At 39.8% G+C, this 288,358-nt stretch overlaps 1 protein-coding gene and 1 long non-coding RNA gene across 8 annotated transcripts; one reads left to right on the plus strand and one right to left on the minus strand.

The window, feature by feature from the left end:
- The first annotated feature begins 37,506 nt into the window (after nucleotides 1-37,506).
- On the plus strand, nucleotides 37,507-38,321 carry LOC113134940 (uncharacterized). The gene is made up of 3 exons (XR_003296103.1): nucleotides 37,507-37,669; nucleotides 37,861-37,968; nucleotides 38,114-38,321. It is a non-coding gene; the product is annotated as an uncharacterized LOC113134940 (long non-coding RNA).
- Nucleotides 38,322-47,337: 9,016 nt separating this feature from the next.
- rnf220a (ring finger protein 220a) lies at nucleotides 47,338-202,618 on the minus strand. Of its 7 annotated transcripts, none has more exons than XM_026314546.1 (16): nucleotides 202,181-202,618; nucleotides 188,464-189,599; nucleotides 94,487-94,675; nucleotides 86,892-87,021; nucleotides 79,668-79,716; nucleotides 76,297-76,392; nucleotides 74,083-74,125; nucleotides 71,652-71,698; nucleotides 70,015-70,141; nucleotides 61,869-62,061; nucleotides 61,695-61,750; nucleotides 61,300-61,411; nucleotides 54,475-54,586; nucleotides 51,849-52,043; nucleotides 51,360-51,434; nucleotides 47,338-49,015 (listed from the first exon to the last, which is right to left on the minus strand). In XM_026314546.1, exons 2-16 carry the CDS (start codon nucleotides 189,116-189,118, stop codon nucleotides 48,944-48,946), a joined length of 2,151 nt encoding a protein of 716 aa, XP_026170331.1. In that variant the 5' UTR covers nucleotides 189,119-189,599; nucleotides 202,181-202,618; the 3' UTR covers nucleotides 47,338-48,943. The 7 variants fall into 7 exon arrangements, with proteins under 7 accessions (XP_026170331.1, XP_026170329.1, XP_026170330.1 ...); XM_026314544.1 differs by having other exon boundaries at nucleotides 71,574-71,698; XM_026314545.1 differs by lacking the exon at nucleotides 202,181-202,618 and adding an exon at nucleotides 191,438-191,452 and having other exon boundaries at nucleotides 71,574-71,698.
- Between the last annotated feature and the right edge of the window lie 85,740 nt (nucleotides 202,619-288,358).

Genomic DNA, 288,358 nt, shown 5'->3' on the forward strand with positions numbered 1-288,358 from the left:
TTCTTAATATAAAATGTAATCATTAATAAATCACATTTTATTAAACAAATACATGTTTATTAATTAGGCCTAACAAGATGCCAACACACACATTGCATTGTTGCTGATGCTGCTCCCACTCTGCTACTATTGCGAGCTATCCTAGTGGTGGTAACTGTTTTGAAGAGCTTTAAATGCCTTGTGGTGTTTGCACCTTTGTACATTTCATGTACTTCAAATTTTAAAGCTTTTAAAGATGCACAAACATCCTGATATCCAAACATAAAAAAAATAATTCTCTTGTTGCACCCTTTAATTCTAGAGTAAGAATTTTAACTGCAAAAACTTAGTTAGATCAATTCCCTATGTTAAATGCTAAATTTAGTGAGGTATTATAAAAGGCCTGCAGGTAAATTCATTCAATTCAAACCTACTTTTTACATTTTAAATTTACCATGAGTGGAATCATTTAAAAATCTCATATGTAATGTGCATCTTGGAACTCCTGTTTAAAGTTCTTAAATTTCTATTAGAAAATATATCTCACCATTATTATTTGCATATTTCATTGTTTCATATTGCAGAAAGGGACCTATTTCCCAAATTTGCAATTCAATAGTTTGTTTATGATTGTGATAACCTTGTGAAAAGTGTGTTGTGAATCACAGTGGAAGAGCAGGGAGGGCAAGGTTTGGCAACTGTGAGAACCAAAACATGCTGTTTAGTTCTTGTAGTTCAAAAATCTGAAGTTTCTGCTTCAACGTTATCACAATGTTAAAATACATTGTGAGAATAATTACAAGGATTCTTACATAAACTCTGTTGTTGTGATGAGACTGCGATAACTGCTGTGTCTCTAACTGAGCCTCTTGTCCTTCACACTGCAATTTTCTAAACAAAACATATGCTTTACATTTTCGTGTCCAGCTGCAGTCTGGATAAAAATGAGCCCGACAGGATCCATTCATGTTTTAGACTGTAATTTTCCTGAGAGTTCTGTACCCAGTTATGTTTGGTACAAGTGCTTCACTCTCCTGCAAATAAAATGATGGATAGAAACACTCCAACAATAATGGGGACACTGCAGGCTAACAAAAGCCATGGTGATACATATGAGTAGTGTTATGAGAAGTACATAATAATACTAGTCATTAAATATCACTGATTAAAAGGGGCAAATGTGAGTCTGTGTATTCTTCATTTATTATCTGTATGTAGAGTGGTTGCACACCTGAGGCTCTTGTGTGTGCCTGAATGCAACACACACAGCATGAGTGATTAGGATAAATTACTATTCATTTATTTTTATAGAATTTTACATTGACACTAACAGCTCATGATGATGCCAACTAATATAGATCTCTATCGTTGAGCTAAAGCTTGTAACTTTCAATAATCTATTAGGTTTTTATATGAAGATTCATTTGGAACACTGTTTTGAACAACAGAAAAAAGAAACAGAAACAAAGTGACCTGAAAAATATTATGCCTAACTTTAAACTGTAAATCATGATTGATTTATATGTGGCAAACTGATGGTACACATTAAATGAGAAAATATGTAATACACAATGTGGAGATCTACCCTGTTACAGAGAAAAATGTAGTCTGTCAAGCAGTGGAATGTAGTTTGGTGCAACAAAAATGCTGACTGCAAATGTTCCAGCATACTGTCTCTTCCATGGAAAATCATTTCAGCTGACGATAAGGAGTTCCTGGTTTGTTACACACACTGTTGCTGAAAGTCTCTCTGGAAAAAGGTCAGGAAGCCATCGTGCAGTGTCACCTCACCAGTTCTGTCTGATGATATAAAACACGCAGGGTGCAAATGTCAATCTGCACACGCTCAGTGAGGCCCAAAATAGATGAAATAATAGGTAGCTGATGCTGTATATGCAGACAATTCCACTGGTCATTAGTCAAAGTGCAGGGTGGAGATGTGTATGATGTTCACGTCGTACATGACGCCTACGGAATTTTAATGCAACAATTTCTTGTGTTTGGTTTGATTCACAGACATTGATGCTGATTTGATGATCACACAGTTTTTGTGTTACTGTAAACTGATGAACGGTTACCAGTGTGTCATCTCCGTCATGACTTCAAGGTAACCTCATTTGAAAAAAACCAAGCTTTATAAAGCAATTTGATATGTGTGAATAAGCTCAGGTGTGTGTGTGGGTGGGTGGGTGTGTAGGTTGCACCTCACATTACTTACACAGTAATGATTCAGATTTCCTCATGTTTTGCCCCAACTTGTAAATAACTGAATTTTACAGTAACAACTTGTTTTGAGGTTAGGGTTAACTAAGTAGTGGTTAGAGTAAGTTTTCAGGCAATGGATCAAGTCAATACAAGGTGCCCACAGGAAATGAAAACACATTGTGTGCGTGAGTGTGTATATACTTGTATTTCTCATGTAAATCTGCTCACAGTTGTATTGAGAGTAGCTAGTCAGTTTCTTCAATTCAATTCAATTCAATTCAATTTTATTTGTATAGCGCCAAATCACAATACAAATCATCTCAAGGCACTTTACAAAAACTAAAACTAAAAACCCAACAATTCCCTTATGAGCAAGCACTTGGCGACAGTGGAGAGGAAAAAACTCCCTTTAACGGAAGAAAAAAACCTCCAGCAGAACCGGGCTCAGTTTGGGCGGCCATCTGCCTCGACCGGTTGGGGTGAGTGGATAGAGCAGAGAGAAAAGAGGTAGGGTAGGGGAGCTCAGTGCACCGATGGTCCTCGGGCAGTCTAGGCCTATAGCAGCATAACTAACTAAGGGATGGTTCAGGGTTGCCTGAAGCCAGCCCTAACTATATGCTTTGTCAAAGAGGAAGGTTTTAAGTCTAGCCTTAAAAGTACAGAGAGTGTCTGCCTCCTGAACCCAGTCTGAGAGCTGGTTCCACAGGAGAGGAGCTTGATAGCTAAAGGCTCTGCCTCCCATTCTGCTTTTGAGAACTCTGGGAACCACAAGTAGGCCTGCACTCTGAGAGCGAAGTGGTCTATTGGGATAATATGGTACTATGAGGTCTTTAAGGTATGAAGGAGCTTGATTATGAAGGGATTTGTATGTGAGAAGAAGGATTTTAAATTCTATTCTATATTTTACAGGGAGCCAATGAAGAGAAGCCAATATAGGAGAAATATGATCTCTCTTGCTAGTTCCTGTCAGGACTCTGGCTGCGGCATTCTGGATTAATTGGAGGCTTTTTATTAAGATATTAGGACATCCAGATAGTAATGAGTTACAGTAATCTAGCCTTGAGGAAACAAATGCATGGACTAGTTTTTCTGCATCATTTTGAGACAGGATGTTCCTAATTTTGGAAATGTTGCGCAGGTGAAAGAATGCAGTTCTAGAAATTTGTTTTATGTGTGAGTTAAAGGACATGTCCTGGTCAAAAATAACTCCAAGGTTTTTTACAGTAGTGCTGGAGGCCAGGGCTATGCCATCTAGAGTAGCTATAATTTTAGAAAAGTTATTTCTGAGATTTTTAGGCCCAAATATAATGACTTCTGTTTTCTCCGAGTTTAAAAGTAAAAAGTTACTGGTCATCCAAGCCTTTATGTCAGTTAGACAGGCTTGAAGTCTGGTTAACTGGTTTGTGTTAACAGGTTTAATAGATAGATATAACTGAGTGTCATCCGCATAGCAGTGGTAATTAATAGAGTGCTTCCTAATGATATATCCTAAAGGAAGCATGTACAGGGTGAACAGAATCGGTCCTAGCACAGAACCTTGTGGAACTCCATAACTAACTTTTGTTCGTGTGGAAGGTTCATCATGGACATGAACAAACTGGAATCTGTCCGATAAATAGGATTGGAACCACTTTAACGCTGTTCCTCTGATACCAATCACATGCTCCAGTCTCTGTAATAAGATGTTGTGGTCAATGGTGTCGAATGCTGCACTAAGGTCTAGGAGGACAAGTATCGAAACAAGTCCATTATCTGAGGCTAAGAGAAGATCGTTGGTAACTTTCAACAGTGCTGTTTCTGTACTATGATGTGCTCTAAATCCTGATTGGAAATCTTCAAATAGTTCATTCCTGTGTAAGTGGTCTGATAGCTGCTAGCAACAGCTTTTTCTAGGATTTTAGAAATAAATGGCAGGTTGGATATTGGTCTATAATTAGCCAAGACACCTGGATCAAGACTAGGCTTTTTGAGTAAAGGTTTGATTACTGCAGTCTTAAAGGCCTGTGGTACGTAGCCTGATACTAGAGATAAATTTACCAAGTCCAATAAAGATGAGTTCATTAATGGCAGGGTGCCTTTAAGCAGTCTAGTCGGGATGGGGTCCAAGAGACACGTTGATGATTTCGATGAAGCAACTACTGATGTAAATTCAGAGAGATCTATAGGAGAGAAGCAGTCTAAACATAACTGAGGTCCTACAGATGATTCAAGAGCTACTGTAGTAAAAGATTCATTTATTGCAGGTATAGGAAGCATCTGCTGAATTTTATCTCTAATAGTTGTGATTTTATTTGTAAAGAAACTCATAAATTCATCACTGCTGAGAGCTAAGGGAACACTGGGCTCAACAGAGCTTTGACCTTTTGTCAGCCTGGCTACAGTGCTGAAAAGAAACCTGGGATTGTTCTTATTTTCCTCTATTAGTGATGAATAGTATGCAGTTCTGGCTTTACGGAGAGCTTTTTTATATGTTAGTAGACTGTTTTTCCAGGCTAGAAAAATTTCCTCTAAGTTTGTGGAACGCCACTTCCTTTCCAGCCTTCGTGATGCCTGCTTTAAGGTACGAACATGTAAATTATACCATGGGGCTAGTCTTCTCTGAATCACTAACTTCTTTTTCAGAGGGGCTACAGAATCAAGCATTTCACGCAGTGAGGTTACAGCGCTGTCAACAACATGATCAATTTGGTAGGGAGTAGGATTAAGGCAGCTGCCCTCCACTATGTTTATACTTGGCATAGATGCAAATAAAGATGGAATTATTTTCTTAAATTTATTAACAGCGTTGTCGGATAAACATCTGCTGTAGTGGAATTTTCTTCCAGACGCTGCATGATCCATCATTTTAAATTCGAAAGTTATTAAAGAATGATCTGACAAAATAGGATTATGGGGAAAAACTATTAAATGTTCAATTTCGATGCCATAGGTCAGAACAAGATCAAGGGTGTGATTAAAACAGTGGGTGGGTTTATTAACGTTTTGAATGAAACCAATTGAATCTAATATAGAATTAAATGCAATGCTGAGGCTGTTATTTTCAACATCTACATGAATGTTAAAATCTCCCACTATAATGACTTTATCTGATCTAAGCACTAAATCAGACAGGAAGTCTGGAAATTCAGTTAAAAACTCTGAGTAAGGGACAGGTGGACGGTACACAATGACTAGTAGAACTGGTTTTTGTGTTTTCCAGTTTGTATGTGAGAGACTAAGAGTGAGGCTCTCAAATGAGTTAAAATTGTTCTGAGGATGAAAGTTTAATAATAAGTTTGAGTGGAAGATTGCAGCTACTCCTCCACCTCGACCTGTGCTTCGAGGAACATGATAATTTTTATGACTGAGGGGGGTTGATTCATTCAGACTGACATATTCATCCTGCTGTAACCAGGTTTCAGTAAGATAAAGTAGGTCAATTTGGTGATCAGTTATCAAATCATTTACTAACAGAGATTTAGAAGAAAGGGACCTAATATTTAATAATCCACATCTGACAGTTCTGTTTTTCTGTTCAATAAGAGGAGTGGTCTTAATTAATAATCCCTCATGTAAATATTTTTTAACAGCCTTTTTTAGTTGCATTTGTTGGCCATCCACCTTTCTATTACTTCTAACACTGCCTTCTATTTGAGAATTTACCGTAGTTACTGTGCCCCTGCAGAGCAGGACGCATGAGTCAGAGTAAACTTGAATCTCTCAGTGTGGGATGCTTATATTCATGTGTGCTTTCATTTGGGATTTGCATGCATCATTGCTTGACTTGCATCAAGATGAACCACTCTTGAAAGTCAAGACTGCACACATCTCTCAGACAGACTAACCAAAAGCTTATTCACTTCACTGTATTTGCATTCTCTTTTTTTGTTTCAGTAACTAATGGTGAACAGAAGTCAATTTACAGCTCAAAGCTTTTATAAGAAATTGGGAGTTTTAATCTTTTAATCTTGTTTGATAAAAAGGTTTTGTAGTGAACAGCTCCTTCCATATTGTGAAGACACCAGAATATCATGTCTCTGACAAATGGAAGCTAAAACTGAAAAACTAAATGTCTTTTTTTTGTGTGTGACCTGCTTTGACTCAGAGTATTTAGCTGATTGTCCTTAATGGAGGTTGATGACAGTGACTTTGGGCAGTCAGAGGCCTCTACTCCAATTCAGCTCAGGCATCAGAAAACTCAAAAGCATTTGTATAATAGTAATTCTTTTATGTATCAGTTCAGTTGTGGGTTTACCAGATTTCCAGTGGGTGCATCTCTTCCGCTCACTAATTGGAAATTAAGGGGTGCAGAAAAAGGGTGAGACAGGGAAAAGAGGAGGGAAAACACATCAACAGTAGATTGGTCACTGAGCTCCATGGGGTAGGGGTTGATGCTATCTGCCCATCCTAGACACACATCAGCTCAGCAAGGGAGCTAGTGCCCCACCTCATGTCACCTGTAAGTAGAGGGCAGTGGACCCCACCAAAAACAGTGGGATGCTAAATTACAGCTCTTCTCTTTCTACAGCTAGAGCTCAAATTTCACGCTCCTCATGATCTGTCATTTGAATGTGTGCTCACATACAAATGTATGCTTATTTTTAAACTGCAATCTCACCATTCTGGTCCAGCCTAAACTATTTTGATAATTACTCATCGGATTGTCACATACAGATATTCTTGGTCCCCAGATTGAACTGTAATAACTTGGTGATAATTTGTAAAGTACTTTGATTTAAGAAATTTCTTGATCTTTTAGTGCTGCTTAGCAAATGTTAGCATGACTATGCACTAAACTAAGATAGTGCACATTATACCTGCCAAAACATCAGCAGGTTAGTTGTCTTTTAATATGTCTTTTTTTCCAACATATTCTTCTAATAAAAACATATTTATATAACGATGCAGACTTGGTACTCGAGTTGGGTCATTTAGCTTTGCAACTAGCTGTGCAGATTTTTTTGGTTTCATCTGCTGATGTTTCAGATATGTATCTTTGACATTTCTGCCTGCAGTGGAGATGAATTGGGGCATTCACAGCATAAAAAAAACCAACTTAAACATAGAAAAAATATTTGGTTATTTTTAATGTGGAGAGCACCATAAACTACTGTAAATACATACTAATCCCTCCATATGATCTGAGATGGGGGCAGATATCTCAGACACAGATCTGTAATGTAAAGGAAGTAAAAATCTTTTCAAGGCCTGACACAGCAAGTGATAATGGAATAATTTAATATTTCTTTTAATGTTTAGTAACATAACCCAGAATAGGAGAAACAGGCACTCTATATCAAGCCACTTTACAGAAGACACATAATATATAGTTTGACTTTATAGCTTCAGCCCTCTAAATGACAGGAGAATTCAAAGTTTACAACCAGGGTGGTTGTAAAACCACGGTGACATGGGGGGGGGGGATTTATACACCTTGATTACATGGGTTGTTCATATTTAAATGTGGTCAGCTTGCAATAAAAACAGGAAAGGTTAGTAGTGTATACCATGTTGCTCTAATCAGATTCAAACCTTGCAGTTCTGATGAAAGTACTAATAAAGGAAGATAAACAACTGTTTCTCATATGGAGTTTACTTAATGAATTTTTATATAATTACAGATATTATATTCATATTATTTTATAACATTTTATTAATACAATAATGTATGTATATGCACACACACACACACACACACACACACATATATATATAGGGCTGTGTAAAAATGGAAATGGATGGAAAAAATGTGCTTTGAAATACATGTAATGACTGTTTCCATGTACCCTAACATTTTCTGAGATAAGGTTTAGTTTACACATCCCAGAATAATATCTCTTACATCAAAAAACTGATGTTGTCTTAGTAATTTTTGGTTTATTAACACAATTAGTCCATAGCCTCATAAACAGATCTGCCATTTTCCATTGACTTGCAAAGTAACTGTTAGTGTTCCTGCCACACCATAACCTGCATAATACCCCTTCTGACTGCACACAAACACGCACAGCTAACACTGTAGTGTTTGTGCTTTTGATAAGACATCAGAGAGTTTCTGTTAATTGCTCTGCTAAATTCCTTGCAGAGAGGAAGTGCTTCCATAACTGCAGCTCAGATGCCAGAGGTCAGATGGCATAAAAAGGGATCACAGTCAGATGACATGCAGCCAAAAACAACAGTTGCTCTGCAGCCAAAGTAAAACAATAAGTGTGGTTTCTCCTTTGCACCTAGCAATCTTTACATGATGGGTGTTCCATTACATTATTAAGAGTTATAGTTGCCAAATATTGAGTGGGTCAGCTGTATTAATTTGCTTAACATGGTAGTAACACATTGCAGCTTTGTCATCCCATAGAAGGATGTGGCAGAAACACGAGACATGAACATATGTCAGCAGCAACATTTATTTGTTTTTGCTTTAATAGAAGCATGTCTCTCTAATGCTTTGGGTGTTAAGGGATTGATGAAGTACAACGGAACAAAATGCAACAATGACATGAATTCAGTTAGCTTGGAAACAGCTAACTAACAAACTAACTCAAAACAAACAGCAAATATTTTGACAAAATTCAAAGGAGAAAGCTTTATTGATACTATTTTTGCTATATAAATAGTTATGTTATAGTATAAGAGGGAAAGGAAACAATGGCATCTTCAAATGGGTGTAAACAAGCATAAAAATATCCATTTTATTGTTTTATTTAACTGGTTATATTTGTTTTGAACAGTTATTCATCACATCTTTTTAAAACTAACATTTAGGCTTAAATCAAACATCTGATGAGCCGAATTAGTTCATGTAACAAAACGGTTATAACTAGTTTGAACTGGTTTAAACTGGGACACAGTGATCACGTGCACACTCCAACAAACTGCAGCCTACCACCACCACTCTCTGGGTGTGTACAGTGTCCATGAGTCAGTTTCATTTTTTTTTTTTTCTTTTTACTTACTGGTAGAGGACAGCCCACAGATGCTTTGGAAAACAAAACAACATAAAACAAAACAAAAAAAACAACAGAAAAAAAACAAAACAAAACACAGCTTTCTGGGATGTGCTGTCACTACTCTGCCTCACAGGGCTGCCCAGCAGGGTTCACAGCAGGAGCTACAATATCTGATCCCTGGGAGCCTGCAGCTCAAGTTACAGTGTCCAGTAAACACATCTAGAAAAATGTGAACAATGCTTGTTTAATTAAGCCCGTAATGCCTGAGACATGAAGGGAGTTGGACAGGACCATCGTTAGTTCACCCCATGGGGTTAAAGTGGGATAATAGCAGGGACAACTGTAACTGGACAACACCTTTGTCCTTAGATGGTCTCTACTCTCCCGTTTCCGCTATGTACATTTAAAACGACGGACACATTGATGTTTACACAGATAAACAAAACCTTCCCAATATTTAAGTCCTTTATGTTGTCTGAATGGGCTGTTTTATTTTATTGAAGTTGCTTTATAAAAGATTAATCTGTATGAATAACATAAATTTGTACAATTTTTACTAAGATATTTTAAAATATTCATTAAATACTGTTTCCATAACAGACAGGATATTACAACTTAAAAGCTAAGGTATGAAAATCAGTTTTCTAACTGAATACATTTAACATTTTTATCTGAAAAAAAAAGATCCACAGTCATAAATAAAAATCATTATCTGCTCTGCTTTTATAGAAAAAGAAAGAATACAAAAACATTTCAGCAGCTTCGACAGTTTTAATGTACTGCCTCTATTCTGCCTCATAGGACTGCCCAGTGGGCTTCACAGCAGGGGCTACAATATCTGTCCAGCCCCTTTCCTGCAGTCTCTCCTACCATAAACTCACAATCATTATTTATGGATGGCCTACAGCTCAACTTACTATCTGTGAGTTGTACTGTAAAGTGCTTCATAACAATGAGAAGGAGGTGATGGCACCATTTTACCTGGGCTGCTAAAGTGTGGTTCATACCAGATGTTACTGTATGTGAGCCCCTCTGGGCTTTATTGGGCCATCTCCAGCCCTGGAGCTTGTTGATGCTGTGGTAAAAGATAGATATAAAAAATGTTAGTGTGACAGATTATCACTTCAAGACACTGAAGTCCTTAATAACAATAGGCCTTTACTTGAAATGCATATTTAGTCTGTGTAGCCATATTTGCATTAGCTGAAACTTTATACAGTTTCCTACATGTTTTATTTGTTATTTGGGGAATTTAGCAAGCGTGAACATATTTACAATTGTGTGGTAGTAATTTGGCTGTTAAGATAATATAAATGATGACTGGCCAAAATAAGTGCATCTAGTGTGATCTCTTACTTGCACAGGCATGTTTTGGTGTGTCTCCGTTCACGTGTGCCTGTGCGTGAAACCTCTCTGTGGTTGTACAATCCATTCCTCACCTGTCACCCTACTTCTATCCTGCAGTGGGAGAGGCCTCAGACTGTGGAATGCCTGTTGCCATTTAAGCTCCATTACTACCTGCTGCTGCCCTATTCTCCATGCCCTCTATTGCCTGGGGTTCATATTGGATAAGAGCCGTAAAGCCCTGCGTTTCATGGGGCAGGGCTGGGGGTGTAATTAGAGGAAGGCAGGCCCCTCATTCCCAGCACCATGGGGGGCTGCAATCACAGGCTTGCCCTAGCCTTTGGGCTGGCCCACCAGGCGCTAAAGAGGGTCTAAAGAGGGCACCACAGGGGACGATATCAAACACCCCAAGAATCCTGGGATAACAGCAAATAACACTGCAGGACAGGGTACACACACCCCAGCGGAATACACTCACACACAGTCTGTCTGTCAGGAATTGTTTATTGTAGTAAAAAAAGCATTGTTTACTACAGAAAATAGCAGTAGTGAAAAGTGGCATGCCAAAAGAGATGATTTTGAAATTGAAGGTACTTGTTTGGTGAATTTTGGCTTATATTACATAAAATTAAAATAAATGTGGTATATTATTAAACCTAACTGTTTCAAGTATTTTATTCAACTTTAAAATAACTTACATGTATGTCTCACATTTAGACTTTGAGGTTAAGGGTGCTCCGATTGATCGGCCACCGATCATTATCAGCCAATATTCCATTAGATCGCCGATCTCTATAATGGCCGATCAAGAAGGCCAGTTAGATGACACAGAGCCTAATGCTATAAATTCAAGTCAAGTTCACATTCATGAGCTGATAGACCTAGTGATTTATTTTTATCGCTTATTGGAACTGTACTTGCATGTAAATGAGTCAAAAAGAAGCAGTATGGTTTCAAAAGTACATTTACACTCATATTTAACTGCAATGCCTGGAAGTCGTGGAAACACAGATAGGGTGGTGTTATAGTGGCTCAGGGAGAGGAAGTGGAATGCATATTGGACTGTTGTTAGAGTGCGTCCCAGAGAATAAACACACTGTTCTGATCTCTTAACGTAAGAGGATCGATGACACATTACAATTTTTTGCAACTGATGAACTTTTTCTGTATATCACAGCTCACCTGTAAGAATGGAAGATTTGTCATTAAATCTTTATTGCTCAGTGTGGGGAATAATGCATACCCTAACCCCATACCCTAAAATGAAGCATCACAACTAAATGCATAAACTCAATTAATAACCTAACCAAAACCTAATCCTAATTATAACCCTAATCCTCAAACAAACTCTCAACCCTCAGTCTGAAAAAGTGAGGAACAGCCAAATGTCCTAACTTTGCCAAAATGTCATCATTTGGATGTAATTATTCTAAAAATGGTAGAAACAAACGAACACGCACGCACACACACACACACACACACACACGCACACACACGTGCGCATTAACTGTAGCCATGACTTGTCTGATGGGGCACCACAGTACATCTTAAGCCTAAACTTGTTCCTCACTATTTACCCTGCCCTATTTTTATACCCAACAATAACAACTCAGGATCTGTCAGACAACTTGTCAATAGTTAGAAAGACAGTGCAAAATCAACAGCAAACGCTAGCAGTAATCTCTCAATCAGGGATCAAGGTGTGTAAAGAAGTGCTAAAGTAACAGCGAGGTTACAAAAGACACAATATACAGTAAGCAGTGTCAATATGAGAGGGCAGGGTCCTCTTTATGTGTATGTAGCAAAGCCTAAGTGTGTGAATGTGTAAGAGAAAATGCATGTGCATTCAATTTTATGTGTACATATTCATTTACATTTTAAACACGTGAGCATATACATTTTGTGACTGATATATTTATATAGAACTTGACTGTGGATTTGCATGTTTTAGCTTTTGTGTGAATATGCTGGTGCCAGTGTGTGTGTGTGTGTGTGTGTGTGTGTGTGTGTTTGTACTGGTATGGCTTCCCTTGTGATGATTTTAATATAACATCGTAGCCTATTTACTTTTTAGGATTAACATTAGAATTATGTTTAGTGCTTTTAATATTTAGGTTTAATAACTGAATTTCCCTTCAGAGATGAATAAAGTTTATCTTATCTTATCTTAGTAATGATGCTTTAGTAATAATGCCAATGAATGTCCTCACAAGGACAGAAGTACAAACATACATTTGTTTGGGCTTGTACTTTTACATTAAATGTAACTGTTACACTGTCACACTGTGGGGACTTACCTCTGGTGAAAATACAAGTTCCCAATCAAAAAAAATTACATCTAAAAGTGAAAAAAAATGTTTGATATATTTAGGTTTCAGGAAGTAAACCTTAAGGAAGTGAATATAAATCAATGGAGTGTCAACTGAAATAATGGAAACCCGATTGTGTTTTTGAGGGTGTATGTTAAGTCCTACCTGCACCTCATCGCAATGGAAGAGTGAACAGCTAAGTAGGGAAGTGCCTGTTGGAGCTATGCCATCTGTGGTACCACCATGGGCGCAACACGAGGTGAAAAGATTCAACTTAACCCTGAAAGAGCTGGCTAATGTAGTCGACCGGAGTAGAAATAGAAAGGCTCCTCAGGTCATCAAAGACAAAAACTTGCGAGAATTTAGGTTGTAAAGTCAAGATTTACATCAGAACTTGGAATGTGCAAACTTTATACACCACAGGCAGGTCAGATATTTTGATTCATCAGCTACAGAGTTTAAAGTGGAGTGTGATTGGCAGCTCAGAGACGCATTGGACAGGACCTGGTCAACTTACAAAGAAAGATTATAAAACATTATACTGTGGCAAACAAGACCACATTCATCAAGAGGGCGTGGCAGTGATGCTCACAAAGGAAGCTAACAAAGCTTTACTTGGATATAACTGTGTTAGCCCAAGGATTATCTCAGCAAGATTTAGAACATTTGTAAAGTTGACAGTAATACAGGTGTAGGAGCCAACAACTGCAGCATAAGAGCTGGAGATGGAAGACTTTTATACAATGTTCCAATCAACAGTAGACAGCACTTCATCCTCAGTTTTACTTGTGATTATGGGTGACTTCAAATTCGGTCAGGATTGGATAACATGGAAAGATAGTGGCGAATTTGGCTATAAAGAAGAAAATGAGAGAAGACATCGCTTACTAGAATTTAGCTCATGTAACTACTTCAAAAATAATGAATACAGTCTTTAAGCAGTGGAACAACAACAGAAATTGGACATGGTAATCCCCAGATGGAAACACTGAAAACATGAGGGACTACGTTATGATAAACAAGAGATGGCAGAGTAGTGTGACATGCTGCAGATCCTTCCCGTCGGCTGATGTTGACTCAGACAATCAACTACAATTAGCTGGTATCAAGCTCAAACTACGGAAATTGTGGAAACAAGCGAAGATTCAGAGGTTACCGCAAAATTAGACAAAACTTATAGCACTTGACTACTAGGAAACATTGCAAGAGAAATTCAGTGACATGAACATAGAATATAAGCATATTATATATAACAGTATACATGGAGGTGACAAAGGCAAAGTTAAGGTACATGAAACAGTGAAATAAAAAACTAAATTTCAGTTTCAGCCCCGCCCACGTTGAGGTTGTACCCAGTTGTAATGGAAAATGACCTAAACCAAGTCAAGTAGAGTAGAGTCGAGTTATGCTAAAACTGTATAATGGAAAAGAGGCATAGTTGAATACAGAAGAGCACTGAAAGCATGAAAGGGAAGAGACAAGGACGTTCTACAACCACTTTATTAGAGGAATCAAAGTCAAAGCCAAAGGCACTACACTGCTACATATATATATATATATATATATATATATATGTATGTTATATACATATTTTCTCTTCAACAAAACTGTTTTTGATAGGAGGGACTAATATTCCAGTGCGACTTTTTGTCCAGAAAATACGGTAGTTAAAATGATCTACACTTTGACTAACAACATATAGCATACACTGTAACACATCAGTAAATATAACATATTAAATTGAATATATTAATACTTATTTGAATAACCAGTATTTCTATGTTTAATACTTATTTTGCTGATAATTCATTTGAACTTTTAAATGAGTAGCATTTTATACCAGGACATTTACATGTAATGGAGTTATTTATACTTGTTCTAGTTTGTTCATAAATAACAGTTAAAATCATAATAAACATATATAGTTAAAAAGATATAGGTATGATATAGGTATACTGTTTATCTTTAAAGCTGGCTAAAGCCCTTATCAAGCCCTATCTGATCCCAAAAATCTAAAACAAAATCTTACTCTGGATGCCTCCTTTTGACCTTCTCATGTATGACAAGACAAAACGCTCTACAGTGGTAGCTTTTACCTATCTGTCTGTTTTACCTGGCCTTGCACCTGCCTTATCTTTCTTTCTCCACTTTTTTTCCCTGTTGATCCTCTTTCTTCTTCCTTCCTGTCATCTCTTGTTTCAGTGCATGGCAATAAACTAATGAACACCCAGCTGTGAAAACATACAGACACATTCAATGAAGAGAAAATAATAAAGCAAATGTCTCAAATTTATTGTAACCTTATGACTAGTAACTTTACCAACCCGTTGTCTTGAGGCATCCTGAAGTGAAAAGTAGCCCCTAAGAATAAACTGAATTTATGCATAAGACATATGTTCTGAATGAGTAGTTTTAGGAACAGTATACTGAGGCAGGCAACAAACAAAAAGCTGGAAAATTTAAACACAGAAAGTTGAGTCGAGTTTGACATTGGTGTGGTTCCTCAAATTTCCTGAGCTTTGTGGTTCTTGGCTTAAACTAAGAGATGATACCAGCGTCATAAACCTTTTTTCTGTCTCCACCATGCATGAGCTTTACGTCTTCACCCTTCCTGCTTTTTGTCAGAGTCAATATCAAGATGAACTTACTGTATGCAGTGCCTGTCACTTAACTCCAACGGAACTAATGATCTAAAGTTTCAGATCTCATTCTTTGCATTGTGTTTCTTTTGAGGCATACAGAGGAGAGCCAACTGTAGATTTCTCAGTAAGAGTTTCTAAGAGAAATTGCATTAACTCTAACATGGGAACAGTCTACATTAGATTCAGCAAATAAGGAACTGACCATTCACTAATCACTAAGCTCCACTCCCCTTGAATACTGACAGTGTTTATGCCTGTGAAACTTTCCATTCTTGCTCAGCACCTCAGGCAGTTTATGACTGACAACAGTGGCAGATTTACGTCTCAATATGCTTTACATGTTTTTAGTTTTTTTTGTTGGATTTCAGACAAAAGCAAAAAAAAAAAAAGCAGATTCTCCCATCCTGTAAGTCAGTTTTGCCAGTTTACATAACAACTGTTACTAACTACTAACTACCAATTAATGATCAATGTAGAAGACATAGTCTACAGACATGCATGAATCCTATGATTATGTTGCCTCTTTGTATCACATTTGTAGCCTATATGAGATAATTGGTCTCTGAACTTACAGGTTATTGTAAGGGTACGGTTATGGTAGTTCGTACCTGACACTCCTAAATCTTAGATGATTGTGATGATTTTGTATAGTTCTTTGGTCTGTGTGGAAAGATTACACAAGTTCATTCACTTCTCAATTATTCATCATCATCACAGATACCAAAGAACACCCTTTGAGCAGGTGGCAGGTGAGCAAACACCTAAGCACTGTAAGCTATTATCACTCCATTTTAGTTCTTTGGAGGACCAGGAATTTGAATTCTCCAACCAATGATTTGAATAAAGCCAACAGGTCAATGCAACATTTATAAATAGAGCTAAAAACAGATTTTTAATGAAATATATCATTTGGATTTTTTTCCTCCCACAGAATCACGAGTGAGTGTTTTTTGCTTGGAAATGTTGTCGTTATGAAGCAAAATTTGGATGGGGACAGGTTTTTGTTTTCATCCAACTGTCACCAGACTGCCTAAAATCTGGCCAACACCCATTCCCTGCTGTGCCAATTGGAATTCCTACCTCTGGCGTTCCCATTGGCATTCACACATTACTACATGCGCACGCACACACACACACACACACACACACACACGCACGTGAGTCCAATCTCGCAGTCCAACCTAACTCCTTGATCATGTCCTAGGATGACACTAATGACAGTGTTTACTTCAAGAGAATCAGCATTGCTCCATCTAGCTAACACCTCTCAGGAATTTAGCTGGAGGGAAAATACTCTGTGAAAATGATAATTATAAAAGCTATTAAAGAGTTTAGAGAGAAAGCATCTTCAGCTTTTCTAAGATGAGCAACACAACCACACAGAATTAAAAAAAAGAACCTTAGCAAACCTGTTCTGATGTGTATATTAACCAGCATGAAAACACCAAAGTGTGTTGTAAAAATGCCGTGAAAGCAAAATTTCTGACTCCATGCCAAGGATGGCAGCTGCAAACTTTCACTGTTCAGATTACAAGGGAAAGTGATGTGTGGTTAAATATGCTGCAGGTGAATCACACTGAATAAAATAGTGTTTTTACAGCCATTAGAAAATACAACTTACTACCTGTGTCACATTTCTTAATACAATGAAAATCAGCACTAATACTCCTACTTCAGAAGCCAAAATTACCCTCTATATTTATAAAGACATGATGTCATGTCCAGACTAGCCTCTGATCCTCCAGTTTCTATATTCAGGGAAAGCTCTTACTCAGCATTTCTTTCATCAGTCCACTGCAAAAATAGGAATGTTCCTGGGGATTTATTTCCATAACAAATTAGCATCCACCTGTCATGACACAATCAAAGGAAAAAATGAAGGTGACGTACTATATATAGTGACAAAGCCCACATTTAGACCATTACACCACCATAATCACATGCCAATTATTGTAATACCTACAATATTCTGAAATTAGTTATTTTGGAGTGCAAGTGGAAGTGGGAACCAAATTCTGGCTTATCAGTGAAAAAAATGCCTACATATTGCTGATTATGACAACTTTAATTTCTATTTCACTGTATTATTTTTTTATTGTAACGGCGTTTAAGGACCTTGTTTCAGTTTGCATTCACCCTCTCGGTAGAACATTAACTTAACGTAAGCTGACTGACAGCTGGTATAGTGACATCACTTCTGCATACAACTACATTAGCAAAATTTTTCATGTTTTGCTTTGAACTATGAAAATCTCTCTGTGTCACAGAAGTTTAATAAATCCTGGACCCTGGCATCAGTCCTTAGTCTTATAAATGTTGGCAGCACTAGAAGGGTTTGTCACTTTGCCACCTAAAAAGGTGTCTTTTTGAGGCACTTGTTGAAATAACTAATGCTATTTGGCAGACAGAAATTATGCCTTTCCAGGTTGTACATAAACAAACATACAGTTTCACGAAAAAGTATATGAATCCTTAGGGATTACATGTTTTCAGCATGAAATCATCGTCCATCCATCCATCATCTATACCCACTTATTCCTAACCAGGGTCCCAGGGATCTGCTGGAGCCTATCCCAGCTCTCTCTGGGTGAAAGGCAGGGGTCCACCCTGGACAGGTCCCCAGTCCATCACAGGGCCACATAGAGACAAACAACCTCACACACTCACACTCACTCCTATGGGCAATTTAGAGTCACCAATCAACCTGACATACATGTTTTTGGACTGTGGGAGGAAACCAGAGTACCTGGAGAAAACTCAAATGATCATAAAATATCTAATCTATCTAATCGAAACTCTTTGTCATCATTTGGTGCTTTACACATACCAACTATTCGTGGTCATAAGTCTTGTGAAACCTCTTTTTTGCAGGGTGTGACTCACATCATCACATTGTTATAAATAGCAAACTCAAATGTAAATGTAAATGTAAATGTTTTGTTTAAGCCTCTAACCCACATCTCTTCCGGTTTCACCAGTTGGACTGAATAAGGAAAAGAAAAATACAACAATACAAGTTAATTTAAGTAGCCTACTTGTTTAAAATTGTAACTTTGATGAAGATCTGGCCATATTTTAACACATATTTATACTGAAATGGATCTATAGTGAGTGTAAGTAAGTAAGTAAAAATTAAAACAGCTACCACAAATGCATAAATCAAGGAAATTATATGCTAAACCTTATACTTTTCAGGTACTCAACAACTCATTCTTGATATTATCAGGGTATATCAGGGTAAAGATATGATCTCCAATTCATGAGCTCTATCCTATATCACCTAATTATTGCGCTCTTGCTCTGAATGAGATAAATATTTCCCACGGAGTACTGTCTCCACTGTTCACCTCAACCGTGGATGTAGGAAAAGGAGGGAAAACCCCCTGGAATCCCCACTTTCTGTGTGGCCTGTGAACCCCAGTTCAAATGGTCCTCAAACCCCACAGCTTCTGAGGATATTTTTGAATCCCAGTGGCAATTAGCCTTAAGTCAAGTTTTGATATGTGAAAATATAAGCTGCGCAGTAAGGGCATGCACTGAAATGAATAAATCAGTTATGGAATTATAAAATTAATCTTCTAATGAAAACTACACATTAAACAATGGCTTTGCCAATTTATTTAAACTTTATATTAATCATTGTACAGCTGTACAATAAACCTCAATGCCAAGTCTATGTTTATTATTTATTTAACACCTGAAATTATAACAAGATTTGTCACAGTTCAGCTCAGGAGATTGTACAGTAAAACTCATACTGCTGAAATTTAAATATAATACTTTGTTTTTAAATTGAAATTATTGATGTTTGTCTTTACAGATGAACATGTACAATGACATACTTATATGTGAGACTTGAAAAAGAGATATGAAAAGTACAAAATCATTCATATTCAAATCAAGAGAAATCCTTTGGTCCTACAATATATGAATGCAGACTCTGCAGGACCATAAATAGCCAGGCTAGACCACTAACTACCCCCCACTGGCCCTTCTTTAACAATCTTGGACTAACTGATGGAGACAAGCCAAAATGAGGGAAGGAGACTGGTTCCTTCAGTGGGCAACCGGAACTACTGAATGTGTGTGTGAACTTCCCTCAGTGGAGGAAATGTTCCTCCTCTGGAGACTATTACCCAGTAGCATGATTAGCCCTCGAAGACGGAAAATGAGCTGCTTTGTCTTCCTAACTTCCCACTGGTGTGGAAACAGCACATAAAGCGTCTACAAATCAGAAAGATGAATGAACAGAAGGCGTGGACAAAAAAACAGCATGACTATGTGGATTGAGTTTAGGGTTATTTAGCTCCACAAACCTTCAGCTCAATAACATTTAAAAATATTTTTTAGCACTGTTGCCTCACAACAAGCAGGTTCCTGGTTTGAAACCCATCAGGGGCCTTTCTGTGTGGAGTTTGCATGTTTTCCCTGTGCTTGTGTGGGTTTTCTCCAGGTACTCTGGTTTCCTCCCACAGTCCAAAAACATGTATGTCAGGTTGATTGGTGACTCTAAATTGCCCATAGGAGTGAGTGTGAGTGTGTGAGGTTGTTTGTCTCTATGTGGCCCTGTGATGGACTGGTGACCTGTCCAGGGTGGACCCCTGCCTTTCACCCAAAGAGAGCTGGGATAGGCTCCAGCTGATCCCTGTGACCCTGGTCAGGATTAAGCAGGTACTAGCTTCTTTTTGAAGGAGCTTTCATCTTGAAAAGCTTCTAAATTTGCTTAAGTCACTCTGTCTTGTGACGAGCAAAAAAAAAAAAAAACTGCCTAAGTCACACTCTTGACATAAGCCATTATACTACAGGGGTAGAATCGCATGATCTGTTCAGCTGAGCATGTAGGTGATTTTACCATAGGTGGCCAGCACCATGAAAAGCTGACTTAGGAAAAAAAATCATTTTTGTCAAAAAAATTACTTATTATTTTAAAAAGGTGACGATATACAGTTGTGTGGTTTTGTTTGTTGTATAGGATTGTTTACATACTGATCATTCACCCACCTGCAAGGACAGATCTGGAGCTGTATCTTTCCAGTTTTATGCTCTTTTATTAATTAATACCACTGTGGTGAGTCAGGGGGAAATGACTTAAAACAAGATCCAGAAAAGTTTTACTGTTGCATCTCTTCCAACATAACTGTTTCTCTTCTGCTCTTCCACCTTATTTTTATTTTTATGTATGTAGTATGTTCAGGGCCTTTTCTGCATACAAAATAAACACAATATAAACTGATGACAGTATGTGCTGACACAAAATATTTGCTGTCAATTATCATATACAGTGTTTCTGGACAGATTTTTTGCAAATGTATTAACAAAACCTGATTTTCACAGTAGTCTTAATTTATTCTCATGTATTCTTTCAATGTGTCTAGATTTTGACTGAAGTCCGCCTGTGGCAAACAACTTTGCATATAAGGCCCCACAAACCTAGAGCTATGACATTCAAGACACAATCAACAACACAACAGTATGCAAAAACAAAGGATTTCAAATACTTTCTGAAGCCTCTGTAGGTACCTAAACTTCCAGTAAATTAATTTTCGTTTTTAAATCAACCAGTACAATCTGTGCCTTTCTATTTCATATGGTGCAGGGAAACAGATTCCATTAGGATATGTGTCTGTATCTAACCAGAAATAGTTTGATTGAAACTTGGAAATGTGAAACACCTGAACACCTATGACTGCCACAAAAACTGCTACACACATGGACAAAATTGTTGGTGCCGATTCATTAAAGAAACACAATTAAAAATGACTCTTAATATTCTGTTGCACCTTTTAAGGCAGTCCCTTTCTGTAACCTGTTGACAGGTATTTTGGCCCACTGTTTGTGAGCAAACTGCTCCAGCTTTATCAGGTTTGAAGAGTTCCTTCTCCAGACTGCATGTTTCAGCTTTTTCCACAGATGTTCAATAGGATTTAGATCAGGGCTCATAGAAGACCACGTCAGAACAGTCCAATGTTTTGTTCTTAGCCATTCTTGGGTGTGTTTAGCTGAGTGTGTGTTTTGGGCATGATCCTGTTGGAGAACCCATGACCTGTGACTGAGACCAAGCTTTCTGACACCGGGCTGCACAATTTGCTCCAGAATGACGTGATAGTCTTGAGATTTCATTGTACCCAGCACAGATTCAAGACGCCCTGTGTCAGACGCAGCAAAGCAGCCCCAGAACATAACTGAGCCTCCTCCATGTTTCACCATAGGTGCAGTCTTCTTTTCTTTGTATGCTTCATTTTTGTGTCTGTGAACTTAGAGCTGATGTGCCTTGACAAAAGCTTCAGTTTTGTCTCATCTGTCCAAAGGACATTCTCCCAGAAGCTTTGTGGCTTGTCAATATGCATTTTGACAAATTCCAGTCTCTCTTTTTTATAATTTGTTTTCAACAGTGGTGTCGTCTTTGGTCGTTTTCCATTACGTCCATTTTGGCTGAAACAGCGATGGATGGTGCGATCTGGTACTGACGTACCTTGACCTTGGAGTTCCCCTCTAATCTCTTTGGAAGTTGTTCTGGGCTCTTTGGTTACCATTCGTATTATCAGTCTCTTCAATTTGTCACCAATTTTCCTCTTGTGGCCCCGTCCAGGGAGGTTGGCTACACTTCTAAATAATATGTGCAACTGTAGTCACAGGAACATCAGGCTGCTTGGAGATGGTCTTATAGCCTTTACCTTTAACATGCTTGTCTATCATTTTCTTTCTAATGTCCTGAGACAACTCTCTCCTCAGCTTTCTGTGGTCCATGTCCAGTGTGGTACACACCATGATACCAAACCATACCAGTGACTGCTGTTCAGCCTTTAAATAGACAGACTGACTGATTACAAGTTTGGAGACACCTGTGATGCTGATTACAGGACACACTTTAGTTTAACATGTCCCTGTGGTCACATTCTTGTCAATCTACCATCATTTTTGTTGGTTTTTTTAAATGCCTCTGTTAAACCACAATTCAAAAACAATGTCTCATTTTCATTAGTTAATTTTCAGTATCATTACTTTTGTCAGTTTCAAAATTATTTCAGTGACCATTGTGGGTTTTTCTTTCTTTAATGGAAAAGTAACAACAATTCTGTCCATGTGTGTACATCATGTTCAAATAATGGAAAAGTTCAAATTGGAAGAATAATAGACAGGCAGCATTATTACATTGTTGCACAATATTTTTTTAATTCCAGTCAGCACAATACATACGCCATTACTGATGTAAAAACTTCCAGGACCGCCTTTACTCTTAGTGATAACTTATTAATGGTACCTTAATAATCCTTTGTGTATAAACTAAAGAAATCAGCGATGAATTTCCAAGCCCTTTTTATATTACATTATCACTTAGACTGTTAAAGTTCAACATTTAAACGCCAAGTGACCTACATAATGTCTAGCAGGTGTTAGATACAGCCTGAATGCTATCTGGTATAATATCAATAATCATAACAAGGATGATATGAGTTTGGGCTACACGCCAAGAATGATAATGTTTGATAATGTTTACTGGTACACCTGCAGAATGTGGAGAGTAGAGCAAACAAAGGAGTCCAGTTGGTAGACACAAAGCTACATGTGGATATCGTTGGTCTAAATGGATGGTGGACAAAACTTAAATACTTTAGATATTTGAAATAGCAAGCCAGGGTAATGAAGAAAGCTGATATACATATATTGTTTTACCATAACTCTACATACATACTGGAAATATGTATGTACAAATACACAAACATAGGAATGTCCTCATGCATTTGTTGAAATACACTATGTTCATGTTACGCTATATGTGGTGCAGCTTTGCTTTACAGTATTTTCGTAAATACCATACATACAAACTGTAGCAGTTCTGTAAATACTCAGTACAGTCCCAATCCTGTACTAATTCAAAGCTAAAAAATACTCATGTCTACTACTGTTTGAGTAATCATTGCTGAAAACTCCCTGGCTTTTAGGAGGTAATTTAACCTTTTTAAAATGTCAAACTACATACTGTATTTGTCAGCAATTTTTAAAAAAAATACAAAAAACTATAATACAATAAAAAAAAAAAAACAATCACAACCTGGATGTTGTCAAGTCTGACTAACAAACAAGCTGTCCAAGTACTACACAGATATACCCACTTTCATTGAACTAATGAAATCCTACCAGCATGGTGCTCAGTTTATTCACTTATCACATACAACTTCAGTGACATTAAGCTACATCATACAAAAGAGTGAATGAGCATCAAAGTCATTTTGTGTATTACTGTATCTTTATATCATGTTGGCCTGTCTTTGTCTATGAATGCATTTACTGCATGTATTTGTAAATGTAAAAAAAAAAAAGAAAACTTTCCAGCTTGGAGCACAGTGGCACACGTCCAGTGGTGTGTGGCTTTTAGGATTACAATAAACACATACTCACAAACACACATAGGCGCACAAGGATCAAGGCACGTATTGTTAATTCTCTTGAGAAATCGACCACAAACTAGCTCTGTAATGCAAAGAGGAAACGTCGGGTCTCACTGCTAAAAAACTTCAAAGGCCCCAGATGGGACGCTCATTTGCTCAGAGAGATTTTCTATTTAGATGCTATTGCAGCAGTGGCACCACAGCAGTACTATCAACCATCTAGGAAACCCCACATTTGGAGTTCTGTTGTTGCCTTTTTCCTCTGTTGTTTGACTTCCTTCTCTCTTCATTCCGTTTTCTCTTGCTTGCTCACACATTAGTTTTTCCACGGTTTCTGAAGCCTAAACTTTGAGTGAGGAGAAAAATATACAGTCCCTGCATGCTTGACATAGCTCTCCACATCAAACAAAGCATAAACATTGATGATAACTTGAACAGCCAATTTGTTTGTCTCACTCTTTGATACGTATCTCCATGTCATGTGTTGTTTTAGTCAAAGCTTTCAAGTGTCCCAGTGATTCATGTCCTGTCAGATCTCCCTGCCTGTCTCCTCCCTCTACTGCTGTTGAATTTCATCACAATTTAATCAGTTTAGGCCAAAAAAAACAAAAAATCTTCATGGGTTTTTAACTTATAAACCTTATTTACACCTCCTTTAAAGTTCATCTTTCCCTTTATGTTTTTATAAGTATGTGTCTGTGTGTGTGTGTACTCAAACTGGTTCCACACAGTCATTATGTCCATACAGACAACTCATAAACATAATTGACTGATAAGGAAGAGGAGACGTGATGAATTAACTTCAGCTCTCTCTCTCTCTCTCTCTATCTCTCACACACACTCACACACACACACGAGTGTGCACTTATTCCGACAACTGACCGGCCTCTCTTGAAGGACTGTGATAGGTTATCACAGGCCATACCATACACAAACAAAGAAGGGGGGCAACGTGCTCAGACACACATACAAATACATTAACAGCATACTTCTACATCCTCCTAATTATCTGTACACAATAACTCTGCAGTAAGGGAAATTAAATAAATGATATTAGGAAAATGAAATAAAGTAAGATGAAAATCAAAGGACAGAGTCTCTAGTCATGATTCAACACCTTCAAGTATTAGAATATAAATTAAGCCACTCTAGTTTGTTAGAAAAATGTCAGCAAAATTAAGTTAAAACTTGAATGCGCTACTTTAATTTCATTTACTGAACGTACACAGATTAGTTTTGCATGCACAAAAATCCTATTTTTGACAACTGTCCCCATGACTGTCCAGCTGCCATTGCCCACCTAAGATTGTAGGTGTATCAGTAGTCTGAGATAGTTGAGTGAGATGATATGCCACCCACAGATGTCTGATCTCAGTATCATGGAGACAGTCTGGTAAGACTGCCTACATCCAGAAGAAATGTCAAAATGGCAAGTTTTACTGGATACTTGCAAGAACCAATCAAGGCAGTTTTATCTTGAAATACTATGCACAAATGCACCTGGAAGAATTGGTGTTTCTTTAAATAAAAATGGAGGTTATATACAATATACATATATATGAAACACATGACAGATCAAATTCACTCAATAAACACAAAAATACACTGCCCTCAGGTGGTTAATACAAGCAATGCACATCATTCCCGCACGAGGAGCTGGGGTTATTAATTCAATTCAGTTTTATTTGTATATCGCCAAATCACAATACAAATCGTCAGCACTTTACAAAAACAAAAAACCCAACAAATCCCTTATGAGCAGCACTTGGCAACAGTGGAGAGGAAAAACTCCCTTTAACAGAAAAAACCTCCAGCAGAACCGGGCTCAGTTTGGGCGGCCATCTGCCTCGACCGGTTGGGGTGAGTGGATAGAGCAGAGAGAAAAGAACAGCAACAATAAACAACAAATAGACACTGCAGGTTGGTGGGACCAGTAACTGCACATCAGTGATATACAGCTCCAGGACCAGGGACACCTGCAGAAGGTACAGAGAGAGAGAACAGAGAGAGAGAGAGAGAGCACAAACTAGGGGAGAGAGAGAGCACAAGGTTAGTGACATTCAGTGGTGGAATATACATGTGAGGTGGGAGGAGAGGGGAAGGGAAGGGAAGGGAGGGTTAGGGTAGGGGAGCTCTATGCACCGATGGTCATCAGGCAGTCTAGGCATATAGCAGCATAACTAAGGGATGGTTCAGGGTTACCTGAAGCCAGCCCTAACTATACGCTTTGTCAAAAAGGACAAAATACTAATATACTAATATATGTTAATTGTAAAACAAAAAGATCTTACAATAATTTATGCAGCATTAATGCAAGTTATTTAATAATGAGTAAATGTCAATATCCATCTAGTCAGAGGTAAACTAAATTCATTAAAAACTGCGCGTGTGCAATCAAGTATGCAGTAGTCTGAAATATGAGCTCACACACATACTTGGGGTGCCCAACCCATGTTCCTTGAGGGCTACTGTCCTGCTTGTTTTCCAACTATCCCTGCTCTACCCACTGCCATGATTGGGTGCCTACAGTCAACCTTAACCCTAAAACTAAGTGTTAACTGTGAAAAGTCTGAAAAGTCTGAAAAGGTGTGGACCGGCCAAAATGTCCTCACTCCATTAGAATTTTACGCAATGTGGTCCTCACATAGATAGAAGTATATTATAAGTAGGTACAGACACACACAAGCGATACAAGGTAGTTGTGTTTCCAACCATTACATCACTCTGTTGTTGCTTGTAGACATGGCTGTTTGGCCCTGTATCAGGCCAGTTAAGATGACTATCTGTTCTTAGTGACCAAATTATGATGAAAGTCTTATTTGTTTGGGAACACTAACCTCCATCTGTGAAACACTCCCCTAGCTCTGAATGGCATATTGTCTGTGTTCTTACCATCATCATTATTAGAGCCGACGTGTCTGAAAGTGAAATGGGATGGCATCATCAGATGAAGCAAATATTCATGAAAGAAAAAAACAGGCTAATTGAACAAGCTGATTGACTTCTACAGTAAACACGTAACATACAATATTGGAGCACGGCTATAACTGTCAACATGTGGTGCTGATTTTGCTGTCTAGGATGTTATCACTTGACATTTATGGTGACTAGAAAAGCTGATTAAAATATGGAAGAGAAAAAACCTTTCAGAGGGTCCAAATCTTATACAGGCATACATAATATATCTACACTTTAGATAAAACTAATTATATGCTGCCTGAGCAACACAATGGCATACCAGTCATAAAAACACGATGCCATAAAACATGAGATTGCACACCCTGATGTTTCACCTGCATTCATGTGAGTTTGATAAGATCGACCTCATAAATTACTGTGAACAGGTATTTAAACATGCCTCTTTAATTACTGTACCTATTTCACAACAGCCACATTAAAGTTTTGCAAGACTGTACTTCAATAGGAGAAAAGCTGAGTAACTAGTTTGTTGCATGCAAGATAATGATTGGCAAAATTCTGCAAAGTTCTTATCCAGACAGAAGATGCATTTTAGTATGTTAGTAGTAGTCAGATCGCCAAATAATTAGCTTCAGAGTGCAGCTAAGCTACAACAAAGGCAAGAGTTAACTAATGAATTGGCAAATCCAGTCAACTGACCAATCGCTGAAGGGCTTTCTCATGGTTGTTTGAAATGTTTTTTAGATGCTGTTTATCTCTTAAGTTCAGGGTAAAGATTTTCTATGATGTGGAAAACATTTGGTAAATGTTAGACATTTTTCTTTGGGAGCATTTGTGTATAATCTATATTTTTGATTTTTGTGCTACTCCGTCATCATTATCAGAGAGAAAAGTTCAGAATCATACATGCAGTTAGTGCTTGCAGAAGGATCCAGAAATGCACTGTCACTTCATAATAAAATAAAATTAAAGGTCACGTCAGATTGCCAGGGGATTTGGGGTTATTGTCGCTGTAATGTGAAATTAAGTGAAATTATTATTATTTATTTTTAAGTAATCTTAACAACTTTCATGTCCTAGAGGCCTTTGAATCTACTCATAATCTAGAGAAAATACAACAGCTGACTGTTTTGGACTATCAGGTGATAGAGGTAATATATGACTTCTGTTCAGGCATGTCTCATCCAGTAAAACAACACCAGCACACTCTGTACTGGATGCTATTTAAATTCGCTTCACTGACTGTGAGGAATATTGTGCTACTGCACTAGCTTAAATGTTTTACACTGTAATTGCTACATTGGGTGTAGCTTATACCTTTATATAGCTGCAGGTCACTATTTTTTGTCAAATATACGGAATATCACATTAAAACTTTAGATTAACTCTTTATTTAGATTCAAACTAAAATTATATTCAAATTTTGGGTTATTTACATAACCACAGTTCTCTGAGTAGCATGCATGAGTGTCTTACATTGGGAATGTCTTCAGCATAACCTCGTCATAAGCTCAAATACTATTATGGCAGCCATGATTGGCTGGGACTAAGTGCGTCAGTATCAAGGAGGGCAGGAACCCTCCTCCCTTTATAAAGTGTTGATGCTAAGCATGCTAACCAGTCATTCAAAATCACTCACTCTTTCTCACTACGCACTAGCAAGGATGTGGTTTGGTGCTACTCAGAGAACTGTGGTTATGTAAATGACCCAAAGTTCTCTATCATAGCATTCGTTTTGTGTCTCACATTGGGAAATACTGACCCAGGGGGCCGGATTACTGAGCAGGAGTTACTGTGACTAACTGTCCCGAAACAATCCTTAATAAAGTGTACCCACACTAAGCACTGAATTAGCTAGTGGGGGAGCTGTAACATCAAGCCTGTAAAACCTGGCAAAAGTGTGTGATGAAGCCCAACTTGCTGCAGCACAGATCTCCTGAAATGGGAACCCCCCTGAAAAGGGCCCATGAAGTGGTGAGGCCCCTGGAAGAGTGCGCTCGCAGTGGCTTCGATCCCTTTGAATTATACACTGAAGCAATGGCACTCACTGTCCAATGAGAGAGCCACTGTTTTGAAATGGGCTTCCCCATGTGATTCTTTGCCCAAGACACAAATAGCTGGTCACTTCTCCTGCAGTTTTTTGTTCTTTCTACATAAATACACAGGGTCCGCACTGGATATAGAATGTGCAACTGCTGACACTCATCTGAAGAGAATAGCTGGGGATAAAAAGCCGTCAAGAACAGAACATAAGCCCAACACCTCAGGCATGAACGCCGGGTTAGGCTGCAGAGTCGCACTGATGTCCCCAGGAGAGAACCTCGTACATGTCGAATGTACTGAAAATCCAGGAATCTCTCCCACTCACTTAGCTGAGGTGAGAGCAAGCAGTCTTTTAAGTCAAATACTCTTGGTCTTAGGGAGATACCAAAGGGGAGGGCTAGAAATTCGTAGCTTATCCCCTGAAAAGCAAATCTGAACTATTTCCTGTGTGGAGAATATATTGGGACGTGAAAATAAGTGTCCCTGAGGTTGATTGAAGTGAACCAATCACCCGGATGCAGAAACCGCAGCAGAGATACGTGAGTTAACATGCTGAACTTGTATTTTCTCACATGCATGTTTAAAACCCTGAGATCTAGAATCACACGCAAGCCGTGCCCAACTTTCTTTGGAACCTTCTTTGGAAATATACAATATCGCCTTGACTCTGTTTGGGCGGGACAATTCTGATTGCTCTTTTCTCAAAGAGAGAAGAGATCTCCTGCTGTAAGAAAAGAGCAGCTTCGCTGTCCACTTTTGATTTAATTAATCTGCTTCTCTTCTTTGGGCACTGGGCCAACATGAACCACCTACAGTATTGGAAACAAACTCTAGAACATGCTCAGGAATGGAGCCGAGTCGAGTCAGAGGAGGGTGCAGACACACTTTGCTCTCCACCCTGCATGGGGCTGTCAGGCCATACACTTCTTCCTCTCACTGACTGAGTAGGGATGGGAGGCAAGGGTGCAGGCTGGGTCCTCTCTGGTTGAACAGGTTTCTTCTTCCATTGGCCTTTGAGGGTCGTCACTCTTAGTGGGGCCAGCTTAGGCTGTCTAGGAATTCTAAACGTGAAGAGCAGCCATGCTACAGCCTGAGCAAATGTTTGGTGCAGTGGGGGTTGGGGGGGCTTCCTGGGCAGACACAGCTTCAAGGCATTAACATCCTGCTTTTTTCTCTTCACACATCTTTTGCATTGAAATAACTGCCTACCCAAATATACCTTCAGAGACAGGGGTGCCCAGGCGGTCCTCCATCTTTTTGGTCGAGAGGATGGTGAGATTCAACCATCTGCCTCTCTCCTGCAAGACGATCAGTCCCATGATTCGCCCCAGGGATTTGAATCGCCACTGTGGAGAGGCAGTGGTCAGGACAATACACACCTCCTCCTATAAGTGGGGGCCCTCCCATAAGTGGGGGTCAGGTGAGGCCTCTGGCTAGGCTTAGTATGCAAACAGGAGAGTCGAGGCGTTGAGGGCTCGGACCGCCAGTGTAGCTGCCTTGTATGACTTGTAGGTCAAGCTGGACCACTGGGAGAGCAGGTTTTTCAACCTGGCCAGAGGGTATCATGGACTAGTCATAGTCAGTGTCATCCTCATCGGACACGAGAAGTTCCAACTCACCATCTGAATCATAATTCACCCCTTCCAACAGATACTCCAGCAGGCTGTACAAGAGGCTGGGACCCGCCAACTCCTGGGGGAGGGGGTCAGAGACTTTGAGATGGTCTCCCCAGCTAAGCCCTACTTCAATGTTGAGGTCTCGGTGATCGCAACCCCATTATTTTCCTTAAGAGCAGCCAATTACTTACACTCACACACACACATACACAATGTATGCTTTTTTAATGAACACCACTTGATGGAGCTTACCTTGGTAAAGGACATGCTTTATTGAGGCCTGTTGTGTGTCCTTGTGTATGTGTGACACGGTTTCAGAGAACAGGTGTGTGATCAAAGTCAACAGGTCTGTCATCGCTGGAAGTCACAGGATCTGACAGGCAGAGCTGCAAACACAAAGAGCAGATGTTCAGGGAATTTATGATAGTACTTCTGCTACAAAAAATTTGTAAGAATTAACTGTTTTTCAATTCAATACAGGTAGACAAGCCCCTATGCAGGTAGACAAGGTTTCTTAATGTCTATTTGACAGGCATAAAGCCAAGCACATGCTGTATTTTGACCAAATCCTAGGTGACATATTCAGCAAGGCCTTGCTATCTTCTTTGTGTGGCTTTCTGTTACACAGTGAGGATTGACAAGCTGGTTAAGTCAATCCATCAAGGTTGTTACTCATCCATAGCCGGACCTTTTCCAGGAAGCTGGAGACCCCTTTTATGAAAGTGAGAACTTTGAACCAGAAGAACCTGTAATAATAATAAAAATGTTAATGACTCTTTGCAGTTCTAGAAACCTATTTTCCAGCATTCTTTCAAGCAACAAATGCTCACACAATAGCAAGTACAATTGTTGATCTATCTGTCTATCGACCTATCTATCGTTTATATAGTTGACCTCTTTACCAGAAAATATAAGTTTATCAACTTCAGTAGTTACAGCTAGCCTCTGGCCATTTTTTCACCTCTATAACAGCCTTGCATAATCGTGCTTATTTGATGCAACACAGAGAAGGCTGAAAGTCACGACATTAACTGGTCTTGTTTCTTAACTTTGCCTTTAAAAGCTGAAACATGATGATACAATGGAAAATGTGCTGCTTCAGTACAGTATTTAACAAATTCTATCATGTTTAAATTAAATTATTTTAAAATACATCGGGCAGCAGCTGGATTATACTGACATCTTCAGGAAATCTAGGGTTTGTAGGGGTTTTAGATAATGTCATTAATTAGTATTTTTCCCATTGTGAATTGTATGTTGGGTAACAATAGTCCACATTTATAATGAAGCTGTCTTATCTTACTGCATTTGCTTTCCTCTTTTGCATGCAATTATCTCTAAATCTATAAATTGGTATTGGAGGCCCACTTCTTGCATTCTTAACATTATGATCATTCTTTTCTATCCTCAGGACTGGAGCAACACTGGGGGAAAACTATTCCCTGTTATTTCCTACATTAGGATCATTTCAACCAACCATGTCAATCCAATTTATCACCTGTCATTTCATTCACATACACATTTCCAGATGTTAGTTGCATTACATCAGTTCTACATAGCTTTTTGACATGTCAGTTTCTGTTCATGCATCCTTTTAAAAATTCAGTCACAATAGGCAAATTATGTTGCATGAGCAATGTGCTTATAAAAGTGATATAATTGACTTTGACTGAAATTCAACAGCTAATGTAATTTGAAGTTTGAGGAGAAAAAAGACTGACAGCAAGGATGCCTTTGAAATCAAAGAAAGGATTATCGTCATTTTTAATGCAACTTAAACATTTAATCACCACAGACTCATGAATACCCTTTCTAAAACCATATCTATTATCCAACAAAACAAAAGCTATTGTTTCACACAATGTGCAAGTCTTTCCTATGTGGAGAGAGTATCCCTGTGAAAGACCTAGCTGGTAGTATCAAATACACAGTTAACACTGCACGTCAAACCCTCGGTCAAGGATCCAATGCATAAATCACTAAATCATGCCACAATAGCTGTGGACTCAGCTCATTCACACAGGCCACATGAAAAGGGAAAGAGAGAACGAGGAAAGTCTGACTTCCATGGCCCAAGCTAGCCAGACAAAAGGCTCTGAAATAGCACCGCCTCAGGACAAAATCATATGACACTGGCAGACAGGAAATCACCCAAATTGTCCATTGTCTGGGACAACATCAAAATCCATCTACGCAAGGGGTAGGGACAGATTTTAGGGAGGATGGATAGGAGAAGGGATGAAAGTGCAAAAGTGAGAGATTAAAGAGGACGGTAGATTATGCTTTGTCATGTTCATGGTACTTTTGGTTGGGCAGAGTTTTGGAGTAGTTGTGATTTTAAGGTTGTCATTATCGGTGCAGCTGATGCTATTCTCGTGTACAAAAGACTGAATTGTAAAACAAGTCTGAAAATACCATGTTTTATAATGTGTATTCGTGCACTCTAATTGTGAAAGCTAATAACCAATCAATATGCATTCCAGAACAATAAAAAAATGAAGAGTGATATTTGCAAAGCAAACAACTGCAAATTCAGGGAAAGAGGATATGTTTTATTACTTTATACTGACTTTGGCATGTTCTTTTCTCCTGGGTCCTTTCAACAGAAAAGTCAACCAAGCCTTCTTCATTCCTAAAGAAGGTCATGTTAAGGCAGCCTGCATCATGTCAGGAAAATCTTCAGTATTATTCTTGCTAACCCCAACTCCATTCTCTCTGTATTTGTGTAGCATCAGAAAATAATGTCAAATGTCAAACTTAGTTAAACTGTCCCATTAGTAATTCCCTCAGAAGGAAGGATTGCATTTGTTTGTTGTTTTAATACATATTTGGTGTTTCAATAAGTCTTTCTAGCAGTGAGTTAGTGATTGTGCGACTGACTGAAAAGAAGGTACAGTGCCCTTGTCCAAAAATAGCTTTATATTTTATACTGCACTAGCTTGGTCTCACTTATTGTTCTGTCTTTTAGTTTTTTACATGAAAGAAAGACCCCCATAAGCTACAGGCAAGCTGTTAGATCAGCTCATTGTTATGCTACTACTAACAGAGTGCTTTTCCAACTATCTTAAAAATTCAGCTTTCCTTTGTACTTCTCACTTGAAAGTGGCTAAAGTATGATGTACATGCAATAGTGCTTTTGTCGTATCATTTTTTACTTGCTCCATTTTCAATCGTTGTGTTAGATCTAGAGAATCAGGCCATAACAGCCACATAGCAAGCAACTGACTTCATAAGAAAATCGTAGACACGCCGGGAAATCCGAAGTTTGTGAGGACACTGCAAACATTGAAATGAATGCACCACTGTGGAACAAGTTCAATCAACACAATACACGGTGATCTGTAATATTCAACATCACGGATGTATTTGAACAGTTGAGTACAATCAGCCAAAGAGTGATGAGTAGGTAGGCAGTCAGCCAGCCCGCCAAGTAGTGCCTCAGGCAACACTGGCTCTTATCTATTCAGCTACACAAGTCATACAGACAGACAATTCTACTCTGACCTTCCCACTAATCCCTCATTTCACACCCTTCATGGAACTCCTTACCAACAAACATACACATTTCCTTGTACTTTTTCCCATTTTGTGGATGCCTCTACAGTGAGCATCTGTATTGTTTTTGCTTGTTTCTGCTGTAACTGAAAGCAGTTTCCCATGTATGCCCTCTTGCTATGCAGGACTTAAAACAAATGCAACCTCATGCTGAAGCAGCAGGCAGACTGCAAACACTGCAGGAGCTGCCTTCATAGGGCAGAGTGAATGAGAGTTCAGGTGAAAGATGTGACAGCTTTTTTAAAAATAGTAACCTTTGCATAAGAAAGACCACAAACTAAGTACTCAGTCATTACCTGATATATATAGTAGCTGTAACAATTAGGCATAAAATAACTGTTCAATCCATCACGTTTGCTGATTGAAAGTAGCACCTTAGTTCATTAACAGTATTTTCACAACATTAAGTTATTAATCCATGGCTACTGCAAGTAGCTAACTACTAATTAATGCTTGTAAAGACCTTTATTATTTTTTTCAGAGAAAGAATGAAGGGGTGGAGTTTTTGTGATTTTAAGGCTAAGGATTTTAAACTGAGAAAACCTAATCCACAGACTCAGATAATGGTCAGATACTTTTAGTTCTGATTTATTGGAGGAATGCTGACAGCTGATTTGCTGACTTTCGATCAATAACCCAAAACGTTTTAGGTTTGAATGAATGCTACACTGTTTTTTTGTTATCCTACCACAACATCTCAGCATTGATGAATTCAATGTTTGGCAAATAATATTGGTGGTGATATTCAGATATGGTCTAATTAAAAATGGATTCACTTCATAAACCATGGACTATTCATCTTCCTTACATAAAAGTCTATTAGCTGCTTTCAACATTAAAATGCATCAGTATTGGTGATCCTGACCTGCTGTTATTTGATGTAAGATCAAAATCAAACAAAACAACTGACAGAAAATCTTCACAGAATATGATCAAAATGATATTTTCATACAGAAAAATGCCTTCACTTGCTTTGTACACAAACAATGGGCATGTACAAAAACCTGTCAGTTAACTTGAGTTTATTCTGCATCACAGTGAGCAAACAGCAGTCAGCCTGCAGACAAACCTGATTGTGCACATTATAAGTTGAAAGGTTGTGCCACATTTCACTGGCCTTTATAACCATATTGCTATGCAAAACATTCCAAACAAAGATGCGAACAAAAAGCCCAAACAACCTTCTATGTACTGGTCATTTAATCTTTTGACAGGAAAAACCATATGTAATTATATTATCCCAGCAGCCGATCTATGATTTGCATCATCTATGACTTTGTCTTTTAGTTACTCATTATCATTAGTAATTAGAATTATAGGGTAGGACTAGCTGTTGACAGTCTCATCAGTATATGTCTGTATACAGCTATTAACAAACCTTGAAACAAATAAATAACATGAACAACATCAGTATAAATAAAGGGATGCTACAGTAGTTGTTCAAACTTGCTAGCTAGAAAGAACTAATGCTTGTGTCTGCAGTTTTACAATATACAATGCCATAAAATGTTAGTAGCGCCACATAAAAATTACAGTGCATCTCCTCTCAGTGCTGGAAAGCATCCATTCATTCCATTTGGTTTTAAAGATACATGCTCATCAAATATGTCCGAAATTGTTTTAAATATACATGATGGCATATGTATGACTGCATCGCTACAGTTTATATTTCCTTACACAAAAAGAGATGAGAATTCTTATTTGAGTTCAACTATAATCTTATCTAAATTAATAAAGCGAAGTTAGAGGAATTAGGCTTCCTTATGGTAAGTGAGAACTCCGCTGTGGAGCCTTTGATGAACACACTGAATTCCACTAGCTCCAAGCTCAAAGTCAAGTAAACAGAACAAATTTCCACAAACTTCCAAATTTCTTTTTGAGAAGTATTTCTAATAATCTGAAAGAGAAGGATACTAAGGTTCCTCTTAATCAGTGAGTGTCTCTGTGGGTGTGTGCAGTTGCGTGTGTATAAATGTTAAAGCAAGAGGACTATAATCCCTTCCTGTGTTAAGCCTCCTCTAACCAACCATTGTTTCACTATTTGCTTGAGTATGAACATAAAGTTTACCCACTTACTTGTAAAAATCTTGACAACAGTAATAGCCAAACTGGACTCTTCCCCTTTAACAAACAGACATCTTAATTATGCTATTAGAACATGGATTAGCCTGTCAGTTACAAGTGTTAGCATCTGATTACTAAAGGTAAATGCACAGAAGAGTTAGAAAGGGGCTCCACAGGACACTGTGTAAACAGGTGTTATCATGAGTTTTATCAAGAGTTTTATCTAATGCATGTGAGTGTTTAAGGCAGGAACTGTAAAATGAACAATAATGGTTAATTAACAGACAACTGAATAGTAATGGGCATCCTGGAGAAATGTTTTTCACATCTTTGTTCTTAAAAAGATATAAAGTCAAAGATTTAATTTTTGAAAGTTTTAAGATCTGATTCATCTGATAAATCTCAATCTTTCATGTTGTGTCACATTTTTATTATATTATTTCATATTTTCCTGTCCTTCCTGCCCAGTGTTGTTGACTGCATCTGTTTCTTGTACCATCCTGATTCCCTTGATTCTATTTAGTTGAAATTTGTGCTACAAGAGGATGGAAACTTGACTACTGGGACATTTATGTGGACCAGATGTGTTCAGCCAATCAGAAACTTCTCCTTCTCTAAAAGGATTGTTCTTATCCTGTATATATTCAATACTAAAATCTGAAAATGTATTATGTTTTTTTCTTAAAGACTCAGTGTGATACAATATAAATAAGTAAGAGATTTAATATTTGGTGTGCTTGTACCAGACAACTCATGCCGATTCCATAGTATGTCTTCCCATGGATCAACCAAGCATCCTTATTTTAGCTTTTTGTAGTTTTATGCAGAAAACTCTGAAAAGGTGAAAGCTCTTATTTTTGGACTTGATCTAGAAACTTCTCTGACTCTGGCTTGTCAGTATTTTATAAAATGGATTTATGCCACAATGCACAGTCAGGACCCACAGGAACATCTCCTGAATCAGCACTAACAGGAGATAAAACCCACTGTTGAAAGGCAATAAACCCTGTGATGTGAAAAATAAATGTTAGCTTTAGGTAAATGTCATAGTTTGGTTTAAAATAAGAACTTCATTAAGGTGTTGTCATGGTTACAAGGATAAACACATGGTTGACTTTATAGAACAATTACGTGCATGAAAATCAACATTGATTTTTGGTTTGAAAATGGCAAAAAAAAAAAAAAAATGCAGTTACCTGTGTTAACTACACTGTTAACCCAAAAGTTATTTCTATGCAAACAGTTTGAGTAAATGTCACTTAAAAAAAGTAGTTTTTATTGCATGACTTAAACAATATAAGTATATGAGACAATCACTAGGTGTACTCATTTTTGTAAGTTTAACAAACTTAAACTATCAAGTTTTACCTACAGCCACACCCCTGTTTTCAGCACTGCAGCACTTTTCTAGGTTGCGATTGGTTCAAGACTAGTCTGGGCTTGCTTCTTGGTGGATTCTGAGAAAATTGCGCCTTTTTCTTATTTTCAAGAAGTAAATTGGGTCTTTTCTGCAATTTACCTCCTCCTTTGATGAACATGTTTTCTGCCTGGGAGTTATCTGCAGTAACATGCTGTTGAAAAAAATGTAATTTGCATTTTTCAGTTTTTCATGAGTTTGGACTATTGTAATCAGCAGTTGACTGCACTTAAGAAGACGCCATTTTCTTGGTGAACTTGGTGAGTTGTTTTCTATGTTCAAGTATTACAAATTAGAAACCACTGAAATGTTTCTAGTTAGACGTGTGCATTTTAATATGTAAATTTGAGGTTGACTCCAAAGCATACAAACAGTAGCTCTCAACTTATGTTGTTCCACATAAGATTTAGCAACAATATTTAAAAAATAAACCAAATGATTCTTTTTTTAGAAAGAACATGGACATCACATTTGCCCTTAGAAGAGATGAGGATGTAAAGGATGAGCCTGACATTAGCCAGATGGTCCGACGCTGGCCAGCCCTTTCACAGAAAGCCAGGTTTGTGGAAGTTTCCTTTGAATATGTGTTTTTCTTACTTGTCTTACATACAATACATACTTGGACAACATGTTCAGAGAGGTTCATTTGTGTTATAAGTAACTTTGCCTGTATGACAAAATCTGGCTTGTTTTGCATATTTCAGGTTTACTTGGAGTTTAACAGGGTTGTTGGAAGAAACCTTAAAGAGGAATTCTTTGGTGTGCTTGATGGCTTGTGTCCAAGCTTGATGGAAATTTTCAAGATGAAGACATGTCAGATAGGACCTACTACTAGTTGGGTATTTCAAAGTGATTGTGAGAGAAAATGTCTGCAGCAAAAAGGAAGAATATACTGTAGTAACTGGTGGAAAAAAACACACAAAACATTTTGATAATTTGATAACCAGTTCTTACTGTTTTTGGTTTAAAGCTTGTGTTTGAAAACTGGTTTAGATCTCAGAGTTTATGAAGAGCATCATTATCAGTGATATTTGTTGCTTTGTTGTGTTTCAATAAAATTGAAAAAAAAAAATGTACTGTGTTGTGTGGTCATTGAATTGGAAGTTTCCTATCCCATTTATTTTAATGCAAATATAGTTTTAAGTGTATTTGACTTAAAATATTAAGTTTTCACTATTTTGCATTAAATTTCACTCTACTTAAACAAATTAATTTTTGACTGTCGATTACTTAAACCATTGAAGTGTATATGACTTAAAAATATTACGTTCTGTTTTGCATTTATGTTGAGTATACTTAAACAAATTAACTTTTTTGACTGCCGATTACTTAAACCATTTGAGGCAATCACTTGCCTCAAATGGTTCAAGTACAATCAACTTATCTGGGTTTACAGTGTACCTGATCTTCTCCTTTTGTGGACTTTGACACTTTATAACATAATCTGACTTCCTCCTTTCTTTGCATCATAATTACCAGAAACATTTGTCACATGAACATAAAAAAGTTTGGGGGTTTTTACTGAAAAGACTGTTGCTGTCTCACAAGTTGGCAAGATGTTGACAGGTCATAATAAAATGCTTGCTTCCAAATGTTTGGTGGGTCTTTCAAATTAGTCGCCTTATACCATGATTGTATATAGATGTTATATAGACTGTAGGTTTTTGCTTTTCTTCTTTTTAGTATTTCTTGCTCTGTTTTGAGAAGTGCTGCTTGCACCTTTCAGCAAACACAAATACTCAAACAGAGCTACGACTACAACTCTTTCTAATGTTGTGAGCAGAAGTGTGTCTGTATGTGTCAAGCTCTTTGTCGAGTACAGACAAGCACCATGCAAACAAAACCTATCATTAACTTACAGTCAGGGTTTAGAAAGCTAAGCTTTGACCAAGCTTTGACCAAATGGCAACATATTTACATTGCAAAATGTAAGTGATCCCTTCTTTATAGGTCACTAAGTTTTAATTCTGTATTTTTGTTGTCTTTAAATGAGATTTCAAATCATCATAGATCATTTCCTGTAGACCCAAAATATAAAATGAACTACAGTAATTAATGACACATTATAAAGCTACTGATTTGACTGACTGGCATAATGCTTTGTGTTCTTATCAGTCACCCCACCTAATGTCAACAGTTTGTCTTCTCTTCACACCACAAGATTTGGATTAACATGGATACTACTCAGAATCAACCAGTGAGCACCAGTCATGCTTTACCTCTTGGATCTTATACACAGGAGCAGGATATGAGTTTTGCTTTAGATACATCAAACATGTGACTGTGTATCAACTTATTAGGCTACTAAGTACACGTTTTGCTATAAATTTGAGTAATGGAAACAAAAGTAATACTTTCAGGAAACAGAACAGTGGATATTTTAAGCAGAGGGCAAAAGCAGGTAGAATATCACAGGTTTTTTGGGAGGGTTAGAGACACCAAGAGCCCCTCAAACACCTACACCTACACAAACGCAAACATTCATGCTCCAAATACTCCTGTTGGTCCTTTCAACCATTATCTCATGTTGTCATCTTCCCCCCTTTCAAGATAAGGAGATCCTGTGGCACACACATGCATACAGAAACTCACAGTGGGCCTGTGTTCTCCCCTGGGGGCTAAACTAGATGAGAGAAGGAGTGGTTAAGGGGTTTGAATGAGCAGATGAAACAGGTGAGGTGGCGTCACTCCCCATCATTTGTCTACAGTCTTTTCCATATTGAAATTTAGTGTTCCTACTTTCATTCAGACAAACGTAGTGTATATTTATACCAACATCCCTGTTTCAATTATGTTTGGTGTCTTCTAATAACTTGTCATTGCGATATATATGTGTCCTAAGAACTGTGCATGGAGTTTTTTTCTGATACAGAATGCTTTCCCCTTTATCAGTCCTTTCTAAAAGTGCTTGAGGAAGTAGTATTACTAATGATTAGATTAAACTAAAGGATAAACGGAAGGAGGATAAGGTTGTAAGTATTGAGGATAGGAGAAGGGGTGAGGTTCAATAAGTTTTGACTTCTTCCCACTCCTTTTTGAACAGTATAATTGTGAGTTGTTTTTTTTAACCTCAAGCTATGTCTTTTTTTTTTTGCTTCTGTTCAAAATAAACTCGCAAGTACAAATACAAAAATACAGCAATAGCAAATGAGTGTATCATGTTTTTTGAGGTGTCCTGTTTATACATCAATCAGCTGCAAAAGTCTTGCAATCCTGTGATGGAAAATTGGTGAAAAACTAAAATACAGACAGTTCATATTAAATCTTTAAGTAATGTACATGCTAAGGAGCGAGGTCTACGAGGTCTTGACTGACAAACTGGAAAGGAGTTTGCTGTTAAACATTGCCACCATGTGTTTAATGAGAGTCACTGCAGGAAACATGCTCTAGGTTTTGCATTCAAAATGCTACTTAGAGGTACAATCAGCAAAGTACCTGAAATATGTAAGAGTAATAGCTTTACAGTATCTCACAATTTCAGTGTGTATTATGTATATTATCAAGAGTATTTATTTTCATTTTTTAAATTATTATTTATATTTCCCCAAGGGTGATTAGAAGATTTATTTCATCATAAGGTGCACTGTGTGATCTTTCATTTGCTTACAGTCCACATTACCTATTCTGTTCCAGCACTTTTTGGCCACTCATAAAAACACCCTGAGAGACTTTTTATATTTTGTATAAAAAATATAAAAGGCAATATATAATGTATCTCTTGTACATAACAAGCTGTGTTTATTTTATTAGCATCTGAGAGCACTTACAGTACAGATGTACTTACTGGGCAGGGATGGGTCTAATAATAACTCACATTACTGTGGGTTTAAAAAGGGAACAACTGCTTTTGTTTAAGCCTTGGACACACATCTGAGCCTGAACTAGTTGCAATAGAGATGCTATTGTTGCAATTTTTGCTAATTAACATTACAGTTAATTTAGTTCTGATGTCTGGAAGAAATGCTTCTATAACACTGTTTAACAAGAGTATCCATGCATCTGGCAAACTTCTCATACCGGTAGTTTGACTGGTGAAGTGGGATTACATGAAGTTTACAGAGACAGTGTGGTGACTGTGTGCAAAAGTCCTCTAAATGGCAGTGATGTTGTCTTAGTCTGCTTCATCAACCACTCAAATGGGAGCAGCCCTGATCATTGCTAACCACTTCAGTGATTTAGTAATTTTAGTACTTATCTGAGTTAATATTTCAACAGGACACTTTGTTTTTTAAACTGTCATATTAACCAGCCTAACCAGAATAGGTTGCACAGAGGTCATTGTACTATCCAGTCTGTAGGATCAGTTGTATTCCATTGTTTGTGGCTGACAAGGGGCTTTGTAAAATTGCAGAAAATATTACTGATGATGTCAAAGTTATTGCAGCTTTTGAGCTTGGAGACAACAAATGAAACAAAAAGGATACATGAAGTTTGAATGACCTTGGCTTTTACAATCTGCCTAGGCCATAGTATGTACAAATAAATCACATTCTTTTGGATAATATTAAACACTAAACAGATGGATTAGTGCAAATATGAAAACAATTAGATTCACATATACTAAGGTCTCATTGTATTTAATAGGAGGTTAAACACTGAAATGATTTTTGTCTCTACCATTACCAAACAATAACTTGTGAAGCAACCCTGTGGGTAAAAATCTACTGAATCATTAAGGATCTCTGTTCACTTCCAGTCCCAGGTTTTTGTTTTGCAGTACTTATATTCCCATGGTTCCACATTTATGATTTCAGATTTGATCCTATCATTAACTCACCTGCATCAAACTACAGCTACCTTCTCCTCAGGGCCAGATCATCTCACTCCATTGCTCACCTGCCACTATACCTTCCTAAAATTCCATTTCAGCATGAAACGGGAATCTGCCAGTACCCAATCTGCTCTCCTGATTTCCCCTCACAATTCCCTGCCTGTTGCTTACAGGTAAGTATGGACTTTGCCTAATCTGCCTACATGCCTGCCCAAACTTGATTCTACCTAGTATGTGCTTCTCTCTAGGTCCCCTGTCTGCCTGCCCACCTATCTGAACCTGATTCTACCTATCGTGGATCAGATCCTTTGACTGCTCCCTATTTCCTCTTCTGGTCTGACGTGACAATCAAGCAACCTGCTGGGTCTTCCCTACTAGTCCCAGACCAAGTTCCCCTTTAACTCAGTCCTGTGCTTCTTATCTTTGTTCAGTAAAGCCTTACCTTGTGTGTCTTGCATTTGGGCCCATACTAGCCATATATGCCACCTATTGTTAATATCTTTTCATTTGTGCATATGAGAAAGGTTGTATAAAACGTTACTTCTGGAAAACTAAACAGAAACACCTATACTGAAACAACAATCCATACAACTGCTGTTAATAATGTCAATAATTAAGTCAGAGTATGATTTTTAGGTTTATGACCACCTGCAAACCTGACAACTTTATGATATGGACAGATCATCTAAGAAATTATGTTAATCAAATTGTTATCTGTAAAACAAACACATTTAACCCAATATATGTTAATGTGGCAAATCAGAATATCTATGTGTGTTAACAGCTTTATGCATAAAAATGTCCTTAGCCACCAAGTAATGTCTTCAGTATTTAGAAGTATAGTAAAGTGAACCAAGTACAAACTAATATAGTACATAAAACTAATAAAGAAAAATAAATCTTGATGAATAAGCATGTTAGAAATACACAAACCTTGGCATGATGTCCTTTACTGTTTCCCATCAACTCAAAGTGGTGAGCCAGTTGTTGCACAAACTTTGATCACAGCTGAACATTGGTGATTCAAGCGAACTCTGTCTCCCACTGCAAATATAAATAGCATTTCTATCACATTTTTACTGGTCTCTTCAATTAAGAGATATACAGTAATAATAAATGACAACATAACTGTCTGTTTAATTACAAACATACATTTTATCTATCACTAACATCATCAAAATGAATTACAATTTGGCATTGTGCTTTACACTATATCACATTCACCCATTCGCAAGTACAAGTCAGTGTGAACCTTTATATTAATATATTACACCAGACTGTCTGTTATTAATTTGTATATCATATCCCATCTTTACTCTAAACTGCACATGAAAACAACAGTAAATTACTTTTCTAGCTGTCTGTTCCATTTCCACCTTCACTCTGTCTCTGATGGCTAGAACATCCTCAGTTCTTATATAGTTATTCTTGAATCTTGAATCAAGCATTGAAGTGATGTTCAAAAGCTCCTCTGTGGTGGGGTCACTGTATTTAACCTCCATGTAGGCAAGGACCTTTGCCTTTATTGCTTTGATTAGGTCAGTGTCCTCATCATGTTCTGCCAGAGCAGGACTACTTTCAGATATGACACACTTCCATATTCTTCACAAGAGAGAACATCTGTAAACTATTGGAGAGGATGAAGGGCACTGTTGATTGATTCAAGGACCTCTGTGTCCTGCTAAGTGGGTACCGTGTCTTTCGATCTTCTGATAGAACATGAGACAAGGCCTTACTGTGCTCCAACACCCTGGTAAGATGCAGCATTACATTTTGACAGATAATGCAATGATCAAGACTGTAATAATGGAAAGGTCCTTCTCAAAAAAATATATAATAATAACAGTAATAATAATAAACAGCAATTACAACAAATAAATCACTAATCACTATGAAAGCATTAAGAGTACTGAAAACAAGTCAGGCACACATAACCTACACACACACACACACACACACACACACACAAAGACAGGGTCAGAGAGAGTGAGAGAGGGATACACTTATCAATAGCCAGGTGCAGCCTGTGGCCAAAATACTGGAGCCACATCAATTGATTGTGTTCTACAGCTTTAATGACGTTTGCTGCATTGTCTGTTGTGATGCACATCTGGCCCTCACCTATTTAGCCCCAGCTTGACAAACACTCCTTTAGTCCACTGGCTACATTTTCTCCAGTGTGCTCAACAGGAATGTAAGACGTTTATAGGCGCCAACTCCTCAGGTTAAAATTGCCATCAATAAAATTCACTGTGAGGTATAAATATAGATCAGTGGTTCTGCTCGACCGCAAATCCGCTGTTGTGGCATAATATTCTACATGCCTGAGTTCAGTCTAAACTTTCCCCCCTTCAGTTGAGGGATTGCCGCTTGACTGAAGTATGTCTGGGATGTAATGGTCTATCTTTTCTCCAATGTTCAGAGGAAGTTGTGAAAGCCATCTCTACTGACTGTATTAATAGATACCACATCTTTCATGAGATAACGAATAATGGCACCAGTGATCTCACTGTATCTTCGTGAGCCCTTATTATATGGCGTTACTGATGCTTACTTCTTTCTTGGGCAGCAGCATTAGCAGTAGCAGCACCTTTATCTGCCTTTTTTGCACCAACTTTAGATTCGTCATACTGCTGCTGCTGGTCATTCTTCAAACGTTGATACAAGTTTGTAGTGTTTCCACTGGAGGCAACTATGATTCCACGTCGGAAGCCGAAAATACTGTCAAATAACTGAAGTGCCTCCTTGATCTCCTCCTGTGTTTCTGGTTCTATAGCAGTGATTTTCACACCATGAGAATTTTTACGTGTGGTTTTTGTTAGTGAGCATATACACAGACTTTTCAACTGGAGTCTCTTCTGATTGGTGAGTATGCCAAGCACGTGAGAGGCACAACACTTCTATTGGTGAGCATGAACGGCTGTTACAGGAATTTAAAACGCGTCGCCTAGATGTGAACGTTATATAGGGTAAATAATCAGGAGTTTGCAGTTTGCGAATCACATGCCAATTCAAATCACAATTACAGTAAAGAAAAAAAAAAAAAAAAAAAAAAAAGGATAAATCATTCAGCCCAATAAGTCAGTGAGATGGTGTCAATCTGGAGCCAAATATGAATACAGAGGTGAACAAGGCCAAAGCCAATGCCAGGGATAGGCATGGAGTCTGGGGACAGGCATGGAGGATACAAGCATAAGAATTAGTACATACTAATTTCTTGTTTGTCATGGTCATTAAAAAAGCATATAACAAGGACTGCTGGAAGATATTGAAGAAAAAACTGATCAAAATCAACAAATATAGAGCTAAGTTGCTGTAACCAGCTATCATCCAAAATGTGCCTGGTCCAAAAGGTATAATAATACACCATTGGTTGTGTTACTGCCATGTACTAATGCTAGTGTACTTGTCTGTACTTACCAGGCAAGGGGACATATGTGGAAGAAAAGAAACTCCTAATTTGCATGTTGCGTGTATGTACTGAAATAATATAAATAGATTGGACAAAAAAGAAACATTTCAAGTATATAGCAAAGTGAATATAAAGTTAAATCAACGCCTGTCTGAATCACAATGATTTTACCATTTCCAGTACTATAGGACATTATTTGGACCATGGGCTGTACCATGGCTGTACTTTGGCAAAACTGTAAATACCATCCACTACCTAGTATCATGGTACTTTTTTCCCCTATTCTGAAGTATAATTCTGGGCATGATAACAACTGATTTAATGAGGTGATAAACAGGTGATTAGTGGGATAGTGTGAAACCAGTTAGCTGAAGTCACTCTGTCCTGCCACAGATGTTTAAACCAAGAGCAGCCTTTGAACGTGACATGGGCCGACCTCGTCTGCTGAGCTGTGGCATTTAGCCAGACATAATAATGCTTATTGAAATAGAGTTCAATAAAAGCAGGTAAAACAAATAAATAAAAATAATAAAACATATTTTAAAATACCATTCTTGTTTACACATATTCAGCAAATCACATGAAATATCAGTGAGAAAATGCACAGGGTAAACAAAATTGGGATCTAGTCAAAAAATAGTTCTACTGGAGATTAAAATTTCACCATATTTATAAGTTAATACTGATACATGATGTTAGTGTTTTACTGTTTGTATTTGTAATTTGTAACTGTAAACTATGGTTGGGTTGGTAGGGATACAATGAATTGTAAGAAAAATATTCAACAGTACTCTTTGGATTTATTCAAAAGAACAGGTTTTGAACATGGTGGGTGGCCTCAGTGAGAGGATACTTGAGTTCATCAAACAAGCCTGTGTGAGAACATACAAAAAAGGTTGGAAACCACTGCATAAATGGAAACATTAAAGATAAAAGATTTCTCATTAGGCTGGGAAATTTTTCAGGCATGCCAATTATTCTGCAGAGTTGCATCATGATTATAATTTACAGGGATAATGAAAATGATTAGGCCAGACTTTCAAGGAATTGCTACCTTGGCGCACATGCATTGGCAACGATGAGGGAGGGGAATTAAAACAAGAAAAGCCAAGGGGGGTAATTGAGATTTACAATCATTTAATTAATGTCAAATGTAGTTTACAAACGGGAAAGACATGTACCATTTTCAAGAATATACAAGACACAAATTAGGTCTGACACAATCCTCGTGTGCACTTTGTCATCTTTGGGGCAGGTTTAACTTAATGTAAGGTTGGAGGAATCACAATGTGACTGCAACAGCTTAGCATCGCATCATTTTCTTTATTTTCTGGCATTTACCTACCAGGGTGTGTAACTACATGATGAGCTAAACAAAAGGAACAATGCTAAAGAAAATTGATGTTCATCAAGTCACCTATTATAGCTGATCAAGCCTTGCTTTTCTTTGCCCCAGTATTATTTGTCCTGCTAAAAAGAAGGATCCCAGAGTCTATTGATTTCTTTCTGAAAACAAACCACTAATGTTCAAACTGTGGGCCTTTTTCATTACCTCACTGTGGATGGAGGTGATCAATTTGTACCTTTAAGAAAGCAAACACTACTGACACTGAGATGATGCACAAATCCTGTTAAAGATGCACATGAACAGAATGTGTCTTTTACATTAAGGCCATCTTCCTCATAACGCAAATATTTTTCTTCACGGTCTTATTTTACCACTCAGGTTGCGTGAACAGGACCACTCGTGGTATTTGAGAAATTTTATTTTTTCGTTTTTTTAAGCATTTCTTTACAACAATACAGACGTCACAGAATACATAGTTTTACAAACACAAAGCACACCACCACCTCGGCTGCTGCTGATGCTGCTGTATAGGGAAGGGAGAAATGTTGAGGTTGCCAGTTCAGGCTTGGCCATCCTTCTTTTCCAGAAACCTCTCTCATCTGTTATAACTTACAAAGAACCATTAGGGACCTTTTTGCAGCATAGCAGTATGAGAAGAATGAAAAAAGCTTTCTTTTGAGACATGGAAGAGTAAAACAAAGTGTGTGTCTAGACTATGATCTGAGCATGTTGTTATTTCAGCTGAGAAGAAGCAGAAATGGAAGTTAAAAGAAGAGGCTCAGTTGGACATTTGTTGCAACTAAAGAGCACGTTCCATTGTTCTGCTTGCTTGCAGGAAATCCTGGGCAATAAGAATCTCTCCGATACTCTGCAGAAAAATTACATCACCTAAATCTTGACCATTTAGTCTTGAGTAGTTTATTATTACTTAATTTTTTTATTCCTGTACAGTGAAATAAAACTTCAATGGCTCTTCAAATGGTCTTTTTTTTTTCTTTAAAAAATACAGAAGGCTTCTTTAATTCCAGCCATTTTTTCCCCAAACATCATTCCCACACCTTTCCAACTAAAAACTTTGACATTATATACTTCTGTGTGTGTCTGCTAATGGTAATGTGCGTGTGTGTTTGCATCTGTGTGTACATGTGTTTGTCTAAGTGAACTCTATGTCATTTACACCCAACATTGTAAACATACATAGAACTATATTACATGTGCTTGCACTGCATCTTGGAGGGGAAGGAATTTTGGTTTACTTCACTAGAACACCAACACAATAAGGGAAGAAGAGGAGGAACGGCTGGCAAAGAGAAGAAGAGGTGGAGGAGGAGTGTCAAACTCCATTTCAAGGTTGTGAGGTTATTCTCAGTTTGGTTGAAAGCACAGGTTTAGTGGCCCTTTTTAATTCTCTTAAGCAACAATGCATGAAGATAAAGTTTAATCTTGGGAATAGTGGGGGGAAAAAAAACAAGGAGCTTTCTTTCTTCAGGTTAGAGCCTGTTGCCTAGCACCACTGAAATGTCAAAGAGCTGGAAGGAGAAAAAAGAAGGGCTTGTATTTCTGTATTAAGAAGTTCTTTTCAGGGTCAACTCCAGCAGCCTGAAGCTACCAGGTCTCAGCGCGACTTAGCTGTGTGCTCAGAGTCTCTGCTGCTTCAGTGGACTATACCCTACGTTACATGTTGATGGAATCATGTCCGTGAGGAAGAGCAAAGAAGTCTGCTGGGGAGTGGGGGCTGCAGATCTCCGTGTTTTACATTTTTTTTGTGGGTGGCCAGGCAGCCAGCTATAGTCAGTGAGTGCTGCTTCATTCAAACCAGATTCACCCTCTTCAAAGAGCTGTGAAGTCTCAGTCATCTGGTCTCTGTATGCTCTTAGAGAGTTCGGAGCTACGATCCAGGCCACTAGAGAAAACAAATGGCAATCGAGAGGAGAGAGGTGCGATGAAATCCAACATGGAAAAAGTTATGGACTGGAAGGACGAAGAGGCAGGGAATGTGCTCTTTACAAGTAGACACGCCTCAGGTCTCCTGGTGAGGTGATGGTGTTACACTGCGGGCACAGCTTCTTGTTGCCCTGTGATGAATACACAGGCAACAGCTTGATTAGTTACACAGAATATGAGTTCAAGGTTCAAAGTGTAATATTTAGAGTGAACTCTTAGTGGAACAGTATTCATTATAGCATTGATAAATATGTCGTCATTAGTGTGTGATAACCAGAAAATACCAACTTTTGCATTTTCTTTATCTTAGAATGAGCCTTTTAAATCTACATAGGGAGCGGGTCTCCTTTTACGGAGGCAGTCATGTTGTGCCACCTTTTCCTACAGTAACACAGAACGGACAAACCTAGCACCTCATTCAGGGTTACACAGACACAATAAACCAGATACAGTCACTCTTCGCAAAACAGCAACTAAGGGCACTTGACATGCATGTTAATGGTGACATGATTTGTCTAGTTGACTAGTGCTTGACTAGTGAGCTAAGTATTACGACCTCCCCTTCAATCTGCTGAGTACCTTTACAGTCTTCCCTTCAGCCCTCTTCCTCTTGCTCTACACTGCTTTGATAGTGTGCAGTAAAGCAGCAGGTGATAACTGGGTGGTCTCCACCACTGTCCACCATCTCTCAGACTCTTTTCTACTCTCTTCCAGTCAGCTTGTTCCTAACTTATTTTAACTGAAAGCACACTTTGTTCTGTAAAATTACATTATTTTCTGTGTTGGTAAAGCTACAAAATTGTCCCTCTTTCACAGCCTATTTCCTTTGTTTGCTCACATAAATAATAATCAGAACTTTCCATAGCCAAGTCACCACAAATGATGTCCTTACTGATGTGTTATAATAACCATATGTATCATCATTAAAAGATGAGTAGTCTGGAAACCAGACTACATGAATGTTTGAAACAATGCTATGCTCGTATAAAAGGTAATATGATATTCCCTGATGTTTCCAGAAAATTTACAAAGCCCCTTAATTTTCCCTGACAGAGCTTCCTATATGCCCATGCCATGAAATCTGAATCTGAGAGTGTTTTGTCATTTCTGCACTGTGTGAAGAACCCTGCTTCTTTGTTTGCAAGCCTGTTGAAGCTCCTGTGTAGTGTGGGCTGTGAGCGTGTGTGGATGTGTGTGCCCGTCACACTGTGCTTCAGCTGCCTTACTCATTAAAACAGTGAGGGGCTTGGGTGACGTTAACTAGATTCCCAGGCATTTACTTTGATCAAGCCCTCCCATTTTAATAGCTGTCTCCAGACCATGGATTGAATGTACCGTACATTAGACCAGTGATGGCAGCGTGCACACACGCCCAATATACAGGTAAAAACAGTAGGTCTCTTCCAAAAGGAAAACTAGTAGACAGTTGAATCACCAGTAACATACTTAACAAAACCTTTTCAAAAACATCATAGCAGCTAAAAATGTCTAACCACTCAGGTGGACCATAAACCAGCTTTGGGCAAGCTCCTTACCAAATGTTAATAACATGCTGGCAGTTAGCATACTGTCATTCTACAACAGCTCATAACATAACACTAATGAGACTGATTGAAATTCCTTATTGACTTTTTGGGTATCCTGTCATGGACTTATTTGAGAAATTTAAATTTTTGTTTACTCATTGTGCGTGATAAAAAGAGACCATTAAAAAATTTCATGATTCTAGATTCATCCCTTTGAGGAGAATAAATGCCTGTAATAAACTTTTCCTGTCATTGTGCTTTGCATTAAATTAAGCTAAATGTGGGGAATTGCTTGTTAATAATCGTTGCCTTTTGTGTACCAAACCTGGCAATAGAGTTTGCGTGTGAGTAGGAAAACAGAGTTGAGATAGAAAGGGTGATGTTAAAAGGAAAAGACAGAAATACAGCAGAGGTGAGACAAAAAAATAGACATTACAGAAAAACATGGAGAGAAACAGAAGATAACCAGTGAAGAATCAGGGAGTCTGTTTATCCTCCCAGCAGGGGCAATGCTGCTTCCCTCTGCGCTCCATTTATCACATTAGCAACAGCTAATTGCACTCTACTGAATGTATTAGACTATCAAATAACCAACAGACCACTGTGGTGTAAGTGTGTATGTCTATGTGTCTGTGTGTGTTGGCCTAGGGTGCTACGTAGATCTCAATGCAGGTTTAGGTTGACCACTGTATTCCAACATTTTTACAATTCCTTCCAAGCTTTTCCCCCACTTAGAAACTGAAGTGTTTGCATTGACTGGATTGTGTGTGTGGAAACAGGTCATTTGGGAAATATTACATTTTAGTTCCTCCCTGTGGGGCACACACACAAAGACATTCACTGACTATAAAATGAGGCTCCAATAATTTCATGGCAGGAGCAGCTGCCCTGCAGCCCAATGCACAATGTGTGTGTGTATATGAGTGAAGTATGTTGAGTTTGTGCATACCAGGGTCCTGAGCCAGCATTCTTCACAATGGACGTGCCAACACTGGATGGAGGTGAGCGGCATTGTGTAGGAGTCCTGAGAAGAGAAGAAAAGAAAAAACAAAAAAATGATAAATTACACCATATTCATCAGACACATGCCCATAAACAGCAACCGTAACAACACTGTATTTACCTGAACAACCAACAGCATCAAACCACTAACCATAGGACAACACAGCCAGCAGCCACAAAACCACTGAGTAAGGCATCAATGGGGCAATGAACCAACAACCTGTTCACGCATACACACGCAATACACGATATCGGGCAGGCAACAAGCAGAGACGGAGGGAAGCAGGCAGAGGGAGGAAAGGATGAGGGAGAAAGCCATGAGTGAACCCAACCTGATGAGTGCACTGTTCTTTTCCTCTCAAAAAGAATGCACAGATGAGGGAGGAGGAAGGGAGTGGGTGAGGACGAGGAGCAGAGGAGGGAGGGAGTGCCTTACCCTCCGTACGGGCTGTGGGAGGAGCCTCTTTATGCCGCTGCCGTAGCCACCAATCACAAGGCCCCTGTACAGGCAGTACAGGCCGAGGGGGAGGGACTTAGGCTGCCTCTCTCCGACCTCATTGGCCAGTGGCCGGGGCCCAGGCCATGCCCCTAGGCTCTTGATCTCCACACCTGACTGGATAGCAGGCTTCCTCTGCGGAAGGAGGGGGTGGGGGTGGGAGAGGAGAGGAGGGGGCGAAAGGTGGCAGCTAATCACAGAGCTGGCCTTTTACTGAGTGCATGCACACGCATACACCATGGTGCAATATGAACACGTGTGCAGAGAAACACACTGACCCACACATAGATGTAAGAGGGTACGGCAGCCAATGAGCAATGGAGGTTGAGAACAACTGTATGACTTCAAGAAGTATGATAAGAAGTCAAAGTCAAAAGGATAGTCTTAAACGTAAGAAATGGTCAGGATTTTAAGATGTATCACTGGTCACAGTTTGAATGGTGGAGTTTAATGATTCATGTTCATTACATAAATAGCTTCATTTCCACTGATTCCTATTTACATTGTTAACACACAAATGCTCTATGGTGGGCTTGAATTTATCAATCTCAAAACCTATTTATGTATCAACTTATGGCCCACATGATGATGAGGCTGAACAGAATAGAGGATGTTTGAATCTAAACCTCAATCTTCATTTTAAAGGGCGCTCCACCAATTTCCAGTTTCCTGGCTTCAATTCCATCTGAGTATGATTTCCATCAAGTTTTTAGAAATGACCTTAATGAAGTCACTGGAAATATTTCAGCTTTGGTTTGAGATGTAAAAAAACATAGCCTTCTCTACATGACCAGCAGGTGGGGGTAGACATCCACTAATAGGACTAGCCCACTGCACTGAATTCAACTCAGGACCAGGAAAACATGAAGAACTTGAGCCAACTCAGCAGCAGAACAGCACTCATTTTCTACTTACATATAACTACCAGAGCAACAGGAGGTTATAATAAGCATCTTACAAAAATCCTGTGCAAAGGCTTCACAATGGACAGTGTAACAAGGTTCGGAGTCATTGCTCTGCTAAAAATTTTAGACTTCTCTCCAATGATGTCCATGTTTCAACTACTTGCCACCTACAGAGAATGATGCACTGTGTTTTAGATCAGACACACAGCGACAGGTTCAGGACAGACAGAGACAGATTAGATATAAGACCTCCCTGTGTGTACATAAATTTGTGTTTCTCTGTATGCCTGTGTGTGAGAGATGAGGGACAGTGACGGATGACGAGAGAAGAGCCTTATGTCCAATGGGCAGTGAGTGATCGATCGCTGTGCCTTGCACTCCGTGTCACCTCGGGCACCCATCGACCTTTAGGAGGCATAGGCGTTGGTAATTACCCGCTTTTCTCTCTCCTCTCTCTCCCACACTCACACATGCACGCTCGCGCACACACACATATAGACACACACTCACATGAGCAAAGAATGCTGATGCTACACTGTCCACAGGCTTGAAGGATGGGGTACTTGACAACACAAACACTTATGGGGGATGTAGGTACAGTCACATCTCAAGCACCTGATGAACATGAATATTGACAATTCTGCTTGATATTGTCAAGGAACGACATGTGGCATATATTATTGATCTATGAATCCAATCTGTCAACTTAAAAGCTGGGCACAGAAGCATCCCTTAATGTACTACTACCTTCCCCATCTTATGATTTCAGCTTGTGTGTCCAATGAGCAAACGTTTACTGAACATTATGTCACAATCCCATCTTTGTGAGGTCCTTCTGTCTTTCTCATATGTAACATATGTTGAAATCACTCATATACTAAACTCTCATATGTTGAAATCAGCAGGTAAAAGAAGAGAGAAAAGTACAAGAAGTTTTGTAGCACAACAGTCTTCCAAAGCCATGCAAGAGCAGAAACCACCACAACACATCAACACACCACCACCAGCACTTAAAGAGTGATAGCATGACATCCAGAAACTAAGGGAAGAGCGATGCACACAACTTCTACATGCATTTATCCAGTACAAGTATCCTACGTACAACACAATACACAAACATTATTTAATATGAGTGTTTACACCTAAAGCTGAACTGAGATCTGGAATCTGGTCGCAGTAAATTAATTTCTCAGTGTTTCCTGAAGTGTAGAGCAGTGCAGTCGGACCAGTAATCTTTCAGAAAGCACAAAGTGACCAGTTTGATTACAGATAATTTATATTGACTGTGGTCCCATTCAGGGGCTTGATCCTTAGAAGGAGCATGGATCAAGTTCCCAATGTACAGTACTTTGGAGGATACGTATGCTAGCAGAGATGGTATGAGCTATGTTTCAGATTTGGAAGGTCTGGCCTTTGAATTAGAACATATACTGTGGACTTTGAGTTGTTCATCAGGGCTTGAGGGCTAGTGGAAAATTACTACTAATCCCAGCACTGATGACAGTTCTCCAAACCACAGTCAAACCACTGTTCATGATCCTACCTGAAGTTTTAGGCAAACTTGATTTAGCACTTGATTTACTTGACTTAGAGGTTCAGTGCCTCCATTAAGCCTTGATGCATACAAAAACAGACACCATTCATCTCAAAGTCATACTCACCATACAGATCAGACACTTGTATCGGTCGCCTCTCAGTATCTGCTTCTCCAGCTCTCTAATACGAGCCTTCAGGGCCTCCATGGTGGTAGCCGTAGACTCCTCCTCTGTTACCCTGGTACACAAAAGGCAGGAGGGAGAGAAGTTTAGTTTTAATATTTTAAGACTTGCTAGAGAATCAGTCAAATTCAACATCAGCTATCATTAATAAAAGTAAAGTCGGGCATGTTACGTCCATGCTACAGAGAAAGCTGAGAAGTCTGAGATTTTTTGACTGAAAACCCATATGAAAACAACAGGAAGCCGCACACGTTTTTGTTTTGTGTGTTTTAGAGATTGCATCATGCAAGTTCTGTCTTTCTGGTAGCTGACTGTAATACTGTCATGCAGCATTCAATCACACTTTCCTGCGACCCTACTATCTTAAAATATGTGTTCACTCCCTCAATGTGAATTTCATTCTCCATTCTTTAAATAAGTGTATTGAAGTTCAATTCTCCGCAGCTTTTTCATCACTGCCCTTTCTACTGAGCAAACCTGCTCTCTGACACTTATAGTGTGACATGTTTCTATTGAACACCTCTTTGTCATGACCTTCTCTGTCTCTGCAGCTCAATACACAGTCAGGTATCTTGAAAGCATCCCACCCATTACCAATGTCTGTCCGATATACAGCATGACATCTTTCTATTTCACACACCTGTATGTCAAGGGCCCTATCTTCCCACAGATTTACAACTTTTGCCCCATCCTTTGCCCGTTCCCACTAGCCCTTAATATTTACTCAGACTCCACCCTCCTTTTCATTCTTCTTCGTCCTGTCATCTTTTTCTAACATCTCATGTTCACCTTTCATCCTCTTCATCTGCTGTTATTTTTCCCTATGTATCCCCATGTCTGTCTATTGCTTGCTATTTATTTCCTCACCTCTGTATTTATTTCCCCTTCTCCTTTTATCCCTTTCTCCTCCATCATCTCATCCGCCATTCCCCGTCTTCCTGCCTCTAAGCAGACTCTGATTAATGTGCAGCATGATAACAGAAAATGTGTGTTTAACACTGTCCGACAGCATATGAAGCAGCCATAACTAAATCAATACAGTCAATGTGCAGACCACAATGCTGATGATGTTGATTATGCACAGGGAGACGAGGCTGTGCACAAGCCAGCTAGTGTTTATTATAGCCATCGAAACATTCTGTGGCAAAATGTAATAGTAGTGTGTATGTGTGTAACATGGTGTGTGTGTTTATGGTGATGTGGTCATTTTGCAGTCTGATAGTTAGTTGATCTATGGTATTGATCTGGATTGGGAAGGACAAGGAGAAAGAGGAAAGAGGGTGAAAGCAAAAGACAACAATAAGTGGCCTGTGTGTGTGTGTGTGTGTGTGTGTGTGTGTGTGTGTGTGTGTGTGTGTGTCCTATGATATGGCTTCATTTTCTGCATCCCCCAAAGAGCAGCAGAGGCTACAGGGGAAAGGAAACAAGGATTGACTTTCTTAATTTCACTATAAGGGTTGGGTTTCTGTAGATTCATTTTCATTACAGCAGCAGTTTTATATCTTTTTGTCTTCAAACAAGCTCATTAAAATAAAATAAACAACTAAATTAAGAACTAAATTAAAATTAAACATCTCAGGTTTGCGTGGTCATCATCAGACTTTGGATATCCAGTACACTGCAGCATTAAGACAAACTGTGACGCTTAGCTTAGACACCTTACTATTGCAGGTAAGTTTGGGTTTGTGTGCACTGTGTCCTGGAGGAGTAATGGAGTAAGTTGTTTCACAGTGTTTTACAATCAAGGACATGCTGATTGTCACACTGTGTTGAAGTCCTCTGGTTAAAGGACACTCTTCCTAAATACTGTGCCACCTCACCATCGATGCTACCAGATTTTACTTCTTCTGTAGGTTCTCTAGGAAAAATGACCCACTCCAGACCATCCCTGTAACCCCATCAGCATCCCGTGTCTATAAAGACCTAGTTGGGGCTCCTCGCCTGACTCGCCACACCATGCCCTATAAATTGCTTTACCCTCTCCTCTTATTAGTTTGGAGCTTGTAAAAAGCCATTTAGCCTTGATTAGCCTGCTAGCTTATAAAGCAGCAGTGGAGTCTGGGGTGGACAGGGTTGTCCCTCAAATGAGTCTGTCTCTTTCTTTTAACAGCTCCAATAAATCCCTCCATCGCTCCATACACCACAAAACTCTGCCAAGGGGTCCTCTTCTCTTGTCCAAAGTGAGATAAAGAACAGAGATGGAAGAAGTGTTACTCTTTAAAAAAATCCTCCTTCTCTCCCTATCCCTTCTCATGAATAATTCATCCGCGCAGCTAATTTATTTAAAACCATGTTCAAAAAATGTCAGTGTCATGTGGCCTTTACATAAACATGCAGCGGTCATTGGTTCTTGCTAAACTAATAAAAAACAAATCACAGACAAATCACTTACAAACATAAAGAGTTTTTAACAAATTAACGTTAACTAACTTTGGATACATATAGAACCTGCCAACATTTGTCAGTAAATCCAACCAGTGTAAGTCGCTGTCATGTTGTGTACAGCACAGAGTCCTCCTGCACTGTGTCCTGGATTCTCTCTTTACATTCAGTTCTTTACTTCATGCAGAACAATGTGTGTGGCTCCCTCCAATTGCGAACATTTACTGGTATGTACTTGACATCACTTTGTGAAGCTGTGGCCTTGATCTAGAGGCCTGGAATCATAAAATCAGAGCCCCCAAGGCTGAAATACAACTTCAATTAGCAAAACATATTTGCCACTACACCAACTTACTTGCTGCCTTCTAGAGTTTTTGGGTGGTGTGTTTGTGTATGTGACTGAAAGAAAGTGAAATTGCAGTGCATTTCCCAATGGTAAAAAAAAGAAGTAAGAAAGCTAGACAGAGACAGATAGATGGCTCCAACTCCTCTCTATTTAGCTCTTGCTCCCCAATGTGTGTGGGGCTATTTCTCATTTCATTAGTGTGTGTGTGTCGGCGTGTAGCTGAAGACCTCTACCATCCATCTCAATCAGCCTGGTGTCTTAATCTACTGTCTACCTAAATTTTGGCCTCACTCAGCTTCTCTCTCAATGCAAGCAGTTTAAATACATATTACAAAACAATTAATTTTAAAAACTTGCTGTTGCCATACTCTAGCAAACATTTTAGACACCAGATAGGAATATAAATCTCTCACATGTATGTGCTGTGTAAAATAGCAGTGGTATATCCCTTTAGGGCATCATTCTCTGCTGCACCCCGTTAACTGAGGCCTTAACTACACTGACACACCATGATAAAACATTTAAGTCACTATTGATTTCCCCTGCCTCAGCCCAGTTTGTGTGTGTCCGTATGTGTAGGTCTAAGATGACATGGGGGGGGGGGTCTTGTAAGTGCCTGAGAAAAACTGAGACAGAAGATGGGAAGAACAAAGAAATGTGAAAGAAAGAAGAGGAGAAATGTGGGTAAAGGACAGAACAATAAAGAGAAGAACAAGAGAAAAGAGAAAAAGCAGAAACAGCAGGGTGTGTGTGTGTCTGTGTCGAGGGGGGAGGGTGGTTAGAAATCTAGCTTCATCACTTCCAAATTGAGGACAGATTCAATTATTTGCAGAAACCACATGGAAATCTCTCCGCATTGTTCCAGCTGGAGCACCAAATTTGGCAGCAATCTCATTGGCGACATTGGAGGGGCCATTTATCTTGGAGGGGAAAGAGTGTCTCAGGCATTGTACGTGTGTGCGAGTGTGTGTGTGTGTGTGTGTCTGTGAGCTCATTTATCTTGCAGGGGAATGAGCAGGGGAACGAGGACGCCCCGGGAGGCGACCAGATCATTACCCATCTGGGATCAGAGTGAGAGAGAGATTTCACTAACGCTGCCCGGTGCAAAGCCACACACACTCTTGTACAATGTATCAATGTAACGAAAGGAGACAAATCTCATTTTCATTTGGAGATGGAGGGGCAGAAGCTCCACAAATACGTGCATTTATGGCAAACGCAGAGGAGTGAGGCAGGGAATTGTTCCAGCCAGCCAGGTGACTGCTTGTTTCAATGCAATCATTCAGCATCTAGCTGGCTCCCTTTAAACAGACACTTAGATTAAGGCATGTTCTGCTTCAGGTGGCTACTAAGACCTCAGCTAGAATATCATGTTGCCACACACAAGGCTACATTTTGGTCATAACACAGTAATGATATCTGATCATCTGTAAGAAGGTAGTCCATAGTAACCTTTTCACCACTACAGATTCAGAAAGCCTAATCTCTGGGTGATCTCTCTCCCTATATCCAAATTTAAAGTCTTTATTCTCTTGAGGGCATAACTTGAGGGCATGGATTGATGTGGCTCTATGAACTCAGTTTCTGTTGTATCGACATAGATGAAAAAAAAAATATATATATATATATATAAATATATATATACACACACACACACACTGCCTAAAAGATGTCCTAAAATTAGTAGTGACACCAACACTGAACAGGTGCATTGAAATCTCTTTATTTTATATTCCTTTCTATCTGTCTCTCTATCCATCCATCCATCATCTTTCCTAGCTTTGTCCAAGTTTTACCTGATAAAGATCTTAACTAGTCTGCTAGACCTGAAATCAGACACAGTTTGAAAAAGTTATCAGTGTTTCTTTTAAAATGTCAAGGCTACCCAAGCCTCATCACTTCAGAAAACTACAACCAGTACATATACAGGGGCTTCATAAAGGATTTAGACCAGTAAGGAGAAGGACGACCACCTCAGCAGTATTCCATCAATCAGACCTTTATAGAATCAAAATCAGCTTTACTGGCCAAGTGTGTTTACACAGACAAGTGATTTGGCTCTGGTTCACTAAGCTGTCTTTATGCACAAAAATGTACATAAAAGTTAAACTTTGGAAGATAGGAGTGAAAAAGAAAGCAAAATAGAAAAGGCCAGAAATCAGAAGTGATATGTACAAGATTCTTATATATATATATAGTGTATATAGAAATATAAGAGCTGCAGGACAATCTGAATTTCCCCCATGGGGAATGAATAAAGTATCTATCAATCTATCTATCTATAATATACAATCTGTGGACTAGAAGGCTGGCAGAGTGGCATTTTACCAGAGATCATACCTGTGCCGAACCTGAACCTGTACATGCAGTGTGCTTGTGGCATGAGACAGGGGCTGCAGTTCACCTTATAGCAGAGTGACCAGAATCAAACAGCCAAGACTATGCTAGAGTGGCTTTAGGACAAGTGTCTAAGTGTCTTTGAGCTGGGAAGCCAAAGCCCAAACCTCAAAGAATGTATGTGCACAGATGCTGCTGCTGTCTGTCTCTGTCTATGGGACAACAGATGACTCTTTCAATGTAGACCCTTGCTTAGCAAACACCCACGCACACACACAGAGTTCCTGGCCTGCAGTGCTGTTTTTGATCAATACACTTCAAGCTGCTTTGATTATTCACTGTCTATCTCCTCTGCTGATATTTAATATGGGGAACACAGACACATACATGCACGCACGCACGCACGCGTGCGCGCGCGAGCACACACACACACACACGCACACAGAGCCAATTGATTTTTTTTAAAATGAAGCATTTATTGCATGAGGCTATCACAGAGTTGAAAGGGGATGTGTTAGTAAAGTTACAATTACCTGACCACCATGTGGCCTTCGACTGAAGTATCTAACGACATGAAAAACACAGCTATGAAATCTCCAAACAAGGGGTATTCTAAATTGCACTTGAGGTGGACAGAGAAAATCACTAAGAAATAGGGGCTGTGATAGAAGGCCATGAGGAGACAACAGAATACTGACAGTAGCTCTCTGTGTTCATGTGTGTAAGTAATCACATGGGGCGAAAGGACATGAGAATATGCTAGACATGCAGAAGCAAGTAATCAACCAAATCCCTTTCTCTTTGCCCACAGATGTTTCTCTCTCACTCTCGCAATGAGCTGACCTCTATTACCCACGATGGGGACGAGGTTTGTGTGTGAGCGCAGGGTTGTTTACTTGTGGCAGAATATGGATGAGGAGATGGAAATGAGGGAATTACAGAGTGTTGGCCTTTCACACACAGGCTGTTGTAATGGATAGGGTAGTATGGCAGTGTATGTGTGTGTATGTGCATATATGAAACACACCTAGATGAGGGTATTTTTTGTTCTGTGTGATCAAGCCTCTACTTGCACTCACACATAGATCAATAATTAATTTTACTTGTAAACAAACAGTCAATGTTAAAAATTCAGGCCATAGGCATTGTCTGTGAATCACAAGATGTGTATTCATACCATGTGCCATCACTTTTGCCTACCATTTTGGACTAAATTGAAAGCAAAATTTAGACCAAAACTACAGACCAGTCCAAATGTCTTTGTGGAACTGGCAGAAGTGTGAACAAAGATCTGCCAGTGTCTTCACACTGCTGCCTCTGTACACCTGTGTAGCATCTGTTTGTGTGCCTCCATTAATGATTCTAACGCAGTTCTTTGCTCTGAGAGAACATAACTGCAGAAAAAAATCAATACCTGGAGAGACCCACCCTGTCACACACATGCACACAGCTAGCAAAAACAGAATCCACACAAAATGCATCATTTATGACCTCTCTACAAGTCGACTCTCCTACAAGTAAGAAAACTCGTCAGAAAGTCATAGAATCACCAAGAATGTGTGTTTGTGTGCAAGTGTGTGTGTGTGTGTGTGTGAGGGAGATATATATCTGATACTGCAATGGGAAATGCAATTTTCTGTGTCACCTTTTACAACTGGACCATAACACGTGTGCGTGTATGTGCATATTTCTGTGTAACCTACTTTTCGATCTCACTGTTTTTACAAGTGCGCGGGGCACATGAGGAAGAGGAGGATGATGAAGGAGTGCTGGGGTCTGTCTTGCTGCTCTCTCCATTGCTTGTTGAAGGCATTTCTGTAGACACACAAACAGGTGACATGGTTAACACTGGATACCACTTTTCCAACTACAAGCTTTAAATGCAGTAAGTATATACACACTTTAAAAAAAAAGACCTTTAATAAAGGATTCTGCTATTACAAATCACATACCGTTTGTTCACTGTTTGTATGAAAGTACTTGATTAGATGAGAATAAATCTACGTAGAAATTGAAACAAAGTCCAAACTATTCTGGTCTCTATTCTGGACAGACTTTTTTGACATACCATTTAAACTGTTTTCTTGACTAGACTTACCATCACTGGCCCATTTGGAGAACTCAGGAGTTATTCTGTTAGAAGGCATTCCACCACTGCAACACAGACACAAATGCTGATATGAACAGGAACATAAATATACAGCAGCACAGTGTGACAGTACTATGGTTGAGTATTATGCTACACTGGCTCTCTGGTCATTTGGCATCATACTTGAGCACAGCCCCTCGTAGCGCCTCCCTCTCTCTGGCCTCTCCTTGGTCCTCGCCCGCTCCAGAGCAGGGGATGATATCAGCTTCGGTGTACTGCGCTTTACCATATTCCAAGGTGTCATCTCCATCCACATCAAGGTCAGCATCACTGTCTGCTGAGCTTTCCTTTATGCTACATGTAGCGAAACCCGTTCCTGTGAAAATGATGCATACCATTTTTAGCATTAATTTTATTTATTAAGTACAAAATAGGACACTGGCAATCAAGAATACTGTCTATGTTGACAGACTGGCCTCAGCCCAGAAATACACATCTTGGTCTCTGACACATACAGAGACTTTTCCTAAACTCAATCTTGTACTACACATACATAACACAAGTGCAAGTCACACCTTTAGATAAAGCTAAACAAATTAGGAAAACTGTATTTTGCTTGCTTTCTACTTCTATCTCAACTACTGGGATACTACTGGTATCTAATTTTAAAGTTGTAATAACGCAGTTTAAATTGATAAATCTAAAACAAAAATGCATAACAATAAAGAATAAAAGACCTTAAGACCTCTAAAAACTGTTTAAGGGTCCGTTCGCATTGCATCTTTTCCATGCTTAAGTTCATTATTTTAAAAGTAGAGGTACGACAAGCAACGTGCATGTGTTGTGGAACGCCCATTTTTCCTCAGAGCCTCTACGCCGCAGTGAGACAAAAAAAATTCAACTTTACAGATTGCAATGTGTGCCCCACAGGTCAAGTGACAACCAATCAGCTTCACCGTCTGTAACACCTCCAGTTTAAAGGTCAGCCAGGAGGGAGGAACCGTTGATAATCCTGGTACAGAGACACCCAGAGCCCTACGGTGTGTCAAGCTTGTTTTATTTCATTGCTAGGCCAAGCAAAAGTTTTGGTGTTCAAAATCCATTTTGATTTTTCCTGAAACTTTCTTGTCACCATGCAGCGTGCAGCTCATGATTGCTTAGCAACGGAACCATAGGAACACGACCTCCCAAGCACTTGCTTGAAAGGAGGAGACATGGCACGGCTGGAATTTTCCACACTATCTTAAAATTAGCTCTCTGAAACTTTGCTAGACCAATTAAAGACTGTTAGATACCTGAAGGTAGAGGAGAAAGAGATTTGGTCACTGAAAGAGGGTGAAGAGAGAGGCTGTGTTTAGATGAGGTGACTGACACCTTACCTGTCAATCTTTGTGAGAGGAGGGGGAAAGAGGGAGTGTGTGTGTGAGTGGCACTTCTATAAACCCAGTGATGAACGCTCAGACAAACCCTTACCGCTGCCTGACTGCTCCCTTCAGCTCCACTTACCCACACGGCCAGCAGTGTGTGTGTGTGTCCATCACTTAGAGGTTTCTCTTCAGTGTTTGTTTGAGACTGTCTGTCCCTCTGTCACTTAGGCCCTGTCTCTGCAACCACTTCAATGTGTAGGTGAGTGTGTGTGAGCCTGTCTACCTGTCACACCATGCCTATCTACCATGCAAAGGTGGGTAGGTGTGTGTGTGTGTGTGCAGGGCTGCTAAAGTGTGTCACTGTATGTCACTTACACCCTGACTATTCGAGCACTGAGCACTGTGTGTGTGTGTGCATACATGTTTTAGTTAAGATGAAACTCTATAGTTGTCTGTGAGTATCTACTGGTGACAGGCCTGACAACCATCTTATTTACAACTATCCCAATTTCTACAAGTTCTCAGCTGGACTAGTGTGTCTTCGTGTGTGTGGGTGACAAGAGCGTGTGGGACCAAATACAAGCTAGACAGAGCTGACAGCCATCTTATTTAACCCCGTGTCCCAGTGTGTGTGAGTCTCTATACTAAACTTCCTATAACAGTTGGTCTCAGTACACTACAGTCTCTCCCTGCACTATGGTGTCTTCGTCTAAGTGCAAATCAGCTCCAAGGGCTCATCTTTGAGGTTCTTCTGGGATTTAAACATCTGCCACAGCATCACACCCCACCTATTTGCAACTAATTTCACTCTTTAAATAATTTTTAAAAGTAATAATAATAATAATAATAATAATAAATTAATTTAATAATAATTCAATAAGTCATCTTCACTCTAAAAAATAAAAAATGAAGAGGGAGGAGAGAGAATGTGAGTGCGGAGTGACTGAAAGCTGCCGTGATAAAACATGCCACCAGTGCTAAGCCATTTTACAACGGGCCCATGGTTTTTAGTGATCAAATAAAAAGGACCTTTTAACTTTTATTTGGTCCCAGTAGCAGAAGGGAACATATGGGAACAATGGCCCCACAGAGTAAATCTAGCAGCCTGCCAGCTCTGCTCATTTGCTGTGGTGATTTTCAGGGCATGGCAGAAGGCATCATATTATACTATCAAAGCTACTGACGTGGTGAAACATTAAGTCATCCATGCATTTTCTTTACTTTGAAAGTGGTTACAAAACATGCATTTAAAGTTGTGCAATAAGGCACAGCAGTGTAGCCACACATATAACTATACCATGCTTACTAAATCAAAACATTATTTTGATTTTTATTTAATAGTAACAGTGGAGTCATTGCAGGAGAAGAGGGAGACAGAAATTCTGTACATTGTCAGCATCTCCACCCTTGAGCTACAACATCTTGAACTGATAATACCATAAACTTAATGACTAAGTGGAACTAAAGACCTTTGTGATCTTTGGATTTTGGACTGATGATCTAACAAAACAAGACATCTGAATATGTCCCCTTATGTAACTAGGAATTATTCATTATTTTCAAATATTTTATAGACAACTTATCAATTAGTCAATAAAATATCTGTGAGATTCATCAATAATGAAACTGTTAGTTGTTGCCCCAAAGCAGTATACAGCAAATGCAAAAGCTTCAGTACATTTTAAACAATCTCTTTAAAATTGATTAATGCTGTGTGTTCTTCATGGTACACATGCAGCTAATTCAGAACTGGATTTCACATGACCTGATTCGTGTGTGTACGCACTGTGCATGTCTGTGGTGTGTTCACTGTGAGTATGTGTAGCCTGTTTGCTGTGTGTATGTGTGTAATTCCTCTGCTTCTATCTGTCCCTCTAAGCAGTCTTGGCAGGCCAATCTAATCTGTCCAGGGAAAGGTCAGCCCCACTCTAACTGCCTTTCACTCACATTATGCACCAATGCCCCCCCCCCATTTTTCCCTTTGCCTCCCTCTTCGTCCCTGCTTTGCTCACCTCCTTCCCTTTTTTTGTAACATCACCTTTATTCTTTCACATTCCTCCCTCCTCTCTTCTTCACAGCCTTCCTCCCTTCCTTTGCTTTCTGGATAGTTTGCTTCTTTAGTTCTTTACTCTTCGTTTTTTCTCATTATCTCTTTTGCTCTTGTGCACCAGTCCTGCTCGATGAATTGTTTCCCCTCTTTTCTGCTACACAGGATGTGATCAATACACACACACACACCTCCTGCTACCTCCAACACGACCACCCTGTTGTGTCTCATTATCATAACCACCTCCTGAATATTGTTCACTCTTGACTCATTAACTGCAACTTTTATTCTCTGAGTTAGAGCAGCATAGGAGACATTTTACATACAGTTTACATACATGTCCCTGCAACAAAACTACACAGCTCAGAAGAGGCAGGCTAGATCAAAGGAACTCATCAAGCTAACTGATGGCCCGGATCATCCGATTGACTGGCCCTGACAACATCCTGTTACCATAGCAATTATCGCCCCTGCCCCTCCAAGAGACAGAGAGAAGGGGGTGGCAAAGGTCACTATACTATCTTTCTGCCCTTTACAGGTCAGAAAGAGTGGGACAGAGATGAGGAAAGGGACACAGACACACAGATATGAGACGGCCAACTTTGAAGTCCATTTACAAAGCTGAGATATCTCCTCATCTCAAGCCCTCTGGGGCCATCTCAACCTGCAATAATCCCCCTTTTTTTCTCCTCTGTCTCTCAGGACGGCCTCATATCAAACCTAAGGATCTGTCTGTGTATCTGTCTCTCCCTCTGCCTTTCTATCAGTCTCTCTGTGGCTTCACTCACAGATCAACTATTCTTTTCCAAACTGTTACAGATTGTTTACAAGCTTGGTGATGCTTCTGTAAAATAACCTAAACCAGAAGTAAAAGTTGAGAAAAACAAAGAATCATAGTACTAGTGCAAAAATACAGGACATTGTACTGTAAGCAAAATATATATTATATTTCACTTTTACACTATTTACACTTTCAAGACAATACGAGAAGATAATAGGATTACAAGAGTGGGGGTCAGTGTGGACAGTGTATAAACATGTAGCTGTAGTTAACAAATGTGCTCCTTTCCTATTGTTTCCTTGCTTGTAATGTATGCATTGAATGTAGTTTAACACTGGAATTTTAGATACAAGAAAAAAAAAAAGGAGATGCCGCTTACCTTTCCCTTTCCATAATTACAGATAGCAGTCATACCACGCTTCATAAAAAACTAAATGAGTACACAAATCTGCAAGTCATGTTGCACTGATCATCTTCTGAGGTCTCTTTTTCGTGAGGCTTTTCCTGGCTCGCATCAACACAGGCTCTTTGAGAATAACAAACTCAAAATGTTTGTCTCAAAAGTCAATGAAATGCTAAAACTTCTTCAAAAAATTGTGATGATATCCTGCCCTATTAAAATGCATTCAGTTATGGTACAATTTTTGGTTGTCCCAAATGGTGTAGATGTTTTTAAATGTATCCTGCAAAGTTATGAAATAAAATCGAGTTACTTTTCAACTGATAAAACAGACTAACCACTAGACAGATAAAAAAAAAAAAAAAAAAAAAAAAGCTCTCTGCGCTGAGTGGGGTTCTTTCAACCTGACTAAGCTGGTACGAGACACAGGGAAGTCTCCACTCACACAGAGTTGAATCATGAGCTGATCTTGTTCGATTTTTTCTCCTTCCCTCCCTCCCTCCTTCTCCTCTCCATTAAAAGAGGCCTATTCCCTCTGCCTTTCTTCCTTGCAGTCTCAAAGGGAGGGAAGGATGGTGGCAGTTCACAGAGGGATAGGCCCTCTCTTCATCTTGCCAGCTGAGGAGACCCCCCACAACATCTCTATATCCGTCTAGCTGACCACTCTCTCAAGAGCCTGCTGGATTCAGCAGCGTGTGTTAGAACCACTGAGGAGCTTTCTAGACAAAATCCACCTTCTAAGCCTTTTGCCGTGCATGTGTGTGAGTCTGTGTGTTTCAAGTCACTCTCCCCAGGCCACCTCAGTTATCTGTGTCACATCACAAGATACCCTATTAGAGAGCTGCAGAAGGGTCCTGTGTCTGCTCATTTAATGACGTGAAAGAGAGGTGGTTGGATGGATGGATGCATGGAGCACCAGACAGATGGATGGACAGGTAGCAAAGCCAACTCCCTCCCCCACAAGCTGCTCTTTGGCTCTCTGGTTCGCAGAGGGTTGGGAGAGAGAGAGGGAGACAGGTGAGGCTCTGCATGTATGTATTTAACAACAGATCAGACAGGGAGAAGAGGCGGCAAGCAGGAAGAGGGACGGATGAGAGCAGAGGCTGAACCAAGAGAGTCTGAAAAAGCCTCTTTAAGAGATGATGACACCTCTTTACCTCCATCTGTGCCCTTCTTGATGGGTTACCTAAATCTTTCTTCCTCCCTCTGTTTTACATGAGACATGTTTTGTGGAGCAGTGGAAGAAACATTTATTTTTAATTAAGGTACCATATTTGCTTATTTATAAGTGACGCTTTTCTAGTGCTCTGGCTCGTCCTGCAACTTATATGTGTTAATTTACACTCATTCTGTCAAGCAGTCATTAGCATTCGATGGCACAACTGAAGATAACACTGTTCTGCTGAAAAAGTAAAAAAGCTTAAGTTCATGCTGAACTACAACTCCTAGTGTAACATAAGTGAAAATGCCTCACAAAAGTCAGTGCTATTCTGCAGACTTCAAATTGCAGGTAATAATGTCTGCAGCTGAAAAAGTTTAGAGTGAGTGTCAGGCATTCAGGTTACTAGACACGGATGAATAAATTCAGTTATGATTTTTATAGTTATGATCATCATAGGATAATTTATACTATAATTAGTACAATTACAAATGTCACTTATACACTGAAGTGACTTATAAAAGCAACTTATAGTCCGAAAAAAACGGTACATTTTGGGCTCAAAATAATTAGTGTTCTTCAGAGCTAACAAATGATTACTATTCAGACTGGCTGCTATTCAGACTGCACCATGCATAGCTTCGGCAGTTAATTAATTGACTGATATTAATAACAATGCTCAACTTGTGGTATATCAGATTTTACCATGCAAAGAAGAAAGATTTTACTGAGGACATCTTAGGTGTCGCAGCACTTACAACACAGAGGACCAGAGGAGAAGACATATATGTGGCCATAAAGAAATGTTAACGCAAAAAGGGATCAGCCTGAAACATGCTGTGTCCATCACCACTGATGGAGGACGCTCCATGACAGGAAAAGAAAAGGGAGCAGTGACTCAGATAATCCAGACCTCTGCTCATACACCACTGTATTACAGACCAGTCTGTTGTGTGCTCCACTCTGTCAGCAGAGTATGCAGAATGCATACAGTGATGAAACTGATCAACTTTCTCAGGGCATCCTCATCACATCAGTATCGCCTTCTTCAAGAATTTGAAGTTGATATGAATGCAAATTACCTATTGCTTTACTGCAATGTTAGATGGCTGAGCAGAGGATGTGTGCTAGAGCACTTCTGGGCAATTAGAAATGTAAGAAAATGTTCTTTGCAGAATTAGAGCACCACAAGGCCAGATGGTTTTCTCAGTTTTTAGATGTGAGGAATATGGATATTATAGCCTTCCTTGTTGATGTCATTTCACATAGAAATGACCTCGACTTGAAATACAAGGCAAGAACAACTCTGTGTGTGACTGGGTTTATGCACACAGGAATTGTGGTGATGAAAAAGTTTGTTAAAAATCAGAAAAAAAGATAAAATTAATCATCACCTATTCTGATAATCAACTGTGTGTTATTTTTCAACCAAAGAAAGACAAATATTCGTTTCAACTTTTCAGATGAAGGAGGTTTTGTACACTGAATGCTTATGTGTTTTGGACTTGGGGGACAAATCACCATGGGCTCTATGAAATTCTGAAATTTGGTCCAACTAAACAAACTAAAGATATCACTTTGGGCTCTGGAAAGTCTGGAAACCTGTGAACAGCATTTTTCACCCTAATATTTTTGAGAGTGCATAGAGATACAAATAATAAAAAACAATTTAAGAGTGGTCCCTGAGTTTCATACATAATTAAATAATTTTCTGTAATTGATCTCTGAGCTGAAACAGGGGATAGCTGTCCCTGATCAGAATATTATTTGATGGACACTGATTTTGCGCAAGGAAAAGTAAACTTCTGTCTTATAGATAAGTATTGAACCACATTAACTGAATTTCCATTTAATACTTAAATACATAAGATAAAAAATAAATTAAGAAAAAGGGCCAAAAAGAGATGATAACATGAAGTTAAGTGAGAGCACTGTAAGTGTTGTATTACAGAGCATCCACTGTGCTCCCCAGTGACCTGCGCTGCCATCCAGTTCTATAATTGCATTTCTGGGCAGACACACACGTGCACGCACACACGGACAAAGGGGTGACCAGTGTGTCAATTGCCGAGCTAAATGTGTTTTCCTTCCCCTTGCTGAGAGGGCTGCGTAAAGCCGAGCCAAGCGGAGCTGGCCTGACCCTGGGCCAAACCGCACTGCCACCAGACCACTGGCACCTTTACAGCTCCCCAGTCACACTCAACACAGGACTCAGTGGACTAACACTACTCAAACTGGACAGGAACAGGGAAATGATGGAGAAGCAAAAAGGGAGACAGACATAGAGAAAGGAAACCAGGAACAGACAAGAAGCTGGGCTGACCCCGTCTGCGCACTGCAAACTGCTGTGATTGGACATGACCATAGATCCAGTCAGTCATCTAACAAGCAGAAGACTGGACCCCTACATCATCACACAGTGCACACACCAGCACTATCAACAATGCTGCTTCAGTAAAGGAAAGACAGATGAGACACTCTACCTCTGAACAGGAACTTAGCACTTGAAACAGCACTAGCATACTATATGAGATGAGGTGTGTGTGTGTGTGTGTGTGTGTGTGTGTGTGTATACCTCTGAAGCCTCCCTCCAACAAAGCTGTAGCTCTGATCCTCTTCTGCCCTGCCCACTCATACTCCTCAAAGCCCCGTACGTTCTCGTCCATGTCTGCAGAGTCTTCGTCACCTAATGCTCCCTCACGCTGATGAGCGCAAACACACACAGGGACACATGTTAATAACAGGGTATATTTTTGAAAAAATATAGAGAGACAACTGCTATCTTTGTTGTTTTTTACATCACCAGACTTATGAATAAAGTATAACTATGCTTACGCTTTCTCTTGTACGAAGTGTTGAGTTAGCCACAGGAAACTATTTTAAAGTTATTCATGGTTTTTCAACCACTATGAGGAATGAATGGAAGAAAAACAAAAGAAGGAGCTAAACCTAAAACTAAATTCTAAATGACAATAACCCCTCCCTTCCAAATACATTACAGCTGAGTTAGATATAATGGACTGTCACATTTTGGGCCTGTTTGTGATCCTGAACTACACAGTGGGGTTAAAGCTGTTATCTTACACAGTAAATGCGTAATGAAAACACAGCTTATGCAGCATGGTATATTACCAGAACACCAAAAGCCTGCTAATGGAAAATAGCTAATAGTGTCCCTGTAGCTAGTCAGTGTGGAGAGATACAGGAGGAGTGGTGATTAGTGGTGATGACATGTTGTAACTGCTCTACCCCTAAGAAATAAGGTATCTGCTCAGCATCTACAGGAAAATAAAAGCTGCACCCAAGAGGAGTGGTCACCAACCACAACAGGACAGGCCATCACTGGTCGGCAATTTAAAAAAAATATACTTTTCTGTTTGGGCAACATCTACTGCAAGCAAAGGCAGACTGGCCCCAAACTACAGAAACTACAGATTGTTATACTCATATAGGAGCTGCATGCCAGTGAATATGATGCCGCTATGTCATATGGGAACAACTGCAGATACAAGCTTCTTATTTAACAAAAAAAATAATTGGTGTGTGTATATATATATATATATATATATATATACCAACACTAAAACAGTAAGTGCTACTTAATCAGTGAATGGAAATGCAGTAACTTCAGACAGATGTATGTTAAAAAAGAATTTTTAAAAAAATGACATAACACTAAAGTCATTTTAGGATTGTTACTCATGATTGTTACTTAATTTCAAGTACTGTTTTAGATTATTTAGTGTGCTGTGAACTTAACCATCATTGATTGCATTATGAATGAAAAAGAAACCGATAGTGTGCCAAATTAATGTTTCCAGCAAAAGCAATCCTGAAATGCCAAAAGCTTTCATGTTTGCATTGGGCTCATTAAAATGAGTTTAGCTTGTTTTGTTTATGGTTCATTCAGACAGTTATTCCCATATGATGTGAAAGCAGCACCACCATTTCAAAGAAGCAAAGACGATATCTAGGAAACTATAGTTACTATTGGTTGTTTTCACTAGGGGACAGAAGTAATTGGACAGCATCTACAGGAAGTAAAGAGGTGACTGCTCAGCATCTACAAGAAGAGAAGGGTTGATAGGCTGTCCGACTGGTAGTAGGCGGGGTTTGCGGCCCGGATTGTACTACCTGGATCAGGCATTGTTCCACATGTCTACTCATCTCCTCCTCGCTCCCAGCCAATGGGGCACTGCACAGTGGACATACCTGGCCCCCTTCCTCAGGCTTCCTCCGCTTCATCTTTCCTATACGGGCTAAAAGTGGTTGGGGGCGGAGACAGACAGACACAGTTTAATGTCAGTTTGGTTTTAAACATTTGTAATAATTATTTAAGATTTCATGAGAACATAATATCACTGGTTTCAAGGCAAGAGAAATGTCAAAAAGACCTGAGGGATATTTATGTCAGATGAATGCTTCCTGACTGAGTATAATGTGGCTCCCCAGTAGGTCTGCCCTTTATTCTCAAATCTTTCCAAGCCTAGAAGCAAATGAGTGCTGGCTGAGCTGCTAAACTTGGCTTCTCATGAAATGTGTTGAGAAGAAATGACAAGAGTCAAGCTTGACTATCTAAATCCCCTTCCCACTCTCTCCATCCATCCCACTCCACTTCTTATTTCCTCCTCCTGTGTCAGAGCTTTCCCTCCACACACACACACACACACACACACACACACATTTAATTAGAAATTTAACAGAGCAGAACAGCCGTCATTGCGCCCTAAGTCTCTGTCGTTTTTTTTAACGGCAAATGGTGCACAGGGACATTAATTTTTAGCTGGCTGGGAAAACAGAGGAGGCCAGGAGCGACAGCACCAGGAGACGGAGGGAGAGGAGGACGACATACAGCAATACACCATAACTGCAGGGGCAGAAGATGGAGGGAGTGAGGCTGGGAAGTTTAAATCAAGAAAAAGCCTACTCCTCCTCCTTCTTGCCAATTCTCCTCGGACACTAATGGAAAGGAGCATTGTTTGTTTGAAAAGTGGGAAGGCTACTAATTAGGTCCAGCAGGGATCTCTGTGCCCCCCCCCCCCAGCCTTTATACTACACATATAAAGGTTCCTAGTTCACATAAGGGCAGAACGAAAGTAATGGGGGGCAAAGTTTAAACAATGTATTTGTTGGCTCTTGTCATGTCTCAAACCAAGAAATAGCTATCAGTTTGCTGAATTACGACTGGAAACACAAAATTTCTAGAGGCTCCAAACAAGATTGATAGATTGGAAAATTTACTTTGGAGACAATGTGACATTTGGCAAAAGAAAAAAATGACATCAGATGATTTCCAGTGGCCAAGAGGAAATGTCTGACACAATAACTTTGTTCTACTCAGGTGTCCCAGAGAGCCATGGCAGTGCGATAGTGACCAAGTATACACCATATCAAGTCCCTGAAACTGAAGCAACTAAATGGTTGGTTGTTTTATTACTTAGACTTCTGCTTCTCCTACTGTGACATGTCAAAATGTGCTCAGTGGAAGAAGAAAGGCTATTAGCTGCATTTTTTATGAAGCATTCAATGATGCCTATTGAGGTTTGGGAGAAGTAGAGTGACCAAATATTTCATTGATCCAATGTAGATAAAAGCTGCTCAAGTAGTTAGCAAATCAGGAAGCTCACACAGAAGCTCAGAGATCTCTAGGTGAAAGTTTCTCCCATTTGTCTGTGCCACATTTCCCAAAAGTGTCTTCGCTCCCACTTTATGCCTCCCCTCCTGTGTACTAAAGCCATATATGATTTTCTAAAAAAAAAAAAAAAATCATTATCTGGTGATATGTGATAACCACCTTAACAACACTGTTCTGAGAGCTCATTTCCAGAAGCCTCTGCATTGTAGTTCAGCTGGCATCCCATTTTAAGCCTATTTTTTTCTATTAATTTGTGTGACACTGACCATTTAAAGTTAAAATTTAAGATACTGTATACTTATATATATTCATGTGTCTCTCCAATCCATTTTATTTTAATTGTACTTGCATTGTACAAAAAGAGCAAGGACATATATAATTTCCAGCCTGATTAGGAAATTCAGTCTACACTTGGAAACAGGTTGAAGGAGGACTTGTGCCTGCATCAGCACAATTTTATGAACTTTTAGTATCTTTACACTTCAACTAAAATAGATATATAGTACAGGCAGCATACACTGCAAAATATCTGTTATTAAATAACGTGCAGATGTTTAGTGAACACTGGCCTTCTTCAGACAAATGAAACCCACAGACGTCAGGTCAACATCGCCTGAAAACAGCAAATGCTAGAGAAATATGCTCCATCAAACTAAAACATCAGGTCATTTTTCTACTGTGCCCTGAAACAGGTGATATTACTATGGTCAGTCATTTGTGATGATAATTACAATGACACTTTCTTTTTATTCATGTTTGTATTAACTTTATGTTGTGCTCCTGGGAATTTACTACATAAAGAAAAAAAAACTAAATAAAATAAACATTTAAAGAATTTTATTACATTGTCCAATTTATTTATTTAATTCATTAATAATTCATTATCAGTAAAATATTCTGACACTCAAAAAACTCTGTAGGTATATTTTCCAGAAACAGCAGTCACACTATGTGTATTAACAGGTGGGTATTAGGTATATTAGGAGGTGAGACGATGTGTGTACGTACCATTCAGTCTTGTTTGCCTGTTTGCTCGAACTCGTAAAAATGTCTGCAAGCAGAGGAGAAAAAAAGAGGGGGGAGATATACATTAGACACTAAGGAAACAATATTCAACAAGTTAATCTGCAAATATAACTTTCCACAGTGAGATTGCTTTGGATGCTGAAAGCTTGTCTGCTCGGACTGGGACAGTGTAAACAAAAAAAACCTACTTCTCTCTTGTTTTCCACCCCCTCCATCACTTCCAGCTCCCTGCCACAGCTCCTCCTACAGCCGCTGGAACTCACTGCTGCAGACTGTCCGCATATGTTTCTAGATACTGTACATCGCTGCGAACTGAAGCTTGCGTCTATAATTTAATACGGATGGGGAAGGATTGAAAGTGGCGCCCGTATGAGCAAAAACTACTTATGTCCGACGCCATGTTGCCTTGTTTTGATCATGTGATGCGGTAGAGGCGGAAATGGGTAAACGTCACTTGCTGTTGTGGATGTCGGCCGCTAGGGGGAAGCAGCGGGTCTCCTTTTCATTATACATGCAGACTACAGCCTATTTTACCATACTACTACACTAACTATTGTTTTTAACTACTGTAACTACCTCTGTTAATATATATTAACACAAAAACGAATATTTACAATTCATTATTAAATACTTAATGAGAATTTCATTAAGGTTACAACAAATAACATCAAAATGTGGCAAATGTAAAAGTACCTCACAATTGTACTTAAGTATAGTACATAAGAAAATGTACTCTGTTACAAGCTGCCACTGGCAAATGTGTCACAAGATTACATCATATATTTATCTAATTTAATTTAGAAGATTTGGGATGACTATGTCAGGATGTCTGGGAAACATGATCTGTATCATTAAAAATAATGGTCTTAACATTAAATTTATAGCATCATAAAATAAATTGAGTCAGATTCATCTGTCTTCTTCTATCTTCAGCAGAATGTACACCTCAAGTCTACTGGGATTCAGCCCCAGGGGCCTGTACGGCTTCACCTGTGTGCTGACTAAAGGATCCGCGGTCGCAGCTACGGCCTGGACAGGTGCGTCTTTGACATGGCAGCAGTGAGTGGGCAGCACTTCATTCCTCTCACTGTCAGTTCATTGTCCACCAGTGAAACCATCAAGTATCCAGGCTTCTTCCTTTGGTTCTAGTCCTCCTCTCACCCTTTCCTCTCTCCTCTCCCTACCAGCCCTTGAGGTATTGGCCCACTTGCTGTGCATCACCTCAACTGCTGTATGCACTGTATATGTAGGCCACGTTACACTCACTGAATGTGTGCAGTAGGTCAGGTTTTAAGAGGAATGGACAAGGAGCAGATGAAAAGAATACTGACAGGCAGAGAGCGGGTGGCAAAGTCTGCAATTATGCTTCATTTCAGGGTGGTAAAAAGAGTCACCGACTGACTTAATCATTTGTATAAGATAAGGTGATTTCAGCAGTTTCACTTAATGAGAAAATCTACTTTAATGCTATAAGGTCTTTATGAGCTGTGTCATCCTGAACGTATGGATGTAATGTCTGCATGGACTTAATAGTTCTTATTTTATGGTGTGAGGGGGTAAACTCACTTAACCCACAGATACATCATGGCCGGAAGAACTACCCGAACAAACTTTGATGAATATAAGAGATAAAAGCAGTCAGTGTGGCTTTAAAGACATCTGAGATTTAAAGAGATTGGCCTCTTGGTCAACTTAAAAGCTGAGAGGGTATAAAAAACACAATATAGAGTCATCCTCTGTTTTACTGTTTTACATCTGTCATAATTTGATTCAACACATTGTGGAAGTCTTACAATTTGCTATATTGTTAATACGGCCAAAACAGCAGGACTGAGAATGTGTTTTGTGTTTCTATTTCAATTTATTTTGACATTCAACTCAATCTAAGTAGAACATTAGAATCTTAGGAAGCCAAGACTAATGTTTTGCCGGAATTTGTGGTTTCTCAAAAGCAAAATATTGATTATGTCAATAATTAGTACTGTAGTTTAGTTCTCATGGCCTTACCTGTCCTATATGTTACCTTAAAGACTACAAAGATACTTTATAGTGGGCTATATTGTGGGATGGAATATCAGTTTTCCTCCATCCCTTATCATCAGTGAGTAGGGGTTATCATATATTATATGGAAATGCATAAATGGCAGCTTAGACTGACTGAAGCTCTTTGTATGTGTGTGCCCGCGTGTGTGTGACCTGGTATCTGTCGGAGTGGTGGGCGTCTTCAGAGGACAGAGGCGAGACCACTGGAGACTCTCCCTCACGCTTGATGTGCACCGACAACAGCATCGACTAGAAAGAGAGGGAGAGAGAACTAAAATGTCTTCTATATGCAGACGATCTCATTATATTTTCACCTCTAGAACAGTAATAGCACCTGTGCCTGCCCTTGCATTTCTACATAGGAATAATCAATAAACATGGACAGGGCAAGAGCAATACTGTTTCAAGAATACGTTTAGATTTAAGGAAAACAGATACAATCTCACTCTTCACTTCATGCTATCCCATAGCTTGGCTTCACAATAAAATAATTTTAACATAGCAATAATTCATGCTCACTCGTGCTCAGTGTACTCATTAAAAAAGCTACATTTTTCAGAAAAAACTGAAATAATGAAAGCAGGTGAGATTTCATCTTAAGTGTAAGCACTGAACAAAGATGGTGGAAATATATATGATCAGTTGCAAAAATTAGAAGATCAGAAGTTTTAGTTGTTGATGTTCAAAGGTGAAGAAGATCTGAGACCTGAATGAAGGGGTTTGATTTGTAAGCACTGAAAGGAAATGTGACAGTAAAAGAAGAATGTTAGTTGACGCGTAAGCAGTTACATTTTGATTTGAGGAGTGAGAGATGAAAGCAGCTGAAATGTCATTTCAAGAGTAAAACATGAAAATGTTTGAAATGTCAGTTAAATGTTCTCTTACACAGAAAAGAAAAAAAAAAACTTTGGGAAATCTTTACACTTGGAGAACATCAGTGTTATTGTCACAGATGCTGAGAGTGACATGTCATTGATGACTGTAAAATACTTGACTTTGTCTATAAAATCCCTTCCACTGATTAGAGTTAATGTTTATGGGGCGTTAAGAGGAGTTAGGGAAGAACAGGAGATTGAAAAAAAGAGATAAGGAAAAAAGAAAAAAGCGGAGGAAGGGTAAACGTCAAAAAAGAGAAGTGTAACCGACATTACAGGACACTGTCTGTCCATAAATCTTTCTCACAACACACAACACCCGCTCCTTTTCTCTTGTAGACACACACATATAAAACGATATCCTCTTCTAACCCACTCTGTGACAAAGACAATCCAGGGAATTCCTCAAGTGAACAAGAAGCAAGAAGATAAAGACATGGAAGAGAGAAAAAAGAGAACTAAAACGCAATATCACTTTTTTTTTTACAAGGCTTAGTCCTGACAGAGCTGTAGCAGTGTGTGTGTGTGTCTGTGTGTTTATGTTTTCATGTGCCACTGCTTTTTTTTATAAGGCGGCTATGAAATATTTGTATTTACAGTCGTCTCCTATTAATCAAGTGGAAAGGGGCAGAGCAGAGGCTTAAGTGCTCGACAGCAGTAATCTAATAATAATATGTGAGAAATGACCAACCTCCAGTGCTGCCACAGTAAATTGGACATTATGCATGGTGCTTTTATGCTTGTGTGTGTGTGTGTGTGTGTGTGTGTGTGTATGTGTATCGTTTTTCCCTCTTATACCCAGGTTTAAAAAGGTCAGGAATCATTTACCTGGGGGCATTTTGGGAATATGCTTTAGTTTTATCATTGGGATATGACATTTAACAGAATTCTATGTAGAGATTATAAATGAAGACCTTCCACCGAAAATTTGGTCTTTTAAACCAACCAATTAAATTCAGGTGGATCACATTTAAACATTTTTAAATTGATATTTTCTACAAAATGAGGCAGAGAGAAAAAAATAAAACTTTTCATGTAGTGTACAGTATTGTCCAGTGTTGATGTGGATGTGTGTGCATGTATCTCCCAGAGTGTGTGGTCCTAGAGATTATCACTTTTTTTCCTTTAGCCCAGTCACCTTAGCTTCACATGTGTGCTGAACACACCCTGTAAGCAGGTGTGTTGGGGTTAATCTCCATTCTAACAGCAGGTGGGTGGTGCATGCTGGGTAGGGGATGACAACAACAGGCACATGTGCTTCTGGCTGGCCCTCTTCATTCTCCATGGCCTGCTGCTGAATACTAAACAACAGTGGTGGGATGCACAGTCACGGCCAGAGAGGAAGGCCAGCGTTCACCCTTCAACCCTACTCTGCCTGCCTTTCTCAAGTACAAGCCCACCCACAGTGCTGAGTACCACTTTAAGCCCAGGTCAGCACCTAAAGGTGTGCCGAAATGAAAATGGATATATGGTGAATTAATCTGGGGCTATTATGCTGTATTCATGTGCACATCAGATGTACTTTTTCTGCAGTGGGTCATGTGACTTCCACATTGTCTTTAGTTAGAAATTAAAACAGATATGGAAATGATGAAAAGCCTGATTGCTTTACTGACGTTGACATAGACCTTACTAATAACGACGTAAAGAGTAGAGTTATTTTGGATACTATTCAAGTACAAGTCCCTACATTAAAACTTTGTCCTAGTATATCTCATTATTTAAAATCCTAATTCACTCATTCGTGTTAAGATCTAACATGATTAGTCTCAACATTTTTTTAAAAAACAGCTTCAAAATGTGACATTAAAAAGTTGCAAGTATGCAAAATAATTCTTTGAAACAGGGTTATACTTATCAGGTTTATACTTATCATGCATCCCACCATCTCTTAAGTTTCTTGCTTTTTTTCCCTATATTTTGTCTGATCCAGCCACAGCCTCCACAGCTTACCCAAAGCCCTCTGAAATGAGAGTTTTCTATTAAACCGTCTATCTAGAGAAAATGTTAAGGATGTGGAGAGGTCTTCTTCTGTGTTTCTTGTAAAAAGACTTCAGTCTGGCAGCTAGCGGTGTGTTTAGATGAGTTAGTGAGGGCAGACCCAATGATGGAATGTTACTTAAGGGAATCATGAATACATCTTCCCACAGTTAACCATTATCTGTCTTTTTTCTTGTACTTGGCCCCCAAACCTCTGCTTTTCTGACTGTGTGCATCTCATTGTGTCTCTGACTGGAACAATCACAGTACAGTGCCTCTTGGCCCTGTTGGGCGATGGGAGACTGGTACTTCTGTGTGTGTGTGTGTGTGTGTGTGTGTGTGTGTGTGTGTGTGTGTGTGTGTGTGTGTGTGTTTGTAAGATACAAGCCAGAGGCCCACATTACAGCTGATTTTATCTTATTGTGGCAAAGAGGAACAGAGGCACTAGAGTAACAGCTTGGATCAGGATGGGAAAGAATTACACTAGTCCACAAATGTTGGGAAATATCTCAACCTCTGATAAAATGTGCATGCATTTCTACTTGATGAGCAGGTTTATTTCTGTTTGGCAACGTCTGGCATTTTTGCATATAAAGTACAAAAAATGGATGTTTATTCAAGATATTCACAGAGAAAAAGACATTCTAATGAAATGTAGGTTTGTCTCACCTTGGGGGTTCCTGGAGTGGCTGCCCCATCCTTAGGTGAAGGGTTCTTACTGCAGAGAATGAAAACAAAACATAATTTAGTTTATTTTTAATATAGTGACATTATATCATGATAAAGTGTTGCATGATCTGTTACATGACCTCTTTACATGATGAAACTTTTAGGACTTTTGTCTGTGGAGATATTTAGGAAGTTTACACACGTCTCTTTAAAACAATATGTCACAGTCACTTGAAACCTGTTCACATTTTTTCACTTTAATCCACCAATCTTCCATCTTTTACCCTTTATCTGTCCATCTATTATGTACCTCTTCATTTGATGGAAACACTGATCAGATTAGCTGTAATTATTTTTTATTAAGGCAGTTATTCTCCAGCTTTTCCTGCTTGCACATGCATGTACATAAAGACACAGTGATGTGCAGTGGCAGAAGCAGGAAATAATAGATTTTTCTGTGATTTGATTTGCTGGTGTAGTTGGCCTGGGGTGGGGAGGCACTTTGACACTTTGAAATATGTGGAGGACAATCAGCTGCCTTGTAAACATTATAGAGGAGAAAGGAGGAAAGAGAGAAACAGAAAGAAAGACATCTTCCAGCAACATAGATGCATGACATTTTAGCAGATGAATGATGGAAATGAATTTTGGAATTGAATGATGGAAAGTTAAACTTTCGATCTGTTAACCAATCAGACACATACTGTTCACATTACTTCAATTCAGATCTCTTTTTCTGACACTTTAACTGTCTGATTTTCTTTTGTCTGTTTTTTGTCCTCTTTTCTCATTGCTGCCTTTCTCTTGCTCTCTCTGTTTTTCTCCACCATCACTTTCTTCCCTTGTGCCTTTCCCTCTCACTGACTTTCAACCCAAAACAGATAAATTTCTCGGATCCTTTCGAAGCGTACAACAAGCTCGACATTGACAAAGCGAGACAGGGTTGTCATGTTTGCTTTGAGACCCTGTTAGCACTCTGGACCCTCTTGGACACACACACACACGCGCACACACACACACGCACACACACACACACACACACACACACACACACACAGAAGCAGTGACATACAGACAGAAACTGAATTGAGCATGACCTCTAATCTGACAGCATGCCTTGGTACACAAGGGCTTTCCTTTTTCAATGGATGGATGGGTGGATAATAAGAATAAGAAGCCTTAGTTATATGTCACTTAACTGAGAAAAAAATGTATAAAGTGGAATGCAACAAGGCATCGGAGCAAGACAAGGAAATATATGAGCAGTAAAATATAATGCACAGCTGCATAGAGATAGGTAGGAATATATGATGACAGAGAACAGGTCTATTCCAGCTTCTGATTGGCTGAGCACACCTGATCCAGATGAGCAGAGAATAGGACAGGGAAAGTTGAAAAACAACCAAAGGACAGTGGGAGAATGTTTAGATTTTCCACATAATTTATAACCAATGTTCATTGCACCGATAGGACTGCCTCTTTTTTCCTCTGAAATAAATGAGTTGAATGAGTAGCTAGTTCAGGAGTGCGTATGTATGTGTCTGTACGGATGTATAAGTGCCTTTGTGCATTGTGTACATGTCTGTGAAATTACTGTGCCTGTGCTTTGTGCGTATCTGTCGTGCATATGCATCTGTATCTTGCTGCTGTGTGTGCGTGTGGGCTTGCCTTGTGTGTGAAACCCGAACAGTGGGCCTCACCTCCACCAACAAAGAGAACAAACATGGGTGACACAGTCAAGCTGCCGTGTAATGCAGGGGAATCTGCCAACCTTCCACCCCCCCCGCACACCTCTCTTACCCCTTTTCTATCTCTGTCCCTGTCATCTCTCTCTCCTTCTCCCCCTATCTCCCCTTTATTCATTACGTGAAACCACTGCAAAGGCATCAACAATAACAGCCACCTCTACCTGCTTGTTGACAGTGTCAAACAGCGACAAGAGAACGAGAGAGAGGAAGAGAGAGAGTGAGAGAGAACAGCAGTCGCATGCCTGCCATGATGGAAGAAAATTGCCATGATGATGGAGGGGTGTTTGTGTGTGTGTGCGGGAGGGGCGAAGAGGGAAAGAAAAAAGGTAGAAGATGAAATGTGAGGTGAAAGAGAGATGTGGTGAGGGAGGAAGAGCAGGCAACATGAAGAGAGAGATCGAGCGAGAGAAAGATGAAACGAGGCCAGAATATGGGAGAAAGAAAGAGAGAGGGAATGATGGGAGAATTGGTGGGCTGCTGTCTCTTCTCACAGCTTCACACGTCTGTTTGTCTGGTTCTATGAATTTTTGATGGTGAGGGTTATGGGGCTGGAAATTCCAGCTGCCTGCCATCTCAAAGCAAAGTGTGGAAATGAGCAGTGAAACTAACACATATAGACAAGAGGAAAAAAAGAAGATGAGAAATAAAAGCTGGGACACAAAGCAATTTAAAATGTATTCTGCTAATCAGGTATGTGTGTGAAGACATTTGAGGACATGTTGCTGCTTGAAACATGTCTTACTGCACACTGTTCCACTGTGCCATACACTATTCTTTTTTAAATAGTGAAAACTAAAGGACGGGCAAGAACTTATGAGACCATAAACAGCAAGCAGTCAAACAGTATAAGTGCATGGGATCAGGTGATGGGTCAAATATACCATTTTGCTCTGTGTCACCTGCAATACAAGAAGTACAAGATATGGACTTTATGTCTACTGAATAAAACCAGTCAGGACATAAGAAATCATATTTGATCCATTCATTTAAAAATATCCATGATGTTATCTAAAAAAAAACCTGGTTACAATTTAATCATTTTCTACATTTTGCTTCTATAATGAATCCAAGTGTTGATGAACTACATAAATAAATTGCAATTACACACAACATATGAAAGTAGCAGTACATAACAATCACTAAAACTGATTACGATCATTACCTTATTGACAGCAAGCATTATGTAGAAAGATTAATAGTAGTATGGGTCCTTAATAATAATAAATCATCAGGATACCTACTTGGAATATAATTACAGGTAGGTTTTCAAAAATAAAAGCATCTTCCCTGACTCATTCCATTTTATGCCCATGTTTATGGGGACACTCTAATGACACTTTAATTAATTTGAAGATATGCATGAAGCTTAATTATAGTTTGTGAGGTTTATAATATCTGGATGGAGCGCTCCTGTGGAGTGATGCAGTACTACATTTACACTTCACAAAATTTACTACACATAGTACATATACAACAATGACTAATCTACATTACCCACATTGCTTATCACTAAGGAAAGTTATCAGCACGTTTTTTGGTGTAACATGATGTCATTTTTAATGCGATTTCAGAGAATCATTTGAATAGGAAGATGGGCCTTTGTAATTTATAGGTAATTACATTCAGTAAAACTGCCCACCCTCCCTAAACCTAATTAAATCTGCATCAGTCCTACTGAAACACAGATGGACTGAGTTTGATTGACAGTCAAGGAAGCCCTCTGCCTCTCCCACCTCCACTCCCTATCAAGAGAGGACATAGAGAAAGAGAAAGACAGGTCTTTGTTCAGTGGGACATGGGTGGAATATATGAAAGGAGGAATGCAGGATGATGCTAAGACACTGGTTGCTTTTTGCCTTTTTGCCTTCATCTGTTTAAGAAGCGGGGGGTACAGGCAAATTAATTACAAAGGAATAGGATGATGGAGTAGTATGAAGAAGAGGTGGTTGAAGGGGTATGTAGATTGTTTTGCCCCAATGAACCACCTGGTGTGTACAGGGCATGATAGATTTCCATTTGATCAACTCTATGTGTGTGTGTGTGCATGTGAGAGTGTGATATCATGTCCATACATAAAAGACCTTAGACCCTAACCCTCAGCCTAACTTCGACCTAACTATAACCTCACCCTAACTTTAAACCAAGTTGTCTCTTTAAAAGTCAGTGATTTACAGGCTGTGACTTTGTCTGCACGAGGATGTGGAGTCCCCACATGTCACTGTGTAAACAGTGGCAGGTTGCAGTCCCCACAATGTAGCAAAAACATTGTACATACACACAAATGAGCACAGAATAGGAAAGATAGAAATAGAAAACAAATGGAAAAACACAAAAAAAAGACAGATATTTATAGAAAAGACAAGGCAGACATGGCACACACTCCTCACACACATATGCACACCTTCGTTTCCATACCCACGACTCTTTTATTCAGCAAGCGCTGGTCGTCATTAAAGGCAGATTTACTACAAATTGGACCAAATTCCCACTGTCACTTTCAATGATGGCTGCTACCATGCAGAGAGTCAGAGAGAGGGAGAGACAGTACGTGTGTGTGTGCGTGATATAGAATGTGGTTGGTTTTGTGATATAAGACATGTACACAAACACACAACATTTTCTGCCTTAGTTTTATCTCTAGCTCACATTCCCTCCAACATGGACAAGCATACAGAGTCAGACTGAGATATTTTGTGTGTTTTTGAGTATGAGAAGGAAAATGTTGCTTAAAGTATCTTTAAACTGTATCCATTAAATTCCATTTTTCTTCCTCTTTGCTTGTCTTCTTTTAGTTCTTGTGTGTATGGCTGGGATGGTTTAATAGTGAGTAGCTAAATCAGCCAGCCGTGACATTAGCCACCATCCCATCTCACCGGAGGATGACGCAATTTCCTTAAATAACTGTGTGTGTGTGTGTGTGTGCGTGTGTTTGTGTGTGTGTGTGTGTTTGAAGCTTCCCCAGGCTGTTGCAGTCTCTCAGACCCCCAGAGGGAAGGGCAGACTACTAACCTTTATTAATTATTGAAACACATACACAACACCTCACCATATCACACAATGATGTATGGCTACCCTTGCTGCTCTTCCTATTTTATTTTTTTCTGTTCTATTCCATTTGAGATTGACGGGTCATTGTTGACCTTGGAAATAATGACGGGACAAAATATTCTTATCTGAATTTTTATTTATTGTTTTTTCAGAGCTTTCTGTCACATCTCATGGCCTTCATCTGGAGTTAATTGATGGTGGATTATTTTGATGCCATATTTTTTCTAACTTCTCGTTCTTTTAGCTTGTCGTTATTCTTTTATCACCATATATCCCCCATCCATCCATCCATCCATCATCTATACCCACTTATTCCTAATCAGGGTCACAGGGATCTGCTGGAGCCTATCCCAGCTCTCTTTGGGTGAAAGGCAGGGGTACACCCTGGACAGGTCACCAGTCCATCACAGGGCCACATAGAGACAAACAACCTCACACACTCACACTCACTCCTATGGGCAATTTAGAGTCACCAATCAACCTGACATACATGTTTTTGGACTGTGGGAGGAAACCAGAGTACCTGGAGAAAACCCACACAAGCACAGGGAGAACATGCAGACTTCACACAGAAAGGCCCCTGATGGGTTTCAAACCAGGAACCTTCTTGTTGTGAGGCAACTGTGCTAACCACCAAAGCACTGTGCTGCCCCATATATACCCCATTTTCAATAATTCTGTCGACTTTTTTTTGAGGTAAGGAATCACTTTATAAATCCTTACAAATCCTTCTCTAATACTCATATAAACTTTCTCTCCTACTGTCTTGCTGCCTCTCTATACATCCTTTCCTCCTCACAAAGGCAGGAAGAGTTACACAAGTTGGCTCACTCACACTGATGTCAGTGGGTTTATACCAGGTCCCTGCTTTGGTCTAGAAGGGATAAAGCTCTTTTAAAAATTTGAAGTTAAATCTAAAAACAAGACAAAAATGGGTTATGAAAAAAAAATGACAGAATCAGGTTATGAGATGAGAGAGTGACGTTTTGGATCAAATGGAAAGCTGGTGAAGAGGAGAAGAAAGAGGATTAGACAGAAAAGGATTGGAGGAGGAATGCAGTCATACTAAAGGAGGCTGAGAGAAACCACAAGGATGGAGAGGTGCAAATCAAGAATGCAAAAGAGAAGATCAGGGTGAGGACAGTAAAGAAGAGGGGAGCAGAATGAGGAGTGGTATATGGACTCAACCATAGAGGAGGAGGGGTATAAGAGGTCTAAATGGGGGTTAATGAAGTGTGATTTCCACGTGGGGTGATGCTATCTGTTGCCCAGTTCCAACGGGTTAATGGGGACTATCGTAGAGCTGGGCTGCTTAGGTGGACACCGGGTCACAACGCATCCACACACAGAGCACACATGTATGTACATAAACACACGTGCACACAGTCAGATGTGCAGTCTAGGTGAAATATGGATCCTAATGGTTATGTCCTATCGTTAAAATGACTTGGAGTTGATTTATCCACCGTGAAGCCGCTCGTGCAACTGCCATGAAGAGAAAGAACGGGTAATAGTGAACTTCAGGTCACAGGTTTGAATCCTAATCCCCATAGAAAACTCTTAGCATTACACTGATAGCATGCCTCTGCCTTTTATACACACTTACTGCACACTTATACACACTTATTGCCTAGAAAAGATATGGTTCAGTAAGCCAGATATAAAAGCTAACCCTTTGTCATGTGCCTCAAAAATATGAATATTCGTGAATTCTAAAAAAAAATAATCTTTCAAGAGTCTTAAGGAAAAAAGCCAATTTTCCACCACAAAATTCATATTTACATGTTATATCTAGTCAGCCAGCAAGCTAATGACCAAAAGATTCAAAAGTTAGCTGGGTTTTGTTTAGAGTTACATTCCTCAGACTGAGATACCTGAGAAACAGCATTTAGCCACTGTGTTTGTATTTTTACAGGTTAAGTACAAAAGATATGATGATGAAGATGTTTGGTGCTTAGTTAGGCTAAACATGTCACTGAGCTAACTCTGTATTAAACACAATGTAATGTAATGTATACACAAATACTTACATTTGTATTGCTGTGTAGCACCATGGTTCCTAAAGGAACGTTGTTTAGCTTCATTATCCACTGTATTCACTGCACATGGTTAAAAAAAGCCCTTGAACCTTGAGATAAAATCTCCCCATCTAACTCTTAAAAATGAGCTGCACTAAAAGAATTCCTTTAAGACTCGGGGGAGGCTGAAAAGGTCACATTATCTGTTGAAACAGAGCTTTTTTTTTTATTTTTTTTTTTTTTATCTGTGTTTAAGACCATTGTTACACATATTCACAACTTTCAGCTATGCTCAAAGAAGAAAAAAGACAGTACAGAAACACACCTTTGGTGTCACCAGATTCAGTTCCACTTTGACCTTTGATTAGACTCTGTGAGAGAAACAGCATACACACATGTTTAAAGCCTACCTCAGACAAATGGTAGCTAGCCTCTCTATTTCTGTCTCCATGTGTTCCTGTAGCTCTCCGGGCCTGAGCAGCACCTGGCAGATGGGACAGACTGGAGCCTGGCTGTCATACAGGGACATCTTCTTTTTACCTGGAGACAAAATAAGAAACAAAGAAAGAAGCATTAGTATATATGTAAGATGAACACAGTCAAAAGTTAAAAATCAAGAAAATTAAGGTTAAGCATTCATCATTAAAGGCACATGTTGCATTCTGCGAGCACTATTATGTGCTCTTGCTAGGTGCTATAATTAATTTTACTTACATACAATCTTACTTTACACAAACAAAAAAAGTTATAGAGTGCTGTACAGTCTCCATTGTGTAACGTTCCTTTAAAGAAGTGTGATCCATGGATGAGATAATGCTGTATAGAGTCTGCCAACACTACCTCACTTCATTGTCCTTGATCAGCAGGGCAGAGGGTGGGGCCCACCTGTACGTGTGTGTCTGTGTTAGTGTTTCAGAGCATGAGCATATTTGTGTCGTTGTGTTTCTGGAAGCATGTTGGGACTGTGTATATTCTAAACTGTGTGTTTTGCAAAACAGCCTTTGTGGCTGTGTGTGTACAGTATTACACATCCTACTTCTTCAAGTGTACCTAAAAATAACATCTATTGAAAGTGTTTAATGTTGGAGGACACTTCCAAAATTTCCTGTATTTAACCAATCAAATGGGCTTTTTTTAGCCAGGAAACAATAGGCTCCACCTCAGCCAGGATATCCCGTTTAGATTGCTTGTCACCATGGCAACAAGAGGACCAGGTAGGGGGACTCCCTATGTGTCTTGTCTTTACTGTTTCTCTCTTTTACACACAAACTCAACCACATATACATACACATGCACACACAGCACCCTGGGGACGTGTATGCTTGCTCACATATTGGTCTGTCAGAACAGTTTCCTGCAAGAGGACTCATCAAGAGACAACTAGTGGGACACACACACACACACACACACGCCGTCTCCTCCCTCTCACTCTTTCGTTCTCAGAGCGTGTGTGTGCATCCCGCACCGCTACTTAACAGAGCCCACAGCACTGGACACGTTAAGTGACTTTGAAAAATAGGTAATCGATTACTCTCTATCTCTCTCTCCGGCTCTCTCTCTCTCTACCTATTTTTTTCTTCTTCCACACCTACCCCTCTCTTGCTCCAACTCTCAGGTCTCATCCATTTCTAATTTTCTGTCTGGTGCCATCCATTTATTTGTTTCATTTCTTATGCCTTCTCTTTCATCTATCTCCCATCTCCTCTTTCATTATTTCTTTGTTCATCTCTCTTTCTCTTCTTTTTCATGTTCTCTTCCACTTTTTTATGTTCCTCCATCACTCTCTCTCCTTCCAACCTCTTTGTTTAACCATGTTTCTCATCTCCTTTCTTACCCTCTGTTCTTCTCTACCTCATTGTACTCTGCTCCATGCTGCCTTCAGTCCAATTCCTTTTTTTCCACCTTGTTTCTCCATCTCCCCCCTCCTTTCTCCCCTTTATTGCTTTGACAAGATAATTTGAGTCATGCTGAAGCTGTCACCAATCGCCACAGCAAACAAAGAAAGATCCAATTCCTGTCTGCAGCTGATGGGGCCCTTTCAGCTCCATAGGCGAACACACACCTGGAGAATGTGAACAAACACATAGACATGCACACAAACAAATGTCTGTGTTTTAATTATTTTTTTAAGCTTTTGCTGCAGAAAATGTAATGTTTTTTAAAAGGAAATGCTTATTTTTCACTGTCTACTTTTTTGCAATTCAATGTGCAGTCATTTTCTTTTGAATTGTGGATTTTTTGTGTATAAATGTTATTTTTATTTGTATTAAAATTGATGTAAATGTATGGGTGTGACAGAAGAAGGGCAGCAACAGCAGGGAACAGGAGAGCGGAGGACTTTGTGTTCCAAAACCAACCTGTTAACCATAAACACTCTATGTGCTCTAACACATGCATATACTTGCTTTCATTTGAACGGAACAGGTGGAACATCAACAGGCAGCCAAATACAACTTTATTATCGCTGAAAACACAGGAACATGTATTATAAAATGTAGGACAAATCTGATATGAAAACAAAATCAAAGCAACAAGCATAGTTCATTTGAAAGAAATAGAAAAATATTTAATAAAGCGAATAAAGAAATATTTGTGGCTTAGATTCTTTAACTTTGAAATGCAGGTTGTGTCAGCAGCCTCTAGCTTATCTTTTCCTTCCTCAGCTTTTACTGTCCTAGTGAAATTCTTACCCCTCTTAATTTCTGTTTCTCCCTCTCTTTTTCCCTCCCTTTGTCAAACGCTCCCTTAGGGAAGTGGGCGATGGGGAGAGGTGAATGAACAGATAAATCCAGAGGAGGAGAAGAAGAAGAGGACAGGAGAAAAGGGGGGTGGGGAGGAGGAGTTGTTGATGTGATGTGATGTCGCACACCAGGCTTGTCAGCGCCTTAAAGATGATTAATGTTGGGGCACACACACATACTCACACACACACACACACACACTTGCCACATATCCTGCTTTGGCCCTCGTAGCTCAAACACACACACACACAGCCTGAGGCGCAACAAGGGTGCATTTAATCTTAGGGAGCAGAGGGAAGGCAGTGGAGTCACAGAAGGTGGGGGAAGAGGGTGGAGGTGAGGAGAGGGCTGGACAATAACAAGGAAATAGGCCTGACAGGACTTTTTAGTGTTGAGATTCCTCAGTGAAATACCGGCTGGCGGAGGGAACAAGGGATGGATGGAGGCATGGAAGAGAGAGGAGAGAGGAGGTGTATGTCTCCCTGACAGCCATGATGGAGTGTAGGCCTGATCTCCTCTAATGTGCCAAGATGGATTGTCTCATCTCTCTTTCTCTCACTTTCCTTCCCTTCTTTCTCCTACTCTCAATCCCCACATCTGTCTTTCCACCTAACCCCTTCTATTTCCCATTTTCTTGATTTCACCCTTTTTGTTTCTCTCCCCAGACTCGCTCTCTCTCATTTTTCACCAACTTCCCTCCTTTGCATCTCTGTCACTTGATCCACTTAATGGTGCTCACTGGTTGTTGTTCATGTCACGAGACAATATGTCACCCAGCTGGCAGGGAGCATATCCACTGACTTTTTTTGTATCTTCTGTCTGATTTATTTACTGGCTGCTAGAGCACTCTGACATGTACAGTACAATGGTCCAATGGTCCTGGCCAATCCAGAGTGTCACTAACTTTAGCTTCATGAATTCGTCAATGGAATTTATATCAGAGTCACACATTTGCCAGCAACAAGCCACCTATATCTCCCGTCTCTGACATGCTGAACACAATTTTTATGCCAACAATAATGAATGCAAGCCACCAAACAGCAGAAGTTACAGAGAAATTCAATCTGCAGATTAATCATTTCAACATGAAGTGTCCTTCTATTCATGTCCTAGAATATTTAATAAGTCACTAAATAAATAAGGTTCTATGGTGTTCATTTCTATGTAATAAACTTTGGCATTGTTTTTTTAAACCACTGTGCATGTGCATTGCTGCATGTGTATTAATTACCTAAAAAAGCACACATTACATCGAATACAAAACACAATATGCTAATGATATCCCTCCCTTTGCCAAAAAATGGTGCTTTAATGAGGCAAATGTCTACAAAGGATTATTATATAAAATATGGAAATATGTCATATTTATGTGTTAAATGGGAAACAAAAACATTGGTAACTTCAGGATCATCAAGCATTAAGCTACTAAAGCAATCTAAGTATCATTTTTGAGCTGTTAAATACAGATAAAATTAAGGATAAAGCTGCTGTATATGTAAACCCATACCCAAATAATTAATCATGTAGTTCAAAAATAAAACCACATATAATATATATTTAATATCACACTGATCCATATGCTCCTATAGTCCTATACATTTTAATAACACACACATGTGTTAGACACACATACACACAACTAGACAGGCAATTATAGACACCAGATGGTGAGGAGGACAGAGCTAGATCATATGGAAGAGTGGAGAGCAAAGAGGAAGGTTCTTCCTTTCTTTTTCCATCCCTTGTTTTCTTTCCAGTAATTATTACACTTTCACTCATGCTTTCCTCCTAATATTTGTCCTTTCCTTTCAGCTTTCCATCTTTTCATCTTCACTTTTTCCATGAATGGACTTTTTATTTGACATTCCTTTGTTTCTGCCTGTAATATTCATCCTCTTTCCTTTCTTGCTTTACTTACTTATTTATTTATTTGCTTATTTACTTCTGTTTTTGTCCCTTTTTCCTCTCAAAAATTGTTTATTTTCTTATTTCCCATCCTTTTGTCACCAGTATGCATGACTGTTTCAGGTAAGTATAGGTATTGGTTCCGCCAATATCTGATGAAAATTCATCAAATGTCATTCATCATGAAGAAATTATTCCCTTTAAACACTTGAAACATTATCCTTTATCTTCCTGGTTTTTTAACTTTTTCTCCTCTGCTACCCACATACACACACACACACACACACGCACACACACACACACACGCACACACACCTTCTCTCTCTCCTCTCCTTGTGTTGCTTTGGTCCAGATGAAGTGGGAATCAATAGATGCTAGATAGCACAGGCTCCCAGTCACCGACTACAATGAGCTGAGGTAAAAGGCCACCTCCAGAGAGGACAGGGATTGTCAGCTCAATACTCACTCTCAATGGGACCAGAGATAAAAAACCATTTGGGGTGTCCTCATGGCTCAATGGGCTAAGAGGCAAAGCATGTACTCACAACACTGTGGGTCCAAATCCCATTTAATGACCTGTATTGTGTGTCATCCCTTCGCTTTTATCTCGCCCATCGTTCCTGCCTCTAAGGAAACAGGAGCTTGGTGTATGTTGGACTGCTCCTGAAACCAAAACTAAGAGACTCCAAATAGGGTGTTAACACCATCAGCTTTTTTTGAATTGAACTTTCTGCTTTGAATTTGTCCTTTTTTAAAGATGAAAGCAGCGTAAATGAAAGAAACATTTGTTTGCTTTGAACTTGAGAATTTTCTGTTTTAAAATCTACTGCTAAGGAGGGATTGAATGAACTTGTAAATTATACACACAATCAGCTAATGAGCACTGTGCAAGTAAACTGGTATAAACACAGCAATAAGAGTCAGAAAAGAGAAGGACCAGATTTATGAGTTGGCACATGTACAGTATGTTTGTGGATGCCACACCCACACACACTACATGCATACGTGCATTTTCCCAAATGGAATTACAAAAGGGTCTACATGCAGAAGCAGTTTTTCTGTCCTTGTTGTCTCCTTGTGTATGTTCCTACACACACACTTCCATTCACACTCCTTGTTCCCCTAAATGAGTTTTCTGACATGCATCAAGTGTTTATGCCTGCTACCTCTCTTTTGTCGTCTTCCCGTCCTCCCCTTCCCACTTATTTTTTCCCCCTCCCTTCACCCCTCGCCCGGCCGGTTAGCTATAACACCCGCCAACATCGGTAAACAAGGAAATCTCTCAGCTGCAGCCCGGCGTGTAACCACATTACCGCACCCGATAACCTCTTCAAATAATGTGCGATAAGGGGAATTTGATTTGATTCACGGAAAGGGAAAGAGGGCCACTTCTGCTCCCCCTCTAATCTCTTCCTTTTTATTTCATTTCTCCCTTTACATCTTTTCCTTTCCTTCCGTCTGTCCCTTCACCCCACCATCTTCTTCTCTTCTTCTTTTCACTTAGCCCGAGGGTCCAGGCCTCCTCTGCCCATCTTGTCCCCCCTTATTCTCCCCTACTCCAGAATGACACCGCCTCGCATCCACAATCAAATAAATCCTGCTGAGGTGTCAGCCTTCATTCCGACTCTCCCCCTTTCTTCTCCCCGACCAATGCAAGGTGAGGTGAGAGGCCCCCGTAAAAGCCATCATCTCCATAATGGCAAATATGAGCCCTAAAGCCCAAAACCAGGGGCTGTATTAACACAAATGGGACTAGGAGTGTGTGTGTGTGTGTCTCTCAGTGAGGTGATATGTTTTTTCCTTAAGTGAGCTGTGATTTAAGCAGGCTAGACACTAGGCTGATCACTAGCTCTGTGTGTGTGTGTGTGTGTGTATAAAACAGATGATGCTGTGTGGCTCATTCAGATTACATTTGATGAAATGGAACGGGGGTCAACTTCAGTTTGCCACCCAGGCTGCGGTGCGCTACTCTGTGCATGTGTGTGTTTCCTGTGTCTGTCTGATCAGGTGTGCATGTGTGTGTATGTGCACATTTGTGCATTCTCACTCCCTGACAGTGATGCATGGCGCTTTTAAATAGCACTCCTCCACGCCCTGCTCAAAACTCATCACCAGGCTCTTTCACTATCCCTCCCTCTCTCCCTCCCCTTGCTCCCTGGGGTTGTCACTTTTAGAAAAGCAAATGAAATGTCGGCTCAGCGGAGAGAAGGGATGAAGAGATGACCGGATAGAGGAATAGAGATGGGAAAGGCGTGTGTTTGTGTGGAAGTGTTTGCTGTCTGTTTAAGACAAGAGGCTCAACATATTTCAGTATGTGAACATCTGCATGTTGCACTGTGAGGAAAGTGAAATGGAAATAGGAAGTATTTGTTTTACATGGACAGCACATTTCAGCAACATGGGAACACTGGGACTGTCACTACAAGAAGAATGTTCTATCACACTGTTGCTGAGAAAAGATTTGGGATGAAATTTGTAGGATTTAGAGAAGAGAAAGCCCAGGAAATCAGCACATCATAAAACTGGCTGGTTTTGAACCTACAGTGATAAATGGTCATCTGATGATCCCTGTGTGTGTCTCTGTGTGTGTTAGCATGTGTAATGTGGCTTTTACTCTTGGGACCCTGCTGCATGCGTGTGTGTCTGTCTGACAGTGGTGTGATGCTAGTGAGGTTATCTCCAACTACTGACAGCTGTTTATTCAATCAATCACTTTGTCAGGGTTTGTGTGTGTGTGTGTATGACAGAGAGAGTGGCAAAGGAGACAGAAGTAAATAAATGGAGCATTAACCAAGCACTGACCCACAGAGCAGAAGCACAAGCAGCTGCTATAGGCCAAATCTCAATTTAGGGCCCCTAACAGGCACACACACACTGAAAACGACGCATTCTTGCCAGTGTTCAATAGGAAATAAATGTATTCAAAAGTGCTAAGAGCAGGTTTTAGGGTTTGAAAGCCACTGCAGGGTGCAACTTGCTACTGAGTTGATGATAACTGCAAACATGGAGTTACTAATTTATACATAAATACAAGCCACAAAGGAATAGTTATTTCCTTTGTATTTAGAAAACAGCTTTCTTGGTATTATTTAATAATATAATTATTAATTATATGAAATTATGAATTTAATATTATAATTTGTTTTTAATGATTTTGGAAACCTGTACATTGTGATTTTCGAATATAAAGGCATAAAATATTTGTGTCTTCTGTGATTACACTATTAACTAGAAAAGTGACTGCTCCCCTTGTAGTGTATATTTAATGTGTAGTTGCTGCAGTGTAAAATACCTGCTATAGTCACTATTATAATTATGACAAAACACACAGTGAAAGAGAAGTTTCTGTTTTCACTGACCTATGGCCTCTCTTTTCTTGCCTTTCTGCTTACTGACTTTATTCCATTTCTCATGTCTCAGCTGTACAGAGCAGGAGGAGGGATATCTAGTGGAGAGGTGTGGGCGTGAGGCCTGTCGGCAGTCATTTCCTTCCCAAAGGGCCTCATCATCAGCATCAGCAAGTTTGAAATAAACATCCTGACTCAGGCCTAATTATCACACACACACACACACACACACACACACACACACGCACACAATGGAATATGGTCATCATACAGTATATATTACATATTAAAAGTGATCAGTCATATTAAATACCATAACTTTTGCTCTTGGCTTTAAAAGACTCAGTGAGAGTGAATGTGTTGTTATGATACGATTTTAACAGCGTTAACACAAAAATATCAGATTTAACTGAATTAATAAAAAATATTCAAATTTCTATTTAAAACCATGCTATCAAACCCACACACTGTTATGTTGAATGTAAGAGTGTGAATGTCATTTAATTAATGACAGACTAACAGCCCTGAGCCTTCACACTGCATATCAGTACAACAGGCCTGTGGGACCCACTTTAAACTGATAGCATCTAGTATTCCGAGAATAAGAATTTCCTATATATTATTCTCTAGTAGTCATTTCTCTTTATACACCTCATTTACTCTCATTTTTCTTCGTTTATCTCTCCTTTCCCATTCCCCCCTTCCTCTGATGCTGTTTTCTCTGTCTGTCTCTCCTTACCTCTCATTATCTCTCTCCCTGCTGCTTTCATATGGTCTAGCGGCTGAATTAATTACCAAAGCCAATTAACGCTAGATTGGCTGATGTTTTAACTAATTAGCTTTAATGAGGGTGGCGTGGCTGCCTGCACAGTGTTAATTGAATCCTAACAGCGGAGGAGAGATGAGAATGAGAGGGATGGATAGATAGATGGATGGAGATGTGTGCACAAATACACACACGCAGACACACACACACGTTATTACTGAGAATATTTAGAGCGTGTCACAGTAACACACACCCTGTTGTTATTACTTGTTTAACATTTGTATCCACGGCTTTTCTTTCTTTATGTCTCCAACACACACACACACACACACACACACACACACACACACACACACACATATATGAAAGTAGGAAAAGTGATATAATGTTATGTCACCACGTGCAAGTCCTTCATTTCCTGGCTGAAACATAGTCTTAGTTAAGGTTTTGTTAACTGAACTCATATCCTTACCATATCCATATCCATATCCTTATGATGTATCTGGTAGTTACACCTAGCTGTATTTGTTATTGCAAAATGTGCCTGGCAAAGAGGAGCAGCAGCTTAAAATCTTAGATCAATGTCACCTCTCAGTGCCAGATTACCTGCTGCGTACCTGAACTCTATTTTCACCTGCCTTTTGATGGCAGGATCATCAGAGATAATATGTTAAATTCCACATTATGTCATATCACATTATTGCGTGTGTCTTCTGTCTCTCCTGATCTAAAGACATGAACAAGTATCAGATTGTCTGAGGTGGCTATAAAAATCTGCATGGCCATGTAAAAGGCTTAATGATTTTAAAGTTACAAGAGAAAAGAGCCTGCAGTTTGTCTCATCCATCAAGTCTAGCACCTGCGCCTTCGCCAAATAGCCCTGCCACCTAACCTGGTGCTTAGCAATGCAGAGCCAAATACACCCTCCCTCTCCTTGTCTCTTTTTCACATTTTGTCTTTGTCCCCATTAGACTAGATGATTTCTTTCCTTAATCTTTGTATCTCTTTCACCTTCTCTGTGTCACCTTCTATTTTTTATCATATTTCTATATCTTTTTCTTTCTAACCAGCCAGAAACTATTTAATGGAGAGATGTAAGGTGACGTGCTTCTGGAAGACTTTTTCCCCCCTTTGTAAGTGCAAGCTTAGACTCTATACTTAGACTACTGTGAATCAGTAAGCAAACCTCTGGATGAATGGTTCATATGTGATGGTCATTGGTTATTAATGTTTCACCTTTAATCAGAACATTAATTTTTCTTTGAGTTTGACACATTTTCCTTGGTCAAGTGTACATTTTAAATTGAATACACTGGGCTCAGAGAACAATGCTGAGTGTGTTGTATCATCGTAACCCCTGTGTGAACCCTTGATCACCTCCTTAACCACTTCCCACTGCAGAGCCTTACAAAAACATTCCTCCGATATGTTAACCCTTTGACCAGAGGTTGGTTCAAACTGCAGTCAGTAATAGCACTCACAGCTCCTTCTTCTTCTCTTACACAATCAGAAATCAGATTACACTGAGACACATTTACCAAAGGAATGATAAAAAGGAAAAAAATGAAGAGGGCATATTTTTAGTCCCTCGTGAGGTGCATATTAAATCCACATCAGCGCTCAAGCAGCTACTCCACAGACATGGTCATGTTGAGGAGAGTAGTGGTTACTTTCATGTTCCTGCTGTCTGCTCACCTGTCACACAGTGGTACTCTCAGACACACACTGAAGCAGAACCTCTGCAGCACTTCGACTGCCGTACCACCATTCCCTCTTGTTTAGTTTCCCTCCTCTGTTCTCCTTCAGAGTTATGGTTTCCATTAGTGAGATTGACGTCATTCAGACAGTAACAGCTATAGGTACACAGATGTACAGATGTGGTGACAACAAAAGCCTAATTTAAATCAGATAAAGATAACGATGAAATTGAACAGTCATTCAAACAGCCCTATTCAACCCTGAAACCTGACGAGCCTTTTGTACAGCAGATGCTATTGTGGCTAAGTCTGTGTGTGTTGGCTTGTCAGCAGTTGAGAAGAACCTATTTCCTCTTGCTGAATCCCCAGCTCTAAATGATGGATTGATATCTCTCTCACTGCGGATTATAAGTGCATATATGTGTGTATGTGTGTGTCAGTAGCCCTCTCAGCCTCTTGCTGCCTCTCTTCTCAGGCCCTTATCAGCTCTTGTCACAAACAGAGGATAGGGGATAATCCTTCATACAAGGGAAGCAGTCTGGCCTTCCATCTATCTAGCTGTCTGTCTAGCTGTCTGTTATATTACCCCTCTCACCACTGGAGTGTCACTGGAATAAAAATCAAACACACACAAAGCAAACTTCCTGTGTTTTGGTAATCTCTGTTGGCACAACTTAGATGACTAGTCTGATGGGAAAAAAACCTGCAGGATTTGTACTGAGTTTGGTCAGATGCAAAAACATTTTCTGAAAATATGATGTGTTTGGACTGAGGATACACATATAGGGTAAAAGTTTATTGATGGGAATTTTGTGTTTTCCTTGGGTGTCAGTTGTCCTGGTTGGAACAAAAATGCACCACAGTCCTTTTTGGAAAAAGCGCTGCAACCCAGATAATGACAGCTTTCCTTAGTTCCTGGTCAGGCCTACGCCTTGGGGCACTGTGTTGTGGTTTATGTGCTTGCCATGTCCTCATGACAGTGGGTACTGCATGCTATCCTGACTTCCAAGAATCAGAGCGTTTCCTGGCACCAAAGTGAACCAGATTACAAGGGTTGCTTGTGAAAACACGACTTTCACAACATTTCATAATGTGACAGAGAATCATTTATATGGCACTCACATAATGTCATTTATAGGAGCGCTTTTGTTCTAAAATGAGATTTTAGAGAGCAATAAAAATAAAATAACATGAACACATTACAACAAATTGTTACCCATACTGACTTGTACCACTTCATAGTGACTTTTGTTTATCCTGACATACATAAATACTCACATTACAGTCTTTGTGATGATCTGCCTGTATTTCTGTCTTTACAAACCAGAAATGGGGAAAACGGTATATTTTTTTTTAAAAAAGTGTCCATCTGCTGGAGTGGTGATATTGCACAGGTCACACCTGAGACTGTTTTGTGTATGTGTCTGAGTGTGAGTGTGTGTGTGTGTCAGTGTGTGACAATCAGGCACAGTGCGATTGCATCACACGGCTTCAATTGGACATCATTGTGATCTTTATCAATGTGCTATCTCTCTGCTCTACAGGAGTCTATCATCTCTCCCTCCATCCCATCCTTCTCATTTCCTGTTCTGTCCTTTACATTCCCTCCCTCTTCCCTCCATTTGTGTCCTCTGTTTCCCACTTCCCCTCTGCCTGCTGATATCAAAGTGCCCAATAGAGGGGGATGTTCCACTATACTTTGTTCTAGTGGAGCCTTTGGTATTTTTCACAGTAACATCCCATAAAGTGTCATACACACATCATTTTGCTCACACTTTTAACTTTAAATGTTTATAAAGTTGCATCCTTATAAATTCCTCCGTTTGAACTACATATAAAAACCAATTGCATTTTTTTTTTACAAAATCATCTTAACTTGTTTCAGAAGTTCATAAGAAGCATCTTCCATAAAATATACTGCAGCCTATTACTAGTGTGAAAAACATACCACATACAGGCACTTTTTCATTTCAACATTATTTATGAAGACATTTACATTTTCACTTTCTCTCTTCATATTATAAAACCAGCAAATCTCCAAAACATCAACTTTATTTAAGCAAAAAAAAAAAAAAAGAATTTCCTTTACCCTATCAGCAACACTCAAGCCTTCTGTTTATTGAAAAATTTGGTAATCATGAAATTTGGACATTGGTTTTACTGGACAGTTATGATACTGCCTCTACTTTTGTTTACTCTGAGCTTCAGTAAGGCAACAGCTTGGAGGCTTTCAACTCTCAGTGCGCGTGCACACACACCCACACACACACATGGCTGAGGGGACAGGTCTGGAGCTCAGATCAATTGAAAATTAAAGAGACCGAAATGGTTTCTGCTCACATATTAACCTCCTTTTTTTTTATCTTCTTTGCTCTTCTTCTCTTTTCTTTTCCATCATCTCTCCCTCTTTCTCCCTGCCTTTCTCTCTGTGTCTCTCGCCCTCTCCTAATAGCCAGTGCCACCGATGACAACAGTGTTTCAAACAACTTGAGTATAGGTTTTAGTGACAGGGAGAGAAGAGATGTGTTTTTTTGAGTTTGAGCTGTAGAAATGGTGAGAGCAGAGAGCTTGAGATGGTCGGATGAAGGGATGGGTGGAAGGATGGGGCAGTAATAGCACAGAGACGACAGGGGCTTTGGATACTCTCTTTGGACACACTTGCACACATACACACACATCGTCTGGGGACTTAAATCTCAGAGCAATTTTCAGGCCGGATGATTGGCAGCTTGATGTGTATTCTTCCCCTACAAGACCAGCTGATAACTCCAGCTATCCTATTCCATGCTACCATCCCTCCCTGTCTCTTCTCTATTTCTCCCACTTTCACCATTTAAATTTTTTCTTTTGTTAGGATGACTCTCTTAATACCCGACCCCCTCCTACTCTGCTCTCTCATCCCTCTTTCCTTCGTTCATTCACCCTCTCTGTCTCTCTCTCTGGGCCTGTTGTGGGGCTATTACAATGACAGAGGCGATAAGGGACATTTATCACATGTGCGGTGGGGCGAGCGAGAGAAAGCTCTCAACAGGTCTAGGGGAGGAACACATACACAAATGCACAGACACAGACATACAGTACACACATCTGGCATTGAGGCATACAGAAATGCACACAAATATGCAGACACCCTCACACCCTTATGCACATAAACACAGACAAATAAACAGTCACAGGTTGTAGATATTTGCACACAATTGTAGAAACCCACACTTACACACACACACACACACACACACACACACACAAAACAGTGAATCATCCTCCTTTTCCCCATTTTGTATTTTGCAGTTGACTGAGGCCAATTCCCCATAATTCAATACAGTTGAAAAATGAAACCCCAGTAAATCGCTACAGCGATTTTACAGATCCCTGCTTATCCTCATAATTCATTATTTCCAAACTGTAACAACATTACATTTCATTTGTAATGCTCTGCCTGCCTCAGCCATTTGCCAATTGTTATATCTTATTGTTTTCTCTCTCCAAGGGGGAAAAAAGTGAGTTATTGGGGGTGAAATGGTGGCTGGCTGGTTGTTGGGTCTTGCTCCTTTGCTGCCTATCTACCTGTCTGTTTCCATGGCTGTCTATTTATTGTCCTGACTGTCCGTCTCTTTTTCTCTCCATCTGTCTCTCTGACAGACTGTCTCACTAACTGACTGTGGCGAGAGCACGTAGCCAAGGCTACACTGAACAAATGCATAGGAGAACAGTATAAGCTGTTGTTTTTATCGTGCTGAGCTGATAATAAACCTATTGTTTGCAGCCTATAGATACACATGCACTTACACAGACTGAGTGGCCTATTGTTTGTCAGCACTGTGGTACAGTCAGAGCCACAGCTGGATCGGTGCAGGGCAGAGACTGGGACAAAGATGGGGTGGGGAGGTGGAGGAGGTAAGAAATTAGGAGAGGAAGAATGGGAGGAAAAAGAATGGATTGGGGACAAAGGGTGCATGGTGGTGGATAGGAAAGATGACTAACATGAAGTGAGGCCCTGATGGTGGGAGGAGAGATGGGGGGAAAATGGAATGAATAGATGAAAAAAACAGGTCACTATGACAAGCAAAGGTGGAAGAAGTACTGCATTGTCTTTAATAAAACTAAAACAATCATTTGGAGCTGATAACAATGACAGGGAGATTTTAGTTTAGAATGGATACAGTGATTGTGTACCAAATATAAAATATGAAATCATTAACAGTTAAACTGCCCATTTTCCAAAACGATGCAATGACAATCCTATTATTTTTCATATGGGAATACTCACTTTACATGTGCAAAGAAACCTTCAGTTTTTGATCAACCACTTGTCAGAAATCAATTTTGATTAGACACAAAAACAAAACAAAACAAAAATCACAACTTGCAACTAATGCAAAAAGAAAAAAAATAGATTAAAATGTTATAATAATGCAGCAACCCACAAACTCCAGTCAATACCGCAGAGAAATATCCTTTCACACCAGATACTGTGAGATGACTCAAGAAGGGCATTTGCAATATTTACAGTTTCAAAAAGAGATTCCTCAAAAAAGGAAAAAAATCACTTAGATGAAATGCTGGAATAACTATAAATCTGAGAGCTAAAAACATGCCTTGATGTCTCTTTCTCTTTCAGATACACACATCAACACACACACACACAGTCTGAGACACCATCCTTGCTACAGTCCCCCATTTATCACAGCTGTAACCTCTCTGCAGCCCTGCCCATGTTACTGTACCCTGTCACACTGCTGGCTAAACAAACTGCTCCTTGATGTATGAGGGCCTACACCGGCCATAAACTTATTCACTTTTAACTAGCATGCTACTGGCTTGGCACAGCCAGACATCAGCTTTACTGTGTATGTGTGTGTGTAGCGTATGAAAACTGCCTGTGAGAAATTAACCCCCTGGGTACCGCTTCATAACTCACTTCTCTCTTCCTTTCCTCTCTCCTTCTCCTCCCTCCCTATCCATCTATCTTTATTCCACAGCCCAGGCATTAGCCCTGTATCTATTACCCATTACAGTGTGTATGTGTCTTTGGCAATAGAGGAAATGGCTGAGTGGTAGAAGAAGGTGAAGAAAAAGAAGAATTGCAGGTCTTTATACGTCTTGTAGAGCAACAAGCAGTTTGCTGTTAGTGAGTGAATGGTGAGAAAAATATGGACATCAGTCGTACTGATGTCTCTCTTCTCTTCTCTTCTCTTCTCTTCTCTTCTCTTCTCTTCTCTCCTTTCTTAATTGAGTATACCCCCGATAAGACAAGAGAGTGTAAAGCCATATAACCAACATCACGTTTATGGTTAATCTTGTGATGTGGCACTTAGGCACACGTGTCATTCTTCAACACCCCTCACCTATCTCCCTGTTCTCCCATGGTGCTTTGCTGTTTTATTGACTATATGTATTTATTGTCTCCAGTCAGTCTGGAGTCTATTGGATGACACGCTAATCTGGCAGAACGCGATTAACGATTAATTGATAGCAGCAGCGTTATCAATAGCATTGCCTCCTCTCTATGAATTTGCCAACAAATATGCACACACACGCCACAGTAGGTAGATGGCTGGCGCAAACATGCGTACAAGCTGAAATGAAAGCACACATCTCCCACTGACACACACGCACCACATCAAGCAGCACCGCCTATGCACACAGCTAGTAAAGGTTAATTACATAGTTTTTTTCCATGGTTTTATGACTGCAGTAAGTTGTAGCTGCATGGGTCCCCTTCTTATCAGGCAATAAATTCATTAGTGGCTACCACACCTCACTGGGGCAGTGCATTTAGTACTGACAAACAAGATTAGAGGACAGAGAGGACAGGAGCGAGAACTCTGAGGTCATAGGACACAACTGTAGACACATAGGGAGACACCAAACTACATTCACTGGGATATGTGTATGTGCTGGGAATGTTAGCGATAACCAATTAGCAATTGTGGTTAGTACTAGCAATTAGAATGAACAATCAGCATTAAGAGGCTAACTATGATAGTTGAAATTAACACAGTCACTTAAACCTGGCAAAAAGCATTGGGTAACATAGAACAACCCAAAAGTTTGTGTAATTGTACAGCTTTTTACTACGCCCAACAGCATTTTGTATGGTTACAAAAACTGTTAGAACACAAGCCCTTTGCTTGCAGAGTGAGTGAACCATTTCTCACCCAATGCAATGGGTGTGTCACTTTCTCCCACACTTTACATGCAGCTGCGCCATGCAGCACTTCGATTTTTTTCTGTAATACTGGAAGCCAGAGACAGAGAAAAAGAGCGTGCTTTACTGGGTCTTTATTGTTAGCTTTGTATTAGTATTGGGTATGAATTTGTGAAGAACATAAATTTTACTTGAAATAGTGTTAACAATCATTACTGAGTATTTTCTGTATGACTCTTAAAAGAAAAGCATAGCACAGCGGTAAATTATGGCACTACAACCCTGTTTACATTAAAGTATTGCTGACTATACTATTATTTCAAATATGTTTTGCAGAGGTAACTCCTGTATTTTTATGTGTTGCACTAGATTGGACCCAGTGTATCTCTGAGCCTGTAACATATGAGGTGAGGCTAAAGTGAATTTGTCAAGGGAAAAACATGTAGACTAGTGGACCAGCCCAGTAATTTCATTTATGTGCAACATCCCTTACACAAACAGGATTTCCTTTAAACACTCACAGCAAACCCAAACACAGCTTCACTCGCCTCTTCTTGATGAGTCAAATTGGCAAATATCACCTACTATGTACTGAGGCAGACAGGCTGCTCCACACACACTTGAGACACCATTTCTTTTAATCTCAGATTTAAAGAATGCCAGCCTGAGAGACGTCAGCAAACAAATCAAAAATTCAATCCGTCACAAAGTGTCATCAAGGTTTATCATGCACATTGGATGCGAGAGGCCGGTCTCTCTGTGGGTGTCTGCAGCAGGAACGTGCACACGTGCACACACACACATACACACACGAAAAAAAAACCTATGCAAGCATATATTTAGTTTAAGCAAAAATACACACATACACAAAAGAGATATGTAAATGTGAGTGGAATGCACATAACATTAGAGGGACTGCACTTTGCACTGCCACAGTGCTGCAACTTTCATGTGCCTCATTTCAACAACACTGTGAGCATGCTGAGAGAGTAACAAGCTGATCGGTTGTGTCTGCTTTCATCTAGCAATGCACAAATAAAAGCATATTTACACAACCACTAGATATGAAAATGTAGTTATAAGCCTTTTATTAAGTAAATGCAGTCTCAGGGTATGGTACAGTATAGTACAAAAATAACATTTTTTTAATCCAAATTTTTTTAGGCAAAAAAATGGCACAATTAAACAGAAGTTTGAATGTGCTGTGTATTTACTCAGGTGCAGAAATAGTTTTTAAAACTTCAGCTGACAAAAAATTGTTTTATTGGGCACATTTTCTCATGAAAAACATTTTAAAATTTACACAAGCTTTAAACTTTTTCTGCAGATTATGTACATGATAAAAATAAACTGTTTTTAATGTTTTTTTAAAAATTGCTGCGATTCATATGTTATCATCCCAACTAATAAGGAAGTAGGGTAGTTATATTGAGACCTACATAGTGATCCAGAACAAACAACAGCATGATTATGGGTCATGGGTCAGAATGCTTGTTACCCACAGCTGCTTGGTGAAGCAATACCTGTTAAGTCATAAGGAAACGCCATGCATTTAGGGAGCAGAGGAACCATGTTTAGGCCCGGTGTAGTAATTCAGGATAAGCACAGAACAGCAGGCTTATTTACAGACTGAAATTAGAGCTGGATCCTTCAGGCTCAAGTGCTCTGGCTGTTTAGAGAAGGAACATCCTCAGCTTAAACTACCAATAAGCGCTCAGTCACACATAAACACATACACGTATAGATAGCAAATCTTCTGTTGTCCACAGCTTTTGAAAAAAAATTGAGAACCATTTTGAAAGAAATATGTATAGCCAGAAAAAAATATATATCATGAGATTGGTGTGTCATGAATGATTTATTTTTGTGGGAAAAAAAAGAAACAAATGTGACCTGGTGCAGCCTCAGTTTTGTAACACAAGGAAGAGGTTAACCTACGTTGACCGACAATTTATGCTGCAGTGTACCTACAGCTTGTCCGTTAGCTCTCCTAAAACCACACACACACACAGACACACCACATAGCCCTCTTCCTCCACTGCAACGGCCGGGCAGGTGCCGATCCTGTAACAGTGTGTAGTTACAGGAAGCAAGTTTGACTGTGAGTACCACAGAGAGACAGGCAAGGGGATTAGCTAACACTGTGGTGGAAGGAGGGAGGGAAAAGGAGGCTGGGTGATAGAACAGACAGAAAGATACTGGGAGGTGTAAAACTGTGTGTGCGTGTGTGTGTGTGTGTGTGAAAGACAGTAAATCAGACCAACATAACATGAACCACAGGCCCAAAGAGTCGTGTTACTCTGTTCTTACTGGAAGTACACACCGCAAGCAGCCCACACGCACACACACCACCTACAAACACACACACCCACACCCACCCACACACACATTATTAATATGAATTTTATTGTGAAAAGGGCTGGAAACTGATTAAACAGTGGTACGATATGTCATTACAGATCCATGAGAAATTATATTGCCTAATGTACTGTATTCTTTCTACAGGGCCAGATGTGTGTACAACTCTGTTCTCCTCATCAGCACAAAACTGCTCTCATTAAACTCATACTACTTCAATAGTCACCAGATGGCATTCATTAAAACACACAAACACCCATGCATATACATATACACACACACACACACACACACACGCACACGGCCACAAATATACACAGAAGAGAGCATCTTCAGTTGTATTATTCTTATGTCAGTAAATGTAGGTTGGTATAAATCCAAACCTTTTAGCCATCTTCTACTCCCTGTAATATGGCCATCACCATTATAATGCACGCACGCAGGCACACAGACACACAGACACACACACAGAAACACACACACACATATACATGAGACGTCTTCTCTATAATAAGGCCATCACCATTAAAGCTGTCAGGGCTGGAGTGTTGAGTATTACTGCCGAGAAATTACGCCTCACTCACCCTCCATGACACTACGTGACCTGCAAACACACAAGCTCTCAATCTGTCCCCTCACACTCATGACTGTGCTGGCATGTAATGTTGATTATATCTGTGTAAGTGAGTATGTGTTTGTGTGCATGTGCTGCCCATCCTTACAGCATGGTGAATCTTCCTTACCATGTGTCAGAGGACTGTATCATTTTCAGCTAGGAGACGACCACTGTTTGACACACACAAACACACGCAGATTGTGTTTTAGTGGAAAACGATGTTTAAAGGCTTGCCCTCGTACGAAAAAGCAAAAACCGTCTGTACCAAAATTGAAGCAGGAGGTGGGCCTATTTGAAGACCTTGAGACACAGTTGTCACAAAAAATGTAATTTGAACGTGAAAAACAGTGGATGGCAGGGTTACCACGCTCACTGCTGGCTGGTGAAATGAGAGAGGAGGGTTTGACAAAGTCAGAGGACTGAGGGAACAGAGAGGACACAGACAGAGGCGGGGGGGGGTAGATTCTCTTGTGTTCTGTAAAAGCTGTTTTATTAACAACTGTAACTTCAATACGTACAAAGGTAATATGCATAAAGCGTCATTTCCTATGAGCGCAGTTTCTTCCTGTTTTGTTGGAAGGTGCTCAATCCATTTAAACAGTACTGTTCATATAGTATAATTTCTTTTTCAATTGAGTTATTTTTTAGGGTGTGATTTAGAATTTTAAAGTTTGACCAAATTTCTATTACAAATTTGGATTAAGTTGTGAAGGGAAACCAGGTGACTGACCTGTGTACATTTTTACATCAGTTCTGGTGTTAATTTTGTTTAACATTGTTTCTTAGTTTTAACCGTTTCCACACTTCCACTGAGGTTGTACAGGAAATGACAATGATTCACTACTAAAATTCCCACTTTTAGTTGTCTGGTAACATCAAATACATAATAGACATAATTAATATAACACAACAAAATTTTAACAAGGGAAACATTTCAGTATATGATACACAGTGTGAATATAGTTATAGCTACCTTCCCTACTCTACATTTGGTTGCAATTTTTTTTATTTTTAATCACTGATTAATAATGACCTGTAGCTCTGATATCAACAAACTGCCTGCCTTTTTCAGAAGAAATGTGTCAAAATGCTGTCTAAGTATCGGTTTGGCAAAAGAGGCTGAGTCTAAGCACATTTCTAAAACCATCAAAGCAAAAACAGACACACACAATGTGCCTGGAGTGAGTGCTGACGTATTTATCACATTAGTATTAGCCCTTCTCCCTGTCACCACAATTCTCACAGCTGGTGTTGACATGCGGTCCCCGGACCCCCGTAGCACCCCTGAGGCCTTATGTGTGTTTCTGAATTTCTATATGCGTGTGTGTGTGTGTGTGTGTGTGTGTGTGTCAAGATTTCCATTCCCTACAGTGATAATTTTCTCCATGTTACAAAAAAAGCTTCTCCTCAATGAAACATAAGACATGGCATGACAGGGGAGTAGCAACACAAAATGAGAGGAGAAAATGAAAGAAGAAAGGAGGAAACCAAGAAAAGAGACCAGAATAAGGGTCTGAGAGAGAGGACAAGAGGGGCAGCAACCGACAAGGGAGAGACAAAGATTGGTGATGCCAGTTTCCATATGACAAGTGGCGATGTTATGAAGATGGACGGGCAGCCAAGACGGGGAGCCTGACCTTTCCCAAAATGCCACATGTCACTGTGCTTTTATGTCACTCCCCGCAAAACAATATGTCACAGGCATAAAAAATCATTACGCCCTTCCTGAATTATGCTGTTATGGCATACCGCAAAAAAATAATCATTAAGATGACATTATTGCACACTTAACTAGGAGGACGACGAGGGGGTGCGTTGGAGGCTGTTTGAATTTACGATTTGTCATGATTTCAGGAGAAATGTTGAACCATTGTCTTATTAGATGTATCAATATGACTTTTATGCTTTGACATAGGACTTTGGGGAAAAAGCACCGATGTTTGGAGAGGGATCATGAGTGGAAGGATGAGTTCTCACTGTGGAGCTGTACGGCATTCATCTTACTGTGTATCGTGCTATTTGAAGTGAGCAGCTGAAGCTGAGAAAAGGTTCTGAGGGACAGAAAGGAAGATATGGGACCTCTAATGAAGATTCCACATCTGAGAACTGAGCCATGTAATTGTCATCTTACAGCTCCATAATATGTCTACAGGAGGTAATATTCATTTAAAGCTTCAAGATGGAAAATAAAAGTTCAGCACCCATCTGAGATTAAAGCAGATGGAGCATATCACTGAGGTTTCTCATTTTAAAGACAACTTTGTGCCATCCATCCTATGCTACATGTGCTGCTTTACTCAGGCAGCTTTAACTTCTGTGAATTTGTGTAATTTGTGGTGACTGAGTGGTTAGCACAGTTGCCTCACAGCAAGAAGGTTCCTGGTTTGAAACCCAGCAGGGGCCTTTCTGTGTGGAGTCTGCATGTTCTCCCTGTGCTTGTGTGGGTTTTCTCCAGGTACTCTGGTTTCCTCCCACAGTCCAAAAACATGTATGTCAGGTTGACTGGTGACTCTAAATTGCCCATAGGAGTGAGTGTGAGTGTGTGAGGTTGTTTGTCTCTATGTGGCCCTGTGATGGACTGGTGACCTGTCCAGGGTGGACCCCTGCCTTTCACCCAGAGAGAGCTGGGATAGGCTCCAGCAGATCCCTGGGACCCTGGTTAGGAATAAGAGGATATAGAAAATGGATGGATGGATGGATGCATGATACCCATTGCCCAAACAGCAGTTTCTTCTGGGTTTGTCCCAGGCCTTCTTTTCCCTGTGGACCAGCCCAGGTTCAATCCAGCCCAATGAAACTCCTTTCATCCTCATCACATGCCCGAACCACCTCAGGTGGTACCTTTCGATGTGAAGGAGCAGCGGTTCTACTCCAAGCTACCTTTGGATGTCAGAGTTCACTCCACTGTATAATGGCTAAGGCTATCTAAAATCATTACACTTTGGCTGAGTCAGCTGACATACACTGTCTACCCGAGATAGTGTTAGGATTTTGCAGCAGCATTATTGTGTAATTGATACATGTCCACACCAGCTGATGTTTAGGCACATTTTTTTAGTTGGAAATCTCAAAGTATTTTCAATAACAGCTGCAGCCAGATATTCTTTATTTTAGCATGTCCGTGGTAATGCTTTACATGCTGAACATTTTGCCAATAACAGTAACAGCCAATAACAAAAACATTCATCTCTACTGAGCATGTTGTTCACTCATAATGAAGTATGCTGTAGTGCTGACAATATGAAAGTATGAGTTTAGTTTAAGAGCTCCACTGGCACTGGACCTTGGATTTTACATTTGTTCACAAAAACTCTCCGAAACCAACATTTATCCACAAAATGAGCTTCTTTTTATTCAGGGATACTATGGTATTGTTCCAAGTTAGGTATTGTTATCGAGACTGGCACTTGCTACTGGCTAGTATCTTAGCCCAGTGAATGGAATGATGCCTTTATGTCCAATTGAACTATTGATCTGAAGAATTGCACAATGGCGGACTTTGACATTTCGCCTGGTATTTCAGCTGGGAGATGTTCTAGCTTCAGACATTTGACCTATATAACCCAGAACATGACTGCACACACACCAACACACATACTGTACACACAAATGCACAATCACATACAGACACTGTCCTGTCCTATCTGTGTGTGCATGCGCATGTCATCAGTTGTAATAGCTACTGACATCAGCAGAATTGAGTTTGGAGTCAATGTGGATGTCCTCTATAAGCCAATCATCCAATCAGCGCTCTCCTGGCTACGTGGGTCAAAGGGCAGGGTGATGTCATACTTTCTGACAACATAACAAAAAGCCTCAGAGAGAGATACAGAGCAAGAGGGACAGAGAATTTCTCATGGGTTTGAGGTTCTGTCAAGACGCAGTGGTGGACTAAACGCACACATACTTACACACACATGGGCGCACACACTTAGGACCTTCTCTCCTTCACCAAATCTGGCAACCGACAATAAAGCACTCAGTGAAACATTTATGACTTTCATAAACAAGAGCCAGTGATTAATGCTAGCCCTCTTCTTTAGGATTTCTAATAAAGTATGACACATTTACACCCCCGGTCAACGCAGCCAAAGCCCTATTAAACATGTCTGAAAGGATAGATGTCCGTGGCACACACACATACACACACTCACTTACAGACGAAAAGGAAATTAACAAAACAATGCCTCGCTCATGTTTTTCCATTCAACTCATAATAAGCAAAGCACCCTCATGTCCAATTTGTCGTGACATTTAAGACCCAGTCCCCTCTGATCAGAGCGTGGTCCTGGCAGAGGCTCTCCTCGCTTTCCTGTATAACTGTGATTGTTCGAAAATTGCCTTCCACTTCTGCTTGTCTCTTAGTCTCGTTTAACAGCTGGACTGAGTGGAGAGGCTTGTAAAGCCTATGATATATTACCATGAATATTGACAACAAAAACAAGAAAAGTCTCATGGGCAAAGAGTCCAGTGTCTTCATTTTCTCCTTCCCTTTGGCTAAAAGACTGCATGCTCTGTTTTCAGTAAGAAACCACTGTCACTTATTTTCTAGACTTTGTGCCTTTGCAATATTAAAATTGTATTATACAGTTTTGGGTTTCCTTAGAATAGAATATACATACAGTAGCTCTATACTGTGCAAGATTTAACATGAGTAAAGGTTTAAGCATGGATATAAAACTAAGAAACACTTACTAGAAGGAAGGGTACAATACTTTACTATCCATTAATACCTTGGAATAAAGGAAAGTGTACAAAGGATGGAAGGAAAGTTAAAAAAGCAAGGATAAACAGCAAAGGCCTTGTCTGAAAGACTAAAAGGAAAAGGAATCAAGTGAACGAAAGGAAAGAACCTTTTGGTTTTCTTTGTCTTTGAAATGCATCAGAAACATTGATTAACACTGAAGGAGCTTGGGCTTCATAATCAGCGCTGCTACAAACAGCATTTTATACTCAAATTCAAAACACAGCATGGAAAACTAAAATTTAAACTTCTTATTTGGACTGTAGTCCAGTTGCCTGGCCTCCCTTCATCCATAGGGCTATTTGTAAGTTAGTAAATTTGTGTGTGTGTGTGTGTGTGTGTGTGTGAGGGTGTGCGTGTGTGTGTGTGTGTGGTAATAAAGCACACCATGACTCCATCTCTCCATTATACTGTAATAATCTAAAAGTAGTGAGACATATTAAAGTGGGAATGAGGACATTTTAAGAAGGGGAAAAACATGAGTTCCACACAAACTCACTTTCACCTTTAGCCTCTGTCCTAGTTACCCACAGAGTGCTATGCATTTAATAATTTGTTTTAGGGGGCTCTTAATTAATTAAGTTTTTTTTTTCATGTTAAGCGGAAATTAAAATTTGTTTTGCTAAAAAAAATAGGCACATATACCCTTGGTGTTAATTTGGGAAAAAAATTAGTAATTAGAAAGAAGACATTTCAGTTTTATTTATTTTTCTGCATCGATGACTTACATTAGTGTTCCTCAGGGAGTGTAAATTTTAGACTTTGACTGATGTTTGACTGGTCCAATAGCTGTTGGTGCAATAAATCTGAACTGCAACACAGGCAATTAACCAGTCTGTGGGCTGATGTAAAAACATCAGTATCTCAGTATCAGTATCTCTTTAGTCCCATTTGTGATCTTACCATTCTGCTACTCCTCAGTTATTCATAATCGTGATTTAGACCACAGGGAAACTTAGTTACAGGAAGTTACAGGACTAACTGTTGCTGTTAGTTTCTCTTAGGGACAGCTAATGATTTCTAGATCCTGCTTATAACTCTAAAGGCACTGTAAAAAACATGAACATAAAGGTAACTGGGAGTGAGAGCTATCCTAACTGGAGGCCAATAAATCAGCCGGCCGATTAATCGAGCCTGTTTTTGGCATTTTTAAAATAACTGGCATCAGCTGAAATCAGCAGGCGCATCAGAGGACAGCCTAGTGTTGTTGTGGAATATGTGTGATGTTGCCCTTTTTCGCAATCAAATTGCCCTTTTAGACCTCTGTGAGTGCTGCCAAGGTGAGGCTAACTAACTTTGAGAAGAATGAAAAGAAGAATGCTGTACAAGAAAAGTGTAAGGCTTGAATTCTTATTTTCCAAAACCCTATATATTTAATTTGTTAGATATGAAATGTTACTTTTAGACCTTATGCTATTGATAGCTGTAGCTAACAAGGTAACAAAACCCAGTAATAGAAAATCGGTCCAACATATTGGCCAAACAAAGAAACAAAAAATGCCCTAAAAAATATTTTTTCCTTTCTTGAAAAACAGATAAATATGCGCCATTAAAATAGCGCCATCATGGTAAGTTTTTTATTAACCTAAAAAAGTGAGTTTGACTTGACTAAATTCATGTGGGTAACTGCTGTCTGCTATACTATTGTCTTTCTACTTAAACTTCTTTGTCGCCTTCTTCACCCCAGTCCCACCCACTGTATCCATAGCAGCTTTTTGTCTGGACTTTAGGGGGAAAGAAGGTAAGTTGGGTAGAAAGGTTTGTAATGTTAAAAAGTTCTTTGGTTTTGGATTTGTTGCACACGATTATAGGCAGTGATGGTAATGGTTTATAGGATTGTACTTGTTTTCCAAACCATGAAATTTATCATCCTATTATACTTAGAGAGCCTAAGGAGTTGTTTGTTAGTGATTTTGTACACTGCAAAATTGTTGCTGATAGATGCCTATAAAATTATTAACAAGACGTGAAAGAGCAAGAGTGCAGGAGGGAAAAGGGGGATGCAGGAGGGAGACAAGAAAGGGTGTGTGAGAGTCTGTGTGCTTGAAGGGAGAGGTGGGTTTACTGGTGTAGCTTGCCAGGCTCCCTGCTGGGCCTCCATTCATTGAAGCTGCTCTATTACAAGGAACCCTGCCTGGCAGAGAGGAGCAAACCTGCCATGGTAAAAAGAAAGGGTTGGGCAACTCCAGGCATGGATGCAACTGTTGCTATGTGAAGAAAAAACACAGTAGTGCTACTTGGACTCTCTTACAGTTTAGCTTGGTTAAAGCCAATATTGCTATCAGTGGTATGAGAGCGTGTGTACTGGCAAAGCATGTAAATTTAACAGAATTTGAATAATAAAAAGTAAATAACTGGTATACAAGAATAAACCTGTGTTCTTGTTATTACTCTATCTTCGGGCTGTATCACTGTGGGTGGCTCTTATTCTGATACTGCGATGCTTACAGGAAATAAGGGTGGTAGCAAGGCATGGTGGAGATGGTTGTGGTGAAAAGGGGAGCCCTTATTGTGAAATCCCAGTGGAGGGTAATTGGAATTCAATAGGAGTTAGATCATGGCTGCTGCCTTAGTTCCTTTGAGGAAAAAACTATGGGGGATTAGCAGTCGTTAGCCCATAGTGATGTGAAGTGGAAAGGAACAGCTGGCTCTCAGCTAGCCACATGGTGCGTGCGTGTGTGTGTGTGTGTGTGTATGTGGAAATAGTAAGGGAGACAGGGTGTTTTTCAATCTGTCCCCTTCTCTCTTCATCTGTGCATGTCACAATGTGTATGTGTGTGTTAGTGAGGGATGTGATTGCCATAGAAATCCCTGTACCATAGCGTGTAGCACTTAAATGAGCCACCACAATGACCTGAGGTCACATTTAGGTCTTCTACCTTAATGGCTTATGCCTGTACTTAGAATAGCTTAGTGTCTTTTCTATTCTATATTCTTTGGATCCTTGCTACCGCCTCCACAATAGAAGTTTCTAGACTGTGGGGAGTCTGCTAAACTGTCAGTCCTGCAGTGTTTACAATCTCTGAACACTTTGTTATTTTATATAAAAGCAGGCAGACAAGTTTGCTGCATACCTCTGCCATTTACGTGGGAGGATGAAGGAGGCATAGAGGGAGGGAAGCAGTGAAAGAGCAGAAGAGGAAAGGTGGAGTAAACAGACCTATTAGACAGCCAGAGAATCAGGCACATGGTTCCGTACTGCAGCGACCACCGGCATAATAATACAACACAATACTGGAGCATAGCCCTGACCTGTACCTTTGATGCTTTTATGTGTATCTGGGATAGATTACACTGTATGCTCCTTTTGATTTTGGTAACAGTGAAATTTACTATCCTACTGCGAATTGTGCTCTGTAGAAATATCTCATTATCTATGGTGACAACATTTTATTACATGTTTTACCCTTAATGCAAACATTTCTAACACAGTTAGTGTTACTGCTGCATCTGTTGCTTGTTGACACTGGTGTGCTACATTTTGACTAAGGTAGCAAGAGGGCAAAACATTTCCTTTGTAGCTACCAGTTACCATCATCCAAGTATTCCTTAACCAAGTGATGCTATTTCTCATCAAACCTAAACATTTCAATAGATTACTATATTTTCCAAGTTGCTTTTAGCAAAAACGGCCTTGTTAAACAGAAAAAAAGATATACATGTCATTGTGAAAGTTGCATTTCTAATTATACTAATTATTGTCTAAATTAGCCTATAAACAACGTAGGGTAGGCATAACAACAAGCAGAAGTGCATTACGATATTCATTTGTGTGCCCCCCTCCTCTCTCAGGTTGTCTGAATGCCAACACTCACTCCAAACTTTGTTACAGCTGCAGACTTTATTACCTGCACTTTGAAATCTGCAGTATAGCGCTTTGTTTAGGGCAGCATTTCACTTGTGTTACACTACGAGTTAGAGTTTAGCGTCAGCATTAACATATTACTTTTTCAGCGGTATAGTATTATCTTCGATTGAGTGAAGAGTGCCCTCTAACGCTAGTGACTACTCGACATGTACACATATAAGTTGCTTTGCTGTATAACTTGCACTACAAGCCAGAGGAGTAATAAAGTGGGACTTTTATACTCCGGAAAATATGGTATATATTGAATGGTATATAAGGAATGGCAGCACAATAATATGGGGGGCAAGATGTAATCAAACGTTTGTCCTATTTTACCTTGTTTTTTTACTCAGATCTTGGTCAAGAGATGTAATTCACTCAGATACCAGTAAAAAAAAAAAAAGCACAAATATCTGCTTTTAGGTTCAGGCTGCTACTATCCTGCCATCTACCTCAGTGGTCAGTCTGCTGTCATGCATGACATCACATGTAGCACTTAATTTCCCTGCACCCTTACAATGCTTTCACTTTATGAGCAAGAGAAATCCCCAAGTCTCCTTAAGTCCATTTAGTTTTCCTGTAGGGTGACCACAGAAAGATTTAAACTCAGCCTTGCAGTGGCTCCCTGACAGGATGGTGAAAAAAGCAGCACTGCTACAGAGTGCTCTCCAGATGATAGGCACGGCCTCACGAGAGACCTCAATTCAGACGCTGTATGGGATATATCAGACCTTTGTCTCACCCCCTCTGGGGTCAAAACGACAAGACCTACTCCTCTCATCAATGTCATGTTCTTTCTCTTTCTCTCTTTCCCTGTCTCTCTTTCCATCTCTCTATCCAGCCTGGTCAGGCTATTAAATGATAGAATACATTATAGAGGAGGAGAAGGAGCTAATAGATTGGAATATTATAACCATACAATAATTTCATGAAAAAGTCAAGGAGGGATCATCGCTCTTATTAACTCCAAGAGAAATTGAGGCTGAAAAATGTTCAAATAGAAAATGTTAATGCCAGGCTATACTACATGTAATTGTGCCTGCACCATTCCCTGAGCTGGCCCCATTCATGCCACTTTATTAGTGGTAATTGAGGATATGAATTATAAATAGGGGGTGATTTTTCTCCTCCTCCTCATTGAAAGTGAAGCGTAATGACCACTGCCATTGTTTAACCTTCATAATCGTGTGTTCTCATTTCTTTGCTTTCCTCTGTCCTTTCCTTTTTACTCCTGGTGTCTTTTCTTTTATTCATAGCTTCTATTTTGCTCCACTGTCGCTCCCTGCTCTCTCCATGCAAACCTACATTTTTATTTCCCTTTACTTTTTTATTTTACAATTCTTCCTTTTTTTTTAGCTTGCCTATTCTTTTATTCCTATAGTTTCCTTTTCTGTTGCCCTCTATTTTCCACTGCTCATCTCGCCCATTCGTTTGCTTTCCTCAGGCACTTATTGGTGCTTTTTTCCTTGCTGTAATTGCATAATAAGCCCCACCAGTGATGTGAATGCCCCAGGTGAGGGATCCAGCAAAGGGGGCTGGGAGTTTTCTTGGCATCATTTCTGAGAAGTTCACTTTTTTATTTAGCTTTTTAAAGCTCAGCAGCTCCACACCTACCATCCAACAAAGTCCATTAGCCCCAGCCTCTCACCCACAACCAGTCTGCTTTTTATTTACAACATCAAACGTTTCACTTCATTAAATTACCTTATTTTCCCCTCCCTCCCTTCATACTCTGTGTCTCTTTCTCTCCCAGCTCTTCTAGTTGCATTTAGTTGAAACATGTTTTCCGAAACTAAAGAATGTCGGGTGACGGGGGGATAAAACAGCCCTCCAACATAGTCTGCAGTGGTTTTATGGGGGGAAATAATGGGTAATTGGGTTTTGGTATTTAATAGGAAACCGACATTGAGCTGTAATGCAACTATTGTATAAAGGCAACTCAGACAGTGTCTCTGAAACGTGGAGGGCTGCAACTCACTACTTCCCCTTTGATGTCATCAACTGCCTGCCTTAAGTGTTGATGACTACATGAGTCTCTTCTGGAGACACTTGAGCGTGTCTGTGTTCTGAGCTGCAATGTCGACTCATGGACTAATGGGACTGCCAGTAGAACAAAGTCTAACAGCTGACTTGCAGGGTGTTGGTTGTAAGGTTTTTGATTTTCGTTTGCCAAAAACACAACACCACCATTCCATTCTTTTGTTATGGCCTATGTCACTGGAGCCATTTATCTGTTTACATTGCTTCAAAATTTTTCCTCACAGGACCTTAATTTGACTATAAAATACAATGTGATACAATTTAAACAATTCATTTTACAGACTTTTGATTTCTGTTTACTTGATGAAGCTCCGATCTCTTGTCAGATATGCAAAGTGTGTGTGAAATCCCTCGGAAACCTGTATCTTTTACTCTGATTTTATGCTCGGGCATTGATTGAGAGTTTGATTTGATCTCGGTCCCTCATGTACAGCCACATCTGCAGCTTGTACTGCTGTGTGAAGCAAGCGTCAGCTGTGTGAGCATATAAATGAAACCAGAGAAGAGTGAAAGCTAAACATTCTCCAAGATCAATATTCCAATATCTAACATCAGGGAACTCCAATAAGTACAACGCCAGGGACACTTCAATGGCAACATCAAGGCAGAGGGGTTTGCACACACACACACACACATATTTATACATACACACACATATACATACACACAAACGATTAGTGGGTTTCAGATAATGATCAGGCAAGCACCATAAAATCCATCCTACTTAGGAGAAAGGAATAATCCATTTGGGGACAGGTTTCAATACAGTCCATACTAACCATGTCATGGTGAAGCGCTCACCAAAAGCAATGGGGATAATTTGGGGCTTAGAAACATTGGCAATTTTTTTGAAGCAATGAAATGAGGTCATATTGCCGGAAGCAGAGATAAGAATTAGCAATCAATGCTCATCTAGGTGGTTAACATAATGGCCCTAAGACCAACAAATGTGACCATGTACCAGTGGTTAGAATCAGTTTCAAGCTAGCTGAAATGCAGGGATCACTGTGACCAGTTGCTTTCACCTCAGTGCTTGAGCTTTAACGCTAACAGACATGTAATAATTTAACTCTGGCTCGAGACATCCCAGCAGTGTTTGCAAATGTCACCCATGATGACTAAATTGAGTAAAAAGAGGTATGAAGCAGAGGGAAATGGTTACAATATGTCCATCTGTAATGCCTTATTGTTGTTCATCTTTCACCCACACTATTAAGTAGCTTCCATTACTCTTGAACATATTTGCTTGGACAAAAAGCAACGAGGCTGAACTAATGACCCTTATCCTAATCGCATCAGAGGAGAGCCAGAGGTGTATACACATATGGTTTTGCCTAATTATTTGTATTTGTGCAAAGCAGTGACCCCAATGACCAGTGGTCATCGAAGCAATGACCACCAATGGTCGATAACCAACCCCCCCAAACACCTAGCTAATCCTTCCTCCACCATCCCTTCTTCTTCCTCCTCCTCCCCACAGAGCCCATTCACAGCCCCAATCAATGTCGAATTATGGGTTATTTATTGAATAATCAAAATGGCATTATAGGTCCGGCTGGCTGACTAGCCTGCAGAGGCTGACAATTGGGAAATAGAAGGTGTTGGTAGGGAGGGGACTATTTATCAGCCTTGCTGCCATGCATGCGTTTGAAATTAGGGTAATCAGTTGGCATGTAAACAGTAGGCCTAGCAGCTGGCTGCCAGACAGCTAGGCTATTACTCACTCGCCACTTATCATGGCTGACGTCTGAGTGTGTGTGTGTGTGTGTGTGTGTGTGTGTGTGTGTGGGTGTTTGCAGATTTGCATATTTGGTTAGAGGTGACAGAGTATGTATTTAGGGACTGGTGTTAATGTTTGTGCATTTGAGCTTGTATATGTTATGTAAGTCAGTACTAGATCCCATGTTTCTCCATTAATTGTACTGGAGGATTGTTCTGTGCACTAAATTAAAATAAAATAATCTCAGATCCAGGTCCGTAAATTGAGCTCTCTCCATTGTCACTCTCAAGTTGTATCACAACTGAACTATCTCTATGACAACTGAGCCTGTTCCTTCTGTTGATGAAGACGACAAAGTGTAGTTGGAAACTCAAAAAATGTAGTTGAGTAGAGTTTAAGTTGTTTTTCTTTCTCTGGAACATAATTTTGCATATTTTAAAATGCCTATAAAATCCAGACGTTTCAGTTAAAATGGCATTAAATTCACTAAGACAAAACATATAAACTTGAGGGTTTTTTTGTTCAGAATTAATATTCACATTTAGTGAATATTAGTTTATAGTTAAGGATTCTGGGACATTGTGTACCAGCACAATTTCTAATATGTAGTTTAGAGTATTCTTAATGTGGACTGTTTTGAAAACTATGACATATAGTTTTGTGGATAGACTGGCATTATATCAGTCACCAGCGCTCTTGTCAATGGTGGCATGACCACAAAGAAAACAAGTATTCATAATCAATGCAGAAATCATAGGGGTTAAGATTTAAAACCCAGAGTCCCTAGGCCACTTGTAAACTAATCTGCCAGGGCAGCCTTTGTGTTAGAGGTCAACAGACATCATTACAGTGGGTGCGCAGAGGGCAGAGGAGGGGGCAAGGTTGCCTATGTATGTGTGCGTGTGTGTGTGTTTGTGTGAAGGGCAGATGAGAGGGCAGGGTTGGCTGCGCTGGGCAGATTGTCTTTCTCTCTGGAGCTTTGGCCTGTGAGGATTGGATGCATGCTGCTGGGCTGAGAGTAGAGGGCTTATTCTGACAAGGAGTGTGACACTCAGCAGACAAGATGTGATTTGTGTTTTAAACACCAAAACAACCAAATATTGGAAACTGCACTGAAAAATATCGTCACAGACAGTTAACAGATTGGTTTGTCAAGGAATTTTTGCAAAAGTTGGTAGATATCTTCATCAATTAAGATTTATTAGAGGTTATCAAGGGTCCACCAGAGGTGGATAATAAGGTCCCTTTATAAAAAAGTCTGGCCATTGGTCTGGCCTACATCTCCCACAGTGAAGCATGGCTATCATACTGTACAACTATATCAGTACATGTACAGACAAACAATCCAAATATGTTTGTATTCGTGCTGATTGAGGTCTAAACTATGTCTTCAGGGTCTGTCTCTATGTATTACATTAAGTGGCATATCAGAATGCTCCCCCCTAAGCAGCCCTATCAATCTAGCCCACTTATGGTCTCTATAAATTACCAACCAATCACTATGCCTCAGTTACGCTCTGGCTGGAGCCACAGTGCATGGAAGGTGTCAAGCAAGAAGGTGAGGAAGAAGGAAAGGAAAGGAAATAGAATAATAATGAAGAAGAAACTGTAAGAGAGAAATAAAAAGAACAAAGGGAGAGAGAGATTTTTTTACCCACCTACCTTTCAACATATCTGTCCATCTATTTGTCCCCCCCTCTTGCTTTTAAGATCTCTGTACTGTCGACACTTATTGCATGTCGCCATATTTTCATCCCTCAAAAAGCATTAGAAAAGCCAGTGTTGGGGTGGGGTAAGTGAATTAGGATTGGTTTTTGCCTCCCCTGGCCACAGAGGGAGGTAGGGTTACCCACAATAAGATCAGAATGAGACCAATTTTGCTTCCGTTGCCATTCAAAACAAACAATGGGCACCTAATAGCCCTACAGCATCTGTGGCCTCGCTCAGGCCAAAACACACATGATGGCCCTGGTCGATAGACGCCGACAGCTAGATGGACGAGTGGAGTCGCGCACAAGAACGCACACATGCATGAAGGCAGCTGCACATTTATGTAGGCAGACAGGCTTGCGTGATTTTCCCTGATAGCTGCGAGCTGCCTGGAACAGTAGTTAGAGGTTGCTGTAAAAGTGGCCTGAGTGCTTCTGAAGACACCGATCGTATCAGTGAAAAGAGAAGAATAGAGGCGAGGCTTATCAATTCAGAAAGGCTGATGGACAGGGTGAGCAAGACCGAGGGAAAGAGAGTTGTGATTGGTGGTCATGTCTAACCAACACACACTGTACATGATCTAATCTTGAAGCATTACATTGACAGACAGACTGTAATCACTGGTTACTATTTGAGAACTGAAAATGGATATATGGATGTTTTTGCATTTGGTTGCATCGGTGTTGTTCTCTTTATTTCTTTTCTTTTCTTTTGCTATGTAGCCACCATTGGACATGTGCAAAAACATTTAACAGAAAAAAAATACGTTTTCTTCAGCACCTAATACCAAGTGTAAATGATTTGCTTTTACTATTCTGTCCCATAAGGTGAAACTGCAATGTTTTTCTTTGTAAGACATAAGGTTTGTGTTTACCAGAAAAAAACAAGCAATATGGAGATGTGAGCTTGGAGTGTAGCACATTGTTCAAATAATTATAAACATACAGTATCTGTCTACCACACTCCAAAGCGATCCAATACTTGAAATCCTCTACTGTATTGACTCAGGAATGTGAAGGGTTAAAATAATAATTGTGATAATTATTTCATCATTTAATTCATTTCTCAAGTTAAAAAATGCCAAACAGTTGTTGGCTTCAGCCTCTCCCACACCCCAAAGTGATCAATTTCTTTCTCTTAAATCTCCTATTGTTCACAACCCAGGGAGGTTGTTGAAACCTTAATTGGTGTTGCACTTGAAAATGTATGGTTAACTCAAGAAAATGCGGGTAATAATTTGTGATAATAAGGAAAATATCTTACCCGGCCATCCACTCTTCTAGTGCACCCTCTGGGTCTTACTGTAAGTAAGGCTGCTCTATGTACAGCAGCCTGACCTCATACTGCCCTCAGCTAATGACATTAGGACAGACACATGGGTGTTGGAACAGGGTCACTCACAGTGCACCTATACGCACACGTAGACTTGCACACACACTAAATGACCTATGAACATTCATACACACTCACAGAGCATCCTGACTCCCATGGGCAAGCTGTTAAAGAAGCTTCCCTCTCTGGTCGCCTCTCATTACAGCCCATTAGTCAGGTGTATTTGAGAGTGTGTGGGGTCACTCTTCTCTGGCTAACAAGTGGGGCAACAGAGTTTGCAAGTGGGAGGCTGAGGGAGGAAGGTGCATTGCTTACACCTGCCAACACACATATACACCCTGGGGGTATTGATTGAAACCACTGTTTCACCTTTGCCTCTGTAACCTCCCCAACAATGTGTTTATTTACTTGATCACTGCAGACAAACCCATTTGACACACTATGCCCATCACACATACACGACCATCGAGGGTGTTAGCAAGGCATACGAGGAGGCCCATATAATATTGGTTTAGATAACCTTCAGAACACATGGTAGGCTGGGAGCAATTCTTTGGCCCTCTTTAAGTCATGCAACCTCATTTCAGGCTGAAAACAGGAATTTCCGGCAAGGTGAAGGTGAAGGTGAATTTCTGGTGAAGAAATTTTGTTAATCATATTCTAAATGGTAATAATCTGTGACACTGTCATATAAATTAATGTCACCTCATCAAGATCCCATCAGCGCTTTAATGAGGACCTATCTTATCCTCTGGCCCATTAAAAGACTTTTGATATCCCTTATTTAGAACAACTAAAGAACTTAAATCTCATCTTTATAGAACTAAACAAACCTATTTGTAGTGGACTACAAGTGTCTCTAAAGTGTCCTCCATGTGTAGTTTATCAGTAGAGTGAACCTGACATTCAATACATCCTCTCACCTCTTCATTTTTTTCATGTTTCCTGCCCTTCCCCCCTTTCTCTCTTACTTTTGACTCTGATAACATTACAACACAATGTGGAAAGGTCTTAAGATACGCAACATAGACTTTTATGAGTCTACCAACCCTTTGATGAACTTTCCCTAAATCGATGTGCAAGAAAGGCAATGCATAATCCTGTTACAATAGTGAGATATAGCATAGTTCGGACCCTGATGTAGTATTGTCAACATTTTTCATCAACTGATTATAAGCCCTTGCAACATTTTCTTGACAACTTGAAGAAATACTGATTTTGGTAATTTACCCATAATACAGCTCATTCTGCTAATGACTTTATAGAATCAATGGCACTATATACAACACTGACACCAACAAGGTAGCAAAGTATAAACTGGGGAAGAACACCACAGAACCTTGTCTATAAAAGGTTTATAAAAATTACTATTCATTGATTAATAAATTTTAGCTAGCTTGACTTGGTAAGATATTGTACTGAAAGGACTAACCCATGTACGTCAAATTAGCTGTGTCTTTAAATGTAGTCCATCTAGAAATGCATGTTGAATTTCTGTCCATCAAGTTGTAGACTGGACTTTTTAGTACAGGCTGTTGTCGTGTTGCCAATAATAATCATAAGAATGTCAGCTGGTGATTGACTGAATGACAAATGAGAAGAATTTGTAATTTTCTGTGCATGCATGTATATTTTTTCTGTACAAATGGTATGAAAGTAGGTGTATGTTTGAATCATCAGTTGGCTAGTAGCCAGGCAGGTCATCCATAGTGATTAGTAGTAAAATTTTAATGGGGGATCCATACATATGTCTAGCTGTCAGTTTTACGAGAGCGTTTATACAGGCAAGTCTCACCATGCCAGCTTTGGCTACAGACAGCCAGGACACACACACACACAAACACACATGCACACGCACACACACACACACACACACACACTGTCTCTTTCTGTCACAGTTTCTTTTAGCGGTGCCACAGGGACCAGTACTGTCACAGTGCTGTCAGTGCTGGGTGCTCAGGGCCCTAAATGAAGGCATCAAGCGTTCTCATCCCCCGCTGTAATAAAACCCAGTCAACAAGCCCCCGCCGCAGGCAACACATAATGGGCTTTTTATTTTCGTTTGGTTTCCCCAGCCTACAGAATTAAAGCCTAGTTTGGTGACGGGAGGACAAGGTGGCTTCAAGGTCACTGGGAGAGCTGGAAGGTGAGAAGGACATCTGACACACAGCTGATATTTGAGGACAAAAACCTACAGGAAAAAACACCAAACAGGGATACAGAAGCCTTCTTAGGTGTGTACTCTAAATACTCAGAATTGTAAGTAGAATGAGTGGATTTGCAGGTGTCCTCAGGAGTAAGTTATTTTAAGTGACATAAAGGCAAACTGCAGTCTCCTTTAAAAAAAATCCACAAATGCAAACAAGCAGTGAATATAGTGCATAGCAATCATTTAAACTGAATTTCAGGTAAGAAGCTAAAATGAAGCTGTAACTTAGCAGCTACTCTAATTACTAGGACAGTTTAACAAAACCCAACGATTCCACTGTGACCCCTGTGATCTCATTTAGCCTACCTGCTCCATTTACAGAGGAACAAGAAGCAAACAATCGTTTCTGAAAAGGTCAGGGGTCAGTCCATGTTGCTGTGTCAGAGCAGAGTAACTGGTGGTGGGTGTCAAAGGTATGTCATGTGTGTGAGAACAAGATACTCCATGTGGTGGTATTCAGTAATGAGAGGGAAAAAACAACAGAGGAACAGACAGCAAACAGCGACAGGTGTCTTGTTAGGTTAGAATCAGTAGAACATACACACACACACACACACACACAGAGTTATACATCTGCAAGTGACCATCTGGTAATGTTTAGAAGAAATATTTGAATGTTTTGTCTTTTGTAACTGACACGATTATCCAGCATGATTGAATTCCAAATGCCAAATTTCCAAATTATTAGCCATCAATTAGATAAACTGTTTAAATTCCACCAGCAGAGGAAGGAGTAGATACCAGTGACATGTTGAGACCAAAAAGTTATTTTAATTAAGTTTATCAGTAGTACCATGGGATGTTTATTTCTTACCATGTCCACATTTAATGTTTAACCAGGTCTAATGAAGATATACTGTAATGACTGTTGCTTTTATTATGCAGGGGGTAAACCAGACTATGTCTGGCTACTCCTGCTGTTCTTTTAGTTTTATTGATGGAGTCATAGTTGAATAATCACTTTCTAAATGACTTGATGTCACAGGTTTTTTATATGTTTTCCCTCAGATATTAGATCATCAGAAAAAAAAAGTGATAAAACATCACAAAAATTAATTATTATTTGTTTTCCGGGCAATACATTTCAGTCTATCTGCTTCACTAAAGACACAGTAAATATATTATATGGCCAAGAGTTCAAATGACTTTTGTGGGTGACCACTTTTGTAGCACATTGTGTGGCCTAACTAATGCCCTGTTCAGATCATTTGTATACTTTGGTCTGGGTTGTTTTTTATAGTTTGGGCTAAGCCATGTTGTACCATTTCAGGGAAAACTTGCTTCCAACTTTGTGGCAATGGAAGGTACGTCACTGTTTCAACATGAACCAGTGATGCACAAAGTTATAGTCCCTCCACATCGAAATATTTTTTCCTAGTTTGGTATGGAATAACTGGACTGACCTCAAGAGAACTTTAACTCCATCCAACACCTTTAGGATGCATTAGACCAGTGACTGCAAGCCAGGCTTTATCACCCAACATTAGTGAGAAAATGGGGGAAAATTCCTGCGTTCAGGATCCAAAATGTTGTGGAAAGTTTTTTCAGAAGAGTAGAAGCTGTTTTTGCAGCACATCCATGGTTATGGAATAAGACAACCAACAACCATATATTGGTATGTGGGTATGGGTATATTTTTTCAAGTGGAGAGGGGCGGGACTGTGTAAGTTGCCAATTATAGCATGCAATGACAAAAGTGGATGGACATGCCAGGTTTTGTCTGACAAATAGATTTGGAAGAGTTATGCCATTATGGAAGTGGATAACCATCGCTGAAGTACTTAGTGAATGTCTCCTGATAACGCCACCTATACTTCCTTTTAGGTGATACTTTACTTAATTGACTGTGAAACCTTTATCACTATCAAGACAGAGAGAGAAGAGGGATGTATAAATGAAAAAAGACAGATGGAGAGAAAGTGATGGTGGTACAGGATGAAGGAGAGGACAGGAGAGAGACTTAAGAGAAGAGGTGAGAAAAGAAAAGGTGGAGAAAGGGGAAGACGACAGATGAGGTGAATGAGTGTCCCTCAACAGATGGAGTGGTCATATAGGCAGGTACCCTCCAAATGAACCTCCACCCCTCCCCTCGTATTAACCCCCATCCCCTCCACCCCCAGTATACTGAACCCCACCACTCTGTCATGCTATTACCTCCCTGTCTCTTTCATTATCTGCCGTGAACTCTGGGTAACCTCGTTGCGGCCATTCTTTATGTCACGGCCCGCAACGCAAGCTGTGATTTAGGCCCATCTAGTCCACCTAATTTGATTTCATCATCACGGGGTGCAGCGAGAAATAGGGGGGAAGAGGGTTATGTTGTGAGAGAGGAGTGAAGGGAGAAGGAGAAGAAGGTGGAGGTGATGGTGGTGGAGGGTTTGAATGGAAAGAGGTAAGGGGATCTCAGGAGGGGGTCATGTCGGTAAGCGCTAGCCAAATGACTTGAAGAGGCTAATAAAGTAATCAAGGCCTTCGTTACATGGCTATAATATTTGCCCTAAAACACTGATAACTATTGCTGGGCCCAATCATTAGCCAACATTAATAGCTTTTTCCTCCTCTCCTCTTCTCTCCGCTCAGCCTCTGTATTTCTGTCTCTGTCTTCCTTATATCTTACATGTTACTGTCACATTTCTCTCATATTTACTCAAAACTTGAGCCTTATTTGCACCCTCTAAATAGCAACAATACTACTCAAAAGATAGAGATATACGTTGTTATACCACTATACTTAATGCACCATATAATATTATATGCCTGTCCTCCAAAGACGAACAGTAGCATCAGTCTTTTCTGCAAGTAACAAAACCCTCTAGTGGCCATGGAAGTTATGACATTAGCAGAGGAGGAGGTCAGGTGGCGCTAGTGTAGAGAGGCATTAAAAGGTGGTTGGGGTGGATGGATGGGACAAAAAAACGTCAAATTTAAGACGAGAGGCTGCTGTTCATTCTTGTGTGAATCTTCGAGTCAGCACTGGTTTCTTAAAACCATGACCTCAACTATTTCCTAACCTGAACCAAGTGCTTTGATTGTACACGCAGCAACAAAGGTCCCTGTCCTTAAAGGGGTCATTTTTAAAACCTTAATTAATGTAGCAAGTTTTTAACACAAACCATGACTTCTTGCTAAACAGCAAAGTTGTTTTTTGGGCCTAACCCTAACCAAACTTAAGAGTTAAAAGTATCACAAAAATAATTTATTTTTCTAGGGTTTTAGGAGACTGGCAACTGTCCAGGGTGTACCCCTGCCTTTCACTCAAAGAGAGCTGGGATAGGCTCCAGCAGATCAGGTATAAGCGGTTATGGATATTGGATGGATGCATGGATGGATGGATGGATAGATGGGTTTTAGGAGTCACAGACAAATCATTCCATCCCGCTCAAAAAACCATCTGAGAAAACTCTTGTGTCTCATTGTATAGGAATGGGTCTACAGACAACATTTGATCCTTTTATCAGTTAATTTGGATGATTTCTCAGGTATTACTGCACACAATATAGAACCAAACCTTGTATGTAATAAAGGTTTGGGTGGGTGTTTGGGCACATACTGTAAAACCTGACATGGGAGGATATTTGTGTTTTCTACTGACAATCAGCACTGGTTTCTTCCAAACCTACCCTAATCCTATGGCTGTGTTTGTTTTTTTACTGATCTTAACCAAATAGTTTTTCTGTATCTAATCTAAGCAAACCTTAACCACAGAAGTGGCACATCACAAAAAATCAGACTTTTGGTAACTGACATTTGTTATATTGTTTTAAAAGACATGGACAAAGAATTAAAGAGAAGAGAATTAAAGCTTGACACTCCCCAGTTGCTGATAGTATGTATAGTGCTACCAATGACACACACAGACACACACACATGCACACACACATGCCAATAATTTCAGACACACATTCAGTCAGACAGATGTGAACACACTATTTCACACACAGACACAGACACTGTTATTGTGTGGTAATCATCAGCCATTAGGATACATAGTGAAAGACAACAAAGCAAAGTGTCTTCATAGCCAAACCGACTATTATCTTTCACTCAATACACCATAGAGGAAAGGAGGAAATTTAGAGAGTCGACAGTGTTTAGGCCATAGATGTAGTTAACTTCCAGTTAAGCTTCAGATGAAATTACGTTATGTCTTTGTTAGCCTGTTATTGTGAGGAGGCGGGAGGAGACAGGCTTTCAAAGAGAAAATCTAGACAGAGACACAGAAATGATACTCTTCTTCCTCCTTGTTTTTTTCTGCAGAATGATTTAGGCTGCCAGCAAGTGAGTCACAAACACAAACTGCCAGCTTGTGTTGTGAACTGCAGTCCAAGTGCAATGAGGCATCTAATTCAACTTAACAGGATATTCTGTAAACCAACAAACTTTTGCAAGATATGGTTAAAAATAAATATATAGATTAAATACAAGATGCTGATGGAATACAAATCTACAGTATATGTAATGACATCATTATTTCGCATTGAAAAGAGGAACCATCTATCAAAGTCAGAGCTGAGGAGAACGCCTCTTCACTCTTCAATATAACTCTTTGGCGGGAGCTACATGGTAATGCATAACGATTGCTTGAATGTGATTATGTTCCAGTGGGGGAAAAATGCCCATCTATTTTCAGCATGTTTGAGAGTGTTTGAGTGTGTGTAACAAAGTCAACCCAGACACTTGTAGAAACCACTCCTGTTCCAGAAAGGGTATTTTATGCTCTGCATAAGCACATGTGCACAGACACACACACACACACACACACACTTGCATAACTGTCTTGGTGAGGACACTTAAAGACATAATACTTTCCCTAGACTCTAACCCTAACCATCACAACTAAATGCCTCGCCAAGTCTTAACCCTCAAACAGGATTCTGAAAAAAGTGAGGACCAGGAAAATGTCCTCACTTTGTCAAAATGTCCTCACTTTGTCAAAATGTCCTCACTTTGATAGAAATATGCCAAAAATGGTACTCACCAAGATAGCTATACGAGTACACACACACAAACACACACACGCACACAATGATGGTTATAAAGGCTATTTGCCAATCAGTTGATCTGCTGGGAACTGTGATTATTCATTTGTATTAATGCATATGCATTTATGTCCTTGGTGTGTAGATTTGTGTATGCAAGTATGTATATATGCGAAAATATGTTCATGTATTTTATACATCTGTACTTGTACCACAGAAGTAAAAAAAATATATGCTAGTCACAGACATCAACGATGTGAGTTCTGTTAATTCACATGCTTGCCAAAAGCTAGATGAGAAATTTCAAGCCAGTTTCATGTCTGTGCAAGCAGTACAGACATAAAGCAGGAGCTAGTAAGCTCAGCTTAGCATAAAGACCAGGAGAATGATGAAACAGCTACCCTGCCTCTGACTAAAGTTCAAAAGTTTAGTTTGTGTGATTTGTGCTAGTGTATGAAGTATAAGAATAAAAATATTTATAAAAATGATTTGTAGTTGCCTGTACCCACCACAGTTGCTGGTTGGCCTATTCCTGGACTTTGGGAAGAGGTGGAGAAGCGCTTTCCATCTGATTTAAGTCTTTATGCTAAGCTAAGCTAACCATCTGCTGGCTCCAGCTGCCGAACACGAGCTCATGTGCTATGACCTCCAAATGAAGGATTTAGGGAAAGGGCTGCTTGCATTCCTCTGTGTTTCTCATTCACACACACTTAGTTCCTGCATGTATACTGGTATCATTATGTTGTTCCATGCAAAGAACATATGTTCAATTTGGTGAATGCCAAGATGCCACTGATTCAATGGTGAGGTCACTGCATGACTCACTGTGTAGTGTAAAGGGCACATTATGTATGATAGGTGCAATGCACATTACACTGCTGTATGTATTGACTGTGTGATCCATTTTTTAAGAAGGGGTTATATGGGAAATAGGTATTAATTTAGAAGGTGCCTGAGTCATTTTGGCACGCTTCATACTGAAAGTATTCCAAATAATAGCAGGGATAAAGTGTTTGGTTGATTTTAGGACAAATAAAAGACAAAAATGAGACTTACCTGAGAGGGGAAACCAAAAAGCAGAGAGAACAAGGCCCATGGAAAAAACCGAAAGAGAAAAAATACAATATTAGGAACATTACTAAGCAACATATGGCCTGTATTTCCACATTCAGCCTCTCTGAAACCATGTAATGATCTTTATATGAAAAAGGACTTATTTCACAGCACCACAAGATGACTGTAAATCCAAAGTCACATTATTCTCCACCACAGTAATTATGTGAATAGCATGCATGTCAACAGTTATATATGTGTCTAAGTGTGTGTGTGTGTGTGTGTGTGTGTGGGGGGGGAATATGGGTTTTTCTTTGTTGCCACCCAGCAACACAGAAAAACCTTGTTAAATTCAAGCCGGGAACAGACGTACTCTCCATGCAACCACAGCCTCCCTCCTTCCTCCGAGTCTCCCTCCTCTACCTCCATCCCCTCCTCCCCCTCCTCTCTCCTTACTGTGGTGTAAACACAGATTGTTAGGTTAGGGGTTAAAAGTGTTGTGCTTAGATTCTCTCAGCACTAATCTGATTTCTCTTCTCTTTGCGCGTCTATATTTATTTGGTTTTGTCAACACTCACGTCTCCCTCTCTCTCTCTCTTTCTCTCTCTCTCCTCTGCCAGTGTATTGATCGTTGCTAATGGATTGGCTCTGATTCCGGAGACGTCTAACATGCTTTCCTATCCTCTTATTTTCACCCGGGGAAATCAATGAGGAAAGGCCTGCAAATTTAGACAGGATCAGGTTTTAAGGAATCTACAGTGAGACACAGCCCACTAGAGTGTAAAGACAGAGTGTGTGTGTGTTTGTGTGTGTGCATGTGAGTAGGTAGGCTGATACTAAGGAGCAGTTATCTGACTTTATGTTAAAGACACAAGTGTTTGCTGTGGATTTGTGGATGAATGTTAGTTCAATAAGAAACGTGATAAATGACATGGGCCCTTTGGGCCCAAAAAGTCTGAGCATCTGGAAAATTTTTATGATTTATAACCCGGAAGGTGGCAGAATTTTGGAAACGTGAGCAACTTTGACAGGAAGAATTTGGGTGCCTCTCCTTAATAAAGCCAGGCCCAAACACCACAGTCTAATTTGAATTCTCCAGGAGGACAATGAGCTGATGGCTGTGGTCAGACTCGGTTCCCTTCCAGACTACCGCAGGGCCAATCCAAAGGCCACACCTCCTAATTTGCATACAGATTGAAAAAGACAATGCTGTTTGGAAATGTAAAATAGAAACCTGCCATTTGAAAAATTGAGTATATTGAGTATATCTCATCTAGCCTAGGAACTTTTTGGGGCCATCCAAATGATAGGAAGAGTGGCATCATTGCTAAATCTTCTATCGCTGTGATCTGACTCCAGATAAATGGCAGAAATAATAGATTTGTAAAATTACTTGTGGGTTGATTATCCTAAGTAATACAACAATAAGTTATTTTGATTTAAAATTTTCCATTTTATTTAAATTTGGGGTAAAAAGGAAAGTACATTTACTACTGTTTTTGAGTACTTCAGTTCAGTTCAGTTACTTCTCAAATTTGATACAAAAAACATAGTGAACTTTTAAATGCGAACCATTTATATACATATATTCAGTAGTTAAAATCAGCTCCTCCATGACTCACCACAAATTAAAATGCTTAGATGTTAATGAATCAATAATTTACCACTTTAAGGAAGGCACTTCTGCATGATGACCACACTCAACTTTCAATATTTTGACAACATTTGTTGCTTTTACTTAAGTAAAGCATCTGAGTACGTCTGCCGTCACGCTCCATCACAGTCAAGACAAAAAGGCAAATCATTTTGGTTATTTTAACCACCAGATAACCACATATTCTGGGGATGCATTGACCACAGGGCCCACATGTCTTTACTCTGAAACTATGATTAGCAGTTTAACATGAATCAATGAATAAATCATCACACTGATACAGCACACAATATGTTTCTCTCTCATTATACTTTTTACTCTCTCTTATCTCGTTTCTTGGCACATGTGAAAACAAAATGGCTAACTGGATGTGATTTTATATACTTATTTGACCTCTACTCATTGGGGCTAAATTTGCTTTTGTGTCTACACTAATAAATATGCACACATAGGGAGGGATGAACATGAACAGAGACAGAGGTCCCCACTGCTGTTCAAACGGATGGAGCTGTGTTAAATCTGAGAAGGCAATCAATGACCAATAAGTGTGACTGTGTGAGTGTGTGTGTGTGTGTGTGTGTTTGTGTGACATGCAGGGGGCAGAAGGGCCCAGCAGGTTTGAAACTCTATCCTGGGGCCAGATCATTTATAAATGGGAGGATATTGATGGTTTCAGTGTGTGTGTGTGTATGCATGTATATGTGTGTGTGCATGTGCAGGGGAAAAACTGTGCCTGTGTGTGTGTAGGTGGGAAGACATCAATGTGCTCTCTGGCTCTTCACACAGCAGAGCAAATTGGAGAAGTTGTCAGGAGTCACAACATGAGGGGCCAGCCAGGGGACGAAGAGGGCTGCAAAGCAGGATGGAAGGCCTGAGCCATGATGGGACAAAGATGTGAATGGGGAAGAAAGGGTTTTGTGTATAATTCAATTTTGTTTATAGTGTTATGTTTAAAAATTCTGATTACCTTTACATATGTGAAAAACAATTGGAAATAAATGGAGCTAACCCCATTTAAGCAGAAAAGATGTGATCATATAGAGTGGAAAAGACAGTATAGTAAACATAAATTTTTCAGCAACACCAGTTTCGTATAGGTGGCAACACTGTAGTGGACTTCAGCTTGTTGCTAACCATATCTTAGAACTCACCTCCATTGGTTTTGAGGAACTATGTACTTATTTAATTATTTATTAGTTATTTATATAATAATGTCATTATTTATTTATAATTATTTAATATAAGGACAGCAGTGATGCACACACTGTGTTTTGGTGGATGTAGAGGTTGGATAAAAGGAGAGAATGAAGGATGGAAGGGGTGTTTCTCTGCCCATTCCCTTGGATCCCCTTTACCCTCTACACTTTCACTCTCCCACACACAGCAACAGAGTGGCTGCTGCTTTGTCCCCTTACACAAACATTCCCACAGAAAAGGGGCAGAAAACCATTTACCCCCTTTTACTTACAACACCCCCCCCCCCCCCCCTTGCTGCCTCAGAGGTTGTACTGAGGCAGAAAAGGGTACTCCGCCTCACTTTCTCCCTCTTTGCCTCCTCCCTGTTTTTTCCTTCCCCAATTTCACACACACACACACACACACACACACACACACATGCACGCACACAGATACGACCATACACGCACATGCAAACTGAACCCACCCGGTCAACAGCTGTACATGAGGTGACAAATTGGGGCCTTTGTCTGTTTAAAGGGGGGTGGGGGAACCCCTACTTTGCACACACACACACATTGGGCCGTCCACCTCTATTGTAGGCAAGTTCCATTGCACAGCAGACAATGCACATTGCCCATGATGTTTAAGGGGAGAAATATGGTGCTGCCTTTGTGGGAGGTAGAGAGCTTCAGTTCATTGAGGGAGTGATATAGAGACAGAGATTAACAGGCAGAAAGAGAGAGAAAGTGCATAAGACAGAGAAAAAGCAATACGATGAGAGGAGGCAGAGATGGAACAGTTATTCATGTGGACCAGATGGAGACATAGTATAGAGTAAATAGAACACTGATGAAATATAGCACAGAAAGTGGCTTGGAAAAAAAAAAAAAAACGTCATGAAAAAATAAAAATAAAAAGTAACTTAAATTAAATTTCACTATTGTCATAATTACCTTGAACTAAGCATTCTGTGAACATACACAACTGCTGGTATCCACACAGTCATATAAGTAAGTAAAGGCGACGTGGGAAAGTGGTTACAATGTTGGTCGAGACAGGAATTTGAACTGTTTTCTGTTTTTGTGGCAGGTTTGGTTTTACAAATGAGTCTCGACAAACGTCGTAAAAACGCCCAGAATAGCCCCAGCGTCTCGCTGCACTGATTATTACACCACTGGCTCTTCAGCAAAACATGCATACACGATAAAAAGACAACTACAGCTAATCCCATTGAAATTGTTGGTACTTTAACAGTTTTTGTTAAATTTACTAATGCTACTGCTATGACTACTACCGAGTGTGTCTTTATAAGGTTTTCATTGTAAAAGTCCACATAAGCCTGGAAGGAAAATAAGTTACATTGAATACAAATTGTAACATTTTGGGAGCTAACTCACTTTCTTGTTAAGAACTAAATAAGAAAAAAGAAGACCTTTCAGATCCTGTAAAATGGGGCTGGTGACAGTCCTTACAACCCCTGTTACCCAACACACACACACACACACACACACACACACACATAGCCAGTGGTGGAAGGCTGACCCTCAGGGTGAAAGAGCTAAGCATTTGACAGACTCCACCTCTTAACTTGTTAACTTGCTAATTAGACCTCACAGTCACTTCATGGGACTGGACAATAGACTGCTGGCTGAGCAATGAGCATGCTGGGACACACATACACACACATATACACACACCCTAAAAGCTAACAACCCCCCATACGCACTCTACCGATGTGACCACCTGCCCCTTCATGCTCTCCAAAGGACAGTGTGTGTGTTTGTCTTTGTGTGTATGTGCATGTGTGTGTATGTATGTGGAGGTAGGGTTGGGGAATTGGGGTCTGGTTGTTGTGGGTGGGGTCTTGTTGCCAGGGGAACAACGGGTAAGCAGCAGGACTTATATATAGGATGAAGGATGTTGTTCCCCCTCTCTTTAGTCTTTATATCTTGCGCGCTCTGTCTCCATTATACGCACACACAACTAAAGCCACCAGAAAAGAAATAGGGGCAGGGATAATGCGTGTGTGAATGTGTGTATGTGTGTGTGTGGTGTTTGCCCAGTGGTCTCCAGATCGGGGCTAAACGGGGTTAAACATCTATCCATGTTAGAGTCCCGTTCTCTGAGTTCTGTCATTAGCCCACAGCTTAGAGCTCTATTACTGACACAGCTGCTGCTGCTTGCTGGGTAAACACACGCTCACACACACATGCACTCGGTGGTATAGCAAGCTGCCCACAGGGATCGTGTGTACTGTCTGTTTGTGGAACAAGGTTGCCAAATATCACACAGCTAGAACAATGAATGTCCAACTGGCATCCATTTGCTGTTTTTGTTAATGTGTGTATGGGTATGTGTGTGTGAATGACTGCATATGCACAATGAAAAGAATTAATCAACCCAAGATAAAATTCTCAGACACTTTATGTGCACTGACTTGAATGTATAACAAATTAATCACTGACAGTTTTGATCATTTTTCAGCCAAAAATGACAGTCTCTGGTCCAGTCATTCAAATGTGAATGTTGTCTGCTTTTTATTGTTTTGCACTGAATATATTTGGGGTTTGAAATGTTAGTAGGACAAACCCTTTCAATTTCAATATGTCATTATGGATAGATAAGATTTTGTGTCATTATCTGATATTCTATATGGTAACTAATTAATTGAATGATAAAAAAAAATAACTTGTCAGCAAATAGCTAGCTGCTTATCAGTATTGAAAAATAACTGTTAGGTGTGACTAAATTCAATATTTATTAAATCCCAATAATTATTTTCAGTTACGTAAACTAAGATAGAAGAAGGAGAAGGAACAGAAAAATGAAAAACAATAAAATACATAAATACAAAACCAAATGTACATGAGAAAGTTTCTACTAGAAAAAACCAATACTTATTACCAATAAGGCAATGCCTGCGACTCCCTGATGGTATCAAATAAGATGGGTCCTTATTATTAGATAATCATGAAGCATATTAAGATAAAAATTATAAAAAACCCACCCATTCCTGTACAACAGGTTTAATGTCAAGTGCAAGTGTTTTCACCTTCTACAATGTCTTTGTAACCATGCCATGGTTAAGGTGATGGAATGAAATATGTGGTTGAGTTAATCCAGTTAAGGACTCTGCATTTAGTTAACACAAAAAGTGAACATTATTTAGGCTATAGGTTTGTGATGGAAAGGTCTGACCGGTATTTCCTGCCCTTAAAACAAGAAATGACTCCTTACATTGGGACTGAAAGTTGGCACCACATGTAAATCAGTCGATGTGGACTTGTCCAATATTGATAAATATGCAAGAGTGTGCATGTCTAGAGTGGTCCTGTTGCGAAATTTTTTTTTACTATCTTTAATATTTTGTGGTATGTTTCCATTTAACGACAAATAATGAACCACTCCAGGAAGTAAACGGGGCCCTAACAACAAATCTTTGTACGAGGGGCCCTAAAAGATTAATCTACTTATGGTATAGAGAGTGTAGAAGCATAAGCAAGAAAATAGTGATGGGTAACATTAAGAGTTCAGAACATCACACCATTTGTGAAGCTATGCACCTTCACCTTCCTGTCTGGAGCAACCTGCAGACATTTACTGGAAAAATTGAAACAAAAACACATGAGAAAAACAATTAAAAAAAGGCAACAAGCTGTCCTGTAGAGTCGGCCTCACATAAGGTGTTTGTAAGTCCCTTTAGCCTCGTGGCATCTGGGAGCGCTGTGGGAAGTGTGTGTGTTAAATAAATGACTGGGGAGTTTAGCCCATGTGCTAACCATGTTAAAATAACACAAGCAGCACTGGCCCCACTGGGCAGCGCTCAAGCCTAACACAGAGCTCGTCTGCTGGGTCGCCTCCCCCGAGTGAAGCCCAGGCTCCACCCGGGGCCTTGTATATTTTTCCCTGGCTGCCTCTTTATTTTCCCTCGGCTGAAACCAGTTAGATCAAAGAGTGCCATAACCTTACGTCCTTCCATGTCCTCAGCCAGACCCACCCTGCCTGCTTTTTTTTTTAGAACCACCAAGATAGAAAGAAGAAGAATGGATGCTTGGGAAGGTGTAAATAGTTCATCTACACTTCTGAAGCAACCAGCTGTACCCCTGAAGGCTTTGAGTTTTAATGCCGCAGGGGAAAGGAGGAAGAAAATGGAAAAAGGAGAGGACAAGGGATTGGAATACGGAAGGACAGGTTGGGCTTGCCATTATTTCCAGAATCTCAGTTGTGAAACCACGGGAACGAAAACTGATAATCATCCAAAGGCTACATTCTTTGTGGGACTTCAGTGTTTGCTAAAGGGCTTGGCTGTACTGTATTTTACCTCACATTTTAGGTTCCATTATTAAAGTACAATTTGCACAGAAATATCAGACCTGAGCAGACAAAGGTGTCTTAAATGATACGATGCATTTGTTTGTGTATGCACATATGAGTGTCATCATTTATACTGCCCCTGAGCTCTCATTACAGAGAGCAGCCATTTTCAACGTCTAGGTTCCTTCACCAAAGCTTCAAACCCACCAACAGTTTTGCCTGCTTCTTACACACTCTCTTTAGCATGTGTGTGTGAGTCTGTGTGTGTGTGGCTGCCAAGCTAACGAGGCACTAGGTATTGTTACAGGGACTCACTCCAACCGCACCATGAGCAAGCCATTACACCAATAAGCCTGCATCATTTCCAAAGAATCCAATTAAATTTTGGTCTTACAGCACTGCACTCCAAAAGCACAGATTTTCTAGATCGAGAATGTGCAAACACACACAGACACACGGGCGTGCACACACGACACACACGTCTCAGGCATGATGCAATCATCTTTCCTTTTTTTCCACTCTTAGCTTTTGTTTTGTGTTGTGTGTGTGTGTTTCAACAAGGTCAGAATAAATTACCCATCCACAAGTCTATGTACATGATATTGCTGTATTCGTGCTGAAGAACCTGTGTGACCCAGTCTCTCTTTCTGCATCTGCTGGTCTGTGTTGATCATCCTCTCTTTGTCTCTTCAGAAGTACTCGATAGCTTGTTTTTCTTTTTCACCTTCTTCCTTCGAGCAGCTTGTCTCTGTCTCCCCTTTTCTTTCCCTCCCTTCTTTCCTCTCCACCGATTCTGGCTGGCATCTGTTAAGCTGCTAAAGACAAAGCGTGTATGCATGCATGTGTGTGTGTGCGTGTGTAAGGGTGTGTGTATGTATGTGTTGGTCTTGCTGGGTTGGATTTGAACAAGCCCATGCCTGTTCTGCCCCGGTGGCCTATGAAATGAGAAAGGCAGCCACTGTGCTGCAGACCTCCACTGATAAATCTACCAGGGTTACCCCTCCACGTGTGCATCTGCATGAGTGTTTATGTATGTGTGTGTTAAATGCATGTGTTTGCATATGTGTAAGCGTGCATGCATGTAATATGTGCATGTGTATGTGCGAGTAGTGATCATCTGTGTTTGTGTCTTCAGCTCCGTGACGCCAGAATAGAGATTTGGAGAGATTTGATTTCACATACACCGAAAGCCAATATGTGTGCATATGTGTGAATATGTGTGTATATGTGCGCATGCACTATGTGTCGTAATCTCCATCATCGCTTTAAATGTGTGACATTAAAACAGTACCGAGTCGATTCTGCTTCAGACATTCTTTTTTTCCTTCTGATGTTTGTTTCATTTTTATCCATGCACACATATTCGTCTCGGGAGAATTAGAGGTCATGTTACCAATCCATGGAGCACTAAAGACAGAGTAGAGAGAGGTAGAATGAGATAGAGTGAGACAGAGAGAGAGAGAGAGAGAGTGAGGAGTATGCTGAAAGCACTCAAAGCCTGGGGTTACCTTGCTTATGACAGAGAGGTCAGATATTGAAGAGGTAAAGTCAATACCACACACCATTTAGCAGCCATATTCATCTGAAGACAGTTTCCACCAAAGGGGTGGAAGAAGGAATGAAAGTTTTAAAGTTTATATAATATAAGGTAGAAGGGTTAAAACATTAGAAATGTATTGTAATGTATATATTTGCCAACCTAAACAACTGCCAAAATGTATATGTGGATTTCTGTGGCCACAGAAAACATAAATTGTTGCAGGGTATTACACCGTACAAAGTGAAGGTAGCATTGAATTCTATAAGGTTTTGTTAGATTTTAGGGTTTACAATGTACAGTTTTAAGTTTTTAGGTAAAGGATTTCATCCAGAACATATACTTTACATGCACCCTTTTAGCAAACATGAATGAGAAGCCCTCAAATTGCATGTCTAATATTTTATGGCTCCTATGCAGTGCATGTAATATGATTCAAGGTTCTTGAGCAGTTCTTAGTGAGAGTGTTTAACCACCTGCAGATTTCCAGGTCAGGAATGGGCTTTGGATCTGAGTAGGTATATCATTTTAAAGTGTAGAATCTGTTTGTTTCTGACAAGTTCCAGGATTTTTTACTGTTGGGTATTATGTGCCAGTGATTAATACATGTATTAGAAATATCGAAATGCCCAGTACAGTCAGCAAAGCCAGTACGACCAAAGCAGTGTTTTCTGTTTTCACTTGTCTAATTCAGTCTCTTCTCAGGGCTTTTACATTTTCATTGACATCTTCCTCATTCTCCTGTTCATTTAGTTTCATCTGCTAGAGCAGAAACATTTACAGTACACCATCTTTCTTCTAAATTTGTGGAGTTCTTGTGATCTAGGTTATGTGAGTATGTAAAAGTAAAAAAAGTAAAAGTTTTTTTTAAAAAAGCATGTGTGGACGTGGAGAGTAAGCATAACATTTCATTTATCTTTGTAGAAATTATCACCTGTTATTTTCTCTTACAAAGGTTAATTTCAAATATGTTTTTGTCCATATCTAAATTGTACTAATTTGATCATTACAAAATGTGCAATTGCCTAGATATAATATTTTACACTTACCTTTCCCTTAATAAAGGCATGCTGCAAAAATAAGTATCCTTGATTTAGAGAGAAAGAAGACGCAACGATAACTGTATTCACTAGAGACTTCTCTGAATGATGCAGCATGCAAGGTTTATCTTAACGTAGCCTATTTACCTGCAGCTTACATAAAACAGCGGCTGTTACTGTGTTTTAACATCGCTGAAGCTGCTCTACTGCTGCATGGACAACACTACAACCATCCTGACTTTCACCGAGGGGCTCGTTCAACAAAGCAAATATTGTCTCACACACGCAAATGTACACACCTACATAAGCTCACATCTACACAAACACTGTAATAATTCATGTGCAGAGGCTTGTATCTTTAGTACATGTACACACACACACACACACACACACACACATACAAGGGTGATGGAGGTCATTGAGGCATTTTTTATGAGCAAGGACCTATTCCTTGTCTGCCATATTTCACCTCTTTAGTGTGTGTGTGTGTGTGTGTGTGTGTGTGTGAATGAAGAAAAAAGAAACAGGAAAAAAAAAAAAAAAAGCCTGAGACATTATCTTCAAGCCATGACAGCTGTAATTGTGGAGCACATTAAAACGGGTGCAGGGTGACACCTCTAACCACCTTCTATTAAGAAACACACACTCTCACACAGCATCCCTACCCTCCCTATCTCCTCTTTCCACACACACACACACATACACACACACACACACACGCACACACACACACACACCACTAGCACCACCAAGTTGGTTGCATTGTGGTCAAACAAGGAAATGAGCATCTCAAAGCCCATCAAAGCTGAGTGCTTTGAGCAGGGCCAACCTTGCTAATGTACATGTACACATGATGTCTTGATTATATGTGTCAAGTCTCTGTCCATATTCTTCAACAGACAGGTCTCCCTGGTAAGGAAAGAGAGAAAAAAATATTGACAAAGAAGAACAAGTGAAGAGAAAGAAACATGCAACGCAGTTCTAGTTTCTAGTTCTAGTTTTAACAGATTCTTTTGTCTTTGTCTATCATCCCATATGCTTTAGTTTTTTCATTGTTCTTTGACACCATTACACCTTAGAGCTGAAAGTGAGTCCACTCTTAAATCAATACCAAGGAGTGAACCCAAGACCTACTACTTTACTGTAATAGAAAATAGAGCTTAGAGTTTAATTTTGATTCAGACTGGGCTTGGTCCAGCCAGTGTGGGACATGTTGGATAAAAATTAGTTTCCAGTCCTTCTCATGTACAGTATGCATAAACACACACACCCACACACACATACACATACACATACGGGAGGTGCCATCGAACACCCGTAATCTGTGCAGCCAATAAGCCAGGCTCAGACTTTGATTGTGAACAAAGGCAAGGGCAGCTTTGCCATTATAGATCCCCCTCTCCTCTGTTCTCACTAAATCACTTCACCTTTAAGGATCGCACACACATGCATGCATTACCCACACACAGGAATCATAGAACACACACACATTAACTGTAGGAATTCATTCACACAGTCATGCACTGACAGATTTAACATGGACAAGTGGGCACTTGGTAGAAGAATTCAATTGGCCTCTCTCTCTCCTCTTCTGTCTCTAGGTCTCTCTGACTCTCAGGGTGTCACAGGACATGCCAGGCCTTAATGCCTTCCAATCTTCTCCCCAACACACACTGTCGCCTTTCATTTAAAGGCCTGCTGACAGGGATGACCAGCATCTCCACACCTCCATCTCCCCCACTCACCTCTCCCTGTTGTCCTTGCTCTTTCATTCTGTCTGTCTCTCCCTTTCTTAGTGCTCATTATCACTCTTTCTGTCTGTTACTTAAACCATCTGCCTCTCTCCATCCATCACTCAAATTATGTCTTTGGATGTGTCAGGTCCCCTTATTAGCTTTTGTATACTATCTTCCATTACTTTGCCTTTCTGTTACTATAACCTTTATTGCTTATTTTCTATCATCCCTTTCTTTTTCCCTTGTTTCTTTCCCTTTCCTAGTCCTCTCTGTTGGTGAAATCAAATTTAATTCTCCCATTCAGTGTAGTCTGTGTGTAGCTGCCCCCCCCCCAAGCTTTCTATCTATTTGTCTCGGTGTCAGTGTTCAGCGCCTCACCTTGCCACTTTAGCTCCTCTCCCCATTGTGCTTTCCCAGCGTGCCACGCTGGGTTTTCAATTGGCCAACAAGAGTAAACACCGGTTGCCGAGCATCAATCACATTACACACACCGGCAGAGAGAGGGAGAGAGAGTCTCCAATTTCTCTGTTGCTTTTTTTCCCCACCAATTTTACACAGAATATGGTCAGAACAATCTAAGACAAGACAATATCCCAGGTGACAGTGTGTATGTAAATCTGTGTGTGTGTTCCTGTGAAACTGTTTGTGTGTGTGTAATAATAACAGGAAAAACTACAACAATAATAATAATTAATATTATAATATTAGTAATGGTGATAATACCAGGGCACATCACAGTGCCAGCAGTACTGTAGCAGTAGCCAACCATTTAGAATCTCTGATCTGACACCAAATACATGCACGAAACAATGCATGACAGCAGCCCATGTGCCTTGGTAAACAAAAAATATGTTGATGTCCTGATCAATCATGTTATAGGCAATGTTGACAGCAAACACAGTCAGACACACGGCCACAGCACAGCTGTGCAAATACATTATTAAAATGATGACAAGACATTAGATTTGAATTTGTATAATTTGTACTTGTAATTTGGATGCTGATTTTAACCATGTATTTAGCATTTATCACAAACATAGCAAAGCTTTTCTTTTTTTAAACCTGGGTGTTTGTGTTTAACTTTCACTTCATTAATTAGGTCTGAAGTCTTGTAAATCACAAGAGGATGCTGGTGTGGCATGACAGCTGATTATAATAAAACATGTATGACCTTGCAGCCTTAATTCCCAAACATTGAACAGTAGCTTATAATACTGTTTGGATGAAATGGAATATTCTGAAAAATCATTTTATCCTCAGTCTTGAGGATAACTGTACCGTAAAGATCAGAATTATGCTGTCGATATGTTGTAACAGGAATTTGTGCTTGCACATATTTGATTGGTTCACCGTTTATGTTGTGACAAAAGTCAGATCCTTATCTGGACAACCTTGTATTTTCTTGCCAGCTCAACCCTGCAGTATAAGTAAGCAGCAGTGGCCTCACTGAAATGGAAGAGGTTTGTTTTTAGGAACAAAAAGGAGAAGAACCAAATCATTTATAACCAAAAAAAAAAAAAGTGCACGCAAAGTTAGAAAAAACATCTAATATTTCTTAGGATAACATAGTCAGCCTGAGAGTGGCACAGACAAAGTAACAGGAGAGGGGAAAAAAAAATAAAAACATAGCAAAGAAGTGTTTATTTCACAAATACACAGTCACACCGACACACAAACACTGGACTGAAGTGCAGCTCAGAGGGGCCTTGTTAAAGCACCTAACTGAGCAGCATAACATGATGATTTGCTGTTGGTGAGTTCACTCTTATCTACTCCCCCCACACTATCTCTGCATCTCTCCCTCACCTAGTCACAAATGCACACACCAGAGAGACACACATACACACGCACACACACATATACAACATGAGCACATTCTGGTTCTAGTGTAATAAGGAATTATTCCTTCATTATAGTTGCCCCCTCAGTCCACTCTGCACCCTTTTACCCTGCATGATTTTCACACACATACACACACATGCATTAGTGTGGATTTGTGTGTGTGATCCATTTGTGGTTTGAATGTGTGTGTTCTCCCCTATGCAGTAAATCATTGCTGTGTTAATTGGTAGGAACAACAGCAACACTTTGGCAGTATATAATGTTTTATGTTTGTTTCTTTATTACCATCTTTAATGTTCATCGCTGTATGCGTGTGTACGTGTGTTTTCACGTTTCTCTGTATATGTGTGTTCTGGCTTGTGTATGTACTGCATTATGATCCTAATGAGACACCGTAGATGAGAGGGGACTGGAAATGCGCAGAGGAACAAGAGCATGATAAGCTTCTTAACGATGATCACTCAGTGTGTGTATGACAGTGTGTATGTGTGTGAGATGCATGTGTGTGTGTATCACTCTCGAGCCTCTCCACTCACAGGCGGAACACAATCAACGCAGCTCTCATTTGCAATCAGTAATTAGAATGCTAATTAGCCCCTGGGAGCTAACGGGAACCAGTGTATTACAAGAGCTTGATTAGGACTACTCTATTCCTAAGGGAGGGATTTACACCTGCACGCTATTGGCTCAAACACCTGTCAGTCATGACCTCTCCACCAGTTTGGTGTGATTATGGCTGCGTTTCAATGGATTAGGCACTGGTATAACACTGAGCAGTAGCTGACTGCAAACTGCTCATGGCAATGAGAAATATCAATGATATTTAAATCAACTAAAAATACAAATCTATGAAAAAGGATGTAGTTCATCTGTGAAAGGAAAAGGAGTATAAAAAGTATAAAATACTCTTTAAAAGTGGACTCTGCTGCTATGAATAAGATGACAGCTGCTAGATTTAACACAGAACAGTTACAAATGTGTCAGAAATATTAGTATCACACTGTCAAACCACTCCAGCATACTGTGCTAACCCCACTGTTCATCTGTATGTGGACTATGTTTTAAACTTTGATACATAGTAGTTGTTCATCCACAGCATTGACTAATCAAAGCTCAGCAGCTCCACTGGTACAATGTAAAAGTACTGAACATATTAATCAGTGATGGAAATGTGGATTATGTTTCACAACTTTCTATGATTAAAATATGCTGCAACCTGCAAGTCACATACTTACATACACGTGTGAATTCCAACCATAACTACGAGTGAGAAAAAAGTTTTATCATCTTCATTGGCTTTCATTAATTTCAATTATGTCTTTGGTTTGTTTTGCGTGTTTACATAGAGCATGTACAATTCTTCTTTACTAGTTACTACAAGAGTTTGCTAGTAAGGAACTTTGAAACTAGTGAAATGCTGGAAAACGCAGTTGAAAAAAGCTATACCTGTCAAGGCAACTATCTTTTACATCTCGTGTTGCTGATCTCTTTGTGGGTATGAGGTTCCAGACACTTCTCCAGCTTTTGTTTACCTCTGTCTCTTTAATGTCCAGATAAGGGTACTCTCCATTCCTGAACAGGAGTATCAATCACAGTGTTGTCTGTGCTGCTTAGATGCAGTAGTCATTTGGCTAACCACTGAATGCTCAGGTCTATTCTCCTGTCTCATTTAACATGAGACTGAGTTGGTAACAGCCAGTAGGTCGTTATAGCAATGTTGAACTGTGTCTCTAATTACTCCCAATGGTCTAATCTAAGTAGAGAAAAATAAATGACGATGGACTAGACCAAAGCTTTTTCAACTTCTTCATCCTGGGAATGAAAATGAGTAAATTTAGAGTTGACCTGGGACTTGGACTCATTAAAGCACACTGTTGCTGTAAAGGGTAGGAACTTATAGGTATGGCTGACTGGATGACTTGGGTTAATTCAATCAGCATATAATCAAATTGGTCAAGAGCCAGAGTGCATCCAACAATTTTAATATGTTAAAAAAACAGACTTGTCATTTGTTTTAGTATGGCCAGGCCAATGCAGGCTGTGGTTTCTCAATTTTTTTGCCAGTCAGTTAACACAGTTTAAAAACACAGTTGAGCCACACTTAGCTTTAGCTGTAGTGTAGAGCCAGATAAGTACATACATCACAAATTCATTAAGGATAGTAAAGACCTGTTTGACTGTCAAGACCATTAGCATTGCTTTTTTGTCACGAGCCACAAATACACTCACACTCCACTTTGGAAAAAAAGGACATTTAAGTTACTACTTGCAAGCAAAGTAATAAACATGAATGTCAGTAATATGAATTATCAAACATCAGAAAATTCTTGCTATCTAAAGTGCTTTCTCCTATCTGGGCTTTGTCATTGTGTTTCCTATCAACCTTCGTTGATATTCTGCTGTCTTTGTGTACTGTGGGCTCCAGTGACTGTCATCACACACTCACAGACACACACACACACTGACAGTGTGAAGCGTGACTATCATATCAGTCTAATTTTCTCCTCCATTCAGCCAGCAACCTTAGACACTGGTAGGACACGCACGCACACACACAGTCATGCAGCATACATAGTCACATTTGCACACATACTTTGCTCACGTGCATGAAGACAAACACACTTTTACACTCACACATCACAAAGGCATCACTCCCCTTCTCATCCTGTAAGTGGGGTGTCACTGCAGGGTGAGCAGACAGAGTGGTGGGTGATGAGTGGTGTTGCAACCTAATGTCTGTGTGTGTGTGCGTGTGTGTTTTCTTGTGTGTGCGCTTGAGCTTGGTACTTCTTTGTGCCTCCAGGCCGTACTAACTGTGTCGTGAACCCTCACTCGTGCCCCATACATTACATGCGGCTAATAACACACACATTCACACACTGAGTACAGCTAAGCACCTGCACTATCCCCCAACACACACTCAAACACACACTTATCCAGATACATTGCCAGCCTATTCATTATTTGCATCGGGACTCTTCAATATTTCAGCAGACCCTTCTAATCCCATTACCGTGATTCTTAAAAGTGTGTGTGTGTGCTTGTTTGTGTGTGCACATGTTAGCAAGCTACACTGACTGTATTGGATAGTGCTGCTTGAGATAGTAAGGAAGGAAATCAATCTTGGCAGAGGTAAAGAGAAAATGAGAGAATAAAGACAGAGGTGATACAAGGCTGGAGGCAGGGAAGAGTAAAGAGAGAGAAAGAAGATGGAAAGAGAAGAAAAAGAAAAAGCAAAGAGAGATAAATTGGGATCTTTACAATGGGCATCTTTTGGATAAGAGATGGTGGGAACCCCTATTGAATAGTACAAACAGCCTTGTAGTGTTCATGTTTGTGTGTGTAAGCATGTGTGTGTCCTGCACGGCCACAGCTGGGGAATAGCTGTGAAGTAATCCTAGCAACCAAAAAAAATCAAGTCAATCAAGACTTGCATATGCTGGAAAACCACTGGGAATGAGGAAGAGAGCTCAAAATATCTTTTGAATCAGCAAAAACTTTAACTGCTGTTTTTTAAGCGACTGTTGTAGTAGAACTTCTGCATATTTGAGGTCAATTTGAGTTATATTTTCTAGTTAGAATGGATGGATATGCATGGCAGTCACTGGTTTATATGTGTGTCAGGGATGCTAATGGGAGGGAGTAATGGAAGGGTCTCTGTATACGCCAGGGAATGATACAACACTAAAGAAAGATAGAGAAAGTGGGCTGTGAAGGAAAGAAAGAAGAGAAAGAGCCATTGTCAGCATTGAGCATTGTTCAGTGCTTCAGTGGGGAGTGTGTGCGTATGTGTGTCTGACATGCCACCTCTGTCCACCATTTCCAACCTGCTGTTACATATTTAATATCCTGCCAACCCTGCATATAGACCCCTCATTATCTAAAAAGGGACACACACACACACACAACCACTAAGACACACAAATATACACACACCATGTTTCACATTTAGGGTCGTAAGAGGAAATGTCACCTTGGTCCCACCAGACGACAAGCGATCAGTAAAAACCTCTGACATGAGTACCGCAACCCTGAGGAATTACAACTGCTGTGTGTGTGTTTGTGTGTGTGAGCGAGAGGGAGGCTGAGAGAGAGGATGACGTCTAGATGATAGAGATAAAGAGAAACAATTAAAATCAGAAAATTAAAGAAAGGAAAAATAGGAGAAATGTCTGGACAACCCAAAATCAGATGCCTGCTAAAGAGTGTGTGTGGCAGTGTTTGTGATTAGCATTTCAGTGGTCACAGCAATGTGCTAGGGCAGTACGAGTCTTCATTTTGTTGCCTCTGATATTTGCCATTCACTAATTAGAGCTACTGAGGTGGTCATGTTAAGTCACTGGATAACAACACGAGCTTAACCTGTGAAAGAGATTTTACATGTGCACAAATGACTCACTGCAAATGTGTATGTGTGTGTCTCCTCAGCTCGATTATCATTAGGGCTGCTGTGAGCCTAGCTGATTTCCTATTCAGCAGTGGCTGGCTTATACTCTACAACCCTGCTCTGCTGAATGGCCCAGGAACAGTTTTAAGAGCCAGCCACACAAGTCGAGGCCATTTCTCATAGTGACTTCATAAATGTCTGAACCCCCACCACCACTACTAAACCCACCACTCCCCCTCTCTATCCCCCCATTCTTTCCACCACTATGTTCTATGTCATATGTCGTATGTGCCAGCAGGTTATTATGACCAACAGTAACGTGTTATAGTTCAGTGACCTTTAGTAATCATAGTAATTATGACACAAGCAAAAGAGGAAATGAGGTGATGTGGTAAAAAGTCAAAGTCTGCATATGGACCAAGATGGGGTGAATGGATGCAGAAAACTGTGGCTCTCCTGGACATTCCACAACAATGTTTATCACTGTGTCCCTGACAAAAGCTAATTGAACCCAACCAAGTTATGTTTTGTTCCTAAACATAACTGAGTAGTTTCTGTGTCTAAACTTAATGAAACATAATCATAATGAAGGTTTAGTATGCTTGCCGGTGCACGGTCATGTATGAAGCATGTAATTGTTACCATGACGACAAAGGTCTGGCATGTGTGCCACATGAAGATCTTGTGGTCAACGGTAAAGACAGCAGCCTCCAATTATTGCTGGTTATGTTGGAAGACTTGTTCTCTCACGTCTATTGGGTGTTTTTATATTGTGTTTAAATGTGTGTGAGTGTGTGTGTGTGTGTGTAAAAGATTGAAATTGAAGAAAAAATTTGAAAGACTCACCTGAATTAAAGAAATGATGGAAGTGAAGACAGGCAGGGCAGGTCACCAGAGGTAAAGAGGGAAGAAAAACAAAAAGAATTAGAAACGCACAGTGGTTAACAACAAAAATGCTAAACCATAAGAAACAAAAAGACCATAATAAAAACCTGAACAATTAAATGAAGAGAAAATAAAAAAAGTTTGGTAAGCACTGGGGTCTGTTTAAAACAGTTTGGTTATAATTGTACCCTTTACCTTTATTTGCTCTTCTAAATAAATTAGGCTAAGCCAGGGGTTATCCTAACAATGGACTGCTGAGAAGTTTGCAGATCACTTGTTGAGTACAATGGTACTATTACTAGTATAATTACTAGGCATAACTACGAAAGTGGTGACAAACAAGAATGGTCCTTTATGTGATATTGATTAATTATACTTCATTAATTACAGTGTCATTTAGTAATGTAACAATTAGCAATATGAGTCTTCTATGAGATATAGTCAAGTAAAGCATAAGTCTATGCAATTTGTGTGGGTGAATGGCCAGCTTTGCTTTCTATTATCCAGTTATCTTGCTCCATTCTGTGGCTAATTGAGTGTCTAATGTGGAAAGAGGGATCAGACCACCACAGAATGAACAGCCTTTTGTCATGACAGAAACACAACGCTCTCGCTCACACGCACCTGATGTGAATCAAGTAGAAGGTTCATATTTGTGAAACAGAAAGAAAGAAACTCACAACCTTTTTAACTGAAAAACATTAACACACTTCTTTCACATATTTTACTCTCACATTTTTCCTACATTCAGTTACAGTTTGTAGACCATGCTAACATTGTTTCACTAAACTATAAAACAAGACAAATGCCTGGCAGGGAGGACACACTACATAAATGATATAACTATGTACTGAGTGAGCTGAGCTGTGAAAAAGAGTACAACACATGTGCTGGTTAAAAAAGTGGAGCCCACCACTGGCTAACTGCTCCTTGTAGACCAATAAAAAACAAATGCTAGATGGAGCAATATAGAGTGAAAAAAAAAAAAAATGAAAACCAACCCAACAACTCATCAGGAATATGATCGAGTGAGGCAGGGCACAGAAAGAAAAGCAGGGAGAAAACAGAGATGCTCATTAGCAGATAATGAGGGTTGTGAGTATAGTATCATGTGTAACGTGTGATGATGGAAATAGCCCAGTATGTCCACTAATCTGCTTGGGTTCCATGTGGAGGGTGAAGCCTTGTTGTGGTTTGAGCAGCAGCGGCCACCTCCAGCTAACAGCTCCTGGTAGACCTATAAATTTACCTTCATAAACAGGAGAGGCTGGGAGAGACGGGCAGAGGAAGTAGGTAGAGGAGTGTAAAGATAGGAGGGGGGAGGGAAGGGTGAAAAGAGGTGAGGACAAAAGAAAGGAAGGGGAGGAAAGAAACGTGGAAATGTAGGAGAGCTTGAAGGGAGAAATTAAACCTGGAAGGAAGGTAGACAGTAAAGTAAATAAAAAGAGTAAAATGAACATATGAACTAAAGAAATATCTTCTCTCTTTTACTAACCTCCTATTTATGTCTGGCTTCTCTTTCAAATTTCTGATTTCCCCTCCTTTCTTCCCTTATTTACTCTCCTCTCCTGTCCTCTTCTCCCTTTCCTGTTCTTATTTTCTTTCACCTCCTGTAGTCTCCTATTCTCTCTTGTTTCCCCCTCTTTTCCTCCCATACAAGCCTTTTTCCTTAAGCTTCTTTTTTTAATCTCCCCTACATAGTAAGTAGGACTTTCCTGTCAGGTGCATTAATGTAACAGGTTAGGCAACCATGCTATTTACTGCCATTATCTACTTAGTATCTGTGTCTAATGTAGACATTTTGACAAAAATCATACCAAAACTTTACTGTAACGTTTCCAGCAATTTAATAAATCTCATGTATTTGTATCAAATTGTCAGGAAAAGGCATGAACGGAGTGAAATCTTTGAAATTCGTGAAGGTGAAAATGTTCGTGACTAGGCTGGTTTGATCATCAGCAGCGGCTCTACGACTCATTGGAGTGACAGGCCTCAGAGGGGTAACCCGCGGCAACCCCGCTCAGCTCTACTCAAGAGGCTTCTTCTTCTCAACCAATCACTTCCCCAGATGGTGCCAGGTCATCTAGGAAGTAGAAAGTAGGGGTCGACCAATGAAAAAACAGGCCCGGATTCTCCCACTGACCCGTGACACCTGCATCCCACAAAAACAGACTTGATCTGTCCATGTGTCTATCTCTTTCTCTCTCTGTGTGTGTGTGAGTGTGTGTGTGTGTGTAGGGGGAAGGAATAAGTGCAGACTGGTGTCCAGCTGTCCACCACACAACCAGACAATGACAGAAACCTTGACCATCATTTTTCCATCACATACACACACACACACACACACACACACACACACACAAAAGAGAGCTGTCTGCATGTTTTAGTGACCAAATGTGCATTTACAGCTTCTACTTTATGACCAACATAAAAAAAACACACACACAGATAAACAGACATGAGTGACACAGCAATTGATTGTGAGTGTCTTTTCAAAACAAATTGTAGGTAAAGGAAGTATAAGCCTAAATGAAACAAAATGGGAGGAAATCGATTTAGACAGCCTGTCATAAAGCATCGCATTACTCTCTACAAACTGTGCCAAACTAAAGCGTAAATTTCTCCAAATTGTTTTCCCTTGCCTCCTTCCCTGTACTCCATCCATCAGAAGAACTCCCGAGATCTCTGAAAGCAAACATGTCTCACAGCGATGAGAAATAATACGATTTATTTCACTGCATGTGAAATTGTCTTTTTCTCGTTCTACTTTCACTTTTTTAAAATCCAACCTCTATAGCTTTATACTTGACCTGACTGTGTCTGTATCTGTGTGTGTGTGTCTGTGTGTGTGTTTTGTGCAAAGTTTTACTCCGTTTGCTGTGCATGTCTTTTAAAAGCAGCTGGAAACTTCACTGAGAAATGAGCCTCCAGCTAAGGCAGTCATCCACTATTAGTTTTACTGTTAAGCCCATCAGACTCTTCCTCTGTCTTTCTCTCACTCACACACACACACAAGGACACACACAGTGGGATCACAGCCTTAACTTTCTGGGTTTTGTCTCTAATAGTTTAATGTATCACAGAATATCTTCCCCTCATTGACTTTCAGTGGCACTACATCTGCCTTTGCTCTTTGGAGTTAGAGCTAACAGAGTAGAAATCCTTGATTTGGGGTATGAACAAATAAAATCTGGCTTTATTTCACAACTTCCACATTGTCTCGATTTGAAGCCTGAATATCACATCAAAATAATTGGACAGCCAAAGTCCTTGTCTAATTACCATTTCAAGTGCATGTTATCAAGAATTTAGCATGATCTTAAGGCCATAAACAGCTGCTATACACACTAAAATATATTGGGTCAAGTACCCTAAAATATGATGCAACTTGAGATAGGACATACTCTCAAACCAATCCCAAACTGTGTTCTGAATCATTTGTCAGCCCTGGGGAATCATTGCCGCATCTCTTACTTTCCTTGACTTTTTTTTTCTTTGCGTCATCTTTCATTCCTTCTTTTACCTCCTTCCTTCCATTTCTCCCCTGGACCCAGAATGCTTTGAGTCTCTTCCCTGCTGTCTTTGAACCAAGATCAGAGGGAGCATTTTGGCTCACACACACACACACACACACACACACACACACATGCACACAATGCTGCTGTGCTTTCAGGTGCAAGAGATTGTCTGCTGTTTTGATTGCAAGTGTCTCTGTAGCTTTCTATCTAGGTCTCTCACTCTTTCACTTCTGAGACCTGCACACACACACACACACACACACTAAAAAGTGGACTGTTTGAATATTCACACTTTAAAGAAAAGAAAATATACAAAAAAGCAATTAGAAAATATACAAAAAAAAATTAGATAATGAATCTTTGAGTTTGAAATTCATTGTAACCAGAGTAGCTAGGCATAGTAGCATTCTTCTTACATACCTTTTACAGGTAAGAGTGACAAATGAATTGATTCTGAGACTAACATTACTGCCCCATTGACTGACTATTTAACACAAGCTCTCATTTTCCTGAAGTATTGAATAGTTAAATTAGTATATCTAAAGAGATACCATACCTACCTTTAGAGGAAATAGTGCAGGTTCAAACAAAACAAAAAAAGTTAGCACATCATGTTTCACACATCACAGTGCTAATATTGGTATTTTCTTCATGCCACACAATAATCTTCATTATCGTGTTTGCATGCTTCTCTAGAACATTAAAAATCCTACAACAAGGAGTAACCAGAGAAAATGTGAAAGAAAGAAGTCAAAAAATCACAAACTAAACGTTGCTACTTATATGCACAGGTTAGATGTCTACTCATGTAACTGTTTAAAAAGCTAATAACCAAATAGGGTAGGTCTCAGAGAGTTCGGTGGATGGATAAGAAGTCAGAAAAAAGACAGCTGCATTTAGAAAAAGGTACCACAGTTGAACTGATGTGTTAAACAACATTAAAAATAGCAAAAAATGAAAGCAGGTAGTAGGCAAGCTGGCTTAACTGCTACCTTTTACTCCTGTCAGGGGCCAACTCAACTGTGTTTATACAATATTTAGTTGACACATACACACACACACACACATGTGCACTCCCACACTTACAAACACACAAAGGAAAAGAGAGAAACAGGCGGTGGTTGCGACCAAGTGGTTCAACAACCTAGCTGCAATTTTGTGTAAATTTCTCTTTAAAGACACACACAAACACACACAATCAGAACTGTGTATAGTGTGCAGCTATCATATAGTTGCTGTCAAAGCCACCACCAATTATGACCATTAGGAGTCCCATCATGTCACTAGCTGTCCCTGTGTTTGCCACCCCCCTGTGCCTCCCTCTCAGAGACCAGACCCTATAATCTAACCTCACTTTGCTCCCATCTCACACACACAAACACACACCAGTGCAAACAAATTACATGTGCTGTTGTATCTTTTTCTTCTTTCTGCCCATGTAATTTTTTAGACAGTGGCAAATGGATGTTTGAGATACAGAAAGAGAGAAGGAAGAAGTTTCTCCCTGTCTAGATATAGAGTCCGAAATGGTGGGATACTGATGGAGACATCAAATCCCTTGTTTCTGAGTCTGGTTTTCTCACAGTAAAAGATTAGCTAGGACAACTAATACACATCAAGAGAAGCACTTGTGTAGTCTACCTTTAATTTTTCTATCTTTTAACCTTTCTTTTCTGTTTTTATTTTCACCTCTTTCCAGGGACAGCATGGCAGGCACACTGTGTGCACAGACTTGAAAAGGAAAGGGCTGTTCAACTACAGAGAGCAGAAGGAGAAGTGAACTGTGTTTCACACACTTGAGGAAACTGTGCTAGAGTATATGTTGAGACCTGTCATTTACAGATATATACACATTTGTTGTGGGTCGTAGCATGTGTTTACACAGAGACCCACTGTGCCTCTGTAAAGGAAACCATTAGCTTGGGACTAGACAGTAGTTAAGCCACCTGTTCCAGTTAACAGGTACCTCTTAGTTTATGAGCTTAAGTAATCTGTTCAGACAGACAATGTGTGCCAGTAGCTTCTGTTCTAAAGTGTTTCTTTAGTGGTGTGAGTGTGTGTGCTCCAGCCTGTTTTCTACAGCTGCTTAGTGATTATGATGGTAAATAACAGTTCTTCATGTGGGAAAATGCTTAAAAAGATAGTGTAAGAACAAGTAATGGCAATGTAACTTAACCCTAAAATGAACTCAGACCAGATGACAAAGCTGGCACTTCTCCCCCATGGGGTGATGTCACCGTCACACACTAACAAACATACCACCTTCTTTGTCTGCTGTGCTGCAGCTTTAACTGGGCACAGCAGCCTTGCTGGAGCTGGCAGTCTCTGATATGTTGCTGCTGCGGTGCCAAGAGCTGACACTTCCCCGCTCTCTCAAATGTTTCACCAGCCAAAGCGGGAACCGAACTCGGGTCACTGCAAGATTTAATTGGGTGCCTGTTCTTGGGGTGTTTCTTTTTTTTCAATGATATTTGCCATTTATGAAAAAGCTTCTTTGGAGTTATGTTACAGAATGTTTTATGGAAATCAGTCACTTGCCTTTTGGTTATGCCATTGCCATCCTATAGTTTTTAGTACTTTAAAGACAAAGGGTTTACCTCCAAATAAAAGGGGATAAAAAGCAGGAAAGAAAAGAAAAAGTATCATGTTCAAGTGTCGCAGCAAGTGGTAATAGCTCCAACACACACGAACACACAGATACAGGTGCAGCACCCTGTAGTGTCCCAATGTGTGTCATTAGGCCTATCAGGGCCACTCTAGAAGGATTAGAGGACTGTTAGAAGAACAAGGCTTCTCCCTCTCACACACACACATAGTGACAGCTCAGCACTGGGTTGTCTACACACTGCTGGAAACCAAATCCCTGCTTACATATGTGTGCATGTGTGTGTGTGAGTGAGTGTGAGCACGTGCCAGTATCTGGTGTATCATGCTGTGAGCACTGAGCAAAGATATCAGTGTACCGCTGAGCCCCTTACAGAGCTAATCCATCACACACACGTGTATGTGCAGTACAAAACTAAATCACAGCATACATTTTTGTGGCACTATGTTACATATAAAAACTTGTTAAGATTTACAGTATTTTTTTTTTTTTTTTTAGAGTGCACCAACTTCCAACATGTTTGCACTGCTTTAAGACTTTCTTGAAATTCTAAAACATTATGCAGGAGAAATTGCCTTCCCATATGTTAATAAAATAATTATATGAAAAAAAATATTGGGAGGAGAGAAAAGAAAGAAAGAAGCAATAGCTTAAAAATAGAAAAGGAAGCAGAAGGAGCTCTTTTTAACTTTCTATTGATGCTGCTTGTTTGAATAAAAACTAGTACAGATGGTTCTTTAAATACAAAGGAGTGGACTCACCCACCCAGCATATGCACTGACAGTCTGTCTGTCTTTATTCACCCCTCAATTTTTATTCCACCTCAACTTAGTGGTGTATCCAACCACTCTGGGAGTGGAGACGAGGAAGAGAAAGATGGGTAGAAAGAAAACAAGTGAGAAAGAGGAAGGTTGGAGGGACAGTGTGGAGGTGTTGGAGGATGGTGTAAAGCCAGGAGCATCGAGTTTGGAGCCAACACAAATGAAGCTGATGTGTGTGGCTCTTTTCAAGGCTGGTGTTTTTGTGTCTGCATTGGTAATGTGTATGTGAGTGCTGGTAGGGGGTACTACCCTTTTTCAGGGGTAGTTTGGGGTGGGGTGGGGTTGACAATGGGGTGGAGGGTTGGGTGCATTAAGCTCCCTTATAGCAAGCTGAGCGCAGTCACCGAGCCAAGGGGCTGGTCATTTTGCTGTTTTCACTGAGGGGTAAAAAAGGAGGGGGAAGAGGAGGAGAATGTGGGGGCTCTCTGTGGTGACAATTTCCACCTCTTCTTTTCTCCAACCATTCTTCTGCTTCTCCAGGGCTTTTCTTCAGGGTTAATACAGCCTGCAGCAGAGGGTGGGATTGGGGTGGCTTGGTGGAGGGGAGCGCTTTAAGGCCAAACTAAACCCTCCAACCCTGAAGGCTTTTATTACTATCAAGAAGTGTTGAAGCACTTCAACTCTGACTGAGAAAGTCAGACTGAGAGAGACAAAAAGAGCGGAGGGCTTGATATATTACGTTCTTCCCTTTTTTTTTTAATCCCTTTACATATAAAATAACTTATGTAGGATGCAGCATGCAGTAATAAAATGCTTCAAAAGGCCATTATCTAGCAAGTTTGGTTAGTGTTAGCTTGTTGGCAAGACCGCTTTAGAGTCTATACAGCGATGGAGGCTCGAAACGTTGGTGAACATACTCAAATAATTGCCCTCAGTAACACATCATGCTCAACTTAACAGTGAAGCTAAGGCTTTATTCTATTATAGAAGGGAGTTTACAATATATCTAATTTTAACAAAACATATATAACTAAAAATGTATTCACTGTGGCTTCATTAAATTAACTCTGGTTAAAAATCAGGGGAAAGTGTTTCTTCAAAAAGTCTGGGAAACTGGTTCCTGTGGAGAACTGGTGGAACAGAAGAAGAAAGTCAGAGGGATGCAGTGATATTCAGAGAAAGAGGGAGAGGAAAGGATGAAAGCTGCCTCCACTTTAAAGTGGATTAAGGGCACAGAGCACTGAAACAATGGGAGGTGAAAAAATCAAATTAGGCCTCTCAAAACATCAAACAAGGGATACCAGAAAAATAGCTAAGCTTCCACTGTCACTAATCTGTTGACTCAATGTGAATGATACAGGCTGCTATTCACTACTGAAGACAAGCTGTTCTGCTTCTCTTTGCCTCTGTGTGCTGTGTTTTTCTCAGCTGATCCCTTATTTTGAGATTTTTGTGTCTTATCTGCTTTCAGGTTTTTGGCTTTAGGGTACAGCTAAAGTTAACAAAAGTTGATTGCTAAAGATTATATTATATGGGGGCACTGTTGCCTCACATCAAGAAGGTTCCTGGTTTGAAACCCATCAGGGGCCTTTCTGTGTGGAGTTTGCATGTTCTCCCTGTGCTTGTGTGGGTTTTCTCCAGGTACTCTGGTTTCCTCCCACAGTCCAAAAACATGTATGTCAGGTTGATTGGTGACTCTAAATTGCCCATAGGAGTGAGTGTGAGTGTGTGAGGTTGTTTGTCTCTATGTGGCCCTGTGATGGACTGGTGACCTGTCCAGGGTGGACCCCTGCCTTTCACCCAGAGAGAGCTGGGATAGGCTCCAGCAGATCCCTGTGACCCTGGTTAGGAATAAGTGGGTATAGATGAAGGATGGATGGATGGATGGATATTATACGGTTACTGTGAAAATTGCAAATTATCCTGTGTTTTTGTCTGATCTTGTAGGTCATAACTGGTCTTGGGTTGAATACCATGTGTGGGACAAAGAGACAATCACTAATAGCAGAATGGGTGACATAAAAAACTGAAAACATAGAAAAATACTGACGTCTTGATCTTGAACACAAATATATACTCCTGGTTCTGGCTGGCTCTGGAACTCATAACTGCTCCAGACCAGGAGAAATGCTAATGTAGTTTATTTTTCAATCCTAAATTTAGGAGTTTGCTTCCGATATATCACTATGTAATTTTCCCTCTCGTTATTAGCAATCTTTGATATCATTGCATCAATCCATAATTTGATTTTTAATCAAACAACAAACTTTAAACAAATAAGTTTCTATCCTGCTTTGTTATTGGTTCGTGTTTGTCCAGTACGAGTAGCCTTCACTGCACACTTGCTACATCTGAATGTGTATGGCACTTGCAAAATGACTTTTTCTCCCTCTATCCTTCCCACAGTTCCCAGTAAGGAAGGAAGAATGTCCCAGCAGTGATGCATGTTCCATTGTTCACGCTCTGCCTCCAATTTGCTCTCCACATTCTGCAGCCTCGGCCGAGACGTTACGCTGGCTTAAGGGACAAATCGCACACACAAAAAGGAAGAGAAAGAGAGAAAGACAGAGGTGCGGGGTGGTGAGGAAAAGATACGGAGAGAGGAGAAGAGGGGGGAGGCTAACCCTCTTCACAGCAATGCAATTATGGTCTGCATTTGAAGCCGATGGGGTTTTGTGGCAGCCTCTCTCACTCTTTTCCCTCTCCGTCGCTCTCTGTACTTTAGCGGCGAAGCTAATAGCCATAGCCACAGCAATTTCTACGGTACATGACATTAACATGGTAGCGTGTCGCCGACAAAGGAAGGCATTCAAAGGGACTTAGAAAAGAGCAGTGGTTTTGCCTGGTTAAGTAGGCCTCAACCTGCCAAGACAGCAAGACAGACAGACAGCTAGTGTGTTTATTACCAAAGCCACCTAGGGAGAAGAGAGGAAACACAAGGATAAGAGGCCAGAGAGGACAAGGAGAAGATAAATTAGTCAGAGAGAAAAGCAATAACATCCTATTTACTATGGTGTTCATGCTCTTTACTTCAGATCTGTTACTAGTGGCCCTTTAAATATGCACCACTGAAAAATGGGAAGCAGCTTCACAAGTGAATGAAACCTTACCCCCCATGTCCAAAAAGAATGTAGACACTTGCATCACAAAATGAGACAATAAAATAAAACCACAGAAGGGAACAGCAAACCAAATAAGATTGGGTTTCATTTTACATCCAAGTAAAATTCAACACATAACTGGGACCACCAACTAGGACAGCTGCTCACTCTGATAGCACTTATGGTATTCATATAAGTGGAAAGATAATACACGTTGTGGAAATGACCATAAGAATGAATGAATGAGTGTCTATGTGTGAGTATGTGTGAGAAACAGGTGGCCAGTTTTATAATTTTCCATACAGTAGCAATGATTTTTTCCCCATCTTTATCTGAGTGTTACCCTGACTAATTTGAGTAGGCATGTGTTTGCCTTAATGCTGGATTCTCCACGGGCCTTGAGATGAAAATACAATGAGAGCATTGTGCCACTGTATGATAATCCCTCACACATAAAGGTGCACAGACACACAAATATACTGTACATATCACAGAAAATGTCAAAAAGTATTTTGATTATCTGAGCATAATCCAAATGCTATGACCTGCGTGTTGTTGTTGTATGTGGCATTTCTTGCTACATGACACATAGGTCGACAGCTGCATCAGTGTAGTTTTTGAGAAGTTTGATTTGCTTATAGCATTTCTGCATAAAAATTTAAAGACTGAATTTATGTTCCTCAGAAAAACATCTTATTATAATACTTATTTATTGTGATTGTGGTACTGCTATACAACTACTATATACCTAAACCTATATTAGTAAATGCAATAGTCTCTATCTCTGATAAACATAAACACACACACACACACACATTTGGTGTGAATGTGTGAGGTGAAAACGGGGGCAGATGAGCAGAAGGCAAAGTTAGTCAGCGGCCGCCGGTTTGACACAAAAGACACTTCCAAAGAGAAAGTTGGGAGGCACAAAGAGAGAAAGAAATGGAGCAAAACTGCACTGGCTGCCTTGGACACAGAGGAGGAGGAGGAGAAGGAAGAGGGGGAGCAGGCTAAACGCGAGGGTAAACTCCCACATTCATACACACACACAACAAGGGAACCCCCGCTCCATTCAAAAGACCATCTGTGGTTTGAAACGGATGAGAGTTGTGTGTGTGTGTGTTCAAAAACATTTCTGTTTTAATTCTTTTGCCTCCTGAGCGGGCGGAGCAGTGAGGGGAGGAGGAGAGGGAGGCAGTCGTGAAAGGACCTGTTTCTGCGTCCTATCAGTTTCTTTAAAAAAGAAAGACTGTAAACAAATTGATGAGAGATGCAGAGGGTGTGTTTGTGTGAGGGCCCCTACAACATAGGGTCAACTACACAAACCAAATTACACGGGGCAAGCTGGGCAGACACAGCTATTTTGGAAACAAAACCACTCTGAAATGTGGCATTATAGACACACAGATTGACTAACCTGGAAAGACGTTTACGGCCAGTTTAGAAAATCCACCATGTCCCACTTGTTAGAAAAATACATGGCCAATGGGTTTAATGCCAAATTAGCCTAAAATCATTTTCAGATGCTGCTTTTTTATATTATGAGATGAGATCACACTATATTATGATATTTTCTTTCACCTAAAATATTAGTAGATTTTTCCTTATAGGTATTCCTTATTTAATCTTTATAATATGCTCTATTATAAAAAAGCATTTATTGTTTGTAGTGATCTTAATGAGTATAATAACATTCCTGTGACTTTCTTCATGAGAACTACACTGTGAAAATCATAATTTTACAGCAATCTTACATTCAATTTAGAATTTTTTAAAAACCCCTTTATAGTGCTTGATTTTGTATTTTACAAGAACGGCACACTGTGTTAAAGGTTTGTTTGCTTGGTTTTGGAAATTCTGAATATTATAAAGTAAATTACCTGATAAATATTATAAATAAATAAATATTATATGATAAATATCCAGACCACAGTAATTTTATTTTGAAAAATAAATATGATTCAAAAAGCTTCAGCTAAACTTGTTTTTGTCTATTGCGCCATCTCCACCCCCCTCCACTCTCTCTGTTGTTGTCCCCCTCTCTCCAGATTGAGTGCCTCCAATTCATTTGCACCCCCCTCCATGTCAATTAATTAAGTGCATGCTTTTCTTTGGCCGTGCATGCCAATTAGCATGAGATAAATATGCATTAGTTGAATTATCCCGTCTTGTCATTTACAACCTCCCCTACCCTTGCACCCCTGTTCTGATTCTGTTAATGGTAATTTGCATCATGAGTATTTTTAAATGCGTGTTAATTAGGCCCAGGTATTAGGTTCTACCTTGATACAGGACCTGAGGAACGTGTTGAAGTGCATTTACAGCCAAAAGGAACCAGACAAATTTTAATGAAAGAATATAAATGAGATGCTTAAGAGGTGTTTCCATATAGTTTAAGGACATGGTAAAAGTCAAGGATTTATTATTTAAAATATTTTTTAAAGCATTAATTTTATTCAATATTAGTGATACATTTTTATTTATGGTATATGTGTGTGAACACTTCTACTAAGAAGGATTTTGGATCTTTTTAATTTTAAATTTTAAAGAGCAGGAGCAGTGTAATACCGTTACCTATCTTGTAAAACTGAAAAATGTGATCCCTTTCCATAACACGATGCCAATGGCCTTCTCCAAACTTCCTGCAAGATAATCAAATAATGGGACCAGAAGTCGATTTTCTCTAATAGGTGTAGGGGCAATTCAAACGATAGACTTCATAGCATTACATCACTCACAGAGCACTCTGACAAGCCATTTACTGACAATGAATTACCTCACTGCACATAAAAACTAAACTAATGTGAAATATCACATATTTTAATCAACTTGGAGCAGGGTAAAAAGTATTGCTCTTCTTAAATATTTGGACCAAGCCCGGACATTCTGGTGGTGAGCCTTAATTAAATGAACATGGGACCATATTTGATTTGTGCCCATTAAAAACTCCAGACTTTATGGCGTGATTCCTAAAAAGTATCACGAGAGGTTAACGGCTTGTAGAAAGGGACTCTGCGGGTTTTTTAATTACATTTGCACTGTGTTTTATAGTCCAAAACTAAATCCAGGAAAGTGATTTTTCAACAGGTTCTTAGTAGGGCTCGGCCTTAAATCAGAAGAGGCGTTTCATCTAAAGGACAAGGGGTAGTGTTTCTGTAAAACTAAGTGAGGAGAGGAAGAGGAGGATGGATTAGGTATCTGCAGTTAATACAGTCTCTGTCTCTCTCACACACACATGCATTTAGCACAGAAACCTCAATTGGGAACCTACTCTTAAGGAAATCAATTATCCCTAGAAGAAACTAATAACATTTTATAAAGATAGCTAACACAGATACTGCAGAAATAAGTGCTATGGAAGTATTATCATTACAATGTATCATAATTCACCATGAATTCACTATGCAGAGCACAGACCATTTTTCAATATTATAGCAGAAATGAAAACTTATTATTTTTTTGGTGAAGACAATGGCAGTGCAACATGCATTTGTGGCAAATCATTACCTACACTCAGTTGACAGAACATACATGAAAATTAAAGCATTTTTTGTAAACTGAGAAGGCTGAATTTATAGTTTTCTTACTGTCATTCAATCCAATTAGAAGTCCACCAGTCTATCAAGCTTTCTGATGTCCCCTACTGATTCTGTGGCCCCAAATGTTTAGAAAAAGGCCAACATTCCTAAATCAGCTGGGCATTGTAGTTTTCTTGCACATGTTGCTTTAACAGGAATGCATTTGTCAGGACAGTTTTCTGCTGCAGATTAATACAGCTGATCAGTGCTTCATTTGGTCTTTTAATGAAAATTTGTTCCTAAGAAAAATAGCACTAGCCTCCTATTCTTTGCTACTGTCCTTTAAGGTGAGTAGCAGTGCATTACCACAGAATTATAAAGGACTCTAATCTGTGGTTGTATGACTGAGCTCAAAGACTCAACTTCATCATAGTCCGTGTATTAGACTCTATAGTGTTTTCAGAGAGGAAGAGAAGTGCGAAAGAACTTCATGAAGTCAAATTAAAAGCACACAATCTCTTACTGACTGGAGCTGATGTGCTGAGCACTGAATTATCTCACATAACAAAGCCAGAATGGCTGAGAAAGAAACTGTGTGTCTGAGTATGGTCTCTGTGTCCATGAGACCTCTGTTTCTTGACCTCTGGAGCCCCCGGTCCATACTGACCTAATGAGAGACAAACTGACAGGACCCCCCACTCTCTCTCTCTCTCTCTCTCTCTCCTGATGACTTTCTTACTCTCTCTCTATCAATTATCATTTGTCCAGATTGAGCATGCATCATCTGCCTCAACATTAGGGGACGCACTCACTCAAAATGCAAATTTTCACTTCACCATTTTTCTTGATGAGCTTCTTGTCACTTGGTTTGTGTGCGGGAGTGTGTGTGTGTGTGTGTGTGTGTGTGTGTGTGTGCGCTGGGAAAGCAGGGAGTCTGTCCATTCTGTGAATGAAAAGCAGCTTGTCAGCATTATCAGATTTCCCTCTTGAAACCAGGGGTCATGTAGTGTCTTGACCATATGGAACTGACCTCACATGGCTGAGTTAATTGTATTTTATTCTATTTTGGCTATGAAATAGAAAACAATGTTTAATTTCTCATATTTTTTTTTTTATAATCCAAGATAAAGACTTTTTTGTGACTTGGCATGAAAGATAAAAGAGAATGTGTGACAACATAAACACCCTTTTAACGTGTTGATTATTCAGTTACCAATCATCCAAAATCAGGATTTTTGGGACAATAACCAAAAAAAGATAACAGTGTCTAATGTCTAATGTCTGTGCAAAAAGAAAATAGAGAAAGAAGAGGTGTGGGGTGGATGAGCAGAGGGGATGGGTCAGTATGTGTGTGTGAGGGGTGTGTGAAAGGCTGAAAGAGGGGTGCCTGATGGAAGCTGAATGCCACCACCCAGTAGGCCGTGAAATCAGAAACCCTTGCCAACAAGACAGCCACCCGCACACCAGCCATCACTCAGTGTGTGTGTGCGTTTGTGTGTGTGAGTGTGTCTGTGTGTGGCAGGGCTCCTCTAGGGAAAGTGCAGTCATGCAAGGTATCACCCAGCTCTTCCTCCTACTATCTCCTGTCATTCCCTGCTCTCCTTGTCCCTTCTGCTCTACACAACACCTCATGTCCACCTTGTATGTGTGTGCGTCGGTATTACAGCTCTGTTAATTCTGTCACATACTGTGGTTTTACAAACGTCAACCTGGAAAATGGTACTGTGCTGTACTTTATCTTACACAGGAGATAAAATATGTATTATGACAAATATCAAATACAGAAATGCAAATTTTGAGGTGAAGAAAGCTAAAAAAAACTTTTACCCTTGTTGAGTGTCTCAATTCTAATATACTTTATTATGAGATTGTATACAAGATTGCATATAGGACTGCATTTAAAGATGCATTTATTTTGCACGTGTATCTAAGATCTCATATGTGCAAAATAAACATAATTGCATTTTTTATCTACTTGTGGCAGGTTTACTCACACTGGATGTCTAAAATACATAATGGACAGAGATAAAAGATCGAGACTGAAAACATCAAGAGAAAAGGTTAGTGTTTTAAAGCAATGTTGCAAATAAAACATGTTTATAACATTATTTTCTGTTTTCTCAAAAAAAAACTCCTGTGTTTTTTTGCATGTATCCTTTTCTTAACTCCCCTTTTTTCTCCCATTTACAAAAAAGTAAAAGTATTCTGAAAACATTCCCCATAGTTACCCACATCGCCCTCCTCCTCTCCTCTTTTCTCCTTTAACAAACTCTCGTCTTTTCTTGGTGTCTTGGTTAGCGGGCCTGATTACCATGCTGCCAGTGACTTTTCCCCTCTTGTCTCACTCTCACTCCCTCTAAAGGGTACTTAATAAAATTCAGAGTCTGGTCTTCGTGCATGTGTGTGTGTTTCTGTGTGTGTGTGTGTGTGTGTGTTTCTGTGTCTGTGCATGAGAGAAAAAGAGAGTGAGGGAAGACAGAAAGACTTTTCCCTTGTTTTGTTGCTCTCTCTTTCTTTAAAGGGTACTTAATAAAATCTGCGAGGCTGTGTCACAGAAGCATGGCATGTCCCTTTCTTTCACACACACATAAACACAAACACACACATGCAGACACAAATACGCAGCCCTTAATTTCCATTAGAGAAGTGGAACGCAGGGCTGGTGTCTGGGTCTGCAGTTCATTCTTGCCCCAATCTGACAAAGTATGTAGTTTGGCCAGTGCGAGAGAGAGAGAGAGAGAGAGAGAGAAAGAGAAACATAATGGGCATATTTAGAGCTTGTGATGAAAACACGCACAAAACTCATCACCTTTCAGGGCATTAAATTTGACAGAAATTGGAGATTTTATTAAGAAAATAAAATTATCTCACATTTCCCCCTTTTTTGATTAAAAGTGCAAAAGTATTAAAAATCACCTCAATACAAATTTTAAGATGCATAAAAAATACATCTAGTCCTTCCCCTGGCATTGAAAAGAATCTATAAATGAGATCTATAAATGAGCAATGTGTTTACTACTGGACAAAAGAAGTCTCCTTCATTGAAAAAGTCCATTCTCTGGAGGTCCAAGTTTCAACATCACAGGTCAAAAGTTACAGTTGACCTCCACACTACAGACGGTGACAAATGAAAGGAAAACCTGACTGTTCGACCATTACACTGAAGAGATCCAGTGGCTCTGTTGTGCTGTGAGGACATGGTTTGGATCCACTTGTCCCCACAGACTAAAGAGTCACTGCAGATCAATAAAAAGTTTGCTCTGAGTGATCACCTTTATACTATGATGTAACATCTCTGTGCTGATGGAGAGGATCTCCTCCCAGGTAATATTGTCCCAAAAGTTGGGCTATACCAGTTTATCACAGGGTTCACACATTGAGACAAACACTCACGTTCACACCTATGGGAAATTTAGTTACTAGTTAATCTAACTCCATCCTGCATGGCTTTGGACTGCAGGAGGAAGCCAGAGAAAACATGCAACCTCCACACAGAAAGACCCTAGGTGTGAACAAGATTCCAAGCTTGCTGTAACAGTGCTAACCACCACACCGCCGTGCCACCTCATCAAAACACCAAATGAGGGAGTATGCTTTGGAAGAATGGTGTTCATTCCTCCTTTAGTGTTCCAAGAATTGGCGATCAATGTCAAAGAGTAGTGAAGCTCTTATAGCAGCACATGGTGGCCCAACACCTTATTAAGATGATCTTCTTGCTGGCACAGTGAAGTGTTAAATTGAGATTAGAGGTGAATACAGAGAAACTCTTTTGCAGCAGGTGATTTTGAAAACTACCTCCTTCCATCAAACTCTGCACAAACACTCTTTAACATAGTCTACTACTTTTGGAGTGGGAGATGAATTTTAATGTGACAGATGTGTAACCTTGTACAACAGAGGTTTAGATGAATCTTCTGTAACTGCTATGGTGATACAGGTCAAGATCAATCTTTGTGGTGCATAGATAAAGTTGAAATTTGTGTAATAGGTATATATGATGCCTTTGGGCATCATATATATATATGTATATATATATATATCATATATATATATGCAAAGAGAAAATGATTTGGAGCACTACAGTGGGGTCATATACTGGCACTTGTCATGTTTTCCAGACTGGGCAGAAAGAAGAAAAATGTTTATTCTGCACACATATAATCATTAAGGGGTTAAAGATTCATATGTGATGGCCAAATATGGGCTTTCTTCCTGCAGGAAGACTAATGGCTTTAGTATTAATGAAACTCTTGCTTTCCCAGGATGAGAAATTAATCAAAGATAGCGAGGGAGAAGGAAGATATTAAAAGTTTAACTGGGGCTAAGTAATTAATTACACTCTCAGAAAGCATTTGACAAAGATAAACTCTTCTAAATTAAGATTTGTTTCTGCTTATACACTGTCCAGACAAGTACATCACAAAAGGCAGGATCATGTGTGGTAAAAAGACAAGAGGAAGGATGCGAAGGATGGGAGACAAACACCAACAAAAGAATGGCAAGAAGGGGAAAGCGATGGGAGAATGGTAGGAAAGAAATGAGGAAGAGAGGAAGCCAAGAAGGAAAATATTGAAGAAAAGGCATGAGAACAAAGCCTTTGCATTGAGGAAATGCAGTTAAGAAGGCAGAGAGGTAGAAGAGATAAACAAAGAAAGGAAAAGTAAGAGAGAACATGGCAGTAGATAGCAAAAGATAAAAGAAATGAAACAGTGAAGAAGGTAAAAGATCACAGAGGAAGAAGAGCAGAAAAATGCAGAGATAGAGGGCAGATAGGAGGAAACTCTTCCCATCAACTGTCTCACCTTCCTCTCCCTCCTGACACCCCCAGCCTCGCTCATTCTCCCTTACTGTTAAATTATTCAGGGCCACTTCTGCCGCATGCTTGATTAAGTTTTCATTTCTGCAAATTACCATCCGGAAATGCGCTGCGCTACTGAATCACGTAACCACTACAAGCTACAAGACTGTTTACCTGCTGTTATACAGAGAGAGAGGGAGATATGTAAAGAGAAACAAAGGCAGCATAAATGATTGCATTATACTTAATCATTTCTTTGTATTGTTTGGATCATTATGTATTGTAAACTGCTCCGTCAACATTGTTAATTCTTTGACAGTCATGCCAGTAAAGCATCTTTCAATTGAATTGCAAATTACAAGCTTAAAAAGAGACAAAAGAGAAACAGAAATACAGAAAGAGATAAATAGACAGGAAGAGAGTGTGGGGAGAGGAAGGGGCAGGGGCTGCTGTTCTAGTCTCTAATCTACTGTACATACATAGTGATGTACTCTGATTGCACAAACAGTCAATAGGTCCCATTAGGAAGAGCAATGAGAAAGAGACCAAACATTTCACACCCAGTTAAACCCCTATTAGTGTGAATCTATTGTAGTCACTTTTCAACTGTTAGAAGTGCCCACTGTCAGAAACCTCCACTGCAACTGAGAGGAATGTCTTCATCAAGCTAATTTAGATTGCCACTTTTTGCCTGAGGTACATTTTGTATGGGCGCTTTGGCAAACTTCTCTGGGCACAGATGGCTAGTGAAGAAATATTAATAAAGGAATGGTATGTGCAATGTGGAAAGGATCAGTCGCACTGATAACTGATCTGCAGCTCCACTCAGCTCCATAGAGTGTTTTGTCTTTTGGTTTTACAGGTCACAACTTCACTGCTCTGATTCTCTCTCACTGTTGTACCCAACCAGATTTCCAACAACAGCAGTTTCAAGTCACTGTGCACTCCCTGCACTAAGGGATACCCTTACAAACACTAATGCAAAATTTCACAAGCATATTTTTTTCCCTTAAAATAATACAGCATGCTGGTTTAATACACTGGAGTCTGACCTATTGTCCTCATACGCCACGGTTTTTGTGGCATTTTGCAAGGTGTCCTGCATGCCTAACAACCCATCATCACTATAATCAGCATCTAGAGGGGAACCTCTGGGGCGAGTTAAACGGCAGTTAGGGAAATAATGGTGTTTAGGGTGATGAACATGCATGTTTGGACCTGGGGGAGGCAGTGGGAGGCATGCGCATAATGTGTGTTCTTGTGTCTACAAGTGTACTGGACAGTAGGAACTCCACACACAGTGTTGTTTTCAGGTGTATGGTGCGATTAGGGAGAGGCAAGATCCAAGTATGTGTGAGGACTATGTGTGTAGTGCATATGTTCATGTGTGTGAATGTCTTGTGTTGCGTGTGTAGCATAGAAGTCTCTGAGGCCCTCCAAGGCTGCAAGTATCACATGTGAGGCAACCTAATAAATACCCCAGAAAACTTGGACTAGACCCCGATGGAAATTACACTAGAATTATTAGCGTGCACACACATGCCCACACATACACACACACACACACACCCTCACACACACACACACTTCCACTTTTCTTATGCCTCGTTAGTCCTAATATTGGTCCACATAGGTAGATTTACGGTTGGGCATGTGTACAGACAGCTAATCAGCAGCAGAACACAAAGTGCCCCTCTGTGGCTAAAAGATAAAGATAACCATCAGATGACACACACACAAACACACACACACACACACCTGTAGCTGACAGATAAGCACTGGCCTTTGATGACAGAAACAACAGGTTCTGATTTACTACTTTGGATAACTGAAGCAAAATGCCCACTGATAATACTTCCCTCATTGTGTGTGTGTTTGTGTGTAGTGTGGTAAGCAGTTGATTTGTGTGACCTCTCTGATGAAAGCAATCCGTCACTGGTTGGCAACACTTGTGTCAGCTGATATCATGTACAGCTGCATCTGTGCGTATTGTGAGCGCGGCGTGTAAAGGTTGCGTTGTGGATTTACGGCCGTCTCCCATGGTGAAACATGCAACACGGTTCCTCCTGTAGCGACTGACAATGGACGGTGGATTAACAGTCCGCCTTCAGCCTTCCTCCTGTCTCTTCGTCTCCCTCCTGTCTTTCTTTGCCTTGCTGTGTCTCTCTCCTTGTTAAAATCTGGCTCCTAATTAGTGCTTGTGGTGCCTGGTGATATACTATCTACCATCTTTCTTACACATGCTGAAGAAAAGAGACATTTATTTTAGTGGTCTTTGCTCTTTTGCTTTTCTTGTCTGTGACGCCTGGACAGTGTCTGATTCCTTATCTGCTCTGCTTCCTCTCTCTCCCTCTCTTTGTTCTTCGTTTAGTGCTATTGCTCCTTTTCTCTCTGATTGTCTGTTGCTACGTCAAATTACTTCATGTTCAGATTTGAAATTAGCATGTGACAAAAATGCAGGTTCTTCCTTCAGTGCCTTTTTCTCCTGCGCCTGCATTTAGGTTGGATGTGCACACTATCCACATTTTTTGATTCCTATAAGTTTTTTTGATAATCGCACTTTAAGGGATCTAAATACATCAACCCTGCATTTTCACTTGAAGTTCATGAGGCAACAGGTCAAGAGTGTTTATGAAATCAACTAGATAGCTTCCTAGAACAAAAACATTGATTTAGAGCACAAAACAAAGGAATCTTTTCAGTGCAAACTGAAGTTATGCAGTTTTGTGGATTAAAGACACCCCTAGAAAAAAATCATGTCATACATGTTTGCAACATCAGCACTAGTGAGCTGGTAATATAACAACATGCTATTCATGGCAGAAAGTTTTTGGGGGAATGTTCTATCAGTTTTAGCAATTAGCAGAAATACTGCCACTGTTGTGACATAAAGTTGCCAAAAGTACTGGGACAGAAGCTAGAAAACACAAAAACTACAATAGAATACAATAGAAAATGATCAGTAGCACTGAAAGCTGTGATTATTATTGATATTTCAACAAAACAGTAGCCTGCTACTTGTTGCTGCAGTTTTGTGGCTTTTTCAAATGGATAGAGTTGATATATTTCATCAATGATCACTATTCAACATTGTCATAGATAAGGTTAAAGAGTCAGCTGATGAACAGGACAAAATGCTCAATAGTTTAGAATAGTTGTGTACACACTGAAGAAATCTTAAGGGGATGGCTCTATACTGATTAGTCAACAAGAATACCAATACTGCTGACATAGACAAAAGGTCCTGGGTGTGATCTGTTCAATGAATGTCTGAAAATATACAGTTTCATGGAAACTAACCATGTTTTAGTAAAGGATGCATAAAACAGAAGTTTTAGAACAAGCTCCTATAGGTAGACCTTTAGTTGAGATTGGTTTGTCAATTTGTTCTTGCAGAGTTTTGGCTGAGCATAGGTCATATGAGGCGTTAACAGTGAGGTGTTTGGTGTTCAGACTATTCTTCAGTATATTTTGAGCTGATATTTACTGAGTTGAATGTTACACACAGCAGCTATAATCACTGTTTTTCATGCTAGTGTTTTTATTTTATGTTTCGTCTGTGTATTTCTGCATTTCTTTCTCTCTTTTCCCCGCTCTTCTCCCCGTCTGTCTCTCTCTCAGCGCTGAGGCCATAGATCTCTCTAACAGGCACTATCTGCAGCCCTAAGCCCTAATGAGGCATCATAAGGCGAACAGTTTGCAGCAGCGCCGCGCTCTTCTTTTATTTGCCAAACCATATCTCTTCCTCCCCCCTCCCGACTGCCCTCTCGTCGTGTCTCAATTGCTCTATCAGTCTGCCCTGCTCCCCATATCTCTCTCTCTCTGCCCCCCCCCCCCCCCGCGTTTTCTCACCCTCCCTCGCTCTCTTGCGTTTTCTGCCATTGTATTTTATCTCTCTTCTCATTCACCCGTTGAGCTCCCTCTCCTCTATCCCCATCGTGGTGGTTTGAATCATATCTGGCCGTCTACATATGCTAAAGCCTGTGTAATTACAGCAGCTCTTAAATAAAGACACGCTCCTAAAGCTGTCGGCTGGAATCACAGCCAAACAAGGCAGGAGGGGCCTCCTAGCAGCAACAAAGCTGTCATAGATAGCTATGGATTTATCACTGGCAAGGATGAGGGCAAGGGAGGGAGTGAAAAAACATATTTTACATATTGTCTGAGACATAGTGGAGGGTAAATCCACCTACTCTAAAGTTTAATCATGTTTACATTGGGGTGAAATGGGAAAAAATGAAATGTGATGGGTGGGCAGAGTTTGAAGCAGGAAAAAGGAGTAAGGAAGGTAGACAATCAGTATGACAGAACAGATTAAAACTGCTCTACATCCATTTTAACCCTGCTAAAAATGGTCATTGTCTCAGGTTAGATTATTATTATTCCAGGGAAGGTTATCGAAAGTTGTTCTACTATGGGTCAAATACTGCAACATGAAACCAATAACATGACGGAACTACAGCTAAATTTTAGTTTTCTTTCTGACTAAATGATTTTTTAAAAATAAGCCATACAATATATTTTTGAATCTAAAGAAGAAACAAAAATGAACCATGAAATCTGAAATTACTTAAAGCAACACTATGTAGTTTTTGGACCTTAAAATAATTTTAATGTGGCAGACTCTAAAATTACTTCAGTGGTAGAACGACTCCTAACCAGACTGATTTTACCACCGCTGCAGCCTGAGCAGGTTCACATCAGCTCCAACAGCACTATGCATCTTTCATGTTCGGGTAGGATCACTCTGCCCCACCCATCTGCTGCCAGTGGAAGAGTGTGACCTGCTTTACAGCACACGTCACATGGTTTACTCGTAGCCTGGGTGGGAGTCATCAGCTAACTATAAGACGAAATGATCTAACAAGGAATTATCAAAACCAACACCATGACAAGTTTTGTCAGAGGAAGCGAAGAAAAGAAAGAGTGATTGGAAACGAGCCCGAACACAAATCAATATCAGACGGGTTTACACTCTGGATGCACCAGTTCCATCAACATAGTCAACACATTCGCATGTATTGTGCTGCCCATGGGGAAATTTATACAGCGACAGTATTTACGACACTGGTAACAGACAATTGCGCTTCTCAACCAGATGGAAGAAACTGTGAGCAAAAGTTACATAGTGTTGCTTTGGATCAAAAACAATCAGCTATCAAAGTTGGTGAGCTAAACACTAACATGCAAGCTAAACCAGACATGCTAATTACAGCTTCTTCCTATTTTTTTCTATAATGGACAGTGTACTAACTGTAATTATGTTTTCAGATGTGTACTGTACTTCATTTCATTCAGTAAAAAGTGTAATTATCTTGCTAACGGTTAATTGGGTCACTAATGGGACAGTTCACCCTGTTTATTCAAAGAAACATATTTATACCACTGAGACCTGTCCAAAAACCAGGCCTTATTGTGCACTGACATAAAGCTAATGAACCACATTAACATGTCATCCTATTCTTGTATTGACAGTCCAGTGTTTTTGAAATACAACACTTTTTGTACCAACAGTCTCATACGAACCACACTGAGTAAAACCTACCTTTTGTTAAAATGCTGTTCCATCTGAAAATATCAAGCACTGAATGACCAGGTGAACATCAGAACAATCTGTTGTTATAGATTACTGCTTGTGCGACCCAGGTTATTGGCAACGTTGCTTGAAAACACTGCAAGCATTAGAAGTCTCAAACCATTATGTGTCAGAAAGTCTTGTTTCCTCCTGCCAAACAAAGAGGTCTATTCAACCCTAACATGTCTCCCTGGTCTTAAACATCTCTGCTTCTGTCAAAACCGAAACAGCTAAAGTCAATATTATCCATGCATCCCTGCTTTTAGGGATGAATTTCAAGAGACCAGCTTCTGTACAGTATATCATTTGTCTGGCCTTGAACCTGGATTGACTACACCTAAATGAGAGATCCATGTGACTCTGGTTTTGCTCTTTTCTCCACTTTATCATCAAACTCTCCTTCATTTTGCAAAAAAACTTTGTTTTTCTTTTTTCTTCTGTTTCACCGATGTTCCTTCTTTTCGTGGTGGTTTGACATCACTGTCATCCTGTTATACTTACCCTCCTCATTGTTGTCCTCATATTGTCCACTTAGCCTTCCTACCCCCTTACGCCTTTGGCTTCCCCATCTTATTTCTCATCCTCCCACTTTTTCCCCTTATCTTTCTCCTTATCATCCTTGTTCTCCCTCCCTCTTTTTCAGTCTTGACTTCTGTAATTCATCAGTGCAAGCAGCAGTGCAGATTGATCAGCCTCTAAAGGCAGTGCTGTGTGTGCTGCTGATGTAGCAGTAACCTCTGCTGAATAGTGAGCAGTGTGTGTGTGTGTGTGACCGGCACTGGGGGAAAGTGGAGGGGACATTTTTTAAAATGTATTAATCGTCGTGGTAACAGGGGATGAGAGTGGTTGAGACAGGCCGATCTTTTGAGAAAGAGACCATATGTGACACAAGCATACATACACATATTTACACACACACACACACACACACACACACACAGAGAGACACACAGAGACACACACACAGTTGTATTCTAAAATCCCAAGGGCTCTACCCAAGCGCTTTACACCTTTGTATCAGTCAGCACACACAAACAGATTTCTAAGATGCAATCCACCCCACACACACAACCACACACCACCTATGGGGAAATACAAAGCAATTTATCACTAATCACTAGACTCCCTAACTTTGTATTCATGTGGATTTCCTATGATTAATATCTTTCCACAGCAAACTATATCTCTCTGAAAACTGCATTTAAGTGTGTGCGTATGTGTGTGAGTGTGTGTGTCATTGTGTGTGAGTGTGTATGTGTGTGTGTTTGGAAGTAAGAGCTCTACAGTATGAGCAGTCATAAACCAGTGCTTAATTGTTTGGGGAGAGAATGTTGGATTAGCCACAAAATTACTCCTCCTACCACATCTTTCATGGTCTTTTCTGCACTCTACCTCTTTAACTTCTTTCTCCTATTATTCTGTATGCTGTATTCTATCCAGCAGGACATGAGATGCAGGGGAGTGTAAAGAAAATAAGGGAAGGAAATACTGAAGGAGGTCTTTGGTGTTTTAAAATTCTATCTCTTTATCCCTGTTTCCTTTTCTCCTCAGTCTAACAAATGAATTCTAAATTCACACACATCAGGATGGCTATATGGATTTCTGCGAACAAGTGAGTTAAAAAAATGTCATAAGATTGTTTGTTGTTGTGAAAGTGTCTTTGATGAAACTTTCCACCGACAGAATAAATATTTAACCTCTAAATAAAGGAAAGAAGTTCCTGTTTTAAAGAGGAAATGTTTTGAGTGACCTTGATGAATATCAAAAAGGCAAAACTCAGTTGTGTGTTTTTTGCACCAGATTGATTTTCAACAAATAATAGCTACTGCTAGGTAAGTCAAACATGGTGGACTAATTATATATACGTTTATTAACTCGTATCACTTTGGTTTTTTGATGGTAGATCGTGTGTGGTCACACTTTCTGCAAGATTAGAGAGGAGGGGGTCTAAATGGAGCAAAGAGGAGATGAGCGCAAAGAAAGAGCAAGAAGGGATGAAGGCAACAGAGGAGAGGAAGCAGAGGAGCTGGCAAGTGGAGGAGGTGACAAGGCTTTGGGGACAGACAGAGGCATGAATAATTTATCAACACTCCTGATGGACAGATTAGGGGAAAAAATGAAGAGACTGAGAGTGAGAGCAGGAGGAGGGAGGGAGAGAGGAAGCGAGACTGAAAGCAGAGGAAGGGGAGGAATAAAATGACAAACAGAAAGAGAAAGAGAAGAAGAAAGCAAGTGAAGGGTGGAGGGGCCACACACACTGGAGCTCTTTGATCCTAACAAACCCCTCTCACCCTGACACCACCATGCCATCTGTGGCCTGTACTGTCTATGTGTGTGTGTGTGTGTGTGTGGGTGGGTGGGTGAGAGAGAGCGAGAAAGAGAGAAAGTGACAGAGGAGATGATAACAAAAGAACAAGGAAAACATTCACAATGTGTGAATACTATGTTTCAGTCACAAATTAAAAAGCACATATTATAATGTGCTGCATAATTTGTGATGTGTCATGTTTGAGGTCTGGGTACAAAATGTAGAAGAATTAATTTCCTCAACACTCCACTTGGGACTGAAGAAGACAATGTAATGTCTCCTTGGTATTTCTATTTTATGGTGATCATAATGTAACGGCAAATGCAGATTAACAATGCTATTTTCAGTCATTTAGCTTTGATTTGCTGAGTCAAGACGATCAATCTCATTAACATGACTGACAGCCCCATGACACTGTCTGTTATAGAGGCACATGGTCTAATCATCATATTGAACTGAAGAATATTACATGTCATGTGCATAGTCATGTTAGCTGTGGACTACTTAACTGAGCCCTCCAGCTACTGCTCTCTTTAGATAACAATAATTATTAGTTTGAGTGACATACACCTTTAACTCTACATGATTTTAAATATTTAAAACAAAGCCTCGACTTATTTGTAAACCCTCTGGTCAAATACCACAATTAGCATTCTGACCACTTATTGATGATTGTTATTGCGTATGGATGAGTGTGAGGAGACAATGAGGACCTGATGCCTCACATTTACACATGGTCAAACTGCTGACAACATTTTAACCACACACACCAACATGCAGGACATGTCTACATACTCTGTGTGTCTTCTGTTGTAAGAGCTGTCTTGATATGAGATACAGAGCACCTGCCTCTTACACACACACCCACCCACACAAAACATTGACATCCACACGAAGTCTGTCATTCCTCTTCACCTGCTTTGACTTTCACATGTTCTTTTTGCTCACTCTCATTTTCTCTTCCTCTTACTGCGATGGCCTGTTGGTGCACCTGCCTTTCATTATTGCAGCCAGCACTTTTCAGCTTATACCACTGCCCGTGTAAGTGTGTGTGCGTGTGTGTGTGTGTGTATGAGTGCTGGCAGGAGCAGGGTCAGCAGGTGGCCCGTCAACATTATGCTGCAGCTCTTCCACACTGTAGACAACAACCCCACCATGTAGGAGTCTTTACCTCCCACCTCACTCACCCCCTGACATGCACAAACTGCCATGACTGCCCCCAGTGACCAACCATTACCAGAGACATCGCACTGTTGCCAAGCCTGGTCACAAGACATGTGACCTACCAGTCAGCACACACACACACACACACACACACACACACACACACACACACACACACACACACACACAGATATGTGCAGCAAGCCTTCTTGACATTGATGCAAAGTCAGTCTTGTGTGTTTTTTTGATAGTTAAATCCTCTTTTCCTTGTCTACATGTTTGAACTTCACTAATGAATATCTCTATATGAGGAAATGTGTAAAATATACAAAGATGGGAAGCAGCTGGTGAACACAGTGGTGCATTTAAGAACTAGATAGGCAAATATTTCCTTCAGGAGACCAAAACAGTGCTAAAAGGAAAGTGAATATTAGACCAAAATGAATCATCTCAGCTCTGTTGGGTGTATAAATAGTAGTCTGAGTGTTAACACATTTGCCATATCATTACCATGACTTTATATTTTGGTAACATTCAGTATTGTCTTTATAGTTTTTTCAAAGGATTAAAATGGCCAAATAGATAATTAGTTAACAAAAGTTAAAAGATCCCAAAAGCTATTTTTTGCATTTTCTTAATATTTAATAATGCCTTTTGGGCCTACTTTTAATAAACAAGCTATGTAGTTATGTCCCTTTGCATTCAGTTTTAGTGCTAATCTAGGTTAAATATAATTTGACTCCAGCTCCTTGCTTGATCCTCAAAATTAAAATTTGTTTTTATTCTTTCATCTCTGTCTTAAAAGAAAGCAATCAAGCATATCTGTCAAAATTCTCTTCTCTTTTATACCAAAACATCAATAGTGATGCTAAATACGGTCAGATGGATGCTAATGACAAGCATAAAGCAGGATTACTTTGGTTCCTGTTTGCCAAAGTAAACAAACATTATTTTGTTACATGATCAGACCTTTTTGGAAATTCAAATAAAAATACAGTCCGTGCTAGCTGTTGGTCTGTAATGGACCAAACCTGAAGTCAGCTTTAGTTAACACCATCTTTTGTATGATTTGGGAGGCAGATTTTAATCTTCCCACTACTGGTCTTCAGGCCCTGACCCAGTCTTTGTGCAACACTGCTTTGACAATTATATGAAAGTACACACAGGCTCGCTCAGTTTGCAGAGAACCGGTTGGCGACATCCCGAAGGTCATTAGGCTTCTTCCCGGAATAGAAGACAGAGCTAACAAGTGCACAGTGAGGGTTAATGTGTTGTTAGTTTTAAGATAAGAGAAAAGCTCGTCTCTGTGCTTGGTTTGTGTTTTTTTCACCCACTAATGTTGGTTTTCTTCCAGAACCAAAACTGAGTATGTAACAGACAGGAAACAGAGCAAGACAGATAAAAATCCCAAAGAACAACAAACTAGGTCAGGCTGAGCTGTTTTAAGATCTGTAGCTTTATGTGTTGAAAGAATTGCTTATCTTTCACTCTAGTGTCTGTGTGGAGTCACAAATGAACTAATAAATGTTTCAATGACTAAACAATCAAATATATTTTATTTCATTTAACAATGCTGCAGGAACAAGACTCTCTGCTTATGAAGGAGGCAAGGAGGAAAGATCAGACTGTGTTAAGTACTTAAGACACACAAACCTGCACACACACATACACACACACGCACACACGCACACACACCTCCCCTGTTGGGTGTAGAGGAGAATCAATATGTCTTTGAATGAGGGTCAGAAGGGTTGTCTGCCCAGGGAGAGCTGACAGATTTGCTCTCTTTTGCTCTGCTAAGCCCCTGCCTGCTTCTAACACCCCTTGACACACACACATACAGATGGAGACACACACATACACAAACATATAGATGGAGAAAGACACACATACACAAACAAGAGGAAAGAGACAGAGACGCTTCTCCAGGAGGGCGGAATTCCGAACATTTTGCCGCAGGGATGTGATATTAGACGTTCTACATCGAAATGAACCCTGCTGAGTGAGTGTAGGCGATGTCTGCACATGACAGTGTGTGAGAGACAAGCGTGGTGGAGGCCAGGTTTGGACATCAGAACACAGCCCAACTAAATCCTTAGCCAATGCTTTGAACTTGATGCAAGCAAAACAGACACAAACAATTAAAGCTGAACTGAAATGCACACTCTATCCAAAACACACACATTTAGGACATCTGTCCACATATAATGTTTCAGATTAAAGGAGCAAAGAGCTGGCAGTGAATGCGTACCTGTGCATCTTCTGGAACACAACTGAGGCTTCCCTGTAGTATCTGTAATATCATATTAGTTATAGTAATAGAAATCTTCCATTTTTTGCTCTACAGTGGCACCTGATTCAAAGCCTGGCCTAAATTTGCTAACTATTTATTACAAAAAAAGAAAATCTTTGATCATAATTAGAGGTTAAAGTCCAGCATAATTATGTTTTTACAGACTGCATCGCAATTCATGATTATATTATCCCATATTTTAAAGATAAAAAAGATTTAAATTGAAATGTACACACAACATTAATGTTGAGATAATGGAGTGATCAGACAGACTGAAATAGGGATGACAATCAAAATTTTATCAACCAGTTCAAGTGTTCAGTTATTTCTCTGTTTCCTCTTTATACTGTATATTATTTTTTACTGTGTCCCTCAGTGATAAACACAACCAAACTATGTATGTGTGTTTGATTTATGTGCGTGTGTGTGTAAGCGTGCTGTGTGGTTAACATACTACAGCAGCAATTAGTAATCACTCATGGAGCTAATGACATCAATCAATGAGCTTTTAAAACCAGCCATTTGATAATTACAGCCATCAATGGTCACCCATGGATTCATTATAGCACCGCACTCTCTCTTGCTACGCTTTTCTCTTCTCTGTGTATCTTTTCACTGTGTGCTTCTATCTGCATATCATTTACATTGCCTTTACTTTAACATCTCTAAAAATGTATATACATGATTACTTTCTTCTTCATCAGTGAGTAAAGAAGCCCCAATGTTGTTAAGAATTCTGTGCATTAGATAAAGGAAAAATCATAAGGGAAATTATACAGTCTTCACTTAGTTAAAATATTCAAACATGCATGCCGGGGAACTTTACATTTTAGAAAACTGTTGCTTAGGAACATACTAATGGTGTAAACATAAATCTGGACATCTCTGGTAAAACTTCATTACATAGCCTGTACCTGAAGGCTTTAATCTGGTGTGAAAAGAAGGAAAAAGACAAAAAGGATAGAAAGAAAGATGATGGCAACATGTGGAAACAAGTCTGCTGACTATCAGTAGGTGAAGGAATAACAGGTATGAAAGCAAAATTCAGAAATGAAACAACAGAAAGAGAGATTCAGGTGTTATTCTCAGTTTTACTCACTTCCCTCACAGATTTTAAACTTTATTTAGAACCAATGCAGCCAGTGTCTCCCCTCTAAACAGCAGCTGAGGCTGCTTTTCTCTTAATTCTCTACCAGTCATTTTTCTATTTTTGTTGCTTATACACTTTAATGTCTGGGATATTTGGTCTGTTTTAATGTTTAGTATCCACCTGACAAGAGACCATAGATAAATATTTGACTTTTTTTTTGGCTTTGGTGCATTCATCAAATGTTGATTAATGTGTATTGTTTGTTTTGAATTAAATAAATTAATTGAAATGTAACAGCGAACTTTCATATATTTTTTTATTCTGTGTTTTTCAGTTTTTTTAAGGACACTTTCATGTGCAGGTGCATTTGGTATCATCAAAAGCATTTCCTGTTTTTGTCTGCAGACAAAAACATGAAACACAACACAACACAATATTAGCTGACGATGAAAAACAATAGCAGAGTATGTCTGCAAAGTACAATTCAGAACTCTCTGAAACCGTTCTATCCGATATCAGATTGTTCTTTGTGACCTTGACCCTAAAATTAGTTTCACTTGGTAAAAATGAAGTGTCTGAGTGGCCAGCTGACAACTACAGGATCCGAATATGAGCTAACCTGCACATCATATAAGCGTGCAAGTGTGCGTGCATGTATGTTCAGTAACATTGTGTGTGTTTTTGTATGCACATTTGTGAGCGTGCGTGTGGTGCTGATACACAATTACCAGGCAGGCGCGAATCGATAGGTGCCTGCTGACAGATGGATTAGCACGGTAAACAGATGATACACACACCGCTAAATTATTCATCTGTTGAACAGTAGGCTGGGTTTCCACACACACACACCCACACTCAGTGATGGGGGAGAAGGAGCGAGAGGAGAGGGGGTGGGATAGACAGAAGGAGGGAGAGGGTTGTGGATAAGGAGGAAGAGGATGAAAAAGCTGAAGAGATAACTTGTGTTGTTTAACAGAGTCCCGCTAAAAATAATTATTTCTTTTTTTGACAACTCAGTGAGTGTGTGACCTACAACAAAGGCCTTTAACTGAAATCAAAGAGAAATCAACTGAGACCAAACACATGGACAGACTGACTCTGTGGCCCTTTAATGCCTGTTAGATATGCAGAGCCACCACAGGGTCAATGTGAAGTGTCTAGTGAGGTGTTTGAGATACCGAACACACACACGTGAGCAAACACCGACACACTCATCTTTCTTTATCCGCATCTTTTTCTGAAGTGCAGGTAAATCCGTGATCATTGACTGTTTATGCATTTAAGAAAGTCTGCCTGGCGCATGCGGTTTCACTCACAAACACACACAAGAAGTACAGGGGATATTGTGCATAAATCTGATCATGCCATAAGCGTAATTCATGTTTTGAATTAAAGCGCCTTTACTGAGGATACGCAGGGAACTTTTCATAGAAGCCGCATCCCCTTTTAAGTCATTGTCTCAGATTGCCTTTTTGTTGACATGTTGTAAATGTCTGTTGGTCATACTGTTAGCATAGGTTCTTGGCATTTTAGTGCAGAACTTCACCAGGAATAAAAGTAGTATACACTATAAGAAACTGATAGTAAGAGAACAGGAAAAAGACTTCCATGAGTCTGCAGCTACCAGAGTGTACTCCCAGTATTGAATAGTATAGATTCTGGTATATGCAAATCATATGAGCATGCACACACACACATTCACACACACTCTGGCATGCATATAAAACACTCATTATTGATTTGTTTCACCTTTCTAAGGGACTTTTGCAGCAGATGCTAAGCTTTGCCCCTCTGGGACACCTTTTAAAACCAATGAGGAAGAAATCAAATGTGATGAAAACATGTAGGTAACTTTATCACTAACCACAACTTTCAGCTTCACAAAAAGGAAATAAATAGTTCACGGTCAAATAATGACACTGAAAAAAGAGAACATTCTTCCTTTTGAAAAGTATCTTTCACTTCCTAAACAGCTACAGGTGCAAGTGATTTAGTGGCTCTTGTCACATGAGTGTGCTAAGCAACAGCCCGGTCCAGCCTTGTGAAGCGACAGCGCATTGAGAACAGCTAACGATGTCGAACCCACAACACCCCCTCCTTAGACACATACACATACACACACACATAAAGTGTTTGTTCGCATCATGGCCGCCATCAGCAGGAACCAATCAGTTTTGATGAATAATTCAATATTTAAGAGGGTGTGACCAAGACTGGGAGGGCGGCGGGCCCCTCTGCCAAGCAAGTGGGCTTTTTTTGGAAGCAGGCCTGCTGTTTGTGTGTGTGTATGAAAGTAAGAGAAGTGTGTGTGTGTGTGTGTGTGTGTGTGTGGGGGGGAGGGGTGGGGGGGCAGCCTGTCACACTAGACTGCATCCACAAACTGGCTGCAGATTAGATTACTGAGCAGAGGAGAGGAGGCGGAGGAGAAGGAATCAGGAAAGAAGGATGGAGGAATAGGAATGAAAGGGAAAGAGAGGAGACAGACAGGAAGTCAGGAGAAAAGAATCTTTTAACACATCTGCATTAGGTGGTGTGTGCATGCTGCCGCTCTCTAGAGAAATAATCCCATCTGTGTTTCTGCCAGACAGTTGGAACACTGGCAGTCTGAAAGCTTGAAGGTACAACATGTAGCATTGTGTAGAGTAGTGTGTCATTTACAGATTAAGTGGAATTCTTTGGTAAAATGAAATCGTAGGTTCGATGACTGCTGCCGTGTTTCGCTTGGGCTTTAGTAAAGAGGCTGAACATAAAGCACAGTCCAGCACCTTCACTGAACATCTCCAGTAAATCCAAAGAATGCAGCGATACGTTCAGGACTGTGTTTTGCCATGACCTTAAGTAAGCTTGTGGGAGTGAGTGAGTGTCTACGTACACACATTAAAAGCTAAATGTGTGTTGTGTTGCCAGGTGTGCTGTGGTTGTATGAGGCTCAGTGGAGTTTTAACACAGGTTTTTATTGGCTAAAGCTGACATCACCAAGGGAACCAAGTGGAATTCCGGAAACCAGGATGTTACGGACCTCGGTCTGTGTGTGTGAGTGTGTGTTAAGAGACTCTGTGTGCTACAGAAATACTTTCCTTTTCCACTTCAAAGAAACCTGTTTGGAGAATTCCCTGAGTTCATGGTGACAGTCTGTCCACAGAGTGTCTACATGATTTTTTAATGTTTCCACCGTTTCTCCTGACTCAAGCAGAAAAGTGGGAACAAGGGAAGTATTAAGTCAGAGTATTAACAGGGGTTTCCACATTAATAATGAAAATAAAATGAAATAACTTGAGGCTGGAGGAGATTTTGCAGGGTGCCAGAGAGGGAATCCTCTCCTCTCATCCTCTTTCCTTCATTTGCCTTACACTAGCTCCAGTGGGTCGTCTGTGTAACCTACTCCTCTACACACACACACACACACACGCACACACACACACACGGTGATCTGTGTCCAAATGGAGTGGCTGGGTCGACAAAAGGCTCGACAGGAAGCAACTAATCCTTGATCTGTGCAGCATCGCAACAATGGCTGTGAGACTCCCACCAAGTGATGTTCACACACAACTGCACAAGCACACACACACACACACACATTGGCACACACACACACATAAACTTAGACAATTGCTGTTTGCATCCTGTTACCACCCAGTAATAGAGAAAAGGAGGGGGGAAATGGCTAGAAGGAAAGATGGAACCAAAATTTTTATATTACATTAAATATATTAATGAAGCATAAACATGTAAAGGTTTATAATACCAAAAAATGAAACTTTAATATTCCTTGGTCATTAAAATAGACTCCATTAGCTATCACTAACTATATGGATGAATACTGACAGAGAACCACACAGACAGTATTCCTCATCCTGGGGAAACTACCACAAGGGTAGAAGGACACACATGTGGGGTTAAACAAAACTAACACATGTAGGACAGTTCCTGATTTGTGTGTGTGTGTGCGTGTGTGTATTTGTGTATGTGTGTGGCACACAGTGGAGACTGCCATGAAGGCAATATAAGAGGGACAAGCCTTTTAACATCTGGCTAAGCACTGACAGGAAGACACACACGCACAGGCAGGCGAGTCCCAGTCCTAATTATTAGAACACTCTTACTTAACTTAACCCTGCCACTAGACCGTGACAGGCAGAGATGGAGGAGAGGAGAGTGGGGAGGAGGAGATGGAGGAGGGCAGATTTTTGTGAGAACAAGAAGGATGAACGTTTTTGTCCTCTTGGCTGCTGTTTTTTGTTTTTTTTTTGTTTTGTTTTTTTTCTTACAGGCAATGGAAGGAAGGAAACACCGACAAATGGAAATGGATGGAAATGATTTTAAAGTAAATACTAATTAAAAAGAAAACAAAACTTAAGAGTCAAGGGAATCTCAAAAACATCAGAACCCCACCCACACTGTCTGATTGGCAGGTGGTCTATGAGAAATGCTGTGCAGAAATCCCACAGGGATGACTGCTTAGCACTAAAGATGGAAACCAAAAAAACATATCAAACTAAAATCTGTCATCCATCAACATCAAGATCATCCATCTTCTCTTTGTGAGAACTCTATCAGTTTATTTTTTCTGCTCTAATTTTTGTATTTTTTTTTTTTTTTTTTTTTTTTTTTTAGCTATTCACAGTTTGTGCTACTTGGCCCCAGAAAGAAACAACACACATGACATTTGCTCTGTGGAAGAGGGGGAAAAAGATAAACAACGAGAGGAGGCAACAACAAAAAAGAACAGAAGAAAGACGAGAGGATGAGAAGGAGGCCTCTCGCTGTGTGTTTTAACAGCTGTGTGTGATGCACTCAGTTCGATATTAAAATACTTATACGCTGATGAAAATACAAGAAATGCCACTTTTTTGAGACATTCTCTCGAAATAGGAAGCAGGCTTCTAAATAAGCTCTAATTTCATAATTAATTTTTTTAACATATGATGAGTTGCTTTGAAAATAAGCATATAAAGTCTGTGCATCAGTGGTTTTTAATCCAACACTGTTAAAGTTAAGGTCAGTAACTCCATATTATTAGTATCTGCCTGTTTGTCGTGTGCTGGTCTTTAGAATTTTTCTGCTTTTATTTCACTCAGGCAGATGGCATCTGCGTTACAGCTCAGCACCTCAGTATCTTCTCTCTCTCCTTCCTTCCCCCAAACTTTTTTCCTTATTGCTTTTATCCTTTCTTTTATCTCACCCCCTTCCTCCTTTCCTCATATGTTCCTTCCTCTCACTATGTGCTAAAGGAATTTGTGTTTTCTTTCTTTTCCTGCCAGAGATTTTTGATTCTTTTTTTCAATTGAACATTTGTCTTATAAATTACTTTTTGCCTTCTTTTTTTATCTTTATGTCAAAATTGTGTCGCAAAAAGAAGAATGAAAGAACAAAAGAAGAGAAAGAAAGAAGGAAGGAGAGAAAGAATGAGTACACAGAGAAAACTGGTTAAGGCATTCAGGGGTCAGGTTCACTGTAAAGCTCTCAGCCTTGTAAATGTGGAGAGAGCAGAGTGTAAACAAACAGACTACAGCTGTCACACAGTCATAAGGGGGAGATGCACATAGACACACACCAGTAGAAGAAATGAAGGCGAAATGATGGAAGAGAACAAAAGATAAGATGCAGAAGAAAACAAAGATGAAGGAACGTGTCGGATGCTGAGGCACACATACCCTCAAAGCTTCACAATGACACGTTGCGCAAAAGCATCAAATCCTTTGCACAAACAAACAATTGCACTGCGAGGACAGATTGTTTCATTTGTCAACATTCCCATTAATTCCAATCACACATTCCATAATTCCATTCTCTCTTTTACTGTGTGCTCAAAAACCTTTCCCTGCTTTGTACCCCTTTATTCTTCTGCTAAAACCTAAATATGTGAATACAGTAAATGGTAATAGTTTTTACAATAAAATGACATGCATAGTCCTTTTAAGGCATGATAGGGCCTTTATGCGCAGGTTTAGTGGCTGACAGGTTAGCGGGTTTAGTTAAGAACCAACGTGCCTGCCAGTGCAGTGAGGGGATTTGTTAGGGCTTAGCATAGTACAGGCCACTGTTGTTTGGAGTGGTTGACAGAATTATATGCAAGGAAGTTAGAATTACTTGGGTTTTCAAGTTGTTTAACCTTTTTTTCAGTTCAGAAGAAAAAACAAAAAAAAGATCACCTCCACATGTTAATTTGCATAACTGGTGATTGGTATCTCATGGGATAAATTCCAGGTCTAAAGGGATGATTGCAAGAAAGCTGGAAGTCATTGTCACATATAAGAGGTGTTCAATTCATCTCCAATGAATTTAGTGTTGTAGGGTTTTTTTTTTTTACTCTTTTACTACGTTTTACTACACATCATGAAAATGGTGTTGCAGGCCAGGTGTAAAAGCCTTTAGGTAAGGATAGGCAGTTTAAAGTTCCAGAAAAGGACAGTAAGAGAAGCTTTAGTTGAGATTATTTCAGAAGTGACTGGATACTTGTTATCTTGAAAGTTTCAATATATCTGCAGTCAACTAACAAACTAACATGTGGCGTTTCACCCCAACTGTAACATTGTGTTCATTGTAACATTGTAATTGTATAAAAATAGATTATTGGAATAGTCAAGAATGAGTGTTTCCTTATTAGCTTTGCACAGTGAATTATAATCATTCATCCATCATATATACCCACTTATTCCTTAACCAGGCTCACAGGGATCAGCTGGAGCCTATCCCAGCTCTCTTTGGGTGAAAGGCAGGGGTACACCCTGGACAGGTCACCAGTCCATCACAGGGCCACATAGAGACAAACAACCTCACACACTCACACTCACTCCTATGGGCAATTTAGAGTCACCAATCAACCTGACATACATGTTTTTGGACTGTGGGAGGAAACCAGAGTACCTGGAGAAAACCCACACAAGCACAGGGAGAACATGCAAACTCCACACAGAAAGGCCCCTGATGGGTTTCAAACCAGGAACCTTCTTGATGTGAGGCAACTGTGCTAACCACTAAGTCACCATGCTGCCCTGAATAATAACCAGTCACATAATTTAGTTAAAAGATAGCAGCATTTTATTAACAGATATTCAGTAAAACCGTTTCCTTATAAATGTTATCAACACAGATAAGATATGAATTAATGGTACAAAGTTCATAAGCCAGACTTAAATCTACAGTATCATTCTTGCACTGAATGCAGCTTTGTGATCTAAAACCATGAAGCCTCTAGAAACTGCAAACTTAAGATACTGAGAGTAAAAGTTTTGGAAACATGAACTTAATCTAGCAGGTTTAATTGTTTTTTTTTTTGTTTTTTTAACTTACTCCTATCAATAATATTGAAGCTTTTGTACCAGAAATGTGTGATGACACTGTATAACTGAACCTGTCAGTATGAGACTGTCTAGAGACTGCTAACGTCTGTGAAGCAGCGACAACACTGTCCTTGCGGGTTTGTATCAAAGATGTGTTTGTTCTTTATGCTTCCACTGGATAGCCAAAAACCAATGAAGGAGAACCCATAATACCTTGCTGTAAGCAGTGCCTCTGCACATCCAATTGCATTAGAAGAGTAAGGTAGAAGTGGAGGATACTTGTGCCAAGATTTAACCTGATTAGATACAGAGTCAGCCGTTCCAAAAGGCAGCACAGGAGCCCTGCACCCATATCCTTTTCTACTTCTGGAATCAGTCTTAATGCTCATAAATCTGGAGTGATAAGGTGTCAGTGACTACTATTTAATCCTCATTGCTCAACAACCATAGTTCTCTTGAGCAATGAATTTCTCAGCAGCTGCACGTTGAGTCTAAAGAGTCTAAGATAATGTGATAGCAGAGTTGCAAGTCTTTCTCTTGCATCTTTGTGTCTCCTTTACTGTTTCAGTTTATATTCTCTTTGATATCTTTCTCTTTCTACCCCCCCAGCCCCCAGCCCCCAGCCCCCAACCACAGCCAGGCACCAGACGTCATTTTCCCAATTTCCTTCTATCCATTCCTTCCCTCATTCCTCTTTCTCACCCTCTCTGTCTCTGCTGTGGTGGTCTTTTTATCAGATCAGTCTCAGGTCGTCGCCTCTGTCTCTCATGTGTTCCATCAAGGAGGCATCCCTCAAACACACACACGCACACACACACACACACACACACACACACAAACTCAGAGATAGAAGATGGTGGAAAAAGGGAAGAGTGAAGTAAAGACAAAAAAGGAGAAACATGATGAAGTTAAGAAATGATAAAATGTGAATAATAAAGCACACTCTTTGAGTTCCTCTATAAGCATGTCACTATGTCTGTCTGTCTTGCACTTGGAACTTTTACAACTCTTCTCCCACCTCTCATTTATTACAGACACACAATCATGGCCTGCCAAAGTTTTGGCTATGTGGGTAAATCTTTTGGCAGCAGGGCTGCCAGCGTGGAGCTATGATGAATGCTGATGGCAAAGAGCATGGTCGGTCTCTGAACCAGTCACTTGCACACATACACACACAAACACTAATCAGATTCCCAGTGCGTAAGGGCCAAATGGCATCCTTCCACTGGTGAATGCTAATGTGACCAGTGGAGCTTGTGGGCTTGTGAAACAAGGATAGGGGGAGCCAAGAGAAATGATGACAAGAGAACATAGATAGGATTGTTTGTTGGCGTGTACAGTGCTAGTGTGCAAAAATGTGCATTCTTGTACAAATTGCAGCTGCTTCACTTTTAATTTGAGAACCACGATTATATTTGGCTGTGTGTGTGTTAATGTCTTTATGTATAGGTTTGTGCATTATCATGTGTGTGTTAACTTTTGCAGTAGTCAGTAAAATATTCCTAGAATATAGTGGTTTAAGTTGTTATAACAATTTAGCTAAAATGTGGGCGTGTTAGGGACATCTATATATCTAATATGTAACATCATAATGAAAAATTCAATTAATTTTACACCAAAATTTTGTAACATATATATCCAAACCTTTACAACAATGCAATGTATGGCTGTGTTGTCTGGGTTTTGTGTCAATGCATTTTATGTGTGCACATAATGCAATCAGATCCGCTAATTTATATTGTATGATACACTTTACAAGCTAATTTACATACATATAGATAACAAATCTGTATGTAAGAAAAGCTCAACATAAAGTGTTTTATTAAGGTGTTCCACTATGAGCTTCCATAGTAGCTTCACTGTTATTTTCAAGTCCCTGAAGGTTAGTGTAAGGATAAACACCATTTTTCCATCAATGTCACCTCATGCCATGTTTTGACAAAGGTGGTGAAGAGCACTGTGTAATGTGTTGCTCCAAAATCCCCTACAGTAGTTCAGTTGTGTTGAGATTTGGTGGCTGTAAAGATTATAGCATATGATTCAGCTCATTTTTATATTTGTCAAACTATTCAATGAACCCTTGATCCCCATGTATTTAGGTTTATCGAGTGATTTGTCATATCATATGTATGCACATTTCAGTGTGGTCAGTATAGAACAGCAATCAATTGCTACTCACAGCGCTCAATGCGATCCTCAGGGCTGGAGGAATTTTCTCGATCAGAAAGGAGCCCTGACACAGCAAAGATCTTTTTCCCACTGTCCTCCACTGCCTTCAAGGCACTGCTGGGTGAACCGCCAGGAGGGATCTGAGCACCGCCAAAATCATACTCTTTCCCCTCAGCATCAGAGTACCGCAGGTGGGGTGAAGCCTCTGCATCCAGGCAGCCTTTGAGGCGTTTGGCTGGGGTGAAAGCAGATTGATACCCCCCTGGTGCACCATCCCGATCTTCTGGGGGTGAGGCAAAAGGCCTGAAGGCGCCAACACCACTGTGATTCAGCATGCTGATTGGCGAGCAGTCCAGGTTAGGTGGGGCAAACTGATGATGGAGGTGCAGAAGAGATGGAGGAAAGTCCCTGTTGGGGAATCCTGGTGGGACTGCACCTTGGCGGTGATACATTGATGCAAAAGTGTAAGAACCATTGTTAAATGGCAAATGGACATCTTTCTCAACAGAAACTGGAACACCAAATGGACGTGGCTGCTGGCAGGGAATCGAGGCATCACGAGATGCTTCAGCGGTGGAGGCCAGGACCATTAGAGCTGGGGAGGCCAGGGGATTGGGCAGGTAGGAGGAGCTCTCCATCTTAAAGGCTGCCCTGTGGAGGTCCATGTCTGGACTGAAGAAGGAGGTCTTACAGATTTCAGGAAGAAGAGGAGGAGATGATTCCTCCTCAGAGAGACTGGAGACAATGTTCAAGACCCGTAAAAAGGGTCTGAGGATGTGAGAAAATCTGGTCTGGATTGTTAAATAAGTGAGCTGGCTTTTTGAAGTAGGGGGCTCAGAAAAGAGCCCTTCAAAGGAACTGAGTACTCTTGAAGAAATTAAGGAGTTTCAGGCAGTTCAGATGATTCCATGCCAGTTATTTGCTGTTGGGTTGGTCACTCTTTCATATACTTCAAGGTTTTGACAAGTTTCTAGTGTAAATACAACAAATTTTTAAGGTTATGTTTTTCCTCCTGGGCAAAAACGAAGTAAACGCCTGCCTTTTGGAAAGTTTGTTGGAGTTGTTGTTGTGAATGCCAAAAGGTCCTCGGAGTGTGGGCAACGCAGATCATCAAAGCTCGTTCCTCATCTTCATGTGGTCACCAAACTATGGGGAATAAAAAACACAAGCATTAGATTTTCAATTCAGTTCAGAGTGCTTTTTTTATTTCTTGGGTCATTCTATATCACCAATGTCTTACAAGAGCAAGAGAAACAAGTTTTAAACCTTGTGTTCTTGCACCCAGCAAGCTGTTGCCTCACCAGTTCTTTCAATGTGATGTGACCAGTAAACTGAACACTTCCCTTAAACCCTGTTAAGCTTTAAAATGTAATGGGTCAAGACAATTACATATCCCTTACTTAGAAGACTTAAAGTTAGTTGGACCTGTACTTTAATGAGCCTTTGTGGCTTTTTCCATTTTGGACAGCTCTGAAAAAAGTTTTTCCCACCAAGGTGCTTAAAATCTATATCCAGAAAACCAAAATACTTGTTTCACATTTATCTTAGACCTCATCATCTTTTCTTAATGATAGGTACTTTGAAAGACAACAGGCAAGCTGCTTTTACAACAGGCAAAGATCAATGTCTTGCCTTCAATCTGTATGTAGTGGAAAGGAGGGGAGCTGAGTGGAAAATTTTAATAAAGGAGCCACTGAAAGCCAAGGCTTGAAGTCAGAGCCTTTAGGGACAGAGTGTTCTTAGGCACGCACTGTTGTTGAAGCCACGAATTCAAAACCTCTTGGGAAGATGTGTCCTTAAGTTGACATTGTTGATCAAGTCCTGCAAATCCCTGCCCTTTGACAAAAAGCCAAAAGCTATTTCAAACCACAAACTCTCCACTACTACTCTTTAAAAAACTTCTTCAAACTGTTTCCACATCGGATCTTTCCATCCCGATCTAGACAGCCCCACACGTCTAATCTCTTTCCAAATGTCTTCTGCTTGTCCTCCATCCTCTTAATCTATCCATCTCCTCCTCCTCTTCCATCCATCCTCATCTCATCTCCTTACCACTACCTCTCCTCCCTCCCTCCTCTATCTCAGATCTTGGTCTAAGCCGCTTATTCCTACCATCTCCCAGGATCTTACTGGACCAGAACCACTTGTCTTAAGATAAGGACACACACACATCCACACTTCACTCACACCCACACATCTGATAAGGCTATGTGGCTCAATGTTCAGCTCAACACCCGACTCGGTGGGGTGAACACACTCCACATTCTTGCAGGCTATGCTAGCCTCTCTCCTATCTCTCTATCTCGCCATTTTTAATTCCCCAATTTTTACTATCTATCTCCCTTTCTTTTTAAATCTCTTCCTGTCAATCTGTTCTCCCCTCATCCCTCCATCTCTGCCTCCCTCTTTTCCCTTGGGTGATTCAGATGGGTGATATCATATCGGACCTCTCCATCTGCCATCCACGAGCCAGAGGAAATCTGACTGAGTGAATAAATTAGCCGTACTTGACCTCACGACCCCCCAGCATCCGTGGCAACAGACTAGTATCTTCCCTCCTGGGGATTAGATCGGAGCATGCGATTGGTTGGTCTGAGGAACACAGAGAGGCAGCCGGTGAAACGACAAAATAACATTTCTGAGATTTTTATCCCCAACGGGCAATTTGAACGTCCTTGGCTTGTTAAGCAGGCAATATGTTAAGATTTAGGGGAGGTAAAAATGTGCATGTAGTACATAAGTGATTGTGGGATTTTGTGCGTCACTCAGGATAAGAAAATCAGAAGGGCTGATGAAATGGTTATCATGTGCAATTTTACCAGTTTTTTTAAACTGACAAAATGCCACCTTCTACTATTAAAAAGAGATGTTCTCAGTTGTAATATCATAAAAGTCATCAGTGCCTTCAAAATTCAACACCTATTTAACTTGAAAAGGTCAAACATGAAGTCATGTGCACACATACATACAAAATATAAACTCACAAGGTATCAAGTCACAGCCTGGCCTGCTCTACGCAAGCTTCAAAGCTGCACTGGCTACCATCCAACATCAAAGGAGAAACTCCCTGGGAAATGAAAGAAGAAAATCTTTTATAGCTATCAGCTGTCCACAACATTCGTTCAAATCAATTTCCAAACCTGATCCCGGCTTTGGCATGCTGCTCCAACCCCTACACAAAGAGTCACACACAACAACAACCAGCAAAAGTACGAAGAGAGGCAAGAGCCCAGAGACAGAGAGAAATGAGGGGATGTGAGATGTTTTACATTACCGCAAATGTACAGGAGACTGGTGTGGAGTGTTGAGAATGGCTTACGTTAACACGCCTCTGGTCTGGACAGATGCCATGGAGTCACATTACATGCTTCTCTTCCTCCTCCTCCACCACCTCCTCTTGTCACCCTCTCTTCCCTACCTACCACAATCCATCCTGGAAATAGTACCTTTAAAATGTAGCCCCTTTCTTTCTCTTTTCCCCTTCTCTTTCTATCCCCTATCCTTGTATTTCTAAATTTCTCCACTGCTGTGCTCAGTGTGTTCACGCTGTATATCCAATCACGCATTTTCCTGTATCACCTCTAAAGTAGGAGTATGTCTGAGGTGTTGATAGCGAGGTAATACACTGATAAGTACCAGGATATTTCAATTTTATTATCATTACCCAACAGGCCGAGGGGTGGTGAGTGAAGGGCCGCCAACAGGAAGCAACCAATCCAATAAAAGGACGTTGGCTATTCCCTTACTGACTACAGGAGTGGAGAGAAGAGGAGAAAGGAGGAGAGGAAACAAGGAGAGAACAGTAGAGGAGATAACATAAGGAGAGGAGAAAGAGGTGTGATATCAGAGCAAAGAGTACAAATCTCATCTCCCTGGATGACTGACACATCTGACTGCCTTCTGGCCTGGTGGTATTGAGCAAACATATGTGAACACACATACTAACACACATAAACACATGCAACAAGGCCTCTAAGAAATAGGTATAGTAGAGCCCCTCAACTGTTCTTTAGCATTTAACTTTTCTGTTTGTTTTTGCATCTATGCTTCATTTGTTTAAATATTAAATATTAAATATTAGATTCCAGTGTGTAATTGACAGTATATCCTAACTATATTCGGAATATTGTACTAATAGAAGTGTCACAAAGATGCTAAAAGTCAGTGATGTTTTTTATCCTATCTCTAAAAACTGTGATCATAATTCCAGATGACATACACCTTTGTGGATCATCAATATACAAATGCAATTACAGTTCACACACACACACACACACACACACACACACACACAGCTGCTGTCAATCAGTGCCATTTACAATCACATTTGCCACAGAGAGATACCACCCACACATAGTCTGACTCTGGGTATATGCATTTTATAATAGAAAATGTCACAAGGGAACATTTACCACGCTGTCATAATTTGATTACAGTGTGCAAGAATGATACAGCTGTCGGCATGATATTAAATACAAACAGCGAGGAGGGCTTTTCACATCAAATCTGCACTTTAAGTGACACTGTTGTACCAGTTGGTGAAATTGTGGTGTCAACAACAATGTGCTTTAACATCATTCTGCATGGAAATTGCACTCAGGAAATATGAGCTACTAAGAGAGGTAAGCAGGAAGATTCACAGATTCCATATAAAACAAGTGTTCATAACAGTGGTCATAAACATTATTATCGTTCATGATTGTTATTATTGTTCTTTAAATATATAAATAAAAATATGATTTGCTTGTAGGACTACTCAAAAAATTCAAAAGTTAGAGACGTTATGATGGTGGCAATACAGATAAAATATCCCTTTAGGCCTTCAACGATAAGATGGCTTTTCAAAATAAGGTTCTAAACTAGAATAAAATGTTTTATCATCTTGTCTGTGTTTGTCTTCCTGATGCTAGAATGAATTCCTTTTTTGATCAAGAATTGGAGGGCAAAAAACATAAACAGCTCTGAATGTCAAGATCAGAAAAATGGAAAGCAAAGTAGGCTCCAAATAACTCCACTAGTGACAAAGAGCGCCCATCTTATTGAAGCCCTTCTCTTTGTTGACTGGTCAGAATAAATATTTTTCTTGCATAGTTGCTTTGAGTGTGCAACCAACATTTATGCTGTTCCAACACGTTGTTGAAGCTTGTCAGATCCACTTTTCCAGTGTGTCTGCTGAGTTTCGGAGAGGAACAAAGAGAAATCCAATTTTTCTTATAAAAATGTCTTGTCGACTGTGACTTGCTGTGTGAATGTATGCATCTGTGGGTATGAGTGTGTGTCTGCAGAGACTGTCAGGAGGCAAAGCAGCTGAAGCTTTTTTCTAATGCAGAGAGAGAAAAGCAGCCAGAACCACAAGCCTGTCTGAATATGTGTGTATAAGTGTGAGAGCACACACTTCCCGCTCCATGGGTATATTTAGAGATTTTTGACAAGCGTGAAAGTGCCACTCTTACATTTTATTACAAGACAGGCCAAGCTGTGTCATTCAACTCATCTCTGTGGTGAATACACACAGATACACAGTCAGTCACACATACCTGATCAAGTATGTATAGACAATTTAGAATTACAAAAATGTGAATGTTACCATACAGCGCATATTTTAACGTGATACCCCATAGAACTAAACTGAAAAAAGTGCATGTAAAATTACATACATTAGTATTCATACTGCAACTGAATGTGGTATTTAAGAGAAATCTGAAGTATGTGGTGTAAAAGAGAAAACATAACTTTGGTAAGAACAAATTGCACATTTCCAAAAGCCCTGAACATCTAGTCAAAATTTACAGTTTTCTCTTGGTCCACATACACTGATAAAATACACCTTAGATTATGGCAACTGCAGCTCTATACAAACATTAAATCAGCCAAGTAAACATTTCTTGGACTATGATTAGATAAATAATTACTAGTAGTACATTTGCCACAGAGAAGAAACAAAGAAAGTTAACTATCTCGTTGTACAGTGTGTGTTTGAGTGTGCACGCTTTTTAGCATAAAAAAGCATCAGCTGACCTGCAGGCAGGTCCTCAGGTCCACTCTGTATTCCAGACAGATTGCAGTGTTTGTGCTAGTGTGTTAGTAGGTGTGTGGGTGTGTGTGTGTGTGTGTGTGTGCGGCTGCTGATGTCCAAAGCAACAGTCGATACTATTGAAATCTACTCATTCATGTCTGGCCATGAGGCAAAGCTCAAATGTCCTTGTGAATAAGAATCACACCCATTTATCTCTCCCCTCTTTCTCTTTCATATGATTTGTCCTTGTCTTTTCTTTCTGCTGTAAAACCCTAATTTTGTTTCCAAATGTCTTTCAAATATCTAGTCATATTAATCTCCTCTTCTTTTTTTTTTTTTTTTTCTTTTGTCGCCCCTGATATGAAATCTGTAACCAGGTTATTCATTGTTAACAGTTGATGCAGTTAACAGGGCACATATGTGGTAAAAAAATATATTACAGTAAGATTTAATAATAAAGACACACACACACACACACACACAGACACACACATCATGCTATAGTGGATAATGACACTGGGTAATATTCAGCAACAAAATCGATAAGGATTGGACAAGCTTTGCACAGCAGTCAAACTGGGAACAAATATGTTTTTAAAGATTGGATTACTTAGAACCAAGAACTATGTCACTAATTTATGTTTTTCAAATATTTAAATGTAGGAAAATAGAGGGGCAACATTTTCATCATCTCTCTGTGACATTCATGAAGTATTCCTGCAAAAAGCAAGAGAATTTACTTCTTAAGTAAGACTTTGTGATTTTAAACACAGAGTCATGGCTGGCAGACAAAAATCATTCTGGAAGTGGGCCCTGACCTGTGGCAAAGATTTCTATTCATGGCAGCACCAGAGAGGCCCAGATCAGCGGGGCCACCTAATTCCTGGTACCAGACAAGGTTAAATGGGAAAAGCACACTATTCCATTGCTTATAGATTGCTATCCCAAAAGTGTATTTTTGGATCATTGGTAAACCAAATCTCAGCATCTCTTTTTTTTCTTTGTTGTTCCCTGAAATGACATTAAATATATTTCCTATTACATGTTTGGCTGCTGTTAGGTGCAGCAGTGTTGGCCTGCTGGAAATGCTAGAATTGTACTTGTTTGCAATTTGAAAGCATTTGGGAAAGTGAATATGACTTCAGAAATAAAAATAAATGAACATATAAGTAATTAATAATCATGAAAAGCAAGAAAGTCTCAGTTTGAAATGACTCTGTTGTTTGAAATACCCTGTTCCATTTCAAATAAAGCATTTTTCTGAGTTTGATTAATGCTGAAAAGGATACGGAGGCTGTGCCTGGCACTGCGACAGTGAGCTTAACGGAAGCCAGAAAACACATTCATTGAAAAGCTGACAATATGCTCTTATGCTCATATTTAATTCTTTTCTGTCATAATACTTTTTTATCTTTTGGATATTCAGAGATGAGGCATGGACTCACTGAAAAAAAGTGCCTGACAGATGACACCAATGTGTCTGACTGACAGGTCACTGAGCTTGCTATCTATCCTGTTGGAGTGTGACTGAGTGTGTGTGTATGGGACCGGGCGCCCCACTATGACTCTTTATTGCTGTGCTGTGCTGATGTGTACAACAGAGGCCACTAATCTAGCTGGCTGGCAGGCAGACAGGTGGCTGGCTGGCCAGTTTGTACAACAGACCACATGCAAGTGCAAGCCAATTAGTTCAAGTTTAACAAGAAAAAGCTGTTGCCAGGTACAGTTTGTACTCACACATTATACTGCTACTGTGAAGTTAATAATGATAAAATGAACAAAGGGAGACTTCTTCAGTGATTGTAAGGAAATGATCTGTTCTGCCCTGCATGGAGGTCAAAGGTCAGAGTGCATTAGAGAGCAGCAGTGCTGGGGCAGCAGGGATTATAGAGGATGGTTTCCATCACAGAAGCTTCAAGACAGAACCAAATTTTTGACTTATCACAAGGCGGCCATTGGTGCAATGTAAATATCATATGCCTGAGTGTAGACCTGCAGATGCAGGTGTGTGTTCCTGCAGGTATGTGTGTGTCTCTGTATGTGTGTTTATGCACTGGCTGGTTAGATCAGCCTGCCTGTATCAGTGTCGTCTCCTTGATGCCCGGCTGGCTGCACTGAGAAAAATGATAAGTAAGCTACACAAATACTGCCTGTCTGCAATCGATGGACGCAAATGCACAGTGTCTTCTGGGGAGGTGTGCAAGTGTGTGTGTGTGGGGGGGTGAATATTAGCTTATTTTCCAAGCAGGGAGTTTGTGATCCGGCTCACGGTGTAATTGACGAATGGGGGGAAACCTGAGAGAGATCTGATGAGGCGGGCGAGGGGGGGCAAAGGTGGAAGTGGAGGGAAATAGACACAGGAGAAAGACATGGAGCAATATGGAGAATAGAAAGTATCTGACATCTGACACAACTCCTCTCCTCCCCATTAGGCTAATTCTTTGACTTTCTCTTGTTGCCGATAGCATCTCCAAGTGATATTTTCCCCTATAACGTTATTACTACTGGCTGCCTGCTCCAATGCAATCAAACCATTAAACACAGTGCTGCATCCCCTCTGTGGACTGATTTCCTTACAATAGAAAGTGACTGGACATGAGCTACTCCCCTTTCCTGTCATCAATTAAAGAAATAATTGGGTCTGAATGCATATTTGTAGGAAAGGGATAAACCTTTGTGTTCATGGGAGAAATTATTTGCTTAATAATCGGATTAATATCGAAGAAGCCAACCTTTTTTTTTTTTTTTTTTGCATGTACATAGGTTTTCTGAAAAACCACAGAATATAATGTTTATATGATTGAATATTGCATCTTAAACCAATAAAATATTAAAAACAATTCAATAACTGAGATTTAACAAACCATAAATCAAAAGCAGGTTAAATGTCATATTTGACTACAAAGAACAAAATGTGCTGTAAAGATTAGACGTGAAAATGACGCCGTGTGGAAAATGTCGAATAAAAAGTTTTGATCGAAGTTCAAAAACAGAGCATTACATAAATCCATCATTTTCGCCCCAGTACACAATCTGCGTTACGGACAGGCTGCAATTTCCAGTGAGGAAAAACATTTGGTTGGTTTGATAAGCGAGACAGGCCGACAATATCCATCCATTAAATGACTGCATCAGGCTCTTCGCACTTAATTATGGTGATTAGAACAGCGATAACAAGACGACAATAACACAAAGTTTTAAGATGCAAACCGCGCAGGACGCGTTTTCTCTCCAAGGGGGCCCGCTCTCGTGTCTGCGTGTTCAAACACTTGTTATTTACCGGCGGCGCGTTTATTTCAATTACCCGTCTGCATGTCAAATTAGCTCTCGTATGTAGTGTTTATTAGCACAACAAAATAATAAAACACACTCGCGGAGGGGGAAGAGGGCTGGGGCAGGGGGGGAGGGGGGCGCTGGAGGATGAAGGATAAGGAGTTGGATCTGCTTTTAATAAAGGATGAGCATTCGGTGAATATTGATAAGACTTAATTGAATGGGGGCTGGGGGGTCAACTAGTCGCGATTGATGGTTAACACCATCAGTGTCATGAGGAAACAGGACAGGACGAAGGGTTAACGTGCGTCACGACGCATTAATATTCCCAAATGTGAGAATTTATTGGTTTTTTTGCATGACGATGCGGTTATTTAACCCCGAATAACATTTTTAAAAACTTTGTCCAGGCGTTTATTAAAAGAAAGACAAAAAAAGATATGCAGGCAAAAAAGCTACACCTGTTTCATTTAGAAATTCTTGATCACTCTCATATTTTTCCTCAGAGAGCTGGCGTTAAATAAAACTTGGCAAGCAGCATTAATCCATTCCGACGTAAAAAAAAAAATCAGTTAGCCTACTTATAACTCGGTAATAAAGGCATCCTCACCTGATATATGTGATTTGTATGATTTTTAAGTTGCTTACCAGCTACTTAATAATCATCTACGACCCGATTAAAGTGATAGTTAACTAGTTTCCTGATAATTAAGCAGGTGGAGGATGTTTTTCGGCGCTTCTTCGAATCCAAATTAAAATAAACTTCTCTCCCTGCGGCCATCGATCCAGGAGAAGGGTGTGAAATGGACATTAATTTTAGTTCACTTCTTGCTGCGCAAAGGAGGAGAGTACGAGAGATCAATGGCGAGCAATAACAGCTGACTGCCGAGAGAGAGAGAGAGAGGGAGGGAGAGAGAGAGAGAGGGAGGGAGGAGAGTAACGTAAACGCCGACAAATAAATCATCTTTTGCTACTTTTTCTCCAACCTCGACACTTTTTTCACTCCCTTGCGCCTACAGACTGTTCCTTTGGGGAAGGATGAAATGAGAGAAAGAGGAAAATCAGGCCTAAATGAATAAATAAGAAAAATAAAGTGCTAGACGACAGAAATTCCGTGACTTTACATTAAAATAAAGCACAGGCTATGGTTAAGGAAGACTATGCAGATTTTACCTGAGGACAATTAAAAGAGCTGTTTTGTGCTTTTTTCGTTCAAAAATAAACTCCTTTTTTTATTTTTGGCTGAAAATGGTGCCTCGTTATATGTGATTTATGTGGAACAACAACAGCCTCTGAATTAAGACCAAACAGACGCGCCTGTAACACCCAGAAAGTTACAACCAAAATCCGACATGCTTAGAAACACAAGAATAATAATAGGCCTAACAGGCTTTTTTGGCAGTTTTACATGTGCAGATGAAACGTGCAGGTTTAATTCAACTGACACAATAAGCAGCGGCCTATAAATCGCAAAGAAAAGTGAAGCGGAAAATAATAAAATGATACAGAAACTGACAGGGCGGTGCATCACTCTGGATGACAGTGTTGGACAATGAAGACCTTCAAACAACCTGAATTACAAAACAAATAATAATAAATCATGTATATAAAAAAAAAAGATTTAATGTTTCATAATTTAAATGACATCTCAGTTAACACGGGCCAATTGAAATCACCGTTTAAATACATTTAACCTTTAATATTAAGCAACGACAGTGAAAACCTGCTCTGAATGTCTCACCAGCAGACAATTAAAGTATGTGTAGACATAATTCAATCAACAATTTATTTTATAAAACTTACTCCTTGTGTGTAAACAAACAAAAAATATATAAAATAAAGCTCTTATCAGGATCACATGAATCATCATGTTTCATTTACAATATTAATTTACTGTTACAAGTAGTGGCCCAGAAATGACGCGTTTTTGAAATGCTGATAATTACACAGGAAAAGCTACAAGCGATTATTTTTCTATAACAAGGTTTAACCTACTTAAACCGTGTTAATATGGAATTTGCTTTGCATGCGCACCGAAGACCGACCAGAAATCATGTTGTGTCTGTATGACGCTACTTTAGCACACTGAAAAGGATATATGATTCAGTAACGCCTCTCGTCCTTCTTCACTTTCCACTTTTAAAAGATAATTATTGCTTGCTAATGTGTTTGGTTGGAAAATGAAAAGGCTCGGCTGGTCATTAGAAGTCAGGGTTGGTTGATCTGACAATCAATAAAATCAATCTGAAGGGATTCATCACGCTGGGATCACTGGATCTGGAGCTGGAGTTTCTGGGTTTTTGACGGACTGTAATTTAATCTTCACAGTGCGGTGAGTTCAATGACCCGCCTCGGGCGCACTTTCCCTCCAAAAGTGCGTTTTTACGCACTATTTATTGCTGGCACTGAGCGGACTTTTCAACTTGGAAATTACTACTAATGGGTCTGCTGATTTTTTCCCACACTACTAATTTTATTATTCCCTCTCCTGAGTGTTGCGGCTTTGTGCTAAATGCGCGCTTACCCGGGCGCGTGCGCGATTGGTTATTTGTTTGCTTCTGTGAGATCGGTGTTTTATAAAAAAAAAAAAAGATGGCATGGATGTGATAAAAACAAGACGCGCACTGTAAGTCTGGAGAAGCTGACAAATTAATAAAGAATATCAGTTGTATTTATTGTGTGCGCCCTGAGCTCTGAGAACTTTAACATATTACACACAATAAAAACGAATGAAATATCCCTCACTAGAGCCACACTACACAGAATATGAGGAGGGCTAACATAAAATTAGGTAAAAAAAGATGTAAAAAACAGACTCCTGTTATAAAATACAGGGACGTGTTTGGAAAAAATACTTAAAATACACCTAAGTTCTGCTAAAAAAATGAACAATCCCTTCCTCTTAATGAGAGAAGACAGTAAGCAAAAAGAAACAAAATAGGAATTCAAACTGAATATTGTGTTCGGTAATTCCGACACCGCAACAAGAGCGGGACCTGGCGCTCAGTGGCAGCCGACTTTGGCTCACTGTGTTCGGCCATGTAACCGAAAGGCCCCGGGGACCACCTCTGGCTGGGCGCTGCTTATTTAGGGGGAGGATGTAAATTATAGTGGCTCCTTAGTTAACAGGTGTTTCCCAACTGTGTGTAGGCTTGTGCGCGCGTCTGCGCAAACACGCGCATGCTTAACAGCAAGTCGCCTTATTTTTTGAATTCATGCCGTGTGTTTATTTTTGAGAGAAACTGAGAATAGTCTGTTCGAATAGTCTATTCGAGAGGACACACTCGGTTATTGGCTGCAGGATAACAACCCCACCCACCACCCCCAGCTATAAAAAAAAAAAAAAAAAAAAAAAAAAAAAAACACCTTTTCCCTTGTTTAATACTCTGTCAGTTTTGTTTTTCGGTTGTGGGCTGCAGTCCCATTGGGTGGATTACACTTCAAAATACGAATTCGGTTATTAAGATTAGCAGACGCATTATCACATACTTTCTGAGACCTATGTGAAGCACTAAAATCAGCCTCATCAGAGGACGCAAACTAAGGGGGCCATTGCCATTACACTGCAGTTTAAGCCATATGCCCTCAGCATCATGAGCGCTTTATTGCACCAAAGCGACTGTAACTTTGGCTGAAAACCTCCGATAGAACCGTTCAGTGAGCTACAACCTGTGCTGTCCTCCTGAGAAAAACTCAAATCTTACTTTAAATTAAATAGTCAGAATAGGCCTGCTCAGTGCTGAGGATTTGATGGACGATGATGATGGGAAGGTCTCGAAAACCTTGCAGAAAAAAAGAGAAAAACAGGAATTATATTTTCTCTGACAGAGCTTGTTTATGTCAGAGAAAACACAAACAAGCTCTGTATAGTAATTATTCAACTAGACGGTTTGAGAGTAACTCATGTATTTAACCTGAAAGGGCACAACCAACCTTCCTCAGAAGCAACGACAAGATCAATATCTAGAGTTATGAAAAGTTTAAATATTGGTTGAAGTTTATGACGGTACAGGACATGTCTAACGTCATGATTTATGTTGTGGTAATGCAGGCGTAATGTCACTGCCACACGCACTATACTAAACAGTCCAAGTGTTTTCCAGAAGCCGCTTTCTTGCTGGGAAACCTCACACGGGCACGATTGCTCGCGCACACACAGGCAGGGGACACACTCTCACTAACGCGTAAAAGTCCGTGTCCGAACTGTGACAGACCGTGCCGTGACTTTTGTCATATTTTTTTCTACTTGCGGAAACACGCGCCTCGACCGTGGCGCACAGTCCTCCAGAAAGTTGTTTTTTTTTTTTCATACGACTCGAAATCCACTTCCAAAACAGAAAGGAGCGGCGGAACGCGAAAAAGGCGTGGAAGCACAAACTGTATAAGCTTCAAACCCAACAACAACACTAACAACATCAAGACAGTCAGTGTAACTCACCTCACCGTGGCAGAATCCGCCTCTTCTCCAGACGACTTCTCTGTTTCTGGCTTCTTTTTATCCTCACAACAAACCGAAAACTTTTCTGCAGAGTGGGAATATCAGTAGCAGTGGCCCTTCTGGCTCTTGCGCAGCAGGACCGGAGATAACGGGAGGCGCTTTGGGAAAGCAAAAGTAGTTAACACCTCCGTGTTAGGTTACCAAAGCGGAGGACAGAGAGAGCGAGGGAGAGAGAGGCTGACTTTCCACAGACACAGTGTAAGTGGGTATCAATAATGCAATCGCGCGTGCAGCCCCTCCGCTGAAACACCGAGAGGGATGATCAGTGGAGGAGTGAAGCCGGTGAGGGAGCGCAGGATCGCAGAGACAGTGGCAGGCAGTGGCGGTGTGAAGGAAGGGGGGCTGTGGGGCTCTCGCACTCTTCAACGGCGAAGTGTGTGAGGCTGGAGCAGGGCTGCGCGAGGCTGAGCGGGGAGTGTGGGGGTGGATGGGGCGCACGGGGGAGGAGGGGGAAGGGGAGGGAGGGGGTGGGGGTGTCCAGGGTCCAGAGCGCTCTGAGGTGCAGTGCTGCCGCGCAGCGCTCGGGTCGCTCAATGACTGACAGACACACAGACATATCACACCACTGCCTTTTCTCTTTTTGGTTAAAAACGTTACGCGTTTATTTAATAATCTTTACTTATCCGTCAATTAGACGTGAGTGTGTTTCTCTGTAAGGCCATAAACAGGAGTCTTCACACAGGAGACCGTTACCATAAAACAATCTGGATCACTCTTTCCTCTCCCGAAAGAGAAGAGGAACCAGGCGGTGTAAATGTGCTTTATTTGAGTCGTTTCTTTGCTGGATAAAAATCAACACAGTGACAATAATTTTGTATTGGCAGTCAACTTCAAATTACGTCTTTCTTTTCTAATAAAGAGTAATCACGAGAAAATCGGAGGACATAGTTTGTGGATTTCTGGGAGTGTGTTTGTCCGTGTGATTGTGTGGACACTGTTTCCCAACACCCCACAGACCTGCTACCCCCTTCTGCCTCTCCCCTCTGTCTGCTGTTTCGTTCCCCTGGGTGATTTCCTCTGCGCTTTGTGCGCAAAGTGAATGAATTATCCCCCTCCTCTTTCTCCCTCTCTCTCTCTCTCCCTCTATCTCTCTCTTTCACCCGCTGGAGAGACTGCTGCTTTCCATAAAGCCAATGAAGTCCACCTCTTAACAAAAAGAGGTGGACTACTAGACACTCTTATAAAGTGCGCACTAGAGGCTGAAGTTAGTGAGACAGAGGGGAGTTCACTAAATCCGGAGCTGTGTGGAAAAGTCCCGCCACCGAACAACCATAACTTTCAAGCCATTTACGAACAAATGATGAGGTCGAATACTTAGTATCAAATACTTCCGCAAAATGCGCCACACTCGGCTTAGGACCCGGACTTGGATCACTTTTACAGAAATGACGCCGGCATCTTTGATTAAAGTGAATTAATGTATCCTGGTGTAAAGCTGTTCGTTCTCTCCATTCACAAAAATAAATAAACAAATGAACAAAAATAAAATCAGAATTGACTTGGTAAATGCTAAAGGATCGTGCAAACCCTTCTATATGAAGTGGAAAAGCACTATCTGCTCCTTTAATCAACTCACAGTCATCTGATCATCAGTGTTCACAAACCGTCAGAGTGAGAAAATGATGCGGACTTAAAGGAAATCTAGTCCTAAGTGGAGTTTTGCCTCTCATAATTAACCTTGGAACATTCGAGCTATAATATTACTGATTATCAGGCCGTCTGTAGCTAAAAAGCGTTACAGAACTCGATCTTTGGATGAAACAAAACCTGTGACTTGTGTGTATGTGAGACTGGGAGAGTGTGGGAGCAGAGACGCCTCATGTCCCGCGTCCTCTCCACCAATGCACCCCCCTGCTGGTCACATGTGGAACTGTCCAGCAGTACAAACAGCTTTCCACTAACTTTATTTTATTTTACTCAAATTGGGTCAGTAACTGTGAGAAACCTGGTGCAAATGTAATGGCACAATGTGGTACTAATGTTTTCATTATTTTGGTACACACTGGGTGCTAGAAAGGCAAATACACAAGTGGAAAACTGACTTAAGATGAGCTATTAATATAAAGCAAATTTCTATTGCAATAAATCACCAAAATCTAGGAGATACACTCTAGAGTCTATGGGTTAAAAATGTCCAGTTGGTGGGAAAAATGATCTTAGCTTTCATTGAACATACTCCTGAAACTAGAGCAATGAAATACTTGGCTACACCTGCTGGACTGCAACAAAACGAATTAGTTATGTTAACAGGTAAAATTCAAATGGGAGATATATGACTATTCCTGACATACAAAAATAATATACAGTCAAAGCAGAAGCAAAATACACTCTGAAATTACACTGTTAAAGTCATTCTTTTTAGTATGTCCAGCTCCAAGTCATAAAAGTTAGAAGTCATAAGAAGAGCACCTGCATTTAGTCCAACAAGCTTGAGCTCTCAAACAGGATCTGAAGCAGCCGGTGTAGGATTTTAGATCCAGAGTAGCTGTTCAGGTCGACAGGTTCAACACAACAGAAGCCAATAGAAAATTGTTCTTTAGCTCTGTTGAGCTTAACCAACCTATTCTAGCCTATTCTGTCTCATTTCCCTACAAACTGTCTCCCACTTACAGTTCACTATACAAGCACATTTGTTCTAACAGGGTGTGATGGTTTTCTAATGGAACTCACACTTTGATCTAGTTTCAAGCTATACTATACCAACGTTTTAGGTAACAATAGCGTGGGAAAAGTGAAGAGGTGTGTGTGCTGGGTGGTCTCCATACACATGAGGGGCAGTAGCAGCAGTAGCAGTGCCATTAGTGGTGTGTTGTCTTGCTAATAGGCTCAGTTTGGAGTCAATGGGCTGACTGAGGAAGAGGACCATCCATGTATTAGATCCCTCTCTATTCAAAGTCTAATACCACCCTTTAGTCCAACCCCCCTGATGTTTTTAAATGCTGCCTCTGTGTATTGACTAGGAAGCACTTTGATAGCACCTGTTTCACTGCTGAGGCATCTGCAGTGTTTCCCACTGTACCAGAGGTAGAAAGGATATTTCAACTGTGTTCAGAGGTGTGTAATACACATATGGCAAATTTAAGGGATGGGTTCTTCCACATTGCATTTTGCATGCACACCAGTCCATAAATAAAAGAGAATGGGATTTGGATTGTGGTGCTCACAGCCTTGAGTAAATATAATTTAAATGTCAGGTCCAAATCTTTTACAGAATCAGTGTCTCTATGGGAAACTTGAAACACCTCAAAGTAACTAGTGGTAATGTATGACAGTGTGTTCTGTGGACTATCCAGAGTAATGTTCGGACTAACTTTGTGAAAAACACAGGCTCCTCATTTATTTGAATGAGACCAGCAAAGAATTTTGGGTGTCAAGGATTCAGGCTCCAGTAAAAAACACAGGGTCATCTGGAAAAAAGGCTGGAAGTGTTGCCTGACTGATCAAGAGACAACCAAAAGTATTTTGACTGCTGCAATTGTCACAATAGAACATAATATAATTACCATCACAATAACTTTCTATAATTACACAGCCATGTCTTAGACTATCAATGTATAAGTCAAACTGAATTTCCTGAATCATATTTCATGTGTCACTAATAGCTGAAACAACATGCCCCCATCTGCATTTTATTTCTGGGATTTCACTGTAGATTCTCAGTGCAACAGCAAATGTTTCTTTGTCGTCCATGTGAAGCAATCCAGTGAGACTGACAACTCTGGAGGCCTTTTCCCTGGTATATTTCTTCATGGAGACATGCCCCTGTGTACTGCGCAATTTCAGTCAAAAAAAGTATAAAAAGCTGAATGGAATTATATATTTTTTAAAGAACCACATATCCTTCATTTGTTCATAGGAGCTCAGACCAAAGCCAGACAAATTATATTAATAACAATGGTGTGTTGAGACAAACTCAGAGGGCTGTGTTGCTAGTTGCAAGTACCTTAAGGTACCAGTGAAACAATAAAGTAAAATTCTGTAAGTCCAGTTGGATAGAGACATGAAGAGATCCATGAGTTTGAAGACAGATTCAAAAATAATGCACAAGGAATTGAATTATACTATTTTATTTTCATTATGATGAGAGCAACCTGTCACCTTCCCCAGTGACACTGCAAACTGATCCAGTTAAACAAAGTTCAACATTTTTGCCAGATAATCCTGCATTTTTCTGCTGGAGCTATCTGACTCAGCACTACGCTAATACTGCTGTCTGATTCAAATGAACGAGGAAGGACTATTGTCACCTGTCTGAACACTAGAAAATGAATATTATTGTTTGTTAATCAGAAGCACAAAAAATATTTAAATGTCCACCAACAGGCTGTAAAAGCTGCCCCCCGCTCATGACGAGACATGCTGACAACATTGTGTGTTTGCAGACGCAGGTTAACATGAGGTCTTGCTCTGTTTTCAACAGATTTCTTAGCATCCATCTGAACTGTGTCATGTCCTGGTGGTATGAAACCTCTGACATCTCCACTGAAATGACAGCGTGATAATGAAAAGCCAAGCTGACAGCAGAGGGCCGGGGCTGCTGTTGTGCAGCCTGCTTTTACCTCTGCTTGGCCGCATTTATCCTAACATCTAATTCCACTTTTTCAAAAAAAAAAAGTCTGAAATATAGGTGGCTGGATTGAGAGTTTGACAAGCTGTTGTTTGATTGCTTGGTTAGTGCACATTCTCTATAAAAAATGGGAGGGTAAAAAGGTATTGTAGTGAGGACACTACCGTTTTGAAATGGCTGGTGTTTTTGCAGATAATTTGCTATCAAATGCTTAGGTTTGTAGAAAGCTAAAAGAGAGATCAAGAAATTCCTGCATTTTTAGACCCCCAAGACAAGATAACATCCAGTGCCCGTGTCCAGTTCATGACGCAGCATGCCATTCACTTGCCTTGCAGGAAACCCTTGTCTATTTTATGGTCTGAACTTATAATCCTTTGATATTTTAAGGCAGCTCATACTTGACCCTCCCTGCCACTCAGTGACCTAAGCAATACCCTGTAAGGTCCTTTACACCACGTGGGACTTAATTCCTTAAACAAACCATGTATGGGTGTGATTTACAGCTAATCTGGACAGGCGACGGTCATTTCTATCTTTCCTTTAATAATTTACGATTGGTGGAATTTATAGCACTGGCTCCCCAGCCGTGCATGCCGCCAAATCCATATGTCTGTAATATAATGAGATTTTAGCGCAGCGAGATTATAAATTATGATGTGATTTGTTCTCTTGCTGTTTTGTCAGGGCATAGCCTTTGAGTGTGCGTGTGTGTATGTAGCTTGGGGACATGGCTGGCATTTGGCTGCCACGACGCTCTAATTGCTGACGTACACACAGATAGATGGGACCTGATGGTTGGTGTCGCCACTGTAGGGAGGAGGAGAAAGCAGAGGAGAGAATGGACAGGAAGCAAGGCATGAAAGTCTAAGAAGAGGAAGAAAGTGGAGGATGAGGAAAGAGAAGAAGAAGAGCTATATCTTGCTTGAGGAGAGAATTAGAAGGAAAGTGAAGTGGGGCATGGATGGATGGATAGATAGATAGAGATAGAAGTGAGGAGGAGAGATATTGTCTTGTGGCGGGAGACACAGCTGCCAGCAGCCACACAGCCAAGTGGTTAACCACACTCAGGGAGCCACATTTAGAGAAAGGAAAGCAGAGAGACAGAGAGCGGAGCTGCAGACACTCAGCCACATTCATCTCGCTCTCAGATCCATTGCTCCAGGGAGCTGTTGGAAAATGAAGAATTACATGGCCCTGATCAGATTACATTACAGAACAAGTGATTACATGCATTTGACTCTTGTACAAAAGAATAAAAAAATGAAGGGAGGGAAGGGAAACATACATGATCTGATTAATTATGTAATTATGTGGTATTTGTTCTGGCTATGATACATGGGCAACATTCAGAGGGAAGGTAGATGGATAATTTCATCAGTGTTTCACTGCTTACCATCTATCCCTGCTTTAATATAAATGTTGATTTTGTCTCAGTCATCACTTACTGACTTAGCTACTGTACAGTTAAGAACAAATGCTGTCATTATTTTTGATTTGCATGAAAAAATGGAAGAAAGACGTGATCTGAACTTCAGATCTCAGACCGACATCATAATTGGTCTTCACTTGAAGGGGTTTCCAGCTTTAATGCAAAACAACAACACTGATGTTGGGTGATCTGATGAAACTCGGGATTCTGTTCAATGGCAACACTGATTTGTTTGCTTTTTAAATCTAATGCCACCATTTCAAAAACCCAGCTTTCTACAACATCTGCATATGAGAACTACTATGGTTAAGTTTAGGGAAAGATCATGGCTATAGCTATAGGAAAGTCCTAAAGGTTGCAACAAATGGATTGATATTACATTGGCAATGGATGCCAATTGTGAGATAACACTACACTGGAGACTGAAAATTTGAATAATTCTGTATTTGGGTGGAAGTCCTTGTCCAATGTAACGTTACAAATAATTTTCCAGTGTTCATGAAACATACACACATAAAAGAATATGAGAATATCAGAAAAAATACTGATGCAAAAATATGGGTTGGAATATTGTGTCGGCTTCAAGAATGAGAACGCTCAGCATATACTTGCTCGTCACTCCAGTCGCTCCGTCATCTTCAAACATCCACAGGGAGTGACTTGTTATTTGCTCTGAGCTGTCTGCGTGGTTTGGCTTTTTGATTAGAGTGAGACAGAAAGAAAGGAAGAAGGAGACAGAGAGGGAGAGAACAGAGATAGTGAAAAGAGAGACAGCCTTGAGGCACATGTCAAGCAATGTCACAGATAATCACACATTGTCTTAAAATAGCTTTGAAAATAACAGTGTTGGGGGTGGGCCGGGGAGGGTGATGCTGGGGTTTAAGGGGCTGTGAGAGAAGCATCAGAAAGCATGTATCGTAATTAAAGACCAGATAAAGTTAATTTCTGACAACTCCCCGGGGTAACATTTATCAAGGGCAACATATAAAAAATGTCTTATCTTTGAAAAAGAAGAGTGGAGCTGGAGGGTTACATGTGTATCTAAACATCCATCTGCTTTGTGCCCTGAAACAGAGATAAATATGTAGGGAGCAAAAACAATGACAGAAAGGGAATGAGTAATTACCTTAGACTGTCAGGTGAAGATGGCAAAATGGCCTCTTTCGTCTTCTAAAACCATCTTATTCATTGTCCAACTAATCTCTATATTACCCCACTGCAACTGTACCTGCTGCCTTCATTTTCAGAATTAAATCATTACACAAAGTTTGGCCCTCAAAGAAATTGAAAGTTTACATCTTCACTTAAAATAAAATGCAGACATACTTTCTGATTGTAAAATGTATTTTGATGCTGTTTTTTCTTATTTCCAGTACTTGATGGAAAGTCCTGCATGCTTTCTAAAGGAGCCTTGACTTTCTTTGCCAGTGCCAGAAATTGAAATTTGTCAGTTGTACTGTTACCAATTAAAAAAAGACTTAACCAAACCAACAAGTATTTCAGTTGCACAAATGTGTCTTGTAGCCTTACCACCTTAATGAAATGACCCATTTAAGTTGGGAAACATTAGAAGAATTCATAATTGAAACTGAGACTGAAACTTGTTTTTTAAGTTATTATGTTCTGTTGTTTTTGGCCTTTATTTAAAAGCCAGCAGGGAAAAATCAAATGAGAATGTGGGATGAGAGGAGGGAAACACCTGCAACACTTTCCTGCAACTGGACTCAAAGCACAGACATTGCACATGTGACAGTACTGAAACTAGAAAATGCCTTAAAGTGAGTGAACTGAATCATATATTAGTACCACAGGTGATATCAATGTATTACCTGTCCCAAGTTTACTAACATTTGCTAACATTAGCCTCCATAAGCTGCTGGTCATGTGAAACCAAACTGGATGTAGCGGTATATTAAACTGAAAAAGGGTGAATTATGTTGCTTAAAAATTCAACATGTCACTTATAAGTGTGTGTTATTATGTTTTTTACATCATCAATTTAATGCAGATAAAATATTTAGATACAAATATTGTCGAAAAAACAAACTGTGCAGTTTTTTTGTATGTCTAAAGACCGTTTTTATGTTTTCGGTTGGAATGATTTGCCATCTACTCTATAGCCAGCAGAAGCTGGTAGTTAAGCTAAAAATAATGTTTATTCCTGCAAACGTTTAATGGTCCATCAAATGGGATAACAAGGACGGCTGATTTGTGGGCCTTTCTCTGCAATTACCCAGCCTTCCCTTCCTACTTCGTCCCTGTTTAAATTAAACAAGCCATTGATTTTATGCTGAATATTATTGTGCCATATTCCTCAAGAGCGCTTTTGATAGAGATATGGAATGATTGGACTCACATAGACGCACAGACACTCACAAAGAAAGACAGATATTGAAAGAGTGAAGCAAAGCCTGGAGAGAAAAGCAGATAGGCCTGTGATTTTTGTTTCGCTTGAAAAAATAAAGAATACTCATTCTGTAAGCAAACTGAGCTAACTCCCTGCTTGTAGTCTTCTTGTGGTATTCAGGTGAATGACATTAAGCAACTGTGCCACAGTTACTCAACAACCTGCCCTTTTTCTTGGGTGTTAATGTGCCATTTTCAAACTGAAAATCAAATGCTTTTTTCACACTAATTCAGTGTTTAACTAAAGAATTAACACTTTAAATCATTTAAATCTAGACAAAAGCACACAACGGTGACAAATTTACACAGAGCTCTATTGCTGAACTGGATGACTTATTAACATACAAATAAAAGTTGCAACTGCATTTTCAATCTTGGAAGAGCAGCACCACTGTAGTGTAATGAATTGATGAGCACAGCTTTTCAGCGTCAACTTGAATGAAGTGAATTGCATCCAGAATTGCACTCTGAGAGCATTTGCAAGGTCAGCCGTGCTGCTTTGAACTATCACAGACAATGGAAATGAATGTGCTCCCACTTTCTCTAATGCTCACCACTGGGATGGCTTGGTGAGAATGAGGAGCAGGGTTTTTGCTTTGTACTGTATCCGTCTTTGAGAATTCACTCAGTATCAGAAAGAAGTCACATGGGAACTTCAGCAATGTGTAAACAGCACAGTGCAAGCTTAAGAGACAGGGTGCCGGTTGACCTGTCTGTGACAGACCTGCTACATAGAAACAGACAAACACACACCTAACCTGCCTGTCTTTGGCAGGAAGCCGGAGTTCCCAGGAGAAACCAACTCAGACATGTGGAGAACTCAATGGAGACTTTAGCCCAGAACATTCTTGCTACCAGCAATATATGTTTTGTGATTTAAGATAAAAATAATGCAAAGTGTGCTTGTTGCAAGACTTTTCCAGATTTATAACTCACAGATACCACACAAACATGTACGGGAATGCAGACAATAACATACACAGAGTCACACTGTGTACTGCCAGTATATTTTGTACTGTGTTTGTCATATTTCTGCAGGTGATTACATTCTATTGTTGTGCTTGAAGGAAAAATGAGATCACCTATGACAGGTTCATCGTGGAGGCCTTCTAAGGCATTTTGCCTGACTTGGCAGCCTGACACTCAGTGACTCTATTAGCCATGTGTTTTCATCCAAAACACAGAACCATGTTGCCCAGGTTTCTAAGCACATGCACACAGGCAGACACTGCAGTCACTAAGGACTGAAGATTACACAGAGAAGTCAAGTGACAAATTCAAGTGGCCAGAAGAAATAACAATTCATTTAGGACCAGTGAGCAGCAAGCCAGCTGTCAGACAGAGCGGGAGAGAGAGATCAAAGGGGCTTTCCCTTGATATGACAGATGCATTAGAGACAAGAGCGAGACAGTTAATTTTGTGTGTCTGAGTGTGGATGCATGTGTGTATTTATTCTGCAGCATGTGTCTTTGTGGACGACGCTACACAGTGAACCAGTCAAGTGGCTGAAACGACTAAAACCTATATATTTTCTTTAAGAAGAAGGAAAGGCCAATCTGAGCATGGTGAGCTCAAAATCTTTAAGTTTAAAATTGAAGTGTTAACACAGTTAATGGTTAAGTTCTCCTTCATTCTAAATATTTGGTGTTAAGTGCATTTGTCTTATTGTCATTGAAAACTATCTAAATGTAATAACAGAATGAGATGTCCAGCAGCTACAAGAGATTTTAAAATGACCAAAGTGAACCATCAACAGAAAAGGCCAAAGGGTTGCCTGTCCTGGTGCTCCAAAGACACTAAGGTCATATTCACAGAGGGGAAAGTATGAAAATGCAGCCCTTGTCATTCATTTGAATGGGGGAAGGGCATTAAAGCAGTGAGGGGGGTTACTGAACGAGACCTGTGCAAAATGATTCATGAGCTTTTTCTGCAACACAACATGATCTGCCATCCAGCAAGGCTCTGGACTCACACGCACGTAAGAATGCTTTCTTGGATTACTCTGCACGGATGCTGTATTTGAGATGTTAACCTCGAGATCATCACGGCCAAGGAAAAATAACAGATGCTGCCATGCTAACTTTCCAGTTTGAGAGGGTCTAAACTGATGTCCTGTGTTTTAGCCTCTAATAGGTTTTAAACATAAATCTGTTCATTGTCTCACAGGCACATGTAAGAAAAAAAACGTGGTTTTCTCTGTGATCCCTGTTTGTTTTGCTATTATTAAAAGACTCTCCGAGTGTTGTGTCTGTGTGTGTGTGTTGTCTGCATTTGGACTTAAAATTGGGTCTTTTAGTCAAGCTGGATTTTTTCAGATGTACCTGCAACTACACACCAACACAGCCCCTTACATTTTTTTATTGCAGTGCTCTTTTTGGCCTGCATGTTGTTCATGTGGACTGAGGCGACACAATATTATATATATACTCCCCATGAAGAATTGTACACATGTCTCATGGTGGGAATGTAGCCAGATTTAGGCGGTGTTCTCAACAAGTTTCTAAGTTTCTAACCATGTGTGAGGATGTGTAGTGAAGTTATGCATTATAGCATACTTGCAGTGGGTTCAGCTGTGACATAACTTTGAATATAGATACAAGGGGCTGAGTAAGTGCCCTTTATGGAGTGTCTGAGTTTACCCTTATGGACACCACCCTGCTCAAAGATCCAGAAGGAACCTCAAGCCAAGCCTGTTAACATGGTTTGGGAAACTGATGCTTACCTGCAGAGGTATTCTGGGTGCCCCCAAGACCACAGGGCAGACTGATCATGTTTTGGAGGGATTGTGAGCTCACGCAGAAACAGCTGGAGCACATGGCTAAGAAGAAGAACATCACCTCCCATCATCTCCCTTCCTTAAACTGCTGACACCAGCACCCAGACCTGGAAAGCAGCAGGAAATGAATGAATAGAAGCATGAATGAATGGATGTATGCTGAAAAAAAGCTGAATTGAACATTAGCTTGTTGATTAATGCTCTTTATTTAGATAGAGTATCACATATAATGCTGAGTCACATTGTTGCAGAATATGCCTTATTTAGTCTTATTGTTTCACTGACATGAATTATATGTAAGTTAATCGATAGTTTATCGATCTTCAGCCATGTTTATGGCATTCATCTTAAATAGTAATCAACCTATAGTCTAATCCATGCTTTACAGTTAACATATTGTCATTGTAGTAAACATGTTTGTCCATAATGGCCTTGTGATTGAAATAATAGTAAAATCAGAGCAACATTGCCCATAATGGGAATGGTGTTGCTTATGGCTAAATCAATATTCATGTATATATTAGGCCAATATTTTGTGAGAGGCAATTACTGCTCTAGTGAAATGGTGTCATTGTGTGTGAAACAAAATGTCTTGGAAGTGTGGAACATTTTGATTAGGCCTTTTCAAGGTGATCTTGGGACATTTTTATGTGTCACTTCTTCCCTCCTCTCTCTCCGTCTCTCTTGGTTCTTTGATGAAAGAACAGAAGTGTACAGATGTTGAAGTGTGCTGACATGTCCTTGTGGAGGGATTTCAACCATGATGCTAATAACAATAATTAGCTCTTAAGTGTTTGTGGAGGGGGAGGTAGAGACATGAATATTCTCTCATTCTGCTGATGTGTGTATGAATGTGTGTGTGTGCGCTTTGGGACAAATGGCTTCCCCATGTCTTTTTAAAAGGACAAATTAGCCATAATTGCTTGTTTCAGGGGTCTGGGGATGAAGGAAGCTTTTTGCTACTTGATTATGCCTGTTTTAACTTTCTAAGAACACACACACGTACATGCACGCAGTCAGACCACTGAATCTATTCACAACATAATATTGTGACTATTTATGAGCATCACAGCAATTAAAGCAAATCAGAGTACATTTACTCCCTAATGAAAATTGCTGACTTTCCAAGGACCAATAGTACTGAATGCAACTGTTTATGAGTAAAACTCCTATTAAAATAATTTAGAAGAGGTTAAAATGTTGGGCTACCACAAGCAAAGAATCCCACTGTGTTTAATTGAAATACATTACGATTAAAACATTTCATTTTCTGCTGAATACATAGGAACTAAATCCATACACTACTTAAAGCAATCAAGGGGCGGAAATTTTCTGATGCAAAAACAGACTCTCCCATCAGCTTTGATTAGTGTTACAGTCTGTCTTTCCCAGCCATTAGATATTTGAGAAATTATTATTAATAACAAAATAATTTCCGCAGATTAACCCCATTCTGGCTTTACTCCTGATCCCTTGGCCTTTAGGAAATTGATCCTGGGAAAGATTGATGGCTCTCCTGCTGTTTTAAAACGTTTGTCCTTGCTGCTATTCGTCTTCTCTTGTATCAAAGTTCTGTATGGCAGTGTCTGTGTAATGATGTATCGCTGAATGTGACATTGAAACAAACCCAAAGTACATTTGAGATTTTTCTTTGTTTTGCTGCCCTCGTTTCTGTCACTAACATCATACACCTTTTATCTGTTTTTTGAACTTACATCATTTCATCCTTAGGTCACACCCTGCACACAGATGTATGAAGTCAGATGTATTACGGTTGAGTGTAAATCAAGTGCCATCAACCTTTATCAATTTACAAAACAATTTATCAATTGCAGATCCTGTTTAGCTGTCCCAGCCATTGACCTCCCTGTTGACTGTGTCTACATAAAACTGGTAGACTGGTGGTGTTAATGAACATTTTCATTGGAACAGAACCCCTGCAATAGACAGCATGGACTGACATGAAAAAGGCTGTTCCTGGGGTGCCCTTGATACCCAAGTGGTTTCGATAAGCCTGCTTCAAGTCTGGCTAAGAAGCTCTGGTACAGGTTTCATCCCACTTTCCTGTCTGTCTTCATCCCCTGTCAAACAAAAGCTAAAAAAGACATTTAACTCATGAAATTGGCCCAGCTCATATCTCTTCTATAATGCACAACACAATACAATTATGATTTTGACTTTAACCACCAATGTTGGAATTTAGGATAAACCATAAGAACTTGACTGAATACCCCATGAAAACAATTTACATGGTAATACAAAATACTAGCTGCCTTAACACAACACTTGTTGATGCCCACTGAGTAGACTGTTCCATATACTGTATGTACAGAATGAATACGGCATGACAGAGTCAATCTTAAACACTTTGTTTCCATGCAGGAATAATGGTCTGTTGGAAATGCATTTCATTTTCAGCTCATGACCACAAGGACATCTGTGCTGACATCTTTATGCAGCTGAAAATGCACCATGTCCTGACCACAAGTGTGTACATGTTCCCCTACTAAAACAGAACCACTGCCTACAGGACTTACAGTCTATGTTTTTCTTTACTAATGGTAACATTACAAAAGACACATCTGAGGCACATCAATATTTTATTTGCCTTCATTATCCACAGAAGTGGAAAAAATGTTTAGAGGTGAGTAAAGTGTGGTGGTTGACAGAGGAAAAAAAAAAAGTGAAGTATTTTATGCCTTTTCCACCAATAAATGATCCAGGGGTTAGACTAGGAGTGAAAACAGTAACATCATTTATTTAAAGATGATTGCAAATACAATATGTGGGAACTGTTTGTGTCTGCTGAGAGCTCACCCTTCTGCCAATGCTGCAACACAAATCAAAATGATCAATTACTGACACCAACACTGACATCAAGAAATGCAAATCTGCACCATGTATCACATATAAACATTCAAAAAAATTATTTGTTCCAAAGAATTTTTGTGAAAGTGCCATAAGTAAAAAACTTATAGCGCTGTGACCCTCTGGGATATATAGTGACAGTACAGTATTTGCTTCATATATAGTGTATACCCCATGCTCTATGAGGTATCTACCTCCTTAAAGAGCCTCATCTTCAAGGTCGTTGAGATCAGCCAAAACCCTTTAAAAACATCAGCCCCAGTGCCCCATGGGATATGGAGTCCCTGACAGGTTCCTACGTTTAAAGCAAAGAACTGTAAATGTTGACCAAGAGGATATTAGTTAGTCACCTCAGTGACTAAAGTGCAGAGGATTTTCATTTCCGTTAAGAGGCTGAATGAGCTCTGCTCAAACATAAGTGGATGGATGGAGAGATGGATGAATGGACAGAGAGCAAGTTGCAGAGTGAGAGAGAGCATCCTTATTTATTGTTCATGCATTTTTAAACAGCAGCCCACTAGGGTCAAATGAGTAAACAGGATGTATCCTGAGGCTAAGAAGAAAGGGGGAAAGAGTCCAGTAGGAATGAACAAATTGCATTTGTCAGGGTGGAGGGACAGGCAGAAGGAAAACGTGTTGCTACTGTGGGAAGAACACATCTATCAATGGTAACCAAGTTTTAGGGATCCACTGTGATACTCATTAACATCAAACCTGAGTGAGAAAATGTTTTTTAAAAAAGTGAAGGTTATTTAGTTTTGTTTTATTATAGATCACACTTCCTCCTCCTTTATAAGATCAGATAAAAATATTCCAGAAAAAATAGGAATGATGATCAAAACTCATCTTTTTTTCTTTGGTTCTACCTTCATCATTCAGATTTTTCACTCTTTGTTGAATCTTACAGCATTAAAGATCCTGCTCTGGAACCTGTGTATTTAGGGTGGTGGGGTCAAACTTTGGCCTGCAGGTGCCTTGACCTTTGACCTTTGACCCTCACATACACACACATGCACATACAGAAAAATAAACACCACCACACACAGCCTGAAGCAGATGACTGTGACTGATGTTGCTCAGATTAGCTATATGTCTCCACAGAGAGTAAAAAACAGCAGCAAGTGTGCATGAGGCGAGAGAGAGAAGGTCTCTATTGATTTGACAATGGCTACAGTGACCCTTGGTCTTTTGTGTATGTGTGTATGGGGTGATTTGCTATGTGTGTGAATTTTTTCTCTGTTTTGTGATATCATGTATATGACATGAACCAGGGGCTGCACAAAAGTGATTTTCAAGCACTGTTTAAAACAAAGATCACAAACTGAGACAAAGGCGATGATTTCATGAATCAAATCCTAGGCTGAATTTGGCAAGCTTTGGTGAATTGGTGAATGTACATGTTTAAAATTCAAAGAGCAACTTTATATATGTCTCACATCTATGACAATATTTGATGATTTTAACTTTATTTCTTACAAGAAAACAATATAAAATTCATGTTTCATGGTGAACAAATGACATTTTCAACATAAAAACACAATGCGGAAAGTGCTATTTCATTTTTTTAAGTGTCTGCAAACTGTATGTATATATGAAATGCAGTTTTTACTACGATGTCTCTCATTTTACCTAAAATATCTAAAAGCCACTTGTGGCTATGTAGGAATTTTGTGTTGTTCGTACAGACTACAATATCTAAAAAAACTATTGAAAGGATATCCATAAAAGCTTTTATAGCTTTTCATGGCCCACAGAGAATAGATCCTGCTGATGCTCTGCCTTTCTGTCTAATGTTAGGCTGATATTTGTGGTTTTGAGTAATATTTCGACAACTAATGAATATACTAGGTTGATTGGTGACTCTAAATTGCCCATAGGAGTGAGTGTGATTGTGTGGGTTTTCTCCAGGTACTCTGGTTTCCTCCCACAGTCCAAAAACATGTATGTCAGGTTGATTGGTGACTCTAAATTGCCCATAGGAGTGAGTGTGAGTGTGTGAGGTTGTTTGTCTCTATGTGGCCCTGTGATGGACTGGTGACCTGTCCAGGGTGGACCCCTGCCTTTCACCCAAAGAGAGCTGGGATAGGCTCCAGCAGATCCCTGTGACCCTGGTTAGGACTAAGTGGGTATAGATGATGGATGGATGGATGGATGGATGAATATACTGCAATAAAATTAAATACACTTTTTTTTTCTTATAACTTCATAACTTTTCACTGTATCACCAGGTCAAATTTTTAGTTGTCCAGTGCTTTGTGTATTGACCAAATAATTGTAAACAATGACAGCCCTATCATCCTCTGCTCTATTTTGCATTTAGTGCTAATTTGTTTGGATGGTAACATGCTAAACTAAGACACTGATGAACATGCATCTGCTGAATGAAAGCATTATCATTGTGCATTTTTTTATGTTTTAGCACAGCAGAAAAAAACTGTTTCTGTGCACACCAGAAAAAAAGATATTCTGGCAAAATAACAATATACAGCAACCAAATTACAAAAACCCGGTTTAGGTCTCTGAAATGTAGAAATCCACAGTCCACGTTAGCGAAGATAAACACTACACCAATCAATTATTATTATGCACAAGACAGAAATGTTGAAACTAAAACTTGATGTAGGCTCCTCTGTGTGCTTTTTGTTACTAAGGCGCTCACAGTACACTAGGAAATACAGGCCTGGTATAGACAATGTGAGTCTTGTGTGAGACACTATATGGTGCACACACAACACTTTCGGTGTAGACACAATATCAGAGCTATGTGTAGTAAGAGTGTGTCTTCTAAAATAGCTAAATGAGAGAATATTGGTACAGCATGTTTGTTCTTAACCAAATAAGGGCTTGCTAAGCCGTCTGTGTGGCACTAGTGTTGTCATATCCATGCCCTCACTAACTGCTGTTCAGTTAGGAAGCCTTGGTATGTGTGTGTTGTGTAGAAGGATGTCTCAGGATATTGTGGGAATTTATAACCAAGCAGACATATGATTCCGGTGGACTGGACAATTTTGAACCAGTTCTAACCTGGAACTGGGTCTCGATTCCTATCCCTACACTTAAATTGCCAGAAATCATTTGCCAAACAGTGGGTTTATTATTTTGACATCGTTTCATGACTTTTCAGCTATGTATGTGATATTATTTTCTTTTTTGCTCAGCTTTTGTAGCAATCATTGCTCATGCTAAATCTTTACTCTGTTTAATTACTGCTACATAGTTAGTAAAGGAATACCTAGCAAACACATGACTGTCAGCTCTTGACAAAAAAAGAATTTGACTTAATTTGACTTATCTGAATGACAGAGAGCAGACCCACAGAAATACACGTATAGGCCCACGTGGCCACCTCCGCCATTCACCCTCATCCTTGTTGCCATGGCACTGAAGTGTAATTAGAACTTGGGCTAACCAAAATGGCTGACGATATTGACTTCCTGTCTGGTTCATGCAAACAGGATGTGACAGGTTTAATTTGTTTGTCAGCCCACCTTAATTTAAACAGAAGGCTGGAAGTGGAGAGAGGGGAAGACTGAGGGAGGTGAGGAGTGAGAGAATAACAGAGAGCTTTTCACACAGACCATCATCCACTCAGCTTTACTTGCAGATAAAAATGAGTAGTGTGTGCACAGACTTTTGAAGGTGAACCACTGGTTCCCTTCTGTTTTACAGTGACTGACTTGCAGAAAATCACTTTACATTACCCTGAGCACACGGAATGAGCATAAGTGCAGCGTCAAATCCTCCATTTTTTTTGTTTGTTTTTTTCAAATTTTACACATGGATCAAAACAGTATAAATGGATGTATAGGCTGGCAGGAAAACTGAGGAAGGAGGAAGGGAGGAAGAAGGCTTTAGTGGTGAGATGTAAGAATAGACAAATACACAAAGTGGGAAAAGAGAAGATGGAATGAGGAGAAGGCACATTAGATTAACCAGGAGTGACATGACTGTGGCATGTTGGGGTAAGTAAGTCTGAGGGGGGAGAGAGAGTGCAGAGAGAGAGGAAGAGCTGTGGGGGGTAGAGAAGAAGAAGGAAGGTATATCCACCTTACAGACGTTCTAGGAGCATGAACAGTCTCATGTGTGAGACAATCCTAATGGTGGCAGAGAGTGAGAGTGTGACAGTGAATACAGAGGGCTGCATTATTGTTTAAATCATTGATTGCGTCCCCTTTTTCTCATTCTATCTATCTAGCTATCTTGCCTCTATGCTGTCCCTATTGTCAATCTTTCACTTTTTCCTCTTCACCTCAGACTTTTCTGACAATATCCTCGTCTTTCTGACAAACACATGCTGTTTCTACATTTTCACATCCTTTTAATCTTCTCCTCCTGTCCTTCTTTGTTAATGTTGTGAACATTGTTTTCTTACAGTTTTTCTCCAAAGACGTGATGCACCGTTACCATCTGTGTTCTAACACTGCAAATGCAGTGATCACAACTTTAAATGCATGAGAAAATCTATGACAGGACAGTGGCATATTGGACACTGAGTACAGTAATGAAAGTCTCCCTGTCTGGACAAGGAGAATATCACAGTAGGTGTGATGTGGCTGAAAATCTATAATATAAATTACAGAGCAGTACACAGACTTTTGATGAATGCAGGGTTAATTTTTGCTACACCATTTTGAACATTTTTTCTTTTTTTTTTTGCAGTCTTGATTGAGAAGAATTTCATTACAGTAATTTCGATGACTATTGTATTTGATGATAAAACATCTAGAACATCATCCATTGGTGTCACTAATACAGTCAAAGTGATCACACTGTCAATGTACAGTGATTATGGTCTTGTATAATCTTACATTTCTGATAGATAACCTGGTTCATTTTGGTGATTATGTGTGTTCTTATACAGTATAAGCCATGTGCTATTGATTTTAAAGATGCTGGGTGAGCTTTAGCTTAGATCTACTGCTAAAATCATTAACAATGTCTTTATGGCCTAATACATATGAGAAAAGGTTAGAATAGTGATCATTTCTTATTACTTTGTCATGTTTATTGCTCTCTAACAACTATGATGGGCATGAATAGGCAAAGCTGCACGATAATGATGGTGATTGATAAATGGCCCCAATCATTGTTGCTTACATGTAAAAATTGAGACCAGCAGGAAAAGGCACAGTAAGTTGGTTGCATTCAACACGCACATCAAAACTTGTGGTGAAGGGTTACTACTTTGAAAAAATTGATGTTTAAATGTTTAAATTCTATATATAACATTTATTTAACCTGAGAATTAACCTTTAAGTGCCCCAATAAATAAGAAAAGAGCAGCAAAACACAAGGGTTAAACTGATTGACTGTTGTATTGCAGTGACAGTGACAGTTGGACTCTATCCACTGTTAAAGTCTTTTTTTTCCCCTAAGAATCCTTCATTCTTTGATCCCGATGAAAATCAGAGGGACTGCTCAAATTCCCTCTGCATTTCGTCTAATGCAAATTTCAGCACGTCTGTTGCCAGTTGTAGAACATATTCCCTGAACACTGTTTTGGTGTCCAGTTGGAAAGTCGCCTTCCACCATGCCAACACACCACTGCTCTGGTTTGTTACCAGGGAGATGAGCACGCAGAGCGACGGTTGCCGTGTGGCAGCGATGGTTGTCTTGGCAGGGAAATGGCCAACACTGAGGTCGAGTGACAGCCAGACACACACACACACACACACACATCCTCCAGGCTCAGCAGGCAGAGTGTCTGTGGGGCAATCTCTGTGTGTGTGTGTGAGACAGTGTTAAGCAGGCGATGGTGACAGTGACGTGACACTGGTGAAATAATTATGAGTCCAAAACAGGGCTGACAGGGAGCAGCCCGTGCCCTTCAACTATCTGTCAACTGTCATTAACATAGAGCCCTGATACACAGCCTGAGGATGTAGAGAGGGAGGAAGAGAGAGAAAAGGAGAACAGACTGTAAAACTACATAGAGGGACACCGCCAAAATAATACATCTTGGAAAGTCATTTAATCTAGATTTGAGCCTTATAAAACCTTGTTTCCAGAAGAGTTAAATGGAATCAAATCATCTGCATGGCCAGAGTGTTCTTGTTGAAATGGTTCAGAGTGACTTGGACATTTTTGCAGTTCAAAGTTAACGTTTGATGGAGACGTTTGATGAACCGATTAAGGAGGCGAGGTGGGGAGAAAGTGTGGGAGAAGGTTAAAATTGGAAGACTGCCCTACACATGGTTATCTAATTAAGGAATTAAAGGAAAGTGACATTAGACATCACACAAATGCTTATATTTTAAAATATTAACTGTAATAACACATTATCCATGACTGAAAGTGGCACCAGAGGCATATATTTATTGGTAAGTGAGGCCTTATGAATTGAGAATACAGCCCCAGACGTCATAGACAAGAGTAAACTATGTGAAAGAGTGTGTATATAGTTGCACGGCTTCCTTGTCTGATCAAAAGACAAATGAATATGGGATTTAAAGAAGGCGAGAAGGCTTATGTTAAAATGAATTGTCTGCACTGCTTATATATGCAGCTCACAAATCCAGAAACCTACAAAAAAAAAAAGAAAAAAACTTAAAGCATTTAAGTTATTGAAGTATTTTCTATAACATCTCAGTCTAATACATTTTTTCTGTTTTTCCAGCTGGATGTGAATATCTCAGAAATATTATCTCACAGGCAGAAATATCACTGTCAAATGCCTTACCCCATGAGATCTCTTTCTCCTCCTGTAAATGTGTGTAAAAGTGTTTCTAAAGCAGGCTGTGGATTGATATGTGGATTAGGCAAAGGCCAGAGTGAAATATGTCAGAGAACACCCTGTTACCCAGAGTCAGGGTGTAAAACGCCTCAGTGTACATAACTCTTCTTAACGGGGAGTAAATCCCTCCTCAAAACAAGAAGATACACAGTACATTTTGCAACAGTATATTTGGAAATAAATCTCACATGATGCACCATGAAACACTCAGCGAGACGGCGAGAGAGGCAGAGGTAAGGAGAAAAAAGAGAGAGAGATGAGAGGGGGATTTATGGACAGGAGGAATATCCCAGTGTCTAAGATGAGCCAAGTGGCCAACAACAGACTGACGGACTGAAAACACAAATAAAGAGCCATTTTTATGATGTGAATGGATGGGTTCCCTGGAAGACACTTGGCTGGATTTTATTTGGTCATGGCTTTGGCGCGAGCCACTACATATTTCTGTTTTATGTAGAGACTCAACGGCTAAGACAGCAGCTAACAGAGTGGTGCAAACCCTCTCATCTCATCTGGATTGGTCGAGAAAAGAGGAACATGAAAAAGGCAAAAACAAAGTGAAAGAAACATAAATAAAATGATAGTGGCATAATTTTATAATACATACAGGGTCAACATTTTGCAATATGTACTTTACCTTAGTCTTTTGTAAAGAAATTCATACTTTCAGTAACAACACATGCGCACACTTATAGAAACACATCTAATCCCAATGACAAACTATGCTTTGATGGTAACAGTCCCAATGACAAGGCTGTGTTTTTAAATCTGAAACAACTATTTGATAATCATATCATTTCCTTGATTATAAGCTCAGTGTTTCAATGTCTTAGTTTCTGTTCCACTATCTCAGTTGCACCTTGGTGTGACACAGATTATCCTTTAGTGTAACTGAAGTAGTTTTATCTGAGGGTTAATGCATTGTGCATTAGTGGATAGTAACTAAGTTATATACTCAAGTAGTGTACTTCACTATAGTTTCAGGATACTTGTACTTTATTTTGAGTGTTTCCATTGTCTGCTACTTCATCCACTGACTTAGAAACACTACAACCACTACGGGGGGAAATATTGTAGTTTCACTCCATCAGTTTTAGTGTCATGATTATCTTTTGGGATTTCCTGCTGGGGTCCCTTACTTTTTTTCACCTCCCTGAACCGCCACCTTATCGTGGTGGAGGGGTTTGAGTGCAATGATCCTAGGAGCTACGTTGTCCGGGGCTATATGCCCTTAGCAGGTTCTCCCAGGGCAAACAGATCCTAGGTGAGGGACCAGACCAAGAGCGGTTCAAAGACCCCTTATGAAGAGAACAGCAAGGACTGTGATGTCGCCCGGTATGGCGAAGCCGGGGGCCCACCCTGGAACCAGGCCTATGGTTGGGGTATATTAGTGAGCACCTGGTGGCCTGACGTGAGGCCGCCCTTCTGTAGGCACACCACCTGCAGGAGGATCCATAATGGGCTGGTGCTCAGTAGATTGGGCAGTGGTCGAGGGCGGGGACCTCGACGACCCGGTGCCTGGATGATGAAACTGGCTCTAGGGACATGGAATGTCACCTCACTGGGGGGGGAAGGAGTCTGAGCTTGTGCAGGAGGTTGAGCGGTACCAACTAGAGATAGTCGGGCTCGCCTCCACACACAGCCTGGGCTTTGGAACCCAACTCCTTGAGAGGGGCTGGACTCTCTTCTGCTCTGGCGTTGCTCGCGATGAGAGGCGGCGAGCTGGTGTGGGCTTCCTCATAGCTCCCCAGCTCAGCCGCCACATGTTGGAGTTTTCCCTCTTGAATGAAAGGGTCGTTTTCCTGCATCTTTGGGTCGGGGACAGGTCTCTCACTGTTGTTTCGGCCTATAGGCCAGTTAAAGGGTACTTTGTCAAAGAGGTCTTTAACTCTCACTTCCGAGAGAGCTTCAATCAGATCCCGAGGGAGGCTGGGGACTTTGAGTCCAAATGGACCATGTTCTCCACCTCCACTGTCGACGCAGCGGCTAGGAGCTGTGGCCATAAGGTCTCGGGTGCCTGTCGTGGTGGCAATCCCCAATCCTGGTGGTGGACACTGGAGTTAAGGGATGCTGTCAAGCTTAGTACTACCGAGCTTGGCTGGCTTATGGGACTCCTGAAGCAGCTGACGGGTATGGCCGGACCAAGCATGCTGCAGCCCAGGTGGTGACGGAGGCAAAAACTCGGGTATGGGAGGAGTTCAGTGAGGCCATGGAGACTAACAGTCGGCCCCGAGATTCTAGAAAAACGTCCAGCACCTGGATGAGATCCGCCCCGAATATTTCAAGTCTCTGGATGTTGTTGGGCTGTCATGGTTGACACGCCTGTGCCACATTGTGTGGCAATCGGGGACAGTACCCCTGGATTTGCAGACCGGGGTGGTGGTCCCTTTATTTAAGAAGGGGGACCAGAGGGAGTGTTCCATCTACAGAGGAATCACACTCCTCAGCTTCCCTGGGAAGGTCTATTCCAAGGTACTGGAGAGGAGGATCCAGCCGATGGTCGAACCTCAGATGCCAGGGTCAATGGGTCAGGGTTTTCATTCTGGTCATGGAACACCGGACCAGCTCTAAACCATTTCGAGGGTTCATGGGAGTTTGCCCAACCAGTTAACATGTGCTTTGTGGACTTGGAGAAGGCATTCGATCGGGTCCCTCATCCTGTGTGATATGCTCCAGGAGTATGGGACCTGGGGCCCTTCGCTAAGGGCTATCCGGTCTCTGTACAAACGGAGCAGGAGCTTGGTTCGCAAATCAGACCTGTTCCTGGTGCACGCTGGACTCCGGCAGAGTTGCCCTTTGTCACCGGTTCTGTTCATTATTTTTATGTACAGAATTTCTAGGCGCAGCCAGGGGCCACAGGGAGTCCAGTTCGGGGACCACAGGATTGCATCTCTGCTTTTTGCAGATGATGTTGTCCTGTTGGCTCCATCGAGCCAGGATCTCCAGGGTGCATTGGGGCTGTTTGCAACCGAGTGTGAAGCGGCTGGGATGAGAATCAGCACCTCCAAGTCCAAGGCCATGGTTCTCAACCGGAAAAAGGTGGCTTGTTTATGTATCTTGGGATCTTGTTCATGAGTGAGGGAAGGACGGAACGAGAGCTTGACAGACGGATCGGGGCATCGGCAGCAGAACCAGTCCGTCATGGTGAAGAAGGAGCTGAGCCGAAAGGCGAAGCTCTCGATTTATCGGTCAATATACGTTCCTATTCTCACCTATGGCCATGAGGTTTGGGTCATGACCGAAAGGACAAGGTCTCAGATACAAGCGGCTGAAATGAGATTCGCAGGGTGGCCCGGTGCTCCCTTAGAGATAGGGTGAGGAGCTCGGTCACCCGGTGGGAGCCGTAGTAGCGCCGCTCCTCCACATCGAAAGGAATCAGCTGAGGTGGCTCGGGCATCTGTTCCAGATACCTCCTGGGTGCCTCCCTGGGGAGGTGTTCCGGGCAGGTCCCACCGGGAGGAGGCCCCGGAGAAGACCCAGGACACGCTGGAGGGACTATGTCTCTCGGGTACCCTGGGAACGCCTCGGTGTCCCCTCGGAATAGCTGGAGGAAGTGTCCAGGGAAAAGGAAGTCTGGGTATCCCTGCTTAGGTTACTGCCACCACGACCCGGCCCCAGATAAGCAGAAGAAGACGGATGGATGGATGGATGGATGGACCTTTACTCTGTAGTGACTTCCTCTTTCCCCTGCACTGGTCCCCGGTAGCTTTGCTTTGATTTACATTAATTAGTTTCACCTGTTTTTAATTTGCCTTTTGTTTCTTGCTCCCTTTATATGTACGATTCTTGCCTTTGTGTTTTGCGAGAGCATTGCTAAATGGTTATTGTTGAGTTCTCAGGTGCTGTGGATGCTAAGAGTATTTTTATTTGTTCTTTTCCTGAGCCCTGGTAATTTCAGGGAAATATAAGCCTTTTTTCTTGTCCTGCATTTGGGTCCTACGCCTCTCCTTCTCCAGCACACCACCGCCATGTAACATTTAGTTACTAATTTCCACCGGTCAGAATCAGATTAATAATACAAAATACAGTATAACAAAGAGACTCTATAATTGAAACAACTGATCAACTGATTAAAGTTTGCATGCAGGACTTTTACTTATTACATTATTATTATATGATTATTTTTACATTTACTAAAGGGTCTGAGTACTTCCACTACTGCAATACTTGTGCCTCGATGGCTGTGTTAGAGGATCAACTATAGTGTGTGTGTTTGTGCTAATGAATGAACATGATCTATGAAACAAAAGGATAAATGAATTCCATGTGAATTACTGACAATAAAAAAACATCACTGGGTGTATTCTTTAACCACTATATATTATTTAGATAAACATCAAAAATCAAAAAAGAAAGTAAGGTGACTTCTAAATGTCTTAACTTCACTTTTGATAGAAAGAAGTTGATATGAACAGTATTTGCACAATTTAATTTAAGGTCTAAAATGGGATAGTATACCACAAATCAAATGACAGACTACATAGGCAGATAGTTAGTCATTTCCCTGTGGTTCCATGAGTGACACAAACTTAAGACTGCAGAAGCTTGGTCCATACCAGTCCTTATCTTCATGTCTTTGATAGAATGCTGCATGAAATGTACTGGACAGAGGGATCAGTTACGACACTGTAAAACAAGTTTCAGTAGCTGGTAAAATAGTCATCACTGTAAAATTAATTGCACCCGTCACCTGGGTCTTTGACAGCAAACACGTGACAGTTGTTGCTTTCAGTGAGAAAACCACAGTGAAAGCAGAGACAAGTCAATCTCATCTTCTGCCTTTTATACGATATCTCCTTCAATCTCTCACACACATGCTAATCGTCTCCTCTCATTTGCATCCTAATGATTTCACTCTTCCTTTTTAGCACTTGTCCTTCTATTAAGTTATCTGCCACTCATGCTCCCTCCCTCTTTGTGCAGGTGTCTGTTGACTTTTCTGTCTGAGTCTCTGTTGTAGGCTTTGCATGAATGTTATTATATATTAGCGAGGGGTAGGATTTCAATAATTTAATTTTGATGTTTTACAGAAGAGCATCATACGACATGTCACTCATGGGTGTATGTGGAAATAAAAAATAGGAAAAGGAAAAAGAGCAAGAAAATTCCATAAGCTAAATATTATATTAGTGCAAGAGCAGTAGCTTATCAGTACAAACTGAAATAATAAATAACAACAGCACAAGTGTGATACATGTTGGAAGAAGCTAGTGGAGCACAGTAAACCAATCAGAGGATCATGTGCATGCACAGTTGACTGTACCTTATCTCACAGTGTATAAAGTGCAGTTTTTGGAGCTTGAAACTCTTTTTTGAGAAAAAAAAAACTATGTATTTTGTGAGGAAGAAACATGTGACCCAGTGCAACTGTGTGGCTCACTAGTGTGTATTTATAGCTCTATAGATGTACAGCACAGGCAAATAAGCTAAACAAGTGCCTGGATTCACAGACATTATGGTGAGTTCACAAATTTCATTGCTGGTTATGGTCTTATAACCAAGCAGCAATAAAAATTACCAGACATATGTGTTAAGACATTCAAATGCTTAAAGTGACCCCTTTCACTGGATGGAAAACTGTCTGTCTATTTTTGACTATCCACCTTCCATTCAGTTTTAATGCCTGTGGTCATGCTTTAAATGAGATACCACTATAACACATGTTGCCTATAGTGTGTACAGTATGAGTGTATGCTGTATGTGTGTGTTTATTTCCATGGCCCTCTCTATACCATTGGTCATACGGAATAATCCATCTCCGCATAGAATTTGGCCTTTATGAAGTGTCTGCGAAAGCAGGAACTGGAGTCTGAGTGTACTGTGTTCACACTCACTGGAGAGCTACTAAGCAACTAACGCACAAAAGCAATAAATTAATGGTGTGGATAATTAACCAGGACTCCGGCTTGAGGTGCATGACATCATTAAGGAAGTCACAAGTCTATTGGGTGTGTTTGTTTGTGTGTGTGTGTGTGTGTGTGGGGGGGGGGGGGGGGGGGGGGATTGCAGTTGGGCATGATTTACTATTCAGTGAAGTACTATTCAGGCAGCGACACACATATGTCATGTAGACATAAAGATACCACTGTAACATGCCATTTTTCTACTCATACATACTGTTAACGTTAACATGTTCAATATCTCACCAGCAGGTGCATATCCACAGTGCACATTTAACCCAAATTAGAGGACAACCAATTAATCGGTCTGCCAATTAACTGGGCTGATTTTTGCCATTTATTGAAAATAATCTGCATTAGCAGACAGCTGAGCATGTTAAGCTGATTAACAGGCATTTTTTCTGTTACTATTTTCCATGATGATGTAGATTGTATGTTATGCACTAACATGATGTCCCCATTCTTAATCGCACATATACAACCTAAAGTTGGCCAAGATTTGAAATTCAGCAAATTGTGGAATTGGTGACATAGCCGTCTTGGTTTTGTTAGTTACAGCCAACCTAATAGAGGTGTAGTGAAGGTCTGCAATTCTCGATAAAATTGGTAATCTAAGGAGCTGTACTTAACAGCTACTGCACACCTAGCTACACCATATCATAAATACTGCATTGTGGCTTTGCAATATTCATTTATATTAATTTTATCAATACAGTTTGAATACCAATCAAAAGCAACTGATGTCTGCATTACTTGCCAAAAAGAAGTCAAAGAAAGACAGCGGTGCAGCAGTACGCATGTGAACAAATGTAATGTGCATACATTACACTAGCTGGGTAGTAGATCTGGAAAGCACTGGACAGGCTTCTAGAAATCGCCTATCACACCAGTTCGCTGAGATGGATTCACTGCCGACTCAAAGTGTCCAGCAACAATTGAAAAGGTCACTCATGTCTCGGCTGCACCCCTCAATGTGCCGTGCACCTTAGCCTCTAATCTGAATACCGTGTGTGTGCTGTGTGTAATCTGAATAGTAATGAGGTTGGCTGATAGATTGATGCATAACAGTAAGGAGCATGCAGAACAGCCAGGCTATTTTGGTGTCAACTCCCTTTATTTTCCAGCTAGAGCTGTTTCACTCAGCCACTTCAGATGTTGTAGTGCTTATACAGAGCTTTGATGCCGAGAAACGACTTTAATCACAGTGGTAGTCTGTCCTGTCAAAGGGCCTGGCAATCAGGTTTGACATCTCATTTTGTAGACTTCATGTTTACAGTAAAATGAAACACAGCTTTATTTTACATCCCTGCTCTGTGCTCTGCCAAAATCATTTGAATCGCAAAATCCAAAAGACAACTGTATCAGTAAAGTGCTATAAAGATTCTCAGTTTTCATCTCATCCCTATTTACCCATGTTTTTCTTCCACTTACTACCAGTTTGTAGCCATGCAGATAGGTTTCACAAAGTCAGTTCAAAGTTAATTCATTTCCACTCACATAGAAACAAATCACCTTGTTTATGTAGAGTTTCAATTACATTTAAAAAAAATGTTGCACACCGGATGGTTCCAGAAAACATGTTGAGCATTATCACAGGGCTCACTGGGAACAGTTTTCTTTAGAACTATATTCTCACTTAGAAATGTCTCAAGGCTTTTCAGATTACAAAATCCTGTACAGCAGTTTATAATGTGAGAAAGGATGAAACAACTCTAAAAAGTTATCATGGCAACAATCATTTTATCCCCCAATCACCAGTTGAAGACAACTGTAGTGTCCACGTTACACAATCCAGTAGACCTTGGAATTACATTTATATAAGTTGATTTCAATGCCAACTAAATGCCACTTTAGTACTGATGCAGGAGATAGTGTGACCTTTACGTACCGAGGTAGAAACAGTGGAACAGTGTTTTTATCATGTTACACACCTGCGATTAACATTAACCATTACTGTAAATAAACTTTAACTATCATTTCGCCTGGATCTTGGCCGGAGGTTTTAGTTATAGTTCGTCTCTAACTAGTAAAGGATCTGAGTACTTTTTCCACCACTGCCTACAGGGTTGATATACCCAAAATATGAAAACATGTAGGTACCTGGAGTAGTATCTTCCCATTCAGTCATTATAAAGTGTCAGTGCCCCATGTTTATATAGCCATTTGCTCTGTGTAAATAAATACAATGTAAATTAATTTCAGTAAGACCAATATGCTGGAACTGTGGGATCCCAAAAGGGTCCCAAAAAAAAAAAAATGTATGTTTACTTAATTACAAACGTATTAGCAGCTAAATATAGGTCTACTCCAGGTACCAAAACTTAAAGTAGGATACTCAATGGCACATTAATGTATTTTATTTATTTATTGATGAGTGTAAATGTTTATCACCTCGGTGTTGCAGCTTGTAAAGGTGAGCTGATGTTAACTAACATATATGCTTATATGTTAATTTCAGTAATAATTTGAGTACCTTCACATAATGATGAATATCTTAGAAATTTCCTACTGAGGATAAATAAAGTTTTATATTTTATTATATAACCAGTGACTTCTAAAATAAATATAGTGGAGCAAAAGTATAATATTTGTCTATGAAATGCAGTAAAGTCAGAGTATGAAGCAGCAGGAAATAAAAATAAGATATGTCAAAATTGTACCTCAGCACAGTATCTGAGTGAGGAATAGGAACTGATTAAGGAGAAGAGGTGGAGAGAATATACTTATGCATTTTTCAGGGTAGTGAGTTTGCATTGAGAAAAAGGGGATTAGCAGAATTTATGCTCATAAATGGCCTGAATGAAATATGGCCCAGCCAAGAATTTATTTTTTTTCAAGGTACCCTGTGACATGTGTCCTTTATGGACTAATACACAAATTATAAGAGTAAATCAGAGCAATTAAAAAAATGAAAAACTGTTCAAGACACATGATTCTACTGCTCTGACATTCCAGGAGCCAGTTTACCATTTTTTTCCCTCCTTGTCACTGCTCTGTAGCCTCCACACTGCATAGCATTTGATGCAATTACCAGGACTTTGAGGGAGAGCAGTGAGGACTAGACTATCCTTTAACAATTACCAGCCGCTGTGAATATTAAAATAATATTAAAATGTCTGCCTCCATCTGTGGTCCTGCCCTGATTGCTATCTTAACCTCTGACTGGGGCGAACACACAGCAGTCCAGTCTGCTCAGAAACAAAAACAAGACTGAGAGGAGCTGCGTTTTAATTCTGCTGCCTGTGATGTCTGCATAATGGGGAGGATGGATAATGTATGCATGGCAGATATTACTGTCTGGGTTGTAATGTGTAACCACACAAATCTACATGCATGCACGCCACACACACACATTAATCTCTATAACTGAACAGTACAGTCAGAGAGGGAAGGTGGAAATACAAAGCTATTATATTTGAATCATAAAAGATATCTCTCTCCCTTTCCCCCACCTTTTTTTCCCTCTTTCTTTCTGTCTCACTCTCTCACACACACACACACACACACACACACACACACACACAGTTCTAATAAATACCGATGTGTCAAAGCCATGAGGGCAACTCTTAAATCAAGTTGGAGAGAGACAGAGGGTGGCAAGGATGGATAGGTGGATGGAAGGGAGAAAGGACAGAGGGAAAGATGGAGGGATTTGAGGTGAGGGGACAGCTGGAAAGAGAAGGGGTCAAGGCAAGTTCTACATTGTTTAGTGTTAAATACAGAAGAGTAGAAATGAATTAACAACCTTTCCTCTCCTGACATGACATGATGTATTGTTTTAACCGCACCTGACTTACACTCTTAAGTTTAAACTGATATTAAAAGTAACCCTGCGACCCTTACATCCACAAACACACACACACACACACACACACACACACACAAAACAATCTACTTAACTGTTGAAATGTAATATTACGCATACCGCATACAGAGGGAAAAAAGGCTGTAATTTGTGGCTGTGCTAATAAATCACAGCAATATTATGAGAGCAGGGATTGAGACAGAGGAGAGGAGAGAGACTTTTTAATTATGACTTAAACATCACACCCAAAACATGTCTCAGGGGAATCTGCATAATGATTTCATCTTGTTTTTTGTCTGAGGGATGTTGATTCATTTTTATTATTATTATTTTTTGCATTATTAAACAAATCAAAAAGACAAAGACACTGATAGACACAGTGGAGCAGACAAGCAGCTTGGGAAATGTTTTGACAACAAAAATAAACGTAATGGTGAACATAAAGAAAAATACATGAGTGAAGACTATTCCAAAGGGTTTTTCACTTATATGAAAACATCTTTTCTTATAAGTGACACCATTAATAAGTTGCTTATTAACATTACAAAGTTATTAATATCAACTCTCACACCCTTTATAATGCAGTAGTGGAAGATATATAGAGGATGTTTCACTTTGGCGGTAGAAGGAAATCAATATAAAGGTGTAATATTATGGACATTCTCTGTGGCTTGTTATTTATGAATACAGTATTTATAAATATGTTGTCATTATTGTGTGATAACCAGAAAATACCAACTTTTGCAATTTTTAAATCTTAGAATGAGGCTTTTAAATGTACGTAAGGAGCAGGTCTCCTTGCACAGAGGCAGCCATATTGCGCTGCCACAGTAGCGTCATGCACTGTGACCCTGGGGTCATAACTTTTATATTAAGAAGTTTAAGGTCCACAGCACTGTGACCAACCTTCCTGGACATGGTGACAACAAGAGAACTGACCCTATGCTGATCAGAAAGATAGTTTGAATAGTGGATAAAATATGTGATACTTTCTAGATAAATGAAGGTTCTCAGGCGCAGCCCATGTTTGAATGGGAAACATAAAATATAGCATCTTGCTAAAATGCATTTTAACAAGCCACAGTGCATCTTGGAGAATGTCTATTTGACTGATGGCTGAAAATTTGAGTCTTTTTTTAAGTGTTCACAAAAGATAAATGGAGCTTTTAAAGAGGCTCAAGCAGTTTTGTTATGGGGTTGTGCTGCTGCATCAGACACACAGTGACTTAAATCTGCAGGTCACAATGAAATAAAGAAGATTATCAAGGCATGCTGGGATAGAGACATACTGCTCAATGTCTGAAAGTCTGTCTTAGTCGCAGGCCATGGCTCCTCCAACAGAATAATTAAAAGATATTTTTAAAAGCAGCAAGGATGAATGAGAAGAAAACACAGATCGGTTCTGAAGTGGGTGATGTGAGTCATGACAATAATCCAAGTGAACGTCAATGAAAAGAAAGCAGCCATCAAACCAGAGAGACCTCGAGCAGTTTGTCTCAAGAGTGATACAAACTACCAGCCAAGGAGTGTTATATCTGTTGTATTAGGTTTTTTTAAAATAAAATGTTACACTTAAAATCAAAAGCAATGGGTCTGGTCTACTCAATATGGAATACAGACTAGTAAACGCCAATTGTGTTTGTCAGTTTCAACTTATTTCAGAGAATTGTGTTCAGTCCTTTTTAAGTAGAGGGTTACCAACACTTTTAGCCATGTCTGGAAATAAATGGAGCAAAACAAACAATATTTTCTTTTGAAATTTGGTGGAGCACTAGAACTAGTAAAATCAGCATATAATGAATATTTTAAACTGATTAATGGATTAAAATACACTATTTTAGTAAATGTACTTAACAACTGGTATGTTATGCTCTTGGAGTTTTATCATGATATATGCTGACTTTGGTGAAACAATAACAATGCCATATTTGTCAACAAATAGTGAAATATTATCATATTTCTGACCTCACACCAGCATTGCTCACACCAAACTATCCATGATGCTTTTCTTCCTGCATATATATTTTTTTGTGCTTTTACCTTTGCTCAGTTGCATTATTTTAGTCCCCACTCTTAGTTATATAAGCTGCAGTTCTATTTGACATATTCCAATTATTATATAAATTAAATTATGTTCTATTGTCTGTCTGATGTCAAGTTTAATGGGAAGTTCTGCCCCGTGCTAGTGAATAAGTCTCATTTGGATAACCTGCATTTATTTATAATCAACAATGGCACTTGTCTTTTAAAATAAATAAATAAATGAAGCTCTTGGTGTTACAGCAGTTCTTTTAGGTGCAAAGGTGCCAGTGGTTGGAATAGCTTAATTTTATATCACAATCACAGCTAAGTTATAGCTTATGGTAAACTTGGAAGTGTGAGCCTATAATGAAGTTGTAAGCATTATTGATTTTTGATGCTATTTACCTTATAGTGATTTTATTAAATATAAATAGAGCTTGTTTTATTGGTTTGTTGGTAATGATGTTACTGTACCTGGATTGCTGAATATTACTCTAATCCAGGACAGAAATGTAAATACGGTATTGTATTGTATGATTTTGTAGCTTAGTGTGATTTAATGCCACATAAAGGTTGTGCATATCCTATAAAAATCTTTCATATTACATGAAAAGGCCAGACAGAGTAGGCCACAATAGAAACACACACAAACACATGCCCCTGCACAAATCAGACTTCTCTTTCTCTTTTTTTGTAACCCTAATTCTCTCACACTTCAGCCCTCTGTTTTTCCTCCCTCCCCTGCCACCATCCCTTTTGTTCTGCACGCTCCTATTTATCACGGTGTGAAGGTTGAAAGAGATATTATTATGGGGTGTCGGGCTGGAGAGAGGAGACAGGGGTAGCCACATGGATCGCGTGGGGAGAACGTGGGGCTAATGACGGGGGGACAGGCTTGGTCAGTGGCCTGTGGTACCTGCTGGATGTGATAGATGGAGAGTGGAGAGGGAGGAGGAGGGGAGGGAGTCCTTCCTCTGCCTGCACATGTATTTGATTTTAGTGTCTCTAAGAAATGACTATGTTTCTATAATACAAGTGTTATAGCAGAAAGGCCCATGCAGCGTTGGCTGTTGTTTATAGAGGTGTGTTTGTGGTTGGAGGTGTATGCAGTGAGTTATTTAGTCACACTGTAATAAAATTAAAAAATAATTTCTATCCTCTTTACAAAACCTTACTTTAAACTTCAAGTAAAACTAACAGTATCAGTACACATACAGGGAAAATGATAAATGTCTGAGTATCTCCATCAAAGACCCCTAGAAGCTCATGGTCAGTGTCTTAACCTCCCAGCCTCCCATGGTGCAACAATGTAAACAACAACTTAGACTCTCATAGTATAAACTGGTTAAACAAAGTGATTATCATATAAGCATTGGGTGTGAGACCCCATAATACACCTCTTTAACATTAGAACTGGGACAGTTTACAGAAACAGTGGAGTCAAGAGGATGGTATGATGTCAGACTTTTTGCCTTCAGTTCTGAAAATGTACAACCACTTTAGCCACTTGCAACTAACCTGTTTAAAGGATTATGCACCGTCAACATTTCAGTGGCTTATCCTGTGTGTCTTTTGTGTCTCCACAGGGATGGTGACTAGATTAACCTGCCCAGACCCCCCCCCCCGGGAAAAAGATGAGCTACTGAGTCTAGTTTTTCTGTGTTCATTTGAGACTGTCCTGTCAAAATTACCCTATAAGTTGTCAACACAAGCATCGTATTGAGACTTTCATTATTGGGTAATCTCAAACAGCTCTAATTAACAAGAGAGCAAAGAGGAAAGGTAGGTGACATAAGTTAGATGATGTATGTAGAGTGACTGTTATAGCAGGTCAGAGTTGATGGATGTGTCAACAAAACACAGCTCACACTGCTTGTTTTTTGTTTCCAACAGAGACTCAGTATTGTTTAATACAGGCATATAACCACTGCACAACCTTGACCATATGTTATTATGGTAACCATGGTCATTAAGGTCCTCTACCCTTAAGGAAGCACTTATTTTAACACAAAACCACAATCTTTTTCTTAACCTAACCAAATAGTTTTTGTGCCTAAACCTAATTGAATGTTCTCCTGCATTTCATTTCAACTGGTAGCTGGTCTGCTGAGACTCAAACTCACACCATAAACTGCTCTTTGCCCCTCCACTCCCATTTCCTAAAGCTATGACGTGAACTAGAGATCCATGGTTGTACAAAATGCAGCCTGCAGTCCAAAGCTAGCTAATATGCTAATGTGACACAAGGCATGAATATATCTAACACACAGCTCAAATTGTACATCTAAATTAAAATAATATATTAATTCAATATAAAGGTAAAGTCATGACCACACTAGTTTGCTATTGTTACCGAAACAAACTCGTTAGCTTAGATACTCACACATCCAGTAGGACGAACACTGCATCTGAAACAAATATAGGTTTGATGTTAACCCTAGTTTTTGCTGCTCATTTATCCACTCTGAGCAAAAGATCTGTCTGCTTTAGTCTGGTCGGCACTGATTTCTACATGGTCTGACATCCCACATTTTCAGTTGATTTATCAAGGTGTAAAATCTTAGTTAATGCACCTTTAACTATGTGTTTTATTATGTTTAAGATAATGTGATTAAATAAACAGGGGCACCACAGTGATTAGGTGGTAAGCACTGTTGCCTCACAGCAAGAAGGTTCCTGGTTTGAAACCCATCAGGGGCCTTTCTGTGTGGAGTTTGCATGTTCTCCCTGTTTTCAGATGCTAATGCCAGCAGAAGAGTGCTTTTGCTAAATGTCGAAATGTCAGCAATAACTGAAGAAATGACAAAACAATGGAGAGAAGGCATACAATAGAGGAAACACCTATGCTGAGCTCCATTGCTGAAAAGCAGACCATTTTGCTCCATATGATGCCGTAGCAGCGGCATGGTGGAGGAGTGGTTTGCGCTGTTGCCTCACAGCAAGAAGGTCCTGGGTTCGCAAACCGACCTTTCTGTGTGGAGTCTGCATGTTCTCCCTGTGCTTGTGTGGGTTTTCTCCAGGTACTCTGGTTTCCTCCCACAGTCCAAAAACATGTATGTCAGGTTGATTGGTGACTCTAAATTGCCCATAGGAGTGAGTGTGAGTGTGTGAGGTTGTTTGTCTCTATGTGGCCCTGTGATGGACTGGTGACCTGTCCAGGGTGGACCCCTGTCTTTCACCCAGAGAGAGCTGGGATAGGCTCCAGCAGATCCATGTGACCCTGGTTAAGGAATAAGTGGGTATAGATGATGGATGGATGCGTGTATTTCTTATTTATTTATCTGTTGACATACTGCACAAAAAACATAGAACTGTAGCCCTTGTGACTTCTGAGGCCCCACACTAAACAAAAAATATCAGCATCTCTAAACCAGCCAGCAATGCTGTCTGGTAATAATATCAATACTCATATTACTTCATAACTATTGTATTGTTTTTGTTTCCTATGTTTACTTTAGATATAGAAATGGGAATAAATAGAAATGGGAATAATTTCCATTTTCCTCACAATACTGAATTTATAAAATGTTTCCAGTGTTAAAATTCAGCCATTCTGCACTTGCTATAATGACCCAAAAGTAATACAATCACACTGTTTTCCCTATCTGTTTTGTGTGGCCATTCGTTTGGTGCAATTACATGCTTTCTACATAATACTGCATTTACATAATGCTTCTAATGATAATATTAGGCCACTTTTGCCTGTGCTTTTGGTTTTGTTATTAGCACCAAAAGAGCTGGAAAATAGAAATAAATTGCAATAATTATCCATGATGAGGAATAATCATAAATATTTGATCAAAATAAAATCTTGTGCTTCTTCTCAGGAATAACAGTGGATGGTTTAATTGTTCACAAAAGCAGCATTTATATTCGTTTGTGTTGTGAAAAATTAAACAAGACAAAATTCATTAACTTTGCCATTCATTTAATCTCACCTTCTATACTTTGTAAATAAAAACATACATTACCTCTCCTTCTATTCACACACACAAGTGAAACCTTGTCTGGAAACAATCTAACAAAGAAGGCAGATGAATATAAAGGCTGGATATCAGACTATTCATCACTAGATGATTACCGGCTGACAGCAGTAATTGAAAAACACTTATTGGAGTGGTTGGGGAGGAGGGTTGGTTTAGTCCCATCAGACAAAATAACCCTCCGAGGGTAAGAGCAGTCTAAAGGTGATGATAAATGACATATTTTCAAAAGGCAAGCTTCTGGTTTGTCTGTTTTTCTTTCTTTTCTTTAAAACATACTGAATAAGCTCGGTAACAAAAGAAATTCAGGTATTTCTAAAAGTCTATTCTGAAAAAGTGTCAATTTTAGTAAGAAATTTTTAAGTTTTTTTTGGGGTCATGCTGCATTCTTTCACTAAAACGTTTTTTCAGTTGTACTAAAATAATTAGACAACCTAATGAATGAATATTTCTGTGAAAATTGTCTTGCTACTTGCTGCTGTTTGGAAAAAGGTACATCAAAAATGCTAAATTTGGAAGAAAAGGTAAGAGTGATAGTACTTTTCTTGATCCACTACTTTGGCAAAATTGAAATAGCACAACTGTTGGGTTGATTATCATCAAACTGATTATCAAATACAATGAATCCTACTGACTTTGGTGAACCCCTTTCCCCTAAGGCCCCCAGTAGGTGGAAATCTTTGTTTTTGTGTCAAATGTACTGACAACCATTAGATAGATTGCCATGAAACTTGTCACTATTTCATGTAAATAAGATTTAATAACAAAAAAATAATAATTTTTTTGTAGAATAAACACATAGATTTTGTTTTCAGTCAACCCGCTCCCTCTTCCTTTTTTCTTCCCCTTGTTATATTTCACACTCTCCTCTCCTTACAGTAAACGTCATGCTTGGCTCCTGTGCCAACAGATCTATCAGGATACTGTTACTTAAGAAGCCATCCATCTCTGTGATCCACCTATCCCTGATATTCAACACGGCCAATACTTAACACTGCTTTTTAACCAACTAAGACATCATCATTACTTTGAGGGATAGGGTCTCTCTGAGTGCAGTTGTCCTCCTATTTCATCCCCACTTTGTTCATTCTTTTATCCTCTCCCCGACTCTCTCATCCTGTGTCCCTCACTCTGTCATTCTCATCTCTTTTATTTCTCTTGAGAGGATTTGATCACTTTACGTCCTGTCCTCTGCAGGGTCTTGTCCTGTGTAATGAGGGTTTTGTACCTTTACATGCCTTGAGTGCCCTGTCCTGTCCATTTCTGTCATATTGTATTGTGTTTATCTATGCACTTATCGTAGATGTACTTGCTAGATGGGAACCACACTTTCCTAAATTCATACTGAGACGATAATTTATGTAACTTACATTTACACACAGTGTGACAGAAAACACATCAAATCACTGAATTAGCTGGGGGTTTTTTTTTGGCACAAATCATCTATTCACCTGATGAATATATTTAAGCAGATTATAACCAAATAAATGGATGCTCTGAATATATGGAGGTAGAACAGTGACAGTGGAACTTTGGCACTGAAAACAACATTGTAACTGAAAAATAAAAACAAAGAGAAAACCTTGACGCTAAAAAAATTACAATCTTCACAATTTTTGTTGATGTATGTTTATCTTCGTTGCCAATTTTTTTTTTCACTTCACTGCTTTGGCATGGAGGGCAGGGCTCTGAAGAGCTGAATTAATGAATACTCATTAGCATCTGCACAACAACGGTGCTAAGCTTAATAACATTATACTGGTTTGGCAGAGCACTGCAGGCACAAGTGCTAAACTTAGTATATATCTAACTTTAGGTAGCTAGTTAGCAAACCTATGGTTATTGGAATTGTTAGCTAAGTCTCCAGTCCTGTGGTGACTGTTTTTGCTTTAGTCCAGAGGCCAGTGTGGCTGCTGCCACACTGCAGAACGTGTAGTAACCGAGCCCCTTAGCCCCACCCCTCGGAGCCCTTCCCTTCATGCTAAAACAGTGACAGCGAAGGGAAATTGGAAAAAAAAAAAACATTAGCATTGAAAACAGATTCATTATATATATTATAGCATTAAAAAAAAAAACTTACATCAACAAAAATGATAAAGATTGTAATTTTTTCAGTATTCATTTTTTCAATGCCAAAGTTTTTTTTTTTCAATACAAATGTTTCAAAGCCAATGTTTTATTCTTCAGTTATGATTTTGTTTTCACTGTCGAAGTTCCACTGTCACTGTTCTGGCTCCATATTTGAAGATATTTCAGACGGATTTAAACAGAGGGCATTATGTATGGACACTGGCCAAAATTGTTCACTGTAAATGACTTGTACTGACTTTGACAAATCTAGGTTAAGCCTGACAGTTCATTTACATATGTTTGAATGTCTCTGATATATGTTTCAAAAGGTATCTTTTCTGCCACAGGTGGGCAGAACAACACACTATAAACATAACGCTGACATATCACTAAGTTGCCTACTTACACAGCAGAGACAGAGTAAGATTAAAGATGATCAGCCATGATGGAGCTACAGTATGTTTTGGTCTCAACCACCTCCTGAAACAACCTTACACCTTAAACAAATCTCCACTGTGCTCATCACTGACTATCTATTGCTGAGTTGACTGTACAATTAGCTTCTCAGAACTGTCCTTACCAAAACGTATTATCCTGAGAAGTGACAGCTGACCTCCTGAGCAGTTTGGTATACGGGACTGAAGTGTTGCTGCTGTTAAGCAGAGCTGTGTATAGTCTGCTGGCTCTAGAATAAACATATTTATTTAAGTCAACAGTGACTGACCAGAGTTTGTTCACCAATTATTCATGATACACTCTCTCCATTTCTTTCAATCATGTCAGTTCCTTTTTTGTGTTTTAAGCCTTTTTTCTTTACATCTTTGTCTGTTAAAACATCTGTCCCTCATTGACTTTCTCTTTCTTTCTCTGTGATATGCATCTTGCAGATCGTCTTGTCTCACCTCCCACTTTCACTGAGGGAGGCTGACAGACCACAGATGGCTGTCTTTGATATGCCATAACGAGCATCTCCATGTCAAATTACAAGAGAACAAACAGGATTAAAAGAAGAGAAGACACCATAACACAAAACAAAAATGATTAAATAAATAAAGAACACAACAGTCTTGGCTTGTGATCACAGCAAATGAGACTCTCATCATTTGATCACTTCATCAAAAGAGATGTCAATGCTACCTTTGGAGTGGATGAAGAAATAATAAAAAAAGCAAACCATTGATGAAATGCAAAGCAATCCATTTCAATTGCTTTGTTGTTAATTATACCTTAAGACTTTGGAAAAGTGTCAAAGGGAAAAGACAGTATGTAGATTTCTAGGAAATTACATCTGATTTTAGCATTGAAATATAATCAGAGAATCTTTGAGATTAATATGAACTGCTATGGTGGGAAATTGTGACTTAAACTGCATTATGAGCATTTTAAGTACACCTAATAACTACAATCAAAAGCAATTACCTAATGATTTTTTAATCTTCTATTTTCACAGTGGCTGTAAACCACAATAACTGTCTTCCATTTGAATTTTTCAAGTCTGAGAAAATAAACCACATGGTATCATCAGGGTTGTCTGGACTTGGATTTGGTAACTTTGAATCTGTAACAGAAAGCCTGTCTCGTGAAGGAAGAGAGAATCTGTCTCACATCTAAATAAGGCAAAGCCAGGGACTGTATGCCATGTCAAGATACACTACATGTATCCGTGGTACTACAACATGTCACTAGATAAAAATGATCTTACCAATCCTAATAATAAAAAACTAACAAAAACCAAAACAAAAACGACAGGACGAGTACACAAAATCAAACTCTTGTCGAGAATAAAATAGGATGATCCTCCAAGTTCATCTTTCTAATTTTGTTTTGAGTGGGAACAATGTGCACTTGTACCATTCCCATTATACACAATCCTCTGTGCTGTCTTTCTCTTCTTTCGACAGTGTGCCTCACGTTCTCTGTACACAGAGAGGTGGTCCTGCCCAAAGAATGGCTCAGGTCACTGTCATACTGCTCTGGAGCCATTTGGAAACATGGTCAATATAGCTCACCCTCCCTCTCTCTATCACACACTCTCTCTTCCTGTCAGGAGCTTGGCAGCTCGTGGGAGGTACTAATGGAAAAGCTCCTGCTCCTGTTCCCCTTGTTCACCACACTAATGTGAAAGGCACCATCCATGTTACAGCTGTGTGTTGCCATGACTTGGCCACCCTGTCATACTCCACTGGTCACCCAGCTAATGGGCTGACCACAGAAGAGGAAAGCAGGGTGTAACAGATGGAGGGGAAGGAAAGGCTGCTATTAAATGCTGGAAAAGACAGGAAAAGAAGAAAGCTTATTTCAAGAGTAGTCTTAACTTGGTATCTAATCGGAAAATCAGATTTGGAAAAAAAAAAAATCATGCTTATATCTACTGTGACAAACAAATGCTCAATATCATGTATTGGGCAAAGTTTTTATGCATTCAAAGTAAAGTTAGGATGCTTTCAAAAATAATGTGATGAATATATATATTTTCAAATTTATAAATTAACTTCATATAAATTGCAGTAAAAAGAAGAAAACAAAATCAAATCAGTACTTGCTGTGACTACACTTGGCCTTTAAAACAGATCTAATTCTTGGCACAGTGTTACAGGTTTCAGTTTGCAGCTACTGTAGGCAACATCTTTGGATATTAGACTAGCATTTCCAATGTTTCTGATATTTTACATGCAAAACATCTAATATATTGATCACAAAAGAACTAAATCAAACAAGTAATCAGTTTTTACCTTTTCCTTTTTTTCTTTGTTGCACTAGTTAAATTTCTATATTAACCAAAATTAATATATTTGTAAGAAGCTTATACTGACCAATAAATATGTCCAGCTGTGCATTTTGAAAGTAATATCAATACAACATTACTTGTGGTATTTAACATGCAAAATTATCTACATACTTTACTTGTTCACCCCGTATAGTATACATTGTACAACATACTGTAACTGTAAACAGACAGCACTGCACAATTAAGATTCTAGGACTCCAAAAGTAAAGACAATATTAAGAAGACAGTACCTAATCATCATGTTTTCTGTTTCATACACAAAGACACTGTTTCATACAGGAAATGCAATGATTCAATAAAACTCAAATGTTAAAGTTTCTATCTGTCTGCAAACATGCGTTGAAAACTTCCATTCCAAAACTTCCACATGAATTCATGTATTCCAAATCCAATACTATATCAATATTACTTTATGCATAAGTTTCTTGTCCCAAAATGTTTTTTTTCTAAATGTTAATTTCTATCTGAAATGTGTTGAATTACATATGAGTATGTATTATCCATAAACCTGATCAGAGGTGTGTATTTGTGCCTGGCATTACTGACACCGTGGGGGCTGAAAACCTGTTTCCATACTCACATTGTGAGGACTCAGCATTCCTCATGTGTGTAACGTGCTGAATTTTAGCATGACACCTTGCCTGTGTCTGTTTACTGCATGTACTGCATGTACAAGATGCTGCCAGAGTCAGACAGCAATTCTTTTGCATATTTCTTAGTAACTGTGAAGCTGGGAAGCTTCTGTCTGCCATTATCCTAGTGGTCCCCAACACACACACCAAAACAACTGCAGTAGTAATCCTCAACAAGACAAGTCTGTCCGGTTTCTTGCCTCCTCTTTTCAACTGGACTACACTACATCTTTAAACAACCATCCTCAGTTTGTCACATACTATGGAACAACCACGCTCAAGCCCAACGTTGTACTCCCTGTGTGTGAGTATGCTGCTGTGTGTCTCCTCACACCCCACATCACAAGCTCTGTAGACAGTGGTCTCCCTAACTGATACTCTCCAACTCTCCCCTGTTGGACTCTACTGAACAAACAATTCTCATTTTGTCAGACCTAAACCAGACTGTAGTCTGCCATTGGACAGCACTAGAATAAACCAACTGGTGACATATCACACAGCTCCTGCACCACACAAACACAGAAAGAAATAGAAGGTGTGGTGAGAAATATAAGCTATAAAAGATGGGCATTCTGGTTTGTTTAGGAATATAATTGTAAATAGCTCTATTCCAACTTGGGCTGTATTTGTGTAGGCTGGGCCTATAACATACAACTGACAAGCTAGACAAACAAGCAGCCACAAGCTCACACAGATTGTAAATAGTGAGGTTAGCCATAATATCTAAATCACTTTATTTGGACATAGGACAGAATTTTCACAGGTATGGCAAGTATAGTAAGCTAAAGACAGACTAGCTAATAAACAGTTAGCTTTGTGAAAATCTTATAGCAAAGCAAATTTGCTAAATTCACATGAAGATCTCAGGTACTAATTTGGTAGGTTCAACATTTTCACTACGCTTTTACTGATAGAAACTATAGCCAAACCCCTGACAATAAAATCCAAGCTGTTTTAAACTAGCTATACTTCCATACCACTTATTTATATCAAATATTAGATTTAAAAGCACTGGAACAGTTTTAGTGTCTCAAAAATCACTAAACCAAAACATTGTTGACTTGTTTCTTTAGCTTGTCACTGGACTTCTTCAAATTTAATGTTTTGGTACCAGACGTTGCTCATGTGTTGAGTAACAATTGCTACTGAAATCAAAGAATTCCAAAGGTAAAATCTGTTCCTTGGTTGAACTTCTACTAGCTTACATGACATTATGTATGTGACTTGTGACAAAGTGGTTGAAGGTATGCATTGTTGCATTGTGAAGGGCTACAGGCCAATAAAAGCAAAGACCCAGGACAGTTTCTTGGAACTCTCCCAGACTTGTTCTGAATTGATCCAGCAATAGCCAAGATTTCCTGTTTTTCAGTCCACTGTATGGGCCAAGTTAAAAAAAAAAAAATCCTACATTTCCCATATTACAACTTTATTGTTTCCCTTCATTAGATCCTGTCTGCGTGGTTCATGCCCACATCTGACAAACTCTACACACCCATAATTGTTATGCAGTTTTTTACAACACTTTAAGCCTCTGACCCAAAGTCTAAATAATCATTACTGGATTTGTATCAGATCTGTAAATTTGTAGCCACATTATACAAGGCTGAGTGAGGGAAAACCCAAATTATAGGGTACAGCAATCTTGTGTCCCTTTAAAGCAGCTTTATAATATGTTTTCAATTTCAATGTGCTTTTTTTGTTCTGATTTGATAAAATGATGCAGGGTAAATCATCACTCCAGTTTGCTATGCGGCCCTAACAATGTCATGAGAACTATGTGGTATTGGTGCCGATTACCAAAATTCCTGGTATCATTACATTCCCACTTCTAAGAGTGCTTGAGGAGGCAATGTAGAGATCGAATCTGGTTTTTGACCTTTATCACTTACCTTCTCCCACTCTCAACATTCTTAGTATCTTTATTGTGTTTTATCTAAAGCAGAAATGTCCTGTAATAATCTTGTAAAAATGAGTAGGTCATGGTGTTAGCCCCTTTTGGCCTTAAAGTGAAAAACCTCAAAGGCAAGCAATCAGATTTAAGGCAGCAGATTCATGTGCTGAGTAGTTTTAAAAGGTTTGCATTAGCCTGCCGTAACACAAACCCCAGACAGACAGACAGGCAGAATGTCAGGTGTAAAAGCTCTCTCTGTCTATCATACACACTCCATTGTTGCCAGTTTCACTCTCTCCTCCTCCACCACTGCTCTCATCTAACTGGCTCTACTCTCTCTTTCTCTGTCACACTCTCTCTGTCTCTCTGACAATTACGTTATTTGGCCTTATCGAGGAATATGAAATGCTGTGGCACATCTCCACGCCGAGTCCAACAGATATGCCAATTCATTTCACAGCCGGCGATTTGACAAGCTAGACTGCACCTCTTGAAAGACATCATTCAAGCACACAGACGCTGCCACCAATCCCCACTCCCTTCCCTCTCTCTCTTTTTCTCTCTCTCCCCCTCCACCTTCTCCTTTCCCCTCCTTCCTTTATCCTGCTTTCTATTCCATCTCCCTCTCTCCTTGTTGCAATCTGTAGAGCTTTGCCTCTTAAAATTGAAAAGGGCTCTCGGCCCACGACAGAAAGCCTGAAAAGAACAGGGGAACAGGGGAGTAAAAAAAAAAAAAAAATCCACGTCCCTCCCTCTATCACATTTCTTCACAAGAAAAAAAAAAGGTTGAAGTATTGAAAATATAAAATGATTGGGTGGTGGAGGGAGGCAAGCAGGTGATAACATTGTGGATATTAGGGGTGGAATTGAGGAAGATGAGGAAAGAGAGAGAGGGGTGGAGGAGAGACAGAACAGAAATAAGAAGAGGAGGAGAGGAGATTGGTGCGCTAAGCTGCGGGTGTTTGAGGGGATGACACAGCCACTAATACAAGTGTTTAAATATTTGATGCAGGGAGGGATAAAGCGGGATCGTCTCGCCACGGAATTGAGTGTCAAGACGAGAATCTATTACAGAGAATCTTTGTGTGTGTGTGTATGTGTGTGTGAGAGAGAGAGAGAGAGATTGTGTGTGTTTTTGTGTATGAGCACAAGACACATTTGACAGTGTGGCAGAGCAGAGCAAAGCCTTGTGTGCCTTGTTGCTGCAATCTCCTCACCACCAATTCACCCCCCTCCATCCACTCCCCCATCCACCCCCCCAGTCTGTTTCCACCACCACCTCCACCCCACATTCTCTTCACTTAAACGTTTTTCTTTTTCTTTTTTCTCTGCTGTGCTTCAGTACACGCTGATCATCACGTCTTTTGGAATGGAGGTTTTTGGGCAGGGAGCGAGACTGAATGTGGGGGAGAGACAGACTCCCAGACGGAGACAGAGGTACAATGGAGGGAGACTGAGAAACACTTCCCAGTGAATGAGAAAATACTGTGGGGACCGTGTAAGTGAGTGAGAGTGCACTCATACTGTCACACATGGTGCCGGACACCTGGGCTGTGTTTACCCTACGCCTTTTGTTTTTTTTGTTTGTTTAAGTGTGGAATTTATGCACTGTACAGTGTCCTCAAAAATATGCATCATACTTTTTGCTGTCAATGTGTCTTGTTTCCTAATATTTATAATATAATAATGAAAATACAAAAGTACTTTCAAAAGTTACTTTGAAGGTACTTTTAAACTTGTTTCTAAATTTTGTAAAAGTGTAAGATAAATACTATACTTATGTTGAATTTAAGATCAAGTGTTGATATACGGTGGGATTTCATTAAAAGCACTGCTCTATTATTTATCCTTAATTTATTATTGGCAAGTTGATTTTTCATAGGTGTTGAATTTTGGCTTTATCTGTAAAAAAATGTGCACATTATTGCATGTTCAGTTGACCTTCTGTGAACCTGACTCTTGTTGAATTTACATAAATGTCTAGAGGTTTGTCATCGCCTAAAAACACATTACCTTGTAACAGCAACACCAATTTAAACATCGACATCAAGATCAACAATGGAGTCAACAAAAACAACTGCAACATTGCTAAAGAAAACATAACCTTAAACACAACAGCAGACCCAATGTCTTTAACAAATACAGCGACAAAAGCAACAACAAAAAAAAAAAAGACTGTAAAAATTAAGATCAGTTTTAGACAGACAACAGTATTACCTCCGAAACAACACCGGCTAAAGGTGGAAGATGGAATAGAGCAATAACAATCACACAAAACAGCAATAGGCTGAACGGCGGCAAAAGCAACATTGTAAGCTGTAACGAAACAACACTTTTTTTTATCATGTTAAACCCGTTTTCCTTTTCACTGCTGCTCAGTCAGGGCCTTTAGATCACATTAAATTCAATTAAGAAACTACACACACAAGTGTTTTCCCCACACATCATCTCAGGCTCTCCATCTCACTATTCTGTGACTGAACACTTGTGACCGGGGTAGGAGTGAAACGAGACCGCAGTCCAGTCTCACCTGTGTGTGTGTGTGTGTGTGTGTTTGTGTGTCTGTGTGTGTGTTTGGACTAAAAGTAACAAGCTTTATTCTCTAACAATGTTCCACCATTGCCCTCATTACACACAGGTTAAAGTGGCACTTGCCCCTGTCTAGACAGCTAAAGTCCACACACACACACACACACGCACACACACCCACACACACACACACACACACACACATGCACACGCACAATAGAATTACACACACATTTCATCCAAACAAGCCTTAGCTAACACTCGGTCAGAGTTGACCAACACCATTGCCTCCAATTTCATCTTGCCCTGTTGCTAAACCATAACCCTGCTTTTTTCTTTCTTTCTCTTTTTGTAAAACCAGAAACTAATAGCTATAAAGCCTAGTTTAGGAATGTGACTGGTAAGTAAATAAAAAGTAAACCAAGTATGTCTTTCAAAAGTTCCCCCATGGAAATTTTGAATACAAAATGGAATGAGCTTTTTTAATAGACTTCATAAACCACCAAAATAATGACTGACACCATCAACGTCCATAACCTATCATTAATGGGTTCTCATGTAACTACATATCCATCTTTTCAAAAGATATATACATAGAAGTCAAGAGTTAGGGTGTAAAATCTTCTTTTTCAAAATTGAATTTTGGAAATGACTGTATTGGTCTTGAGGTAACAACAATCTAATGTAAATTATAAAGTAATATATCTGTTTATAATTGCTATGAGCAAATTCAGAATATATAGGTGTCAATTTCAGCATGTTCCAAAGTTTAAACTGAACTATACTAAATAGGCTAAAAATCCAGCATATTGATGTGTGTCTACTATTAAAATCCAATTAAATTAAATGGAAATCATTAAAATAATGTAAATAACTTTAAGACTTTATTTTTTAGGTTAGAAGTGTAGTGGATGACACAGATAACATGTAAGTTAGTTTAAGGATAAAATTTGTCTTCTGAAATGTCTATTTGATTATCATTAATAGTATTATTATTATTTATCACATTAGAAGTTCCCCTCTCACTTATTTGAGCCAGCCAATGACAGTGTTTCTAGGTGATACATTTCAGAGAAGGTGCTACTGATTTATCGACTCTTGATTGGGTGGTTGGGAGACATGAACTCCTCTAGAGAATAACTTCCATTCAAGTGCCACACTGTGAGCTCAGTCATACACACACAAACCACTGCAACATAAAGGGTATATTATTTCTGAGAGCTAGAATGATTTCATAATAGGAAAAAATAGGGCCCTATGTAATATAAGTCTAAGATAAAATCACATTACTCTAACTTTGAGCAGCTCTCAAGACTCCTTCAAAAAATGCCACAAAACAAAGTGTGCCATTTCCTGTTGTTGGGTATGTATCTTAAGTTTCTATTTGTAATCATGTATTCAAAATGAATTAGTTGTAGGATTAAACAGTAAAGATACTGTTTAACAAAGATAACAAATGAAGGGCTTTTCCTGTTCGAGGGATATGAACCAGTTGAAAGAATTACACATATATTCAGACACACACACACACACACACACTAAACCTGACTCAATAATGCAGCCACTGAGTGTGGTAGGCAATGTGTGTGTAGCATCCAGATCAGACACTCTGTGACATTCCCCCAGCCCCCTACACACAAACACACACACACACACACCCTCACACACACACACACACACACACACACAAAACACCATGCAAACAGTTGCATATGCACACATGGCACCCATCAACCTCACTCCTCTCATACACACCCACACACCCACCCCATCCACCCACTAGACAGTGATTCTATGTTCCATGTCGCCACCCTGTCTTGTCACATTTCCTTCTTGTCTGCCACACTGTCTCTTTCTCTCTCCCTCTGTCTTCCTCTTTGTAGTCCCTCTGTCTTCCAATCCACTCTCTCTCTTCTCCCATCCTTCCATCCAATCAATAACTGCTGGCACTTCCTTCCACAGCTCAGGAAAAAACAATTAAAAGCCATCGATCCTGGCACACATTCACACATGGACGCGCATGAACACACACAGACACACACACACAAAAAATACGCTCAGCCATGAATATGCAAGTGGGTCTCCTTGACCTTCAAAGACAGGCGAATGCCAGGTGACTTCATTCTTCATGGGACTGCCACTAGATATGTCTGTCGTCCCCCTCACACACACGCCCAAACTAAGAGGAAGAGATGTAAGTCTGAGATCTAAGTGTGTCAGTGGGTGCATATATGCATATCTTAATATATTAAGCGCAGACACACACAAGTGTGACACAGTCCATGTTATTTAAATTTGAAACAGCTGCCAACAGTATATGAATTTGTGAATTGATCGGCCGAGTGAGTGACTTTCCATCGTGAGCATGTTCATTAACAAATGGGTAATGTAAGTTTAGTAATCACTTAATAGCCTGGAGAGACAGACTACAACACTAACTAACCAGTGTCTCGATTCATCTGTTCTCTATACCAGTTTATTGTATTAAGTTGTGCTGCAGCCAGTCCCAGCACATACAGTCCAAACCATAAGGATTTCACTTTTTCTGTATTTCAGCACATTTAACTTGAAATAAAGTAATGGATACTTACATTTAAATCTCAGCTTTAATTTGACTAGGACTGTATCACTACTGAAAGAACTGTGAAGTGTAGCCCTTTTTAAAACATACTGCCCAAATTGTATGGATTCAGATGTTATTGGACACTTGTCTACAGAATGTTTCCTGGATATGTGTGTGCTATTTCACTATTAGTTGAGCTCACATGCTAAGAGTTGCCATTCATAATGAGGTGGAGTTGTCTTGTCACTAGTGAACATTTGATAAGGCAAGTAATAATGATATAGGCAAAAATCTATCAAAGCAGAGGTATGCTCTGCTTACAGCACACTTCTGAAAAAAAATGTTGTGGGCAGAGGATACCTATCACATCATTTGCATCATGAAAAAAAGCCTTTTTTGTCTGCACAGCAAGTCAAGAATGCTCTCCAAGATGTAGATGTAAATGTTTCCTTGTCAACAAGCAAGAGAAGACCAGAAGGTCAGAGGATTTACCAAGAGGTAAGCCTTGAAAACAGGTCATAAGTAGAAAAAAAAACTAACTAAAAGAATGAACTGTATCAGTGGCCAGACAGACTTATGCTGGTTTTCCAAACTTGAAGTTTTAAGCATGTGAGAATTAGCACCAGGTTCATGCATTTCTTGGGCCTTTCAGAAACTAGGATAGTCTGGAAATAAGAACCAGCTGATTAAAGCAGCTGATTGTTCACCAAATGCTTCAAATTCCATTCTGTTCCCTGCCCTTTTTCTAATATTGCTTCATTTTCTTTCTTCTTTCTTCTCATTATTTCTTTTATCTGATTTATTTAGCTTAATTAGGTCATTTAGATGATTAAATCTCAATCTTCTACCTAAAAATAAAATGAGATGTGATCAGCTTTATTAATCCCCAAAGGGAAATTCAGGTAATGTATGAGGTATTATTTAATATCTTTAGGTCTAGTGTGTAAGCCCAACACGGTTTTGTCTTGTTCCAATAACTCTTGCATTGCAGTAAGCAAGCAAATTGATAACATATATGATTTCTTCTTCTCTGAAAAGGTGCTGTAACGTCTGACTTTATTGTGTCCACCCTACTTCTCAAACTACACACTCTTAGTAAAGATAAATGGTTATTGTTGTTGCAGTATTTGTTGGAGTGATCACTGATATTTTGACCAACTTTGACCTACAATACTTCAAGCACAGTACCTGGATCTTGGATTTCATATTGCCTCTTGAGCAGAGTTGAAAATCTCATTCTTTCCTCATAGCATGAAAAATACAATTTGTACCTGTGACTGCTGTTATTAATCAGGTTTTCTTCAGACCTATTCAGCTTGATCCAATCCATCTATTGTTCTGGTCAGCTTTGGGCATATGGAGAAATGGAGGACAATAAAAGGATGGACACAAGAAAGAAAGAGGGGCTGTTGCAGCAGGCCAAACAGAGGGAGAGGGTAATAGAGAGGGACAGCAGTCACACTCTAGCTGTTGCTCAATGAGGGAGTGGCCTGTAACGCCACCTCTAATCTGTGTCTAGTCAACCCTGACACACACGCAGACACACACGCACACATGCAGAGCTGCCACAGTTTCAGCTACATAAAAAATAGTCACATCTCTTTGCTGCTGATTTGACACTGGGGTTAGAAATGAAATTCTCCTGTTGTTGGGATGGTTTTTCATCATGTGTGTATGTGCATGTATATTTGTGTGTGTATTGGTAGATGTCACTGCAGGCCAGGTGTTCCTCAGGGTCTGCTGGTTTTCTTCTGGTTTGGAGAGTTTGATAAATGAAGAAAGTGCAAGAGCAAGAAATACAGAGAGAGGAAGAGAAACCAGGTAGAGCGAGAGAGCTTGATAAATGATTGGAGAGTGATGGATTGACTGCAATCTTTCTGAAACAGCTGCCGCTGGCTGCTCAATGTACCAGTGGACATGGCTCTGTGTCATTTAGTAACATCTGATACCTGCTACTGTATGGGTCAGCATTGGAAACTTAAGAATTCAGGCAAATTGGTATCCAAATTACCTAAATTCCAATTTGGAAACATTAAACATTTCACCATTTACTTTTTAAAGATTTAATAAGCTCAACTGGAAAATTCACATTTTACCTAGTAAAGTTTCAGTAGCCATTAGTAAGGTGGCTACAAAAGCATAAAACACTGCAACTTAAGAAAACAAGTCAGTTTGATCACACAAAACTGTCACACAAAACAACATGTGTTTAAACAACATAAATTTCACTAAAAACCTACATCCAGACACCCAGATGTGTGATCCAACCATCCATCCATCCATCTTCTTCCAGTTATCCTTGGCTGGGTTGCAGGGGCCGTAGCCTAAGCAGGGATGCCCAGATTTCCTTCTCCCTGGTCACTACCTTCAGCTCTTCTAGGGGGAAGAGGCCAGCCGAGAGACATAGTCCCTTGCGGCTGTTGCACCGATTTGTCTGTCAGTCCCACGTTCCATCCTTCCCTCACTTGTTCAGAAGATCCAAGATACTCAAACTCCTCCACTTGAGGCAGGATCTCTCCCTTGACCAGGAGATATCAAGCCACCTTTTTCCAGTTGTGAACCATGGCCTCAGACCTGGAGGTGCTGATTCTCATCCCAGCCACTTCATTCTCAATTGCAAACCACCCTAGTGTACTGAAGGTCCTGGCTCGTTGTGTTATATCATACTTATTTTGCATCGTATACGATGTGTATCCTTTTTAAAATTTCAGTGTGTGACTTTTAGTGGCATCTAGCAGTGAGCAAATATCAAATTTTATGATGCATTGTGATAAGATTAAGGTCAATTTCGATTAGAAAAGTTGGCCATTTTTTATTAAACATGGGCAGGACTTTTAGCCAGTCTCAGCAGAAATGTAAGACTGAGCAGCAAGGCACAAGTTTAGCACGTGTTTATGTTATATAACTTTCTCTAACAACTAATTTTGTCCACATTCTGACAGAAAGCACAAACAGCAAATTATAATGAAAATAGTGCAGCGCTGAACCAATCATGTGGCTGAAAGAGAGTTGGAGCATGTCAGTTAGGTTGACACACACAGCACAGTGTGGAGGAGCAGCCAGCAGCAGCTCACATGCTGATGTTTGGGCTACTGTTGCTGTGTAAGCCAGTACGTCAGGAGTGGGGCCTGGTTAAAGAGAAAATGAACAGAACAGAATATGCTGACAGCAACTCAAATGTCAGCACTTTTTGCAGATTTAAAATCTGACAAGATGCAGAGTAGCACGCACTGCAAAACATAAATGTATATTTAACAAGAATATACGAATGTTCCACTAAAAACAGCTAATACCACTAACCTTTTAGCCACCTATAGCAGTGCCTTCCTAGAGCAGGTAAAATGCAAGACTTTCCAGTCCCAGACCGAAGCAAGTGTTGGCGGTCCCTTAAAACATGTGACGCTTTCTGCACATAACAGACCTAATTTATTTATTTGGAAGTGACCAAAGAATTTAGTTTCTGTTCTTGTATAAAATGTGAAAGCTTTAATATTTTAGTAGGAGATTCAAGATATAAGAAATAAAATTGTTTTATTTATTTGGAGTTGACCAAATTTAGTGGGTTCTCCTGTAACTCTTAAGGCTTTTGAATGTTCAGAATAAAGATTTTAGTTTATTAAATATAACTGTTTTATTTATTTGAAATATAGTTGGATAATGTTCAATTTGTAAAAGAAAACAATATCTAAATCAAAAATGACCTTATATTTTTACATGTCTCTGGGGACTAAAAAGGAACCCTTAAGTTTGACTCAAATAGTGCTTTGGTTTATATCATGCTATACACTGACATTAGAAACACCTACACATTTGTGTATTTTTATAATCTTTTGTTGGTTTTATCACTTTTATCACTTAAAATAACTTAATAAAAAGAATAATAATAACATAATTTAGATATATTCAGGGGTGATTTCCTACCAGGCCTACAGCACTTCCCAGAGGTCAACCATGCTGGTTGGGCAGTCTTCCCAAACTCTTTGGCCCAGTGACTGAGCTGGCCAAGCCATCACTGAAAGTTTTCCAGCAGCTTCTTTCTTCTCCAGATAATTCTTACACAACTGATAATAATTCTTGGGGTCATTGTCTTGATGCAAAATGAACTTATCCCCAATCAATTGTTGCCCAGAGGGAGTGGCATGCCTTTTCAGTATGGAGTAGTATCCATGCTGATTGCAAATGCCTTGCACACGATGCTGATCATCCTCTATCCATTGCCAAAGCATCCCCATATCACCATGTTTCCACCTCCATGCTTCACCATTGGTGTTAGGCAGGCATTTATCGTCTTTTCTTCAGTTCTTCACGTGGATCCAAACACCTCAAACCTGGACACATCAGTCCATAAGACTTGGTTCCAGTTATCTAAAGTCCAATTTTTGTGTATTTTGGCCCACTGAAACATTTTCTTCCGATTTGCTGACTTTTGCAGGGGTTTATTCTTGGCAACTTTGCCCATGAGGCCAGCTGACCTGAGTTTCCTTTGCAGTGTCTGTGCACACTGTTTTCTCTCCTGTTTTATTCAACCATGCAGCCAATTCAGGAGCAGTGAGAAGTCTGTTTCTCAAGGAGGACACTCGTAAGTACTTGTCTTCTTGGGTAGATGCGCACTTGGGGTTTTCACTCCGTCTTCTGTCCTGATTGGATCCAGTTGTAGCATGTCTCTGCAGACTATGAGTACACCTTTTAAAGAAATCTTTGGTTTTTTTTCTATTTCTCGTAGAGAATAACCTTTCTTTCCCAAGACAAGCATAGACTGACACATTTCTAAGGAAAGCTGTTTTTGTTTGGCCATTTTTAGCTCTAATTTACACTGAAAATGACAAGTCACTTTCTCTATGGAGGAAGAGCCAAACTGTTGGTTTAATAGTTATGAACTTATTTTAAGAAATATTTTAACAACTAGGAGGTCATGTATGATCAATTTAAGAGCATACACACTTGAGTTTCTAGAAAATCAGAGAGATGCAAAGCCTTCAAGTTTAACACTGGTTACATACCAATGAGCTGTTTTGTAAAAGGTCATGTTTGAAGTTTTAAATGGTTCATATAATGATTAAATTGTTACATTGTTGTTAAATTGTTTAGTGTGAACATCCTTTAATGTCTTGGTGTTTCCAAACTTTTTGTTGTTGTATATCGATATCGACATGAAGAAAATAATTGTGATAATAAGATTTTTTTTCCATATCACCCAGCCCTTTTTTCCAATCATCTGGATACACCACATGGTTAGTCCTCCCTTTCCAAGTGCAAGAGAGTCTATGGCGTCCCTCAGATGCCATTTCGTTATCTATGACTGCGAATAGCAATACATCAGAAAAGGCTTCTTACAACTTTATTCACATATGAATACTCCCAAGAATGTGTGGTGCAGTTCCTCTATTTGTTCCTCTATTCTATTTTGTAAAATAAATTTTGGAATTTAATGCAATTTTAGTCCTGTTGAAACAGGATGTAGTGGGAAATAAACAAACAAATAAATACAGGATGATAGGATGACAAGGTCAGTAGAAAGAATTTCAAAATACAGTGCAAACTACAAACTATATATATACACATCAATTGCCTTATCTACAAGCTGCAGAAATCCATCCATAATTTGGCACAACAATATTTGATAACAATCCAAAGCCAATCAAGGTGTTCAGTTATATTTATGCATTTGATAATTACTGTCAAAAGCTCCAGTTCACCTTAAGGCATTGCAAATCAAATGGTATCTGCTGATTGGTTAACTGCTGCCCCTGATTGGATTCACAGCCTATGAGATCACTTCCCACTCATGTTGATCAGTGTGTACCTGGTCAATTGATTCCCAGTCATCTGAATATAATCTCTCTGCAATTAAACAATTAGGCATTTAACCAGTTTGCACAGTATCCAGCAAATCAAGTCGAGCCTGTTCAAAGTGTGCCGCTGTTTATTGCCATTTGTGCTTTTGATTGAAGGCCAGTATTGAAGATGTGTGTGTGCAATGATGTTAACATGCTTGAGTTGAGATATTAGTAACAGGTGGCTAACTGGATCCCTGGGGCTCCATGCACTCCACATGGAGATCTGTTAATTGAGAGAGATTTTGTAATTATTTTACGAGTTTCAGTGTGTATGTGTGTGTGTGGGGGTGTGTGTGTGCGTGTGCGTGTGTGAATGTGTGTTTTCGTGTAGTGTTTAATTGCAGTGCTGTTAATTAAGCCGGTTAATGTTGCAACTTGATGGTTTTACCACTGAGTACATGTACTCTTTTGCCCACATGCATGATTTTTATTTATTTTTTTTGTCTTATTCTGTTTGTTTGGTGTGTCTGTATGTGTGAAGCAGTTGTATTAGTACATCACTGTCAGCGCCCGCCTGTGTTGCTGACAGCCATAAACCAGCAGACGAGCATGTCTCTTTCAGCAGAGTCAATTTTACAGCTCTGAGTCGCAGCTCTGAACTGACAAATCAATAAAATCAGAGGGAGTTAAATAATTGAGAGCTTGCTCTAATTAGTCTTCTAGTCCTGCAGTATGGATTCCTCTACAATATTGATGACAGAGTGCCTGTTTATGGAAGAGATTGGAGCACTGAGCTTTCTTTTTCTCTGCCTCGTTACCAGAGCCTACAGAATCAACACCGTGGAACAGCAGAGTGAATTCAAAATGGATTTTTAATTTTTAGGGAGATAACGCATAAGAGAAACACTTGCATGTGACAGTGTATTACATCAGTGTTTCACTTGGCTTGGTTTCGCATTTTTTGTGTTAAAATGTCAAAGCACCACCCTGCACTGAGGAAAAGCTTGAAAATTAAAAGATTTACACTTGCACAAAGGTAACTCAAATGTATTGTGAAATCACTGTTCTCTTAAAGCGATGATGACTTATACTTTATTATACTGTAATAAATCTCATGATGTGCTTGACAATCATGCCACTCATGTTAGAATATCAGCATCAGTTTTGTTTTTTATATTACCTGTCATTTGTGGTTGACATTTAAAGCTATGCAGGGATATTTTGTGCCAGTACAATACAGATATGGAATTATTTGACTGGTAAATTGCCTGATTACAATGGCAGAAGAATAAATGAATCACACAGGCTAACAGCTTTATTTATAGGGAGATTAATATGCTGTATATCTAGACACATAATTATTTTTCTTATAATAACACCATTAAAAGACAACTTTTATCCAAGTTTAAAAACAAATGCTGTAAACAAATCATGTGAAAAGGAAAATTCAGGACATGTAAACGTATTAAACCAAAACCAGTTTCCAACATTTATGTGGGGAAGCCAGAGATCTTTAGTCGGAACTTTATGCTTACAAGCGTGACACTGGTAGATTAAAAAATATTGAGGAATATATAATCTAAGTGTGGAATGGCAGATTTTTCTATGTTTTTTGTGTAGAATATTAATGTTTGGTGTGTAAATTATAGCTGGATTGTTGCTTAATTTGGGGTATAAAAGAGCACGCTTGGATCTGGAAACAGTAGTTGAAGGTTAAAAACAACTAAAAACCAGACAGTCCTTCAAATCCTGGTTTGATCATCCACAACTGTCACATGGGCAGACCATGCGGTATTGTCAAAAAGCTCCACAACAACTTTTAAATTGACATTCTGATGTGACTGCTTACTCAGTTTTTAACATTTTGATGTGTATTATGTTAATTTCACATATGTTAAGGGCTTGACAGGGTATAAAAAAGAATCACCATCATAAATCTGATAACCTAATACACATAAATCAATATTTTCGCTTAAAAACACACAATAAAAAAATGCCAGTTAATTTGTTGTCAGTAACTTGATACATTGGATGAATGAAGTGCCATTGTTCTTCTTCCTTAGTCCTTATTTGTTGGGTGCTTGTGTGAGCATGCATTGTCATGTGCATGTATAGTCGGAGCAGTTGTCTGTGCACTGTCAGTGCCTGTGTGTGGAAAATGCTTGCATGTTTGTTTGTGCCTCTGTGTGTGTGTGTGTCGGTTGTTATCAGTCACGGGGGGGAAACTATCGATCATCTCTTTTAATTACCCCGAGCATAGCGAGAGGCCTAAATTAACTCCTCTCCTCTCCTCTCCTCTGGCTGCTGAAAAAGCCATGCATATTTCACGACCAGAAGACCAATCGTATGTCACTCAGCGCTTCTCCTCTCCGCTGACAAGACAAGACTTATCACTGTTATTTATCTCTCCCTCTCACCCCTCCTCCCTCTCTCCACCAAACATGTTGTCTGTGTGAAAAAGAAAAGTGTGAATAATAAATATCTACAATGTGTGCATGAGTTTGTACAGAGGCATGTTGATCTCAAGTGCCTCCATTGCTAGCTTGCTTGCGTGTGTGCGTGTGTAGTCATGTCTGGTGTGTGTCCTTGCTGCTATAGGAAAAGCAGTAAAGGCCCATAGAGGTGCCTTAGAGATGTTTTACCATGCTGCTGTCACCATGGCTTGTCTACTGGTGGTAACACTGAGCACTGTTTTGCTTTAAGGGACTATATTGTAAGGGTCTACTCCGCTGCCTTCCATTCTTTCTTTGTGGTTTATGACACTTTGTCTTTTATAAAGAAATTCTCCTTTCTTTGACATACTTAATTTTCTAATGATCACATCTCTAATTTCTCCCTCTCCACCAGCTACAATGGGAAATGGAGGTTAGATGTACATATTGACACTGTAAAAACAAGCTTTAAAAGGGATGTGAAAGACAGACTACAGATGTTCATAAAAATACAGGTAAACTTGTAAAAAAAAAAAAAAATACTCAGTGCTTTCTTTTTCTTTGGAATGAAACTAATACAACAATTTAGTTCCTGCCTACCGACATGGACTCAGATATGTGCACAATCCAAGCTATCATCACCAGCTGATTTAGTGTCTTTTGTGGGAACTGATGTGACAGCACAACAAGAGGGAAGATGGCCCTGAAACAGTTGGAGTTGTTCCACATTCAGGCAGTAGGCAACACACAGTGACTCATGAGAACGGACTTTAATTTTGAATCAATGGCCTCTCAGTGAGTCACATTTACAAGTCATTTTGTAGGACTCTTCAGTCTCTATTCATGTACCTCAGTCATACTCCTTTTATTTAATCTGACTGTTTCACTAGTGTTTATCTGTGTTTTATCATGTTTCCTTTTACATATTTAGCAAATACAATATACACATAGCCTGATAATCAAACCATTTCATTCACTTCATTTAGTAGTTATGCAGTTTGGATGCATAAAACTACAATATATATAAATGTATATTACATATAAACTAAAATTCACTTTGTGATAACACCACGCATACGTCCAGTCAAATCAACCTAAATACAGAGGATGTGGCACACAGTGATGATCTCCGGCTGCAAAGTGAATCTCTGCATCAGAGAGTGGCAAGTTGGTTTATTTGTTAGAATGCCAACTACAATCACTCATTGACAGTCTCTTCCTCTACAGTGTCTCTGTTCACTATCCAAGCTTGAAAATCCTGGACTTTTGTAGATGTGGAAAACAATAACTTGTGAAAATGCTGCTGCACAATGGTCATTTTGAGAGTGTTGTCTAACTGTTGCAGCCCATTATTCACATGCTCTTAACAATCATGAAAGCAGCTTGTTAGAAAAGATATGATGCTGCCAGCTCAGACACCCTGTTTAAGCTCAGTAGGAGAGAATTGTCAGTTTTTCCATTGTCTTGGTGTTGTAGAGCAGATAATGAACTTTTTGGAAAATAATCTGATAACATTAGTGTGGGTGAAAACCTTTGACAGGTAAACTCTGTTTACAGATTTATCTGCCTCCTCTGTTCCTTCCTTGCCTCACCGTATATCTCTTCATCAGGCTGCAAAAACTGATTGCCAGGGAATGAAAGCCAGTTTTGTTTTTCAGCTTTTTCCACATTCCTTTTCTACACTACTATTTTATTTTCCACCCCCTGTCATATTTTGCTCTTCTCATATAATGTATATTTTTCTCTCTCTAAGTTTGAGTTAGTGTGTGTGGGAATAAGAGAAAGGGAGATTTGTGTTATTGGTGAGTTGACATGGTAAACAAGCCTTGCCTATCTGTCTGTCTGTTTTCCAACAATGAGTCAGTCAGCTCCACCGCAATCAGTCAACCTGCGACTCAGTGAATTATCCTACAGCTACTAATGGTCCTTCCTCAATCTCTCTCTCATTCTCCTCACACATACACACACACACACACACACACACACACACACAGCAGCCATCCTCTGTGTAATTTAAATGACTGTCAGGTCAGTGGCGAGAGCAGCACCTTGCCACGTTAAAAATGCCATGCGGCTGCCATCGTCACCGCCAACAAGCTGCCCAAACTGTCACACACTCACACACGCATGGTCACGCACACACACACTCGGAGCTGTCAGCCACCGGTCACAATGCATTTACTTAGTGACAGAATTCTAATTAGTGGTCTGGCTGGTGTCACCTGACTGGGAGAGAGAAAGAAAGAGAAAGAGGGAGAGTTTTAAGGTGGAGGTGTTGTGGGAGATTGGAAAATGTGGATGAGCGAGATGGAAGGGGAAGGAGAGATGAAGGGGAAAAGAGAAAGAAAGAGGGAAGTGGTGGGTGGGGAAAAGAAGCTTGTTGACATTGCAGAAACAAAGAAAGACTGATAACACAGTGAAGATAAAGGACACACACACAAAATATGTAACATTGTAAGAGAAACCCAGATTTAAAAAGTAATGTAACGAAGGAACATATCACCTGTTTTTCTCTCGGTTACATTTATCTAAAATGCACCAAATTACGCCCCACAAGTGACTGAAGCAATCCCAATAACTCCTAAATGCCTGATGGCTTAAATGGCACACAGAATGAAAGCACTAGAATTTAACCCTGCTCGGCCCTTGACATTACTGCACCCTCCACTGTGGCGTGCTGTCAGAGGAAAACAAGAAGGAGCAAATGGTGGGGGTGTGGTATTACAGTCAAGGTGATAAACAAATATAAATGTAATGTATCTGCACTGGCTTTGATCCATTAGCACTGTATCATTTGACTCTAAAGGAAGGTAGTGATGATATAAAATAAATGGTGCTTCGGTGTATATTGTAGGTTTGAGTTAATTTGATATTAGATATTAGAGGAGAAACACATCATTTGCTGCATCATTCTGCAGATGACAACGATGACACATCCTTGTGTCCACTGTGGCCTTTATCAACATCATACTTCCAACTAATCAGTCAAAAAACATCTACTATGGCCATAAGTATATGGACTCCTCACTGCTCACTGATCTGTTCCTAGTGTCTACCAGCCTCTAAACTTCTGCGAAGGATTTCCCACAAATTGTGGGACCTGACTTCATCGATTTGCTACTATTCAGCCGCAGGGTTATTAGTGAGGTCAGGCTCTGTTACCTTATGGCAAGGCTCACAGTTGCAGTTCATTCCAAATGTGTTGGATGGAGGTGAGACCAAGAATCTGTGCAGGCAAATCACATTCTCCTACAACAAACTGAGGACAGGGGACTGGAAAAAAGAAACTGCTACTACAAAGCTAAAAGCATATCATTGTCTGAAGTATAATTGCATGCTGTAGCATTGAAACTGGGCTTAAAGGAATAGTCAAAACATTTGGGGAATGTGCTCATTCAATTTCTTGCTGAGGACTGATGCCACTCCTTTAAAAATGCAGCATTAATTTAGTTTAGCATAAACACTGGTTTGGTCTGAAGGTAAAAAAAATCAAATTCACCTACCAACTTTTCTGAAGCTCACTAATTAGCCTGTACTATCAAGTTTGTACATACCACAGAAAAACCAAATGTTATATACAACTATTGCTGAGCAGGATGTAGTGACATCCTGAAGTTTTGTTTTCAAAAGCTTGCCAAGCAGTCAGCGAGAACTCAAATCATTACATCAGGCCAAGAAATTGGCCCATGTATAACCCTTTCTAAAACTGAAACTAATTAGCATTTCATTTACAGCAATGCAGGTGACTACTGGACTTCAGTATCCTACTCTCTGTCATCTCCACTCTCTTTCTGATCTGCCCTCCACTGACCTGTGTTGATTTCTGCGTCTCTTCTCCTCCACCCACGGCTCCAGTTCACCACTTCATCTATCCACTCAGCTGCCACTCTGCCTTGGCATGTGTCCTCCATGCTGCAGCTCTCCTGCCCTCCTCACTGTAGTTGACTTTCCCCTGGATCCTAAAAACTGCCATTTTGTGGACCATTTTAACATTCATCGCATCTTAAATCACAATTGAGTCATGACGAATTGTTCTAGCCTTACTGTGCTGAACTTGAAATTGTCTTTACCAGGATATAGTCTATATATATTATCTTAGAATCGTAGTCCTAAAACTAGAATGAGAACAGTTATGGCAGGTAATGAAAATTCAGAGAGTTTAAAAAGCCTGAGCCCAGAGTACAGAAGAGGCTTTTAATCCCCTTGAAGAGTTCATCCAGGCCCTATTACTGAGCCTCCAGAGTAGGGTTGCGGGGTTAGCTCTGACCTTGTGGGGCGGCAGGGCTGGAGGTCTAGGTCAGAGAGGGGGCTCCGGGACTCAGTGAGCCCAGGATTGAGAGCTCTTCATGGGGTTAGGCAGCAAAGAGGGTCCTCTCCATCCTGTCCTCCACTCTGGTACTATTAACTGCCAGTGTGAAGAGGCACTTTATTTCTCTGCTCTGCATTTGTCTCTCTCTGTCTGCTGGCCTGCCTGGCTGCCTAAACACTAGTTTATTCTATCCCTGGGTGGTTGGAGGAGTAGTCCTTGGGACTCATTGTATCCCAAATAAAGAGCTTTTTGAGGAGTAAGCAGGTGGTGGAGTGCTTCCCTCAGTCTTAATCAACCAGAGCCTTCATACTGTACCTTTAAAGGTTCTCAGCTGCTGAAATACAGATGCATGTTTAGCAAAGAGAACTCTGCTTGATAGCATGTAATCCTGTCGTCTTTGCTGCTATAGTCGACTATTTTAGGAACCTGACACATAAGTCACAGTTAACTGTTAACTTGAAACTGTGCAGCGTGTGCTTCACTTAACCCAACATTGCTCTATGAATTAACCACCCCACAGAAATCATGGCACACAATCTATACATATGTGTTTTAAAATAACTTTAGTTTCTCTATTCAACATTTTAATTGAGGATGACATGTTTCCAGCGTGTTGGGCTAACAAAGGTGGGATGCTCAAATTCCACAATGATCAAGTTTCTGACTTTACATCAATAGTTTTTTTTTATCCTATCTGCCAATGCAAAGATTTTTTTAATTCTTGACCTGTTCACTTGCGCCTTTACCTAATGAATTCATTCATCTTAAAGAAGCAAACTTACAAAGGAAGACGGAGAGAAATACACGCTCTTTCCAGGTGTATAAATCTATTTTAATTGTACACTTTGTCATCCATTCATCATTTTCAACTAAAATTGACTGGTGAAATAGCACTCTATGGATTATGAGTGTATTAAACATGACGAAGAGGGATTTTCATTTCTCCCATACATCATCTGCATAACCAAAGGGCATGGGAGAATGATTTATGCTAATCTGTTAACATTTCTATCAAGGCCTTGTCAATATCATGATCAGAGAAACGCTGCCACTTGGCTTCATGTGTTCGGACTTAAATGTATGTAGCTTTTTAGATATGTGCGTCTGGGTCATCCTATGTTCAGGTTCAGTTCTCAACCACAGGACATGACCACAGCAGAGCTGGACAAGTGGTGAAAAACAGATGGCTGGAAAGTAATTATATCCTAATGTGTAGAGTATCACATCTCATCATGCCAAACAACAAATCATATTATCTGTTCATTTATAAACTGTCAGATATTGTAAATGTTTTCTCTGTACTTTGGTATTCTCTGTTGCAAAAAAGTCATTGATCTGTGGAAGTTTGGTAAATGTAGCCGATGTTAAAAGAAGCTTAGAGAAACTGGAAAGATGATTTGGAATGAAATATGATCTATCTCCCATCTCACCTGACGTTCCTTCCTTCTGCTCTCACTAGAATGAGCTTGGCATTTGTGCCAGCGAGTTATTACGACCAACAGCTGGAACAACCTGCATAGCAATTATAAATTAAGTAAACATTAGGATGCTGGGAGACATCACATGTTGTAACCAAAACCATCAGCTTTATAAACAACTATGCCTTGGTACTAAACCTAATGATATAGCTATCCATAACTGTAACCATGTGTTTATAATTACTTTCATGTACTTTCAGTACACTTGTTGGTGAAAGAGTGTAAATGTTACCATGAAGACAAAGTATGCTGAAAGGGTCCTATGGAGAAATGTATATGTATGTATACGTATATTGTCATTTAGGTTGGAGGACTTGAAGGACAAGATTATCATCCTGTCTCCTTTAGCCTTCGGACATTAGAAACCCGTATCCATGTTTCTCACACACACTCTCACTCCCCCTCAATGTGCCAGTCAGCTGCTCACCTTTCTTGTCTTTCATATCAATAAACATGCGTTCCTATACGTTTATCCTGGTGTATATGTGTGTTTACTCAAGCAACAGGGTGATTGCCATGACATGCTCAGAAAAGAACAAGGGTGAATCACATTAACCGCCCGCCTACACACTATGCTATAATGACCTCCACTGATCCATAATGTTGTCACTGTGTGTCAAAGACAGAGAGACAGACAGGGATGGAACAGAGACAGAGAGAGAGGGAAAAAAAGAAAAAAATCTATTTGCTGTTAAAAATAACATAATTTGCAAAAAAGAAGCTCCTGTTTAAATGCTGCAAGTAAGCAAAGCATGGCCTCATCCACCAGGAGTACAGTAGGAATGATGAGTAGGACAGTCTAGGCTCCTCTGGACAGATGATTCCCAACCTTTATAACTTGTAAAGTGAAGCAAGTTTACTTGTGATGGTCAAAGGTGGCATTTGCAAGCACTTTAACACAGAATGATGCTCTCTTTACAGGATTTGTGTTCACTAACTGCTGGCTGGGGAAAAGAAAGTATCTTTTATAATGTCTTGGCACATAATAAAAAAAATCATGGAGATTAGACATATGTAATTTTGATGTGAATCTTGTCTTTTGTAGGCTTGAACCCGAATCTCTGAAATAGCACTTCCTAGTGCACAATCATACTGCAGATTTAAATATGCAGCAGACAAAATGTTATCTCGATCTCCACACAGCTGTAAATGTAATTACTGTCATATCAACCACAGCACCAGGAGTGATGTGTACACATTAAACATGCTACTGTGACATCTGCAATTTGAGTACACACTTTTTAAAAAATGTATCTTTAGAGTGCAATCCATGTGAGGTGAAAGGGAAAAAGGAGAGAGAGACATCAAAGACAGAGTCAGTAGACGTCACTGTTGCATTTTAGCTCCTTGTGGCCCCTGTGGCCCTCATTTCCACTGCGTGGTGTGACATAATTAGAAATATATATGTGTATGTGTATGAGAGGTGTATTTAGATGAACCTGTTGATATGCTTTTTCTACAATCCTCACCGTGTGGATGGATGGTGTGTGTGTGTGTGTGTGTGTGTGTGTGGATGTGCATACATGCTCTAGAACATACTGGGGCTGAGGAATACGGTGACTGACAAGGGCAAACGCGCCGCAACAACCAAAACAGCAGCGTTTCTCTTTTGCATGTGTTTTTGCTGTTGTGGCGCGTTTGCCCTTGTCAGCCACCGTAGAGGAAGGATGAGTGAAGTCAGCATGAGCATGATGCCTTGTCCCCCAGATGCCCATTCCTATACTCTTTGTCTAACTCAAATGATGATTACTGTACTAATTGGCTTTTTGATGAGTGTTACCAAAGAAACAAATACAGTATTTTAATATAACAATTGACATAATAATTAATTAATAATAATAATATAATAAAAACACAGTGGCTTAAAAACTTTCTGTACAAAACTTTAGCTATGGTACAGAAATGAACCAAATGCAACCTTAAACAATAGTTAAAAGAGACTTGCTTTGTGTGCAGACCAAATAACGCCCACAACATTGGACCGAGCAGTAACAAGCGTCATCAGTGCTTTACACAACAAATCTACAACCATGTTCACTTGTTGAAAACAAGGTTTTAAGCACACTGAACGTGATTTTGCCCTACTATGAAATGCCTTCCTATTCTTTCCATGTCTCAATTTTTTTTCTCTTTACTTTCTTTGCATCTGATCCTACCAGTTCTTCTTTATTCCTTTTTTTCATCTCTCCTGAGTCCTTCTTTCTTACTGTTCTCTATTTCCTCTTTCTTTACATTTTCTTTCATATATGTGTTCCTTCCTCCCATCCTGCACCACTGTCCTGTTCTTCCCTTCACTATCTCAGTTCTCTATTCCCTTCTTTTCTCTGCCTGGGCTAATAGCAGTCACAGTGATTTAGGGAAAACACTCAAGGTACTGTAGGTAAAGCAAATGTCAGAGCAAGTAGTTGCTCCCTCAGGAAGGAGACAAGAGGAAGCCTTTTCTTTTTTACAGTACCTCCATCTTTGTTATTTTATTATTTATAATTCCTCTATTTTCCACCTCACTGTCAGAAACAGTCCCAAGTAAAAGGTACCACTGCATCCCAGAAGAGTGCAATAATACAGTATGTGCTTTGTACACTACTTCAGCTGTTGGATTAGCTTCTGTTGTGCTTTTGCTAGAAATATGTGGGTTTTCTTTTATTTATTTGTGAGTGCTTTTGTCTCCCAGGATTCATCATAAATTTTTAAAAATCACCATTTCCTGGAAACATATTTTCTGTTTGACAATCAATGAAAGGCTGATGTACTAGAACCAAGGAAAACAGGTGACTAGAGTGCGGGTCAAATACTATAACTATACTACTAACTATATTGACAGTTTTTGTTTGACAAACATGCATGAACTTACAGTATTCTGTAAAACGCACAGTGAATAACACTAAAAATGTATAAAAGAGCAGCTCCATTTCACATCTCACACCGTTGTGTTTGTGACCTCTGCCATCTTCACCTAATGACCACCCAATCACCTGCCCTGTGCTAGAAAACACACTAAATTGCCACTAGTAATATTGTAATGCTGTCAGTTTTGTTGTCTATGATTTGTTCAGTAACTGAAATAGTCATAAGCATTTGAATAAAATGGAAACTAGTGTTGTAGTTAAAACACCTAAGCTAAGACCAGGACAAGATACAACATAGCACAAGTTACTGGTTGCATTTGAAGCAGGATGTTTTGCATCAGTCACAGTAAGGATGTTCCCAGACTTGAAGTCTTGACTGGTCTCTGTGTCTGAGAGTGAGAAAACACCAAGTAAAACTGAAGTAGATTCTGAGATGAGACCAAGACCTTAAACAAGTGGTCTTGAGTACTACAGCACTAGTGGGATCAAGTTGTTATCCTGTTCCTTTACATTTTCCTAAAGATGTGACTCCAGGAATGCATTGCTGGTTGTTTGGTTGACTATTTCAACTCCAAAGTGAAATATCTCATAAATCTGCCATGACAATTTGTACAGACACTCATGGTCCTCTGAGAATGAAGCATTACATGACAAATTACAAATGACTATCATATGGGCTGCCACGAGTAGATCAATACAGGCATTCATGTTTTCATATTTTGGTCATGATATTGGTTATCGCATGTCTATGTGGAATTTGTACATTTGCCAACTTTTGATAACAGGTGCGGTTATCAGATGATGCTGCTGGTGTGTACTGCCCTTTTATTATGTTTTTGATATGGTATTTGCATGGTTAATGATAACAATGCTAAAACATCAAGTTAACATAATACAGGAACATTTAATGAAATATCACCCTTCTACGCATGGTCTCTCTCTCTCTCTGATTGCTCCCAGAAGGGTCTGTAATGCTGAAACAGTTGGTCTCATCCATGAGGCAACATCATTAATTGTGCATGCACAACCAACAGCTATCATAATATGATCCAGCACTACAGACACAGAAAAAAAAGAGAGGGTAAAAGAGAGAGAGGGAAGTGAAGAGGGACATAACGGCAGTAGACCTCAGTGAATTACACTTACATCTCTCCACGCTCCCCAGCTCTATTCATCTGGGGGTGATCTAAGACGGTGTGCTTCCTATGAATTATAGAAACAAGCCCATAATAAAGCGATAAATATATTTCTCAAAGAGAGCCACAGAGGCATTAACTGAGACATTAGCATAGGCTTCGTCCGCTCTCTATCTAACACGGTGATTAACTAACAGCGTGTGTGTTTGTGTGCCATATGGTGTGTGTGCAATGAGACAAGGAGGGTAAGTGTGATTTTAAAAATGTGTGTGTGTGTGTGTGTATTTACGTGTGTCGTAATGAAGAGGGGTCACAGTGTGACTGACTGTAATGATATCCATTTGTGAGTGTGTTTGTGTCTGCATTTGGATTAATGTGTACACAACATATGTGCAATGTATAAAGTATATTTTCACATGAGCATAGGTGTCTTGTATATACTATACTAGTGCATGTGTGTTGCATTTGTATGTTATATGACCCTTTTCAGTTATTAAACATTATAATGTTTTTTTTTTGTGGGTGAGCATAGCTAGAGCTAAAACAATTCCCTAAACACATTAGGTGATCCTGGCTAGCAAGTTTTGTTGACTTGTATTTTAACAGTGGCTGAAGAAGATTTACTTCCTTCAAGCACCGTGAGTGTTATTAAAAAGTTAACATTTACCAACAGGACCAGACTTACTCAGACATGCACACTCAAAGAATGGACAATCTGACAGGATTACCTACTGTAGACAGAGAAACCAAGTGTGTATTCACATACACACTTGGTTTTCATTAATAGTTTTTCATTTATCACTTAACTTAATAGGAAGTGTTGTAAAGGGTACAAAGCTTTGATGGTATATGGTCTCATATTTGTAGAGCAAGGAGTCAAAGCACTTTTTTCACTAATTTTCCCATTCACACACACAATCACATTAATACTTCAAATGAACTCCACACTGACTAGATCTGGGCTCTGTGGGGGTCAGACAGATCTGCTGCTCCTGGTTATGAAAATAGTTCTTCATGAAGTATAATGGGTTTATCATGTGCTTGTTGTCCTGCACAGTGAACCTGGGATTAGTCACACACCTGATAAGTCTCTAAATCTAAATTTCCTAAAATGTAATAATAATAATATTTAAGTATTTAAGTAACAGTATTTAAGAAAAAGTGATATTTTATTTAACCTTACATGTTATGAAGTGTGCACTACAAACATGAGCATTTTTGATGACAAGTTAAAGGATGACAAAACATTACCTTTCAATTCTGGCACCCAACAACACAGCAAAATGAGATTTTCAGTAGGTGATATAGCCTGAAGTGAATTATGTTTGCCTCCAATCCTCCTTTATTCTGCTTCCAGTTAACACTATAATGTAATGATGATGTCCATTTTTTTGTGAATATAAGTACTAATTTAGACTATATTTAGTATAATTAGCAACTCAACTTATGTTCAACAAAGCTGTTTTGCTAAAAGCGACTAATATTCTGCTGTGACTTATTGAAAATATGGTATGTGAGTGGATATTCCCATTTGTGTGAATGTGTTTCAAGTGAGTGTGTGTTACTTTGCATCAGTGTGTAAATACAAGCAAGGGAGAGAAAAGTCTCCACTCTATAAAAAAGCCATCCCCCACACAGAAACCTTATACCGTTTTGATATGAAATTAAGTGTGCTTGTCCCTTCAAGTGAAGTGGAAACACATTTATCCCTGATAATAATGCAAATAACATATTTACATATTTACTGGTTAATAATATAAACCACTGGGACAATCTTATGAGTTTTTGTTCCAAGTCCAGTAAATAAAATCACCTCATTAGCATACAGCATGTAGCAGATAGAATGAATAACACTTGTGTGGGGTCTCATCGTTTACAGCAACCGCAATTCCTGCCAAAGACCTTCATTACATTCTCACAAGTGAGTGTGAGTGATAATGTTTAAGATTTAAAGATTGTGTGTATATATATATTGTTTTATCACAGCACTAATAATATTTTTATGGTATTACTGGATTGTGAAAGATTTTGTTCATAGTGTAAAAACACACAGAGAACTATCACCAGCTGTGCAGTTCACTATGTTTTAGCGTCTTTCAGCCTGTGGATTTACTGTTTTGGTATCCAGTCATATTCTCATCAACCTCATTTCCACACTGATTAGGGATCTTTTCCCAATGAAAAGGCTGTGAAAACTAACTATGCAACACCTGCCTAGCACCAAATGGCAGACAGACAAGCTTTAAAGAGATGTTTGTTTTATTTCAGAAGTAGAATCAACCACACGTGACTCTGTCTTAACTCACGAAAGCTTTAAAAGATGTGATTTTTTTCCTATTAAACACCTTTTTTCCTTTTCTTTTTTCTTTTTATTTACTCACACCAGGAGCATAGGGTTGTTAAAGTGCAATTTTTATTTTATGTGGGAAGTACTCGGATTTTAAAGTGTGATTACCCCTACCTAAATCTACACTGTTCAGAGTCTGTTATCAACTAGCTTGCTTAAATTTGCACCTTGATATTAAGTAAAGTTGAACTTGGTACCGAATCTTTGCATGAATTTACTTCCTCTGAAATACCGTAGGTGCAAAATGTTGTCACAATCGTTAACAAAAATTAAGAAACAATCTTTTTTGCTGATAAGCTGACTTTTAAAAGCAATAATGTGGATGTACAATATGTATTCACAAAATCCTAATGATGGTATTTTCTAGTACATAAATACAGTTTGGAGATATTTCTTCCTTCCTGGGAGGTTAATTAAAGAAGTCCCAATCATTTCTGCCCCACTCTAGTGAGGAGGAATGGAAGTCTCTCCATCGTTTGCTTCTTCCCTCTCCTCCTCCTCCTCTATTTGCAAGACTGCCTTATTAGCCCTGCAGCTTTTTATCCCCACCAGATGAAGACCCAGTCATTTGTGTTTGTCTGTACATGGCTGTTTGTGTGTTGTGTGTGTGTGCAGGGGAAGCCACATCACCTCCCCATCTCCCTAGTTTGTGTCTAATGAGCGATGAGCACAGCACAGCCACTAATGACATATCTTTGTGTGAGAATGTGTGTGTTACTGTATACATTAACTGTGTGTGTGTTTTATGCAACCAAGCCGCTAGTTAGCAGTGTGGGTGTGCCTCATAGTAGCTGGTTTTGATTCGATGCATCCCTGATGTAAGGCACGAGAGGTCGCAAGGTCAGGCCAATTACTTCCTTGTTGAGAGATGTCTGCTCTTTGATTTGCCGATTCCAAAGGTTGCCAGGGTTCTGAGGGTTTTGCATGGGGTGTGGGGAGGGTGTGTGCATGTGTGTGGGGTATGTTTAATACTGATTAACGAGGTGTTAATTAGAGCATGTTGTTTGGACCAGGAAGGGATATATGTGCGCATGTAGTTAAGTGTGTGTATATAAAGTGATTGTATCATTATATGCACGTATGTTTTTGTGCACAGTGTCACAACAAGATGACCTTTATAATTCCTGCGTGGAAATGTCATTGAACAGCAGTGTTTGTTCATCTGCTTTCACATGTGTCCATGTGTCCAACTCATGTGTGACACAGACCTTTTAATTACAAAATCTAAAGAGTCCTCGCTTTCCATCTCCCTCCAGACACAAAAGAAATGGGAAAGCTATCAGTGTCCCACAGAAGTGTCTCCTCCTGACTGATTCCCCAGTGACAATGCGGGGGGTACATGCTGCGTTAAACACTATAAATTATTTTAAATTCCTCTATGCCTTCACATGATAAAGGACCAGCCGTCCCACAATAAATTTTACATGATGTCATACAGAGTTCCACTGCCTTTTTTACCTTATCATCATTTTTCTCAGAAAATATAATGAAGAATCCTGTAATCTGCCATCATTTGATTGCCAGCATTGCATTTTTATCATATTTCACACTAGATGCTTTCATGTCATTCTTAATGAAATAGTACTAAAAACCAGTTACTGTAACACCATTCTACCAAAATAGTAACATGTTGCTACCATAAGCAGTGACACAGTATAGCAGCATGAAAAATAAGGTTTACTCTGAGTTTACCACCTCAAAAACTAGGAACTAGGAACTTTTGCAACTAGGAAGATAAAAGATATGATAATAGAAACAATTTATTGTCTGAAGAATGACGAAGAAGACTATTATTTACATTCCCAGCTCATCCTCCTACCATACATCCATGTTTTTCTTTTAGTTTTCACTTCATTAGTGGTTATGTGATTACTGTTACTGCATAAACACTATGTATTGTTCATCACTGTGACTGTCAACAGGAATGGACAATTTGCCATGAAATGAATTTTGCTGCACAAACATCAGTTTGCGTGTGTGTGTGTGTATGGTCAACACAGCACAATTTGCCGTGTGTGATGAGGTATTGAACTGGGCAGCTTCTCACTGGGCTCGTTTCACTTGTCATAAAGCATACTCCCTTTATTGGCCTGGCCATCAACACACAAACACACGAACACACACACTCACACAGCACTTGGTGCCATGTTCCCCCCCTTAATCCACTTCTAACAGAACAATCTCCCAGGTTTTGACTTCAACAGTTCAGGGTGTGTGTGTGTTGACCAGGATCAATGCTGTGCTGTTGTCAGGAAACCATGTATTTAAACTACAAGGCAGTCTGGGGAGCCAGAAGACGGACAGCAGATGGGAGGAGGAAGGGGAGCGATGAGATACTTAATGTGTTTGCTCTACTTGCTGTTAAGTAATGATCCCCATATCTCCCAAACCCCTAGAGGGAAAAGTTGTTTATGATCACAAATCAAGACTCAAGACTAGGAGAAACACACATAGAATGCTGGATCGTTTTTTACTTTAAGGATATATATTTAAAACTATACCTCACAGTCATTTTCTATGTACAACATTAGTAATGTAATTTAGGTCACTCAAAATCAAACTATTCAGAAACACTTCCCAAACTTTTACACTTTCCCAAAACAACAAAAATGGAAATTGGTCCTTGTAATGTGATACTCTAAAATCCAAATAAGGCAAGATGGTATTAGGCTAGAGATGCCCCATACACTGGGCATACACAAAGTATCACAGTGATTTAGTCCACCACAGACTGCTGGTGTTGCAGTGCTGCTCTCCTTTAATACAGCTGGGCTGTACACTGAGGCATTTCACTCAATGTGAGTGAAAACTTGTGTGTGCTGTTGAAGAGAGAGGAAGGAGATATATGAAAAAATAAGCATGAAGGATAACATTTGTCTAAAACCATTTAGAAAAAGTTAATAAAAAACAAAATCAGGTACAAACCTAACTTTCAAAAGATATACCATATCACCTTAAGTCAACTGTTGCATAAATACAGCAATTTTTCCTCTGGGTATAAACGTTAGTTATGTCATATTCTAGTGCTCCAGCAGTATTGAATCTGAATATGGCTAATTCTAAGCTTGTGAGGGACACAGAATGATTTATTTAGTATTACTCATCCACAACAACCTTTGTCATAAAATGTTTTAAAGCAACAAAGAAGCATAACAGAAGTGTATGTTTCAGCATTGGAAGCTTGTTCTGCTCCCAAGCTGGTAGGATGGCAGAGGGAATATCCTGTCTTTATCTGTCTATTTGGGGCAGCCTCTGCTAGATGAAGTGCTGTGCTCCAAACGCACACTCTGTGATCAACAGCAGGCCAGCAGACAGCTGCTGGGACGTAGCAGACGCAGATACATACCTTTATCCAGGCTTCACATACTGTAAACACAAAAAATAAACATAAAAGAGGCATACTTGTGCGCACATACATCAACCGAGGTAAAACTACATCTACATATAATGTACCGTATTATTGCGCACATACTGTATGTGAAGGTTGTGTGCTCCTATATGCAAAGAATGAATTTCCAAAGTACACACACAGACAGAGCAGACTTTCTTCTCCAAGGTAGGTCTACCCCCCCCCCCCCCCCCCGGTACCTCTCCTTACAGCTGAGACGGGGCCATTCATCCATCCTTTCTCCCTCCCTTTGCACCACTTTATTTATTTATTCACTGGCTCACGGCCGGTTTGTTTTTTAAGCAAGACAAATTGAAAAGAATAAAAGTCCAGGCTTGTACAGGCCGCTGCTCCTATTGCCTTTGTGTCAAAAGGCAGCAAACTGGGTTATGAATCACGGTGCATTCAAGTGTGTGTGTGAGTGCGTGTGTGTGCAGGTAGTTAGTGCCATATGTTATCTAAACCTCACAACTGGCTGCTTTTCAGAAGGGTTGGTTAGTCTATAACTACTGCACAACAATCTAAGCAAAGAAGCAGTGAAACTATGCTCATATACCACGGCATCCTTCACTTACCTTGGGAACATGTAACAGCATTATTGGTCAATTATTTAAAAAAGCTTAAAATAACCATGATTTTACTGCATGTTCAGCAGCAAAGCACAAAAAAATGCCTCACTGTTAGTAAACCCTGTCAGAGTAGAGTTGACAGATGACACCGTGGGCACAGTCAACTAACCTTAGCCAATCTGAAAAACTCACTCACATCCAGCATTTAACTTTCATTCCATGAACCATATTAACGTAGCCTGTTTTTATCTACCAGGATTCTCCAGTGGTGCAGAAATTTGAGTGGATGTTTATGTCAAATGCTTTATGTACAACCCAATTTGCTAAGTCTGGGCAAACCAGAGATGCTCACAAGTTATTTTTTGGAAATCTGGTGCAGACTGGAAAGCTCCAAAAATCTATTAACGAGCTAACATTAGATAGCCAATGTTGAATTAAGCCAAGTTTCGACTGACTGACTTGTCCAGATGCATTTTAAGGGGTCTGACAAAATTAGATTTGATCTTTTATTTTTATACAGAACAACTTACATGTTGCCATTCATTTATTTAGGTTTTGTATGAAGTTCTAATAATCAAATTTGATAACAAATGGGAGCACACTTGTCTGGATGTTGGACACGTTCATGACACTAATTGAATTTGCTGCAGTTTAGGGTCACCTCTGTCAAGGCGTGCCATGAATGAGCTGTGTCCACTGCCACTTATTTACTAGAGAAAAAATACTGCTTGTTAGAAATGTACATTAATTCACTAAAATAAAATAAATAAATAGGCATTGTTCATGAGTCCCAAAAATCATATCCATATCCAGTAAGTGTCTTACAAAATATAAATGAATTTCAAAATATAAATGTTAAAATTCATAGCAACTGAATTCCATTTAGCTGCTTCACAGTTGTGCAATTGACAGAATAGTCTGTCCACAATAATAAGATTCCTGGCTGAGATCTTGGGCAACCAGGGCCATTTTGTGGGGAGTTTGCATGTTCTTCCCATGTCTGCATGGGTTTGTACCTCACCAGGATGCACCTCACCTCTTGCCCGTCTGCTGAGATTGGGATTTTGCATGCTGGCTCATTGGGACAGAGCTCTACACTCCACTTTTCCTACTATAAAATTTAAGTATGCGAAGTGTCTGCTGTAATAAATGTGTGTAATTAATCTGTAAAATGTGCTCACCCCAATAAAACATACACACAGAGATTCACAGCAACTTAACCATGTTCTTTATATATCTATCTACTCTATGTGACAGCTGCAATGACAACACAACCTGAAACAAACTATTTTCTTCAAGAGGTCAGCTAGGGGAAAAGAACAACGCCACAATGAGTGACACCGTGTGCGTGAGTGTATGTGCTTATGTGTGGCTACTGAGAGTGCTGTTAGATGCGCTGTCACACACTACTTTCATAGATCTGTGTGTATCTGCGTGACTGGCGAACTGGAAACAGAATCAGTGTTTGTATTTGTTTGTGTGTGTGCATGGAGGTGTAAGTGTGTTTAGGTGAGTGAGTGACAGAGTGGAAACAGAATCAGAGGCCTGGCAGAGGAAGACAAGCAGAGTGGAAGCATCTGGAAGAAAGAGAACGATCCATCAGCCATAGCTGCAATTCCATCATCCTCACACACACATGCCCCCACACAAGCATAAAAACGAATAAAGAATATGAAGTTGTTCCAGTAAATACTGTAATTTGGTTTTATTCTATTCACAGATATACACGGGTAAAATCATCACGTTTACTGCATCCTGATTCCATGTGCACAGATGCACTAAATGCACTTCACATTTTTCTTTGCCATCAGTAAATAAAAGTAAATACAGTTCAACGATCCTTAAAACTTAAGTTCAGGTCATTTTCCCTACAGCATAGTGTATGGCGTGGAACAAAAGCAGATAATCCACTGAATATTACTAGTTTGGCAAATACTCCTCAGCTTGGTGTGTGGTTCTGTGGGAGCTGTCCACGGTCTAAAAACAACTCCCAAAACTTATTTGGTTTAAATCTCAATTTTTGTGGTATTGTTATATGCTAGGATGCGTATTGTAGTTGGATATCATTGTATTAAACTTAGTGAAGCCATTCTTGGATTTGACATATGCTTACATATACGTTTTATTTTCTTTGTTTTTACTTTAGTTCAATTTTTTTCTATATATACAATACAAATATGTAAACAGATTTGACCATTGCAGATATTATACTGCTGTATTAAAAAAAAAAAAAATCATAATAACCACAATGTTCCTGAAACTTTACTGATCCCTGTTGATAAATGTGACTCTTGCTGCAGCAAATATATCTTTACACTTAACCGAGGGAGAGGAAAACAAAACATAGACAAAGATAGAAATAAAAACTGAAAAAGATGAGGACATTTAAACAGTATCTTGTGGTTCCACGAAGGGACCACTTGAGCAGACCCTTGCGTGTAATGTTAAAAAAAAAAAAAATCTCAGAGACCACACAGTTCATCTTGTCATCCATCATAGTTTGTGAAAAAGAGCGGGGTCTACATCTTGACCAGACCAGTGCACTGTTCTGTTAAGCTGATCTCCCTCACTATGTGTATTCAGAGTCATGATTTGCAGAGAAAAACCAACAACAACTGCAGAGGTTGCAAAGAGTAAATGTAGACTGAGAGCAGGAGAGGAGGAATATGAAGGAGAACACACAGAGAGGGAGAAGAAGAAAGAGAAAGCCCTGGAGTGTAACTCAATATAGGAGAAAGTGTCACGTTGACAAATGTAACACAGTGTGATCTATTAGTCATACCACAGACTATGTTAAACAGCTGCCCTGTGCTTTGGTGTTGGCTCAGAGCGACATACATACACACTCACCACAGTGGCCATCTCTATCATTGGTTGCCTATGGAGAGCGAACAACAGTTAGACAGCTTGTTTCTGACAGAGAACGAAGGGAAACTAATTTAGTTTGGTGGTCTCTCTGTCCCTTTCTCTATGGGTCTTGCTGTATGTCACTTCCCCTCCCTCCTTCGACAGTGGAACAAACAAATATTTGTCCTCATTACTAATTGAACAGCAGCAAGAGAAAGCGCACAGAGGGAAATTGACGACATTGTGCACCCCTGTATTTGGGCAAACATGAGGCTCTGCATCTTCAGGCCCTGTGTCCTCAAAAAAAGGTAAAAAAAAAAAAGTGTGTAAGTGCGTGCGTGTTGTGATTTACGAGCAATGTTTCGCAGTTGCTGTTGTAGCATCCACCTGTAAGCCATTCATAAAGCAAGCAGCTGAATAATGAATGGCTGGTGTCTGGGGCAGGGCTAGGCTACGCTGTGCCCTGGTGGCTGTTTTAAATGAATAGGAATTAGTGGGCTAGAATGGAGAGCGCTTGTATGTGTGAGAGAGGTTGTTGTTTATAGGCACAAGGGATGGCCATTTATCAGGCAGCCGCCATGTTGGCAGGAGTAGCGGTATGAGGGTTGCTGGGTTTGGACTAGAGGGCATTTAAAGGGAAATTTCACAACTTGGGTGTTGTTCTGTCACAACTTGGGTGTTTACTATTGCAACATAGTGCTGTTGCATAGTGCTGCAACACAGCAAAGCACTATGTTTACCTAAATGAATATATGCTTACTTTTTCACTCTTTAAGGTTTGACTGGTTCTTACATCATCTTGTTTGGTATGGCCACCACCAGAACAATGTATTGTAGCCTTGTATGGTTGTGCTGGTGCTTTTGTATGTTTCTGCTTTAGTTGTGTCACTTGCAGTATGTCTACATACAGTGGCCATCTCCATGACAACGCTTCCATTGAGGGTTGTCGTTCTGAATTGGTCCGGCACCTATACCTCTCACTAATCTCCTCCATTTCCACTCCACCTGTGCTTCCTCTGGACTGCTCTGTTGGAGGCCTCTTTTTCACCAGTCGTTATAAAAGCGTATCCAGCCATAGCTTTGGTAGTGTGTTTAACTCTAGTATTCCAGTTTGTTAATGTATCTGCTACATCCATTTATTTATTAAACACTTAAATTTAAAATACATGCTTCTGTCATTCCCTTCACTAGTTTTACCACTTTCGGTTCAATGTTACGTCATTTCTTTGACAGGTTTTCAATGATTTAGAGGACCAGTTAAGGCCAACACCGAACTTAGTCTTTTCTGGTTTCTGAATTAAACAAGGAACAAGGCATGAGAAGATGACTGAGGACGTGGAGTGATGGTTGACCAGTAGGTTGTGAATGCGTTGCCAGGAACAGTTATTGAAACGATGGTTACTGTCTAGGCCCACTCCCGGTAACCACGGGGGAATCTAGACGGACCGAAGCCTGAATCCGGAGCTGGGCCCACAGAGCAACATCTGATGATTCTGATGGTCCTGGTCGGGGAACCCCGATGGTCTGACAGAAAAAAAACTCAAAACAGTCCGTGGTTACTATAACAGAAAATCCCCTCCAAATAAAAAACTCAAGACGTGGTTGGAGGGAAAAAAGCTACTGGCTTGGCTCTCTTACAGACCAAGGAAACACTAACTTGAAACGAAGCTTCCAGCAATATCAATTGTCCAACTTAAACTTCTCCAGGGAAGACAAGGCTTCACGTGTGATAATTAATCCACGGAATCACAACTTAATCCTCTTCAGCGTAATAGGGAAAAGACGTGGCTTACTTGGCTCGCAGAGTTTCCTGGATCGGAAAAACACGTTTTCTTCTTTTCTCTCGGCAGGGGAGAGCAGACAATCCGGTGATCTGTCTGTGGCTGGCGGTGAGTATAAGAGCTGTGGGTCATAAGAGAGTAAACAGGTGAACAATGTTGTCACGTTAATTAGACCGGAACCTGGAAAGTGATCTGCCGCACGTGGACCCTTCAAAACAATAGTAGGAAACTAGAAGCTCGATGTTGCGGAGCGTGACATTCTTCTATGCTTTAATAAGGTCTCTAACACTGTTGCACCCTGGTTCATCTGAAATGGCTTTAAATGGCACCCTGTTCAAAAACCAGGCGGTTTGTCCTACAATCTACCTCTGAATATCTGCGTGATAATAAAAACATGCAGTAAATTTAGCTAAAAAAAAACAGAACAGAGCTGTAGATATCTATCACAGGTTACTTCTTATAACAACACAATGATACAAACTACAAAAATAGATAAGTTGTAATGACCTGTAATTTTCTTGTAAATATGTGTGTAAGAGGAGGCAGCAGAGAGCAACTACAATGTGTGTAGTGCATCTGTGTTAATGTCTCATGGTTTGTTGTTGTTTTTACCAGTAACAACTGTGTTTTCACTTCCAAGTGAGTTAGATTTAAGGAGGAACCATCTTAGTAGTGAGAAAGTAAGTAGCGTAATGAATCAGTGGTGCCATTAATGACTCCACTTCTCAATGAGTGACAGCTAATGAGTAATTCATTACTTATTTATGCTCATCTTCATGTGCAAGAACACAGTTTGAAAGGATTTCCCAGAGTTATGGACATTTGCTGTTGTCTAACTTACTCACAGCGACAACACAAACACACATGCAGATAGGCAGTGTGTCGTCCTAACGGGATACACTCCAAACCACTAATGTGACATTTGCTCTCTGCCTCTGTGTATTGTTCTCAGGTTTAAATATGGGAAAGCGTTATTCCAGGCCATTTGTGTCTCCAAATTGGCTCATTTGTTGCCTTGGCTGCTTTCCTCTGCCATTCTGCTCCCAAGGTGCTTTGGTTCAAATGGACACTCTACTTGAGTGAGGCAAGTGGAACAAAGTTACGAAACTGAAATAATAATGATGTGAAATAGCTGAGAGCTTTATGTTCAACGACGATTTTAACATGATGAAATCTGAGGAAGAAAACTTCATCAAGCCTGTGGAAATGAAGTTAGAGTGGACAGTTACCATCAGGCTTTCAAAACAGATTGAGAGGATTTTCCCTTCACAGAGTATTTTTCCCGTTTATTGTATTTAACTCCAAAAGCTAAGTACTCCATTCAAAGAGGTTATAGAGGTGTAGCTGGCTAACAATGTACACACTGTCTGTATGGTGAGACACCCTAAACCTCAACATGAAACACCAGCTACAGACTAAAATGTTTCCTGATTTGCCTTAATTAGTGCTAACTAGAGCAAGTTTGAGCCCACTCCCATTTATTTTGAGTCTAACTAATGTTGGGTTCAGTGCAATACGTTACCAGTCAAAACTGTGGAAACACTGGTACTGTTTTTAGTAAGTCTATTTGAATATTGGATTAAATGTGTTGTCTGTTTTTATCCTTGTTAGTGGACCATGAGTCTGGAATAATAGTTAAGCTGAACTGAATTGAATTGAACTTCACAGACTTTGCATGCACAGAGCACAAAGATGTCTTTTGACTATCCATTTAGAGGAACTGGTCTCCACTGTGTCTACCAATCACAAAGCAATAATAACAGCAGGTTTTGTTGCACTGTTCCTCTGAATATCTATAGAAGGGATCTTCACCATTGGCTTTGTCAGCTAGCAAACGTGGCGCTCCACAGACTGCTGTGCCTGATACTCCACCTGTTTCATAAGGCACTGATGTTTGTCCAGATTTGCTCAATATGGATGTATTGGTTTTGAGTCACCTATATTAACTTTGTGTTTAAATGTGCGGGACTAAGAGGAAACATGAGCAAACAGTTGGACTGAATGAACTGAGCCAAATCAGAATGTGGGCTGATAACAAAACTAAGGGGGAAGATTTTACAAAACCTCAGCATTTGACAGCCTCCCCTGGATCAAGGCCACAGGAAAAACCTCTTGACTCCCATCAAGCACTGGCCAGTGCCCCTGAGTCTTTACCTGCCATTGGACTCCCATGTGAGTCAGTGACTTCAGCACTGGAAAGCACTCACTTGCCTCAGGACTGGACTGTGCATTCAGCAGCATGTTGTGCCTGTCACAATAGGGATTTAACATTTAAACCAGCTTTAGGTACAGATAACTTATACAGGTAACAGGCAGGATGGCAAAGCAACAAAAGGCTATAACATAGACATAACGGGACTAGGAACACATGGCTGGGTGAGTCTGTCGGGTGACTGGAACTGGTGGGGAAGTATGAGGATGTCTTATGGTCAAGTGGTAAATGGCAGTGACTTAATAGTTTGGCAGAAATGCAAGGGCCTGGGGAAGAATTATGCCTGAAAACAGGAACAGAGGCAGAATGGGCAAGATACAGCCCAGACAGGAATCTCGACAAGGTGCACTATCCTTTGGATCAATAAGCAAAGCAATTCTTGTTCTCTTTTCTAATACCAAATGGAGAAGCTACTCACGCCTGGCATTAACAGGTTAACCATGGTAAGAAATGATATGTGAAGTAATGTGCAAAAGCATTTTAGCTCCAACATCATCAGTGATGGATGAAAGCAGGACTGTTGTCATAAAATCACAGTCATCACTACTTAGAAAAGGCAAGATGTGTTTTTGGGAGCCCAGTGAAACCCTGAGCAATGATGTGTGAGTCCACATCAGGAGTGTGAATGTGTATGGTCCCACTTTAACCATCACCATCTGCTACAATCAGCATTCTTCTGTGCACAAGTGCCAGCCTAGTGTGGCTAACAGTCAGCACACTGACCTTTTGTTCTGTCTCGATGCATACACACACACACACATCATACAGCATATGCACTGGCACACACAGGAGCACAAACACACACTGCATTCGGTCTGTTGCTTCTCAGGCTTTGTGGCAGCTGTCAGTCAGCCAACATGTGGTAAACATACACACACACACAAGGTTAGGGGCAGTATTGAGGCTTAGTGGTCCGTGTGATCAGATTGGTGTACAGACAACATACGGCCCATGTTGGGACAAAAACAGCCCTTCAGGACATGATCTCTGAATACCAGTTTTTGTGTGTGTGTTTATGACCCCTCTGGCTCTGGGGCTGTGAATACCAGCGTGATGACTGTCACCTTGAGTTGATTGACACATCTGGGTTTAAACCAGACAGGCCACACACACACTTATTCAAACAGACATATATATTCAAATATTCACTGTGGACAGGATGCCAACTTTCTGAAGCTGTTTTCATGCTGAGTCTCTGGCATGCTCTGCTTGTCATATCTCCACTGGGAGCAAACTGATGATGACAAGTTAAATATCTCTGCTGCGTCTTTGCTTTATATTCACTAACTATATAAAGGCCAATATGGTCATATTGACTATTTTTGAATTTGAAAGGTAATAACGTTGTTCAAGTCACAGGCTGTAACAGATGCACAGCTTGTAGCCAGGTGTTCAAAAGATGCTCATGCACTTTTCAGCCAGCTGTTCTTAACAGCATGCCATCTGGTCATTTCAGTTCTTTACATTCTCCATTAATCGTAATGCAGATTATCACGATCACAATAAGTTCCTAAATGTCTAATCTTGATGCCTGTTTGTATATCCAGAATTTAATTTATCCATCAGAATTTGTGGTGTAATCTAGTCCTCTCAGAGAGTAGTCACTATTGAATAAGCCGAAATACAGTTTCACTGTTTCACTTAAAACATCAACTAAAATCTGTGACACTGACTCTTCTGATCTCACTCCCTATTACTTCCACATGTAAACATGTAAACATGTATTACATCAGGTATTGAGCTAAATTAAACTGGTGAACTGGTTGGAACCTGTTTAGGCCACTATATTGAAAATCTATTAATGGTCTCAATTACAGTCAAAAAGAAAAAAATAATTTTATTTTTCTTGCACAGCCCATACAGTATGTAAGAAATATTGTTTGGTGTAATTACAATGCTTTATAAGAATTTGTTGGAGCAGGAAATGTTGGTACGTTCTCTGTATTTCAGCGTCTCTTAAATGAGGATTTTCTGATGTCTTTGTAAACTGAATAGCTTTGACTTCTGCTCTGTTAGTCAGATACAACAAAACATTTCAAGATGTTACCTTGGCCCCAATCAGATCAATCAACGGAAGAATCAGCAGTTATAATCTATTGTGAAAATATCATTAGTTGCCACCTTATCTGTTTTTCCTTTGCCAACAGTAACATACAAAACAACACTTTAAATTTTAAACAAAAGAATCTTTGAAAAAATATGAAAAACATGAAAAAAACTGAATTTCATGAGCAGATTGATCTTCAGGAAAATGGTTAGTTACTAGAGAGAAAGAGAACAGGATATAAAAGAGACCAAATATGTTGAAAAAGACACAAAAGAAGGAAAGAGAAAGGGAAAGAAATGCCAGGCTATTGTAAGAAATGGACTGAGGAAGAGACTGAAAAAGTGACAAAGATAGCCACACACACACACACACACACGCGCACACACACACACACACACACACACACACACACACACACACACACACACACACACACACACAAGCCTTTGGGCAGTACTTTCACCTCCACTGACATTTAACTAAAAACCAATCTCCATGTCTGCCATCTATAGCCCCCAACCTTAGGGCTACAGGGTCAAAGGGGCTGTGCATGTGTGTGGAAGCACAGCAATTTGCAAGGATAGATTTTGGAGAATGGAGCACACATTCACATGTGAGTCTATGTGCAGGACTGAAGCCTGTTTAAACACACACAATGTGGGCACCAAATGCTACCCCCCTAGTGCAACCCCCCCCCAAAAAAAAATTAAGTCAATGTAAAGTCACAGGGCTAAAAACTAAGGTGAGTATGTTTGTATGTTCAACTGTATGTGTATGTGTGAAAATAGAGTAAGAGCACAGGAATGTCTACTGTCCCCTGGATGAGGTCAAGGTCTCTGTCCCTACACAGCAGCATCACCCTCTTCGTCTACACACACACACACACACACACACACACACACGCACACACACACACACGGCTCCAATAATCACGCCACTGAATCAAATATATAATCAGAAAAGAAATGTCCCTTCGTCACAACCATGCCATAATCCAGCAGGAATTGGAATTGGAAAACTTATACAAGGTTTAGCCGCTGCAGTGAGATGGTGCCCCAGGGCCTCAGCAGAACAGGAGGGAGGGACAGAAAGTGAGGTGAAGTGATGACATGAGGGAGTGAGAGATACCGACAGGAAATACATGCTAGAAACTGGTAAAATGGAAAGCGGTAGTAGGAATATGATGCAAAAAAGAGATAGAGATAGATTGTGTAAAGCAATGAGAAAACAGGTGCACAAGCTTGTCCTTACTTTTCTTTGACATACTACTCACCGTGTTACAACCCCACTTCAACCTACTCTTTTTATGCCTCTGCAATCTTTAGCACTAGGAGAGGGTCTGTGAGCTCAGGTTAACTGCTAGCCTCAGGGCCTGCAGTCATACACATCTCCCCACCCCCAACCACTGCCAGCACCTATAGCTTCAGCCAGTGGTACAGTAAAATTAGTCAGATGACTAAATGTAAGGTATTGCCACACAATCCTCTTAATAAGTCCCCCAATCTAAGCTACAAAGTACTATATGCTTATTGTCCCTACCTTAGAATACAGCCCATAGGAACCCTACACCGGCACATTTAAGCTTTGGCCATGTTGAGATAACAATCATACACTATATGCAATTGTTCCAGGAGCAAGTTTATCAGCCCTTCATCATGACCTCATGGTTACGATTACTGAATTGCCAAGGATTCACTGGGTTTAGGCACAAAAACTACTACTTGTCTAGGTTTAGAAAAGGTGATTTTTGATAAAATAAACTTGGTCACCATAGATGCAGTAATAAACATGCAGTTATGGCTGTGGAACAGTCATTTATAAAAAAAAAAAAAAAAAACTGATAAGAGTCTCCTTAAGAAAGTCCTGTGGTTCCTGTGGATCCTATAACACAGGCATTCTTGATCTGTACTACGCCACCTAACTTTTTCCATTGCTGGAATTGGAAAGGATGCTAAAAGTTATTACAGCTGCTGGTAGTAATAACCAGTAGAAATAACCTGCAGGAGGACAGTCTCTCTTTTCTAATATTTCAGCTGTTTTCACAGTTGAAATTGTGACAGATATATGGAAAAAATAAATCATTTCTTTGTTGAGATTAAGTCCATAAAGGTTCTTGCATACTTTTTGCACTAGTCTATATGATCTTGCATGAGCAAATATCCTACTAAATACCTCTTAAAACTGTAAATTGTAAAACTGATCAGCCTTAGTCTAATCAATATTGCACCCAAAGTCAAAGTTGAGTCACCAAATGATCTACTACTTGACCAGATCTGTCACCCTCAGCATCCAGCGCCTCCATTCTCAAGATGCCCTCACCACCTTTACTGTCACTGCTTTCTTTTTTATCTTCATTCCTTATCAAAGGACACTCTTGTCACATTGATTTTTTTGTCCCTTCTCTCTTTGCCATTTCCTTTCTTTCATCCAGTCGCTCTCTTTTTCATTTCTATTCATCTATCTCTGTCATTACCTCAATTTGTTTCCTCCATCTCCCTGTGTTGTCTTTACCTCTTGTTCATCCTCCTTGCTCATCTCCCCCTCCTTGCTTGTAGTCACAGGGAGGCTGTCGGGGGACGTTTTCCCAACCTCCTCATCCTCTCATTTTTCATCAGCTCCCCTCTGACAGCCCCTCATCTACGCACACACACACACACACACACACAGGCTCCAATCTCCCCATTCCACCCGCCTACCCACACACACACACACTCACACACACACACGCACACACACACACACACACACACACACACACACACTATACCCTCCTGCCTGTCCATGGCGCAAATGCATTTGTTCAATACCTCCAGCAAACAGATTAGCGGGCTGTTATCAGCGACAGGGAGACAGTGATAATGGTTTTCACCACATCTTCTCTCTGCCACAGATTAAAATGGGCCAGGTCATCCAACATACACACACAAACACACCAATACACACCTTCACGTTCACTTACAAACACATGCACACACACGAGCAACCAAAAACACCATCAATATTGAAGAATAATAAAAGAAATACAAAACAATCTATATTTTGAATTAATACACATCCTCATAAATGCACACCTGATCACTCCATACAATTTACTTACATAATGCACATACAAACACAAACATCTCCAAAACACAAGCATATTAGCAACCTATTTTCTCTTTGTGTGCCTCCATCCCCCTCTCCTCATCTCTCAGCTTGCCATTGGATTTCCTGTCCAATCTATTGTCACAAGCCGGGGCCAAAAGATACAAGGTGAAGTCAGTTTCAATCTGATGGGCCATTGTTTTGGCTTTTCTCAAACAGACACACACACACACACACACAGACACACACACTTTTACTAGCAGAGTTCCTGTTTGGTCATTGATCATGGCTTTACCACTGCTGCTCATCACCTTGGTGTATGTGACTTTGTGAGAGCAAAAGCTAATCAATTCTTCCAACCCTGGGATGAAATTTGGAACCAGTCTCAGGATTTTAAACTTACAGGTACAGGTCACAGGGTAGCAGTAAATCATGCAGTAAAATTATGAACAAACAACAGCAGTTCCATGGTGGGTTAGGGGTTTAGGAAGACTATTACAATGTATTGTCCTCTGCTGTGTCCTAAACTGTGTCTCTTCTGAAATGTATGTATGAAATGTCCCAAAAATACTGTATTACTTAACACTATTTTTCCAGGATATAAGTTGCACCGGAGTATTAGCTTTTAACAAAAACAGTCTTGTGGAACAGAAAAAAAACATATGAAAGTCATTTCAGTGTATAAGTCACATTTCCAATTATACTAATTACAGTCTAAATTAGTCTATGAAGAATGTAGGATAGACATAATAATAAGCAGAAGTGTATAATGAATTTCATTCATTGTTGTCAAGTAACATTAAACACCTGCACCAAAGTCAGGGAGGAGGTGAAGCATTGTGTCCTCTGGTTTTGCCTGAATACTGACACTCACTTCAAACTTTGTTTCAGCTGCAGACTTTA

The sequence above is a fragment of the Mastacembelus armatus genome, chromosome 17 (genome assembly GCF_900324485.2).
Source record: "Mastacembelus armatus chromosome 17, fMasArm1.2, whole genome shotgun sequence".
Taxonomy (NCBI): Eukaryota; Metazoa; Chordata; class Actinopteri; order Synbranchiformes; family Mastacembelidae; genus Mastacembelus; species Mastacembelus armatus.

Excerpts from the sequence above, each read along its gene's own strand:
- rnf220a (XM_026314544.1), bottom strand. The coding sequence starts at position 189,118 with ATGGACCTCCACAGGGCAGCCTTTAAGATGGAGAGCTCCTCCTACCTG. Across the intron at positions 54,587-61,299 it reads AAAAACAGTGAGATCGAAAA|GGTAACAGAGGAGGAGTCTA; the intron begins GTAGGTTACACA and ends TTTGTGTACCAG. Across the intron at positions 49,016-51,359 it reads AATGCTGGCTCAGGACCCTG|GGCAACAAGAAGCTGTGCCC; the intron begins GTATGCACAAAC and ends TATTCATCACAG.